The sequence below is a fragment of the Tachypleus tridentatus genome, chromosome 12, assembly GCF_004210375.1.
Source record: "Tachypleus tridentatus isolate NWPU-2018 chromosome 12, ASM421037v1, whole genome shotgun sequence".
In the NCBI taxonomy this organism is placed as follows: Eukaryota; Metazoa; Arthropoda; class Merostomata; order Xiphosura; family Limulidae; genus Tachypleus; species Tachypleus tridentatus.
In genome coordinates, this window is record NC_134836.1 from 93020750 (window position 1) to 93308873 (window position 288124).

Consider the following 288124-nt stretch of genomic DNA (forward strand, 5'->3'; position numbering starts at 1 on the left):
TCATAAAACACACATACTGTTCGTTGGTAAAATAGTAGACCAAGAGGTGGCGGAGAGTGGTAATAACTAACTGCCTTTCCCCTAGTAGTTTGTTTGTGTTTCTCATGCAAAGCGATATAATTTGTTATATGTGTTTTGTTCACTACGATGAACTGAATCCCGTGTTTTAATTGTCAGTATAAACGATCTTACGGTTAGCGTTACTATATATGAATAGTTTTTTATGTTAACCGTAGGTAAATATACTTCGGTTTTTAAATAGAACCATAAGAGAGGGAAAATGAAACATGCTCTGAACTTAGAGTAATAATTTTCGTGTTGTAAAAAACACAAACAAACAAAATCAAGGATCGTGTGTAATAAAGTATATTGCGATTGTGGCACCATCTTTCGAAGCATCAAGAAACTGAAAGTTTCAGATCTCATTAAAGTATCAACGTACGTTCTTTCATAAACTGAGTTGTTTATCTAAACAATATAACTGATGAAGCTCTGCACACAAATACAGTGATAGTTATGAACAAACAAATATATTACTTCTTAAGATTTAGAGAAACTGCTTTACAGTGTGCTCATAAAAACTATTTTTAACATTCACGTGCAACAGTTTTGTAAATGTGCTGTTCCAATATTTTATAATTTACACTGTATTTACTACTTCCATGTACAATGCGCATTAACATTATAATGCTGTGAAAACAATAACATATATAAATTGCAAATACGTACTGTAAGCAAGGTGACAGTACGTTTAATATCTTTAAACATCTTTATTCACGAACTGCTAATAGATACCAAAAAACCACACGGTGTAGGCGAGTGTTCAAGAAACTTGTCCGTTTCCATCCTAGTTGTTGTTTTTTATGTTTCATACTTGTTCTTTGTGTATATTTTTAATGTTAGAACACATTTAGCAAATATATTTTTAGTAATTTAAACTGTATTTCTCCCTCTCTATCACCTTTCATAACAATGCTCAAACCTCAGATTTCCAAAGCCTATTCCGAAAATTATGTTTATTTTTTTTACGGATAAAATTTGATACCATTTTCTTTATGATAACTGTTTTATCTGTTAACACTGAACTGGTAAAGATTACCTCATTTTTTTATACTAACGCTTTATTATAATTCTTCTTTTACTTCGCTGAAACTTCAAGGTTTGGAAGTAGTATTCCAGTCTTAACAATACCCAAAAGATAAAGAAATAACGCGTTCTACTTTGGTAGTTATTGAATACCAGATCGTCACTTCATACTATCTCAACTTGTTTTAGCGTAAAGTGTAAGTTTCTATACCCGTCGTAGGCAGAGCAAAGATAGCGCATTGTCCACCTTTAGGTTTAATTCCAAACAAACGAATACTAATAGATATTTTCTTTTATGAACACCTATTCCACTCAAGTGGCGTTACTACAACTTTAAAGATATAGCTGTTTACGTGTATAATTTCTCAAACAATTGTTTTATATTTGTTTATTGTATCAATCGAACTAAAATAAAAATTTGTTTGTCTCATGATATCATTCCACTGTTCTGTTTAACATATTAATGTTTCGATTTTTACTGTTCCTACTTTTGCCATTACGATAAGACGTCTAATTGTAGTAATCAAAGTTCAAAGACGTGTGTATGTGTTCTTATAGAAAAGCCACATCATCCATCTCCTGAGTTCACCGAGAGGAATTGAACCCCAAATTGTAGCGTTTTAAATCAGTAGACTTACTACTGTATCAGCAGGGGACTTGAAAAACGTAATCATTGTGTTTTGATTAATTACTAATCAATTCTGATCGAAAGTAAATAAATTATGTAGACTAGAAATATAAAGGTATCCTTCAAGTGAATGACGCCATTTTTATATAATAAACTGATAGGTATTGAAATTTACAACTAATCACAGTGTGATTGGAATTAATGAATTTGTCTCAAATTCTCAAATGTTCTTGTGCAAAAACAACAACAAATAAACAAAATCAGTTTACGGTGGAGAAATAGCCAGAGGCTCCCTATACAATAAATCTTGTCATGAATTATGTATTATACATTGACATTGTGTACGGATTTCAACACTTTAGTTGTGAATGTACGTAGCTAACATAATGTTTATTTTAAACCTATTGTCAAAAATTAAAGAGTTACAAAAATACAGGATGCATTTAACACCCGTTCCCTATATGGCTACTCTTAGCGGAATAGTGAGATTAGCTATTGCTTTTTATAAAGTTCTAACAGATGAAAGTTTGGAGCTATTAAGACGTAGTTGGCGAACTCGAACCTTGGATTTCTCTTCACCCGCAGATCGTCACACTGACTACGAGATCGATCACGTTCTTAAGGAAAAAAAAGCCTTACAGTGTCATATTTAAAATACGCTGGGAAACATATAATATTCATTTATTTTCCATAACAACGTGGTAAGCAATATGGCGGAAAAGGTAAATAAAAATTAATTAAATGAAATTGTCTCGATAAGTTGAACTCAGTTGTTTCTATGGATACACACTTTTTATAAGGATCCAAAAAACTTTTAGACTCAATGAAGAATTATGAATTAGATCAGTAAGTAATTGTTCAACTGAAAAGTGTTTTGTCAAACTCTGATTAGCAATATCACTGTAATGACGATCAGAAAATGTTTTAAAAATCCTACTAAACCAAGTTATCTTCTGGTGGATTTGTCATCCATTATCTTGGTGGACTTTTACTCATATTTGTGGTGGAATTCTTATCCATATTCTGGTGAACTTGTTACCCTTCTTCATGGTTAACTTGTTATATATCTACTGCTGATCTTGTTTCACATCTTCATGGTGAAAACAGTTTGTTCTAGTTATATCTAAAATGTCATCTTTATCCATTAAGAAAACGCTCATATTTTCTTTACATAATAACATTCAGGGACAATTGGAAGTGAACTGACGAGGAAAACTATCGAAAGATACTCGTGTTCGATTCGTTGATTAATATCGCTTAATTCTATACGTTTTTAACGAAGCATTAACGTCACTATGGCTAACTCAGCCATGAAAGTAAATAGATACATGTTTTGTTGTTGTTGTATGCTAATTTCTTACGAGGTTATTTGAGGGTTATCTGTATTGGCCCTCTAATTTTTAAGACATGGGCAAGAGTGAAGGCAATCAATCAATACCACTCACCGCTAGCTATTTACCAACGAAAAATTAAATTGATCGTCACGTTATAATGTATCTATGGTTGGAAGAGCAAGCATATTTTGTGACGGGTTTCGATCTCGCGACTCACAGATTGTGAGTCGATTAGTTTGGTTTACTTTGAATTTCGCGTAAAGCTACACGAGGGCAGTCTGCACTAGCCGTTCATAATTTAGCAGTGTAAGACTACATGGAAGGTATCTAATCATCCCCACCTACCGCCAACTCTTGGTGTACTCTCTTATCAACGAATTAACTGTAACTTTACAACGCCCTCACGGCTGAAAGGGCGAGCATGTTTGGTGTAACAGGGATTCGAACTCGCGACCCTCGGATTGCAAGTCGAGTTCCTTAACCACCTGGCCATGTCGGGCCTTTGTGAGTCGAGCGCCCGAAATAACAGGCCATTTCAGGACTAAGACAGAGGAGTGTTTTTTTTTCTTATAACAAAGCCACATCGAGCTGTCTGCTGTATTCACCGAGGGAATTCGAACCCCTAATTTAAGCGTCGTAAATCCAAAGACTCACCGTTGTCGAGACAAATAATAAATAAACTATTGTTTTCATGTATTGTTTTAACTGAAGGGGTTAAAATGTTAAGGTTTCGTAAAAAAAGAAGTGACATCAAAAATTAATTGAAACTAATATTAATAGTTTTGAAATTACTATAGCAAGTTTATAATCATTACCTCAATTTTCAATTCTCACTTTTTATGTGACTTTTTTTCCAAATAATATCTTAATACACTTGTAAGGTCCACAGGAAGCCAGACAACAGAATGAACGATTTAACTTTCAACCATATGTTGAACGTACAATACACCTTGTGAAAAAGTCAGAGTTAATGGCATTGTAAACTGGTGAGTGGGCTCATGCTTGGGTTACACGAGCATGTGGCAGTCTGTGTGAGTAGCAGGAAACGTACAATTAGACAGTATTCAAAAAGCTCTGCTTCGAGTTAAACATTACTAGTATAGATAACTCAGCTACCTATTAACCAATCCACGGCTTTGTGAATAGACAAATTACAGGAAAACCATTTTTTCGTATGGGATAAATATTCCAGATCACAGGTAGCCCTACTTTGTAGGAGATTGTTGCTATGACTGAAGTTAGAGGAAAACTCTCTATGCATGAATTAGACATAGACTTTGTCAAGGTCAGCGAAGCGTTGATTCCCGCTGACACGTATGCAAAACAGTTTCCCAGATGTACCGCAAAAATCTGTCGTCGTTTCGTTAAGCTATTTGTACTTATTCTTTGTTTGTCTCTTTGTTTTTAGAAGCATACCTACACAATGGACTATCCGTGAAGCGCCAACCGCAAGTATCGAAATCTGAATTTTCGCAGTGTGAATCCTCAGGCTTTCCACTGAATCTCTGACGGAACAGCTATTAATAGATCAGTGCATTTTATATTCGACATTGAATATGCCGTGTAAAAAACATTATACAGAAGTATGGGTCATAACCAGTTAATCATATAAATGCCCTTCTGGTTGACCTTTTATTATAAAATCCGCACATCTTATTCTTTTTTATTTGTTTACGGCAAAGCTAATGAGGTTATTTGTCGTCGATCTAACCTTTGAACTACAGAGAGGGCAACCAGACAAGAGCATCTACCGTCAGCTCTTGGGCTGATACTTTCCCAACGAATAATGTGACTATTTGAAATATTATAACGACTCCTTTCCTGAAAGAACGAGCATATTTAGTGCTGAGCTTTGATAACACAGCCCACTGATTACGAATTTAGCGTCCTAGCCATCAGGTTCCGCATCTCTTTAACGAAGGTTAAGTAAAATCTAAATACAATATTTAATAATTTTCCCAATATTAAAAGCAGTGTACAACTTATCCAATGTTGCATCTTGTTTACAGTTGTATTGGTTATTCTGTCATGAATAACATCTTACCGTGGTCTTGCTTATATACGTTAAGTGAAGAATAATACATTTCCATAAAATTAGGTGTTTGCTTGTTTTTTAGCCTTAAGTTACACGCTCGGCTATCTGCAACCGAGCCCACATCTGATATCAAATTCTGAGCCTTCAGATGATCACCCGTTGGGACAGCAGTAAGTCTTCGGATTTACAACGCTAAAATCAACGGTTCGATTCTCTTCGGTGAACACAGCAGATAGCCAGATGTGGCATTGCACTCTGCATATTTTGACGTATATGAATTCGTAATATCTGGCGTTTTAATGTTTGCAAAATATATAACCCTTATTTATACAACTACCAGAAGACCAATTTGCATATTAAAAAATTTCATGCTATGTGCTGACAACATTTCCATCAGATTCATTACCTTTATTTAATAATTTAAATTTACTTTTTTATATTTAATTATCTCAACATATTCACGTATATTCATTCATACTAATTAAATTACCAGGTTATGTTAAGATAAACAGTTTTTTCCATTGAATTGTAAGTTTAGTTTCTCTGATGTGTTCTGCTAAATGTGAAATAGTAATATTAATCAGTGATGACGAGATAACCCACTTGTAGAGAAATATATGTGTAAAAAGGGCTGGTTTGGGTTGAGCACGCCCTCTACATTCCTATACTCAGTTATACAACTCCCTTCAAACATGAGGTCAGCTATCGGTCAGTTATCTCTTTCTTTCTTTGTGAACATGACGGTGACCGAAGATGGTCGAAACGTTGTTCGCTCCTCTGCATAAAAATTTTCTATACCCAAACGAGCCGTTTTTACACATATAAATAGCAATATTGTTTATTTTAATATTTATTTTGTGTTCATTAATTATAAATTTTAGATTTCTTCTAGTTTGTCCTATGTAAACTATTTTCTATTCACATATCCTAGTATATTCAGTGACTGGATTTTACCTGCGGATTTTCTATTATAATTCTCTACGCTAATTAACTGTGGTACTTCATTTGAGTAAATTAAGAAAGCAAATTGTATTGTGTTTAGTTAATTTTTGAATTGTCCACCAGTGGGAGAGCAATACGTTAATACAGTTACAATGCTAAAATCTGGGGACTCCATTCCACCCGTTGCATATAGAGGATAGTCGGATGCGGATTTGCTCTAAAGCAAACAAACAAAGAATTTATAGAAAATTAGTAAATTTGCATCAACAAGAATTTGTTTGTTTGTATTTGAATTTCGCACAAAGCTACTCGAGAGCTATCTGTGCTAGCCGTCCCTAATTTAGCAGTGTAAGACTAGAGGGAAGGTAGCTAGTCATCACCACCCACCGCCAACTCTTGGGTTACTCTTTTACCAACGAATAGTAAGATTGACCATTACATAATAACTCCCCCACGGCTGAAAGGGCTAGCATGTTTGGCGCGACGGGGATGCGAACCCGCGACCCTCAGATTACGAGTCGCACACCTTAACACGCTTGGCCATGCCGGGCCCATCAACAAGAAACTTAAGATTTGTCCAACGTGTATATATAGCAGTTTTAGAAATTGTAAGTGTGAACAGTTGTTAAGCTATGTTTTGGCAGAAATTTTCAAACAGATGTATATCTTTGATGTAGATTTAATCTATGTGTGTCGCATTCTATAAAAAATAATCTTTAACTATACTTGATACTATTAATGTCACTTCGTCCAAAGATAGTGTGTCGCCGATGTTTTCTTGCTACGTTTGAGAATAAATTTCTTCCAAACAGTTAACCCAAAAAATCATTCCACCTTTTTTTTAACCCTATATTGGTATTTTATTTATAACTGAAACATAAATAAATAAAAACAATTTTACCAAACAAAAACTATTATGGATAAGAGATGGCAGCACCTATATACAGCAGCAAATGACGCCATTCTGACGGTTTTATGAAACACGCATGCAAGATTATGGAAGGAATGACGAAATAGTCATTGGCCTCTATTTAACGCAATACGAATAATTCTTGTAAAAAAAATACAACCAGCTATCGAAATGTTCGAGATAAAATAAGCAAATTAAATTATGTTTGAATTATACAATGTATGATATATATATATATATAGCAAATAAATGTACATTATTCGTGTTGACGAGAAATTCACATCAAGTAAAAATATATCTCAAGTTCGTTTGTTTTTTGAATTTCACGCAAAGCTACACGAGGATTATCTGCGCTAGCCGTCCCTAATCTAGCAGTGTAAGACTAAAGGGAAGGCAGCTGGTTATCACCACCCACCATCAACCCTTGGGCTACTCTTTTACCAACGAATAGTGAGATTGACTGAAAATTTACAACACCCCCATGGCTAAAAGGGCGAGCACTTTGTTGTAACGGGGATTCGAATCCTCGACCCTCAAGTTACGAATCAAGCGCTTTAACCACCTGACTACTCCATTATGGTTTTGGAGCGTTTGTTTGTTTTGAATTTCGTGCAAAGCTATACGAGGGCTATCTGTGCTAGCCGTCCCTAATTTAGCAGTGTAAGACCAGAAGGAAGGCAGTTAGTCATCACTATATACCGCCAACCCTTGGGCTACTTTTTTGCCAAAGAATAGTGGGATTGACCTAACATTATAACTCCCCCACCGCTGAAAGAGCGAGCATGTTTGTTGCGACGGGAATTCGAACCCGCGACGCTCAGATTATGAGTCGAACGCCTTAACCCACATGGCCATGCCGGGATATTTTGTAGTGTGGCACCTTTTGTTCTTTTTCACACGTTTCGATTACTCTACACATAAAAAACAACAAAAAACTCGTCATTCGCTAAGCCTATTTGCGACTTGTAAAGGCCGTAAAAAACGATTGATGTTAGTTTAATTTTGTGGACATGTTGGCAAAGTTTACTGAGTTAGTTTTTGTTGTTTTTAATCACGCAAATTTACAAAGTACTTTTGATGACACTGTATAAAAGTTAAACTTGATAATACCTCTAGTTCTAGCTCTAAAACACAAAATTGTTTTCTGAAGCCTATACTAAGAATCAAACAATATACTTACTTGTCGATGCGCATGTTCATCATTATCCTTCGAGCTGTGACAACTAAAGACTAGCATGTTGTAATTAAAAATGCGTTTATCTCTATTTCCTCATAAGAACAGATGAAAATGTAAACAGTCTTGCCTAGTTCATGACTTGCACTCCTCTGTCATGTAGCATTAGTTAAAATAATAATTTAACTGTAACGACGATCGTGCAACGGAACTATTATATAATGGGTTTAATAACCACGACTGTTTTGGCAAAAGGTGCTACTAGTATAGGACCTGGTGTCTGAGTTCTTGTCTCTATAGACACCTTTTTTTGATTCGTAATTGACCACGTTCGCGCAATCTCAGCAACCTACGCTCTTAATCATGACGATGACAAAGGATGACTTTGTGTTTTTCACAGTTCGTGTTCTCTTTAGAAGGAAGAAAATTTACGTTTCTGTGTAGATACAGTCAATAGGTTATTTGCGCGTGCCACTGAAGTGTTTTGCTCAGATTTGATACACAGTTTTTCCAGGCTACTCGTAATTACGAATTTGTTAGGTTCTATCATCAAAGAACAATTCCAGCCCAAACTCTCTATAACTCCTACAAGTAAACATACGAAAGTATCTTTACACATACACGGGTATTATTCAGTTGAGTTTATTTTCAGCGCCTGTTTACATGTAATACTAAATCAGAAAACCGTTAAAACTTCGTGTAATATGCTTTAAGGTATTTAACGATTTTAGATAGTTTGTGGAAAACCAACAGTTTTTGTGTAAGCGTGAAGTAATAAGCAGTTTTCACGAAAAACTTATAGAGTGAATACGAAAAGTTCTGTTTTGTACAGAATGATTTTATTTTTAATCATATTGTTCCAGATATTCTTTGGTTGGATGGTTTATAATTAGAAATAAACAAGTCTTAGGTTTCATTATAAGCAACCATTTGAAAGCTTCTATAGTTGTTGTTATACGATAAACATTATGAAAATAGATCTAAATCACAGTCTATAAAAACTGTATTAAGCAATTACAACACTTATAGCATTAAAGTTCGTCATTTTTTTGTAGGGTTTTCCATAGAGATTATATGTAGTTTCTTTTTGTATATATATTAAATATAGCATATTGTGGACGGTGGCCTTACAACAGAATGGTGAAATTCGTAATCACAACCCACTGATAAACCGTAATCATAAAAAGTTTGAGAAAACTAACGGGAAATAAGAAATAATATTGATAGAAAATTAAGTCAACAACACTTGAAAAATCCAATAGTAAGAAAAATATTTCATCTTAATGATTTTATTCACTCCATATTTAAGCTTTATTTTGAAATACGTGCATACAGGCAAACAAAATTTTAAATGCTTTTCATTATGCAGAATTGAGTATGTTATATTATAATGATTTTGAATATGCGATAGAGAAGTCAAGTGACAACAACAGCCAACGTAAAGATGCGATGGGACATGATTTGTCAAAAATACATTTTTCACAGAAGATTGATAATTTTTGAAAAGGATAGATAACGGTCATTTCTGATGCAAATTATACATATGTTCATTATAGAAACGTATTCAGAAACCCCAAAACGGGGATGCTGGCTGTACTTAGACATTTGGAAAACAATAAAATATGGATTAATTTAGGATTTCTATGACCCTACAGAAAAAGACCTGCAACAAGTCGTGTCTAATCAAGAAGACTTTTCATCTAAAACTATGCCAATGGGATATGAGTTAACCAAATAAAGCTTCCAATCATGCTTTTTGTTTAACCATTATATACTTTAAAAACAGCTGGGAAGTGAAACAGTCACCGAATTTCTTTGCGATTGGACATTAAAGACGGGAGCTTATAAACAGCCATTGTCAACACTAGAATTGTATTGGAAACTTTCCGGGAGGAGATATGTGTTTTAGTCATGATACCCTGCCGATGGAACTTATGGAATGTACTGTGCAACGCTATTATCAGGATGTGCAGTTATCAGATGAAATATGACCGGAAGTGGTGAGGCTTTAACATCGTTTCATTGCAATATGTTCGTTCTTGTATTGTTTTTATCTCACCTAATATAAAAAGATTAAAACAAACTTTAAACATGACTCAAAAAAAAAGATAAAAATAAGGCTGAACCAGCTGATATTATTTTCATTACATCACAGTTATTGTAAAACCCAAGTAATGTTGGAGGATCTAATTGTTTTAATATCACAGGCTTTATTATTTTGTTTTATAGTAAACAATTAGTATTCCAAAACTAGAAGCCGCTGCTGAAAACGAGACGTTTCGTAAGATTTATTACCTTTCATTAATGTTAATACTCGTGTACTTTGTCTCCTGACATTTGTACATTCTATAAGAAAGGAAAAATGTTAATAAATGTTTAAAAAAATGGAAGTAGTGAGTTTCTTGCAATACAAAAGTCAAAGAAAAATGTATCGTGTAATATTCTCAGTTACTGTTCCTCCAATACCCTGCAAGTTTTCTATACCCATGCCAAAATAAAAAAAAACAACATAAACAACAATAGCGAATAAAAGTATCCAATATTTCATTTGGTTTTACAATAATCTCTGATTTTAGAAATAATAAGTTATTTTTTTGCACAAACATTTTTATTTAAGCACCAGTAATAATAATTATTCTGCTATTTCTCGTATTTTGTAATATATATATTTTCACTAGTTTTTTTTTGTTGTTTAGTTTTTAATTTCGCACAAAGCTACACAAAAGCTATCTGTGCTAGCCGTCCCTCATTTAGCAGTGTAAGACTAGAGAGAAGGCAACTAGTCATCACCACCCACCCCCAACTCTTGGGCTATTCTTTTACCAATGAATAGTGGAATTGACCGTAACATTATAACGCCCCCACTGCTGAAAGGGCGAACATATTTGGTGTGACGTGGATGCGAACCCACAATTTTCAGGTTTTTACTAGACAGCAAATGCAGTGTACGAATCTTTTTCTTCCTACGCCAGACTGATAATAGTAATAAAACTAAGAAATGCAACTGAAATTATTACTATATCTCTTCTTTTTTTTTATTTTGTAGCTTAAGATCAAACTAACAATATTTTACGAAACGTTTTTAAATTATTTCTGCCTATTTTACATTAAGACAATTTTATTCAGTACCAATTTCCACAAGTATCTTACTTGGATTTTTAGTATAATTACATGATGATTACCAATGTTTACAGTTAGTTTATTCAGTTTTGAATTTTTGAAACAGGGATTACTGTGATGGTGAAATCAGTTCGTTGTTATACCATATGGAGATTAGTTTTGTGCACCTGGAATATAGGATCGCTGACCATCACAACTTATATTTACAAAGTGTTCCAGGTAAAGACTCACACTGTGGGCACCATCAAGTGGAGAACACACTATACTTCGTTAACGCTGTCACTAAATGGTGAAAACAACACGAATATGTCTTTTTACCAGATACAAACTTAGCAGAGCCTTACGTTGATCAGGTATTCTGGTTTTTAACACTTTTCAAATTTGAAAAAGAGAAACTGAGATATTCAGAAATATTCTGTTTTTCTCCAACCCGATGCGAGGGATTTATATTAATCAAATGGGTTCTATGCTAAAGAAAACGAGAGTTTTATGTTATCCAAATGGAATGAGTGTAGAATACAAGACTAAATTTACATGCCCACTAACTTTTGGTTTAAAGGTTGTATAACTTATTATGTCGATTTGGGTGTGACGTGGGTAAATGAAAGAACCATGGCCAGTGACCAACACACCACCTCTGAAAGAGGCAAAATAACAAAAACAAATATAAACAGACTTATGGACTTATAAGAAAAGGTAATTCTTTTGGACTTAATCCACACGTGAAGGTAGACTAATATTTATAAATCCAATTCCCGATAAATTGGCTGCGAGGGGGAGGGAGTACAGTGCCCGAGAAGAACCTACTTCCATAGGTTGTTCTACTTGTTCTGTGCCCGAAATAAGTCCAAGAATTATCTTGTCAATACTCTGAAAAATCTGATAAAGTTAAAATAGATAGTATCACTTAAAGATCAACATTGTGGATGCCATGTTAATGTATATAGTTACCCACAGAGTTATCTAGTTGTTTCAGAACAGGTAAGTATGACGTCAGAACGACCTTAACTTTTGCTGCTTTGGTCATCGTGTCCATGATGCCTTTGAGGGTAGGGTGTTGTGACTAAGATGGATTGGCCAGCCATTCTTCAACTACTTGAACTTTTTGGTTTACTTCATTATTGTCTTGTGACTCAGATTGACAGATATTTCGGCTTGAGTTTCTTTGTTTTTAGGCTTCATTGTTTGTTTGTTTTTTATTTCGCCCAAAGTTACACGAGAGCTATTTGCGCTAACCATCCCTAATTTAACAGTGTAAGACTAAAGAGAAGGCAGCTAGTCATCACCACCCACCGTCAACTCTTGGGCTACTGTTTAACCAACGAATAGTGGGATTGACCGTAACTTTATAACGCCATCACGGCTGAAAGGGTGGGCACGTTTGGTGTGACGAGGATTTGCTTTTAGGCTTAGCAGAAGACGTCTGGGTGGAGATAGAGATTTGTCGTAGGTCATGATGGGCAGTTTCGTCAGTAGAAGAATCACAACAGTGGACAGAAGTTTTCTTACTTCTGTTCTGGGCTACAGATTCGGATCTTGACTGCATTAGTGGCTGGCGTGGTACCAGTTCATCTTTCGAAGTCCAGATTGTCCTTGTTTTCTCTTTTGGTTGGAGTTTCTTGTTCTAAAAGGGAGACAAATAAAATAATGTTTTAGTAACAAATTCGAGATTTTAGGAAAACTGACTACTACTTTTACAAGCGGTATAACTTTTTCTGTTGTTCTAGATATGATGTAAAGGGTTGATGGCTATTCCACATCAAAGTTTCATCGGATTTCTTGAGTAATAATGGATAACTACTCAGGAAAATGAATGAGCAAATGAAATAAGTGATTAACTATTACGCTGTTTCTTAGCATTAATAGCTCTGACGAAGGTCTGAATCTGATTCAGCACTAAACATCTTCTGACACTTAAGTTTCACGTATATTAGTCGTGTATTGGATGCTATTTTATTCTAAAAATATTTAAGTTATACTCTTCCAGAAATAAAACGGGCGTAAAGAAGTTCAAATAGAAGAACTAAAACGGAAAAGCAATTCGTCAGAACGTTTAACCAATTTTTACTGCTCTCGTTCAACCTTCTCGACTGGTTATCAAAATCAAGAAGTCGTTTGTTGCACCTACCCACCAATCGCTATTTGGTGTTTATTTATTGTTTCAATTTGACTCAATATAACTGAGAGGAATGGATTAGTGAAACGGATATGATAATTTATTTCATTTTAAGGAACGTCTGCTTTGAAGAGCGCGTGCTAAACTGTTCTTAGCCTGTTACATCCGGGATTTTCTTTCATTCTTTACAAATTTCTCAGAATACAGTTTATGTTATGAAGAAGTAAACAGGTTTGGAGCAATTCTGAAAGAGAGAAATTAGCGAAAATACGGCGACTTTTGTATCGTTAAAAGGTCAAATTTTCCACTTAAAATTGGCTTCTAGCCATCAATAATTTTAATGTGACATCACTGGGAACACATTGTTTTCCTTCAAAGATACTTAAACTAGGACTAGAAACGTCTCAACGCAGCTAAAGCAGAATTCGCAAACTGCAGTAACGAAGGATTTTGTTCAGATTATAATATCAGGAATGGAGTAACAACCACAAACTAAAAACTAACAGAAACAAAATTATTCTTTTAGTTATTTATTGTACAAACAGCAGGGTTACCTGATAACAATACAGTATAACAATAACAGCCACCGTTTGCATATTTCGAGATATTCAAAGATGACAAACAACACACATAACTTTAAGAAAGAACTTATGGCTGATGAAGGTGGCTGTTGGTTATTTCTGATTAACATATGCGATCGGAAAAAGATGAGATATTATAAACTGCGACATGATGAGGAGTCATTAAAGGAAAATAGAGAGGGAGAATAATAATAAATGATGGATGATAATGAGGAAGAAGTGACTGACACGAAAAACCTAAATGATGGTTAACATGTAGCTAGAGAAGGAGGGTCATAGATGACCATCAAGAAGAGAGAAAGAAAGCGCAGTGTCCGCAGACTACTAAGGTGGCCTTCGTTGGTCATGGGACTGACGATCATCACCTAAAGCTGCTCTAACTTTACAAATGTTACTCTTCACCATTCAACCTTACTTACTAACCGCAGATCGAATTTCAGCATACTGCGCCCTACCCGTCTCTGTAAATTATTTGCGCTTTTCTGGATTTAGCAGGAGTCTCTCCGGTACTCTCAGCAAACTACTGTGATTGTCTCTGGTTCAGTGAGAGATCGCTTGTTAAAAGCTAGCAAGAAACTGCCTATTACAAGCAAAAGTTTCATAAGAAGTAGTTTATAAATGTGTAGTTACAGCCAGCTTTAGCTCGTCTTAACTGCGAAGGAACCTTTGTAACAGATAAGGTGGCCCAGAATGACTTAATTGGTTCTATTTTTATTTCTCTTACCTTTTACAGAATAGAATATATTTTATTTAACTCTTTTTATAGGATCACTCTGGCTGAACAAATAAAGTTATGCCAAATTCCTGAAAGCAAATTTAAATTCCTAACAAAACAACGTATGTCTGAGATACTTTAAAACAATGCAAGTATATAGTTTCGTTTCTTTTATGATTGGGCCCGGCATGGCCAGGTGGTTAAGGCACTCAACTCACAATCCGAGGGTTGCGTGTTTGAATCCCCGTCACACCAAACATCCTCGCCCTTTCAGCCGTAGGGGCTTATAATGTGACGGGCAGTCCCATTATTCGTTGGTAAAAGAATAGCCAAAGAGTTAGCGGTGGGCGGTGATGATTAATTGCTACTTTTATCTAGCACGGATACAGACCAGACAATGAATTCTAATAAATCATAAAAATCCCCTTGCTTTGTCGCTGTGGAAACACAAACAATGCCTGACATGCTATTTTTGCACTCATCTGATTAGAATCCATAATGAAGTAATTGAGTAGAATGTGATAAAAAAAGTCCAACTTTAGCCTCTTATTTTTTTTTTCCACAACAGTCACGTCCCCAGTGGCACAGCGGCATGTCTGCGTTTTTACAACCCTACCATCAAGGATTTTGGTATTCGAAGTGGCAGAACATAAATAGCCTATTGTGTTGCTTTGTACTTCATTTCAAAGAAACACAACATTAAATGTCCTTACATGCTCTCTCTTTAACGATGCTGCTATATCCTTATTTTTTGTTTTATAAAATTGAGTTTATATAAAACTATTTTTCAGTCTAACGAAGGAAGAGTGATTGTCTTTGCTGCTCTAATTACACGTTCCCTTGACTTCGTAGAGGTAAATGTGTTCATATGCGCCTTACTGTTCCTCTTACCCAAACTTTATTGCATTAAAACAAAGCGTACGAAATTATAAGAATCCTGTCACTTTCCATTTTTTGTATTTTTGAAGCTACTGTTATTAAAGTAGACGCTACATACATAATATACTCCAATAATTGCATCAGTTTGGCGAAGACTTACATAAACGAAATAAAAAAATATCACATTAGCAGTTGTTCCACTGTACAAAACACAACAGAGCAGTATCGGAAAGTAATGTAATACGTCACACAAATACCTACAAGATATAAAAGCATTTACTTAGTATTTATTGTTTGTACACTTTGATTTCCAGAACACAGATAGTAATAGCAACAAGAGGACAACTAGCGGCGTTTCGTGAGTTGAAACTTAATAAGTGCTTCACTTCTTTCCTTGTAGTCATGTTTTCTCAAATCTTCTACAGAATTACAACAAGGGATCCTTTTAAGCGCCCCCAAACTTATATCTTTTATTTATATGGAAGGATTACCTAAAAATATAACTAATTTCATCATATAGAGAAAGGACGGTTAACAACACCATCTCTATAGGTTGGATAAAATTTTAAAACAACCTTTCAGCAATAAGGCCAAAAACAAGAAACGTCACTAATAGAAAACCAATGGCAAATAAAATTATTGTTAAAAAAAAATCTTAGTGTTAGAATTACCTGAAAAATGTAGGAGAGCCACCTAGCGGTAAGTATACAATAAACAATTAAAACAAACTGTTATTAGAATTTCAACGCCAGAAATAATATAGATAATGGATTTCTTTTTCCGGACTTTGAAACCTTATATAATATACTTTTTTAAAATAACTGAATGTTGAAGCGAATGGCATAAGTATAGAGTAGAAAAACGAGAAACTTATCCCGGATATAGTCACAGAATAGATTACCGATTACGCAGCTGTTCCACGATCATCTGTTGCAAGGCCTATTTTTTTACGTCCTAAGAAAATCATCGTGATGTCCTGGGGTCGAGAGTAGTATACAAATCGTCGCGTGGCGTTAACTTGTTGGAAATTGATGCCAAAGCATGAGAACTCGTGGTGTACTTACTTTTACGTTAATTATCTTTCGTAGCTACCTGCATTGATGAAAATCGGATATGCCCACGATCGTGCGTTTACCTGCCTTCTTTCTAGAACGTAGAATACCAAGAATCGATAAGAACGTGACTGCTGTATTCATTTCTAAACGTTTTTCCCTCTTACCACATAATTTAACAACGCTCACATCTGTTTTAGTGTAATTTCTATGTTTGGATATCCTAGAAAGATCGTCATTCTATAGATACACATATGGTGTTTAACATGTTCTACTCATCATATTTAATGACCTAGATATCGCTACATAAAGAAAAAACTCACTTATTTTTATAACTTTTGTTTGTAGGACGGACAGCGAGCAGTCTGTAAATGTTTAAAGGACGATTGGTTTTCGGTGGAGCAATATTATATCATGTGGAGAATAATCATTAGGTACAATAGAACTTGGTAGAAGAGGGCGAGACGAAACAAATGGCTACCGTGAAAATTGCTCGTTTAAAACAACCTTTAAAATGTTTGAATATTAACAATAACTACAGTGGCTCCCTCCATGAAACTGTTGTTAATTTGTTATATCTTTCATTAGATAAATATAAAAATATGCAAAACTATATTTTTTTCAGAACCCACCCAACAAAATCTGTTCAAATATGATCTCCAATTCCAATTTTAACACTGGCTATTGTAAATACCTAAATTTTTCATGATTTTTACTTATATTTTCTCATAAAAAATTGTTGTACAACTGATGTAGTTTATTAGATCTTCTTTTTTCCAATTAGCCTACAAAATGACCAAACACGTTTCTCTGTGATAATCGAACGTAAAAACAAAACTCAAAATAACACAAACCAATTTCACAAGTTAATATAATTTGCCATTCTCTTGGATTTAAGCACTGCTTCACATTGACGTGGCATGCTTTCAATAAGCTTGTGCAGATATTTGAAAAACGTGTACCCCAATTTAGCAAATCATTGGAATTATGTTAATCTGAGTTTAAATAAGAATAAAATATTTTTCAAATTAAAGTCATTCAGTTTTTGTAGTTTTGATTTTCTCATTTTAATACTTTTGTAGCATTAAAACTTGCCATATTACTATATCTAGCTAAATAAGATAAATATAGATTCCTACTTGTCATTGGCCCGACATGTTCAGATGATTAAGGCACTCGACTCGTAATCTAAGGGTCGCGGGCTCGAATCCCCGTCACTTCAAACATACTTGATCTTTCAGCTGTGAGAGCGTTATAATGTCACAGTCAATCCCACTATTCGTTGGTAAAAGAGTGGCCCAAGAGTTGGCGGTGGGTGGTGATGACTAGCTGCCTTCCCTCTAGTCTTACACTGCTAAATTAGGGACGGCTAACACAGATAGCCCTCGAGTAGCTTTGTGCGAAATTCAAAACAAACAAACAAACCTGTCTTTACAAAATGTAATTATTTTTTACTATATTGTCTAATTTGATTTGCTATATATTTTCTGCTGTTTTTTTTATTTAGTGGGTGCTTTACCATATTTTAAAATTATAATGTTGTTCATATAAAATTACTCTTTTTCGTATTGAAGAAGATTGGTTTGTTTTGAATTTCGTGCAAAGCTACACGAGGGCTATCTACTCTAGCCGTCCCTAATTTAGTAGTGTAAGACTAGAGGAAAGGCAGCTAGTTATCACAACCCCCCACCAACGCTTGGAGTACTCTTTTAACAACGAAAAGTGGGAGTGATGGTCACATTATAAAGCCTTAACGCCTGAATGAATGAGCATGCTTGGTGTTACAGGGATTCGAACCCCGACCCTCAGATTACGAGTTGAGTGCCTTAACCACCTGGCCATGTCGGGCTAATATTAAAGAAGTTCCCCGGTTTAAGGCACTCATTAGGTCCAATTGTTTTTAGCTTGAAGATGCTTTTTGATTTTTAAAGTTTATAAGCTGTTTTCGCGTAGAGTATGTCAACTATTTTTTTTATTTTAAGTATTTATTTACTTCTTTTAGAGGGAGGAGATCTGGCCCCGCAATTTGAGGTTCCCAAGTTCGAATCCCTGCCACTAAATATGCTCGTCTTATGTGACTGTGAAATTGGCCAACTGCCTGGGTGTAAAAATTCTTAGCTTCCAAAAACACAAGCTGATCTCTGATTAGTTGGGATTAACGACGTAAGGGATTTTTTTTTTTAATGTCGTAAGTCACTTGTTTGGTTAGTAGGAAAAAAGAAACTTTTCAAGTGAGCGTGCTCAATAATTTTGATTTGTTTTTTCTTAGCTTACAGCTTCACAACGTGCTTCCTGCTCTCTGTCCATCGCGAGGAATCGAACTCTGGATTTTAGCACTGTAAATGCGGAAATTTACCTGTGACTAACAGGGAATTTAAATTTCGTAATATAAGAAATAAGCTATAGTAATTGACTTACCATAGCTACATACAAACGTGCTATCCTAAGCCTAATATTAAGTAGCACGAACAACATAAGCCAACTAAAATAATACTGGTAGCGCCTACGCCATAATGTTTGTTGATTGTTCAATTTTTTTCCTCGGGCTTGGGTAATAATAACAAAAGGAAAATAAAACGTGACATAATAATAGGACGTACGAAATTCATGTTGATAACTTCAGTGCTGTTTAGCCTCGTTTATCCTACTAATTGGAAGCTAAGCCATTTTCTAACATTATAGTTCCTTAGCTGCAAGAGAAGTAAGATATGACGAGTTTCAGAGATGAAGTTAGTTTAAAAAAAACACGTTAGATTATGCATCCTAAGGCAATTTTATTTGTACCTAAAAATTTCGCACATAATTTCACTTATGGTGTTTGTGGCTGTTGTTCTATAAAGTGTAATATACTTACAGCTCCTCTCATTCAAACCACATTGGAATCCCCCTCACGTTTCCCCTCTTTTAGAGAACATTCGTGCAGCTATTATATGCAAACCCCCACAGGGTTCTCATGTTAAAATAGTGTTTGTTTGTATTCATCAGTTGAATTGTTAATGAAACCCAATCGTCGTAGCATGTTGAGGTCGCACACACACACCGCTCGTGTCAATCAACATAATTGTACTTTTCTCCATATAGTTGCTGTCTCACTAGCACGTGGCCGGTGTTATTTTCACTGTATAACTGTTTTTCCAAGTAAAAAAAGAAAACAACGTTGGTTTAAAAAATAAGAATCATTTTCTAGACTGCAGTATTCTAGTGGAAATTGTAACGAAGTTAGACACATACGGTTACGATTTTTTTTGTAATGAACATAAACTTAAGTCTGTATTCAGTAAACACTCATGCACAAACAGCATATCTTACATATAAGTGTTCGTAAGTACTTGTTAACACAGACAGATAGATGAACCTCATATCATAGCTAAAATCAAACACGTTTTCTTCTAAAAACCATCAGCTATTCTTTCATATTATTAGAAATACTGAAAGATTTTCGTTATAAGAACAAAAATTAATATTCATTTATTTTATGTTAAACTGAAAACAACTTATATCCATCAGTAATATTACGCATAGGTTGTTAATTTTTAACAAAATAAAATATTTAATATGTTATTTTATCCAATTAATTGTGTTTTTTATATTTTTTCTATTTGGATTTATTTTTTCAAATTTATTGTACATTTTCTAGTTGTTTTTTTTTCAAATTATCTAAAAAGCTCATGGTATAGTATGAAATTTTCTTTACTTTGTTTTCAAAAATATTTGTTGTAAATTTCTCTGATTCATTATTTCGTGAGTTATTTAAGATCCTAAAGTTACAATGATTGAAAATGACGATGAAAAATTAATTCATAGGTAAGACTATACAAAAGTTAACTTTTTGTGCAAACGAAACTGTTTAATTTACTCTAAAAACGTTTAGTTCGTTAAACTAAATAGATAAATACACACTTAATCACAACGTATTTGTAAGAACGAATCTGAAAATTTTCTGTCGTCTTAGGCTCGGCATGGCCAGGTGGTTAAGACACTCAACTCGTAATCTGAGGGTCACGGGTTCGAATCCCCGTCACACCAAATATGTTCGCCCTTTCGGCCATGGGGACTTTATAATGTGACGGTCAACCCCACTATTTGTTGGTAAAAGAGAAGCTCAAGAGTTGGCGGTGGGTGGTAATGACTAGCTGCCTTTCCTCTAGTCTTACACTGCTCAGTTAGGGACGGATAGCGTAGATATTCCTCGTGTAGCTTTGCGCGAAATTCAAAAACAAACAAACAATTACTTAGATGTTCAAACACCTTTTTATCCTTCTCTGCTGCGTAACATAATTTGTTGAAAGTTTTCATGTTCTATCAGTTGTACTAAGAGAAGTCTGATGATGTACAGCACTTCAGAGGCAAACTTATGTATCATCATATAAATCAATACTGTAACGGATTTACTATTATGTATTTATTATACTATCTACGTTTGTTTCAGTTTATATTTATTTAGAAATTAATACATGCATTGTGAAAGTCTTGCCAGTCCTCTAAATTTGTAGACGATTCTCGAGCATAAGAATCATTGATATACCTACGTAAATAACAGCATTGTTGAGTCAACTGAAATGTCGAGAACTTCACCTAAAGGTTATAAATCGACGTGCCGAGTGACAGTTTTAACATTGTTGGTCTGCTGCAATCACTATACTATAAACCTAGGAAGCTGCAACTGTGAATTTGGAAATAACAGATTATGACGAGGAATGTATGTAGATTTTGAATATTACAAACAATTTAATTTCAGTGAATTAACTTTGGATGTTAGTATTTCTACGAGGACATTAGATATCTTCTATGGAGAAAAGTCAGCGTGTAAATGGCATGAAGCTAGCCAATAAACGAAAGTAAAAATATTAACATGTAAATCGCCCCTCCTGAACCGTCTATAAAATATTTAGTTCCCGACCGGATAAAACACTCAGTATAGTTCGTAAGTTTGTGAAACATTTGTAATAACCGTTAACATAAATTGTATTGTTGTTTGTATATTAAAATATATGTGTCAGAAAGAAATTTTTTGGCAAATATCTTAAACTTGATACACAGCAACATTCAATTAACTTCTGAATTAAAATTAAAATTTTCGGATATTTGAAATCGTAATACGTTAACATACGTAACATAATAAATCGGAGATTCGTCCGAAATAAATTATGATACGTATATCCGGAAGTTGATGTTCAAATCCAAAAATAAGTGTTTGTTTTATAATGGAACTTAGTCGTTTATTTGAGTACAGACTCCAACTGAAAATAGTTGATGATAGTTGGTGCCTGCTCCCCAGTGACACAGCAGTATATCTACGGACTCAGACCGCTAAAATCCGGGTTTCGATACCCGTGGTGGGCAAAGCACAGATAACCCATTATGTAACTTTGTGCTTTGTTTAAAACAAACAAACTTTGTGCTCACAAGAGTAATCTGGTAGACATCAGCATAATACCTCATCTGCATGTGAGAAAGACATTGGACATATGTATTTAAATTTTTTGTTCACAAAAGTAGTACTTATATATTTAGTTTTGAATACATAATGTCATATAAGAAATATAATCACATCATCTGAGAGCACATAAAGATTATATTATTGTTATCACATCATAGGATATAAAACATGCATCACCAGCTGCTCCAGGCTTAGCTGAGCAAGTCCAAATAACGTAGACACTAATAGCCCCTTGATTATTGTGAACAATGCAGACATTGTAGGGTTGAATAACTACAACGCATCAATTTGTCATAGATAACAATTGGCATAAACTATGATGAATAGCTTGAAGCTCGTCGAGATTAGCAGCTAATCTTATTATTCTTTGTAAACAAAAATATTTCGGTTGTCAGCTACATGGTGTTGTTGATATCTGTTCGATAACATCAACTGGATAGTGCGGTTTCAACCAGCTAGTGATAGAAAATATAGATTAAATTATTAAACTAACTGAGATGATGTATAACAAAATTTTGTTTGATGTCGCTCGCTCATGCTAAATAACAAATAAGCCTTAGGACACTGCAGTACTAGTGATTTTCTTTGTATGAAGTACGAAGAGTTAAAAAAACGAAGTCTAAAAATACGTCTTGACGAGTGGTTAGATTTTTTAAATGCTGTTCTTTAAATTCTTATTCATAAGTTTAAATAAAACACAACAAAAATTAAATAAATGAGACTTAAGAGTGCTTTCACCTCTTAAACAAAGAACTGAGATCAGGTAGTTACATGTTATAAACAAATATAATAGTCTTATGTAGGCCTGTGGCTGAAACATTGCGAATAAATTCAGTTTTTTATTAAGGGGTGAAGGCACTATTGTGTTTCATTTTACGCCATTTATTTCTTTACTTTTTTTTCGTACTATTCAGATATGTCTAAACATGACAAGACAAGTTAAAGAGATCTAAATAAAGGTTCTCTTAACTCGCACCTTAATTATTTTTCATTATGTGTGTCTCTCCCCGGTATCTCGGCAGTAAACTTCAGGACTAACAAGGTTATAATTAAAAGTTCGATTCCCGAGACAAACAATGAGCAGGTCAACCATTAGGCAGCTCTGCGCTATTACAAACAGATTATGTGTTCGTACTGGTGGCATATAAAACATGTCACTAACAAACTACACTGCGAAACTTACTTTTAAGATTTCGAAAAATGTTTTCAAACCCTTCACATATATTGCAATGGTGTATTTTTTAATTACGTTGTGTTTTAAAAAATAACATTTTCTATGTAGACTGTACGTTGCATGTTTTCACTTTAGTTTGTATTGTGTGAATCTGTGACTAATATAATTCATATATAATTTCCTAGACTGAATTATCTTCTACTTTCTTAAGTTATCATTTAAAAAAGATACTACTTCATCACTATATTAAGTGTGTTTAGCTTAAGCCTGTTTATTTGTTCATTGTGAAATCACAATATGAACAGATAACCTCTGTTTCCTATAACAAACCGTAGATAGGTTTTTATAAGCTTCAATCATTAAATTATCGTGTTTTATGTTTTGTCAGATATCATAGAGTTACTTATTCTAAAACATAAAGTGAGTAAATTGAGTCATGTTCATCATAAAATAAGTAATTAAAAGAATGAACAACTATGTAAGCCATATCTCATATTTTGTTTTCAGGTACATGAAAAGTATGTGCTTTGCTCAAAACTGTTAAGTCAGCTTCATATTTTCCAGAACATAGAATATTTTCTTTGTTGGCTGATTGCGATTCCTAAAATTTTGAAAGAAAATATATTGGAAATATTAAAACATCTTGGTTCACGATTCTCTTAAAGAAAGCTATTGGTAAAGAGAATAACGTAACGTCAATGACCAGAGAACTTAGCTGATGCTTCTACTCTCATATTTGATAATTAAATATAAGAATGTAAACACACACGTACATATGTATATTGAAGGTTTTCCTAATTTTTCTGCTTTCTGCACTGCTGATTTTAATTACTGACAGACAGTAGCTTTGTTTTTATTCAATTAAACAAAGATAGAACATTCTCTTGTAATTCCACACATAAATAACTTCATTCGTGTTTGTGGACGAACTAATCGATATGCTGACAGGAACTGAGCAATTATATATTATAGCATCTTATTAAACTGATATGTAGAAAGGTCACAATATATATATATATATAAACATCTATCACAAGTCTATAACTCTCACATGCGTGTGATATATTTTTATTTCTATTATTCTCTCATTTTTTTCTTCTTGGTAATGTTCATTCTTCCTTCTTTGTTCTAAAGTAACATAATTAAAAATGGATTATAACCTTATGTGCTACCAATGATATTGACTCCTCAATCTTTAATATTCGTATAACATCACTTAGAGGAATATAATATGATTACTATTAATGAAATATTTGAGTATGAAAGGTAGATTTTGCGGGACTTATATAAATCTATAAACAATATAAAGAGAAAATCAGTTCCACGAGTGCTCGTATTGCTCCTACTATATATGCATAATGAGTAACATAAACTGTATCATACATTTAATACTGCTCCTTGATTTATCTACGTCTAGAATTACACCAGAGTGCATGACTTCTGTTTTCGTATTTCACTCATTGTTGGACCGTGCAGATAGCGTAGTTTTTACACATGTAATATACGAGAAACGATGAAGTTTAGTAGTTGTTTTTAAACAGAAAGGATCAATTTCCGTTTTTGTATCCTAGAACGGCTAGTATGGGTATTAACACTTTTATTGATAAGGACAGAACAACGTTTCGACCTTCCCTGAACATGTTTTAAGAGAACACTTTTTTGTGTGGTTTCGTTTAAAAAATATAAAACAATAACACTTTTATAACAACATGTTTTAAGATAACACTTTTTGTGTGGCTTCATGTAACTAATATGAAATAATAACAGTTTTCTAACAACAGGTTTTTTTTAAATCGTCGTACAAAATGAAACCTAAACCTTTATTTAATAATCAGTCACTTTCTAGCTAATCAACCTATTAAACATACTATGTAATTTAATATCAAAAATAATATGTAGAAACACAGTATCTACGTGGTAAATTAAACCTTTAATTTTGCAATGTATTGTCTAAAGTATGCAAAACTCCTTTATTGTTTTCTTGTTTGTTTTGAATTTCGCACATCGCTACTCGAGGGCTATCTGTGCTAGCCATACCTAATTTTGCAGTGTAAGACTAGAGGAAAGGCAGCTAGTCATCACCATCCACCGCCAACTCTTGTGCTACTCTTTTACCAACGAATACTGGGATTGATCGTACATTATAACGCCCCTACGGCTGAAAGGACGATCATGTTTGATGTGACGGAGATTCGAACCCGCGACCCAAGGATTGCGAGCTGAGTGCCTTAACCACCTGGCCATGTCAGGCCGCTTATAAATAGGATTTTTGCATTACAAATTGTATTTGCTATTCTAAGGCAGGTGATTAGTATTTTCAATCTATATTTGTCCTACATGTACAAGGATTAAACGACCGGGTCAGAGTCCCCCAGAATTTAAGCATGGTCGTTTCTAATTTTGTAGCATTAGCCGTATAAAAGAGAGCCTACTAGCAGTGCCCGCCGCTTCAAGTGAGGTGTTTTGTCCTTGCTTTTCTAACCAAGTAATGAGAAGTGTGACTTGTACAACGTACAAACTGATGAGAGTGCGGAGCTCTCTTTGTATCATTACGTCTCGAACCGTGAAACCTTTGACAGGTAGCTCAAAGCGCAAAAAAGTTATTCTTGTCCATTAAATTAATGTCTGTTATAGATTATCAGAATTGTTTTCTGAGAATTTAGCAGCTTATTGTTAGAGAGAATCGTAAATGATTGTTCTGATTAAGGCAGTGAACAAGTCAACTAAATATTATTCTATATTCTATATCATCAGTGGAGATGCTAAACAAAAGATAACCCGAAACGTCAGTAGTGATCACTGTAGAATTCTAGAATGGATTATTATGATGTGTTAACAGTGATGTTTCAAAAGTATCGCAAAATGTTGTTTTAAAGTACAGACACTGGTTATCCTATGGTACCCAAAAATATCTCGTAATGTAACAACAATTATTTCAAAGGTTAATGCCCAATAGTACCAAAAACGACTGTTCTTGAAAGTAAGGAATTCAAGCACTAGGGTAGTTAAAATGATTGCTTCAGTTTAACATTTCGGTAAATATGTTTTTATTTTCTTGTTATAATATGAAATAACTGTATTTTGTAACCGGTACAAGTTAGTTAGTTAAGACCTTGCATGTATTCTTTTATAGATTGTTTAGGCAGAGTATTCATGAAGAAATTTTGGAGAATGGACTGCAACTGCCTGTTGTGGAGACATAAGTGTAGAGGACGACGTTTAGAAAGTCTTCCGCCTTTCGTTTTCAAATCAGTGTGTATGTAGGTGTTTTCGGTCTTTTATAGTGTCCTGGTGGATTGTGGAGAGCGAGTTATGATTGGTTGGATCATCACTGTTTCTGATTCGAGGAGAGATTTCTTGTAGATTTAACAAGTTACTCACCTCTAATCAGGCATCTCTGTTTAGTGAAGGTTTAATATTGTTAATATAAAATTATTTTCTGATTTTTCTTGTCTTCCCGAATTTGTCTATGTTGATGATTCTAGTTTTCTTCCAGTTTATTGTGTGTCCAGTTGACGTGACGTGCTCTGCAATGGCTGAATTTTGTGTTTTCATGAGTCTTGTACTCTTGTACTCTTGTATTCTTGTAGCGAGTCTTCTTCCCTTTTTTCCAATGTATGTATCGTTACAGAAACACGGAATTTCATAGATGACGTTTTTGACAACACCTACACACACACTGACCTAAAGACGAAAGGCGGAGGACTTTCAAAACGATTTTCTCTACACTTGTGTCTCCACAACAGCCGGTTGCTGCCCATTCTACAAAGTTTCATCAAGATCTTGCATGATTTGATTCACATGTACATGTTTGACAATTTTAATAGCCAGGTGGCTAAGGCACGCAACTCTTAATCTAAGAGTCGCGGGCTCGAGATCCCGTCACACCAAACAGGCTTGTCCCTTCAGCCGTGAGGGCGTTATAAAGTTACGATCAACCCTACTATTCGTTGGTAAAAGAGTAGCCCAAGCGTTTGCGGTGGGTGGTGATAACTAGGTGCCTTTCCTCTAGTTTTACACTACTAAATTAGGTACGACTAGCGCAGATAGATCTCATGTAGCTTTGCGCGAAATTGAAAACCAAACAATTTTAGGCTTAATATTTTATTGTAACATATTTTCAATACCATTATTAATAAAAAGTGTACAATTTTATTCCAGTTTTCGTATTTTATTGAAAATATCCCGCCATTACCAGGTGGTCAGGCGCTCGACTCGTAATTTGAGGGTCATGGCTAAAATCCCTGCCCCACCAGACATGCTCTCCCTTTCAGCCGTAGGGGCGTTATAATGTGGTATTTGTTGGCAAAAGTTGGGGGTGTGTGGTAATGACTTACTCTAATGTTTCGACAGATATCGCAGATAGACCTTTGCGCGAAATTCAAAACTAACAAACAAATTATTTATCATACATTTTGGAAAGCCAGCCAATAGCCTAAATAGCTGCCGATCAATCAGCCTGACCAGCTGTGTAGACAAATTTCTAAAGAGAATAATTAGTAATAGACTCTCTGCATTCTTGGAGACAACATCAAAATTACTAAAAGAACAAAATGATTTTAGAAAATTTAAACAAACAACAGACCACTTAGTCAGATTAACCGAAGCAATTGTAGATAGTTTTAATAAACAAGAATGCACTGTCGCTCGCTTCCTCGATATTGAGAAGGCATTCGATACTGTATGGCATAACGGTCTCCGCTTCCGAATGCAAGAAATGAGAATACCGCATGGAACTATTCCCTGGCTGTCAAACTTTCTGGAAAACAGATCATGCAGAATAAATGTTGACGGGACCTTGCCTGAGAGTTTCACTCCAGAAGCTGGTGTTCCTTGATCAAAGAGAGGTAGTTAGCCCTATCCTATTCATCATGTACGTGAATAATATGCCTCTAAAAGATCCAAATAATGGATACTCATCTGGAAAAGTGCACCAACACCAGCAACAGCAACCACAAACATACAACCATAATTAAATAGAATAAATGAATATTGCCAAAAATATAGAATCAAAATAGACATAAAAAAGCACAACCACAGATCTGTATGAATAGAGAACTACTCTAGACTGCTACATCAGCAAAATTCTTAGGACTTACGTTTGACTAAAAACTTACTTAGGTAAACCACGTAAACAATATAAGAACAAAAATTTGGCGAAAAACAAACTATGCTAGGAGTCTAACTGGCAAAAACAGTGGAGCTACGGCAGACAACATCAAAATTTATATAAAACATATATTAGACCCGTCATTGACTATGCAGCTCCTGTGGATAAATGTAAGCAAAAACAAAACTACAAACAACACAAAATACATTACTTACAACAGTTTATAAAGTACCTAGAACAACGTCATCTGAATTCACGCATAAATACGTACATTTAGAAACAATAGCAGATAGACTCCTACATAATACAATAAACTATTTTGACAAAAAATGGAGAAAAAATGAACTAGTAAGCGAACTTGATAGGTATTGTTTGCATGATAAGAATAGACCTAAACACCTTTCCCAAGTGAATATATATTTTCTATATAAATTAATTAAAAAAAGAAAAAAAGGCCACCTATAAACTAAACTCCACATTAGATTAGGGATTAATTACAAAACATTGAAGAGGTTTTTTATGTAAACGTTTTATAGTTAATACCTAACTAATGAAAGTGCAAATAATCTATGGGACTGTAAGAGAAATGTTTTATTTGCACCAAGTGTATGTGTACATTGTGCATGAACATTACCCTAAAAGGAGCCTGAGGAAGTGCGGATTACTCTGGCCCTCGTGTACCATATATAAATACACTTGACAGTTGTAAAACCAAAATTTGAAGTAAGGAGGAAGAGGTTCACGAGACCTGACCCTCCTGGGTGGATAAACATCAATACCCAAATATCCATACAAGAGAGAGAGAGCAATATACATTTTGGGACCTAAACAAAAATTACAATTTACTTTTATATAAAGGATATGATATATATATTAACAGTAATAGTTGTTGTTAATGCAAATAAAGGTGGCATTCAATGTTTACGAAATGGATGGGAAACACATTAAGCATTTTAGTTTAAATAAAATAACATAAATACTAAGAATATACGAATTACACTTTGGTTCGACAAACAAAACATGTGCTATAACAAAACCTAAACCATTGAAACAAGTACTTTTAATACGTATAACCATAATCTCAATAACATTCTCTTTGGTTGTCTCTTTTGAGACCTGAACCGGTGAGTATCAAAGCAATTGCTCTGTAATTAGATCACGACTAAATGCTCTTTGCATACCAATGCAAATTTTCGTTACCTTATTTATCAAAATGCTATAAATATTTAGCCGTCTTCAACACACCTTTGAAAAGCTATATTGTGGAACATCTGGGATACAACTGGACCCTAACATAAAATTACCATTATGATATCTGGATTTAAATTTCAAAACCAATTGCAGTAAAACTTTTATTAGGGTTAGCATGCAATGTGAATAATATAAAAATATATGTATTCTAGAGGATATATGTAAAAAAGTAAAAAAAATTACAAAATTACATTGTTCATCAGTATACAAATAAGAAAATTAAACTATACTTCTACAAACAGTGTATAAGACAAATGCCAAAGTAGTTATTATACTCTTATATTCAAGTCATTATCCACCAATAAATGACAAGAATTTCTTAAAATTCAGTACAAACAGAAGTGAGAGTGTGCATCGTGGGTCACCTTGGGTCCAACTTGTATTAATTATAAAACTAAATTATATGATGCTTTGTTTCGTACACATTATATTTCTACACATATGTCAAGGGACCACAATTTTATTTGAATTATACGAATAATTTGTATAATACATTATAGTTATCAAATGTTACAGCGGACAGTGACATCAAATACATTTGAATGGATATATGAGTAGAGATAGCTCTTATTTTATTCTTCAGATAAAAACTATATGGTTCTTTTTGTGTTTTGAATGAACTTAATTCTGAGATAAAACAATATCTCACGACTGAACAAAAGCCAATTTTCATCGAAATATTTGCAGAATATTTTCAGCATATTATATAAGAAGAAAAGACGCTGGTCTACCACAGTGCATTTCGTCTCACGAAATAGAAGACACAATCATCACGTCTACTACTGCACCGTGCCATAAAATTGTAAAAACAAATAAATGAATAGAAATCGTTTCGATTCACTGCGCAATGCTATCAAAATTTGTCGGTACAAGAATATAAACCACACACTGGCTATTATTGAGCACGTTTCCAAGTGGCTTCATAAACACACTTTGGTACGTGTTTACTTTTAAAATAAATCACCGTATTTTTTGAGCGCGTTAAGCCAAACAATAGAGCTGCAAATACGAAACCAGTGTTTTACGTCGCTAACACATAAACTTATGACAAGAAAATTTTATTTCAAAAAATAAAAATCACTGGAAAAAATAAAGCGAATAATCTGGTTTGGGCTTACATACTGTTACCTCCTGAAAGAAGCATTACCGTAATACAGTCACTTTCTGCCTCGGAAGTATTGACTCAAATATGAGAAAATTACTGTTAGAAGAAATTATAAAATACGTGAAATTTTTACAAGAAACGAAGTGTGAGAAAACGTGTAAGAAAAGTTTATATAGCTATACATAAACACTTTATGAGTAGGTGCGCAATGAAATCGCATGGTAAAAAATGACAATAATCAAATTAATAGAAATGAAACCAAAACTGTTGTGTTCGTAGGGAAAGGGGATAAGTTATATTGTATTGACGCAAAGAGGATTCAGTTGTGTTTTTTACGTGTTAATTAACAATAACACATCATTAATAACGCAAAATCAACCGACGCTCCAACAACAGCGTCTATGAAACTTTATGTAATGTTTACAGTATGTCGGATTTCTGAACATTATATATTTTATAAAACATTTCGTAAGTACTAACTATATCAGGAAAAAAGTTTGGTTTGTTTTAAATTTCACACAAAGCTACTCGAGGGCTATCTGCGCTAGTCGTCCCTAATTTAGCAGTTTAAGACTAGAGGGAAGGCAGCTAGTCATCACCACCCATCGTCAACTCTTGGTCTACTTTTTATCAACGAATAGTGAGATTGACCATCACATTATAACGCCCCCACGACTGAAAGGGCGAGCATAGTTTGTGAGATGGGGATTCGAGACCCTCAAATTACGAGTCGTTGCCGGGCCATCAGGATAATGACAGCAAAAACTTAGCCGTTTTGGGCACGTCAGTGTGTCTCGGGCAACCAACAGAAATGTCCCTTTTTCTTGTTAATTTTTATAATATTACACCTAAAACATATAAACACTAACTGGTGGTCCCAGATATTATGCTTAAAAATAAATGCAAAAGTCTTGTAACCTACCTCCAAAAGTGTTTGCGGATTTTCTTATAAATACAATGTTTACTAAATAATCACGTGTTAAATTTATTTAGATTTTTGTGATAAACGATGCTGTTGTTAATTAACAATTATTTAATTAAAGCTGCCTCTTGTTGGACTAATTCTCCATATATTGATTTCTCCATCCTTTGGCCTATCTCTACTGTCCACGCATATTTAATAGAATACGTCACTTATTTCGTCCGTCTACACAATCTTCGTCATCCTACTTTTAATACACACAATAATTAATGCATTCCATCCATACAATCTTCGTCAATCTATTTTTTATTCACAAGTTATTAATTTACACTATTTCATCTGCTTGTTATTTTATCATATACTTAAGCGTCTATTTTTTTATTTTTCATCGTCTTCTAAATTTTTATATTAATGGTATACATCTAATTAATTTTCCCAATTATAGACTTCCTTTTTAGCACTACTTGTTTACTTTCACAACGTATCATTAAATAGCCAGTAGCTATTCCCCGCCTCTCACGACCTGATGCCTACTATCTATAATTTTAATTTATGATTTAATAAAACACTTCATTTTCTTGTGATACACAACTGATGAGGGAAGTAGGTATGTTTATAGTACCTTAGTTACAATATTGTTTTAAAAGATTTTAATAAACCATTCTTTCGAAATGGATCATGATGTGAAACAACAATATGCTAATTAACTTTCAAACTAGAACGTTCTTATTATTTTAGTAAAAGTCAAAAATTAAACAAAACAAATCCACGGATCGTTTTTTTTTTCCCAATTCAATTAGCATTACCTATAAATGTAAAACTGGATATCGAAATGAAATCAAAGGCTTAGTAAATAAAGTTGATGTTAGGTATATTTATTATTTATAAATGCATGTTAGGTATATTTTATTTTACGCTAAATTTCTATATCACGAGAAAAGAATAAAAAACAGTCACTAAGACTTATAGAACAGAATCAAATTCTCAGTAAAATTATTTCCTTTAAAGTTACGAAACCAGTAGATGAAATTAAGAAGAGAAAAAAGTCTGATAGTTCAATAATTTCTTACTCGTATCCATTGGTGAATGTTATTGATGTTTGAGTTATATATATATATACACGTATCAACCACTGTATTTTCGTATTTTGTTTATAACAATATCAGTACTTTTACAAATATCTTTTAACAGCCATGGTACCACAGATATCTCTGTTTTGGGTCGCTTTGTTCATAAAGGCATTGTTGCATAATAGTTAACGTAAAAGTTAACAATTTCTTAGAATTAAGGCTTTTACAATAGCAAACCGTAATTGGCTCCGGCAGGTGTTTCTACTTTTAGCACATATCACAGGTGTGAGGAAATACGTTTTAATATACCCGAAGTAGAAAGATTATCTTGCACATCCGCCTATTTCTATCCTTCCTACCCGTTTATTCTCCCTTATTCTATCCTATCTCCTTATATACAAAGATGCATTGTATTATTTGTATATAATATATATAAAATGCCATCAGGTCGCAGTAAAATCACATACAGACGAACCTGCCGTCAATGGACAAAAGCCACGACCCCTGACTAATCATTGTCAATTAACCCTTTTCGTGTTTCCTCTTGTGAGTCTAAATTAATCATCTTAGGGGTTTGGTTTGTTTTGAATTTCGCGCAAAACTATATGAGGGCTATCTGCGCTAGCCATCCATAGTTTAGCAGTGTAGGACTAGAGGGAAGGCAGCTAGTCATCACCACCCACCGCCAACTCTTGGGCTACTCTTTTACCAAGAAATAGTGGGATTGACCGTCACATTATAACGCCCCCACGGCTGAAAGGGCAAGCACGTTTGGTGTGACGGGGCTACGAACCCGCAACCCTCAAATTATGAGTGGAGTGCCTTAACCACCTGGTCATGTCAGGTCAGTCTTAGGGATACAGACTAAATTCACAGGAAGACGATAAAGCTACGTTACAATACAATTAATTACACTACGTACTATATCACTAATTCTAAGTACACTGGAGATTTTTTGTGTATTTTTTTAATAAGCAGCATAAGAAAAACTAAAAAAAAAACGTTCTGACAGTTTAAAATATTTGTGACTGACGAACGACTCAGTTTTGCTAATTATATCACATTAGCACTAATCCTTCTAGTATTTATATTCTTAAAAATGACATTGATATGCATATAATAAATATTGTGTTAAACACATATATTTATATGTATACATGTAAACATGATGCCCAAAACGTGTGGCATTTCACACGTTATTCACATTACTTTGTTCGAAATTATAACTTCACAGTTTCACCCATTTATTCGCAACGAGCTGGTAGAGCCCCCAGTGGCACAGCAGCATGTTTGCGGACTTACAACGCTAGAAACTAAGTTTCGATACCCATGGTAGGCAGAGCACAAATAGCTCATTGTGTATGTTTGTGCTTAAGGATAAACAAACTGGTCGAATTAAGCTGAGAATAACATTTCTAATTCAAACTTTTAATTAATTAGACCACGGAAGTGGTCATACGTTAAGTCTTATACCTTTATTCTGGTCGGTTTCTTTCCCTATTTCCGTAAAGAACGATGGTTAATTAAAGAATTTTGTCACGATTACTTAACCATTTCGTCAGCAAACATGACAATCAAAACTTAAAGTAGAACACCAGCAAGATGTAGATCACAAACTTGTTTTTTTAAATAATTTAGTGCGTAAAAGCAATAACAACTTTTGATTTGTGAAATTTTTTAGGTCTCTGATTTTGTCACGTATTATATATCAGAAAAGTTTGAAAAAAATAATTAAGGTCTTGATATACCGTTTTGTTTTATTTCCTTTTTCCATTTTTTTAGGAAAAATAATATTGTTACTGATAAAATAAAAAATATAACATGGTTCACTCCATTGTCTGTGTCTCTGGACTTTTCTTTGAAGTATACATTGGATTTCCTCTCCTTACAACAAGTACCAATAATACTGAAAATCAAATTATTGACAAGATTATGCTATTGATAAAATATTTGAGTCGACTCTCTCTTGATTAATATTTCTCTAAACATTTATATCAATATATCAATAATTATTTGTTTAGTTTTTAGTTTTCCACAGAGTGGTATTGTCAATAAATTCCTTCATAGGATGTTTCCAGACCATCGCTTATCTTTTACCAATATATAGTACACCAAAGTAAACGCAGTCCTAGCTGAGAAGCCTTAGAAAGTAAAATCACATATCTGCACATAAGTATGCACATCATCCACACGCCTCGACGAAAGTCGGTTTATTATTATAACTAAACTAAAACGTTATCTCTATCTTGTATATAATACACTTGTATTAACTATCTTATGTTAACCTATTTTATTTTAGTAAGATAATTATTATTATTACTCCAAACTATTATCCCTATCTTGTATATGATAAGGTTGTATTAAAACTCTCATGTTAACCTATTTTACTCCAGTAACATAATTATTATTATTACGTCAAGGCGTTATCCATATCTTCTATATGATAAGGTTGTATTAAAGTAAAATAATTATTATTCAGCATTGTTCACAGTTTGATTTTGTCCGCTAACTAAACGAACACCACCGTCGAAGACCAGTTTCTGACTATAGTCGTTTATGGTTTGGTTTGAATTTCGCTCTAAGCCTGACGAGGGCTGTCTACGCTAGCTGTCCCTAATTTATCACCTACCTCCAGCTCTTAGGCTACTTTTTTGCCAACAAGTAGTGAGATTGACCCTTATATTATAACGACCTCCAATGCTGAAAATGCGAGCATGTTTGGTAGGACAGGGATTTGACCCCGTGATTCTCAGATTGCGAGTCAAACGGGCTTAGTTGTTTATGAGAAATTACATAAATATTAAAATCAACAAGTTCTAATCTATACTTCGCATGAAAATAAAAAAATTCATTGATTTATTAAGCAGTTCTGATTACGTTTTTATAACAACAATGCATGATATTCAATTTTTGTTTGTTTTTCTTCTCAACAAAACAAAAGTACTTACGACTTAAATAATCAAAAAGCCCTTTTGAAAAACCGTCATAAGAACTAAGAGAGCTAAATCTGTATTAATTTATTACACTTTTCTATCATTTATCAATAATTTTAAATGAAAACATCAAAGGTCACTACATGCGAACTAAAATTAAATGTATTCCAATAATGTTTCTATCACATACTAAGCCTGGCATGGCCAGGTGGTTGAGGTACTCGACAACAATCTTAGGGTCGCAGGTTCGAATCCCCATCACATCAAACATGCTCGCCCTATCAGTCGTAGGAGCATATAATGTGACGATAGATTCCACTATACGTTGGTAAAAGAGTAGCCCAAGAATTGGTGGTGGGTGGTGATGACTAGCTGCCTTCCCTCTAGTCTTACATTGCTAAATTAGGGACGACTAGCGCGGATATCCCTCGTGTATGTTTGCACGAAATTCAAAAACAAACAAACAAATCTATCACATACTTGTTTTAATCAAAAGAGAAAAACAGAAAACGATAGCAAACATGTTTAACAAATTATTTCTTCGGAATAATTAAGGTATAACATTATACCTCCTGCATGCCATGTAATAGCGGTGACAACTGACAATTCCAACCAATTTGTAATGAGGCACTTCCTCACTGTTCAGATCTTAAATACCTTAAGAATTTAAGACTCGTGATATTATATCCTTCGCTATTAGTCTTCTTTCTACCTGGAATAGCTAAAATTATAAAAAATAATTAATTAAGGTTGCTTTACAGATATGCCTCCCGATTCACACAGAACTTGGCAAGTCATTGAGAAACACTAAGGGTTTCAATAATCATGTCACGTTATTGTGATAAAAGTATCGTATAGTAAATCTAAAATGAAAAGTTAAAGTTAAACCTACTTTAGTATAACAGTGAGTTCTTTTAGTGTTCGTTTTAATCTTACTTTGCATCACGAAACAATAGAACCTATAACCAAAGATGAACAGCTTTATAAACAAGAAAGAGTTTATGGAAGCTTCACTGAGCCTGACTCTTATATTGAAATTTATGAAAACTAAGTAAATCTTATAAGTTAACAACAGATAAATACACAACTAAGCAACAAAAACAACTGTATCAGACTTCCAAGACAACGAACTCTATTTCTGATCGTAAGATAAAGAGAAACCCGTCGACTTACCTTGTAACAACATCCTCATATCATCCTTGTGTCAGTTGTTCATGACTTAGAAAGAAAGTAGACCTTTCCAGAGAATTTCATAACAAAAGATTAAAACAGCTCATAACAGTTTTAATTAAAAACAATCAATAGTACATGTAAAAAAAACACACAAGCAGATAAAATAGTTTTAAATCACTTTACATAAATCAGTAATACATTCAGTAAGTGTTGTCTCATCACATTGAAGGTGAGAAAAACTTCAGTCGAACTGGTAAAATAATAAATAGAATAGCATTAAACATGTGAATAACAAAGGTTATTAAACATGTGAATAGCAAAGGTCATTAAACATGTGAATAACAAGGTTATTAAACACGTGAATAACAAAGGTTAATAAAGATGTCAATAACAAAGGTCATTAAACATGTGAGTAACAAAGGTCATTAAATATGTGAATAACAAAGGTCATTAAACATGTGAATAACAAAGGTCATTAAATATGTGAATAACAAACGTCATTAAACATTTGAACAAAAGGTTCCTTTCATAGCTATTTTAACATAGTGAAAACATTTTTAAATCCCTCAATCCTCACTGAGATAATCCTTCACTGGTATATTCCATGCTTATCTGCTTCTAGCCAAACACTTACACAACTAAAATATATACATATGTATTTCAAAGTATATCAAATCACAATAACACCAAAATACCTCTTCTCCAAAACGTTTTGATGGATTACTTTTAAAATACAGTACAATGCAAACGTGTTAGGACAAAGTCAAAAATTAGATTTTAGGTTACTTTCAAAGAAGAGTGGAAGGTAAACCACAGACGAAACATCAAAATTTGATCAGTCTTCATACTTAGCAGAACAGAAACCTAGTGGATCAGTTCAACAAACAGTTAGTATTTTGTGTCCATCTTTTGTTTTAATAACTGCAGAAGTCTTTTAAGCATTGGTGCAACATATTTAATAAAAGTGTTTTTGAGATTTTAATATAAATGTCATTTATACCCTCCAATAAAGTTTTTTTGGGAGTAACTTTTTATTTGTCAAATTTTTCATCTATTAAATCCCAAATCTGCCCCATTGGGTTGAGATCTGGCCTCTCTGGGGGCCATTGCATCATTTGAATGACTCCAGCAGTTTCTTTCTTAGCTAAGTAATTTCTACATAAGTTGGTTGGGTGTTTCGGGTCATTATATTCTCGGAACTAGAATTTTTTACCAATAAATACACAAACCCCTGGGTATACTATGACGAATCAGTATCTGATGGTACTTGTACTGGTACATTATTCCAACTGTTTTTCAAATATCTCATGCCGCCTCAGTAGACAAACACTAACAAACCAATACACTACTCTCTCATGATTCATAATAAGTGCTATGCATTATGGTAAGTATCTTTTACCTTTTTCCCACCAAACATAAAACATACAACCTACACTTTGAACCACATTTTCTCAAACTTGGACTCATTGATCAGTGGTACCCCATTCCAGGTTTGTACTTTTTCGTATATTTTACTCTCCTGACAATATTTGGAGATCGAGGTACAGGTTTTTTAACAGATACACGACCAAATATTCCATTATAGTTGAGTCTTCTTGATACTGTAAATCTGGAGACTTTTCTGTCATTTGATAAATGACCGTTTATCTTATGCTTGAGATATGTGACGGTCTTCCTTCTGTCCTGAGAAAACTACATAAACAAAGATACTTAATATAAGTATTATTGAGTTTAGGTGTTCTACCTCTTCCTTTTCTATTTTCAAATTTACCTGTCTCGGTCTCGCGATATCGCGTGTACTTGACATTGTTTGGGAAGCATTTCAAGTCTGAAGCAATTTGTCGGAAAATCCCACCAGTATCACGTAAAGCTTTTGTGCGAACTCTCTGTTCTACTGATAGCATTCTTTGCATTTTTGTCCGTGCCATGACAACAATACTTAATATATAGCGTTACACACATTTTTTTATCTATGTTTATTTATGGAGTGTAATTAAATTGATTTCTTCTAGCTTATACCGGTACCATACGTTAGCTTCTATGTACATAGTTAAGACACTACATGGGTCACTACGATAGTTATTTTAGACCCTAAATTTGATCAGTATGTTCGTTTAAGCGGAACTCGTATGACATGCCCTTGATACAAGTGTATGAGAATTTTAATGGATGATTAGCATTCTCACCCTGGTTCATTCAATTGCCAACATGGATCATTGAAGCACTACCATAGTGTTGAAATTTACATTCTACGATTGCATGGAAAAATTAACTCTGTAAAATGGAAAGAATGACAAAATATTCTATTGTCCTAACACACTTTTGTACAGTACTGTGCTTCTGGACTGTACTTCACCTGTAATTTGGTCACCACTTGGCCGTAATTAGTCACCTTCCCATCTTGACTGAGCTCTGATATCTCCCTCCACGACACATGAGACGGTATTTCTTGGCTTTCTCCCTGTAGCTTACCGCATTATTTTAAATCATTGGTAAAAATTTATGGCAAAACCTCCTGAGAATATGAAATGTGGTTATTATGGGTCAAACGAACTTAAGCAGCAGTTTTTAGTTTTCATGTTCTGTAATGGAATGGTGAGGAGTTTTTACTAACTTCCTGAGTCATTGTACATCCTGAAAAAAATAATTTTTGTAGATGTTTACTCTCTGCTGAGTACATACGTTTATAACTGAAGCCCTAGTCCCACAAGTTGCATTATAGCTCTTTCTCATTGGTGGCCTTGTTACTCAGCCTCTCCATAATGGTTTGCCATTTGGTTCAAGTAAGCCACTCCATAATCTACCTCTAACAATAAGCAGAAATAAAAACAATTATATATTTTCAACAGCAAATTAATCATTTTCGTTTATCATCCACTTTTCTAATCACAAAATGCCCATCCTATAGCAAACAGAACATTCGTATCTTCATTAATCATAAATATAGTATTCGTAGATATAAACATTCATGTTTTTCGAAAGTGCGTGTTTCCTTACAGCAAAGCCATTCGAGCTACAGTGTTCGCCGAAGGGAATCGAACTTCTGATTTTGGAGTTGTAAGTCTGAAGATTTACCGCTCTTATCGAAAGAATAGATGTGTAAAAATAAGATAAAAGAAACTGTCAAATGGAAAGTGAATGCCAATTGGTAAAACATTTGTTTATTTGTTTTTGAATTTTGCGCAAAGCTACAGGAGAGTTTTCTTTGCTAGCCATCCTAATTTAGCAGTGTTAGGTTAGAGTGAAGGCAGCAAGTCGTCATCACCCACGGCCAATTCTTGGGATACTCTTTTACCAATGAATAGTGGGATTGATCGTCACATTATAACGCCCCCACGGCTGAAATAGTAAGCATGTTTGGTGTAACGGGGATTCGAACCCGCGACCCTCAGATTACACGTCGAGCGCCTTAACCACCTGGCCATGCCGGGCCAAACATTTATGTGGATAGACAAACGATATGATGAAACTGAATATACACTTTGTTGTTTTGACTTGTTCTTGCCGTCTCTAATTAACAATCATTTCAAAGATAGAATTCACCACTAATAACCATCTTAGAATAAATTTAGAACCCATCAATAAAAACCACCTTAGGTTAAATTTAGCGTACACCAATAATAACCACCTTAGGCTAAATTTAGAATAGTCCAATAATAAAATCACTTTAAGCTAAATTTAGAATACACCAATAATAACAACCTTAGGTTAAATTCAGCATACGCCAATAATACCCACCTTAGGTTAAACTTAGAATACTCCAATAATAAATGTCGTCTTAGGTTAAATTTAGAATATACCAATAATAACGACCTTAGGTTAAATCTAGAATATACCAATGATAACCACCTTAGGTTAAATTCAGCTTGCGCCAATAATAACCACCTAGCTTAAACTAAGAATACAAAAATAATAAACTTATTAAATTAAATTTAGAATCGACTAATAATAATTGTCGTCTTAGGCTAAATTTAGAATATACCAATGATAACCACCTTAGGTTAAATCTAGAAGATACCAATGATAACCACCTTAGATTAAATTCAGCATGCGCCAATAATAACCACCTAGATTAAATTAAGAATACATAAATAATAAACTTATTAGATTAAATTTAGAATCCACTAATAATAATTGTCGTCTTAGGCTAAATTTAGAATATACCAATGATAACCATTTTAGGTTAAGTTATATCAAACAGCAAAAAATTCTGATTTTTTATGTAATATTTAGTAATGAGTAAACAAAATTTCAAATATTTTATGACGTTAGAACGGATCTACCCTTAAAAAATGAAAAACTATTATTTAAAAAGCCCGTAGCTGATATTCTCAACTGTCAGTATAAGTACCCGTGTTATACTGTTTGTATCCAAACTTTCATAATATATCTAGTTTGTTTGTTTTTGAAATTTGCGCAAAGCTACACGATAGCTATCTGCACTAGCCGTCCCTAATTAGCAGTGTAAGACTAGAGGGAAGGCAACTAGTAATCATCACCCACCGCCAACTCTTGGGCTACTCTTTTACCAACGAATAGTAGGAGTGATCGTACGTTATAACGCCCCAACGGCTGAAAGGGCGAGCATGTTTGATGTCACGGTGATTCGAACCTGTGACCCTCAGATTACGAGTCGAGCGATTTAACCACCTGGCCATGCCAGACCATATATTTAGTTCAGGAGTACAGCCACAGCGGAACTACATTATCGTTTTGTGCGTTTAAAAATTAACTATGAATTTTTTATTGTAAGAAATTCAGTGTATTGTTCGCAGAATGTATATATATATATATATATATACAGCAAATGTAGCTTTACAACCTATTTAAAAGGCTATGTCTTTATAGCTGTGTAAAGAAATCTAATAAAGTGTCCATATTAATAACAACCCAGCGGATACTACTAAAGAAAAGGAAACGCCTTTAGCTAGAGTGTGCCATGTTTCTTGATCGCAGAACGAAAGAAAAAAAATACTACGTCTAATGGAGATCATTAACCTGTAACACTGTAACCGGAAACACTGGTAAAATTTATGTGACTTTTCATACACGGGAGGTGCGCGTATTATAAAAATTAAATACGTGAAAGCAGTTTCGTTAAACTAACACGGATGTGAGATCATATGACAACACACCTTTCTTTCGTCTTCTTTTTTTCTTAAGATAAAACTCGGTAGAAACATTGTTGAACTGCCATATACTTACTGGCTGTGAATTTATGTCTCGTCAACACATCGGTTTTCCGACCATTTGTCCTCCACCGGAAGTTCCCCTTGCCCTATCCTGTGCTAGGTTATCTTTAAATCAGCCACAAACAAACGTGATAGTACTTTTCCCACAAGCCGCTATCATGCAAGTCTTTAATTATTCATAAAACATTAAACAAAATATAAAGTACCTCCCCTTAGCTAGTTTATCGTTTTTTGTTATCAAACGTCCTGAATGTTAAAATTAGCCATTCTAACGCAATGGATCCTTGCACTAAATAAGTGACAATTTTTAATTTGCAAATATACCCAGAATTAAGGATATCGCAATTTATTTTGCGAATTTTTATATTGTCATTTCATTACTCTTTTATTTTTAACGTGTATATTTCCTTACAACAAATCCACTTTATGCTATCTGCTGAGTCCACGCAGTGGAATCGAATCCCTAATTATAGTGTTGTAAATCCGAAAGCTTACCACTATACCAGCATGGAATGTTCAGGCTAGCTCAATCACAGTTTGCTTATTATTCACCCAAATAAAATCTCGTAAAATATGATTGTAAGTTTACTGTATTGAAATAATTTAGTTAAAATATGTTTCATCCGATGAATTCTTCGAATCGTTAGAACTTAAAAAACCTATAGAATGGTTCACCAAGTAGAATATCCAGAAACTTTGGTTTCAAATTCTGAGGGTTGTTGGGTTTTTTTTCATTCGTTATTCTTCAATTCATGATATTTACAATGATAATATTATTGAGGTTACTCAATAAATGTTTGTCAAAACCTTAATGTGTGGTACTATTGAAATGACGTAAACTGTTGTGCGTTATAAAGTTTAGTGAAACTATTTCTATGATAACTCTAATTTTATGAACGTATTTGAGGGTTATTTCTATCATAACAACAACTTATCTGTGTACATAAGACGTAAATGTCATAACGACTAGAACTTACTCAATCTAGCATCAAAATTTGTTTCTCTTGATGTATCAAAGTAAGAAGCTAATAAAAAAAAAATTTGCAATCAGACATCTAGAGGTTGTATACTCATGTCGGAACAGTTTACACGTATTTCTACTATTTAACATGTAAATCTGAGAACAAAGTACAACCTTAGTAAGAAATATGGTTAACCTGTCGCACTTCCCGTGTTTAACTGGTGTCCTTTGTCATGTAAACAATCCCCCTACACACAGAAACCTAAGTCGATGTCACAGTATTTTGTATCAATGAAGTTTCGAATTATACTTCGACAACTGGTAGAACACGTTTCCTGAGAAACCGTAGGTATTGGAATTTAATATATTAGACTAAGCATACATTTCCAAAACAACGACGACCCAGTTTTGACTGTTCTGTCAACAGAAGAATAGTTTGAAGGTTTAAAAAGAAACCTTGTTTTGTCACACAATAATTCTAGGGATCTTTATATTATTAGTTCATGTCAACCTAAAGTTAAAGCAGAATATATTTCACGTATGGTAAACACTGGTGTTAGTAATTGATAGTTATTGAAAAAATAATAAAATAATACCTTACAGAAAAACAATGGCACTAGTTTTCTTACACAAAATTCGTGCATATATGTACAATACAAAAACGTTTAAAAAAAACAAAAATCCATTATATTGTTTACTTAAATATACTTTTATTAAACTCAACAAAAAAGTGCTAAATAAGTTTATACATTTTTTTAAATTAATATACATCGAAATATATTTATATTAACTGGGCCTGGCATAGCCTAATGATTAGGAAGCTCGGCTTGCATTCTGATGGCCGCGAGTTGAAACCCCGTCACCAAATATGCTTCTCCTAAATGGTTGTCGTCTGTGCCAGTGACCCGGGTGTGAAGATTCTGGACGTACAAAATTACTGGCCAACTTCAAGCGTAAAGCCGGATAGGAAGAAACATGTTCATAATGACTGATATAATTCATCGAAACTATATATAGATTTATATGTTAATAGAAGAAACTAAAGAAGAAAGTTACTCACTACTATGTACAAACAGAAACCGGATTTATCCAAATGTCTAACAACTTTTCATCTATTTTCTTACGCACGTACGTTTTTATTTCAAGATGGCGTACATTTAGAGATACTAATAATGTTACTATCAAGTTGTTCGAAAAATAGTGGTGGATTTTTATATTGAAATTTTACTCATTTACTTACAAATGAAGAGAGCGACTTATGAAATGCAAGAAAATAGTTATTCAGTGGTTAAACAGAGAGTAAGATGTAATTAGATTGTGGGTATGGTGAACAGCATTTTGCTGAACAAAGATAAAAGTGTATGTGAAGTACTGTTTGGGAAAATATTTCCAGTCGAAATAGGTGGATTCTTCACTTCCTTGACTGAGGTTTGTTCCCGAACTTGTTGTCACATTTTGGAAAAAATTGTATATGTGTGTATACGTATGTGTTCTTACTAGACCAGGAAGTTCAAATCAGTCAGCAAAAAAAAATCTATTAGATCACGTAATCATAAAATACTCCAGTTCATCCACAAAACTTAAAAGATGTAAGCTTATGTTGTTGTTGTTTCCAACAGATGAATTCACGTGCCCATGTTTATTGAAGTGTGGATCATTAGGTTGGAGTAACATCTATTCTCTCGTATGTCGACTTTTCTCTTTTATTAAGCCACAGATACTGATCTTCGAAGTGTTACACTATAGGCACAAACTTACTCACGCCTTTAATAAGAAACAACCATCGAGTATGTCCTGTGGTATTGAAACACTTTTCTATGTGGGAGATAATTAGTTTTTCAGTTTACTACCCATAGATATTTGCAAATAAACTTAAAGGAAATGTAGAAATTCCTCATATTTTCATAAATGGTTGGCAATATTAGAATAAGGTGTGTCTTCTTACAGCAAAGCCATATCGGCCTATCTACTGAGTCTACTAAGAAGGATCGAACCCCTGATTTTAACGTTGTAAATCCGTAGAATTACCGCTGTACTAGCGGGGGTCATTATGATAAGAAGATGCACTTCTATCGAATGATGATTTGAAATAAGTATCAATAATTCAGAAGAACTTTACTACGAAGGAGATTTCTGGTTTCCTAGTAATGTAATAATATTTCAAGGAGACTAAAACACGGCTCTCTTTCGACAGAAAGTTAACTGGTAAAAGGTAGGTACAAAAAACGCGTAATTTGATAGGATTTTAACTGTAAAGAAAAATCTTCCTCGTAGCTATACTAGCATTTGTGCTTCTGCGGCTTGTGCTATAATATTAAGGCTAATGTTAACCTTCCCAAAGATTAGAGGTAGTTCAAATAGTCATAAAATGGGGTAAACAACCAGCGTTTATTCGAGCAGCATTTGCGCATTCAGTTTGCATCAGCCAGATTCATTCTTTTCTATATTTTCGGATTATGAAAGCATAATATAAAGTATTAACAGTAGAGCTTTATAAACAACGCTAATAATCCGCTCCCAGCATAGAAATGTCTGCAGTGCTATCATGAATTTGTTTACCCAATTATACTAAAACGTCTTAAATAGTTATTTCCTTAAATATTTGCATACATTACTTCTATTCAGATTATTTTATCGGATTTCTTTATTTGGAAATAAAGTGAGCTTGCAGTCTTATATAACTGAATTTGAACATTTGTTTTTGTTATTGTCGGTTTGGAAAAGGCTTTCCTTTAAACAATAATTTAAAAGCATAATGAATATGCACTCAGTGTGACGTCATTCACTGCAGTCCCGCTATACCTTTCATCCTACTATCGATTAAGTCCCCAACTAGCCCAACGGTAAGTCTGTAAGTTTACGTTTCTACAAATCAGGTTTCGATGCCTGTGACTGACAGAGGACAGAGAGACTGTGGCTTTGAGTTTAACAATAACCAAATCAAACTAATTAGTTTCGCTTAGACAAACAGATGGCTTTTTTTTCGAACATGTCACAATAATTTTCAAATAACCTTTCATAAATGGTTCAGTAACTATACGAACTAGTGTATATATATGTGTGTGTGTGTGTACAGTGAGAGACTTCGTTGTTTGTTTCTGTTTTATAATTCTACTTTAAATGGGGCGTCTACCTTCACACAGATAGTTGTATATGGTGAATGATAGTTATAGTGCGTTTCGCTTCTTTTTATTTTCAGTTGCGAGGTTTACAAATAAAGATTAGTTCTGATAAACGACATATTCGTACTGCGTGTGGCCTAGTTGCTCAGATATCTCAGTTAATAAGATATGTTTTACTTTTCTCGAAATGTAGTTGATCTAGTTTTACTTCTATGTCATTTATGTGTAACGCCTTTTGTTTTTGACCTTATTTCTTGTCAACGCCACAAATATTCATATAAAATGCTCAAGGTCACAGGTCCTTTTTTCTATCGTGTATGACATAAAAGTAAACCTCGAGAAGCTGAATAACAGAATGATATATCTTTATAATTTGAATTTAATTTCAAAATATTTATTTACTCAATTTCAAACTTATACCTCGGGTTCATAAAAACCCAAGAAGTGTTTCACCTTGACCAAGTCTTATTGTTTAATTTATTTTTAAAGCCCAGTTCTCAAGATGTATTTTATAGATTTCTCGCTTTTATCTAGTAATATGAACACATTTTGAGATAACATTGTCTAAAGCGTGTCATATTATCCTTGAAAAATATGTGAATGATATTTTATTTCTTCGCCACTTACATAGGTAGAATAACATATTTAAAACTATATATATCATTTTCTTACACCACCTTCCCAAAGATTAGAGGTAGTTCAAATAGTCATAAAATGGGTAAACTTTATATCCTACAAATTAACTAGCTCTAAAAAGGGAGTTAGGGCCCGGCATGTCCAAGCGTGTAAGGCACTCGACTCGTAATCTGAGGGTCGCGGATTCGAATTCTCATCACACCAAACCATCTTGGTGAAAGAGTAGCCCAAGAGTTAGCGTTGGGTGGTGAAAACTAGTTGCCTTCCTTTTAGTCCAACATTGCTAAATTAGGGACGACCACGGGAGATAACCCTCGTGTAGCATTGCACGAACTTGAAACACCAAGTCACTAGCTACATACTATTAACTTTAAACACTACAACAAAGTTGTTATTTGTAATAAAGGAAAAATGTTAACTTGGGATACATTTTAAAGGTCATGAAGATTATTCCTGAAACTGACAGCTTTATAAAATTGGTTTTCTCTCAACATTTCTATGCTCTTTTTCTTTTTATACAAAAATAATTTCACGTGAGCAACCAGAAGTGTAGCAACTTATCAACACTACCAAACCTTAATATTCTAATTCCAAAAAATACATTTATCTGACTTGTTAAAACTATATAAAGCAACCAATGGATCTTAGTATCACTGTGTTTCACTATAGTACAATGTGCTCTCTTCCTTGATTTTATTCGCTAAAAAAAAGCTTACTTTAATCATTTGGAAGAAACTTGTTTGTTTTGTTTTTTTTTACTTCTCATATTGCTAGTAGATGTACTGTGAATGATTAGTATAAATTATAGCGGTCTGTTCTTTTCACAGACAATCTTAGGCGTTCAATATACCGGATGTGAAATAGATTTGATGTATACAACCTTTGGAAACAAGTTATATATATGTATATATACGAAGTCCTCGTATTCTTAGCGCTACCTATGTGGACCCTTCTTACACTAAACATTCACCAGTTCTCAACTGATAGTTTAGAAATATTAATCACTGAAACGAAATTGATTCAGTTATTGTTTGTGTGTGTGTGTGAAAGATAAATGCATGTACAACTAAACTGCTTCTATTTTTCAAATGACGAAATAATAATTTAGGTCAATCACATTTGTTTGTGATTATTTTTATTTAATGTAATTTATGTTTGGCTCAGGTGCAAATCTTGAAAAATCCTTTATCTGTAAATGAAAACACAATGATGTGCTTCAAAAATGACTTTTCTTATAATTTGTATAATTAAGAATTAAAAAAAAGTTAAAATTTATTAAAAACGAATGTGGAGATAAATTGGCTTAAATCAAATAAAAACTTTTTTTACCGGATAAAAAGATGAAAAGTTTGTTTGTTTTTAGAGCAAAGCTAGTTTGAGTTAACAGCTGTGTACACCGCGGGGGAACGAACCTCAAATTTGTGCGCTGTAAGTCCGTAGACCTTCCGCTGCGACAAATGTTATAATCAGGTATCCAAAATGAACTCTTCATAATTTTGTTGAGCAATAGTTGAAAAGCTCAACATTCGGTCATTTAAATGTTCATGAAAACTCTAAATCTGATTACAATATTTATTTCGAATTCTTTGAAAAAAAATTGTCAAGCGTAGCCTAAAGGTTAGCATGTCATGTTAAGCTACGTATTTTCAGCTGTGGAAGACGTTATATCCGTGACGATCAACCTTTCTATTCGTTACGAATTGCACCACACATGAGAGTGGTACTGCTAACCTATCAACTGTAAGCATTCATCTGGTAAACGGTTCTAAGTTAAGGATGAATATACGTGAACCGTAGGTTACTCCTGTTTGACTGTTTAGTTCTTTTTAGGTTGAAAAATACTGAATAGCTCCCTCTGTGAGTCAGAAAGACACGTATGGTGGGTCGGTTCCCAAACAAAGCTCTCCAGAACTCTTTCTCTCTTGTTGTTGTTGTTTTGAATTAAGCACAAAGCTACACAATGGGCTATCTGTGCTCTGCCAACCACGAGTATCGAAACCCGGTTTTTAGCGTTGTAAGCCCGCAGATATACCGCTAAGCCATTTCTCTTTCTCTCTTGTTATTTTATCTAGAATATAAATTGCTCACCAGCGTGATCTACTATTTTCCAGACTGTTACAGAGAAGAAGCCATACCCTAATCATAAACACTAAACAAAATCCCTTGACAGTACATGTTTTTTGTTACAATATCTGCGTATTCTGCTTTATAAAGCCACATGTTTTTTGTTACAATATCGTATTCTGCTTTATAAAGCCACATGTTTTTTGTTACAATATCTGGCTATTCTGCTTTATAAAACCATTTTCTCGGCAGTTTTGCAAGTTATGTTGATAGGAATGGCCGAGAAGAAAATGTTTATAATCAAAGTAGAATGGAATTGAAATAATTCGTTTGTAGGTAATTGATATATGAGCTGAAATTAAATAATAATGCAAGTAAAGATATCATGCTTGTTTAGAATGTTTGAAAAAGAAATGTACAAATTATATGTGCATATTGATCGTTAATTTTAGACTGATAACCAGAAGACAGCAGCCCCTTCCGTTATATATTGACAATATCTGACCGCTACTAACTGAAAGTGTGTCGCGAATTTTTGCTACAATAGGCTGCGAAACAAATAACTCTTGGATTCGCAGACTAAGTGCTCTAACTACTGGGTCATACCCAATACAAGTAACGAAGCAATATTACAGGCGTGTCTCGTGCATGTAAGCAAAAAAAAAAGAAAACCCAATTTTAACAATTAAGAAAATTATATAAAATTATAAATACGTAACTAGGGTAGTACAAACGTGATGTTGTAATGTTTTGTTCACTATAAACATATTTTGCGTAACTGCTAAACGGGTGTACAAGTTAGAGCCATAGAGTGTGGGCTTCGATCTTACAATTTTTATTTACATATTCAAGAACAGTGACATGCAAATCATGTGGCATAAAGCTACTTAAGTACTAACCACTTAATATTATGTAAGCGTCACTTTACCTATCTAACTATATATATTCAGGTGACAAAATAGGAGAGTTAAGATCTCTAGAGAAAGATAAACATATGTATGTAAACAAGATATAAGTATATGTATATAAAGCTGTAAAAGTTTTACAATAATTCAATCACTTGCTGGTGAAGATTCCTTATTTATATATAAAATCAATGATTCATTGAAAAGGAATTGTTATACAATGAAGCATAACATGAAAAACAGAATGAAATGTGGAGAACAATAAGTAAAACCTTTCACTGTTTTTATGTCAAAGTGACCGAAAACAAAAACATGTATCAGGTGTTTGCGAAACTGAATTACGTTGAAGTTCTTCTAAAATGTAAGTTGTAAAAAGCCAACCTCATAAATGAAATGGACTATAAGCTAGTCTGAGCTTTAGACTCATAATGTCTTAAGATTTCATTGCTTCTCACTGTACTTGGTCAATAACGAAAATGAAAACATTTCAAAATAATTCTTCAAATATGTGCTGTAATCTCAAAGTAAAAAAACAACAACAGCTTTTTGTACTCAAAGCCAGTAATTTGAAGAGCAGTTTAAATGCGACCAAACGTAACAAGCGGTAATAATAGAGGCAATAAAACAACGCATAAAGAATAAATTATGGTGTGAGTTCCAAGATCACAGATTTATGTTTAGACTGACATACTTATGATCTCCACATTTCTCTTCGTTGTTGAAGTAATCAGATTTCTTTCTCCTGATTGAATATAGCAACATTAAAATAAAACTTATTACACATACCACAATCATTTGTAATTTATGTGGCTTCTCGATAACTTTTGGTACTTTAAAAATTCTTATTAGCAGTGTAAAGTTGGATAACTCAAAAGGGTTAAAAATTAAAAAATAGCTGCGCAGAGCGCCTTAGTTTTTTAACCCATAGTACTTTGGGTACTCAGATTTACTTGAAGATGACCTAGGAAAGTCTAGACGTTGTTCTCTGCTCTGTTAGTAAAAGTGTTAATACCTATACCAGTCGCTCTAAGAATAATGGGATTGACCGTAACATTATAACGCTTCCATGGCTGAAAGGGCGAAGATGTTCTGCGTGATGTAGATTCGAAACCGCGGCCCTCAGATTACGAGTCGAGCGCTTTAACCACCTGGCCATGCCGGGCCTTTTGTCAGACAACATGTAACAAGCTACAACAACGGATGAATCGTTAGCTCTCATTATGATGTGTATTGTTATAGATTTGACCATAAATAATTACATAGTTCTTTAAATACATTACCTGTGAATACTTTTAATCTTCGTTCTTAATACTGCTGTCGTACCTTTAAAAGGAGGATTTTGTTCGTTTGTTTGTTTGACGTTAAATACAAAGCTACACAATGGACTATTTGTGATCATCACTGATTCCGATACCCGCTTTCTAGCTAGTTAATTCCACAGGCTTACCACTGTGCCATTGGGGAGTTTATAAAGAGAACTAGAATTAGCACCAATATCACAAAGGTATTTGTATAATAATTAATGTAAGGATTCAATATTACCTTGAAAATTGCGTTGTTTTACAAGCTTTGTAAACACTGAATAATTAATTATTGATTTGTTGAAAATCCACATTGTTTTATACGTTGATTCAAAAGGAATAAACGGTTAAATCATATACGGTACTTCTCGTAACACCTTAAGCTGGTAAAATTGTAATAACCTTGTTAGAATCGTAAGAAGAACTATTTTTAATAAATCTAAGTTAATCGAGCTCTTAGTTGTCTTAGGGATTGCATAAATGTGTTTGGTGAACATATATAACTTTTTTTTGATATCTGGAAACGATTGTCCAGATAGCTTCTAAATCATGGCAAAGGTTGAAAAGTCTTCGAATATACTTTTCACTGGATGTGATTGTCCCCTTTTACGATCCAAGAAACGTTCTACACTTCTTTGTGATGACGAGAAATCCACTTGAAGTAAAAATGCATCTCAAGACGACTGATAAGGGTATTAAAACTTGTATTAAAAAAGAAGGTCGAAACGTTGTTCTCTACTTTATTTTAATAAAAATTTTAATACCCCTATCGGTCGTCTTGAGATGCATTTCTATACTTTTGTTCCCATCATTCCTCCCAGTGGCACATCGATATGCCTGTGACCGGGTTTCGATTCCCGTGACAAGCAAAACACAGGTAGTCCCTTCTCTATTTTTACGTTTAACTACAATCAAACCGTTCGCATTACACGGTTGAAAATACGTTTCGCAGGTTGAACTTGTTTTAGTATTTTATTCTTTATTACCTAAAGGCTGTTTATAATTACTGGATGTTATAAATGAATAAAAATAAACCTAACGATCGAGATCTGTTACTCCTTATCGAATTTTGGATCATTCTTTCATCAAGAAAGAGCTGGTTTATGTTACTCCATATACAAAGTAGATAATTAAGGCTAGCTTTATTTATAATGCATTGTTATTATTAATTTATCACAATGGTTGAAGATCGGAAGCAACATAAACATTTTGCTCTTGAAAATAAATTATATAAAAGCATTCAATAACACTACAAGTTAAGTGAAAGTGAATAAAACAATGATTAACACAAACTGGGGTTTTCTTATTTACATGTTTCTTTGTCAGATTTCGGGCAATGCTATATGAGGACTATCTAGGCTAACCGTCCATAATTTTGAAGAAATAGATTAGATAAAAATAGGTAATCGTGTAATACTACCTATTGTCAAAGTCTTGAACAAGTCTTATCAAATCTAATAGTGGGATTTGATCGTCCTAACGGCTCGGAAAGTGTGGAGGTGTCGTTTTCATCCATATGTGTGGTGACAACTTGACATTAACCTTAGCTGAGCCGCAATCGGTCCTGTAGATAAGTCCTAAATACACACACACACACAGATACATATTCTAATACGACTTCACTTCGGTGTAACGATTGAAAACAGTTTTTTTCTCTTATATTCAACTTTTCAAATCTGTGAATCATTAGCATCTCACGTTGACAACTCCCTGTAAACGATTATACTGGAGTATAATTGCGCGAGCATTTCAGTCGTTATCCAACCTTAAATGAACACTTTTAGCAGCAGTCATGTCCCACATACTCTGTTGTGCTATTATACAAATGGAGAGACTATTGTTATACATGTTGCCAGGTTTTCGTAAGCACTGTCTCGTAAACAAAAACAAAAAGACGTTGGCAGTTGGTGTTCTTTCAGCTTGGTGACCTATGGCATCATAAGTGTGAATATGAGATGATAGTCGTAATACTATGATCACAAACATCATTTCTAACCCTGGGAGGAACGAGATTGGTGAATTGTTGTAGCTGAGTAACCAAGTTTTGGAGGAATTAGGCATAAGTGTGGTGTTCCTACGTTTTATTATTTAACATATAAAGTATACATACAATATGTTGTCTTTTCTAATTTCGCTGCAAGTTGCAGTTTCATACATTTTTTTTGCAGTTTCAGAGAATAAAAATGTTATATAATTGAAACAGCTGACAAGATTAAAATCAAGTCTTTATCATTACTTCTTTTCTCTACAGTTTGTTTGTAAAACAAAAATATTATTTCACTTAAACCAAGCTAGCAATATGAAATTAAAACGTTTACCAATACATCTTTGTTCTCTTCAGCATGTTTATAAAACGAAAAGCGGACCGGCATGGCCAGGTTGGTTAAGGCGTTCGACTCGTAATATGAGGGTCGCGGGTTCGAATTCCTGTCGCACCAAATATGCTTTCCCTTTCAGCCGCGGGGGCGTTATAACGCGACGGTCAATCCCACTTTTCGTTGGTAAAAGAGTAGCCCAAGAGTTGGTGCTGGGTGGTGATGACTAGCTGCCTTCAATCTAGTCTTACACTGCTAAATTAGAGATGGCCAGCAGATAGCCCTCGTGTAACTTAATTTGATTAATAATTATCTAAACATATTTGTGCTCTCCTGTTCGCACGTACACACGACCAGTATAATGAAAAATACAGTTGAAGGAAGTCTAAAATTAACACCAAACAATACTAGATTACTAACATAAAAACTTCCTTATTAGGAAACACAGGTAATTGTATAGCATTCAAACAAACATCCGCATTCTTGTTTGTCAGACTTAATTGTCACTATGATTAAAGAGAACTAGTCAAATAGATCAGAGCTAAACTTTAACCTAATTATTAATGTATCTAACTTAATATACTGGTATAGCTAGAAGAACGCGATGCATTAAAACAAAACGTTGTAATGATTATAGTGCATTGATCATCAGTTGATTGACCTCTGTTATTAGTACAGTGGAGCGCCATTAAGCCGCGGTCCAGTAAACCGCGAAATCGCTTAAGCCGCTGTAGCAAGTCTTGTGAGCGAGGATTATCGCGGCTCACCGCTAATTTAAGAACGTGTAAAAACGCGGCTTACGAATTTAATCCTGGCTTTATAACTTCAAGGGGATATTTAAAAAGGATTTGCTTTAATTTGGTAAATAAATAAAATATATTACAACAGAAATCGACCGTTAATCTACCTTATCCGCTCTCTATGTCAGCTTTATGGAGGCCGCCATTGTTACCGAATCACACCTCTCCATACATTAAAGTTAATCCGCGGTAAATCCGTGAAAAAAGTGATCAATAATTAAAGTATTATTTTTAATTCGATAATCCGATATAATGATCACGCAATGGCCCGGATGAGGCTCCTCGGCGGAACTGTTGGCGACTTCGGCTCTTCAGTCACAAAGGTTTAAGCCGCAGACCACTTAAGCTGCGGTTAAGCAGGTTGACCCCCCAAATACCGCGGCTTAACGGCGCTCCACTGTATTTCGGCAGCAATCCTAATAATATCCCAAGAGCTTTAGCAAGCTCAGGAAATTTGCATTGATCCTAAATTCATATAATAAACTAATAATGCAAAAGTAATATTTATAATAAGAAATATATAGAGTGAATAAAAGAAAATTTATGAAAATGGATATATATTATAAATATAATCAATAATTTTGATGAAATTAACATTAATAAAGAAAGGGGTATGACGTATAACACATAAAAATTAGATGTTTGCTTCATGCACTATCACTGTTTATCTTACCCTATAAAAATGTCTTCTGTTTCTCTAACAAACCGCATATAACCATCTTCTACTAAAAACAGCCTAACAACTTTAACAATGAAACTTTTGATAAAACGTAACATTTGAGATAAATGATACTTGTTGCTGATTACCTCCATTCCTTAACAATGTTCTTTTATTCCAAGTACCCGAATGTTGGTTATGCCCCCTGGTGAGAAAACGGTAAATCTGAATTTACAACTCTTAAAAATATCTTTGATTGTACGTCAAGTATTAAGGTAATATATTTTGAGAATCTTCGTGAATTAAGAGACGTAACGTTAAAAGCAGACTTTCAAAAGAAAGTGATTTTTCTATTTGGTTGTACGGTACTAAACATCCTTAAACATTATGCTTAGTTGTATGTTGTATTAAACATCTTTAAATGTCATGTTCTTGTTTTAAGCTAAATGTTTTATATAGTAACCCACAGTGTCCATAAATGATTGTGCTACTTTCTTAATTGAATAGAATATGAACCACACAAGATAAACAGTTGTAGTTTGCAGCATATGGAAGACTGTTGTCTCAAGTTTTTATCTCTCACGTCCACTAATTTGATGAGTAATAGTCAAAAACATTGTCCATAAGACTAAATTACTGGACATGGCAATGTTGCTTGCTTGCCTGAATAACTAACGCAATGGTAGCTGTTACACCATTGACGCTGTTATGTACATGGGCAGATATCATCTGGACATCCTGAGATCAACGAGACGTACCAACGTCGCCACGGACAAACCTGAGGTGTTAACGAGACGTACCAACGTCGCCATTGGCCACGGACAAACCTGAGGTGTTCGCCTCCGTGATACCACAGTTGTTTATATTATATTTCACCCTCCATACAGACAGGAATGGCCGAGTGGTTAGGGCGTTTGACTTAGAACATAAAGATCGCGGGTTCTAGTCCTTATCCCACCAAACAAGTTATACCCCCTTTCACCGTGAAGTAGTCAAAGTGTACGGTCAATTCCACTATTTTTTAGGAAAAGAGTAGCTCAAGAGAAGGCGGTGTCTTTCCCAATTAACTTACGTACGTGCTGGTGCAGATATCTCTCGTGTAGTTTTTGCGCAAAATTTAAATCAAAGCTTAGTAAAATAAGTTAAAGATTATAGAACAAAAAGGTGGAAAAAATCAAAGGCAGCAGCTAAAACAAAATTACCCAAACACCTCTAATAGAACGTGTAATGACCAGCTAAACAGTGTATGTGAAACAACTAGATGCACACAGGACAAGTAATATATGATGCACAGACGGCTGATATGGTTATTAAAAAACTTTTATTTGAAACACAAAAGTTTCGTTTTGTGATTTAAGTAAAATATTGTAATACCCAAATCAGCCGTCTCTAATAAATAATCAAGCTTGGTTATACATTACTACCATATCTTGTATTCGCTTTTTTTATATTATATTTTAAGATATACACACATACATATAATTGTAAATTTCCATAGAATTCTCGGTTACACTTATTACTTACACCATTAACGGTGTATCTGTAAATATTGGAGAACCCTTTATCAAAGAAAGCATTCAAAACAATTATAGACTAAAATATTAGAACTACTTTATTAAACTGAACGTTCTGGTAACAATAGATAGACATGTATGTAAATGTTTGTGTGCTGTTTTTAATGAATCCTATTACTGCATTTAAACCATAAGAAAATGAATGAACATCTGAAAAAAACTGATACACTCAAGTGTTCGTTAAGACTAAATAACAGACAAAAAAAGTTACGTAAGCTAGAATGAATGGTGAATTTTACTTTCAAACTTATCACGTGTTTCAACAGAGCTTATTTTTAACATACGATTTAAGAAACAGACAAAAGAATAATGTTGTTCTTTCGATTTTTCTAAAGAATAGTAAAAACTATGATATATAAATATTACTGAAATGTATTTATCAGTTGGTTAATGTTTATAAAGATTTGTTTGAAAATATCAGACTATTTGCACCCTGAGTCCGGCATAGCCAGGTGGTTAAGGCACACGACTCGTAATCTAAGAATCGCGGGTTTGAGTTGTTATCGCACCAAAATGCTCGCCCTTTCAGCCATGGAGACGTTATAATGTAACGGTAAATCCCACTATTCGTTAGTGAAAGAGTAGCCCAACAGTTGGCGTTGATGCCTATCTGCCTTCCCTCTAGTCTTACACTGCTAAATTAAGGACGGCTAGCGCAGATAGTCATCGTGTAGTTTTGCGAAAAATTAAAAAAAAAAAAAAAAACAATTTACACCCTATATGAGTAGTTTGGCATAAAATGTATTATTTAAAACAACACTAATTTCCTTATCAGGTTTACATCTCGCGTTATTCAGGTGACCGTCGAAAAATTTTGGTTTTGTTTGAATTTCGCACAAAGCTACTCGAGTGATATCTGTGCTAGCCGTCCCTAATTTAGTAGTGTAAGACTAGAGAGAAGGCAGCTAGTCATCACCACCCAACTCTTGAGTTATTCTTTTACCAACAAATAGTGAGACTGACTGCCACATTATAACGCCCCCACGGCTGAAAGAGCGAGCATGTTTGGCGCAACGGGGATGCGAACCCGCGACCCTCAGATTACGAGTCACATGCCTTAACACGCTTGGCCATGCCGGGCCCGAAAAAATTTGACATTCGTGTATTATATCAACGGTGAACTCAAAACTGAACCTCCAATGTCAAAAATTCCGATATATTTACATACATACACACTATAAAGGTATTTATTTATTTTAGAGTAGAAACATGTTGAGCTATCTACTGCGGATTTTAGCGTTATAAGTCTATAGATTTCCAGCTGTCGCAGCAGGAAAACAGTAAAAGTTATTTGTGCTGAAAGTTCCATATGTGTTCGACCAGTTGACAAAAATTATAATGTTTTAAAAAATATGTTCACTAACAGCGATAGCAATATAACAATATAGCAAGATATAGAGCTTCTCTTGTTACCTTTAAATCTGATTATTATTCGTTAGCAATTCTGTTATCAACAGTTTCTGCCAATTAACTGGGTGTAATATTCAACGTGGACACTTGAATAAGTTTGACCTCGAATGAACAAAAATCTACGTTTTTTCTGAGTCACAGGACTATAATTCTTTGAAAGAGGTTATTGGTGCGGTTGGTAATGACTCATTTTAAGTAGAGTAAATAGGTTTGTTCGCCAGAAGGCGCTGGGAATCGGCGTTTCACAACATTGTCTCCAGACTACTGTAGTTAAATATCCAGAGGTGCCTTTATATCAGAACGGCTTGTATGGGTATTAACACTTGTATTGATAAACAGAAAGCAACGTTTCAGCCTTCCTAGGTCATCTTCAGTCGTTCTGAGATACATTTCTATTTCTAATTGGTTCTCTTCATCAAAATGTGAGTTTAGTTGAGTTCATACTAGGTGACAACTCAGGGACTCGGTTGACAGACATTGACGTTTCATGTGGAGATTAGCTATAAAATGAGGTTTTATCACTAATCATGAACAACCGAATACAGTAGGTGACATCATACTGCTTGCATAGTTGTTATTGTATATCTTATCGTAATATTATTGCTGTTTTTTTCTTATATTATTATGCGAAGTACCCAATGAAAATAAAATGATTGTTTGTTTGTTTTCGAATTTCGCACAAAGCTACTCGAGGGCTATCTGTGTTAGCTGTCCCTAATTTTGCAGTGTAAGACTAGAGGGAAGGCAGCTAGTCATCACCACCCACCGCCAACTATTGGGCTACTCTTTGACCGTCACATTATAACGCCCGCACAGCTGAAAAGGCGAGCATCTTTGGCGCGATGGGGATGCGAACCCGCGACCCTCAGATTACGAGTCGCACGCCTTAACACGCTTGACCATGCCGGACCAAATAAAATGACTTAGTACCATTACTTTAATTATTATTTTACCTCTGGAAGTTCATCATTATCTCTCTTCTCTCCAACAGTATTCTGATGTTTCTGAAAAAATAACGTTCAATCAATATATCTAAATGTGTTCCGTTATGTCTGCTGTAATTTAACGGATTTACAATCCAGATTTGATTCCCCACCGCTAACGCAGGAGATAAGTCAATGTGGCTTTGCTCTAAAACAAACAAACCAGAGTTAAATAGTATCTTTTCCTCAACTTTAACAAGTCATGCGGAAATTTAATAAGCCGAAATTATTGCTTTCCTAATTCTCAAACTATATTGCATGTTAAGTACTGTATATTATACATTAAATATCTATAAAATGATACACACACATATGTTGTATATTAATGTTAAAATAACATGAAAATAGTAATAAAATCAATGTTATACATTAGTGTTAAAATTAACCCAAAGTCCAGTAAGTAGATTTATGTGGAAGTTGAAAGTAACTAACACTTAGAAATGCTAAGAATACAAACATGTATTTGTTTTGCTAAGCCTGTTGTTGCCACTTTAATTACACCTACAATAATAATAAGACTGAAAGCCTGAAAGAATATTCATTTCTTTGTTGAATTTCATGCAATGATGCTCGAAGTCTGCTGGCTGTCTCTGCTGTCTGTCTCTGCTGGCTGTCTCTGTTGGCTATCTTTGCTAGCTGTCTCTAATTTTGTATTAATAGACTAGAAAAAAGACGATTAGTCAACATTATACACCACTAACTCATGGGTTAATATTTCTACCAATGAATAGTGGAATTGATGACACCTTCTAATGACACACCGCTGAAAGGACTAGTATGTTCAGTGAGGGTACTCAGATTGCGAGTCAAATACCCTGTTTTTAGCATAAAAAGCCAACAGATTTGCCGTTGAGCCACTTGATGTGGAGAGTGGGTGGTTACCTATTTGTCTAAGTCACCTGACGAAGACGACAAGTTTGTATCTGTATTGCGATGTTCCTAGGACTAATAGCAGAACTAGCCTTTACAAGGGTTTGTTCTTGTGATGTCAAGGAAACCCTTATTGAGTATTTGGTATTCGATCAGTAGTTAATATGAAAATAATGCGCCTTTAAAGGAAGTTATTCACTGTATTGTTTTCAAATACCTTTCTAATACTTCTTTAAAATATTGATCTTGAAGAATTTGAGATTCTCTTTTAAGAAAAACTTTCACAACGCCCCCATAAAGTTAAAATAAAATTATTTGTTTTTCATAACTGGCTAAAGATACTAAACATGTACAATTTTTTTTCACAGTTTGAGGCTGGTACGGTTGTGAAATCGCCCCCGCTAGTACAGCGGTATGTCTCCGGATTTACAACGCTAAAATCAGGGGTTCGATTCACCTCGGTGGACTGAGCAGATAGCCCTTTGTGGTTTTGTTATAAGAAAAACACACAAACACAGGGTTGTGAAATTATAAGATTTTTTTATATTATGATTGTTTAAAACACATATAACAAAGCCACGTGGGGCTATCTGTTATGTTTATCGAAAGGAGTCTAGCCCCGGATTGTAGCAATGTAAGTCTATAGACTTACCGCTTTTCTACCAGGGGACCTATCGTAATCTACTGCGAGTTCAAGGTACATATAGTCTTGCGTAGCTGGATAGATACTTCGATGTCTGTCTTTGTGTATGTTGCTACCGTAATGTTTGATGCGTAGATATAGAAAGTTTTGATGAATTTTGGTTTGGGCGTTAGAATGTAGTAGTCAATATGTTGGTTCGTTATCATTTACTTTACTAAAGCTTACAGTGAAGAGAATTCTACACCAGTAACTGCAAAGTTATCCGTACAAGCGATCAGTGCTTGCTTATGATTTTTTTACGTTTGGTTTATCTTAGATTCTTTTTTTGTTGGATGCACATTACAGAGAATGGCCATGTGGTTCACGCGCTCGATTCCTAATCTGATAGACGCGGGGTCGAATCCCCGAGCACGAAATATTCTCGTCCTTTCAACCGTGGGGACGTTATAATGTACGGTCAATCCCACTATTTGTTGGTAAAATAGTAACCCAAGAGTTGGCGGTGGGTGGTGATGACTAGCTACCTTCCTTTTAGTTTTACTTTACTAAATTAGGGACGGCTAGCGCAGATAGCCGTTATGTAGCTTTGCGCGAAATTCATATAAACATTATAGAGAGGCACGAACATGCATGTTCGGTTACTTGCAAACTGTATGAATCTTAGAAGGTAACAAATGGTATTTTTATGTTTTGTAAGTAATAAACTACTCTATATTTCGTTCAAATTCGTTTCGCCTGTATTACAATGTTGGAAATATATTTGAATATTATCATTATTGTTTTTTTTGTGTGTTTTTTCTTATCAGGTGCTTGACAGAAAACAGCATTAATAGCGTGGGCACGTAACTGATAACTCAATGTTTTCTACTGATTGTGAATTTCAATTCTCCTGTTTAGTAAGTTATTACATTATGCACTTCTCTAACCGATTTGTCTTATAAAAATATGTTCATTAACTTAGAAGTTTTTTCTTAGCTCTTATGTATACAATTACCTCAGAAGCGTATATTGGGAGGGAGGGGTGTGTGTTTTCTTATGGCAAAACCACATCGGGTTATCTTCTAAGTCCACCGAGGGGAATCGAACTACTGTTGATAGCGTTGCAAATCCGTAGTCTTACCGCTTTACCAACGGTACACGAAAAAAAAAAAGGTTCTTTCTCCTTAGTTTTAAATACTAGAGAAATGTTACTTTTCAATAACAAAACGTTTCTAATATTTATATAACTTTTTAGGCTGTTATAAGTTGTTTTTATTTAAAATGCATTAAATATTTAGCTGAAACAAATTCAGAAAAAAAACATCTTCATAATAATGCATTACTTTTTCTTCTCTTTCTAACTTTGTTTTTCATCAATTTTCTTCCCAAACAAAATTATCCTAAAAATGTAAAATGACAGGTTAGAGTTTATTTATTGTGATTATGGCAGACTTATTAAAACTATCTTCCGTAATGCGGCCCGGCATGGCCAAGCGTGTTAAAGCGTACGACTCGTAATCTGAGCGTCGCGGGTTCGCATCCCCGTTGCGCCAAACATGCTCGCCCTTTCAGCCGTGGAGGCGTTATAATGTTACGGTCAATCCCACTAAAAGAGTAGCCCAAGGGCTGACGGTGGGTGGTGATGACTAGCTGCCTTCTCTCTAGTCTTACACTGCTAAATTAGGGACAGCTTACACAGATAGCCCTCGAGGAGCTTTGTGCAAAATTCAAAAACAAACAAACAAACAAACAATCTTCCGTAATTTTGAACTTGACCACAAGGAGGATAACCGGCCGGTAGCACGTACGGTCAATGAGCAGCTGTACTGATCATCACATTATAACGAGCATGTAACTGAAATTGATAACCCTGACAACTAAACTATATCAGACCGAAATTATAGTTTTGTTTATTTTCATTAAAACCCTGTAGGTTGGTAAATATGTTCTTAAGAATATCCTAATGAGCTAACCAATTATTTTGAAAATGCGTCAATAAAGGAAATTCTTTTTTTTTTTTAAGACTGACTCATTCTTTCAAATTTTACTACACCCAACAAATGATATATTTCTCTTACATACAAAGTGAGTTAACAGAGCGAGAAAGATAGTGTCTAATAGGGGTTACATGCGCGTGTTAAACTCATAGTGCTTTAACTCTCAGATAAACCTAAGATAAGACATTATTCCATGCTAGGTATTTCATTCGTATCCAAAGAGATGAAACAAGTATTATTTTTCTGAAATAATTAAGTACAAAACTTTAATTATTTCTTTTGTTTCCTTATGCGCTTTCAAATATCATAAAATTCTTTCGTTTTCTTCAACAAAGGCAACAATCTTGTAACAAAATAACACCGCTAATAAGCGTCCTTTAAAGACAGGCATAAACATTATGACACAAATACCTTTGAATTAATGTCAGTGAACTCCAGAGAAGTAGATATATGCAACCCATATAAAGATATTTATTATAATGCAACGTGAATATGCTTTAAACAATATGAATCAATTTTGTTTGAATTCAATAACATCTTAGAATTTATTCTGATAATACTGTGAAAAATAATGAATTATCTAACATCGTTTGACACGATATAGAAAAGAAACATGTGATATGTTTGTGCAGTTTGCGGAAGATTAGGAAGGTGTTCGTTTGGTTCTATCACTTGTTTAGACTTTTAACAATTTATTCAGTCCAAGGGGTAATTCCAACATTAAAAAATGTGAAACAAATAACTTTTTAGTTTTGATTACACGTAAACGGAATGGATATTTGTGAGGAAAGTTGTCTCAATGTTTGTACTATGTGCATTATAACAGTTTGTGCTTTACAACTAAGGAATTAAGAAGTTTGTTTACCTCAAGTGATTGGTTTCTAAGTGAAACAAAGGTGCAAAATTTTAATATATTTAATTTATATTTTCGACATTTCTATTTCTCAAAAATTACTCAACTTTCTAATTATTGTCTTAATGCAGGTTTAATTTTGAAGACTATAGAGTTGAAAATTGATATATATTGTAAATTATCGTTTTTTGTTTTGAATTTCGCCCAAAGCTGCACGAGGGCTATCTGCGCGATGCGTCTCTAATTTAGCATGTGAAAGTCAGATAGTCATCACTAGCCACTGTCAACTGTTGGGCTTCACAACAAATAACGGATTGGCCTTCACATTTTGACACCTTCAGGACTAAAGGACAAGAATCTATGGTGTAATGGAGAAATCGAACCCGAGACTCACGGATTCCGAGCGTAGAGTATATGCAAATTATTTATTATATTTGCTTCATTAATTGAATTGAATAAAAAATACATAAAATAAAACAACTGCTACTTGCGGTATAATGGAAGTTGACTACTAAGGTCTGTCTGTGACCAGTGGCGGCGTTGGTACGTCTCGACACGGGTGCCGTTCGTTGATCTAAGGATGTCCAGGTGATAACTGATTCCTGCCCACGTGCATGACAGCGTCTCTGGTGTAATAGTTACAACTAAGTTAGTTATTCAGGCAGGCACCCGACGTTGCCATATCCGGTACTTTAGTCTTATAGACAACTGTTTTCACTTTCACATTTGTTTATTTTAAAAATATTGATAAAATTGGCAAAGATCATTTATCTAATCGGATGTTGATTAAAACAGAAACATGTTTGTTGAGGGTTTAAGATGACAACAAATGATTTTCCGTTTTAAAGACGTTTCGTGTTACAAAAGATGTGTCTCTCCTTTGTTGATGTTCTTCCTGACTTAAACAAATCCTCCAAGAAAAAAAACACGATACCTGAATCTATTTCCTCTAACTGTTTGTTTTCGAGTTAAAACAACAAACATTCTTGGAAGCAAAAGTTTGTTTGTTTTGGTATTAAGCACAAAGCTACACAAAGGGCTATCGAAACCCGGATTCCAGCAGTGTGAGTCTGGAGACGTACTGCAATGCCATTGGGAGGCCTTAAAAGCAAAAAACATATTTCAAATATTTTATCAAAACTTCCCCTTATATGTCTTGTTGTTTTATTTTGTTTTGTTTAATAAATGATATAAAGAAATAACAAACATTTTAGCGTGTTTGTTCACATTTTCTTTTTTTTTTACACTTCAAACCAGATATCTATATCTATATATATATATTCCTTTGAAAACGAATGAAATTAAAAAATGGTTAATAACTAATTAAATATTAGAAATTCGAAATAAAATATCTTACTTTGAGCTAGTTAGGCCACATATTTGGATTTGGCTTTAGAAAAGTTATTTTAGTATAGATGAAATGTAAATTTCTAATACTGATTTTCTAATCCTCAGTTCATTGACTAAATATTAAGTGTGCCTTCACTGAGGTATTAGGCAGTGTGGCATCATTTCCTTTCGTTTCATTCACAGAGTTATAAAGTTTCTTTGCTCTAAACCGAAATTGAAAGTTACGTTAAAAAATTCAATCAGGCATAGAATATATACTCATAAGTTTTAGGTTTTAATATATTAGATATTACTAAAAGTTTTTTATTATAAAACCAAATAAAACTGATTGCTAACAGTGAAGCTAGAAATAGGTATGACAAAATCTGTTCTGGATGAACGAATGCTTTAATCAGTTACTTTGTAAGTCGTTCTTCACATGAATAAATAAATTATTTAAAACGAAATATTTGATACTATTTGAACTAGAAACGTTTTACTGATCACCTATACTATCGCGTGCTGAACCTATCGCGTTTTTATTTTATAAACATTCATATGACAAAGTTATAAACGTATGTAATAATCTGAAACACAAGTATTACACTTCTTGTAACGTCTTTGGTATTTGTTACCTGACTTCGGCTAGGTGATTTTATTCGTTCTAATGAGTTGTTATGTCTAACCTGAATTTTATTTTATTTGAAACATGAGTTAGTGATTACTCTGATTGTAAATGGCAAAATAACAGATATACATGGAATTGTAGAGTGTATTTAAATCTGATGCATGCCTTATTTCAACACTACACATTGAAAAATAATGGATGCTGCAAATTCAAGGTATCACTTGACATAACAGTGGAAGAAACACATTATCAATGTATGCATGGCATGTTGAACTTCACAGAAATCCTGAATGGCATGTTGAACTTCACAAAAATCGAACAATCTTAGAGTATTTTTTAAATCTGATATAAACTTTGATTTTTGTTTTGGTTTCAACGGTAAAATTAATGTTACATTCAAGGTTAGTAAAACCCAAAATAATGAATATTTTTTATTACTTATTCTTCATACTCGTGTGGTTTTAAAAACCTAAGATAAATAATTATTATCCTCTCTTGAAAGTGGATATTAATTTATGTGTATTTTCAAATGAGAACGTATTTGTGTTTCAGTTATTTGTAAAACAAGTCAGAAAATGGTCATTGTTTTATTATAACATTGTTCATTAAGTTATTACATACTTCGATGTAATGTATTAATACCATAAGCAACTGGATTATTACGTGATTCGTGATGACGAGAAACCCACTTCAAGTAAAACTGTACCGCTATTACTAATAAAGCAGAGAACAACGTTTTGACCTTCTTAGCTCATATTCACCTTAACAAATATTCTTAATTGACTATATTGGCTCGGCATGTCCAAGTGGTTAGGGGGCACGACTAGTAACCTTATGATCGCAGGGTCGAATCCCCGTCACACCTAACATGCCCGCCCTTTCAGCCGTGGGGCGTTATAATATGATGGTCAATTTTTGCACTATTCCACTAAATGAGTAGCTTAACAGTTGGCGGTGGGTGATGATGACTGGCTCATTCTTTCTAGTTTTACGCTGCTAAACTAGAGATGGCTAGCGCAAATAGTTCTCGGGCAAATTTGCGCGAAAATTCGAAAGAATCGATCAATCGATGACTATATTTCCAAATTTTTGAAACATGTACATTTGAATAAGAGCGTTGGAAGTTATAATAAACTACACAAACTTTTCTCACATCGTGACTCAATACTGCAACAGCTTTTGTCGCTCAGCACCAACTTTAATATCAAAAATATTATTTTTACCAATTTAGAATATTAATCTGGCTGAAGTTTTGTTACAGTTATTTTTATTCTTATTTCTTTCTTTCTTTTTCAAAAAAATTACTTATAAATAAAGATCTGTACAAGATTGTAATACGAAAAAGTTGAGAAACAATTTATGTGAAGAAATTCATTTTTAGTTGTTATTTTAAAAGTTCATTTTTTACAAGTATTGTATCAAAACTAATGTGACAGTATCCAAATGAAAGAAATCTAACCTGTTAAAACAACTATAATAAGGCCCAGCATGGCCAGGTGGGCTGAGGCGCAAAATTAAAAAAAAACAAACAACTATAATAGTTGAGATAAAATTGCAAGAGAAGGAGTTTGCTATTGTCACAATGTTTTACGTTAAAAATAATTATACCTGCTGTATATATATCTATTCAATATTATTTCCTAAAGAAGTAAAATTTGACATCGGACAGGACTCGAGCATTTGACCTACTTATTAGCCACTAGCTCTAGTTAAATTGACAAGTCTTGAACAGTGTCTTTCATTGAGTACTACCAATAGAACTTTCCAGGAATATTCTTCCATCAGTGGCTCATCTATAAAACAGGTTTCGATACCCGTGCTGGGCAAAGCACATATCGCCCATTTTGTGGCTTATTGCTTAACTCCAAATAATCAATCAATCAACCCAGGAATGTTCAAATATGCCAATTGGCTTATATATCTCATAATTTGTTTACTTACACATTGTTTGATTTTTGTTGGAAGTGCAGGTTTACATGTGGCCTGATTTAAAATGTTAAAGATGGCAACTCATTTTTTGAAATTAAATTTTCTTTTTCGAAAAAGTAAAATCTAGCAGGACTTGAAACTAGATAGTTACTAACAGTGAAAATATTCTATATAACTCAGCTTGCACCACTCGTGTCTCGCTTAGACTTCAAGTTTACTTTTTTTAGAAAAATATATAACCCAGAAAAAAGGGTTATAAATATATAACACATAATTTTATTAATTTCCTTACCTTTTTTTTTTTATAATAATTATTGTGATATCCAGTACATTAGGGTGGGTTTCTAACTTAGAAACAGTAAAATTAAATAGTTATAAAATATAATAATGTAATTTTGAACTGATTTAAAATAATTATTAGACAGAATACATTCAGTTTCGTGTGTTAATTTCTGCCATACCTAGATAAGTTCTGTCTCTCTTCGTGTCAATTTAATGACCTTCTAGGAAAATCAGCTTATTGTCATTTTCGTGATATTTCTTGTTTAAACGTTTCTATTGGACAATGAAGGGTACTAATTCAGACAGACGTGTTGTAAAGTAAATCAAAACGACATTTTACAACAGGTTTCTTAGAATGAACATTAAAGTTACGAGTGAAAATGTTGAAGAATAGATAATCGGCTTTCAAAAGATTGTTGGATTTCTGCTCTCACTTTCTTCTATAAACACATACAGATCACATAATCAGTCAATTTATTTTAACAGATTGTTTCTTTTAGTAGCGGACTGGCATGGCCAGGTGGTTAAGGCATTCTACTCGTAATTTGAATGTCGCAGGTTTGATTCGCGTTACACACTCTTTCATCCGTGGGGGCGTTATAAATCCATGATCAATCCCACTATTCGTTGGTAAAAAGAGTAGCCCGTGAGTTGGCAGTGGGTAGCGATTACTAGCTTCCTTCCTTCTGATCGGTCTTTCATTACTCAATTAGGGACGGCTTGAACTTATAGCTCTCGTGTATCTTTGCGCCAAATTCAGAATAAACGCTTCGAGTATCTGCAGGAAGTTATATGGGCGTTGCTACAAACTTGTAACATAAATTGGTCATCTGTCTCAACAGTTTATCTAGCTGAAACTGAACCTTTATGTTACGCTTCTGTGTTCCAAGTGTCAAAGGGTTTGTTGTTGTTTTTTATGGAAAGAGACCACCCAAGGACACTGCTTATAGAGGATAAACTGGATAAAAATGTACGCATTTATTATAATACAGCTTACTGCCAACCTCAAGTTTCAGTAAATTCCGATAAGATATTACATGCATTAATATTAAGAGTAATTTTTTACTTCGTATTTTTTTTGGTTTTCTATTTTGCTTTTGAATTCCTAATTAAGACAACCGACACTTGGTGGCACTTCTCCAAAAGTCATCTATGCCTCAGTCGCCTCTTGTGTTGTCAAAGGAAATGACACAACATCCTGTCCTTATTTTCATAAATCTAAAACTCGTAAAGTACATACAATCACCATTCCTTTGTTCATTTACAATTATTTTCATTAGTAATAAATATGGATGCAAAATGAAAACTCAAGCGTTTTAAACATTATAATTTAACGAGGAGTCTCAAACGTTTCTGTAAATATATGAACTTTTTTTTTTTGCAAACGTGTTAGAAACGAAGTTGAGATTAATATAGTTTTGGACGAAAACTGATTGTTTTTTTTTAATTTTGCGCAAAGCTACACAAGAGTTATCTGCGCTAGCCGTACCTAATTTAGCAGTACAAGACTAGAGGAAGGCAGCTCGTAGCCACCACCTACCTCCGACTCTTAGGCCACTCTTTTACCAACGAATAGTGGTATTAACCGTCACATTATTTTTATTACGCCCCACGGCCAAAAGGATGAGCATGTTTGGTGTGAGGGGGATTCAAACCCACTACCTTTAGATTACGAATCAAGTGCCTTAACCACCTGGCCAAGTTTGGGCTCGATCAAAATTGTACTTAAGTAATTTGTTTTCTATACCAGTACGGTCATTTTAACTTCTTTATTCCCCAAACTGCTACCGTTGTATTTTATAAGAAAAACTTTGGATTCATTTCGATGTTACTTTAAGTATATAATTTGATAACAGGTATACTGTTGAAACTAAAAGATATGAATTATTTTTATTATTAACTAGATGAAGAAAATAAATGTAATGATTTTATGACTATGGTCTGTGTTTCTTTTTCTTCTTCTTTTAGCCCTAACTAATACGTTCTTTGAGTTGATGTGTAATTATTTTTTAAGTACCGTCATTATATCGGTTTACAGTCGGTTGTACATTTGCCGTAACTTGAGCTTTATGACTAGACTTACATGGCCATTCAGGCTACAGAACACGACTTCTATCAACAGCTGGTATCTCCAGTAAAAATAACGAAGTAAAACATAGTCAGTACTTCTCTAATCAGACGTAGAATAAATAAGTGTGCTAATATTTTGTTTCCCTGGACAGTAATGTATTTTTGATCTATAAATTTAGTTAATATACATGTAACATATCTTCTGATTCTTTGTGGGTTTTTCTAACTTGAAATAGCTAATGTCCAAACTAACATCTGCAGTGATGAAATACACATTGTTAATGTCATCTAAACATCATTATTATACCTCTTGGAAAAACTGGCAATTCTTCAAAATTAAGAACGTTGCAGGTTTACTACAACAGAAGAAAAATAAAAATTTAAACACTGTAAAAAGTCGAAAATTAATTTGTAATATTACAAATAATTTTTTGTATAATGTATAAATATTATTTTAAATGATACACAAATTTATTAAACATAAAACATCGGGCTCGGAATGACCTAGTGATTAGGGCACTCAACTTGTAATGCGAGAGTCGCGGGTTCAAATCCCCGTCACACAAAATATGCTCGCCCTTTCAGCCGTGGGGGCGTTATAATGTGATATTCAATCCCATTATTCGTTGGTAAAAGAGTAGTCCAACAGTTGAAGAGGGTTGGAGATAACTAGCCGCCTTCCCTCTGGTCTTACACAACTAAATTAGAGACGGCTAGCGTGGGTAGACCTCGTGTAGCTTTGCGCGGAATTCAAAACAAAATATCTAACAAATTTTCATATGAAACAAAGACCATATGGTTCTCGTCAGTTATTTAAATTTAGATGTCTTTTGTGGCCTTTAACACTTGCTTATTTATGGTTGCTTAAACTCAAGTTTGTTTGTGGTTGTTTCAGCCCAAGTTGTTTTATAGTAACTACTTCTATAGTTACTTCAACCAAAATTTATTTGATGGCGCTTCAACCCAAGAGTTGGCGGTGGGTGGTGATGACTAGCCGCCTTCCCTCTAGTCTTGCACAGCTAAATTAGGGAAGGCTAGCGTAGATAGTCCTCGTATAGCTTGCGCGAATTTCAAAACAGACAAACAAACAGAAACTCTAGCCGTTGTCATTTGGTTGATACGTATATCTTTTAAACATACAAAAAAATGAAGAAGTTTCTAACCCTTTCTAATTTTAACTTCATACAATTTGAATATTTTGCAATATAACAAGCTGTAACTTTATACAATGTAGCACGTGATATATTACAGTATTGCAGATTCAGTTTAAGGCTATTAAAATTCCAAACTTCTGAAACTAAAGTTCTTGTTTTCACAACAACTAATATTACAAACAAGGATACTGCAGTTAAGATCTACAGATATTCCTTGCAATAACTCAACGTTTTATAAATTGTAATAATCGCTGACAGTTGATATCTTGTAATATACTACAAGGTGGCTTAAACGAAACTGATCTCTAATCGAATGTTTTTGATGTCAATCAACGGTGTCAATATTCACACGATCAAATAAAATTATTCACACATGTTTAACAGCATGTTATTTCGAATAAGACTGTTATCATAAAACACAACTATGTTTAAGACGCTTTAGATTCGCATTAATTTTGGACTATTCTGTAATTATTAATTAATAATTATTCTCTTCTTTGTATGGAATATTTAACTTTAGATTACAAAAATTTAGGTAAAAGAATTCTTAAAATATTAAAGCGTACTACACCCAAAAATAAACTTGAATGGGACCTTCTTTAGATAACTTGTTGGTCCAGTTCATAAAAGAATCTGAAAAAACAAAAAAACCTGGGTTGGAGCAGCTACAGAAGAAACTTCGGTTGAAGTAACCATAAAAGAAACGTGTATTGAAACAGCCACACAAAAATATTAGATTAAAGTAATCGTAAAAGAAAGTTTAGATTAAAACAGCCGTAAAAACAATCTGTATTAAAGCAGTAACTAAATAAACTTTGGTGTCAACAACCGTAAAAGAAATTTGAGGTGCAGCAGCCACAATCAAAGTTACGTTGAAGTGCCATAAAATAAATTTTGGTTGAAGTAACTACAGAAGAAACCTATTATAAAACGACTTGGGCTGAAACAACCACAAAAAAACTTGAGTTTAAGCAACCATAAATAAGCAAGTGTTAAAGACCACAAAAGACATCTAAATTTAAGTGACTGACGAGAACCATATGGTCTTTGTTTCATATGAAAATATGTTAGATATTTTGTTTTGAATTTCACGCAAAGCTACACGAGATCTACCCACGCTAGCCGTCTCTAATTTAGTTGTGTAAGACCAGAGGGAAGACGGCTAGTTATCGCTACCCCCCTTCAACTGTTGGACTACTCTTTTACCAACAAATAGTGGGATTGACTATCACATTATAACGCCCCACGGCTGAAAGGGCGAGCATGTTTGGTGCGACGGGCATTCGAACCTGCGATCCACGGATTATGAGTCGAGTGCTGTAACCACCTGGCCATGTTGGGCCTTTAAATGACTGAAGATAAGCTTTTGTTTGTTTTGTGTCTCTATTTTTGTTTTAGCTATTTATCTGTTTTATTTAATGTCTATAGCCCGACATGGCCAGTTGGGTTAAGGTGTGCGACTTGTAATCCCCGTCGCATCAAACATGCTTGCTTTTTCTGCCGTGGGGACGATATAATATGACAGTCAATCCCACTGTTCATTGGTAAAAAGTAGCCCAATAGTTGGCGGTGGGTGGTGATGAGTAGCTTCCTTCCTTCTAGTCTTACACTGCTAAATTAGGGACGGGTTTCGCAGATAGCCCTCGAGTAGCTTTGCGCGAAATTCAAAACATGACAAAACAAACAATTTAATGTCAAAACATTGTTGACACTGTAATCCTCTCGTTCAATGTTTGGACTACAATGCGGTGCTATCGCCATCTGTGAGTGCGTAGGTCAGAGTGGAAACAAAAAGAAGATTCCTTAGATACTCAGTTTAATGCCTTATTTAGATTTGATTCAATAACGAATGGTAATGTGATTCATGAATCTACGTAAAGTATTATGGTCAGTTTTGTTTTACGTTGGTTGATCCATATTTTTTACGTTGATTCATATAAATGTGCAATAATTATGGCCTTTATTTTAAAAAAAAATATTCTGGAGTCGATATAGCGCAACTTTGTGTTCTATTGCTGTCCTTTCATGAATAGATTCATAGACAGCTACACAAAACTACAGTGATGAATATAAAGCACAAACTGAAATGAAAGATTCTCAATCTAATTGAGATCTGCTAACATTGCTGGTCAGTAAAGAAGATAGTCATAGTCTTTGAACATTTTTTTTGTGTGTTATTATCTTGGAGACACACTTGTCTATCAAAATATGAATACAGCATTTATAGATGGACATTGTCAGAAGTAACGTTCAAATACAAAAGGTAGTACAAGTAAGGCTCGTGTAGTTTTGCACGAGTTCAAACAAAAAGCACACATTGTTGAGGCCGTGATTTCATCCTATCTCTGAAATAAACAATTTTCAACAAGGTTTCCATTCCAATAAAACAAGTTTCTTAATGTTTCTCGTTTGTTACAAATGAAATGGTCTATTCTTTATCACTGATCAAAGAATAATATTTTGGGGCATAATCTAAAGTATCTGGTGCTTTATTAGATTTTCAATCATTATCCGTTGGAAACCATGTATTACCTGATGACAAGTATTTCAGTACGTCTCCATTGAAAGTCAGAGAGATCTGTAGTCTTACCTACTGTTTTACAATATTGCCACACGGTCAATAGATTTTCTTTATATACTACTAATGCATGGAGGAGGAGGAGGTCAGTATTGCCTTTTGTTCGTGTTTTTTTTTTCAGCATTGCTACTGCCAATAATGAACTAACAGTCCGGAGAGCAGGTTGTTAGTCAATATTATCCCCCTCTTTATCAACTCTTGGACTACTTTATTAAATAGTTAGGCTTCATCTTTACGCTAATAGTGCACCTGCGAGTCCAAAGTGCAAACCATATTTTTGTGGAAACGGTGCACGAGCCACGAATCCTTATATTCACAGTCCAAGCAAACTAACCACTAAGTCACGTGTGATATCCTAAGAAAGTGGCTAGTTAATGTACTTCAGCCTATAAGTAAGGTATTCGTCAGTTTTGTTCTGATATTCTAACGCAGTAAAATAGCTTATAATCACATTATAGTCATGGGATTAATCAGTTAATAACCAATAAGCCAATTGCCTATCATGTAAGAAACTATCTTGTATCTCATACAACTTTTAATAATTATAATTACGCTTTTAACCACCACGTTGTAACTTGATCCAGCAGTGTGTGGGAGTGTAATTAATTAACCTGTAGTCATGCGACCAACCGCATTATTATAATTTCATTAATCAGCAAATGATAAAGTGATTAAGTACTACAAGATAAACTACCTATAATTGTGAAGTTTCTTGATAAGTTTACTTGTTTGTGCATAGGTACACAAGGGTTATCTGCGCGTGCCGTCCTTAATAACTGAACAGATGATATCTTATAGAGAAGGCAGTTAATTAACAACGCTCGTGAAAATGTCTTGGACTACTCTAATTGAATAATGGGAATTGACAGTCACTTTTATAACGCTCCAGATGCCTCAAAATCGAGGGCCTGATTTTGCAGCAACAGGAATCGAATATTAATAACACTCAGATTCACAGTTCAACATGTTAACCACTAAATCATACATAACTAACACATAGGAATATAATTAACCAGCCTATCATCCAAACAATAGCTAATAATCTAATGGTTAACTAAAAATTAGAAGTGGATAAATTAGGTTTATAACCAGATAATTGACCAGTTATAATCATCGATCAGATCAATAATGTTACATTACATAGCCATGTAATTTATATAATAGCTTGTTTATCATTTAAACGTACACTAAATAGGATATATTAGTGTCATTTAGCAATTAACTCTTCTCAAACGTTTGTACGAAAATTTTTTGTCTATCTGAAAAACATTTGAAGTCTTCAAACATCGTTATACAAAACAATCGCTATCTTTTTTAATAAACATACTAGTAAAATAAACATACTAGTAAATATCGCTTTTTACATTTGTTTACAGTGAATTGAGGAAAAAACCCTAAAGAAACTTAATACATTCGTACTTAATTTGCTTCGAACATCACCATGCCTAAAATCCAGTGTGTGTGTGTGTGCGTTTTCTTATAGCAAAGCCACATCGGGCTATCTGCTGAGCCCACCGAGGGGAATCAAACCTCTAATTTTAGTGTTGTAAATCCGTAGACTTACCGTTGTACTAGCGGGGGTCAAAATCTAGTACCACCGAAGATTACAAAATTAACACTCACATTATTTCTGAATACAATCAAGTTATTGATCAAAAGGTTGAAAAAATTAAGAAGAATTGTTACAAGTTTACACAAAAAATGTTTAACTAGTTTTTCTTTGTATAAATAAAAATAAGGTCTTTATAATTGTGTTTTTAATTTTGTATCAAAATCTTCCTCCTGAAAAATAAAAGTCCAGGTTTAAATAGTGAGCCCCTTAGAAGCACAGTGGTATGTTGGCGGACTCACACCACTGAAAACCAAGATTCGAAAGAGGATGAGCAGAGCACAGAGAGCCCATTATGTAGCTATGTGCTTAATTTTAAACAATCAAACCGAGGTTCTCCCTCCTCATTTTGTAAGATATACTCAGAACTAGAAATACTTACGATTGTGACAGAATTCAATGATAACTGGCTACTATTAATTAGGCTGCTCATAGGTCGAGCGACATTTGAAAAAGTAAATTCTAGGTTGGTGAATTCCCTTGAATATTGAAAGTATTTTTGTATTTTCAGCTTAGTGACGAAATAATCTCACACTTTTAATGTTAACTCTATTAACTTCTGAGCTTCTAACACTAAATTAACATAGATATTACACAGCACTGCCGAATAGAATGTTAAGTGTGTTATTTATTCTACCACATTGTCGGTTTGTGTGAGAACATTATACTAAAAAATATTTTGGAGCTTCGCTACATCTTTACCGTTTCTATTGCCACACCCGTTGATGCTCTGTCTGACGATCGTGCATATTGACTGCATAAGTATATTTCTTTGTTTTTGAATTTCGCGCATATCCAATGTGTTCAACAGTTATTGTGTAGGCAGAGCGCAACGTTTTGTTTCTTTTGAGTTTCGTGCAAAGCTGCTCGAGGGCTATCTGCGCTAGCCGTTCCTAATTTAGCATTGTAAGAATAGAGGGAAGGCTGCTTGTCATCACCACCCCCGCTAACTGTTGGGCTACTCTTTTACCAATGAATAGTGGGATTGGCCGTCACATTATAACTCCCCCACGGCTGAAAGGTCGAGCGTGTTTGGTGTAACGGGAATTCGAACCCGCGACCCTCGGATTACGAGTCGAGCGCCTTAAATATATTTACTAAAAAACCCTTATAAGGCTGTCATACCCAAATGCACATCACTCCTCCTTACACGCTTTTCGAAATTCACCTGTTATAACAAAGACGGTTTTTCAGCAGTTATATCACACAGAAACCTATGACTGGTATGTTCTTGTATGGAATAACGTGCCTACCTGTTTCATTCTCTAGGTGCTGAAGTATGCGACAGTTGAACAAATATAGCGTAGAAGCAGCTTATGTACACCTGTCTTGTGCCACTTTTCCAAGAAGAAATCCTTTTTGTATATGTTGTGTATTGTTGTTTAGGGCACTTTGTGTTCGTGAGTTAAAACCTGCATACCAGTCGTTGCGGGTCTTCTTCTAGGTGGTCGTGGAACCCCAAGTTGATTCGTATTTCTTTATTTTCCAATGCCATTTTAAACAAGGTATATTCTCGTCTTGGAAATTTCAAATCTATGATCTGTGTACGTCTTAATAATCTCAGTGTATGTACATTTTACACCGGAAAGGGCCGTTATATACCCTTCCTAAAAGCTATCAGTTTTCAATTGCAACACATAATCAGACTTCAAATAATGTTAAAATGTCATTCATTACGAGTTTTTTATTTGTTGTGTCTCTAACGTGACTTGCTCATTTGCATATTCAAATGTGTTTTAATGTAACGTGTTAAGCTTTGTATAGATAAACAGATACATCCTCGTTCCTTTTAAATGATTAATTCTGTGGCAAATATTAAAATATGCACTTATCTTTGTACCTGATATTAAGCAAGATCACATACTGTTAAATGATTCACAGGAAACACATTACGCTGTCATACAAACATCTGCTTTCCTAATCTCAATGCTAATTATAACAAGGCGTTATTTTTCATAGGGAATTGCTCTCTCGCTCTCTGTTAGGAAAATATACGTTGCACAGGATTTTAAAAAATCGTCAAAATCTAATGACTTGATGAAACTGCAAAATACAAACTTTGAAACAGTTAATCTAAATAGTGCACTGCATAACAGTTAGAGCACATGAGAACATTATAGAAAACATCTAGTTTTTTATAATTATAATGATGTGTTGTACGAACTAAACCGTTTGATTTTGTAGGGAATGTTTGTTATGCGATCTCATAGTTAAAACTGTACTTATATTAGCATACACCGCCTTACTTGCATCTGGTGTAGAAATAACTTTAATAACTTTTCCCTTACTTAATAAATGTTAAGCCTTCTTTGAACAACTTTCTCAACAAATCTATGACATCTTTAAGAAAAGCAACGACAATTACTTTGTTTTGATATCAATGAACAAACAATATCGCAAACGTGTGTCTTCTTATAGTAAAGCCACATCGGGCTATCTGCTGAGTTCACCGAGGGATATCGTAAACAGATGTTAGAGTTGTATTTGATTCTAAGACGAATGCTAATTTTAGGGCTATTTACTATAATTACTATTGAATTACTATTACTATTACAAGGTTTGTAAGTACAGTTAGTCTTTGTTCGTGTTCATGCATTAACTGGGAAGGTCGTTTAATACACAAAATATTTTGATATACCTAAGCCTAGTTTCTTGTTGTTGTTGCTTACATTTATTATAAAATTAAATATTTTTTTTAATTTGTTTATAAAATCAACAAGCAAAATCACCTTCCTACAACACTTATCTGTTGGTAAAATTCATAAGTGTATAATCACTCTTCTATTTCAAGAAATATCCAAGTATTATGTCTAGACCTAGCATAGTAACTAGATAAATTATATATTTTAATAACTCGTGTAAGGTTTCTTTTTGCTTATAAAACTCGTATTTTCCCAGCATTCCTTTCTTCGCCACAACGTCTTTGAAGTTTTTTTAGGTTATAAGCCACATATAGAATGTTCAATATCAAGAAAGTGTGACTCATATCACCGGAATTTTATTTACTTAGCACAAAACACGTTTTACATTAATAAAAAGTAGTGGTTTGTTACCACCAACACGAAACACTAGATGGCACGGGGTCTATTTCAAGTATGTTTAGAATCATCGTCAGCAGTCTTATAATTAATTTTCGCAATACTCGATATTTTAACGGAAATTCTTTATTTCTTCCTATGTATTTTTGTTTTATTTTCGGATAAGTGATTGGTAGTTTCCGCTCAGTATTTTTTTGGCTCCTTCTCACAACCTCATGTTTTGCTTTCTTTAAAATATTGTTTATTTCTATCTTTTAGTATCTCATCTTTTTTAATACAACAGTGGTAATAATATTTTAGTTCCTCGTGCTTTTCACGAGGAGGCTGTCTGAGAATGAAATGATTTTAGTTCCTACTTCTTATTCCAATGTACAGTTAAAACATAAATCATCTCAACATCTTGCTGAAATGTAAATGTGTGTGTGTATATATAAATATATAATAAGCGTTAAGGATATTTTAGTAAAGAATCCATTGTTAGTCCTAGTTTTCACCTTAAAGTCGTAACAGAAATGAACAGAAAATTATATTCGAAGATCTAACTGCATACACATTTTTTCCTAATTTATTGCTTTGCTAATCCAAGAGAATTGACCAAAAAGAGGTTGAAACTGTGATGTATATTTTTTTAGGTAGATACATGAATTATAATGTGAATATCAGTTAGTTAGTTTGTTTGTTTTATTAATTTCGCGCAAAGCTACTCGAGGGCTATCTGCGTTAGCCGTCCTTAATTTAGAAATATAACACTAGAAGGAAGTCAGCTAATCATCATTTCCCACCGCCAACACTTGGGCTACTCTTTTAATCAACGAATAGTGGGATTGACAATCACTTTATAACGCCCCCACGACTGAAAGGGCGAGCATGTTTGATGCAACGGGGATTCGAACCTGCGACCCTCGGATTACGAAACAGCACGCTTTGTAATCAAATATATAAAATGACATGCATACATATCATTTTATAATCATATCCACACATACATATAAGTACACATATATACAGGGTGTATTTGTATATTATTGTAAGAACTTACATCATATTATTGAATCAATTTAAAATTTGACTTGGAGATGTAACCTAACATGTTGAGTGTTGAATTTGACATTTACTAATCATAATAAATAACTTATTCAGAATAATGAAGGAGCAACTAATTACGTTGTAATATTGTAACGATACCATCCGATAGTTCTCAAGAATGTAAGATGGTTTTTGTGGTAGCAAGTGTAAGGTTCTACATTTTATAGTTGAAACACCACAAAACATAGACACGTTTATCGAAGAAGATAAACTCTATAACCAGAAAGCTTCCGAAAGGTGGATCTTTCTGCTTCTGGAACATGCGTATTTTTCTGACATCGTGAGTGTTTAGTGAGTATTCATTCTTGTAGTCTGACTACAAAGAGACGTATTAGTCCTAATTTGTCGAGAAATAGGGGTAACATATATATATATGACAGAACGGTATAACGAAATGTATACCAAGTTTAGCGAACAGGTTTTACGCTCCATGACTATAAACCTGTGTAATGAGCAAAGCTCTACATTAAATTAATATATGTCTTCAACTTTCTTCAAGTTTTCTGAATTGTTATGCGCAGAACTCCCTGTTCTTATGTGCGAGAATCTGAACAAAAATATTGGCTTTCATTCAAGTCTGCTTGGTTTTACGTCGTAACATACTGAGGAAATGTTTCACATTTCGCATTATATTTTAACGGAAGTGAGAATGTGTTTATTTTATTTTCTTAGGAGAAATGTTTATGTACTGTATAGATTGTTTAATCGTGTTTCATGACGTATTAGGATTACAGACATACAGTAACAAAATGAAGATTGTTTAAAACGTTGTTTTTTATGATACGATGCGAGAAACACACACGTTAGTACAAACTCCAATATTGTATATAAAATACTATAATAATCTAGGTCCCCCGCAGTTAAAGCAGTAAGTCTACGGATTTATAATGCTAAAATCAGCGGTTCGATTCCCCCCGATGGACTCAGCAGAGAGCCCGATGTGGCTTTGCTGTATGACAACACACACACACATAACAATCTAAAACGTAATAACTTCAAATAACAACAATATTAGACTAAAAAAACCATTAAGTGGTTATAAAATTAACAGGGTTTTAATGGATCTCGGTGAAACATAATAGTTTTGTTAAGAGCCTGTGTACTTTTAACCTTTTATATATTACTGAACGTGGTTGCATACTATAAATGTAAAATCTGTTGAGAAAAACAGTATAACGTAGATATAGTCTATCTACGTTGCTATTTTGTATTTCCTAGAGTTGTTTATTAACAGAAGTCATATACAAAGTTTATTATAATAAGTAAAACGATTCTATGCTGAATAGAGCTGAGTGTGGCCTTATGGTTAGCGAGTCTTTTTTTTTTGCAAAATTAATCACGTTTAGCATTTCGGGGCCTTAGAATCATTATATAACGCACTGGAGTAGCCCATAAGCTAGCAGTGGGCTGTGTTGACTAATTACTTTCCCTCTAGTCTGTCACTTTAAACATTAGGCTGCTAGTGAAGATAGTCCTTGAGTAGCTATGCGTGAATATCTGAAAACAAACTTATTCTAAACAATGTTACATTTTAGCGATCAAATATTTTTTAAAAAACATGTACTCTTCCGTATTGTTCAAATAATAACGCAAATGAAGGACTACGTGGGAAAACTTTGGACTAAATGTATTGCTGTAGTTATTTTTAATTAGTTCTCTAAAATCCTTGAAATAAGATAAAGTTCTGAAGCTCAGTGCTTTCATTACTAGAAAGATCCAAAACTTGGTTAAGGTGTTGATTACACTCAACGAATAAAGGTATTTACTCTAAATATGTTCGCTCACATATATAACTTAAATTTAGCTCTGTTATGTTCGAAGCTTGTCTGGTTTAATTTATACGAAATATTTCTGATTGTTCTACTTTAACAATTTAAGCACTAGCTCCTCTAAGGTAATTTATGTGACTTGTTTTGAAATGAAGTTTGTGTATCTATTGCGAATGTTGTATTTTTGAAAAGGCGTAGTGGCTTGATTGTTTCCGAGCAAATCCGATTTAGGCCGTCTTCTGTGTTCTTCGCAAGTAATCAAACGTAGGATTTTAACGTTGTGAATCTTAAGCTTACCGCTGTCCCACGGGTGGGGGAGACTGCTAATGGCTTAACCTCCACTAAATAAATTACATATCTATTCAGATAAGCAGTTCGATAGTTAATTCTAAATCTGTTTAGTTATTATGCCAGTTTGTTTTTTTAATGTTCAACGTTACATTGACAAATATTCGATAAAACAGTCGTTAAAATTTCAAAAAGTTTTATTACTTTCGACTAGCTCACTCTGTTTAGAAAAGAAAATATAAATTTCTTATCTCTGTTCTAATCTTTAATAGAACGGAAGCAGTTATGATAATCTTATTGAGATAACATTTCTTAATCTGAGAAATAAAACGTTGGAACTATAATAAAAAAAAAACTTCCTTATTTTTTTTCTCTCTCTCTTTCTAGGGCCCGGCATGGCCAGGTGGGTTAAGGCGTTCGACTCGTCATCTGAGGGTCGCGGGTTTGAATCCCCGTGACACCAAACATGCTCGTCTTTTCAGCCGTGGAGGCGTTGTAATGTGACTGTCAATCCCATTATTTGTTGATAAAAGAGTAGCCTAAGAGTTGGGGGTGGGCAGTGATGACAAGCTGCCTTCCCTCTAGTATTACACTACTAAATTAGGGACGGCTACGCAAAAAATAAACATGACAAACAAACTCTCTTTGTAGTCATAAGTAAACGGTGGAAAACGCATAGACACTATTATAAACTTATCAAATATACTATTGTATCCTTATTAAACAGGATAGTACCCCGTTGGTACAGAGGTAAGTCTACGGATCTACAATCAGTGGTTCGATTCCTCTCTGTGCACTCAGCAGATAGACTGACGTAGCTTTGCTATAAGAAAACACAAACAAACATAAGCAAGATAACACTTAGAGGTATTATTCCAATTATCGCTACAACATTTGGACTCAGCAGATAGCCCGATGTGGCTTTGCTATAAGAAAACACACACATACACACACGCGCGCTACAGAATTTCAAAAATTATAAATATGATTAGAATTATGTGCACAACAAGTGGTATCAAAACCTGTAAAAAAAATAAAATGTCATCTTTAAAGGCAGTATTGCTTTCTTAGGAAAACATGGTATATTTGTTTGTGTCAAAATTCATCAGGAACGAAAACAGTGACTGATCACATTCGGCCTTACAAAGAAAAATAATTAATAAATTTGCAATCTTATAAGTATATTTTCACGGCATTAAAGATATTGATATCGCAAAAACGTAATTCATATAGGACTTGAAAAATGAATATTTACTTTAAGTTCTCTGAAGTATTTTTCCTTTTTTATTTTGTACAATTAAATAAGAAATGGGAACTTCTGATATCTAATATAGCTTGGAGATGATTGATTCGAATTACTGCTACTTATAAAATAAACACTTATAGCAAGTGTGTAAACCTTGGAATCTTTAAAAATCTTCAGATCCCGTTTCAAGTAAAAATTAAACTCTGCAATTTTATTGTGGTTTCATAATTCCAATCTAGGCCTAAGAATTTTAAGATGGAAAATTTTGTAATAAAGGTGCCTAAGTGATAAACGTTCATTTAACATTCCAACACTTTACGTAACTACCTAAAAATTACCAAGAAATATTAAGAGCAATACAAAGGAAATTATTACCTGATTTCCAGAAATTCCATTGACGGATGCTTAAATATTAAGAGCAATATAAAGGAAATTATTACCTGATTTCCAGAAATTCCGTTGATGGATGCTTAAATATTAAGAGCAATATAAAGGAAATTATTGCCTGATTTCCAGAAATTCCGTTGACGGATGCTTAAATTCCTATTAGAATCTCGGTTATTATCAAATTAACTTTGTTATATGATACATAAGATTAAAATCTCAAAAGACGTGTTTTAAATAGTAAAAGCGAGTATTAGGTACACGTAGAAGCTTTAGTTACCCATCTGTATTTTTTTTTGTTAGTATAGCTATACATCAGGTTAACTAATCAAAGACTCACCAATAAGATTATTTTTTGACCAAAACTATTTGTTCCCAAGCTTTCACCAAGTGGATCTGCAGGGCACTGTTGGTCGAATGATGCAACTCAGTTCTGGTAGACAGTAATTACGAGTGCTATAAATATATGTATATTTTTCGCATGAGAGGTTTTGGATGAGTAACCTTTCTCTTCCTGGTGATTACTTGTAAAAAGTTAAATTCTCTCATATCCTTCTGAACACTGTACAGATGTTGATTTTTTCGTTAGGCTTATCTATGAGAAGTATTGGGGTTAATAATGCTTAAAAATACCAGTCTCTAAATCCTTTGTTGTTCTTGGAATTCATTCCTCCATCATCAGTCGTGCCCAGTCTGATGGTTCGTGATTACTTTTTATTGCTTAGCATCACAGTTTCTATTGTAAAGAAAGATCTTCTGCTAAAAACAAATGTCAAAGTCAATTTTATTTTACACTTGGTGAAGACGTTTTGTATGCCATCTACTGAATGTGTTATTCGGCTTTCAAAACCACGTTTAAGTAAACGAAAAGCACAAACGTCCATTGGAACTGCATCAAAAAACTTGACAGCTATGTGATAAAATAAGATTGATGTGGTTCATTTCCTAGGGTCATCATTCTCTTGAAAACAACAGTTGATTTCATGGTTTGTTTGGAAGTTGAGCTTTGTTTAACATTAAGTCTTTAGTTATACCTTATTAAAGTCACTTGGAAATATGTCCCGCCTTAATTCAACTACTTTTTGAGCCGGAGAGTTCTCTTTCGTAACCATAGTCTATACTTTTCAAGTGATGGCATTGACCGATCTTAGTTTTAAAAAAAATTACTTTACTAGTGTATTCTGATCACATAAAAAAAATTTAAATAATATCTTCATCAAAATGATGAATATTTTGTCTTTCATTTCTTAAACATTTCTCTTCAGAAAGTCTATTTATATACTTCCGGCTTATTCACGAAGGATATGCACTATCGAATGATCGAAAATACACTATTGGTGTTAAAAATGCCAACCGTGGTACTATGGCCCACAACTGAGATGACGCTGTATTCAAATAAAGTACGGTTAATTTTCTGTAGATTAATTAATTAGAAATAAATTACTGGGTGTGTTTTTTCTTTGCATATTCAATAGGAAATTCAATATAAGTATCACATTTGAAGTAGGATATGCATATTACATTTTTGTTCTAATTTCTTCAATTAATGTTTGTAATAGCCATACCATTAGCTTGTTTTTTCACGATCATAATTTTGTTTTTGTTTACTTTGCCGTAAAGAAAGTATATTTTTCACTTAATAACTGCTTAATTTTTATCTATTTCGCTAAATATATCGCAACTTGACAATGCCTTCTAATCCACGTATGTTACCTACATAGATCAAAACAAAAATTAACCTAGGAAACAATGTAACTAATTTAGCAAACAAGTATAACTAGTAGCATGCAATGTTACAAACAAAAAAACTATCAGGACTAGAATAAGAAACCAACGCTTTGCCTCGGGATTCATAGAGTCCTTCATGGTTCACAGAGGATCCTATTTACAAATCAATATCCAATTGCTTCTAAAGCTACTGCAAAGAGGGTCCGCATCCGACAATAAACCCTGTTATGACTCTCATCCGCGATACCTGAGCACGTATACCATGTTTGGTCTCATTATTTTCAGAGTGGGAAGATGAAACAGCTGCAAACCTAGCGTTCCTGTCCAATGTCGGAAAATGTTTGAAAGAGTTAAAAAAAGATATTTGATTCATTTCTAAGGACTGATAATAAAACAATAACAAGAGACGACCAATGCAAACTTCTTCTGAGACCTGGGTGAATGTAAAATCAGCCCTCATGTATGTTAAATAATAATCGCTTTGGATAACAGTGACGTGTAACATGTAAATGATGTATGAATTAAATTGTCCAATAAAATGATCGCCAACCACTAAAACGCACTTCATCGTGACAAAACAAACAAATTTAGGATATTTATTTTAACTTTATAAATTGTATTTTGTATGTTAAATGTGAGAAACAGTTATAAGGCCCTACTATTTGAAAACGTATTGAGCGACTCATTCCTAGAATTATTCAATCTGCACTCTAGCGAATATGCCACCCGTAACTGAAAATTATATCACAAAACAACTTATGTGACATTCTTTATATGTGGTTAACCTCGAGACTGATTTACAGTTGATTTGAACGCGCAATACAAATTACTTTATACAAATATTCATTATAAAACATAAAAAATCGTGAATTGTGTTTTTATATAGTTTATGAAAATAATATATTATCATTATTGTTATTTTACTACTAGTAATAAAATATCTTATAACGAAAATTTTTTATTCGTCTTCTTTAATTGGACACTTAAGACTTCACTTTACATCTTCTCCAGTAGGAGTCCACCAAACCGTAAGTGACAGTCAAAAGCTTCAGTTTGTTTTATTTCAATAGTAAATTCTAATTGAATCTATCCCTATGCTTAACAGAGTCACTAAGTACACTTTAAAATAATCTCTTCTCTTCGAACAACTACGATAACAGATGAATAGGAACAAAGGGTGGAGCCTGTAGTTATAATTAATTTAGTTTTCATATTAACTTCTGTCATTTCAATCTCTAACTTAGAAATTTTGTTTACCACAAATAGCAATTTGTTGTATCAACAATAATCCTTTACTACTTAATATGTCAAACGCACTCTATAGATTCGATTATAATTTATTATTCAAACCAATTAAAGCTTTGTGTTGTCGTTTATTATTTGTGTTTTGTTGGTGCTGTAAAGAGAAACTTTGAACATCCAATTAGAGAAGAAAAATAAAATGTTCAGTGTTATAAGGTCGTTTATTACTGTCGTTAAATTTTCTTTTATTCTCCAATATGCAACACTGAAATAGAATAATGTATCTTTACTAAATGAACTTTATTTATTGTTATAAGTTAAAATTAATAGCTACGACCTTATGTAATTAACTTTTCAAATCTACACCCAAGCTCTTAAACATTCCTTTTTAAAGTATAAACATTGGTTGCGTAACATAATCTTAAACATAATAAGAGTATTTTATATTAAAATGACGAGATATAACACACGAAAAATCAATTCCAAATCATATACTGACAGAAAATCGATAACAATTCGATAACAATGCCCCTAGTGTGAATGTTGCCAATTTAATAACAATGTCCAGTCAGTTGTGTTTAAAGGACATGGGAAAAAATTGATGTTTTAAAAAACTGTTTTTTAAGTTTTAACCTCCCACGGTTAGCGGTATAACATTGCATTGTTTTTATCTATTGTATTTGGTCACATTATGTTTATCTAGTCCATCAAAACAAACCTAAAGACCAAGTATAAAACTTCTATTTTTCGAATATTTCGTTCCCATACAAGTACTGATACTTAGAAGTGTATTGTGACTTTCTATTGGTTTAGGTTTTCCTTAAGAGACCTCAAAGACAAATTAGGAGGTCACTCGAACGTACATTTTGCAATAGTATATCTAAAATGAGAAAAAACATGCACTGAACTACGAGGAATTACAAAGTATCAAAACGTGATAAGTTGCATTACTGTCTGGACATAGTTAGGACGTTACCCATTATTCTATGATGACTAGCCACGTGCAGAAACAGGTGCTCATACGTAAGGCTGAAGCTCACCATAGACCTCACATAAAAACAGCGATGGTTCGGGGATCGAACATACACACGCCTCCAAACCATGGCCATTTTTATGCTGCTCTACGAATCCATCTTATTCCTCCGCTGTTAACTCTACTATCACTCATCCATTACAAAGGAAGTGACGTCATGACAACCGTCTACAAATCAAGGCCCGTGTGGTAGAGCAATTATCTTGCTTCCTGCTAGTGATGCAGGTATGCAAGTGTCTCCTTAAATCGCCTTTCATACAGGTAGCAGGGGTATTAGAACACCTGATCAGTAGCCGAGCGAGCAGCATTTTATATGTATATGTGTCTTGATGTGAAGTCCATTGGAATAGCTATTCTCACGTTGAAAAGGTAAGTTCCTTGTGCGATCACAGCACGTCTTACGATGGTCACCTTATTACTAACCAGAGTTTGTTCTAGTTAAGACTTATTTGTGCTTATTCTTTGATTTTCTAAGGTGACTCAGAACTATGACGTTCTAGTTGACCTCTCTTGAGGTCACTCACATAGCAAACAGTAGTTTGCAAAGTTCAATTTTTTTTAACGATTTAAATTAATACAGTACTGGATCAATGTTTATACTGATTATTCCAAATTGCAAGCTTTGTGGGAATTTTTTTTTCTCAGATCACGATTTTGTTTAAGTAATTTTGAACGTGTATTTTTCATTTAAAGTTGTTCATAAACTATTATATTTGTGTTTTCATAGATGGTACTTCGTAATACTTATATAATTGTTTGAGAATCCATGAAATATTACATGAGAAAATGATAAATTTGTTAGAAGAGCGACAACTGATGTTTGAAAATCTAACAAGAAATCAGATAAAGTCGAAGAACCTTTTTTTTTTTTTGAGAACTTCAAGATCGAACGAATTTTGTTTCAGGTTTATTTACTCGTTTGTCAGAAAGATCTGATCTCACACTGATATCACTCTGTTTTCCCCCTCGTTTCTGATCAAAATTACAGATAAACCAAAGTACCCATGTTTTCAACGTTTAAAAACAACTTATACATTCTCCAGTTGTGGGTTGAGTTATGCAAAATTCGTACTTCATGAAAAGATTTTGATATTCTTTGCCTAATAATGGGTCTTTACGTATATATATGGTAATACCTTAGTAATATTTGTTACTACGTTTAAAATAATCCAAACATATTAGGTTGAGGAATAATTCGTGAGCGTTTTTAAATAATTTCATTCAAGCATTACATGTAAGACTATACAATACTTCAATGCATGAACACATTACACCCAAAACATTTATTATGATATTTTATTTCATGTAATACCTGGGTATATAGTATGCATTGTTTTAAACGAAATTGCAAGAAATTAAATGCGAAAAGCAGATGGTGTCGAAAATGCTCGATTTTGTCCACTTGGCATTCCATTTAATGAGCTGAAAATGAAAGCAAAAATTAAAGACATGAAAATCAAACACACCATCTATTAGAGCAAAAACTTATCTACCAAATGACATGAAATATTTTGCGAAAGCGTTTCATTTATGAATATATTTTGTTAACTTGAAAAAACGCTCACGAATTATTTCTCAACCCAATATATAACATCTTATGTTTATGATGTTTTCACGTCTTTATTTACGTCACATATTAAAACGTTTTATCTTACCAAATACCATGTATCCACCATTGTTTTTGTGTATTCCACAAATCTTAGTGTACGATGAAGTCTCCAGTAATACAGTTTGTTAACGTAACACTATCTCGTTTTGTTTGTCTGTCCTTTATAATGTGATGCCTTTAGCCTGGATTTGTATGCTAATGTAAAGTATTATCACAGTATATAAATTTTAATGTAGCATTCCTTATGCTGCACTTCTTCCTTGAGCAGGCCTTAATTGTTCACTTTTATGAAGTAATCTTAAACGTGTGATATTTTCGACTGTTTCTTATGAGATTTTCCATCTGGATGATGTAAACATGGTTGACATTTTACCCGTGACATAGAGTTTGAAGTTCTCAACTGTTTCTCCTTTGTCTGTTTTCGTTCATTCTGTACTTTTACCATGTGATATGGTGAACACGTACACTTTGCTATTATTTTTATATTTGATGTTTTAATATTTCATTTTGCAAAACATTAGCTTCACGTATATCACGTACTAAGTTCGTTCTCTGTAATAAAGTTTAAGGTGTTCTTCATTGGCATGTTTCACTAAGAACTCTCTAAGCTCGTATCTGAAATGTGCTTAAGATCATATACGATTCGGAAATATTTCAATTCCAAAACACGGATAAACTTTACCAAAATTTAAAATTAATCCACAGTTCTTATTGTTTTGTTTTTATACATTGTGGCACATAGCATTCCAAAGTCCTCTAAAACTTCAAAGTTTGTATAATTTTCGCGTCTTAGCCTAATAACATAAAACAAACAATTTATCATTCTACTCGTATCATTTAGCAGTACATATTCCACGCATTACTAATCTATGTGATGTAATTTCGCCATTACGCTTTGTACAGCGGCAAGTTTCAAAAATTAATCTTGGCTTTTCTTACTTAAATCTCTTTTTTTTTTTTCATTCAAACACTAATATAACATGAGTGTGTTACTTATGATTTAGACCATGTAATTTTATCAAAATATAATTCGTTCGATATCTTGTCTTTCTTACGCTCATTTTGTTCACATTTATCACGTTTCAATTCTCTGCTAAATGTATGTTTAACTGTATTCGTTTTCACGTTCTCTATGATTATCTGTTCTCTGTTTCGTAAACCACATTTTGTTCTTCGAGATATCCTATACCTATGTATCGTACAATAAAGAACTGCTCTCTGTAGTATCTTAATTGTGGTGTTTTTAACTAATTTTAATACCCGTTAGATATTTTACTCTCTGCGTTTGGTTGAAGAATACTTTAGTTCCTAATAAAAAGCATTTTATAAAGCAAAACTACCAGGGAAAGGAAAAGCTACGTTTCTGACAGTTATTTGAAATTAAAATACTGATGAGATAAATATTTTAATTTTGTTTGGTAAATGATATCTTGTTTTTATCTCGAAAATACAAGAAAATTCTGTAAGAAAACTCTCCAATGGCTTAGCGATAGGTCTGAAAGCTTATAACGTTAAAAATCAAGTTTCGATCCTATGCTTGTGGGAGTAGCATAAATAACCCCTAGAGTATCTTTAATAATAATAATAAAACAAACTAACTAAAGAAAGCAAAGAAAACTGTTATATTTCTCTGTGTTTAAATACATGTTAACTTACATTCTTGATACATAATTTGAATTTGTATATAAATTAATGAGGAATTTGCGCTACATTTATGTCTTGTAATTTTCCTTTGTTTTCTCAAAAATTTAACCTCCTACAAATATATAGGTTTTTGAAAGAACGATATAATATTTTGTAGCTTTCATTGGTATTAATACATTTTTCGATATATTACATACAAAGATGGTAATTATATTGATTTATCATTTATTTATCGGTAGATATATATTTCTTTTTGCCCCTCATTGGCAAGCTAGAAACCGGTTTTCGATATCCGTTGTGAGCAGAGCACAAGTAACCCATTGTGTAGGTTTGTGCTTAATTCCATACAATCAATGAGTATTACTTTTTCTCGAACAAAATATAAATATTAGCTACGTTTCAGAACTATATGAACTTTTTTTTTATTTTATATTTGGGTCTAATGTCTTAAAATAGTAACTAATAAACTACAGCTAAATTGTGGCAGAAAGGGGTTGACACTTTTCATGAATGTTTAACAAAGGAAAAAGGCTGATGAGTTGTGATTAATTATATAGAGAATTTAATTCTTTTTGTTTAAAGATCGATATTTTGATTAATGGGGTTTTATATCTGTTAGTAATTCATCATCTTTGGTAACACAGTGTACTCAGAAGAACACCCTAACGAGCTATGAAAGTCTCGGATTGTTGACTTTCCCAGGTTGCGTTGAGTTTGTTTGTTTTGGAATTTCGCACAAAGCTACTCGAGGGCTATCTGTGCTAGCCGTCCCTAATTTAGCAGTGTAAGACTAGAGGGAAGGCAGCTAGTCATCACCACCCACCGCCAACTCTTGGGCTACTCTTTTACCAACGAATAGTGGGATTGACCGTCACATTATAACGCACCCACGGCTGAAAAGGCGAGCATTCGAACCCGCGACCCTCAGATTACGAGTCGAACACCTTAACCCACCTGGCTATGCCGGACCCTGCATTGAGTTAGAGATGAGACAGACAGCCACCTGGTTGTCACCTCCCGCTTTAAACACAAATTAGAAAATAATGCTATATATCTTGAAAGTATGATAGTTCATGTAGTGACGGAAAAAATGAAACAAACTTGATAAGGAATTTTAACTTTATAATTAACTTTTTATCCAAAATTGCTAGCTTATTTCGGAAACAGGGAAAGTATAAATATAATTAGAATCTCATTCGTAGCCTACTTCTGATTTTGTGTCCCATTTCAAACTGTTTGCTCTTAATAAATCTCGCTCCTTGAGCTAGTCACATACACCTAGAACAAGAGATTTTAAACTCTCTACTAAGATTTGTTCGTGTTAAATTTTTACACAAAGCTATCTACGTTCGCCGTCCCTAATTTAGTAGTGATAGACCAGAGAAAAAACAACTAGTTAACACCACCAACCGCCAACCCTTGGACTACAATTTTACCAACGAGAAGTGAGATTGACCGTAACATCACGGGTGACAGAGTGAACATATTTGGTTAATGGAAATTTGAACTCGAAGATCGCGTGTCGAGCGCCCTAATCATGAGACCATAGATTTCTACCAACGTGTACTAGAAACTAATATTATGGAAAGAAAAACAAGAGATTTTCCCTCTATCGTGACAATAACATCTCACGTAATATAACACATAATATATATATATAATCTAATTTATATAAAATAATAGAAGTATATTCACTTTAAAATGTAATAATAATGTTTTAATATATTTAGTTTTAGTTTAAGTTGAAAAATGAATGCACTTTTCTACGTTATATGGTATATTAAAGATTTCACTCTATTTCTGTGTTCTATTCTACTTTAATGTTACTACACGGTGTAACTTTTTTTATTAGTGTACACTATTTTCCTTTTATTTCTAAGGTACATTGGTACAATGTATGACTACAGTCTTATGACAGTATGCTATGAATGTGTATGATTTCATAATTGTGTGATTGTATAATTCTGTGTACGTGTCGTGTGTATGTGTGACTATATGGTTAAAATATATTGTGAGGTGTATGTTGGTTGTTGTTTCTTATAATTTATACCTTGACACAGCTTAATAGTTTAGAAGAAAGTATTCTGACAATACGTTTTTGGTATGCCATAAGTATATGCTAAGATTTTGGGTATATTATAAGAATAATGGTTTGATTTTTCAGATTATATAATTTCTTAGTAAATAGTGAGATATATATTTTTGACATTTCCATGGTGAAATACAAGGTGTATAATGTGTTATACTTTCATGGCGCTGTATTAAATATATGTACAGTTATATTTTCAAGGCCTTTGTCACTTTTACTACATTAACATTTTTCGTGCATTATTATCAAATCATAAAAAAAATTGAATTTTTCATTTCAGTTTGTTTATCCGTTTGTAGTTAAGCACAAAACTACATAATGTGCTACCTGTAATCTGTCCATCACGTGTATCAAAATCTGTTTGTAATGCTTTAAGTTCGCAGACCATCCACTGTGCCATTGGATTTTTTTCAGCAGAAACTGTAAAATAACAAACAAAAAGCTAATATTTACAATACATGAATACAATGTTTCCTTACCTTTTGGTTTGTAGATTTCTTTATATACAAATTTAAGAAAAACTTGTACACTATAAACATTTCATTCTTATAATTTTAAGAGATATAAGATAATAAATATACCTAAGCGATATTGGTATTAAATGTTTAAGACAATTTTTACATCATTTTAATTTCTTTATTTTTTTTAACCTACTAAGCGGCAGCATTAACATCTCATGTGTTCACTTTCCTTACGAAAACCAAAATGATTTAAATCATTAAGATAGGAAATAACGTGTTTTAAGATTCAAATCAAGCAACTTCTCTCTTTACAAATTAGCATTTAGTTTTATGGTAGGTTTTTGTATACCCAAGGTTTTTAATATCTAAATAAGTCTGGGACAACACAACAAAAATATCCTTCCCTGTTTCTTTATTTTTGATGTATTCTAATAGTCAGAGCTACCATACTGATTATAGCACAAATTCTAGGTTTGAGATTTGCCAAATAAAAAAAGGAAAGAACATATTGCTGAAACAGCAATTTTTTGTGTTGTTTTTTTCGACTAAATAGGCCATTTGCCCTGAAGGACTTAGTCAATCGATTTTAAAGACCTGCGGCAAGTGATCCAAACATGATGATATCTACAGGTGTACCGTGCTCTTAGAAAGAAACAAAAACTCTCAAGATTTGTGTTGTTTATACTTCAAACCGGCACTGTCATTTAACAGCAACCCACAGAATCTCCGTTGTCCGCCATCCTCACTTCTCACCAGGAACTTCAAGAGATAGACTACGGGCATTCCTGGTAATAACTTGATGCAGGGCGAACATACTCAACTCTCGGTGAATCCCACCTTCACCATGATGGACATGTCTCCTGGGTTTTCCTTTTCAGGGTCTCCTATCCCAACAGACCCAGAAGCCAAAAAGAAACGTAGGTGATTTCATTCTACAGTTTTAATTTATATAATTTGTAATAAATATTTTCAGTGATATTAGCTGGTTGTCTACAATATCACAATACTTGAAACAGATAATGGTATAGTTGAACAAAATGATAAAGCTGTCTGTAAACTGAAGTAATTAAATATTACGTATTTTTATAAGAATATTAAGAGCTGGGATTCGAAAAATCAAGAAAAGCATTTTATTAAAATATTATTTGAGAATCTAGTAATAAAAATGGATATAAAAATATTTCTTTTATCAAATATATTTATTGTATTTTTCCTACGAATGAACACAAAACACAAAGATTCAACACCTGCATAAAATTAGTAACATAACCATATACATACTGCATATTTCAAACGTTTATAAACAAAATGCAAAATGACCCTCATGATAACATAATGTTTATGACTTAGTGAAAAAATAATGTATTACTTTCAATTTTTTATATATGGATGATATATGTTTTTATGTTACATTTTTAAAATATGATAATAAAATAAACACACTGAATCCATAAAGTCTTAAAAAAAACCATACGTCTAGAAGGAGCCATTAATCTCAAAAGACTGAATGATAAATTTCAAATGCATTTTTTAAGGTTTGAAATTCGTTACTGAAGAATGAAGGTCTTACGAAAGCGCTCGATTCATCTAATTTTTTTATACTGTGTGATTTAGTATTATGAACTTATTTTGTTTCGATATTGTATATACACACTATTTTAGTAGCGTACTTTATATGTTATGTTATATGATAAAATATAAAGTACAATAACTCATGCAAACTACTGGCACCTAATTCACTGTTTTTGCCGTATTTGATAGAGTCACGTTCACAGGTTGATATTTCTGAATCGTTTCTTGTATGACTGCTTCATCAAGTATATTGAGTTGAACTCTTTCATTAGATCAAAAATCTACGCTTGATTATAGTCACATCAGATAGCGTGAGAGATAATTCATGCACGTGTGATTTTGTGGAGTAATTCTGATATTGATCAGTAGTAAATAACAGTTAGCACTAATCAAACAAATACACAATCTGTTTAAATGGACAGAATAAAATTGCAAAATGATATTACGGAAAACATAACAAAAGACAAAAACGGGGACTAAAATAAATAGTATATATGTCGCCTTTTAAGTAGAATAAACCTCTTGATATCACTCAGTCAATCATTTAATACAAGATGTAAACTGAAGTATTCTGGAATTATCTTCCTACATTCATCTGTGCCTAAAAGTTAAAGAAAAGAAAATAAGAACTTTATAATTTAGCACAAGGTTTCCCAACGGCTGGGACGCGGCGAAATACTGAAAAGATCTACCGGAACTCAGTAGCTTTTGGCTCGGGAAGCACTGATCTACCGAACAATATGCTTCCCTGTAGCCTTAGTCACCAGTAATTTAGTAATTTTACAAAAACCTACACTTTGATTTCTCGCAGAGTTTTAACTTTATTTCGGAAATTTATGTAGTTTGAGAACTTAGTTCTTGATTCTAATCATTAAGAAGCCCCCTAGTGGCTCAGCGGTATCTCTGCGGACTTACAACGCTAAAATCCGGGTTTCGATATCCGTGGTGGGCAGAGCATAGATAGCCCATTGTGTAGCTTTGTGCTTAATTCAAAACAATAACTAATCATTGAATTTTATCTTTAAAATGTTTCTTTATGTTCAGTCGATCAATTTTTGTTTGTTTAGTGTAAAGATGAACAACGACTTATCTGTTATGCGCCCCCCCCAGCGCGAAGATTGACTCCCCTATTTTAATCCCTTATCCTTTCCATTGGATTATTATTATTTTCATTACATTTACATGTTTCGCTAAACACGAGTGTAAATTTGTATTCTTCTAGCCTCAGAAACGCTCATTTTTACGTTTATTAGACTGTCATAAGACGTCGAAATTCTAGAATGTGTTTTCCTTGGGAAGCCAAAAACAGAACGATTAATTTCCTAAATGATACATTTTGTTCAGTAATTACGTATATACGGGTTGTATTTCGTTGTGGTTGTAAGGCAATAAGGCAGGATAACTTTATTCTAAAACCAAGCTTACTTGTTTATTCTTTTCTGATAGCTTTAATTAGGGTTAGAAATGTTTGCTAAATGGACGAATTGGTGGCCTCGACTTTTCATGTCCGCCTGTTGCTTCACTGACATTTACATGTATATATACATGTAACAAAGATGAGAAGACCACGACATCCAGTAACGTAAACTATTCATCTTTACTTAAATATATTCGTCTGATGGAGATACCGTAGGAATATAAAACACATTTTAAATAAATAACTTGAGTCAGTTAATAAGACTTCCGTTTGAACCAATCTTTTAAAGCCTTATCGTAAGTCATTAAAAAGGCATCTACGATATGAAAGGATACTGCGTTTTCATTATGTTGTATACTACGCTTCAGGAGGTCCGGCAATACAGTTTCAAGTTCTGTGTACGTGTGCTGTGTATAAATGTTGGCGTGGTTGCGTGTTTTGTTAGAATAAGTTTTGAGAATCTGGTAATTAAGACAGATAGAAATCACAAAGTTGCACAATAGATTGATTCTATCTTAAACGTGTACTCCGTTTGGATCGAACTCCGAATTTTAATTGTTTAAAAGTAAATTTAACCTACCTTATGTGTACTTAATAAGTGTTCACTTTTCTACTCTAGCTCCTTGATCAAACAAAATTTCAATTTACGTTTTATCTATTTCATCTATATTTTATCTATATTTATCTATCCACCTGTTTATGTTTTCCTTACAACAAAGCCACATCTCGCTATATGCTGAATCCACAAAGGGGAATCGAACCCCTCATTTTAGTGTTGTAAATCTGTAGGCTTGCCGCTGTACTAACGGGGGGTACCTATCCATCTATTGATTCACAAATATAGCATTGTAACATTAAAGCGCTTCAATTATATTGCCAAAAAACCTCTAATTTATTGACAACGTTTGTTTTAGCAAAATAATAGTATAATAGTAGTATAATCTCGCCTGTCTCCCGATGAAACAGCATTAAGTTTGTAGACTTACAACGCTAAAATGTAGGGTTCGATTTCCAATGATGGATAAATCACACAGCCTAATGTGTGTTTGCTATTAAACAACTAATGATTTTACTTACTGTTAAAGTTAGGTTGTATCGCTGAATAAAAATAATTTATACGCCAACATAAAATTTATTCTGAACAAAAATAAGTAACGTTATCACATTAATAATCTGTACCTGAAGTAACAGTCATCCTCTCCTCAAAACAAAAGCGTTACTTAAGTGTCCAATTTTTATCTTAAAGAGACAGCTACATTTTTTTCTGCCCAAAGCTACAATGTTATTAAATGACGTCACTGTTATTAGATGACGGCATTAAAGCAAGACCACGGAAGTTTTAAACCACGCCCCACCTACTGTCTTGTACGAAACTCTATATTTACCTTTGTTTGCTTTTTTCGGGTGGTTGATGAAATATAATTTGTTTTCATACATCACATCTGTTGGCTTTATTACAAATAATGTTAAAAATCCTACTAATTTTTTTCACTCTTTCTTTAAGGAAACTGCGTCAAACATTGAACATTTTCATGAAAACAAACACAAAGTAAAGAAAGTTGTGTGTGTGTGTTGTGATTTATGGCAGCTTGTGTTTTATACTTTAAAAGATTATCGTAGTAATATTAAATTATTCTCGCAAAATTGGGTATTTTCTAAGGTAAAGACTTTAATATTAAAATCTTTTGATTTAAATTTTCAATAAATTAGCTGTCAAGATATTTCTTATTCGACTCTTAGTTCGCAACTTTTACACTTTACCGTTTAAATCATCTCCCAAAGTCAGACCGGAAAACATATATCTCTACACAGAGCTACACAGGATAAGTATATTAAAGATGGTGTGACGATCAAATAATATATTTTATTACAATGTTTAGGCTAAATTAATTTTCCTGTATGGATTCCACTTCAACTCTAAACGTAACAAAGTTAGATATGCTGATAGAGCGAGACGTATTCTTAGTCACTAAAAGCAACAATTGTCTGGTACTTACATCAGAGAAGAATATATCAGGTTATCCCTGAAGTAATGTCCGATTTTAGGTTCAGAAAATGAGAAAGAATTCAAACGATTTTAATTGTTATTTAATCAAAAATACATGTTCTATTATTATTAATTACTTTCTGCTAACGATTTACAAACTTCTGAATGCCACTTCTATAAAATTATTGGAGTTTGGAGGAAAAGAATGAAGAGAGGGTAGTTTTGACATCTTCAAGTTTTCCAAGCTCTTTCCCATCAAAATAGTTCTGCAAACTTCGGAATAGATGATAACCAGATGGGGTAAGGTCTGAAGAATAAGGAGGATGTGGAAGTTTTCCCAGTCTAGCTCTTCAATCTTTGCAGATGTGATCCTTGCTGTATGGGGTCGTACATTGTCCTGATGTAACACAACACCTTTACAATTGATCAAAGCAGGCCTCTCTTCTCTCAGTTCAACACTCAAGCACTCTAACTGTTGACAATAGAAGTCTGATATAATCGTTAGGTTGAGTAGCAGCAACACAGAGTGAATCACACCAACAATATCTCACCAAACGCTTAACAAGACTTTCCTAGGGTGGAGGTCCATTTTGGGCTGTGTCTTAGTCAGTTGTCTGCGGCACTTAACATTTTTTATAAAATATTTATTTTTTCAATTTCAGTCATTAAAAATGTCATTGTTGTTTTGAGTTAAAAATAAAGCTACACGATAGGCTATCTGTGCTCTGCCCACCACGGGTATCGGAACCCGGTTTTTAGCGTTGTAAGTCCGCAGACATACCGCTAAGCCATTGGGGGGCTAAAATGTGAGTTACGTTCACGAGAATGCGGAAAAGTTCAAATGTTCACTCTTGTTCTAAGGTTGGTTTCTGTTAACTCATTGGGGACCCATTTTCCACGTTTTGACACCTTTCCAAGCTGTTGTAAATGACGGTAAACTGTTGAATGAGTTGAATTAAGCTTCTGTGCTAGTTATTCAACTGTTACAGCACAATCTTCATCAAATACAGCCAGCAGCAAGTCGTCATTAAACTCAATAGGACGACCTGAACATGTCGCGTCATTTAAGTTGTAGTCACCTGATCTGAACTCTGAAACCACCTTTGACATTTTCTTTCATTGAGAGACTCCGCACCATAAACATCTTGAATGTTTCGTGTAGTTTCTGTTGCACTATTGCCTTTTTTAAACTCATAATGTGCTTCTCAGGTACATCCATCTTCATAAGGGTTTATTCCATTAATGATCTGAATAGGTGGAATTGGGTTAGTTTCTTTTATTTCTCTGAACATTTTTATACATGTCCTACTACATATTTTGGTCATTAAAGCCTTTTACAAAGACAGGAATTGTGATGTACTTTCTGTATTAAATTTTCGGGCATTACTTATGGGATGACCTGATAGCATTGGCTAACGACAAACGCGAGGGGCTTCTATCATAATGATTTTACACTTATATATCACCCGTATTAATATCAGTACCAACGCTATAATATTTATCTGTACAGAATAAGAGGTTAATAATTTAATATTATGATTTTTGAATTCAATTCATAAAAATTACAAAACAAATTGCAATATTTCAATATTTTTATATTATTATTTATAAGAGTCATCTGGCCAGTTTTAATTACAAAAAAAATCTGTACGTTTGGTGTTGCTCTGTGTCCTTTATTTCAAACTTCGCTTACCTTTCGCTGAACTATTAAGAGGACAAGTAAGATATTTTAATCGATTAAAGAGTTAGTAATGTATGTGTCAGAATATTGAGCTCTTATTTGTTCACAGGTCGTTTTCTAGCATTCAAAATCTAAAACATATTAAGATAAAATGCTCAATAATATATATTTTAATCAGTTCTATCTATCCGGTACACACGTACTTGTTATATAGTATAAATATGCGTATTTCATTTAGCAAAATCATTCAATAAACAGAACATCACTACATCGGTGATTGCGAGAAAACCCACTTGTAGAGAAAAAATATATATGTAAAAACGGCTGTTTGGGTTGAGAAAATGTTTTATGTAGAGGAGCGAACAACGTTTCGACCTTCTTCGGTCATCGTCACGTTCTGCTTTGGGACAACAGATTTTGGCACCTGGCATGCCCTAGTGGTTAGAGCACTCGACCGATAATTTGCAAGTCGCGGAATATAAATCCGTCGCCGAATAACTTCGCCTTTGTAGTCGTGAGACGACACCATCTGATGATCAATCCTATTATTCATTGGTGAAAGAGTATCCCAAGAGCTGGCCGTGAATGGTGTCAACTATCCACCTTCCCTCTATTCTATCACTTCCAAATTAGGAACAGCTAGAAAAGATATTACTCAAGTATCTTAGGCTGAAATTCGAAGGCCTGGCATGGCCAGGTGGTTAAAGCACTGGACTTGTAATCCGAGGGTCGCATGTTCGAATACTCGTTACACCAAACATGCCTTTTCAGCCGTGGGGCGTTATACTGTTATGATCAATCCCACTACGCATTGGAAAAAGAATAGCTCAAGAGTAGGCGGTGGGTGTTGATGACTAGCTGCCTTCCCTCCAGTCTTACACTACTAAGTTGAGGACGGCTAACGCAATTAGCCCTCATGCAGGTTTGCGCGAAATTGCAAAAACAAACTGAAATTCATCAACGAATAACGATTATGCATATGGATAAACGTGAGTGTTACAATAAAAAGAAGGGAGATAAGAGTTTATCATAACGATTTCATTCAGTATTTTGCGCGGTCTTCTGTAGATATTAAAATATAAATGTTTTCAAACTTAACAGTTCTTATAAGTTCAAGTCGTGACAGGCTAGACACTCCACACACATCAAGCGATTTATAATTGTATGTTTATTGTTCATCAATAAATCCTGTGCAACATTGATAACTCTTCGGATTTGTAACGCTAAAATCAGAGGTTCGATTCCTCTCAGTGGACACTGTCTGGGACCTCATAGTGCTAGAACTAGGGTTTCAATACCCGTGGTGGGCAGAGAAAAGATTGTTTATTACTTTGCTTTGTTCTTAACTTCAAACAAAAAATATTTGCTACAACAAAAGACAAACATACGATAAATCTTAATTTTAGTTAGTACTTTATAGAAATTGTTTATATGCTTGTAAACACAGATTTATAATTCATGTTTTAAAGATAAACAGAAAAACAAGCTATTGTTGGCGTGCGTTCATTCAAAAACTTACACATTTGTTTGTTACACTAAAGTGTATTTCTGAATTTTCGTTCATTTTTACATTTCTAAATAGCAAGACGTTGAAATATAAATTGAATTACATCTAACATATCTTTGTGCCTCGTTTCTTGAGGCTCACAAAACGGGTAAATTAACATACAGATTTATACAGACTTTTCTCTACGTTAAAAATTCTCTAATTAGCAAGTTTTCGGTATTCTTGCCGTAGTTTTGATCGGATAACAATATACCAAAATACAATTATTTCGCATATTTTGATTGCGTATCTTTATTTTGAGGTTAATTTGTACATACAAAACGAAATCTTCAAATAATTCTAAAGTAATTAGATTGTGAGCATAACAGCATAATTTTTTGTTAAACACTTTATTGTCTTTCCTCTTTATGCATGGCCAGCTTGGTTCGGGCGCTCACCACGTAATCTGAGGGTCGTGGGTTCAACTTCCTGTCACATCAAACATGCTCGCCTTTTCAGCCGTGAGGGCGTTATAATTTGTGGTCAATTCTACTATTTGTTTGTAAAATAGTAGTTCAAGAGATGGTGATGACTAGTTACCTTCTCTCTAGTATTACACTGCTAAATTAGGGACGACTAGCGCAAATAGCCCTCGTGTAGCTTTGCACGAAATTCCAAAAATATATATATAATCTTTATGCTGAAGATCTTCGGTCACGTGAAATGACCCAAATTTAGAGGAAAAACGTCAAAGTCGAAAAACAGATTGGAGGCGCAAGACTATGTAACCCTAATCGAATTTAAAAACGCTTCTTCTTTTGATTGAAAAAACGTGCTCATAAGTGAAATCTGTAGAATCCCTTGCCAGGACACAAACATAGAAATAAAGGAGACTGCTTCACCTGTGGTCTTTGTTGGGGCTCCTTACCTTTGGATTCATGCTGGAGTAAAGCAAGTCATGTTAACTGAAAGCGAATACATGATGCTGAAAGTGAAGAAAGAAGAACAATGAGAGTGAAAACTGTCCTGAGAGGTCAAAATCAAGAAAGCAAATCATACGCTATTAATAAGGAAGAATATAGAAACACTGAAACCTCTATAACCAATACTACTATTTACAGCTGTATCTTTATTCGTACTTCAAGGATTTCAAATCTGAAAAAAAATTCAAATAGCAGAGCCAAGAAGTTTATTTTTTAGCAATCTGCGCCTTCTTGGACGTAATATTTCAAAATCTGGCGCGACACCTAGAGAGATATTTTTTTTTGTGGCCTAAGGACTTAAATAGAATTAAGGTGTAGGCATTATCTGTTTAAATGAATGTATTTCCTTTTAGATTTTCTAAAAGACTCCACACTTTCGCTTTTATGTTTCCTTTCATATCGCAAAAGGCATGAAAATTAAAATATGAAACGGTTAAAATGGACGTCCTCGAGTACTCCGTATATTTCCAATTTTGTAGGAGTTTGCCTGTAATTTTAATCTTTCTGACCATTGTCTAGGCTTTAAAACAGAGACTGACAGGCAACTTAGAAAATTTACTATTCGTCTGATATTGTTATACTCGTATAAGAAGTGTACTGTTCATTCCGAATTATTGTACTTGTTAAATACGTGTTATAAGCGCTCTGCACTGTTATTATTAAATACTAAAACTGATAATTATACAACCCTCTCTCTCTATGTATAATACGCTCTCATTTCTTTACATTTGAAATAAAAGAATACTTACAAGATTTATGTCACCTAGATCTTTTTAAGGTTCTTCGTACTGGCATATCTAATACAACTTGTACAAAGAGCCTTTGTCAAAAAGGAAAGTTTATTTCGGGGGGTATTATTACTTTATCAAAGTTATTTTTGTTTTATTTGCCTCCATCGTTTAGGTATATATAAATCACAAGAGAGTGATTTGTTAAATTACAGTTTTTTTCCCTAGTGACACATAGTTAATGAAGACAATGGAGATTATAATGTTTCATTTAAAGTTTTTGTTCCGTACACCACATCTGATAACTTAATAACTTCAACTCACTTTAGTTTTTGTTTAGTATCTCAGGCCTTCCGGCTTACGTAAAATAGGTTATTCGTTTGATAAACAATTCAAATGGAAAGGTCATGTACAATATTTCTAACTATAAAATTGTTGTTGTTTTAAATTAATATCTATTTTAGTTAGTTAAAATAAACATATGCTTATTATAGTCCATCAATAAAACTATGCTTATTACTCCACCAATAAAACTATACTTTTTATGCTTTATCCTCGTAATCTTACACTGTAAATCAATTTTTTGATTAATCGTAAGACTTTACAGAAATACAAGTTAAAGAAGGATTAGCGGTAATCTTGTGGATTCACAACATTAGAATCCAAAGGTGACGCAGACAGCTTGTCGTGCAGCTTTGCGCTAAATTAGCCACAACAACGTGATCCTCATGAGTGCCAGTCGTAAACACCTCTTGGATGTTCCTCCATTTCAAAAACATCGTAAAGCATAAATTAAATTATCACTCAAATTAGAATTTCTTGTGCAAAACTTAAAATGTATAGTGTATGTTATGTTAGATCAAAGCCACATCGGACTATCTGCTGTGTTCACTAAGAGGACTCGAAGCCCTGATTCTAGGGTTGTAAATCTGAAGATTTACCGCTGTCCCACCAGGGAACTAAAAGTATAGAGAAGAATTTCACTGAAAATTTCAAAATTTTGACGAAAAAAACGTGCAGTGTTTTTCAAAAAGTACCAGTAATGCAACTCAATCATGTAATTTTATCACTGTTTCTTTATCAGGCTGAGCTTAGTTAGTGAAGTTCAACTTGCAAGTTGTACAAGCTGACAGAAACCCAAATATTTTAAAGTATAAAATCATGTTATTATTTCTACAGCAAGAATAGTCATTCCTTCAGGTCATCCTATCAGGCAGAAAAACAATTTTAACAAACACAAAACACCTTCCACCCTCTCTCCTGCATAATGCAACTATAATCTAAACGCTATGTTTGCTCCTACAAATCGCGTACTGTTCACTGAGGATTTTCCCTACATATAATAGTGTATTTATTCACTCAAATAGTTCAGCTTTGATCATTTTTACTCAAACTGTGTAACGTTTCAATTTACACGATTAATTGTTAAATTTTTAGCACACTTAAAGCAGCCAAACTTACATTAAACTTAGCCTCCTGATGATTTATGTGGTGATGGTGGTCCCAGTCATGTACCGTTTACATAGTCCCTGAGTTACAGATCATGAAGCGGACTGCAGTGCTATGTCTGGAGGTCAGTTGATTGGTGTAATGATTGCTATGACTGCAACACCTTTTTCACGAACAAACCTGAAATTATATGAACAACGTTATAATTTTTTACTTACACGTTTTTATTTGCTTAGTCATGAACTAGATGAGACACTTATAGATCGTATCTTTAACCACACGAGTCTAGACTTTATATGTAAAATTTTTCTAGTAAGTTTCTCTATGATAAAAGATAACCTTCATAGAAGCTTCAAAAGCATAGAATTTTATTATTAAATAACTGGCATTGAAGGTACTATATACATGAGAACCTCTAGAGCGATAGAACAACAGCACTGATAGAAGTTTCACGAATATGAGTTTATACACATGGAAAACAGTTTTGAAAGATTTTACAGATATATACGTAAGTCTCGATAATAATACACCATAATATTGATCAGTTTTCGCGAATAAGTGTTTTTATTAATAAAGGTTTGCTTTCAAAGATACTACGCATTTTAAGTTTTCTATAGTATTAAAGTCAGACTTTGAAATATTCACTAAAAATGTTTCTATTCATAAATCGTTTTCTTACAGAAGGTTCATGCATGTTTCTTCTTATTGCTAAGGCCCTTATAACGCTCCCACGGCTGAATAATGGTAAAAGAGTAGCCAAAGAATTGACGGTGGGTGGTGATGACTAGCTTCCTTCCCTTTAGTCTTACACTGCTAAATTAGAGACGGCTAGCGCAGATAGCCCTCAGTAGCTTTGCGCGAAATTCGAAACAAACCAAACGTGTTGCTAAAACTTTATGAAAAGAATATCACACGTAAAACTACGTTACATTTATAATATATTGCTAATGTGCCAATGGTTGGCTTGTTATTTATAGCGCCTGACTTTCACCAACTCATAAAACGTTTTTTTCAGGTTTTATTAATGTGGTTCTCCTGATTATCATTTGTTGATTTTAAGTTAAAACCTAAAGTTTTCCCTTTATCTTTGTATACAGTAAAACAAGAGAATAACACACATCGACTCAAAAACTACTTCTATGTAAGAAGTAGTATCACAACCACTTTATTCTAGAACTTGAATTACGTCCACAAACCAATAGTCAAGTATCTCCAAAGTGGTTGCTATTTTTAGGCAAAGATTGTTTGTTTGTTTTGAATTTCGCGCAAAGCTACACGAGGGATATCTGCGCTAGCCGTCCTTAATTTAACAGTGTAATACAAGAGGGAAGGCAACTAGTCATCATCACCTATCGTCAACTCTTGGGCTACTCTTTTATCAATGAATAGTGGGATTGACCGTAACATTATAACGCCCTCACGGCTGAAAGGGCGAGCATGTTTGGTGTGACGGGGATTCAAACTCATGATCCTCATATTACAATTCGAGTGCCTTAACTATCTGGCCATGCCGGGCCTTTAGGCAAAGAAGTTGTTGGTGGGGGCTTCATTGTATTGTAAAAAACAAAACACAAGAAGCCTGAAAGATCTGGCTGGGATTCGAGACAAAAACCCTAAAGCTGAGTGCCTTTCTTGTCTCAAGATGTAGAAACTTAAGTTGTTGTTTGTTAGGTACAAAAAAAATTAACACCCCACACAAAAATGTATTCACCCCCCTCATCTTCACCCATCCAAATGGCAAACGGATAAACGTGCACAATTAATGTGAAAACAAATTACCATCCTTTGTGAAACACGCTCATTCTTATACTTCAATAAGTCCATGAGCCAGTAGCCAAGGTTTTACAAGTGAGATGTTTTATCATGCAAGTGGAGCTTTATTATATTACAGAAAGGGCCGAGCGTGTTAAGGCGTGCGACTCGTAATCGGCGGGTCGCGGGTTCGCATCCCAGTCGCGCCAAACATGCTCGCCCTTTCACCCGTGGGGGCGTTATAAAGATACACGATGGCTTTCTGTGTTAGCCGTGTCTAATTTAGTATTGCAGGACTAGAGGGAAGACAGCTAGTTATCACTACACACCGCCACCTCTTGGGCTACTTTTTTACCAACGAATAGTATGATTGCCCGTAATATTACTACGTCCCTCAAGGCTTAAAGGGCAAGCATAGTTGGTATGACGGGGATTCGAACCCTCGACCCTTTGTTTACGAGTCGAGCACCCTAACCACCTAACTATGCCTGGCCTTGTTTATATTGAATCGTGTCTTTCTCTCTTAATTCGTAATATATTAAATTAATAAATCGACGCATAGCTCAGCCACTGCTCAGCAACTTTCTTTATATTTTATATAAATAAGATCAAGTTGTTTTCTACTCACCGTCTAGGTCTTTAATTACCACACAACAAAAGAGATTATTTTCTCTCAGTATTAAAACGAAATAAACTGATGATAGCAATGTTTTCTCCGAAAGATTACAAAAGAAAATTATTTATAGCTACAAATTTCAACCATCTGTCTTGTTCATGCTCAGCTCAAAATAAATAATGAACAGTAGCTATTAATTGCTCTTTTTATTTACAGTATAATTTTCTTTTTTATTACTTTTCATACCTTAGGTTTAAGGCAGTTCGTCTTTAAATGATCATTTTCCAAGTTTCAGGCAATGTCAAGAACTTGTTCTCAACTGATGGGTTACTTTTCGCAGATTGCGAAAGCCACTAGTTTTACATAAAGAAACCTGTTGTTGTTTTAACCGCTATTGCACATTTAATTTCTAGAATAATTTCCAGTTGTGAGTAAACTGTTTGCTCAAGTGGAAAGCAATGAATGATGTTTCTCAATGGAAGTGTATCATAAAATATTTCGTGTTACAAGTCGCGGCATTCCATTTAATTGTCTTTGTTGTGCTTCCTCAGCTTCGAAACTAATTCTATAAGAACTGAACATCATTATTAATAAGCTAATAAATGACTGGCAAGCGTTATCTCGAGATCTAAAGTTTTCAATAGAGTAACTTCGATGAGGGAAGAAAATACAATTGTCTTCATGATTACGTATCTTTAGTGTTCCGTTAGGGGAATATATATTCATCAAAAGCTCTTTGATCTTTTTTGTCCTTGGTGATATTTGACATGCCAGTTTCAGACTAGCTGCTGTTATAGTAGTCTTGCTATGTAGTTATGCGATGATGTAGGTTAGTTTTCACATCCAAGTTATATGTGCATAGTTATGCGATGATGTAGGTTAGTTTTCACATCCAAGTTATATGTGCATAGTTATGCGATGATGTAGGTTAGTTTTCACATCCAAGTTATATGTGCTTTTTACAAACTTCTGAAGTTTCACAATCGCTTAAGAACAAATAATGACTAGCCTTGCGTAGTAAAAACACATTTATATTTTACTATTATTGCAGGGTTATTGTTTTTTTGGGAGGGTATTTAATACGAGTCTGCGCAAGACAAGGAAACGCTTAAACTAATTTTTGGGAAAAGAAAACAGACAATTATAGAAAAGCTAATAACAACAAACCGTTACATATTTGATTGGTTCCATGATATTAATATGCTGTTTTCAGAGCCGCTTTGGTATCATGGTTGGATAAGATAAATAGATGCTTATAAACTGTATACTTTCTAGAGGACTATAAACCAATTTTTTCTCTCGTCTCTAACATCTTCGTACTTAATTATATCACTTAATATGACTATAATTGCAGAAATGTTGATTGTACAGAAGCAAGACTAAATTAGAAGCTTGGTTCTATACTAAAGGCTTGTATTTCAATACAGATTTACCAAAAGTTACAATCAACAATGTATATTTTCTGAGAACCAAGAACAGCTTGGTAATATTCTTACAGTGCATGATGGGTAATACATTAAACCAGACAACAAACTTTGTTCTTTTTCTTTTAAGTTTAAATACAATGGCTGAGATAATAAATAACTTATTAAACTCTGTTTTTTTGTGATGAGAACTCAGTTTTATTTTTCATTAAGTTTTAATTACCATGCATGTAGCTGTGTATCAATTTCTACAGCCCATATTTTATATTCAAGGTTTGCAATTTCTTTCTCTTTTTTTCCCAAGCTACAAAGTTTCCCGTCCGTCTATCAACGTTTACGCGCATCCGTTTTTTTTTTCTTTCAGGTCATTAATTAATATGACGACTTTTTTTTCGTCGTGTTGGCTCACGCTCCCCCGCCTCATTGAGAACCAACGTCTATTTTCTCTGATAAACAGTCTATCTGTAAGATTTTCACAGTGTTCTTGTTAACATAATCCCTTATGACTCTCCAGTTCATTCACATTTAATAAATGATCCCTGAAATCTAATGTAACTGAACTACAATCACGCGACTTCATAGAACCATTCAAAAATCTACAATTTTCAGGTATGTAGTTCGATAGGTGTGTTACAAAAATAAGAAACATCTACGTACTCTAAACAATGCTACAATAAAAGAATCACATGCATTATTGAGATAAAATTCAAACTTTAGCCATTCAAGATGGTGTTTCCGCCTTAGTAGTTCGGCTTCAGTAAGCAAATCACAACATCTTATTATTTGTATAGAGCTCTCTCTGTGGTACGCGAATTGGCTAAGTACTTTTCTATTGGTCGACAACGAACACCAAGCGTTTGATATCTTCATGGTTTACAACTTTAGCTGACTACGCCCGAATGTCAAAGAATTAATTGACATTGCTTCCGCCCTCATTGTGTCCACTGTAAATGACGTGCTCCTTTTATTGGGGTAATTTGTGATTTCCCTCCTTTATGTACTTCACTTTATGTACTATCGCAAGGCATACCACACCAACTGTAAAAATGTGTTGTCTATAGGCGTTGCTACGCGTTCCGCAGCTACACACCATTCATTGTTTTCTCCCTGGTAATCTTAGAAACTTTGCCCGAATAGATACGAGTGACGTCATCCAAATGTTGTCTTTACCATAGGCCACTTCCTTCAGAAACTATTCTTAATTGCATTCAGACAAAACTAAAAACCTTACATTATATGTTGTTTTTAAGTTTAATTCATTCTTCTTGTAAGCATATGAAAAGTAAAAAAAAAAATATATATATATATTATAAATATAGACAAGTTCCTTTTCTTTCAGAATCAGTAGACCAGATATTTTTTACACTCATTTCCGTATTTACACAAAAAGAAACTATAAAACCACCTAAGTATTTGCCAGAATTGCGAGGTCAGGAAAGGTTCAGAACATATTGTTAGCATTTCTGCTATAGCGGGATTGGGAAAGGTTAATTCAGAACATATTGTTAATAGTTTTACTATCATTTCTATATCATTGTTAGACAACCTGTTAAGAAACTTAACTCGTTGGTAAAAAACAACAACAACAGGTTAATATATGGATGTATTTAAAACCTTATTAATGAATTTAGGACGGTGTACGATCTTCTAAAACTTTACATCATATGTCCCTTCAAGTAAAGAAAACGTGTGTTTAACAGCATTACAGTTGCCATATTATTAAATTTCTGTTTGTCAGACAACTGCAGTTACAATAAATGTATTTTAATAACGCTTATTCAAAACGTTTTACACCCAGTCTAACATTCATTGAAACAACAGTTAATTGATTTTGCCCAATAATTTCGTTCAGAATTGAGTGAAAAAATTAATATTCTGAAAAGTGTGTAATTATTATTTAACGATTGCTTCATTTTAAATAATTTTAATCAACTATACATATTTTTTCGTTTAAGTTATTAAATAAAGAATTGGAATCTCCACTGTTTAAGGCTTAACGCAGTTGTTACTTAGGCCTAAAATTGCTTTAGACTAGTTAGGTTTCAGTATCATTAAGCTTATGCTAAAGCGTGGTTTTTCAAACAATGTTCCGCGGAGCCCTCAAGCTCTGCCATAGTTATCTTGTGGTTTCGAGAAAAAATTTTAGAATGTAAATAAGTGAGTTACCTTTCGGACATAGTTGCTTATCTAAATAAAGTGAATGTTACAATTCAGGGTACTTCAAAGCTCAGAGTAAAATGGAAGCACTTCAACGTACACTTGAATATATACTTATGAAAGAACTTGATTGCTTCGAAAATCTCAGTGATTTTTTACTTATGAATGAAATTTCCTTCAGTGAAGATGCGAAAGTTTCAGTCTTGCAGCACATATCTGATTTGTGTACAACTATTGGGGAGCACTTTCTTCCTCATTTAGAAAAGTTACTGTGGATTCAAAATCTCTTTCTTGACTCTGCAAATACCTACGATTTGCCTTTGAAAGAGAAATAACAGTCTATAAAAATTTCAACTGATTACACTCTAAAAACAAAATTTCAGCAGGAAGAAATTACATAATTTTGGATTTAAAAGGGCATGAAATAAGTAATAGAGCTTTGAAAATTGTGATGCGTTTTCCAATAACATATCTTTGTGAGCAAACATTTTCACTGTATACAGCTACAAAAACCAAATTTAGAAACAAGCTAAATATTGAAGATCGTTTGCGCTTACAGGTAACAACCATAACTCCAAATATTGAACTACTTTGTGAACAAAAGCAAGCCCATCCGAGCCACTAATAAATAAATAAGTGCACTGTACTTTTACTGATATAAATTTTGCAAGCAGAAATTTTTGAACAAGTAAAAAGAAGTAAAAATTTTTCTTCAAATATTGATATTTTTAATAAATTTATAATTTAAAAACTTGAAGTAAACCTTATTTGGTGCTAATGACCGATTGTTTCTATTTTTTAAATTAAGGCTCCGGAATATTTTTTCTTTCTGGTGTGAAGCTCCACAGGTCTAAAAAGTTTGAAAACCCCTGTGTTAAAGCACTAAAGTAACACAATTAATGATACACTAAGTCTTTTGCGCTTAAGTGCATTAATTTATTATAGCCCTTTTTTAAATGTTTGTCTTGAGAATTTTAACAGAGTGATATTTAATGGTGTCGTAATAAAAATAACATTTTAAGACTGCAATCGCTTCACAACAAAAATACTATAATTTATATCCACTTTGTGAACAGTATTTAATTCTACATGGACAAATTAAAAATATTGTGGGAAAACATCTGGATCAAACAAGGTTTTTATTATAAATTTTAGGCCTGTTTGTTGCTAATGCTTCGTAAGCTTTCGTCGTCTAAATCACAACTTATAATGTATTATACTCCATATATAAATATAATTTTGGAGAATAGTTTGTTTTTCCTTATCCAGCCCAACTTCCAAGTTTTGGCATTAACTATAGCCTCGTAAACAGAGAGTTGTGGGTGATAGAAAATGAATTTGAGTTTGTATACACCTTCAACTTTGAATCTAAAATGGATACATTAAAAATAATATGGAGAGAAAAATATCTGAAGTTAATATTATATATTTTAGAGCCTATTGGTTTCAAATGCTTCCCCAGCTTTCAGCTTTCACTTTTAAAATATTAGCATTCAATCCGTTTAATAATTTTCTAGACAATGCAACTCTTAGTTTATAACAATACTTAAACAAGCCTAATATTATTAAAGAACAGTTTTTTTTTTATATTCAATCTCGTTTTTAAGAATTTTAACTTTTCTTTCTATCATAACAATTTTTACTTTTAAAACAACGCCTCTTGATGGTAAGTGTTCGGTGAACTGGTAATACTGTGTTGCCGAAATCACAATTTACAATTTTCATTTACAGCTTACCATTTACAAGGTAAATCGATCTCTTACATCTGGGATAGAAAGTATCAAACGAAGCATTGATAAATATAAAACTAACAACATATAAACTTGTGCTTCTTTAGGATTTTAAAACAGTATAACATCAGCTTCGTTTCAGAACATAAGTTAATCTGAACCCAAAACAACAGCTTTACTTAAACCTGCTGAAAGTATATCTTACAAAGATTGCACAAACATCTTATATTGGCATTTTAGTTCTTGTTTTCACTAAATAAGTCTTACATTTTGATAAGTATAGTTTAAAACTGTTTAGTTCGTTTCGTTTGAGAACCGGACTTGGAGTTTGTCACTTTGCTTGAGAAAAATAAAATACTTCTGGAAAAAAACAACAGTCTGAACTGCAAAATGTGCTGTAATTGGTCTCAAGTGTCACTCTGCTCTAATGCTACGTTGACGGTATTTTCTAATGTATTTTCATTGGTCACAATACCTGGTTAGGGAGAACTGAAACAATTCGTGTAGTTAGAAGCATTTTACGTTTCCTAAATAGTGTTCATTTCCTTAGTAAGCTATATCATTCCTTTATTATTACTTTCACTCACATTGCTGATTAGATTGTTTAATATATCTAATTTTATTATGTTTTATAATTTTATTTCATATTGATTAGAACTGTTTATATTATTAGCTCAGGGTAACTATATCTATTTAGGACTGATCTAGATCTCTTAAACTATTCGAACCTCTTGAGATATTATCATTAACAACGAAGATAACCAACCAATGAAACAATGTTTTTTAGTTTTCATAGCACCTAGACCTTTAATGTACCTAATGAACCTTGGTTTAAGCAAAAGGCCTCACTAGGACTAAATGAAAAACTTAGAACTGCAGAAAGTTAGGCGCTACTCTTAAATACTTTGTAAACGTTTGACTGTAAGATAATTAGTTCTTTGCTCTTTTATTTTACCAAATGTGCAGATATTTTATAATTTTTTATACATGTACTCAAAACAGCGATATCATTTTTTACATCATTCGGTTTTGTTTGATAACCTCTGGATCTCGTGCAAAGCTACTTAGAAGACTATCTGCCCGTAGCCGTCCTTAGTTTTGAATTGATATATTGCAAAGAAGGCAGCTACGTCAGCACCACCTGTCGCTAATTCTTCAGCTACCCTCACCGAATAGAAAGACTTGACTGGCACTTTATAAATCACCTATGACCTTAAAATACAGAGCGCGTTTTATCGGAAAAAAAAACGTGAGCCGTGAACTCTCGGGTTAACATTTCGAACAATCTACACACTTGGCCAAGCTCGATCTAAACCAAACAGAAGAGATAAAAAAAATGTTAACACCCCCTCCAGGGTCACGAGAAACCAATCACTATAGGCGTCTCGCCAAATTTTGAAATATTATATCCTATAAGGCGCTGGTTAGTATAAATAAGCTACTTGACTCTGCTATTCAGACTCATTTTACAGATTTGAAATCTATGAAGTATGAGAAAGATACAGTTGTATCTGTAATGGTTTTTAGAGGTTTCAGCGTTTCCATTTTCTACAGACACTTGATATCAGACACTTTACTTTATTCTAATCCAGTTCAATCTTGATTTCTTAGAACATTTGTCTTTCTCATTACCCTCCTCTCTCCACTATCAGCATCATTTCTTCACTTCCAATTAATCTGATTTGTTTGTTTTTATTCAAGCATGAATCCAATGGTCAGCGGCATTTACAAACGTCAGAGATGAAGCAGTCCCCTTTCTTTATATGTTCCTAGCAAGACATTTTACAGGTCTGACTTATGAGTATATTTTTTTTTAAATCAGAAGAAGAAGTATTTTTTACATTGTATTATTGAATTACGGTTACGCAGTCTGGTACCTACAACCCGTTTACCGATTTTGACGTGCTTTTTTTTTTCTCACAAATTTATGTCAGTTTGTGTTTGCAATTTCACTGCTAAGCGAGGACAGCTAGTGACAACTACCCACCGCCAACTCCTGTGCCACTTTTTTACCAACGATTCACCATCACATTATAACAGTTACACGGTAGAAAGGGCGAGTATGTTTGGTAGGATGGGGAATTCAAACCCGCGACCTTCAGATTATGAGTTGAGCACCCTAACCACCTGGCCATGACTTTAGTCACAAGCTATAGCTCATCGCAGTAAACATCGAGAACAAAGCCTTGTACATGAATTATCTGTCGCAAGCAGGCGTTAAAATGAGACAATATCGTAGGTCCAACAGTAAGTGAGTTTATAAAATGTTAAGAATATGTGAATTCCAACGTCTGAACGATTGCAAATACCATGATACTAGTCATAGTTATTTATTTTTATATTGCCAGTAACTCCTCTACTGACCGGTAGGGCTAGAATTCCAATACAAGTATCCTTTTGTATTATAGTGTATTATATTATATTCACCAGATATATGCCTATCCGATCTGATGGTTAATGATTTGATGTCAATCATACCTTTCTTTATTTAACATATCTTATACTTTTTCTCTGCGAAACTGGGGATTGGAGCCCTTAACTCCTAAACTGCGAGTTCCATGTTGAATTGCGTCAATGAAATTATCCGTACGTTCAGCCGTGAGAACGTTAAGAAGTGGTGATCAACCCCGCTCTTTATTGGTAAAAGGTTAGTCAAAGAATTGACGGAGGGTGGAATCGACTAACTGCCAATGACTTCTAACTGAAGGACAGCTTTTGCGCGAAATTAAAAAACAGAACATATTCTATAATATATCATTTAACCCTACAAACGTGTTCGCATTAAATACATTTTGTATTTCATAACTTATTATTTTTGTATTATATAACTTATATTTTTGTATTTCATAACTTTATTTTTTTGTATTCCATAACTTATTGTTTGCATTTCATAACTCATAATATGTTTTCCTGTTATCGTTTTAGAATAACTCAGCACTGGTAGGGCATTTATTTGTGATCTACAGTCTTTTTCAGAAACCTTGAAAGAAGAAAAAATGAAGAAGAATCTCTTTAAAAAATCAATTCACTGAAACTGGTTTTATAACATAAATTGCGTTATTGTTAGCATAATAATAATGTCAATGTTTTTAAACGCACTTTCTATGGCATCTGATTTCCGATACGTACAACCTTGACTCAACGTCAACTTCTTATCTCAAATTCCTTTACTCTAAAGCTCGAGGCATTTAGGAACCAACCACGACTCAGAAGAGTCCTCCGATAGCACCTAATAGAAGCGGTAACTAGTCAAACAAATTAAGGTCTGCTTATTCCTATGTATTTAGAACTTTTGTGTCCACTCTCCTTTACATTTGAAGATCATTATTCCGCCACTCGGATATCTCCACTGTGCACTAAAGGAAAGACATACAACACTCCAAAACTGTTTTTGTGCTTACAGCCTTCAAAGAAATCAAAGTAAATATGGGTGTGATAAGGAGAAAAATATTCCAGCTACAAGTTTTATGTAAAACATTTATTTTAATCACATAACAACATACAGACGATCACTGAGTTAAACTTTCATTTTAATTTTTGAAAGTTCTTATGTGACATCAAATGCTTGATGAAATACTGTTTGCTGCCACCTGTTTTATTATTTGGTTTTTGTTAGTTCGTTTGGAATTTCACGCAAATCTACATGATGGCTATCTGCGCTATCCATCCCTAATTTAGCAGTGTAAAACTTCCCTCTCAGTGTAAGAGGGAAGACAGCTAGTCATCACCACCCACTGCCAACTCTTGTGCTACTCTTTTACCAATGAATAGTGGGATTGACGGTCATATTATAACTTCCCCACGGCTGAAAGAGTGAGCATGTGACAGGGATTCAAACCCGTGATCCTCAGATGGCGAGTCAAGCGCCCCAACTACTTGGCCATGCCAGCCCAATTATTTCGTTTTGAAACAATGTTCATCAAAGTTTTCAGTCTACCGTTAGTACTTGTTGTTACTAGCCTTCCTTTACTTTGAATTCAATCTAACCTTTATCATTCTCTGAAACAGATGTCCAAAACACTGATATTATTTAATTTCATTAAAGAACCCTACGACGTCATAGCTCATGCTTTATATTTACTTTTTAAAATGTCTGTATACAAATAACAAAAACATATAACAAATAGCTTCAGTCAAAAACTTCAAAACCCGTCATACTTTATAAGATATGTATGTATATACATATATATGTATAATATACGAAAATTGGCTTAAGGATCAGGCCAGAGACCTCTGACCTCTAATTTAGAACTCGTGATAGATCTGGAGGAGGGTAACCACCAGTGTCCTCTGTTATACAGCTACTATTAACTAGATAGAAAGTTTAATTGCTATCACAATTATGGCACCTCAATTATGACATTGTCAAACATATTCAGCGACGCGTCGTGACTCAAATCTTGGACCTTCTACTCCTATATTGCTAACTACTCGCCTACTCCTGTTCCTACGTGTATATTAATATCTAAAAGTTATTACTGCTCTAAATACGATTGCAAAAATCATTCATAACTGATCTGACCAGTTGATTTTAGTTTTCTTCAGGTAACGAAGGTTGATTTGTGAAAGCCTCCAATATCGGGTTAAGAAATATAGTTAGAAACCAATATACATGTGCTCATACTGTATCAGACTTTTCTTTCAGATCACGTAGTTTTACAAGCAATAATAACAGATTGAGAGTTCGAAGACAAATATTTGAAAACGGTTGAAGAACAAAATGAAATAGAATAGACACATTATACTTGTTGCTTAAATTATTAATCTCGCCATATGTGAGAACCTGTTCTGAATTCCAAGAATACAGAGTAAAAAAGCAACTACAAACTACAATACCATACAGATGAAGTTAAACCATTCTAAAAAAAACATCGATTCAAAAGCAAAGGAAAACTATATTTCTTTTAAAAAATGTAATTATACACAGCAATTTTTCCTCCAATTTTAGTTGTTAATCCTTTTTTGTGTGAAACTTTCAGTTAAGTTCATGAACGACAAATTTACAAAGAATCACCAATAAAACTGCATCAGTTATAACTGTCTTACCTCGAATACACTTTTATGAAAGGATGTTTGTTTTTTGTCGCTAGTTTGTACGATTTCTCAAATCTTGTCTAGAACTAAATCACATTATTTTATTATTGTATCAACTTCACTAAAGTAAAATTACCAAAAAAAAAACTCCACATCATTAAATGTTCTGTTTGTGACGCCCCCGATAAAACTTCTGATGAAAACATATGTAATACTCAAAAAAAAACAAAAAACATTTGTTACCATCAACAACTGAAACTTGTAATTATTTCTTCAAAAATGAATAATTTATTTTAGTGGTCTTCCAGGTACCTTTGATTTTGATGATAAAACATCGGAGTTTTACATTTACTTTCGTATCCATGAAATGTTTTTTTGGGGGGGTTGTAGTTGTTATGTAGATAATTATCGTTTTTGTGTGAAAAAAGTAAAAATTTGCACTGAATGAAAAGCCAATAAATTGATAATATTTTTGGCATTAGCTTTTATTTCATAATGTCCTAAAACCAACCATAAGACACTCCATTTATTAATTTACTGTCATATTAGTGAGTTCTTCAGACAAAGGAATTTTAATTTATATATTTCGTTCGTATATTTTTGGTATTCCGTGTAACGAATGCAAAAGTAAACCCGAAAAATAATAGTTATGCATATATTCATTAATAAGTTATGTTGTTTTTTTTAAGCACTGGTGGCGCGTTCGTTTGTTCGAAGCATTATAGCATAGGTTTTGTTGCATCTATAGGAACATAACGTTGTAGTTTCAGTGAGTTATTCAAGTCATGTTATTTTTACCGACAGATAAATAAGTAAATGCTTAGTTACTTCTACTTACTATTATTATTTCAACTGAACTGGCACTTAAATTTGAGTACTGAAGAACTGAAGATAACTAGTTGATGTACTGACGTACTTTTATTGTTATTATTTTAGGCTTAAGATTGTATATCGAAGTGAAACTATGCCTAGATTGTAGGTAAAACGAAACGTATTAAGCTTAACTTAGGTAGCAATATTTGCTTCTGCTTCATTACATTTATAACATTATTCCTTGTTGTTTGGGATTATATTAGCACTCTTTAAGTAGTTACTATAGATTATCAGTTGCTAATAGCATCTAACGACGAATTAATTTTACTTGAAATATGTGTTTTCTTATAGCACAGCAATATCAGGCTATCTGCTGAGTCCACCGAGGGGAATCGAACGCCTGATTTTAGCGTTGTAAGTCCGTAGACTTACCGCTGTACCAGCGGGGGACTATGAAATATGACATCCTATAACACCAGTATTTTAAAATAATGCTGCGTACCAATAGAAGAAAAGTTATGTAGCATAAATTTTAATGCCTCAATGGGTTTATTTGGTTGTTTTGAAGTTAAGCACAGAGCTATACAATGGGCCGTCTGTGCTCTGCCTACCAAGGGTATCGAAACCCGGTTTCTAGCGTTCTAATTCGCAGATATACCGCTGTGTCTCTGGGGGGGGCAGCCTCAATGGGTAAGTCAAAGATAATTTTTTCATGTTTACAGTTTTAATCGCTAGTTCAAAAAGTCGTATGATAGTAGAACTTTCTGATAATTAGAGTTATATACAATCATATATGTACATATTTGTTTATGAGAATTTTAAATAAATCTTTAAACAGTACCTTTAGTACAAGAAATATGAAATGAACACGTTTTAAATACCACAAGAATAATATTTTTTTTTAAAGAGTACCTTTAGTACAAAAAATATCGTGATGAGAGTGCATCTCTAAGTATTTACCAAAGAAGGAAGCATGTTAATAATCATAAATGTATTTTCCTCGCACAAAACTACAAATTTAAACAACAAATGTCTTCATAATTTTAGGTAAATACAAAAACTTTTTTTTTTATTTCTTGCTGTTCCACCTTTCATGGAAGGTTCTGTTAAAGTTATGACGTGCTAACATTTAGAAATATTATAAATGGCACGTTGTAATTTAATTTTTCCTATGACTAAATGAACAACGAACTCGACATAACAGTAAGGTAATTCCCAGTGAAAACAATTGACTTAAAAGTCGAAGTCGTTGTAGGAAATTCTAATTATCTTTCCTACTTCAATTTTCAGGTTCGAAGAAAAAGGTGGATATGTATATGTGGGTGTATTATTTATTTATTGGTTGACTGTCTTTCTAATTTCAGAATTATAACCATTATATACTAATGCTTTTTCCAGTAGCAACAACTGTTACATATGTTTTAAAACAGGTGAAAGAGAGTGTTCATAATTATATAAAAACCGACTTTATGTTATTATTAGATTATTTGAAATCCATATTTGAAACAGCTTATGTATGCCATTCACAATTGTTTAAAAGACGCCTCTAACAGCAGACTTTGCTTTCTGTCTCTATTCACAAAAAATCATCGACGTTGTATTAACTCTTCACTCGTACTTTAGATTTTCTGAGAACACAAGTGCCAGTATTTTAAGATAAATATTAAATAGTCAAACTCGTTATTGTGTCTACAGAAAAATGGCTGCACGTAACGTCCGGTCTTCGTAAACAATTGATTGTGTGTGTGTGTGTGTGTGTGTTTCTTCTCTTTTATTCAGCCATGTTGAGTGGCTCCGCGCGTTGTAGTCCGTTATGCCTACCCTCAAGCAGTAGTTACAGACAAGCTAAGATAAGCCAACGTATTTCGTGAGCCAACTGACGATGGAAGCGTGTCATTAAACAGTAGCCAACAAGCCTCCAGTAGGCTGGTTGTGGAGACCGACAACTGGGCAGGTTTCGGCCAGAAGATTCACACGATCACGTGATCATTGTTCTGTCTCATTGACATCTCATTTCCGCTCACCTTGGGCCAGTATGGATAAGATAAGGAAGTTGATTAGATTACAATATAACTCTCACTACAGGTTACTCCATGTTCTACGTATATGAGTCGAGACAGTTTTTTTATTCATTCCGTTCGGTAACCTCAAGTACATTTATCTATCTGGATGTGAATGTGTATGTGAACTCAGATTTTTTTTCTCCTTATCCATTCTGTTCGATAACCTCAAGAAAATTCTTTTTTTCTTTTTGACTAGTATGAAAGAACGGAAAATTAGTTCTTAGTTATTTCATTCTAATTAAACGTTTAAGGTAAACTTAGATCGACAGATGAAAATTTGTTTGGTGCTTTTTTTTTAAATTACAGGATCAGATTTTCAGAATTTCATAAACAGACTATATGTGAGCTGTGATGTCGAGAAACCCACTTGTTGAGAAATTTATATGCAAAAACGGCTCGTTTGGGTTGAGAAAATATTTTACGTAGAAATTTTACATTGTAAAATATTTTCTCAACCCAAACGAGCCGTTTTTGCATATAAATTATACGTGAGCTGATCGAAGTTACCAAAAATAAACACACCGAAATCGAAACATTGTGATTATTCAGACTATAACTGAAACTGTTTATAAACAAATAAATTTATTCTTTGGAAGAGGTAGGACAAAATGTTTTATTTTTCTGTTAAAGCAATCATCCTAAAATACACACACACTATTATAACAGGTTCCGTAACCCGTTGCGATGTGTTTTCTCGTGCTGTGAAACTTTGTTTCCGATGTGACGTGTATGTACACTAAGTACAGCAAAGTTAAATCCTTAAAACATCCAAACTATTACGATGCACACTGATACACAAAATATCGGCTAGAAAAGAATAACTTTTAATGGTGCTGATATTGAAACGTAAATGTCAGAGATGACATTCAACTGCATAGAATAAGATAACATTTAGTTTCGTTGTTGTTCACCATAAAGCTACACAATGGACCACCTATGATCTGCAAATCACAGGTATTGAAATCTTATTTGTTGCGTTGTAAACTTCTAAGCTTACCGTTGAACCAGTGGAAGGCTACAACAAAGTACATTGTATTGTACAAAAGCTGAAGTTTCTTGGTGCCACATATATTTATATTTATTTTGTTGTTGTTGTTGGGTCATGATGTATTTTATTACGTGCTTATTTACAACCTGATGTGTAAATAACTTAACATTGTAGATACATTACAAATCTCTCCTTCTTGGTTTTTGTACGAAAGACAAAACTATATACAGTTTAAGTTTTTTGTAATAAGCCTTTTCTTAAATTTTATTCATTCATTTTTCTCCGCAGTCATTTAAATTTTAGCTCGTACTAATCAATTAAATAACATTTACTGACCATTAGTTTGTAAACAAAAGGTTCGCTATAATAAGCATAGTTTTTACATAATTTCTATGAGTGAAGTTTTTCTTCTTATCTGAGAACTCAATGCTATAGCAAAAATATCATGATTTATAAATTTCAATGCTAAATATACAACAACTATGGAAAATACATAATCTCTTAAAATTTTCTACTTTTACTTGGTAACAGAAAACTAAAGTGATAACAAATTTGATCTAGTGTGTGTTTTTTATATAACAATTGCAGATTCCTAATTACTTTTAAATAATATTTACTCGTGTGAGAAAAACGTAACTATAGATTTACTAAGCTAAAACGAAACTATAGATTTATTAATCTAAAAACACCTGCCATGTGTAGAGCAGGGTGTGTGTGTGGCCTGGTACTAACCTGCTCGGAGTCTGAATTGGAGACTTCCAGCTCCTTACTTTAGAAGTTGTGGATGCGCTACAAGAGCTACAGTAAAATATTATTATTCTTATCAGGAAAGAGTTAATTAGGGTTGTTGTTGATTAACTGCTATATCTCTATCTAGACTATTAGTCAAAAATTAAAGACGACTCCACGCAGATAACCCTTTATGTAACTTTTTGTTAAGATACCAAAACACACATTCTACATACATTTTGGTTATGTATTAGCGCCCTCTTTCGGCACACGAAAAGGAATTCGATCAAAATGTTTATTGAACTATTGCTGGCCTGCTAAGACTTGTTGACTTCAGCATATTTTGAAGTAAGCTTCAAATCAAAACATTAATATAACGCCCAGTAATAACACGCAAAACGTTTCACATTATAACGCTCACACGAGTGAAATGGCGACTATGTTTGGTGTGGCAAGGATTTAAACCCGCGCCCCTCCGATTATGAGTCAAGTGCCTTAACCACCTGGTCATGCGGGGCCTATTTATTTAGAATTAAGAACAAAGCTATGCAATGCGCTATCTGTGCTCTACCCACCACAGGCATCGAAACCCAATTTCTAGCGTTGTAAGTCCGCAAACATATAGCAGTGCCACTGGAGGTCTGTTTATTTTAGATAACAACAGACAAAGTGATAATACAAATACTAATTAGGTGCACGAACAAGTAGATGATATACGAGAAGCTAATGACAAGTTGAAATAATTTATTGAAATCAAGTGATATTATAAAATTGAATTGTATTTTAGAACTTTCAGACAAGATAAGGAGTTCTGATGCGTTAATACTTATATCATAATTGTGTTATTCCTAAAATTATACTTATGTTTTCGTGATTAAAATCTTCAACGTAAGGGTTAAACTTGATATTAAAAGTACTGATTATGACAAAATCTATATTTAAGTTAAAACATATAGGCTAATAAATTATATTTTGAGTAGATATTAAATTATTATATTAAAGTACTGATTTATTTTCAACTCTTATAATGTGGTCATTAACACTTATTTACACTCTTTGAAGACTTTGGTTTGAACTAGCTTTCTCTCACGACTGTGTGTAACTGCACTTACGTGTGATTAAAGTTTCGAGGTGCAACTGTTTTTAAGCAGTGACAGCTCTTGGTCGTTAAGTGGTTTTCATGATGTCAAGAAATAACGTGGGGTCTTGAAATATATATTTAACACAAAGATACGAAACTCTATTACCCAAGCATTTTAGAAAGGTCCGCTATTAAGAAGGTTAAGTATTGATAGTAATGAAGGAATATATAATATTACTGTTTATATTACTACGTACAGGAAAAGGAAAAGAATTCTCAAAATTATGTATAATATTTAGCTTCAATACTTTATGTTCAACTAAAAAACGTTTGGCAAATCCATGTGTCATTACATAAACATCTTAAGAACCGATCATGAAATACAAAAACAACAACACGTTTTTCTACAACTGGACGTCATAAAAATTTTATTATACTGCTTAAGACATTAGTGTCAGTAAACTCCAACAGATGGCAATGCAATAGTATGCCACGACCATATGCATGTGTGTATGACTGTCAAGATTTGTTTTGTGTATGATAGTATAAAAGGTCACCAAACTAGCAATACATATATAGATAGCAGTTATAATAGTTTTAGCTTTGTCTCCAATATTAATTCACCTCTAAAATTCCTTAATTGTATACATGCAATTAATCACGTTATCCACGTGAAACGTATCTATTTTGAACTACTGCCTGTCTGGTATGTTTATCAGGCAGACAGTAGCACTGTCCATGTGGAGATGGCTCAGATTCTTTATTGAAATAGTATTTTAAATATCTCCTCAATAGGGCGTGAGAACCTTATAATACTATGCAATATTTCCTTTTATAAAATTATCTATGTAATGACTGAGTCACAAGTTCTAGGAATGTCTGTAAATATCGTAGCAAAACGTTTGTATGGCTTGTTTTTCTTTATCCTACTTATTTTGTATTCGATAACTCAAAAGCTAAAACAGTAGTGCCAGCCAGTTTCACTAAGGTGACATAGATTCAGACGGAGTATCCTTTTTTGTGAGTATTAGTAAGTGGTAGTAATTTTAAAAAAAAGCTTAATTACAGAGTGAAACAGAAGTTATCAGCCAATAATCGATACGCAATAAATATTACAACCGGAGCTTTATTGTATTTAGAACTTGGTTACGTAGTAGAGCCTTTTCTATGTCTATTGAAACACTGCGTTACAAAATATACAAGCGAAGAAAAACTGTTCAAAAAAGGAAGTAAATATGAGGATGGCTCATATCAATATTTCAAAAACAATACAAACAACAGAGTAGGGATGGCATCTGTATCATTCTTATATAACAGCACAAGCAAGAATTAACACGTGTTAATATATATAACTTTATCCTGTTTTTGTCTGTTAACATCCTAGTACACTGTGTGCCTGTGCTATTACTTGGAGATGATGCAAATGTCATCCCTACATTTACATAATTTTTTAAAGGTTTTTCTTGTAACTGTAACAGTTTAGAGATAGTAAACTTAGATGATGACGGATTCTCAGGTTTTAAGTTCTAGTCTCACTGAACACAAGAATACGTTGCTTGTCATTCTTAACAATTACATTTGTGAATACTTAACAGCTACAGCTAGAGTGAACAAGATATTCGAATCGTATGTAAATTGTAAGTGGTGATTTCTCCGTTAACAAATATTAACCTTCATGAGCCAGAGCTAATGTGTAGTCAAATTTATCATATAATAATACAGGGAGAACTAAACAGCAACATTTTTGAGAGTAATTGAAATGTAATGTTTTACAAATGTTCTTACTTTTACCACACACAGTCACAAGTGCTTTATGAATGCGACGTAATAAGGCTGATATAAAATTGATTTTTACCTTATTTTACCGTGCAAAGAGCATCACTTTTACCAATCAAACAATAATATTCATCCTAGTTGTAAACGTTATTCAGTTATAATTAGTTCATAGGATTTCTACGAGACAAACACCAGAAATAGTGCTTTGTTTCATTTATCGCCAGGTAGTTAGGGCGCTGGGCTCTAATCCGAGGGGCGTGAGCGCGAATCCCCGTCACACCAAACATGCTCGCTCTTTCAGCCGTAAGGTTGATAAAAGAGTAGTCCAAGAATTGGCGGTGGGTGATAATGACTAACTGCCTTCTCTCTTGTCTTATTACGCTGCTAAATTTGAAACGGCTAACCCAGATAGCTCCCGTGTAGCTTTACGCGAAATTCAAAAAACAAACAAAACATTTATTGTCGTATACGTTACACATATTGGCTTTCTAATCATTCCATTAACCGTTAACAATTAAAGAATTCTCATGAAATAAAGAAGAAAAGTGGATAAAAAGTATATTGGTGTGCCATTATGAATAGTAATGTAAAAACGTCTATTCCGCCCCCTGTAGGTGAAAACATGTATTTTAATGACTGTATAGCATGTGAAGTTTTTGTATTTACTCAAATTAAGATGTCTGATGAATAGTTGTTCTGCTGTTTACATAGAAAATAACAACCCATTTTTGTACCTGTCTGTTTGATAGAAACGCTTTGCTGAACATTAGTATTGTTTTTCTGAGTCGCGAAAACAAAATAGTATTTGTGTATACAAGCTCATACTTAACATTACAATACAGTAAACAAATATTGAATAAACTCAAATATTATCTTACATGGCGGAAACTTTCCCCACATATTATGGTTTCCCTCACATCTAACACCAGTTGCAGGATCTTTGTTTTTGCGGTTTTTCTACAAGAAGGGTTTGGTTTGAAATTCGCGCAAGGCTACGCGAGGGCTATCTGCGCTAGTTGTCCCTAATTTAACAGTGTAAGACTAGAGAGAAGGTAGCTTGTCGTCATCATCCACCGCCAACTCTTGGGAATATTATTTTACTAACGAATAGTGGGATTGAGAGTCACATTATAACGCCCACACGTCTGAAAGGGCGAGCATGTTTGGCGTGAGGGGGATTCGAACCCGCAACCCTTAGATCACGAGTCAAGTACCTTAACCACCTGGCCATGCCGGGCCTACAAGAAGAGTTGTTTTAATAAAGACAAAATGTTGATGCTTACGTACACTTTATGTTTCGTTTGTTACAAAGAACAGTGTAAGCATGTCCAAGTAAACATTACTTATTAATCATTTTACTCCAGTTACTATTGATTACACTCTTTAACAAATTGCACAAATTACGTTATGCAAAGTATGTTAATAATGCTTAGGAAACTGAGAATACACAACGTTATGACTCATATCTTTTTCTTACCACCAAAATACTGTTTGCCCTATGTTTCTTAAAGTTTCTTATATATGTACCTTTCCTTAGAATGGTACGACAATTGACGACAATTAATTTCCTTTCAACTCAGTAAAAAATTTAAATCCAACTTGTTCAGTGCTTATTGATTTCAAACCAGATTCACATAACGCTTTATCTAACTATTTATCTAGCTAGCTCTCTGTAAATTTTATCTGTTTTTACCAAAGAGAAGCTTTGTGTGGTATTTTGTTCTGCTGTATTTCTGCACGAGTTCTTTGATAATTTTCTTCATATATATTAACAGATTGTACTGGCTCAGATAAGATCTTACGCCTCAGGTGATGTTGCTACAGTAGAAAAGTTTTATAAATGAAATCTGTTTCATTCAAAGTTATTCACTACCGTTAGGAGGCGTGATGAAATATATGGGTTCTATCAACTCGAAATTAGGAATAGCTTAATGCACTGATAAGTCTTATGTAGCTTCATACAAATAACACGTAACTACTTCGTGGATAATAATGTAATATACTATTATCAGAACCCAAAACAGTACGACATGTACTTGTCTATTTATGGGAGATTTAGCATGTTTAATGTGAGACGGACTAATATCTGCTGCATGTCACCAGCCTTATGAACTCTATAATGGGCAAAAAGACTTTCTCGACACTGGATTTGGCAAATATATATTTGACCTAACATTACATTCTTCTGTAATTTCACTGATATGGTTGTTAAATTGAGAGACGCGGTTAACAGTGTAAGATGTGTAAGGTGGCATTACAAAGAAAACATTTCGGTAGTGATGCTATTAGTTAGGAAATATTAGTACCTGATAGAGCAACTATCGTAACATACAGTTTGTAAATTATTGATGTTAACAACTGGTAAATTACAATTTATATGAATTTATCTGATATGGAGTACATTGACTAGTAAGGTAAATACCGGGCTGCAGTGTTACATAGTTTATGAGTATAGCCGCTAGAGGGATAGTTTCTTAAATAAAGGGATATAGCACATAGAAGGCGTAGATGTTTGTTATTTTGTTAATTTTTAATTTCACGCAAAGCTAAATAACGGCTATCTGCGCTAGCCACCCCTAATTTGGCAGTGTAAAACTAGAAGGAAGACAGCTAGTTATCACCACTCACCGCCAACCGTTGGGTTACTCTTTTACCAACAAATAGTGGGATTGACCGTCATATTAAACTCCCCACGGCTGAAAAGGCGAGCATGTTTGGCGAGACGGGAATTCGAACCCGCGATCCTTAGACTGCGAGTCGAACGCCTTAACTCACCTGGCCATGCCGGGCCTAAGGGCGTAAATGCTTCATTAATGGAGCATACTAGTAGCTAGAGGATGTAGATATTTAATTAATAGAGTATAGTAGCAGCTAGATTTGTAGATGTTCAATTAACAGAGTGTAGTAGTAGCTAGTGGACGTAGATGTTTAATTAATATAGCATAGTAGTAGCTAGAGGATGTAAATGTTCAATTAATAGAGTGTAGTAGTAGCTAGAGGATGTGATGTTTAATTAATAAAGTATAGTAGTAGATAGAGGATGTAGATGTTTGATTAATAGAGTATAGTAGCAGCTAGAGGATGTAGGTGCTTAATTAATAAAGTGTAGATGTAGCTAGAGGATGTAGATGTTTAATTAATGGAGTCTAGTAGTAGATATAGGATATAGATATTTAATTAATGTAGTATAGTAGTAACTAGACTAGAGGATGTAGATGTTTGATTAATGGAGTATAGTAGCAGCTAGAGGATATAGATGTTTAATTACTAGAGAGTAGTAGTAGCTAGAGGATGTAGATATTTCATTAATAGAGTATAGTAGCAGCTAGAGGATGTAGATGGTTAATTAATGGAGTGTACTAGTAGCTAGAGGATGTGATGTTTAATTAATAAAGTGTAGTAGTAGCTACAGGATGTAGATGTTTACTTAATAAAGTGTAGTAGTAGCTACAGGATGTAGATGTTTAATTAACAGAGTGTAGTAGAAGCTAGAAGATGCAAATGTTTAATTAATAGACTGTAGTAGTAGCTAGACGATGCAATAGTTTAATTAATAGACTGTAGTAGTAGCTAGAGGATGTAGATATTTGATAATGGAGTATAGTAGCAGCTAGAGGATGTAGGTACTTAATTAATAAAGTGTAGATGTAGCTAGAGGATGTAGATGTTTAATTAATAAAGTATAGTAGTAGCTAGAGGATTTGATGTTTAATTAATAAAGTGTAGTAGTAGCTAGAGGATGTAGATGTTTAATTAATGGAGTCTAGTAGTACATATAGGATATAGATATTTAATTAATGTAGTATAGTAGTAACTAGACTAGAGGATGTAGATGTTTGATTAATGGAGTATAGTAGCAGCTAGAGGATATAGATGTTTAATTACTAGAGAGTAGTAGTAGCTAGAGGATGTAGATATTTCATTAATAGAGTATAGTAGCAGCTAGAGGATGTAAATGTTTAATTACTACAGTGTAGCAGTAGTTAGACGATGTAGATGTTTAATTAATAAAGTGTAGTAGTAGTTAGATGATGCAGATGTTTAATTAATGGAGTATAATAGTAGATATAGGATGTAGATGTTTAATTAATAAATGGAGTGTAGTAGTAGCTAGAGGATGTGTTGTTTAATTACTAAAGTGTAGTAGTAGCTAGAGGATGTAGATGTTTGATTAATGGAGTACAGTACTAGGTAGATGATGTAGATGTTTCATTAATGTAGTAGTAGCTGGAGGATGTAAATGTTTAATTAATAGAGTGTAGTAGTAGCTAGAGGATGTAGATGTTTCATTAGTAGAGTATAGTAGTAGTTAGATGATGAAGATGTTTAATTAACAGAGTGTAGTAGTAGCTAAAGGATGTAAATGTTTAATTAATAGAGTATAGTAGTAGCTAGAGGATGCAAATGTTTAATTAATAGACTGTAGTAGTAGGTAAAGAATGTAGATGTTTAATTAATGGAGTCTACTAGTAAAAATAGGATATAGATGTTTAATTAATGTAGTATAGTAGTGACTAGACTAGAGGATGTAGATGTTTGATTAATGGAGTATAGTAGCAGCTAGAGGATGTAGATGTTTAATAAATAGAGTGTAGTAGTAGCTAAAGGACGTAAATGTTTAATTAATAGTGTAGTAGTAGCTAGAGGATGCAGATGTTTAATTAATGGAGTGTACTAGTAGCTAGAGGATGTGATGCTTAATTAATAAAGTGTAGTAGTAGCTACAGGATGTAGATGTTTACTTAATAAAGTGTAGTAGTAGCTACAGGATATAGATGTTTAATTAACAGAGTGTAGTAGTAGCTAGACGATGCAAATGTTTAATTAATAGACTGTAGTAGTAGCTAGACGATGCAATAGTTTAATTAATAGACTGTAGTAGTAGCTAGAGGATGTAGATGTTTGATAATGGAGTCTAGTAGTAGCTAGAGGATGTGATGTTTAATTAATAAAGTGTAGTAGTAGGTAGAGAATGTAGAAGTTTATTGGAGTATAATAGTAGATGTACGATATAGATGTTTAATTAATGGAGTATATTAGTAGATATAGGATATAGACGTTTCATTAATGTAGCATAGTAGTAACTAGACTAGAGGATGTAGATGTTGGATTAATGGACTATAGTAGCAGCAAGAGGATGTAGATGTTTAATTAATAACGTATAGTAGTAGCTAGGGGATGTAGATGTTTAATTAATAACGTGTAGTAGTAGCTAGAGGATGTAGATGTTTCATTAATGAGTATAGTAGTAGTTAGATGATGTAGATGTTTAATTAATAGAGTGTAGTAATAGCAAAAGGATGTAAATGTTTAATTAATAGAGTGTATTAGTAGCTGGAGGATGTAGATGTTTAATTAATAAAGTGTAGTAGTACCTAGAGGATGTCGATGTTTAAATAATGGAGTGTAGTAGTAGCTACACGATGTAGATGTTTAATTAACAGAATGTAGTAGTAGCTAGACGAGGCAAATGTTTAATTAATAGACTGTAGTAGTAGCTAGAGGATGTAGATATTTGATAATGGATTCTAGTAGTAGCTGTAGGATGTGATGTTTAATTAATAAAGTGTAGTAGTAGGTAGAGAATATAGAAGTTTAAAGGAGTATAATAGTAGATGTAGGATATAGATGTTTAATTAATGGCGTTTACTAGTAGATATAGGATATAAATATTTAATCAATGTAGTAGTATAGTAGCAGCTAGACGATACAAATGTTTAATTAATAGACTGTAGTAGTAGCTAGAGGATGTAGATGTTTGATAATGGAGTCTAGTAGTAGCTGTAGGATGTGATGTTTAATTAATAAAGTATAGTAGTAGGTAGAGAATGTAGATGTTTAATTAATGGAGTATAATAATACATATAGGATATAGATGTTTAATTAATGGAGTATATTAGTAGATATAGGATATAGATGTTTCATTAATGTAGTATAGTAGTAACGACTAGAGGATGTAGATGTTGGATTAATGGATTATAGTAGCAGCAAGAGGATGTTGATGTTTAATTAATAACGTATAGTAGTAACTAGGGGATGTAGATGTTTAATTAATAACGTGTAGTAGTAGCTAGAGGATGTAGATGTTTAATTAATGGAGTGCAGTAGTAGCTGGAGGATGTAGATGTATAATTATTGGAGTGTAGTAGTAGCTATAGGATATGATGTTTAATTAATAAAATGTAGTAGTAGGTAGAGGATGTAGATGTTTTATTAATGGAGTCTAGTAGTAGCTAGAGGTTGTGATGTTTAATTAATAGAGTGTAGGAGTAGGTAGAGGATGTGATGTTTATTTAATAAAGTGTAGTAGTTGCTAGAGGATGTGATGCTTAATTAATAAAGTGTACTAGTAGCTAGAGCATGTAGATGTTTCATTAATAAGTATAGTAGTAGTTAGATGATGTAGATGTTTAATTAATAGAGTGTAGTAATAGCTAAAGGATGTAAATGTTTAATTAATAGAGTGTATTAGTAGCTAGAGGATGTAGATGTTTGATAATGGAGTCTAGTAGTAGCTGTAGGATGTGATGTTTAATTAATAAAGTATAGTAGTAGGTAGAGAATGTAGATGTTTAATTAATGGAGTATAATAATACATATAGGATATAGATGTTTAATTAAAGGAGTATATTAGTAGATATAGGATATAGATGTTTCATTAATGTAGCATAGTAGTAACGACTAGAGGATGTAGATGTTGGATTAATGGATTATAGTAGCAGCAAGAGGATGTTGATGTTTAATTAATAACGTATAGTAGTAACTAGGGGATGTAGATGTTTAATTAATAACGTGTAGTAGTAGTTAGATGATGTAGATGTTTAATTAATAGAGTGTACTAGTAGCTAGAGGATTTAAATCTTTAATTAATAGAGTGTTGTAGTAGCTAGAGGATGTAGATGTTTAATTAATAAAGTGTAGTAGTAGCTAGAGGATGAAGATGTTTAATTAATAACGTGTAGTAGTAGCTAGAGGATGTAGATGTTTAATTAATGGAGTGCAGTAGTAGCTAGAGGATGTAGATGTTTCATTAATAGTGTAGTAGTAGCTGGAGGATGTAGATGTTTCATTAATAAGTATAGTAGTAGTTAGATGATGTAGATGTTTAATTAATAGAGTGTAGTAATAGCTAAAGGATGTAAATGTTTAATTAATAAAGTGTAGTAGTACCTAGAGGATGTCGATGTTTAAATAATGGAGTGTAGTAGTAGCTACACGATGTAGATGTTTAATTAACAGAATGTAGTAGTAGCTAGACGAGGCAAATGTTTAATTTATAGACTGTAGTAGTAGCTAGAGGATGTAGATATTTCATAATGGATTCTAGTAGTAGCTAGAAGATGTGAAGTTTAATTAATAAAGTGTAGTAGTAGGTAGAGAATATAGAAGTTTAAAGGAGTATAATAGTAGATGTAGGATATAGATGTTTAAATAATGGCGTTTACTAGTAGATATAGGATATAAATGTTTAATCAATGTAGTAGTATAGTAGCAGCTAGACGATGCAAATGTTTAATTAATGGACTGTAGTAGTAGCTAGAGGATGTAGATGTTTGATAATGGTGTCTAGTAGTAGCTGTAGGATGTGATGTTTAATTAGTAAAGTGTAGTAGTAGGTAGAGAATGTAGATGTTTAATTAATGGAGTATAATAATAGATATAGGATATAGATGTTTAATTAATGGAGTATATTAGTAGATATAGGATATAGATGTTTCATTAATGTAGTATTGTAGTAACTAGACTATAGGATGTAGATGTTTGATTAATGGAGTATAGTAGCAGCTAGAGGATGTAGATATTTAATTACTAGAGTGTATTAGCACATAAAGGATGTAAATGTTTAATTACTACAGTGTAGCAGTAGCTAGACGATGTAGATGTTTAATTAATAAAGTGTAGTAATAGCTAGAGGATATAGATGTTTAATTAATAAATTGTAGTAATAGCTAGAAGATGTAGATGTTTAATTAATAGAGTCTAGTAGTAGCTAGAGAATGTAGATGTTTAATTAATGGAGTATAATAATATATGTAGGATATAGATGTTTAATTAATGGAGTATATTAGTAGATATAGGATATAGATGTTTCATTAATGTAGTATAGTAGTAACTAGACTAGAGGATGTAGATATTTGATTAATGGACTATGGTAGAAGCAAGAGTATGAGATGTTTAATTAATAACGTGTAGTAGTAGCTATGGGATGTAGATGTTTAATTAATAACGTGTAGTAGTAGCTAGAGGATGTAGATGTTTAATTAATGGAGTGCAGTAGTAGCTAGAGGATGTGGATGTTTCATTAATAGTGTAGTAGTAGCGGGAGGATGTAGATTTTTAATTAATAAGGTGAAGTAATAGCTAGAGGATGCAGATGTTCAATTAATTGAGTGTAGTATTAACTAGAGGATGTGATGTTTAATTAATAAAGTGTAGTAGTAGCTAGAGTATGTAGATGTTTAAATAATGGAATGTAGTAGTAGCTAGACGATGTGATGTTTAATTAATAAAGTGTAGTAGTAGGTAGAGAATGTAGATGTTTAATTAATGGAGTATAATAATAGATATAGGATATAGATGTTTAATTAATGGAGTATAATAATAGATATAGGATATAGATGTTTAATTAATGGAGTATATTAGTAGATATAGGATATAGATGTTTCATTAATGTATTATAGTAGTAACTAGACTAGAGGATGTAGATGTTTAATTAATAACGCATAGTAGTAGCTAGGGGATGTAGATGTTTAATTAATAACGTGTAGTAGTAGCTAGAGGATGTAGATGTTTGATTAATGGAGTCTAGTAGTAGCTAGAGAATGTGATGTTTAATTAATAAAATGTAGTAATAGCTAGAGAATGTGATGGTTGATTAATAAAGTGTAGTAGTAGCTGGAGGATGTAGATATTTAATTAACAGAGTGTAGTGGTAGTTAGAGGATGCAACTCTTTAATTAAGAGACTGTACTTGTAGCTAGATGATGTAGATGTTTGATAATGTAGTCTAGTAGTAGCTAGAGGATGTGATGTTTAATTAATAAAGTGTTGTAATAGCTAGAGGATGTAGATATTTATTTAATAAAGTGTAGTGGTAGCTAGAGGATGTGATGTTTAATTAATAAAGTATAGTAGTAGCTAGAGGATGTGATGCTTAATTAATAAAGTGTAATAGGTGCAAGATGTAGATGTTTAATTAATGGAGTCTAGTAGTAGCTAGAGGGTGTAGATGTTTAATTAATGGAGTGTACTAGTAGCTAGAGGATGTGATGCTTAATTAATAAAGTGTAGTAGTAGCTACAAGATGTAGATGTTTACTTAATAAATGTAGTAGTAGCTACAGGATATAAATGTTTAATTAACAGAGTGTAGTAGTAGCTAGACGATGCAAATGTTTAATTAATAGACTGTAGTAGTAGCTAGACGATGCAAATGTTTAATTAATAGACTGTAGTAGTAGCTAGAGGATGCAGATGTTTGATAATGGAGTCTAGTAGTAGCTAGAGGATGTGATGTTTAATTAATAAAGTGTAGTAGTAGGTAGAGAATGTAGAAGTTTAATGGAGTATAATAGTAGATGTACCATATAGATGTTTAATTAATGGAGTTTAGTGGTAGATATAGGATATAGATGTTTAATCAATGTAGTATAGTAGTAACTAGACAAGAGGATGTAGATGTTTGATTAATGGAATATAGTAGCAGCTAGAGGATGTAGATGTTTAATTAATAAAGTGTAGTAGTAGCTAAAGTATGTAAATGTTTAATTACCAGAGTGTAGTAGCAGCTAGAGGATGTAGATGTTTGATTAATGGAGTCTAGTAGTAGCTAGAGAATGTGATGTTTAATTAATAAAGTGTAGTAGTAGGTAGAGAATGTAGATGTTTGATTAATGGGGTATAATAATAGATATAGGATATAGATGTTTATTTAATGGAGTATATTAGTAGATATAGGATATAGATGTTTCATTAATGTAGTATAGTAGTAACTAGACCAGAGGATGTAGATGTTGGATTAATAGATTATAGTAGCAGCAAGAGGATGTAGATGTTTAATTAATAACGTATAGTAGTAGCTAGGGGATGTAGATTTTTCATTAATAACGTGTAGTAGTAGCTAGAGGATGTAGATGTTTAATTAATGGAGTGCAGTAGTAGCTGGAGGATGTAGATGTATAATTATTGGAGTGTAGTAGTAGCTATAGGATATGATGTTTAATTAATAAAGTGTAGTAGTAGGTAAAGGATGTAGATGTTTTATTAATGGAGTCTAGTAGTAGCTAGAGGTTGTGATGTTTAATTAATAGAGTATAGTAGTAGTTAGATGATCTAGATGTTTAATTAATAGAGTGTAGTAGTAGCTAGAGGATTTAAATCTTTAATTAATAGAGTGTAGTAGTAGCTAGAGGATGTAGATGTTTAAATAATAAAGTGTAGTAGTAGCTAGAGGATGAAGATGTTTAATTAATAAAGTGTAGTAATAGCTAGAGGATGTAGATGTTTAGTTAATAGAGTGTAGAAGTATGTAGAGGATGTGATGTTTATTTAATAAAGTGTAGTAGTTGCTGGAGGATGTGATGCTTAATTAATAAAGTGTAGTAGTAGCTAGAGGATGTAGATGTTTCATTAATAAGTATAGTAGTAGTTAGATGATGTAGATGTTTAATTAATAGAGTGTAGTAATAGCTAAAGGATGTAAATGTTTAATTAATAGAGTGTATTAGTAGCTAGAGGATGTAGATGTTTAATAAATAAAGTGTAGTAGTACCTAGAGGATGTCGATGTTTAAATAATGGAGTGTAGTGGTAGCTACAGAATGTAGATATTTAATTAATAGACTGTAGTAGTAGCTAGAGGATGTAGATGTTTGATAATGGATTCTAGTAGTAGCTAGAGGATGTGATGTTTAATTAATAAAGTGTAGTAGTAGGTAGAGAATGTAGAAGTTTAATGGAGTATAATAGTAGATGTACGATATAGATGTTTAATTAATGGAGTTTAGTGGTAGATATAGGATATAGATGTTTAATCAATGTAGTATAGTAGTAACTAGACAAGAGGATGTAGATGTTTGATTAATGGAATATAGTAGCAGCTAGAGGATGTAGATGTTTAATTAATAAAGTGTAGTAGTAGCTAAAGTATGTAAATGTTTAATTACCAGAGTGTAGTAGCAGCTAGAGGATGTAGATGTTTGATTAATGGAGTCTAGTAGTAGCTAGAGAATGTGATGTTTAATTAATAAAGTGTAGTAGTAGGTAGAGAATGTAGATGTTTGATTAATAATAGATATAGGATATAGATGTTTATTTAATGGAGTATATTAGTAGATATAGGATATAGATGTTTCATTAATGTAGTATAGTAGTAACTAGACTAGAGGATGTAGATGTTGGATTAATAGACTATAGTAGCAGCAAGAGGATGTAGATGTTTAATTAATAACGTATAGTAGTAGCTAGGGGATGTAGATGTTTCATTAATAACGTGTAGTAGTAGCTAGAGGATGTAGATGTTTAATTAATGGAGTGCAGTGGTAGCTGGAGGATGTAGATGTATAATTATTGGAGTGTAGTAGTAGCTATAGGATATGATGTTTAATTAATAAAGTGTAGTAGTAGGTAGAGGATGTAGATGTTTTATTAATGGAGTCTAGTAGTAGCTAGAGGTTGTGATGTTTAATTAATAGAGTATAGTAGTAGTTAGATGATCTAGATGTTTAATTAATAGAGTGTAGTAGTAGCTAGAGGATTTAAATCTTTAATTAATAGAGTGTAGTAGTAGCTAGAGGATGTAGATGTTTAAATAATAAAGTGTAGTAGTAGCTAGAGGATGAAGATATTTAATTAATAAAGTGTAGTAATAGCTAGAGGATGTAGATGTTTAGTTAATAGAGTGTAGAAGTAGGTAGAGGATGTGATGTTTATTTAATAAAGTGTAGTAGTTGCTGGAGGATGTGATGCTTAATTAATAAAGTGTATTAGTAGCTAGAGGATGTAGATGTTTCATTAATAAGTATAGTAGTAGTTAGATGATGTAGATGTTTAATTAATAGAGTGTAGTAATAGCTAAAGGATGTAAATGTTTAATTAATAGAGTGTATTAGTAGCTAGAGGATGTAGATGTTTAATAAATAAAGTGTAGTAGTACCTAGAGGATGTCGATGTTTAAATAATGGAGTGTAGTGGTAGCTACTGAATGTAGATATTTAATTAATAGACTGTAGTAGTAGCTAGAGGATGTAGATGTTTGATAATGGATTCTAGTAGTAGCTAGAGGATGTGATGTTTAATTAATAAAGTGTAGTAGTAGGTAGAGAATATAGAAGTTTAAAGGAGTATAATAGTAGATGTAGGATATAGATGTTTAATTAATGGCGTTTACTAGTAGATATAGGATATAAATGTTTAATGAATGTAGTAGTATAGTAGCAGCTAGACGATGCAAATGTTTAATTAATAGACTGTAGTAGTAGCTAGAGGATGTAGATGTTTGATAATGGAGTCTAGTAGTAGCTAGAGGATGTGATGTTTAATTAATAAAGTGTAGAATTAGGTAGAGAATGTAGAAGTTTAATGGAGTATAATAGTAGATGTAGGATATAGATGTTTAATTAATGGAGTTTAGTAGTAGATATAGGATATAGATGTTTAGTCAATGTAGTATAGTAGTAACTAGACAAGAGAATGTAGATGTTTGATTAATGGACTATAGTAGAAGCAAGAGGATGTGATGTTTAATTAATAATGTGTAGTAGTAGCTATGGGATGTAGATGTTTAATTAATAACGTGTAGTAGTATCTAGAGGATGTAGATGTTTAATTAATGGAGTGCAGTAGTAGCTAGAGGATGTGATGTTTAATTAATAAAGTGTAGTAATAGCTAGAGGATGTAGATGTTTAATTAATAAATGTAGTGGTAGCTAGAGGATGTGATGTTTAATTAATAAAGTATAGTAGTAGCTAAAGTATGTAAATGTTTAATTACCAGAGTGTAGTAGCAGCTAGAGGATGTAGATGTTTGATTAATGGAGTCTAGTAGTAGCTAGAGAATGTGATGTTTAATTAATAAAGTGTAGTAGTAGGTAGAGAATGTAGATGTTTGATTAATGGGGTATAATAATAGATATAGGATATAGATGTTTATTTAATGGAGTATATTAGTAGATATAGGATATAGATGTTTCATTAATGTAGTATAGTAGTAACTAGACTAGAGGATGTAGATGTTGGATTAATAGACTATAGTAGCAGCAAGAGGATGTAGATGTTTAATTAATAACGTATAGTAGTAGCTAGGGGATGTAGATTTTTCATTAATAACGTGTAGTAGTAGCTAGAGGATGTAGATGTTTAATTAATGGAGTGCAGTGGTAGCTGGAGGATGTAGATGTATAATTATTGGAGTGTAGTAGTAGCTATAGGATATGATGTTTAATTAATAAAGTGTAGTAGTAGGTAGAGGATGTAGATGTTTTATTAATGGAGTCTAGTAGTAGCTAGAGGTTGTGATGTTTAATTAATAGAGTATAGTAGTAGTTAGATGATCTAGATGTTTAATTAATAGAGTGTAGTAGTAGCTAGAGGATGAAGATATTTAATTAATAAAGTGTAGTAATAGCTAGAGGATGTAGATGTTTAGTTAATAGAGTGTAGAAGTAGGTAGAGGATGTGATGTTTATTTAATAAAGTGTAGTAGTTGCTGGAGGATGTGATGCTTAATTAATAAAGTGTATTAGTAGCTAGAGGATGTAGATGTTTCATTAATAAGTATAGTAGTAGTTAGATGATGTAGATGTTTAATTAATAGAGAGTGTAGTAATAGCTAAAAGGATGTAAATGTTTAATTAATAGAGTGTAGTAGTAGCTAGAGGATGTAGATGTTTAATAAATAAAGTGTAGTAGTACCTAGAGGATGTCGATGTTTAAATAATGGAGTGTAGTGGTAGCTACAGAATGTAGATATTTAATTAATAGACTGTAGTAGTAGCTAGAGGATGTAGATGTTTGATAATGGATTCTAGTAGTAGCTAGAGGATGTGATGTTTAATTAATAAAGTGTAGTAGTAGGTAGAGAATATAGAAGTTTAAGGGAGTATAATAGTAGATGTAGGATATAGATGTTTAATTAATGGCGTTTACTAGTAGATATAGGATATAAATGTTTAATGAATGTAGTAGTATAGTAGCAGCTAGACGATGCAAATGTTTAATTAATAGACTGTAGTAGTAGCTAGAGGATGTAGATGTTTGATAATGGAGTCTAGTAGTAGCTAGAGGATGTGATGTTTAATTAATAAAGTGTAGAATTAGGTAGAGAATGTAGAAGTTTAATGGAGTATAATAGTAGATGTAGGATATAGATGTTTAATTAATGGAGTTTAGTAGTAGATATAGGATATAGATGTTTAGTCAATGTAGTATAGTAGTAACTAGACAAGAGAATGTAGATGTTTGATTAATGGACTATAGTAGAAGCAAGAGGATGTGATGTTTAATTAATAATGTGTAGTAGTAGCTATGGGATGTAGATGTTTAATTAATAACGTGTAGTAGTATCTAGAGGATGTAGATGTTTAATTAATGGAGTGCAGTAGTAGCTAGAGGATGTAGATGTTTCATTAATAGTGTAGTAGTAGCTGGAGGATGTAGATTTTTAATTAATTAAGTGTAGTAGTAGCTAGAGGATATAGATGTTTAAATAATGGAATGTAGTAGTAGCTAGACGATGTGATGTTTAATTAATAAAGTGTAGTAGTAGGTAGAGAATGTAGATATTTAATTAATGGAGTATAATAATAGATATAGGATATAGATGTTTAATTAATGGAGTATATTAGTAGATATAGGATATAGATGTTTCATTAATGTATTATAGTAATAACTAGACTAGAGGATGTACATGTTTGATTAATGGACTATTGTAGCAGCAAGAGGATGGAGATGTTTAATTAATAACGTATAGTAGTAGCTAGGGGATGTAGATGTTTAATTAATAACGTGTAGTAGTAGGTAGAGGATGTAGATGTTTGATTAATGGAGTCTAGTAGTAGCTAGACAATGTGATGTTTAATTAATAAAGTGTAGTAATAGCTAGAGGATGTGATGCTTGATTAATAAAGTGTAGTAGTAGCTGGAAAATGTAGATGTTTAATTAACAGAGTGTAGTGGTAGTTAGAAGATGCAACTCTTTAATTAATAGACTGTAGTTGTAGCTAGAGGATGTAGATGTTTGATAATGTAGTATAGTAGCAGCTAGACGATGCAAATGTTTAATTAATAGACTGTAGTTGTAGCTAGAGGATGTGATGTTTAATTAATAAAGTGTAGTAATAGCTAGAGGATGTTGATATTCAATTAATAAAGTGTAGTGGTAGCTAGAGGATGTGATGTTTAATTAATAACGTATAGTAGTAGCTAGAGGATGTGATGCTTAATTAATAAAGTGTACTCGTCGCAAGAAGATGTAGATGTTTAATTACTAGAGTGTATTAGCACCTAAAGGATGTAAATGTTTAATTAGTACAGTGTAGCAGTAGCTAGACGATGTAGATGTTTAATTAATAAAGTGTAGTAATAGCTAGAGGATATAGATGTTTAATTAATAAATTGTAGTAATAGCTAGAAGATGTAGATGTTTAATTAATGGAGTCTAGTAGTAGCTAGAGAATGTAGATGTTTAATTAATGGAGTATATTAATATATGTAGGATATAGATGTTTAATTAATGGAGTATATTAGTAGATATAGAATATAGATGTTTCATTAATGTAGTATAGTAGTAACTAGACTAGAGGATGTAGATATTTGATTAATGGACTATGGTAGAAGCAAGAGTATGAGATGTTTAATTAATAACGTGTAGTAGTAGCTATGGGATGTAGATGTTTAATTAATAACGTGTAGTAGTAGCTAGAGGATGTAGATGTTTAATTAATGGAGCGCAGTAGTAGCTAGAGGATGTGGATGTTTCATTAATAGTGTAGTAGTAGCGGGAGGATGTAGATTTTTAATTAATAAAGTGTAGTAATAGCTAGAGGATGCAGATGTTTAATAATTGAGTGTAGTATTAACTAGAGGATGTGATGTTTAATTAATAAAGTGTAGTAGTAGCTAGAGTATGTAGATGTTTAAATAATGGAATGTAGTAGTAGCTAGACGATGTGATGTTTAATTAATAAAGTGTAGTAGTAGGTAGAGAATGTAGATGTTTAATTAATGGAGTATAATAATAGATATAGGATATAGATGTTTAATTAATGGAGTATAATAATAGATATAGGATATAGATGTTTAATTAATGGAGTATATTAGTAGATATAGGATATAGATGTTTAATTAATGGAGTATATTAGTAGATATAGGATATAGATGTTTCATTAATGTATTATAGTAGTAACTAGACTAGAGGATGTACATGTTTGATTAATGGACTATAGTAGCAGCAAGAGGATGTAGATGTTTAATTAATAACGCATAGTAGTAGCTAGGGGATGTAGATGTTTAATTAATAACGTGTAGTAGTAGCTAGAGGATGTAGATGTTTGATTAATGGAGTCTAGTTGTACCTAGAGAATGTGATGTTTAAATAATAAAGTGTAGTAGTAGCTAGAGGATGAAGATGTTTAATTAATAAAGTGTAGTAATAGCTAGAGGATGTAGATGTGTAGTTAATAGAGTGTAGAAGTAGGTAGATGATGTGATGTTTATTTAATAAAGTGTAGTAGTTGCTAGAGGATGTGATGCTTAATTAATAAAGTGTAGTAGTAGCTAGAGGATGTAGATGTTTCATTAATAAGTATAGTAGTAGTTAGATGATGTAGATGTTTAATTAATAGAGTGTAGTAATAGCTAAAGGATGTAAATGTTTAATTAATAGAGTGTATTAGTAGCTAGAGGATGTAGATGTTTAATAAATAAAGTGTAGTAGTACCTAGAGGATGTCGATGTTTAAATAATGGAGTGTAGTGGTAGCTACAGAATGTAGATGTTTAATTAACAGAATGTAGTAGTAGCTAGACGATGCAAATGTTTAATTAATAGACTGTAGTAGTAGCTAGAGGATGTAGATGTTTGATAATGGATTCTAGTAGTAGCTAGAGGATGTGATGTTTAATTAATAAAGTGTAGTAGTAGGTAGAGAATATAGAAGTTTAAAGGAGTATAATAGTAGATGTAGGATATAGATGTTTAATTAATGGCGTTTACTAGTAGATATAGGATATAAATGTTTAATGAATGTAGTAGTATAGTAGCAGCTAGACGATGCAAATGTTTAATTAATAGACTGTAGTAGTAGCTAGAGGATGTAGATGTTTGATAATGGAGTCTAGTAGTAGCTAGAGGATGTGATGTTTAATTAATAAAGTGTAGAATTAGGTAGAGAATGTAGAAGTTTAATGGAGTATAATAGTAGATGTAGGATATAGATGTTTAATTAATGGAGTTTAGTAGTAGATATAGGATATAGATGTTTAATCAATGTAGTATAGTAGTAACTAGACAAGAGAATGTAGATGTTTGATTAATGGACTATAGTAGAAGCAAGAGGATGTGATGTTTAATTAATAATGTGTAGTAGTAGCTATGGGATGTAGATGTTTAATTAATAACGTGTAGTAGTATCTAGAGGATGTAGATGTTTAATTAATGGAGTGCAGTAGTAGCTAGAGGATGTAGATGTTTCATTAATAGTGTAGTAGTAGCTGGAGGATGTAGATTTTTAATTAATAAGTGTAGTAGTAGCTAGAGGATATAGATGTTTAAATAATGGAATAGTAGTAGTAGCTAGACGATGTGATGTTTAATTAATAAAGTGTAGTAGTAGGTAGAGAATGTAGATATTTAATTAATGGAGTATAATAATAGATATAGGATATAGATGTTTAATTAATGGGTATATTAGTAGATATAGGATATAGATGTTTCATTAATGTATTATAGTAATAACTAGACTAGAGGATGTACATCTTTGATTAATGGACTATTGTAGCAGCAAGAGGATGGAGATGTTTAATTAATAACGTATAGTAGTTGCTAGGGGATCTAGATGTTTAATTAATAACGTGTAGTAGTAGGTAGAGGATGTAGATGTTTGATTAATGGAGTCTAGTAGTAGCTAGACAATGTGATGTTTAATTAATAAAGTGTAGTAATAGCTAGAGGATGTGATGCTTGATTAATAAAGTGTAGTAGTAGCTGGAAAATGTAGATGTTTAATTAACAGAGTGTAGTGGTAGTTAGAAGATGCAACTCTTTAATTAATAGACTGTAGTTGTAGCTAGAGGATGTAGATGTTTGATAATGTAGTATAGTAGCAGCTAGACGATGCAAATGTTTAATTAATAGACTGTAGTTGTAGCTTGAGGATGTGATGTTTAATTAATAAAGTGTAGTAGTAGCTAGAGGATGAAGATGTTTAATTAATGGAGTGCAGTAGTAGCTGGAGGATATAGATGTATAATTATTGGAGTGTAGTAGTAGCTATAGGATATGATGTTTAATTAATAAAGTGTAGTAGTAGGTAGAGGATGTAGATGTTTTATTAATGGAGTCTAGTAGTAGCTAGAGGTTGTGATGTTTAATTAATAGATTATAGTAGTAGTTAGATGATGTAGATGTTTAATTAATAGAGTGTAGTAGTAGCTAGAGGATTTAAATTTTTAATTAATAGAGTGTAGTAGTAGCTAGAGGATGTAGATGTTTCATTAATAAGTATAGTAGTAGTTAGATGATGTAGATGTTTAATTAATAGAGTGTAGTAATAGCTAAAGGATGTAAATGTTTAATTAATAGAGTGTATTAGTAGCTAGAGGATGTAGATGTTTAATTAATAAAGTGTAGTAGTACCTAGAGGATGTCGATTTTTAAATAATGGAGAGTAGTAGTAGCTACAGGATGTAGATGTTTAATTAACAGAATGTAGTAGTAGCTAGACGATGCAAATGTATAATTAATAGACTGTAGTAGTAGCTAGAGGATGTAGATGTTTGATAATGGATTCTAGTAGTAGCTAGAGGATGTGATGTTTACTTAATAAAGTGTAGTGATTGGTATAGAATATAGAAGTTTAAAGGAGTATAATAGTAGATGTAGGATATAGATGTTTAATTAATGGCGTTTACTAGTAGGTATAGGATATAAATGTTTAATCAATGTAGTAGTATAGTAGCAGCTAGACGATGCAAATGTTTAATTAATAGACTGTAGTAGTAGCTAGAGGATGTAGATGTTTGATAATGGAGTCTAGTAGTAGCTAGAGGATGTGATGTTTAATTAATAAAGTGTAGAATTAGGTAGAGAATGTAGAAGTTTAATGGAGTATAATAGTAGATGTAGAATATAGATGTTTAATTAATGGAGTTTAGTAGTAGATATAGGATATAGATGTTTAATCAATGTAGTATAGTAGTAACTAGACAAGAGAATGTAGATGTTTGATTAATGGAGTATAGTAGCAGCTAGAGGATGTAGATATTTAATTACTAGAGTGTAGTAGTAGCTAGAGGATGTAGATGTTTAATTTATAAAGTGTAGTAATAGCTAGAGGATGTAGATGTTTGATTAATGGAGTCTAGTAGTAGCTAGAGAATATGATGTTTAATTAATAATGTGTAGTTATCGCTAGAAGATGTAGATGTTTAATTAATGGAGTCTAGTAGTAGCTAGAGAATGTAGATGTTTAATTAATGGACTATAATAATAGATGTAGGATATAGATGTTTAATTAATGGAGTATATTAGTAGATATAGGATATAGATGTTTCATTAATGTAGTATAGTAGTATCTAGACTAGAGGATGTACATGTTTGATTAATGGACTATAGTAGCAGCTAGAGGATGTAGATGTTTAATTAATAACGTGTAGTAGTAGCTAGAGGATGTAGATGTTTAATTAATGGAGTGCAGTAGTAGCTAGGGGATGTAGATGTTTCATTAATAGTGTAGTAGTAGCTGGAGGATGTAGATTTTTTAATTAATAAAGTGTAGTAATAGCTAGAGGATGTAGTTGTTTGATTAATGGAGTCTAGTAGTAGCTAGAGAATGTGATGTTTAATTAATAAAGTGTAGTAATAGCGAGAGGATGTGATGCTTGATTAATAAAGTGTAGTAGTAGCTGGAGGGTGTAGATGTTTAATTAACAGAGTGTAGTGGTAGTTAGAGGATGCAACTCTTTAATTAATAGACTGTAGTTGTAGCTATAGGATGTATATGTTTGATAATGTAGTCTAGTAGTAGCTAGAGGATGTGATGTTTAATTAATAAAGTGTAGTAGTAGCTAGAGGATGTAGATATTTATTTAATAAAGTGTAGTAGTAGCTAGAGGATGTGATGTTTAATTAATAAAGTGTAGTAGTAGGTAGAGAATGTAGATGTTTAATTAATGGAGTATAATAATAGATATAGGATATAGATGTTTAATTAATGGAGTATATTAGTAGATATAGGATATAGATGTTTAATTAATGGAGTATATTAGTAGATATAGGATATAGATGTTTCATTAATGTAGTATAGTAGTAACTAGACTAGAGGATGTACATGTTTGATTAATGGACTATAGTAGCAGCAAGAGGATGTAGATGTTTAATTAATAACGTATAGTAGTAGCTAGGGGATGTAGATGTTTAATTAATAACGTGTAGTAGTAGCTAGAGGATGTAGATGTTTGATTAATGGAGTCTAGTAGTAGCTAGAGAATGTGATGTTTAATTAATAAAGTGTAGTAATAGCTAGAGGATGTAGATGTTTAATTAATAAATGTAGTGGTAGCTAGAGGATGTGATGTTTAATTAATAAAGTATAGTAGTAGCTAGAGGATGTGATGCTTAATTAATAAAGTGTACTCGTAGCAAGAAGACGTAGATGTTTAATTGATGGAGTCTAGTAGTAGCTAGAGGATGTGATGTTTAATTAATAAATTGTAGTAGTAGGTAGAGAATGTAGATGTTTAATTAATGGAGTATAAGTAATAGATATAGGATATAGATGTTTCATTAATGTAGTATTGTAGTAACTAGACAAGAGGATGTAGATGTTTGATTAATGGACTATGTTAGCAGCAAGAGGATGTAGATGTTTAATTAATAACGTGTAGTATTAGCTAGGGGATGTAGATGTTTAATTAATGGAATGCAGTAGTAGCTGGAGGATGTAGATGTATAAATATTGGAGTGTAGTAGTAGCTATAGGATATGATGTTTAATTAATAAAGTGTAGTAGTAGGTAGAGGATGTAGATGTTTAATTAATGGAGTCTAGTAGTAGCTAGAGGTTGTGATGTTTAATTAATAGAGTATAGTAGTAGTTAGATGAAGTAGATGTTTAATTAAGAGAGTGTAGTAGTAGCTAAAGGATGTAAATCTTTAATTAATAGAGTGTAGTAGTAGCTAGAGGATGTAGATGTTTAATTAATAAAGTGTAGTAGTAGCTAGAGGATGTAGATGTTTAATTAATAGATTGTAGTAGTTGCTAAATAATTTAGATGTTTAATTAATAAATTGTAGTAGTAGCTAGAGGATGCAAATGTTTAATTAATAGAGTGTAGTAGTAGCTAGAGGATGTGATGTTTAATTAGTAAAGTGTAGTAGTAGCTGGAGGATTTAGATGTTTGATTAATGGAGTATAGTAGCAGCTAGAGGATGTAGATGTTTGATTAATGGAGTCTAGTAGTAGTTAGAAGATGTGATGTTTAATTAAGAAAGTGTAATAGGTAGAGGATGTAGATGTTTTATTAATAAAGTGTAGTAGTAGCTAGAAGATGTAGATGTTTAATTAATAGAGTGTAGTAGTAGCTAGAGGATGTGATGCCTAATTAATAAAGTGTAGTAGGAGCTACAGGATGTAGATGTTTAATTAATGGAGTCTAGTAGCAGCTAGAGGATGTAGATGTTTGATTAATGGAGTATGGTAGGAGCTAGAGGATGTAGATATTTGATTAATGAAGTATAGTAGTAGCAAAAGGGTGTAGATGTTTAATTAATATAGTTGTAGCTAGAGGATGTAGATATTTAATTTATAGAAGATATAATATAGAGGATGTAGATGTTTGATTGGCAAAGTTTACCAGCTACTGATGTGAAGGGTGTATATGTGGATGTAGAGTTATCATTTAATTGAGTTCTGTAAGTAATGAAGCAGATGTTATGGGTCAGAGTTACCACAGTAGATGAATTAATTTAGTTTAATATGACATGCAATGAATTTTGTTGATTAGTGTTATCATATTAATACGGATAAATAAGGACAGTGAAATTAATGTTATTATATCACAGGATTATCTGAGTGTTCACTAGTTCTACAACTAGTATAGTGTGATTGCAGGTTGATTCCAAAAGTGGTCTTTGCAATGTCTCAGTACAGACATCTCAGTTTCCAATGAAATTTTCATCTAAACACGTGATCCCAGTGAAAACACTGACTTATCTATTTACTAAACATATTTTAAAAGAAGTATATTCCTGTATTTTATCGACATATTCGAAGGTAAAGTTAGCATATAAGTAGGTGATTATAGCGACTAATCTGGTTGATCGAAGGACTTTTAATGGCAAGTGGAATGTATGCAGAAAGCGGCGGCACCTAGCGTGACTCTTATGTGTATCATACGGGTGGTTAATTAAACGAATAGCATAAAGTTTGTGAGTAGTGTGGGCACCCGAGGTAGATGTTTACATAAGTGTGTGTTAATATTACACAGCTAACTTTTATAATGTGATACGAATGGATTCGTATAATATGTAGAGTCTGTCACTGCTTATGTCGGTGTATTCGTCTATGCTGAAACTATAAGATAACAAAGAGAAACAGAAATCACTAGACGAATACCCTTCGGCGAATCTTTTATTTCTCATATAAGAAAAAAAGAAAAACGACAGCGTGCTCTTTTTTTATAATGCATCAACCACGGAAAACCGACGACGTGATACATAAAAAATGTTGATTCATGCGTTTTTAAATACTGAGCACTCCAAACCAATATGTCATCTTGAAACACAAGCACTGGAACGAATAATAAAAACAACACATGCTCCTCATTATAGTAAATGTTATTTGATCAATTTCCGCAGTTAAAGGGCGATGGGAAACTCAGCTGATAGCATCAGAGAAAAGTGGTCACGTGCACAAGCAACGGTTGCGTCATCCATCACACACGCGAGAGTAAGGGCCTAGTCAGCGTAAGCTACCCTCTCGCTCGCGGCAGCAGTAGAGAAATGTATTTTCACAAACTGATTTTCATTTGGCACCCAGTGCACAGAAATATCCCCCTTTCACAACCGTCATTTAGTCTGATTTGCCTTTGAAATCCACACTGATTTTTCAAACTTATCACACAAAAGCTATGTATAGCAAAATTTCTATATGAATACATATCTATGCTACACTACACCACTAATTATTCAAACATTATAATAAGTAACTCACGATAACATAAGAACTTCATAAACTATTATAAATATATATTTACGCTACAATAATTCTTTAAATAATATGCTATGTGGACCATCATAATACAAGAACTATATGGATTGTTGTAAAGCAATACAGAATTTCAACTAAAAATACGTATTATTTTGAAACATTCTTTCAACACATTGTGCCAATAAAAACACCTAATAAGCGTAATTAACAAGCACGAATAGAGACAACAAAATATAAAATAAAATAAACCAATATTAAGCTACAGCTGTAACAGTACGATATATGTCATTTAGAATTTACTGTATCAACAGGAAGTTTGTTTGTTTGCTTTTAGAATTCCGCGCAAAGCTACACGAAGGCTATATGCGCTAGCCGTCCCTAATTTAGCAGCGTAAGTCTAGAGCTAGTCATCACCACCCACCGCCAACTATTGGGCTACTCTTTTACCTACGAATAGCGGGATTGACCGTCACATTATAACGCCCTCGCGACCCTCAGATGACAAATCGAGTACGTCAACTACCTGGCCGTTCCGGGCTATGAACACGAAGCGCCCTAAACTACAGATGACATAAATAAATAATGTGGAAGTAAGTGAATTATATAGATAGGGCCGAAGCACGATTTTATTTACATTTGTAAAATATAACCGACACATATTTAAGAGATAGGGAACTGCACTTGAAGAAAACTGAAATTCCTTTGCAAAACAACCTGACGAGGTTCGTTGGTTATTTTAGAGCAGAGCCGCATTGGAGTGTTTTCTGTGTTCACTGTGGATAATCGAGCCCCGGATTGTAGCGTTGAAAGTCCATAAACTTACAGCTGTCCCAGCATGGGACACTTTAACAACAAGTGAGTAATAGGAAAATGATTTTCTGTTATCAAATTTTAGGTTTTCAAGATAGTTGTTGTTTAAAAGGTTATGTCGACCTTTATCTCTGTCTGATGATTCTTGTTATAAGTTTGAAGTTGAAGGTGATGAAAACAGTTGAGTAACTCTTGTTGACATATGAGGGTATATATAATAATATGTATCGTAAATGCAAAGAAAAGCATACATCTGTTAATAAACGTAACATCAGTTGATTACAATTCGCTTCTATTCGCAGTGCGATATAAGTACGGTTTGATTAAACGGAAATGATGAGACAAGGTTCAAAGTGGAACACTTTTGTAAGCCGATATGCAGACGCCAGGTGATTGGATGAGCGAAAGAGTATACAACATACGTACATCTGTCTCCTCATATATAAAGAGTTGACAATTCTGTGCATGTGTATGAACATAGCTAACGACCTCTATAATTCGCAATTAACATTTTAGTTTATAGTTTTCTTAATAACTATGAAATTTGTCATCGGTGTAATTGCTACTGCTTTCATAATTTTCATGACATGCGCACCACGTGGGCCTGTCTTCTCGCTGAATATAAAATATGCTTCGCGAGTGCCTTGTAACGGTAAGAACGTACAGGAAAATTAATTAAAAATATGTCGGTTATTTTTATCACATGTATCCCACTGGTACAGTGATATGTCTACAGATTTACAACTCTAAAATCAGGAATTTGATTCCCCTCGGTAGACTCCCCGATATGACTTTGTTATAAGAAAAACACACACACACATTTTTATCATTTTCTTAATAATTACTTATTCTGCTCACAGTAAACTGTCCTTTTATTCATCCTCAAATACAGAAGTGCGCGGAAATTTAGTTTTCGCGGTGAAAGACAAGTGATTTGCGCTTCTTATCGGATTGTTCCTACTAGACTTTCTGACGTGTGTCTCCCACTCTTATCACCAAGTTAGAAGTAATTAAAACTAATAAATCCTACAGTTTAAATTAACGAAGGTGTTTCATATGTAACTACTGTTTATCTTGTCAAAATTAATCATAATGTGAGACTGCAAAAGTACAATAAAACAACATGCAATGACGACTTGGTTTCAAACCGCAAAATGTATTTTGGTTAAATTTGTCTTGGAATACATTATTTAACAACAGAAGAGCTTGAATTAGGTAATTTATATCTAACAATTCAGTTTCACTAATTGTTGAAAACTGAGTTGATAATCAAGTATATAAAATACTGCAGCATAAAATTTCATCCTAATATTCTAGGACATACAAATTCAATTTAATTTTAAAATAACGAAACAGGCTTTTATTTTCGGTATAAAGTTTTAGTAGACATCATATAATAGACTAATGATGTATACTAACACACTTGTTGTTACGTTCAGTTCTTTCTATGATGAAGTACATTGTTATTCAAGACAGAAACATGCTGCCTTAAAAATGTAAAGGAAATTGTAGAGACTATATAATACTTAAAAAATAAACTTATAAAAAATATGTATTAATAGACGCCTTGGTTATCTGCTGGTTATTCACTATTAATTTTGTTTGTTTGTTGTAATGCAAAACCACATTGGGTTATTTACTGTGTCTGCTGCAAGGAATCGAACTCAGGGTTTTAACGTTGTAAGTCTCTGAACGTACGTCATTCCCATTGGGAAAACTTACTAATAAAGAATTCAAAAAATGCTGCTTCCATATATCGTAGAAACATTCAGTTAGTTTGGAATTTTAGTACTTCTAAAACATTTTGTTTTAGACTTTTGACAGACTTTCATATATCGTTGATTGACTTTTTCTATATGCCTAAGTTAAACACACCAATGTCTTAGTATTTCTCTCTTCTGATAATGTATATTCTATAGATTGATATAAAGTCAGTTCCATACATTAACTCAGTGCAAAATAATTATTTTCTATGAGAGAAAAGCCAAGAGACTAATGTACAGTAAATCCAAGTTTTGAGGAAAGTAAAAAGCTGTGGTGTTGTTATTGCAAATATACAAGTGTACGATGTCTAAAAGAAAGATTTGCCAACTTTTTTTCTGTTTTAATGTAAGAACATTCTGCATGCTTAATTACCTTTGTTTAAATTTTAAGCACATATAAGGAAACACTCAAAAATTGTTCGTTTATTTGTTTGATTTCGCGCAAAGCTACACAAGGGATATCTCGACTAGCCGTCCCTTCTTTAGTAGTGTAAGACTAGAGTGAAGGCAGCTAGTCATCACCACCCACTGCCAACTCTTTGGCTACTCTATGTAACTTAGCCTTAAGCCTCGTAAAGTATTTAGTCAAACCTATAATTATTGCTTCGAAGAAAGGATGTTTATTAATTTTTTGCAAGACTATATTGGAGAAAAAGGACCTTAATAAAATAAAAGTTGCTTATGAAACTGACATGGTGGTTAATATCTGACTGGTAAACTCATCGTTGTAACCATGTTTTTTTCTAATTTTATTTCCAATCTTACAATGTTCCATGGTGGGTAAGTGATGAGTTTCTGGACTTACAATGTTAAAGTCCGGTGTTTGATTCCCCGCGGCAGACAGAATGCAGATAGCCCGTTTTGTAGCTTTGTACTCAGAAAACTACAACATGTCTCGTAATGCAATTATCATTTCAGAAAACGTGCTGTAGTTTTTGATTTATTATTTTAAAAATACTATTTTATTTTGATAAAATAAAATCAGTATCAAAAACTAATGTTTTACGCATAACTAATACTGCTATGGGTTGTGCTTGGGTATCATATATTTAAGTATTCAAATACATTGTAGAATAGTATTGTTCTTCAACACGTGGGTGCACATTTCTTTTCATAAAACGTTAATGTCGGTGTTATTACTTAGCATGGTTTTTAAGTGATAAAACCACCAGATCCACAATTGGGTGCGGGCAGCGGATGTGGTCTTGAACAATTGTGTCTAACTTTTATAAGTGTTATATTTATTTCCTGGTTGATTAATATCGCTTTCTTACGTTTTTTTGTTTGTTTTGTTTTTCAGTAGTTTCTGGGTGAATAGCTGGATGAACGAAGTTACCAATGTTATTTGGTTGCTATTATAAAAGCATTTTGTACGCATCAAAACTGTAGATTTTGTAATTTCTACATCTTTTACATTTTTTTGTCAACGCGTGAATTAGTTATATATATGCACACACATCTACACTGACTAGTAACTTAATTCAAATCCACAAATAACAGTGTTTTAGACCACCTTTGACCCGGTAGTGACTTCTCCTATTGTAGACCATTTGTTAAAAGTACATCCTCAATTGGTCGTAAATATATCCGTAATATAGAGGTTACAGCAACAAATACGACATTTAGATGGCCGCAAAGAGATAAATAAAATAAACGAAATCATTGTCGTGTTCTTCCAAGGCAACTTGGGATTGGATTGATGCATCATTATTGTCTGGGAAGAGCCTTTGTCCATCAGAACTGAATTAGAAAATTATGGGACGAAGATTGTCTGCAACAGTTTTAAGCTCTAAGTATATTATTCGCCGCTCTAAGGGAATTACAGAAATTTATTTACTGTTGCGATAACTTGCCCCACATTATTACACCACTTTCAGCAGTTTATAGCTGAGCCAAGTGCCTTACGTACTACTTTATAATATTTCTCTCTCTCTCTCTTTACACTCAGTGGAGAGAAAATAGAAATACAATCCATTAGAGCACTTCGTACGCTTATAATGTTTTTATTATTTAAATTTTGGGCCATTTTTTCCTGTTCATATCTTGTCAAAACGTTTATTAACGAGTTGAGATTTTTTAGTATAGTTGATAATAGTAAAATCCTACAATGTTAAAAAATGGATTAATTGTTTGTTTTGAATTTCGCACAAAGTTACACGAGGGCTATCTGAGTTAGCCGTCCCTGATTTAGCAGTGTAAGACGAGGAGGAAGGCGGTTAGTCATTACTACGCACCGTCAACTCTTGGGCTACTCTTTTACCAACGAATATTGGGATTGACCGTTAAATTATAACGCCCCCACGGCTAAAAGGGAAAGCAAATATTGTTCCGAGATAAATAATTTTGTTCTGTATTCTTTGTTTCTGAACATTTTGTGCACGTCAATATCAGTTTCTGTGAAATATTTCATACCCCACACCGTAATGTATAATTAGCATATCCTATTTCATTATTTTTTGGTTGTAAGGGGGAAATTATTTATTTTCTTACTTCAAGTTTTTGTTGTTTTCAACCTTCGATTCATAACAATTAATAACTATAGAATGGGAACCAAGTAAGTTAACACGAAGCCAGAGCAAGGCTACCATGGCCTAATTCAGGTTTCGTTTCAAGGCCTCATTCTGACATATACATATGTCAAGGATTTTATTGCTAGCTTTAGTTTGGGGTTACTTAAAATAAATGTAAAAAAAGAAAGAAAAAAGATACAATCCAAATTTATCAAGGGTGTAAGTTTTTGCGGTTACTGACTTTTACGCGTGACTTTTACGATACAATGATGTATAATAGGTTTGAGATCAAATTACCGTAGGGACATAGCTAGAAAAAAAAATGCGTGCGTGCCAAAAGTGTAAACATCAACACTACAGGATGCTGAATGCGACCTGCTAGAAAGAGAGGCAGAGGAAGCTCCCCTAGGGAAATTTTTGAATTTATGAAGTGAAATAATATATTCTGATGATATATATTTCATGAAAAAAATAGCGTGTTTTTTGTTTCCTTATCTTTATCATTTTTAACAGTGATGTGCGCGCCCTCTGGCGTGTTGAGTTGACAGCTACACTTTAGGATATGTGTGTGTTAAAATAAGTATTTCATAACGTACCTCTGCAAGGTTTCAAAGTAGTTTTGTAAAAAAAAAGAAAAGAAAGAAAATAAAGGAAGGGAGATTTGTCACACTCTCAGGCTTAGTTATGCTTACCGAGTTTTCTAATTAGTTACCCCCTGTGGCTCACATCGCTAGTAACCGGGGCTAGATACCCGTTGTGAGCGGAGTACAAATAGCCCACTGTGTAGCCTTATGCTTAATTACAAACAAACAAATTATAATCAGTTATACTATCTTGTTTGTTTGTTTGTGGTTAAGCACAAAGCGACACAATAGGTTATCTGTTCTGTGCCTGTCAGAAAATGTTAACCTTCGGAGTTAAAGTAAGCCTTGACCAAACAAATAACGTCGAATTTTACTCACAGTTTTAACAAAACTTTTAAGGCGTACAAACACTTCATGTTAATAATGTATGGCATGTTGAAATAAATAATTAATATTTGTAAGTATTTTAACTGCTGGCAAACATTTGCAAAACAAGGTATCAGAAAATGTAGTTAATAGTGTAACTCTTTCGTTATCAACTGGCAGACCTTTACTTAAAATATGTGGTGTCAGTGGCGGTATTTTTGTTTCTTGTTATTTATAAAATATTACAAGCTCACGACCATTCTAACGTAAAGGGTTTGCTTCCTAAGATTTGTTTGTATGCTGTTGGTTTGATTTGTTGTCGCGCAAAGCTACACGAGGATTATCTGCGCTAGCCGTCCCGAATTTAGCAGTGTTAGACTAGAGGGAAGGCAGGTAGTCATTACCACCCACCGCGAACTCTTGGGCTACTCTTTTACCAACGAATAATGGAATTGGCCGTCATATTATAACGCACCCACGGCTGAAAGGGCGAGCATGTTTGGTGTGACGGGGATTCGAGCTCGCGATCCTCGGATTACGAATCGAGCGCCTTCAGCCTCTGGCTATGTCGGGCCTGTCCTAAGATTATATAAAAACTATTGTAACTTTTACAATAGAACAAGCTATGAAACATATTCTTACATCAGTAAGTTTTCAAGTGTTGTTACGAGTTCATCAGTGTAAATTTGTCTTAACTAAAAACATTTAATTAAAACAAATAAGTGAAAACACGCTAGCTAAAAACATTTTAATACATCATAATGCATAGGATTTATAAATGTTAGCATTTGCCACAGGCTACGCTGTGGCTCAGAGTTAAGTCTGCTGACTTTGAACACTAAATGTTTGTTTTCGATACCAGTGGTGGGCACAGCGCATATAGCCCATTGTTTAGCTTAGTGCTTAACTAGAAGCAAGCAAACAAGCAAGTGTTACCACAAACAGGCTTGGCAGGGCCAGGTGGTTAAGGCGCTTGACTCGTAATCTGTCTTGGTAACGTTAAAAGTGATGGTCAGTCCTATTAGTTGGTAAAAGAGTAGCCCAAAAGTTGGTGGTGACTAGCTGCCTTCCCTATAGTCTTATTACATTCCTAAGTTAGAGACGACTGGTATAGATAGCTCTCGTGTAGCTTTGCACGAAATTTAAAGCAAACAATACTAGAAACATTATGATGATCCAAGGAAAGGAAAGAATTATTGGATGGAACATTTACAGCAAAAATGTTTAAAAACACTTTCGCCATAGCCACTTTTAAGCATGTCAGTTTCGGATTATATGTTGCAATAATGCAAGTTCACTGTACGTTCGAATTTTGATTATTGCCGTTGACCTGCGAAACATCTGAAAATATTTTATTAAGGCTCAGTTTCGTGCGACTAGGTGAATGAATCCTATTTTAATAAAATACGTCATTGTTACAATACATGTATATTACCCCCTAGTAACTGAGGGCTAAGTCGAGACGCTTGTGACGATAAAAATCAAGTTTTGATATCCAAGATGATCAAAACTTCTGTGTAGCTTTGATCTTTAGAACAAACAAAGAATAGCACAAGTGTCCACTGATGGGTAAGCAAAAGATTTGAGGAATTAAACCTCAACAACACGGAGTTCGATTCCTCACAATGGACAGAGTTTAGGTATCTCATTATGTAACTGAGAAAAACAACAGCAACAACAGAACTCGATTACCTGCATACTATGTATACAATAGAAGTAGAATGTAATGAAACCGCTTTGCAGGTGATTTTCATCCATAATTTTACTGTAACGATCTTAGCTATGTATGTAACAAAACTCTATGGTCTATTGAATGGCACCACAAACAAAAATCCGTACAAAATTTCACACTTTGAGTATTGAAAATTCAGTCAATTACAAAATAACTGTTGTGTATGCAACAACCATTTCTTTATAATAGAACACTGTTTTAAATAAAAGTGTTCTTCTCACAACAATAACATGATTTTCATTAGGACTGTACGTGAGGATTTTATATTTTTATTGATGTAATTTTTAAATGTAATTCTGAGAAGCTGGAGTTCTTGAAAAAAACTAATTTTCTTTTTCAATAAACTGTACCATTTTCAATGTATAAAAACATGGTATTTTGTATATCGGTAAATATTTGTGAAATTCTTTAGATCCGTACACTGAATTATTTTGATCCAAAGAGTTTCATATGACTAAAGAGCACGATCAGAAAACATTTTCAGTGCAGTACCTCCCTGAAAAAATACTTGTTTCAGAAAATGTTATTTTAATTTTTTTTTGCAACAAAGTATACCAAGAATAGGCCTTCCCCGCTAGTACAACGGTAAGTCTACGGATTTACAATGCTAAAATCAGGGGGTTCGATTTCCCTCGGTGGGCTCAGCACATCGCCCGATGTGGCTTTGCTATAAGAAAACACACACACACCATGAATAACGTATTAATACCACAAATACTATATATACTAGCACAGTTATGCGACATTTCTAATGGTAAAGTACAAACAGACAACATAATTATCAAAATTCTTAAGCCATCTTGATACCAATAATTTATGTATGTCGTAATGGAACTCACTCACACATTATTTTCGTGCATTATTTACCCAAAGTGTTTCTGATATTACATCCAGAAGTACGCATACGTATATTCGGATATACATGATCAATTAGTTAGTATTTATACTTTAACATTATAAAACCATCTGATTACATCAGTTTCAAAAAGCGTCCGTTAAGTGCAAAAAAAAAAATAAAACCAGACAAACGTATTCTCCTATAAAGCGAAGTATCCCATTTAATCCCATAGCTACAGTCCTTGTTTCGTATGTGTGTAATAATATATTTGATATTAATTTAACAGTAATAAATATTTATCTTTTATTTCAATACAGTTAAATTCAGAATTACTTAAGTCAGAAGACAAAGAAACAAGACAATTGGAACTTAAACCCTGTATGGCCAAAATAAAGAATATGATTTTATATCAAGCCTTTTAATTTTAACTAACTGATAATTAACCAGTCGCAGTGAGCATAGAAGAAAAAAATTGCCTACTTAAGGATATTTATAATGCATGAAATTATTGGATGTATTTTCAACAAATGTACATCTCGAGTTTGAAATGACCGTCTTAGATTACTTAGTATGATGTGTTGAAGGTTAAGTAAGTGCACGGGGATGAGATGGACTGGGCCCAGCATAGCCAAGCGTGTTAAGGCGTTCGACTTCTAATCCGAGAGTCGTGGGTTCGAATCCTGGTCGCACCAAACATGCTCGCCCTCCTAGCCGTGGGGGCGTTATAATGTGATGGTCAATCCCACTATTCGTTGGTAAAAGAGTAGCCCAAGAGTTGGCGGTGGGTGGTGATGACTAGCTGCCTTCCCTCTAGTCTTTCACTGCTAAATTAGGGACGGTTAGTGCAGATAGCCCTCGAGTAGCTTTGCGCGAAATTCAAAAAACAAACAAACAAACATGAGATGGGTTTTTTCTTCACCTGTCCCGGGAGGGATCCTAACATGTGCAGTGCAACACGTCGATCCGTTTACCTTACGAAAAGAAGTAAAGTTCGGCAAAATAATACCGGAAATCCGAGATCACGGAGGCAGGTTGATCGGTTTGGCCGAGAATGATAAACCAGGAGCTTGACCGGTCACCTAATAGACCTCGTACTTTCTACCAGCTTCAAGTTCATTGACTCGTGAGAGGGTCCTGCCGTTTACAAGTGATGTAACGATTGCTTTGTAAAGACATATCTAACGTGTTTCTTTCACACAGCGTCTAACCATCATCTTCTGGCAGTGACCTAGTGGAAAACTTTCCTTGCCTCTTTGGATATTAGGCCGTAAAAACAAAAGATAGTGGAAGTAGTGTAGTGAACCTATGATTGTCACGTGGGCTTGGTTCACTGAGAACAATTATAAAATCCCATGTCATATAGAGTATTTTATCATGAACTTGTTAAAACTGTTATTAAACAGGAAATTCAGCATTGAATTGAAACATATTTAATTATTTTGCTTGGTGTGTTAGAACGACAAAGGCCTCTATATCGCATAAATTTTAGCGCTATACAAAACGTTTATATTTTAACATTGATAATGATGATAGATTTGGGATAGCGAAACTGTACTTTCGTACTCTTTCATATTGCGTGTTTTTAATTAATTTTATTATGCCAGAAAAAATAACATACATGATTTTATGTTTAATATTTGTAACAGTTTAATTGATGAATAAACGGCAATTGTTTTAAATTTACATAAAATCTTCTGATACAATTATTATTTAATTGTATTAGCATCTTTTTTATGTCGCGTTCGAAGAAAAAATGCCAAAAACGGGTTAATGTCTTTGTAAGTATTTGATTTAAGCATTGAAATGTTATTGAATTTTAGAAATAAAAATATTTAGGTTGGTCTTTTGTGTATTTAAATAAGCTAATAATCGGCTTGTGCGGGAGACGACTGTCATATTGGCTGTGCTTGAATGAACATACTGGTCAAATTTAGGGTTTGAAGTAACTGTCACGGTCTTCATATAGAAAGAAGCTAGCAAGGAGCTACCATGTAGACTGGTATACGTTAGAAGAAAACTACACGGTACTTCATATAGAAAGAAGCTAGCAAGGAGCTACCATATAGACTGGTATACGTTAGAAGAAAACTACACGGTACTTCATATAGAAAGAAGCTAACAAGGAGCTACCATATAGACTGGTATACGTTAGAAGAAAACTACACGGTACTTCATATAGAAAGAAGCTAACAAGGAGCTACCATATAGACTGGTATACGTTAGAAGAAAACTACTCCACAAGAAAATAAACCTTGATAAAAACACTGTTTTACATTATATATATATTAAGTTTTGTTGTAATTCGATGGCATAAAAAAGCGTAGAGAATTGTATGTAGAATTGTATTATATAGAGCTCGCATTAAATTGCTACAGACTTGAAAAGCTCCCCAAACAATGTCAAGTACATCCTAGATCGTGAGACCAAGACAAATTTCAAAATAGGAAAGGAAGAACCAGAACACCTAAATTCAGTTATACTGATGTTAAGTATCTTTGTTTATGTAGTCTTCTCAGGACAGAATGAAGGCTGTCACATATCTCAAACGTGAGATAAACGACCTCTTACGAAATGACAGAAAAGTGTCCAGATCTACAGTATTAAGAAGACTCAATTATAATGGAATATTTGGTCGTGTAGCGGTTAAAAAACCTGTACCTTGATCTCCAAATATTGCCAAGAGAGTGAAATTTACGAAAAAGTACAAAACTGGAATGGTGTACTACTGACCAATGAGTCCAAGCTTGAAAACATTTGGTTCAAAGTGTAGGTTGTATGATTTATGTTTGGTGGGAAAAAGGTAAAAGATACTTACCACAATGCATAACACCTACCATGAAGAATTGGAAGAGGTACTGTACTGGTTAGTGGGTGTTTTTTTCGGTTGAGGCGATGGAAGATATTTGCAAAATAAATGAAATAATGGATCTTGTGCAAGTACCGTCAGATACTGATCCGTCATGGTATATTCAAAGGTTTGCTTTTTATTAGTAAAGGATTCTACTACCAATACAATAATGACCACAATAACTCATCCAACCAATAGAGAAATTACTTATCTAAGAGAGATTATGCTGGAGTTATTCAAAGGATGCACAGAGCCCCATCTCAACCCAGTTGTACATATCTGGGATTTGATAGATCAAAAACTTGACAAATCAAAAGCTATTTCCAAAGAAACTTTATGGGAGTATATTAGAGACATAAGGATTAAAATCCCCCCAAAAAGAACATTTTTATTAAATACAAGACGATTAGCGTGTTTCTACTTATGTAATAAAAGTAAATAATGTTTGTTTTGGGTTCAAAACCTTCCCATTTTTTGTTATGGCGAGTGTCAAGTAATCATAATGATGTTTCTAGATTTCCCTATTAAATCTAAAAGTTATTTTTTTGGAAGATCAGTTCTACTATTCCGTAAATAGAAAGATTATTTTTAATTACCTCTGGTGCCAGTGCATTAGATGCATTAGGTGTGACGTATCCATGACGTAATATATGCACCCTGAGAATAGAGAAAAATAAATTCTCCGTGACAGTAAACGGAGACAACACGGAAAAATCGTGACCCCTATTGTAAATGTACATGTACACAGGATAAAGATTTCTCGAAGTTTGGGGTTGCACATTGCGTAAGAAAAAGGTTTTTTCCGCTATCATATAAGCAAGAGTTCCATTATTTATTAAATATGTTGTGACAATGCCTGAAAGACTGTCTGTAAGTATTAAAGCAAAAGGGAAAACAAAATATTTACTGTTTGCTGAACTCAGCCACTTTCACTGAGTTTCTGTTGTACTAAATATGGAGAATGATAAAGTTTTGATGTTTCATTTGTGATTTACTTTTTATTGTTCTTTGAAAGTACCTGAAATCTAATTTTTAAATTTGTCTTTACACTTTTGTAAGGTACTGTATATGAACAAAATTGCGAGAACTTTCATAGCTTCTTTTATTCTTGTAAAATGACAAGCACATTCGAAACTTGCCTTTATTCTTACCTTAAGAGTAAAGCTGCACAGTGAGCTGCGTGTGCTGTGTTTAACATGGGAATTGAACCTTGCATTTCAGCATTTTTAGTATGAAGTCGAGTACGTGCTTACGTTTAAGAGTTGTATGAAATGGCTTACATAAAGTTAGCTGTTTTATTTTTATTATTTCATTACACACAAGTATTCAATCAATTTCCACAGAATTCATACACGTCATGTTTCCAAGTCATTTTCTACTTTTCTTCTCTGCCGAAATGATAAAATCGGGCTCGTAATAAATACAGGTATAATTTCATGGAAATTTTCTTTTAGCTGTTTCTTTTTCTCTTTCTGTAGAAAAACTATGGTTTGTTTATGGAATATTTTGTGAGGTTGTTGGCATTTACTTCGCTAAAATCAGCCTGTTAACTTAGAACCGTCATTAATTCAACTCAACGATAACAGAGATTTTCATAGAAACGATCAAAACATATCATGCAGAACAGCACTGCTGTTTTCTGTCGCTGACGAAAAGAAATTATAACTTCGTGATGTCCTGGTATATTCGTTCTTTATTTCTTTCCACCTGTCGCGGCGGTCATCGTCAAGCGAGAGGGTCATAATTTTGTGGTCACCAGCAACTTGCTTTCCGAGGAGACGACTATTTTCAAAGGTAAAATAAAATGTTATTTAACTGTCTATTTATTTTTAGAATATGAACTATTACTCCGTGCAGTTTTTTTTTTCTCAAATAATGATTCTTTATAAAATATTACAAAATTTAGAAAGAACTTTAGTGGTTAACGCAAACATATTTGCTATACTAATAATATTTCTAATATCAAGCCCCATTCAATAGAAATCGCGAAGCACAGGTTCGACTCCCCGTTCCACCAAATATGCTCGCCCTTTCAGCCGTGAGGGCGTTATAATGTGACAGTCAATCCCACTATAGTAAAAGAATAACGCAGGAGTTGGTTGTGGATGGTAATGACTAGCTTTCTTCCCTCTACTCTTACACTGCTAAATTAGGGAAGACTAGCGCGAATATCCCTTGTGTAGCTTTGCGCGAAATTCAAAACAAACCAAACAAACAAATCAATTTAATATTTAGGTGTATTTTTTGTTCCACTCATAAGATGGATATAAACTAACCCTGTTGTTATCAGTGGTCTTGAGTTCATGTTCCAATATTAATACCCCTCGTTGATATAGTTTGTTTATTATTTGTTTGTTAAAAACTTAATGCTTTACTTTTTATTTGACTTGAAATGTATTCCATGCATACTGTAATACGAATTTACCAATGGTAATTAGGAAACCATATCAATGGTATGAGAGGCTGAGTAGAATTTCGTCAAGGATTACAGTATTACCCTAGCTGATAAGTAAACCAATGTGTTACGTTGCTCAAATATATTAGTTGTGCCCTTATTTTCGTAAATAGACAACAGCGTAACACTTTTTTATGTATTCGTTATCTATGAACTAAAGTTTCAGTCTATCAATACCTTACATTTTATCTTCAATTATTTAAATAATTTTAACTTGCTACTTATCACCCACACCAACAAAAATATGTATTTTTTATGTGTTTGTGTGTGGGAAGGAGTTGGAAGCTCAGAAGCGTGCCTGCCAAAGCTGCATAAATCAGGCGAATTTAGGGCAATCCTCAGTGGGAGGCGTTTTAACGATTATGGTTTTAACCCGAGTTATTTTACTGCAATTTCTGATAAAATATGACAGAATGAAGAGAAAAACATAAAGAAAGTTAATGGAAGGATAAATAGTTTAATGACCGACCTCTGCTTTACACATCAGTTTTTTTATTATCTTGGCCCGGCATGGCCAAGCGTGTTAAGGCGTGCGACTCGTAATCTGAGGGTCGCGGGTTCGCATCCCCGTCGTGCCAAACATGCTCGCCCTTTCAGCCGTGGGAGCGTTATTATGTGACGGTCAATCCCACTATTCGTTGGTAAAAGAGTAGCCCAAAAGTTGGCGGTGGATGGTGATGACTAGTTGCCTTCCCTCTAGTCTTACACTGCTAAATTAGGGACGGCTAGTACAGATAGCCCTCGAGTAGCTTTGTGCGAAATTCAAAAACAACAAATTTTTTATCTTATCATTCTAACGTTTTATAACAAGATATCAAGTTCATTTTGTAACATTTATCCGCTTATTACGAGTCATTTTGAGCCAAAAACTCAATTCAGGTTGAGAAAGTGTTATACCTATAGAAATTTATGGAATGGATTAAGTGTGTGCTGGTCTTTCCTCTTCTGTGCCGAAATGTCCCTCGCTGCCACGATCTGGTGCCAATGACAAATTCATTTAACAAAACTCTTATTATCAATGAGTTTTTAAAAGTCAGTTAGTTTGAAAACTTAACATTAAACCCGAGATGTTTAACAACAATTTTGTAACGAATATCTATATCAACGAAGTAATCACTTTCGTGTAATAACGTGTGGTGTGTAGTTTTAGATATCAGGTTATTTCTTATAAAATTTCGTGTATTTGTTTTTAAACTCATCGATAAAGATTAAGTACAAAGATACGTTTAGCACAATCTCATATAATTTACAGATAAACTGGGCTATTAGAGGAAAGGACACCTGTGTGGATTTAGCAAGATTGCGTTATTATCACGTTTTAATAATAGCTAGAAACAACAAATTTCTAATTTCCTCGAAAAGCGGGATTGACTGACTGGTTCTGCATATCTGGTAATAGTAAAATCTCATAAGAACAGAGCGAAGGCTATTTGGTGAGCATATCCTTCGTTTTTTCAACATGTGAATTCACTTTCTATAATTAAAGTGAATAGATATATAGCCTGAAACCACCTGAAATTTTTTTCATAATCTGTCCGCCGAGACTAAAGCTCTCCATGTTTCACTAAAATGGCCTCTCATTGTCTGGAGATATACTGAAAACCTTTAATTTAATCAAAACTGGCTAGATGCCAGTTGTTATCAAGAGAAGTACAAAAAAGCTCGAATGAGGTTCGTCAGCACTGGTGTTCCTAGAAGCTCATATTTTGTGTTTTGTAGTAACTGTTTCAACTGATTCCCATACATGAATTATTTAATGGCGCAGCGGTATGTCTCCAGAGCTACGCTGCTGGAAACCAGGTTTCGATACCCATGGTGGTCAGAGCTTTGTGCTTTACTTCAAACAAACTATTTCTTGTCTAAGCATGGGTATTGCGTTAATAGTTAATCTTCTGCAAAGTATAATATACCTTCATATTAACATTTTCATAATTAATTGTTTCGTAGACAGCTTATTTTGAATTTTGATGGCTATCCGCGCTAGCCGTCCCTAATCTAGCAGTGTAAGACTAAAGTACTCTTGAGGTACTCTTTTACCAATGAATAATGGGATTCACCGTCACATTTTAACTCTCCCACGGCTGATAGGGCATGCATGTTTGGTGTGACGGGGAATCAAGCCCGCGACCTTCAGATTATGATTCGAATACCTTAACAACATGGTCACGTCGGGCCTATTTCATATATAGATAAATGGGCTCATGGACGTGTGAATATAAAAATACTTTGGTTTTGTTTTTTGAATTTCGTGCAAAGCTACACGAGGGCTATCCATCCCTAATTTAACAGTCTAAGACTAGAGGGAAGGTAGTTAGTCATCACTACCCACTGCCAACTCTTGGGCTACTCTTTTACCAATAAATAATGGGATTGACCATCGCATTATAATGCCCCCATGGCTGAAAGGGCGAGCATGTTTTGTTGTGAAGGTGATTCGAACTCGCGACCCTCGGATTACGATTCGAGTGCCTTAACCACCAGGCCATGCCTACTTCACAGACAAACAAATGGACTAATTGATGTGTGAATATAAAAAAGTTCATTCAACGCATATACAAAGATACACCTTTTATACAGATTTGATGTATAATTACATAAAAGGCACAGAAGAGACTTTTCCCACTTTTGTATTCAAATTTCCCAAGATGTATAATTTTATTGCACAGGTACGCTTGAAATGCAGCGTGTTTCCATTGGATACAGCTAGTGTGCACATTTAGAGCTAATTATTTTAGGTCTTTAGGAATTATTTGCACATTTTAAGTTTGATCTACATGTTTCCGATTCTAAAACAGCCAGCAACCACACTCAGATTTATTGTAATTTCTGTATTACGTTGCAATTCTAATTAATAAATATAATCAGTGTCGTATCGACTGCGCGATATAGAGTGGTGACGTGTGTGTTAAGAATTAAAGTGTGACAAGCTAGAGGATAGTGATTTGTTCAAAAAGTGTTAGATAGGAAGGCCCGGATGTCACGTAGTGTCTGACGTGTAATGTCTGTCCTAGCCAGATAATGTTTATTTGGTCACATCCTAGCAAGTAATGTTATTCACAACAAATAACTTAACCACTCGCATCAATTGAGAAAATATATATAATTAGTTTTCTCGTTTACCGGACTCACCTACTTTACCTTTATTTATTTTAATACTTAAAATGGCTATTATAGAACGAAGCTTTATGATATAAATACATTTATAAAGATATCATATACATATAAATCTTAACTGTTCATTTGTAAAATGATCTCTGTTTTTCTTAGGCTCCTTCTCACCAATATGTATTTGATCTGCTAGTCTTATACTTGTTGTTCTGTTAACTTCTCACCAATGATTTCCACTGATATTTCCTTGGTTTTATCACTTGAATGATCCATCATGTTATTAAATCAAATCTTACGTACGTGTTATGATATATCATCTTTATTTTATTTTTTACTTCTATGCCAGGTGGTTTATTGCGTTTGACTCGCAATCTGAGGTTTGCGAGTTTGAATCCACGTCCCACCAAACATGCCCGCCCTTTCAGCCGTTGGGGCGTTACGATGGCCAATCCCGGTATTCGTTGGTAAAAGAGTAGCCCAAGAGTTGGCGGTGGATGGCGATGACTAGCTACGTTTCCTGTAGTCTTTCACTGGTAAATTAGGGACGGCTAGTCCTCGTGTAGCTTTGTGTGAAATTCTAAAAACAAACAAACAACAACAACAAACAATATTTCTAACTGTGTTTTCCAAATTCTCCCTTTCATCTCTCAGCAAGCCACACTTTATCCCCATCTTTACGATGTTTTGCGTTAACTGTTTTTTAAAACGAATTCTTGAAAAGTTGGCTATGAAGGAAAATTAGATGCAGGTACTGTACAGCGGTAACTCCAGTGGATGCACTCCATGTACTACGTCGCAGGCACAGATAAACACGCGTGTATGCCAGGTCTTTGTTAACTCACTTAGTTCCTCTACAACGTTTGACTCAATTTTCGAGTACTTTAAAGCCAATCAAACGATCAGCTACAAACTAGGGGAAGTAGACGCCACCCAACAAGGGTAATCGTGTGTACGTTTAAGCAGCAAGATCTATTTTGTTATTGTCAAATAGAATATTGGACCCTGAACAGTATTTGGGGTGTGTGAAGTACTGCTCCCTTTGTTGGGAAACAAGTTGTTGGTATATAAAGCTGCTAAAATCTAACACAGCTAAAGATGATAATGGAACAGCAGTGCAACAAACTCTCAGTTCCTTTTCCTCTGAGCTAACAATCTTCTGTCCTAACTTGAAAGGGTCAGTCCTCAGTCATTTATTATCACTGGAGCTTCTTTCATTTTGAGTTCCTTGCATTTTGTAAAATAAATAAAAGGAAACAGAAAAGTGCGTTCTAAAGTAGCAAAGAAAAATAAGATGATGGAAGTAGGGATAATCTCATAATTCTAAAAATATCCACATTCTACAAATTATATTGTGTTTAAACCACCCAGAGCTCAGCAAAATATTTGTAAAATAGCTCTTTAGGGTTATTGTTAAGGACACACTACTTCAGTACTTACGATAGCACATTAGCTTAATACTTCATTTGTTAAATTGCTAAACCACCCCTTTCAGCTGTTTTTCACATGTTTTCTTTAGCTTCATCGGATCCATTCATTGTTATTATAGCAACCGTCAAAGTCCTTTAACGCTTTGTTATTGAGTCTCTCAAAGAAGTCAAGAGCTCGTGTTAGGTACTTGAGTCTGAATAGGACTGGCTACCTTGTACGGAAAAAGCAGAACTAAAGACATAATATGTGCTCCGAAAAAATTAAGTTTCTGTTGCTCCTCTGTTTGTTTGTTGTTTTTTTGAAAGAATAGAGTAAAAATTTGTTTTGCTATCTATGTAACACTTTTCCGACGTCGAGTATTTGTAATAGAAACTGAGAAACGTGTTCACAGTTACATAAAAGTGTCATCATATGCAACTGCTAAACAACATATCTCACATTTATAGAATAACAACGGACGTCAAGGACTCGTATCCATGTTTTAATTTCTTCACAAACGTGTAAGTGCTCATGCACATAAACACGTATGTGTTTTGTAAACATTATACGTACAGTGCAGAATTGGTATATATATATACGCTCGTTGTCACGTATTGATGAAGGCATTCTGTAAAGTTTTGTGACATCACATCATAAATGATGTCAGCATATCATATTTAGGAAAGCAGGTATATTATGACTGTATTTGTCATTCCGTATACTTATAAATAATTACAGTAGCATGTATTTAAACAATAAGTTCATTTAAAATGAATACTAAAATTATAGACACAAATATTTAGCTGTGTAATTCGTCTGCTTAACTATTATTCTTAAGTAAAGAATGAGTAGATTAATACTGATTTTACTTGCTGCTTTGTTCGGATAAGAAAAGTCCATTTTGTTGAGACCAGCTAATTTGTATGAGAGATACAAGATGACGTAATTCAAAAGAACATTATATAAAAGATACATTATCAAAACGAATTCTCAAGCCCGCACGCGAAGACATTCTAAGCATTTTTTGTCTATAAAATACATTTTTATATATATTTAGTCTAGAATAAATAGAACAAGACCGTATTATTATCTAGAAACTGTTTGTCTTTGCCGAAAAGCACGAAACAGTCTTTAATTTTCTACAGGGTGTTCGGAAAGTCACTGTGCACTTATGTTTTTATTAACAGACATGTTTCAATACAGAATACAGGAGGTAACTATGAATGACAATTATAAACAATGTTGAAAGTGACCCCCGTTGGCATCAATACAGGCTTGGATCCTTCTTATTTTGTTTCTAAACGCCGCTATCAGTTGCTGGCTTGAAATAGACTGAATAGACATATGATTACAAAACTGTACAGTGACTTTCCGAACACCCTGTATAATTAGGCTTGTCGTGGCACGAGAAGTCAAAGAAACTTGTTCAATTTCTGAATTATTTCATATTTATTAACATGATGTCGCATTTAAACGAGAACACAATGTGAACATGTACGTATACGTATTGCAGAATTTACTTTGACATCTCTGTAGCATTAGAGAACCTATAAGCGCATACAGAGATTGAGTATGTTAAAACGATTTTAGAGCTTCGCCACATCTTTACATTCCATGTTGCTACGTTCGGTCAATCTCTGTCTGACAACCTTGCACCTTGCAATTGTTTTCACTGGTCCGGCCGTAAGGCTATCATGTTCAAAGCACACCACTTCTTCCTGTTCAGTTTCCATAATCCATCTAGTATACAACGAAGACGGCTGCCCAGCTCCCGTTTCGACAGTCCGATTGTACAGACATTCATGATACGTATGTCTTTGTGGGAAAAAACATGAATGTTAATTTCATTCTCCACTTGCTTTAAATATGTAATGGTTGAATGTATATTACAAGAAACCTGCATATACATCCTTATTTATTATGTTGCGTTCTTTTACCTGGGGCACGTGAACAGCTTTTTCCACCCGTTTCTGTGTACTTGGATTTTCAGCTGTTGTAAGACACCGCACTTTATTTACTACAGCTGAAGTATAACTTATTCCGAGTCTGTTTTTGGATGGTTACCCTGCTTCATTAATCTATATTCCTTTATTTTCCAGTACAAGAAATACTTCCATCTATAAAAGGCTAAATCCCCGATCTTAACCTATCTTAACGATCTGACTTTATAAACATGCATTGAAAAGGTCTGTTACATACTCTTCCTAAAACCGATCAATTTTCGTGGCGTAATTCTATGTGTGTAACGCTAATAAACGTCAAATATTTGTTCTAACACGTACCATTTTGCTGCGTATCTATGCCAACTGTAATTTTCAAATGATTTTCCGATTAGCATGTTATAATAATTTTAATATAATGTATACTTTTCCGTCTGTGCAGTTTCTGATGTTAGTAGTATCTGATTAAGTACTTATAATATGTTCTTTCGCCTCTTAACTCTTTTTTTTAATATTTTATGGTGACTTTTAGAGATGTCATCAGTATATGAAAATTTAATTCATGAACAACGAATATTACATTCTATCAAATTCTATGTGATAAAAAGTATCACATAGAATTTAAGTAAATCTTAAGTCTACTCATCATGAACAAAACAGCATTACAATATAAAGGATAACGAATCTTAAGCAATATTGTTACAATAAAGAGGATAACGAAATTTAGCAATATTATTACAATAAAAAGTATAACGAAACTTAAGCGACATTGTTACAATAAGAAAGATAACGAAACTTAAGATAGTTTCAACAAAAAGGATAACGAAACTTGAGATAAGCACATTGTTACAATGAAAAAGAAAACGAAACTTAAGCAACATTGTTACAATGAACAAAATAATGAAGCTTAAGATAAGCATCATTGTTACAATAAAAAAGATAACGGAACTTGAAAACAAGCAACATTGTTACAATAAACAAAATAATGAAGCTTAAGATAAGCATCGTTGTTACAATAAAGACGATAAGGAAACTTGACATAAGCAACATTATTTATAAAGCATTAGTTTTACTATTCAAGCTTGCATTACAAAACTTAAGAACGTAAACAATACTATATAAATATTGTTTTAAGAAAACAATGAAGATAATTGAAGACGTATCTGAAATTGAGAAGTCCGACATTCCTCCTGCTGTATTGGTTGATTAAAACCTAGGGACTCTGGCTAGTCACAAGCCATTGAACCGTATGATACAACCATCTGTGAGTCGCTTGACATATGCGGTCAAACCGCAAGTGTTGTTTATGCTTTCTCGTTTTAAGTCAACACCTCTGGATGTGGGTGCTGTTTTGTATTTTCGTTAACACCATTAATATTTTTTGGTGATGTTCAGCGGGTTGAAACACGTGGTAAATTTTCAGCTGTCTGGCAGTGGTTGTATCGTCAAAAACGTAAAGTAGATCGTAAAAATATAACAAAAAAACATAAGTAAGCTGTTTTTCCAAAAGCTATTATGTGTGTCTTTAAAATACCTGTCAGCCTAAGTTACTTTTTTTTAATAACTGTGTCGATTATTGTGGATTTTCAGACCACTTTGTCAAATTATTCTTTACTAAAGATCGTTTGTTTACTTCCTGTGGTTTTTTCCGTGCATTACAAACACTTCACATGATAATGCAAGAAAAACAATGTTAACTGAAAAACATGTTGCATATATATATTGAAAATATTGTTTCAGTTCTAGTCACGTTTTTTATGGTTTGTAACAAGCATGAAAAACTGTATATTTCGATTTTGTGTAAATTCAAAGTTACTTGCAATTACAAACACCATCTTTTCTTGATGTAGGTCAAACCATCTCGAAATAATAACCACATCCTTCATAAATAAAAATCGTATTTATGTTTTAACGAGACCACTTTGTCACCTTTCAAAAAAAGGATTAAATAACTTGGTATCAACTATATCAGAATATGGTAGCTAGTATCATTGGAACTACGTCTCTAATTTTACCGTCTCAGTTCTTACACTCACAACCACGTTGCTTAAAAGATAATGTAACTATTCTGAAACTAAAGCATTCATGACCAAAGATGCTGCTTTCAGAAAATACCAATTTCATCGTACCATCTTATGGAAACATTCACGATTTTGTATTTATCATTCGTACAGTTTTTGTACGAAGATAAACATAAAATCGTGTACGATAAGATATTTTTAAAATAACTGAGCTTTGAGGTGGTTGTCACACTATTGAAGTAATTGAGTTTTCAACTGGTTGTCAGACTACAGAAGTAATCGAACTTTCAGATGGTTATCACCCTATAGAAGTAATTGAGTTTTCAACTGGTTGTCAGACTACAGAAGTAATCGAACTTTCAGGTGGTTGTCACATTATTGAAGTAATTGAGTTTTCAGCTGGTTGTCAGTCTATTAAAGTAAAAGAAAAATGTTGTAGGTCAAGCCATTAAGAAGTTAACTACAGACATATATATATTTAATATACATACTATTATTGATACAACGTTTCAGGGCATTGTCTTTCTTTAGGTATCGCTAACTGAACAGTAAATCCGTAAACGAAAACATTCTATTGTATCGACAGTAGTATATATATTAAAATAAATATATCTCTGTACTTAACTTCTTGGTGGTTTGACCTACAACATTTTTCTCTTATCTCTTTCAACAACCATTACGTGTAATTTCCTACACAGTTTTATACCAACACTGTTGAAGTAATCGAATTTCCAAATGGTTGTCTGTACAGTTAGGAAGAATGAAACCTGAGCAGTCTTAATAGAACAGAAAAATGGACACAAGTTACCATGTTGACCATAGTGTTTTATATTTTTAATTAAGCTATATTCGAATCAGACTAAATCAACGAATGGTGTAATACATCAATCACAATGCGATTGGCTTTCTGAGTGCTCTTATTGTACTATCATTAGAACTGAGAAGACTGACCATTGTTCTAACTAATAGCACGAGCACTGTAGCAGTTAAAAACTCTCAAGGCTAATACGAGGAAAGAAAATACAAAAAGTGACTAGTTACTCTATATTCGGAAAATTCTCGATGTTTCATCACACTTCGTTGATCATTTGTGACTCGGAACTTGTAAGTAGAACACAGTGAAAAATTCAACTTCTTATTTTCATATATTTTGATACTTTTTTCGGTGAAGAGATTATTTATTATTTATCAGTGCCAACCGAAGAAGGCGGGAAATACTATTTAGTTCATCACGTTCAACCAATGAGCCAAGGGATAAACAATTGTTCGCATCTCTTCAGTAAACACAGCTTATTTGCGCTTGGTACTGGCGTCATGAGTCACATGATAGCAATCTTACAATCAACAGCGAGAAATAATACCTTCATGACCGAATAACTACACGATTGACTTTTTCGAAGTTTATGCCTAGGCGCGTACTCGGATTGGTTCGATTCTATTAGTTGGGTTCAATAATGACCCTCTATATGTCCGAGAGAAATAGTGACTAAACTTATTTGAATTTCTCCAAAAGTCACACCATGGTTATAACTCATAACCCCATGCTTTGACTCTCTCTTCGTAAATAAGCATTCGAACCTTTAGCAATAAAACTGTGATCGTACGACTCACTACGGCTTTCCAGACAGCCTCGCCATCCTTCCTTCAACAGTTTTCGTGCCTAGGGTGGCAAGGCTTCGTCTGGCCCGCCCCGAACCCTCGAGCATGGACCTCACAACCGTCTACCGCTACAACTCTCGAATGATGGAATATTATTCATGTAATAGTAAGTACTTGACTTTGTAGAAAATCCAGTGGGTTACTAAAGCTTACGTGCCACCAGATCTCGTGAGTTTATTTTGTGAATGTTGCTCTCAGAGCCTTGCATCTCGATTGCATAAGTAGGAAAGAAAGTCCAAACATCAAGTGCGCAGGAGTAGAAACATTTATTTCTTCCAAGACACCGTTAACACTTCTCCTCAGCCAGTCGCGGTATGTATACGGCGTCGAAGGTGGCGTACGCACTCGAGTTTATCTTGCGGCTTGTCAGTCTCGCTTTTCGGTAGTTGACTCGATTATGACAAGTGAGCTTTCGTTAATACGTTATGTACGACTGACTCCTAGAGGTTACATTTTGTGGAATTTATTTTAAAGAAATAAACAGGTGAGATTAATATGCAGGAATTTCAACTTTTACGTTGACCGCTAGCAACTTATCACTGCTAACCTGGCCTTAGATATTGACCTCTTGAGATCATAGATCACTCCCGTCTCAACCATACAGCAGCGTGACACTCAGGCAATATTTTGTTACATCGTCATCTCTTAATTTTTCAAAATGTTTACCATATCCTCTTTATAAGTCCCGTACAAAGTTACTAGCTTGACCATGCCTTAACAGATTGTACTACCTGTCTGTCCCACGAGCTTTTCACCCCACTTCTTTCTGATGAACTTTTTCCCTGTCTTCCTTCTGGACGTCCGGTATCACTTGAACAAGTTAGGTTAGTATTTCAAAATCATTCTTTTATAAATTAAATTTTACAAGCTGAATACTGAAAAAAGTAGTTCAATACGTCTTGTTTCATTCTAAGTGATTTTCTGTTACGACAGGCGTAAACCAAAAAAACACGTTATAAATTTCAACTTCAATTAATTAGGTTAGCTTGAATGTAATGAATGCTCTTTGTTGTAATGAACTTATGTACCGTCAGTTAAAAGTTAAAATAAAATTGTATATGGTTCTTATTGATGTACATTATATTGAGACAGATGATTTTTAACGGAACCGCATCAATTTTTTTCACGTTTAGAAATGATCACGTTATTACCTCGTTTTACGACTTCCTTTAGCTAACAGTACACAATTTCACGTTTGATAAGTTATAGCTTGTTTGTTTCTATTGTTAGCACTACAAAATGAGTTAATTATGCTGTGACCATCACGGGTATCGAAACTCGGTTTCTATCGTATAAATCCGCAGACTTACATGTCTATAAGTAGGGAGAAATAAATACCTTATAAGATCGGATATAAAGCCAAGAGTAATCAATGTACGTAGTCAGTTATGTTTAAGAATCTTATATAACACATTGACTAACCACATTTAATTACACACAAAAATAATATTTTGGTCTTAAAGCAACACCCGATATCAATAAACTCCTACAATTCTTCCCTTTTGAAATGGTTTAACTCTCATGTTTAACAAAATTACTGGCGTAAAATCCTTGTTCTTCATTTTTAATAAACGTGTTATTTGGTTTATTTCGTTTTTTGTTATGAGCATTAATAATTAAAGACATTTAAAAGCTAGGGAACGTTTTGCATATCATGTTGGTTATTATTTACCTGATATCTAGCTTACAAATAAAAATGTCAAAATAATTACGTCTCATTCCAAGATACTCATGAAGTACTTTGGGAGAATTTCACTTCTGCTACTTCTTATGTCATTTACAAATCATAACTCATGAGAAGGCTTAGAAAAAAAAAAAATTTCTGTGCGTTGAGACCGTTGAAACTTGAAAACGAAGTTGCAAATATTTTCATCTTGAATTTTGTTTTTTTCTAATGTCTACATATTAACTAATTTATTTGACATTAGTAATTTTGAAATACTGTTTTAAGGGTTATGGTCATTCATAACGATCTTGAAATATATTCTTTTTGGTTTAGAAGAGAGGCGAAAACATATACAGAGAGATTCAGTTTCTATCACTAATTTAGTTCCGTTTTTCCCTACTTCTTTAGTTTTCTAGATGTCCAGCACTTATTTTTAACTGTTATATTTTTACACCACGTATTTTTAACACACTTTTCATCCACGAAAAGCATGTAATATAAGTAAAATCCTAAGATTTACATGCTTCGAATTGCCCATTTGATCTTTGTCGGCGATATAAAACTTTAGATGTTACCATTCGTATTGGTATTCATGTAATTTCATTATGGTCTACCTCACCTTTGAAACACGCGTAAATAATTAGGCTTCATAAAACCTTTTTAAATAAAAAATGAAATTTAACCAGGACTTTTCTCTTTATTTGAAATATTTCAGTTGTTTACATACACTTCGAATATTTCTATCTTCATAACTCTTGGACTGAAGAACAGTTTCAGATTTTTCACAAAGTATTTTATTGTCCCGATCATATACAAAATTTCCAATTGCAGACATTTCAGTCGTCTGTGTTTTATAATTAACCAGATTTATATTAATTTAATCTCAGTTTTAAATCCTGTTTTGTTTGTCCTAAGTAAACCTTGTTCTGTTCTCCTGAAACTTCCTGTGCCCAGTTTTTGTCTTCGCCTCGATAGTCCATCTGGTTGATTTACAAATGTCATTCCACTTACTCACTCTCTCTTTATAATGCCTGTCTAATCTGGCTTAGCATAACCTGATGATTAAGGCATTTCACTCGCAAACTGAGGGTCGCGGGTTCGAATCCCCATCATTCAACATGCTCGCTCTTTCAGTCGTGTGGTCAGGGGACTATAATATGATAGTGAATCTCACAATTCGTTGGTGAAACGGTAGCCTGAGAGTTGGTAGTGGTTAGTGTTGGGTAGCTGCCTTCTCTCCTGTCTATCACTGATAAATTATAGACGCCAAACGCAGAGGCCCGGCATGGTCAGGTGGTTAAGGCACTCGCCTCGTAATCTGAGGGTTACGAGTTCGAATCCCCGTCACACCAAACATGTCCTTTCAGCAGTGGGGGCTTTATAATGTGACAGTCAATCCCACTATTCGTTGGTAAAAGAGTAGCTCAAGAGTTGGTGGTGATGACTAGCTGCCTTCCCTCTAGTATTACACTGTTAACTTAGGAATGGCTAGCGCAGATAGCCTTCGTGTAGCTTTGCGCGAAATTCAGAAAAGCAAATAAAATCCTACAAACTTTGCAACAAAGCTTATAATGTAAACCTATAATATTTGAAGATCCAACTCAAACAGCTCATCTAAATCTCAAGTACAAACGACAACAGATTCCAAGGTACGTTTTATTCTATGTGATAGAACAGAATTATGAAGTTGCCATATAGCTAAAAGTTCCAATGAGGGCTCACAACCGCATCGCCAACAATCGAAAAATCCCAGGATAACTTTAATTTTTTTACTTATGCCAGCCCTTTAAATGTTAAGCACATTACACACAGTTTTCTGAATATTAATCACTATACGTAGTTAATCTCTCACTACGCATTATTACTTTTTTAACCGTGGACTTAACATACACATTATCAATTAACCATCTTGACGCACGACATAAGTGCACAAACATAATGGAATGTTATACAATTGATATAAACTGTAATGAAACAAAAAAATAGATTTGCATTAGTTACAAAGACACAACATCAAGAAAGGTACAGAATTGAGTATTGCATATTAAAATAATTTTAAATGTGCAAATCATTAAACCGTGTTGGAACGGCTTACATCAGATATACATTAAGACATTGTCTGACGTTGTGTAGGTGGTGTTAGATCAACGTAACTTGGACATATTTTGTGGGAAGGAAGATGTAATAATCCTTTTGAAGTCAAATATTCATACATTCAAATCATAAAAAGTGTGTTAAGATCGGGATATCCTTTGTACGTAATCGTTTTGGAAACACATATCAATCTGGGGCACCAAGAACGCCAAGAGAAAGATCTACAAGTCATAACCCATTTCTTTTAAGCAAAGTGAGAAATTTGGTAACAAGTATAAATCTACAGACAAATTTCAATGGCAAGAAACTTATGTGTGCCTCAGGCGCAAGATAGTCAAGAAGGGATCTTCTCCTGGAAACGTGACACAAGTTACGTGTATACAGGTTGGTTTTCACAACATATCCGTTAAATTTTCGCATACCTCAAGCAACTGGAGAATGGAACAGGTATTCATGTTATTTTTTACAGAAATATACTGCTATGGTTTTTTGTTCGATTGGATTGTTGACAGAGACACTAGTGGACTGTCGTCCTCTAACACTAAATAGGTTATGGAAAGCTGCAGAAGTTTGTGCTTTGAAATTGATAGTCTTAAGGCACAGCCGTATGCAGTGGAAACTACGCTGCTGGGCTATTCTCAAGATGCACAATCGTCAGATTGAGTGAGACCAGACGTAGCAATGTGGACTAAATACCTTGTTAGACTCCAAAATGACTTTAATATAACGAACTCAACATCTGTACAAACACAATGATAAATTGACATCAAACCTTGATATTTCCTGACTGGATGAAGTCAAAATAATTTCCTGGCATCTTTATATTTCTGTAACATAAAGAACATTTCATTAGAAATTTCAACTCTAATATTTGGGTAAAACAAATATATTTTGCTAACAAAAAGAGAAAAGGAAACTACAAAAAACTTGAACCATTTTAGAAACGAATCAATTTGTATATTGGATGAGGTTATAAAAACATTATTTTTCACTGATTTGGATTAACTTGGTCCGTAAGCAAACCTCCACTGCTCATTTTCACTTTCAATAAAGGGATAAAACTATAATTTCTGTCTCAATATAAAATTAATCAAAAGATGAAAAAGATATGACACACCAACTAAAATTTAAACTCAGTTTATCATTTTCACTAACATGTGCCATAGGTTTATAACATGTGACATTTTGTTCGTTACACACTTAATATCATAACTATTGAATTTATCACTCACTGAGGGCTATAAACTGTTTGTATTCTTGAGCCTCTTTAACATATTTCAATCAAGTTGTATAAATTAAACAGCGTTCTTGTTGGGCTTAAATATTCCTCGAAACGCGTCGTTTCCTCTCGCTTTATAATACCTTTGTAGTTTGGAAACTGTTTAAATGAAAATACCGTTTAGCATTGTAATACGTGGGTTCCGTCAGAATTGTCTCGCAAAGTTAAGCGCGATTCATCTTTACACAACAATTCATAAGTAGAAATTACAGACAAGATGACAGGTAGCTAATACCAAACTTTGGGTCACTCTTATCTCACCGAATGATGTGAACTGATCTTAAATTTTGGTCCGGCATAACCAGGTTGTTAAGGCGCTCGACTCGTAATCTAAGGGTCGCATGTTCGATTCCCCGTCACTCCAAACATGCTCGCCCTTTCAACCGTGGGGGCGTTACAATGTGACGGTCAATCCCACTGTTTGTTGGTAAAAGAGTAGCCCAAGATTTGGCAGTGGGTGGTGATGACTAGTTGCCATCCCTCTAGTTTTACACTGCAAAATTAGGGACGGCTAGCGCAGATGGCTCTCGTGTAGCTTTGCGCGAAATTAAAAACAAACAATTATATAACTTTTATCTTTCTTTCATTTTCATAAGCTTAAAACAAAACACGAAACAAGAAAGAATTCTCAATAACCGCGACACTTTAAGCTGTTTTAGACAGGATTAGGGTAAATTAATGTATGAGACCCCTCCTCCCTTTTTTTATATGTGTTTGTGCACGAGCAATACCAAGTGTGGTGCGCGTGTATATCCTATTTGATTTTATTATACATTAAGATCTCTACAAGCATACCATCAAATTGAATTTTTTTAAAGCAGAATTGGAAAAAACTAACCTATGAAATCTTAGGTGTGATCAAGTATCTTAGTCGAAACGGTTTGATTCATAAGTCTAAAATTGCAAGTAACTAGTTCTCGAAATGGTCAAGAGATGACGGAGCTACGAGCTAAAACTCAGAGCCATTTTATGTGCCGCGGCTGGAAAGTGACTTCTGGAATGATGTTTGAACTTGACAATATGCTAAAGCTTAGTCCATGCCTGAACAATTCAATCACAATTACACTAAAAACTCCATTGCTGAAGAAAGTTCAAATGTGAATGTTGCATTTTCCATTTTATCCTTAACCTTTCCTTAACCTTTCTTAAAGATAATTATTTAAATTTTATTATTCACTAATCCAACAACTCTTACCAAAAGATTGACAAGGTGCTACTACGGTCGTCTATAATTTAAAAAATAACCTATAAATTAGAACATGTGTAAGTGGCGTACGTTGAAATTTGAAGTATTTACTTGAATTAAATTAGGCGTGTAACAATAGAAACCAGCAAATGAATCTTACACTAAGTAACTAGACCAAATGCAAAACACAATTAACAATTAAATAAGAAATGAAAATCATACGTAGAAATGTAGATGTATATTATCGTATGTATTCACACTTTTCGAACAAAGAAATTTCTTATTTAAGGGATATATATAATCGAATAAATGATTGGCGAATTGCATATCAAGAGAAATATACTCATATGCATATATATATAGGTTATATATGCGTGTCTACAAAGGGCGTTGTGTGCTTGGTTTTTCATTAGGTAATGTGAATTCGTTGTAACAACCGCGGAAACAAGTCTCTAACGTGGAACACCCCTTTGCATTGTTCAACATCAACAAGCGAAATTTCCTGACGTAAAGTTGCTGATCTGAATATATATATACACACATATCAAAACTTCCCCAAATAGGAAGCTTGAAATCTAGAGCTTAGCAGTTTTTGTTTTTGGTCATTGCCACTAACTCCTTGGCAATAGTAGTGTTAGTTAACATATTTTTTGTGTTTTAAAGTCTAATAAATAAACAAGTATTAGTTACTAATATGAATCTAATTTTAGTTGATTCCTTAGTGTGAGTTGATATACGTGTGTGACATTTGTGTAACCACCAAAATTCCATGAGAAAAGAACATAGAAACCTGAAATTTTGCACACATTTTAAGTGGGCCTTGAGGGTGTGTACTTGGGTATTATTACTTATCTTATCCACATGCGTGCACATCTTTTTAATGGCACAAGTCAGCGAAAAACCACATGGAAAAGAAATGATTTCTTATATAATAACTGCTAATCTGTAGAAAAGTCAGTGTATTTTGATAACATTGCGCTCCAACAATGACTTTTATGTCATGTTGCTTAGTAACAAAAGTATAACCTAATATTGTTATTAGTCTGTGTACTAAAAGTATAAAATGAACAGTGTAAACTATAAAACTGAAAACAAAAATTGTTTCTTTATTTTGATTAAAGAGGTTTGTTTTTATTATTTAAGTTTATTTTTACATTCAAGATAAATAATATGCACTTGGCTACGTTTTATTCTACTATGTTCGTTTGTTGTTAAGCTCAAAGCTTCACAATGGACTATCTGTGCTCTGCCCACCTCAGTTATCGAAAGCCGTTGTAAGTCGGCACTGTGACACTGGGGTGGGGGCTTCATACTGTCTTTACTTTTTGACAAAACTTACAAAGTTTCACGTCCCCTTTGCACACCCGTCGCTAAAATCGTAATGAACAGGCATTTGTCGAACGGTAAAAAAATTGTAATAAATTCTGATAAAATGTGATAGAAATGTGTGATATGAAATAAATACAAATGTAAAGTTCATTGATAATAAATAATTCTCAATTTACTCTGCTTTCTTACGACTTTTTTATCTTTGTGGGAAAAAATGTTTAAAATATTTTTGGCTGTTCTACTTTTAAAATAGGTTTTCATCTAGAATATTTTCAACCTAGTAACCCTAACGAAGCCGGGTATTTTGGCTACTAAATAAATAAATCCTTTGAAAGTAGTTATCTTGTATGGTAATGTTACCAATGCAAAATATGTCACATTGTCATTTAAAGTATATTAAGGCAATGTCAACTCTATCAGTTTTATTTAGCACGAATGAGCAAGTCTAACATCTTATGTAACTGTTAGTAAATTCAGTTATATTTTAGAGCAAATGCTGTAAATTGAAAACAAAAGTTATTGTTCTATGCATAAATAGCCATCATAGAATGACAATATTTCACTCTTATCTTCGTAGCAAATAAAATATAATGTGAATTTAGTGCATCTAATACATAAAACTAAGTTTACATTACAGCCATTTGTTCTTTATACGTTTCCACACTTTTCGATCATTTAGGGTCATTTAGGCCATTAAAGGTTGGGAGTTGGACCCTTTTATCTTCTATTTAAATAAATGCCTACAAAGGAATTTCCAAATATTTCCACATTTCTTGATCAATCAACACCAAACTTGACACTGTGACACAAGATTATATGAGAAAAGTTATGGGGTAGTGGGTGTTTACCACCTCTCATTTCATATCTATCTTCGGAAAACTACCAAATCAGCAAAACTTAACAGAGTGATACAGGATGGCATGTGGAAGGTCATGAGGGGGATTGGCCCCCTTATATAATATCATACTGGTAGAACTGTTGAGAACGGTACGTCTTTCTTTTCAGTGTTGGTACCTATATGTATTTTTATTGCACATTTAAAGTTTATTGTCTCAAAATATAGAAGCACAATTTACTACCTTTTGTTACAGACAAATTTTTATTTCATCTGTCTAACAGACGGATACTCCAGCTAGTTATCTACAAAAGATAGACTAACACAGCTTCTCACACAAATCAACTGTTTCTACTAAAAAAAAGAATTAATCTATAGAGTTTTATTTTTGGTTTTTCATTCGCTGATCAATTTTGTTGAATCAGACGAAGAATTATATGTCCGTAGACATTTTTAGACTCACTTTCCCAACAAAAACAAAATCATAAGCACACTCGCTAATGTCAGAGACAAGCACTGGTGATAAACTGGATAATATAGGACCTTACTGTGTTTACGTAATACTTTATTAGCAATATATTAGCTACGGTTAATCAGTGGGGCAATGGTGAGTCTGCGGATTTACAATGCTAAAATCAGCGGTTCGATTTTCACTGGGGAACACAGCAGATAACCCTATGTGACTTTACTATAAAACACACACACACATCTTAAGCATATAAAAGTTCAGTATTCTTGTAGCATTTTAATAACTGAAAGTTATAAAACAGCTTTTACTTAAACCACATCTTAGTGTTTTAGAGTTGAAAGATACATTAGTGTTTTTGTTTTATTATTTTTGACAGGATTTAATCTTCTTATAACATATATTTGACTGTTAACTTTTGTTAAAAGTGCATTTACTGGAGAACTAATAAAAGTAATTGCTACCTTTGTCTTGTTTATAGTATAGATTACATTCGTTTTTGTGGTTGAATTACTTCAGTAATGAAGCATCTCTTAAAGAAGTTTATATTGAAGGTTGTAAGCTACACTCTTTTATCTTATATAACTCCCTATTCAATATGTAGTCTTATATATACGTATGTAAGCATCAGTTTTGTAATTTAATTCATATATCAGCACTATAAAGCTACAGCAGGTCCGTCATGTATTGATGAGCGGAACTTGTGTCTGTGACGTACTTTAGCCACTACTATATCTGCGCTGTTATTGATCAAAGTAGTATTTCGTTGTATTTATACCCGTATAGCGATAGAACTTTAAAAGACGGCATTGCAAGTCATTTCATACAGCTCGAATATTTTCAATTAATATTCTTTTTTATCAGAAACATTTTCCAACTATGAACATAACACTAAAATACAATAAGTAACCTTCGTTGTTCCATCTAGGCTATCCTATACAATAAAATAAACCTTTAAAAATAAACAATTCGAAGCCAGTGTTTAGCATTAAAATATTGATAAAGCTTTTTACTTATACTCCTTTGAATTAACTGCATCCATCACATCCTAAAGAAACCCTTTCCAGAGACCCATCAACTTTGTCTATTCACTGTATATTATGTATCATGAAACTGTATGTTACGGGTATAGTACTTATATTATTCTTATTAATGTTTGTTTACCCTGTACGTATATTACATGTAAATTTATATACATGTTGTTTATATGGTAATACACGTACTTAGTAATTGATTTTATATCATTTTAGGTGGAGGGGTGAACCAGCTAGGTGGACATTTTGTGAATGGTCGTCCTTTACCTGACATTGTCCGACAAAGGATAGTTGAAATGGCTCAACAAGGGGTGCGGCCCTGTGACATCAGCAGACAGTTGAGAGTATCTCATGGGTGTGTGTCAAAAATTTTAGGCAGGTAGGTGGTTTTCTTGTTCACCTAATTTTTTAACAATAAACCTATTTTGAAATTTACTAAAGTGATCACAGACGAGCCAAACAGTTGATGAGAACAAAAAAACACAAACAAACGTGAATTTCATAATTAAGCGATCAAAGGGCTCAAAGACTATATGGCCAGAGATAAAATGGCCAAACACTAATCACCTTAAGGATAAAAAATAAAATATACTTGAACCAAATTGAATCGAAACGCTATCTCACCCGGAATTAGGTATTTGAATACTATATCGCCTGAGAAACACTGTAATATCTAGCCCTAAATCAATTATTATTTCGCCCGGGAATAAGAATTCTAACACTATCAGACCAAAGTTTGAGTGTTTAAGAATAGCTGGGCCTTATTTAAGTTTAAATGTTAACGTACTCTCTAACATGAGCAATATTTAGTTTTAACTCTGTTGTTACCTAAAATTTAAGTGTTAAAGTATTAAAATTCTACTTGACATGAATATAATATTCAACATTCATATACTAACTCACTCCAGAGTTTAATTGATATATAACCTGAGATCTAACGTTATTTTCACAATATTGATTTGGATATTTAATTACTATTGCAACCAAATTTAATATTTAATTATTATTGGACATGATTGAAGTGTTTTATGGACTTTTTGTCATTTGTTGCTTTTGTTTTCTTATTGGTAAGAGAAAAGGATATATGTTATTCTTAAATGTTTTGTGTATTAGAATGATAAAAAGTTAAAACAGTAAATGGATTTAAGAAGTACTGATATTAAAAAGTGGCTGCTAAACATAAGAATTAGAGATTTACTTTGCTTATCAGATCGTTATATAAATTGGCAAAAACAATGAAATTTACATACATATGTCTTTATAAGCTCTTTATACTAAAATGGAGATTTCTTTTAAATTCGGGTATTTAGTTTTAGAATTGACATGAAGGTAGAAACTATTGTAAGCACATACGCAAAATCGTGTACAATAATCGAAAATAAAGTTTAGATCCATTATTTGAGAATAATTTTATTTGGATTTAAGTTTCGACATTTTAATTTCTTTTCTTCAGTCAAACTTCTAATAAGCAAATTTAGGCCGAAGAGGAAATATAGTGTTGTTTCTTAACAGTAGCTCAGTGGTAAGTCTTAAAACATACTAAACTAAAAACTGGGTTTCGATACACGTGGTAGGCACAGTACATTGGGTAGCTTTGTAATGAATAACAAGCAAAGGGAACATAAGAAACACACAACACTGTCAGTTTGTTTAGACTTTAGTCCTCATGGAATCAAAATTAAGTATTTTTATTGTACACCTAGATTTACTGGTGGAATGAAACAAAATCACGTTTGCTTATAAACGTAAATAAAATTACGATTTGTATCTCCGAAATGTAACTTTATTACTTTATATTTCACTCTTACAGCTTTATCAGAATCTATCAGTATATTAAAATTTCACTAATCCAGTTAAATCTAAATTGGTTTGATTTGATTTGAATTTTACACAAAGCTACACGAGGGCTATCTGCGCTAGCCATCCCTCATTTAGCATTGAAAGGGAAGGCAGCTAGTCATCGCCACCCACCGCTAACTCTTGGGCTACTCTTTGTCAACAAATAGTAGAATTGACTGCAACATTGTAATGCCTTCACGAATGAAAGAACGAGCATGATGGTGTAACGGTAATTCGAACCCGCGACCCTCGGATTACGAGTAGAGTACCTTAACCACCTGGCCATGCCGAGCCCTTCTCATAAAAAGCTGTGCACCTGCTATAGTTTCTTAGATCTTATTAAAATTACCACTCGTGGAGTGCGTTCTAAAAACATGGTGTTATCTAATATAACATATAACAAATTAACAAAATTTGCAGGAGGAGGGACATTTTTTGTCCACAACCTGTAACTTTTTTTTCATTTTGTTTTATACATTTTTTCTTTTATAAACGGCACGACAGTTCACATTGCTGAGCTTATATTACTGCTCATACGTCATTAAATACATTACGTGTGAACGTTATGGAAAAGCACGTGTTGCCATATGAATAATTCACACGGTAGCGCTCAAAATGCATTTTGTAACGAAAGTTTACACGTCGAGAGCGTTTCTCGATTACAACTATTTCTGTCGATGTATAACTCCACGCATGATCAACCTTAAATTACATATCACGAAAGTACACGGAAACAGTAGCGTAAGATCTTGGAAAGAAGAAAGATAAACTGTAATTCCCTACCAAGAAGTAATGGTAAACTATTCGGCGAAACTGACTTCGAGATGTGACGGACAACACTTAAAGACTTTCTTGTTTAAATATTCGCCTTAGAAGCAGGACTTTAGTTTTTTCCTCGTTCTAAAAAAATAAATCGACAGCAACGAATAAACTTCTAAAATGCTGGTAAAAAGGTATGTATGTATATATAGTAACGAAAAGTTCCCAAGTATATAATTTGGTTTGTTTTGAATTTCGAGAAAAGCTACTCAAGGGCTATCTGCGCTAGCTGTCCTTAATTTAGCAGTATAAGACTAGAGGGAAGGCAGATAGTCATCCCCATCCACTGTCAACTCTTGGGCTACTCTTTTACCAACGAATAGTGGGATTGACTGTAACTTTCTAACGCTCAGGCGGCTGAAGGGGCGAGCATGTTTGGAGATCCCAGTGATAGAGCATGCAAGAGTTCTGGTGAATTTGTCTGAAGAAAAACATCGTGGAAAACTAGAAAATTCCCCTTTTCTATGTTTGTATCTCTTTCAATTTAAAAAATTATGTTATCCCTAACACTAATATTACATTTTAAAATTCTATTTTTTTATCAGTTTGTAAACAAATACAAAAAAATTAAGACTACTTTATTGGTTCAAGTTTCGCCAAAAACACAAATCCTCCAGTGGTACAGAGAGAAGTCTGTGAGCTTTTACCGCTGAAAAGCGGATTTCGGATATCCGTGGTGGGCAGAACACAGGTAGTCCATTGTGTAGCTTTGTACTTTATTAAAAAAAAACAAAGACAAAAAATTAAAACATTTTCATCAGTTCTTTTGAACATTTTTCCCTAAAAAAATTACATTTTTTACAGAAACAACTGTTTTCCTTACAAAAATAAAATCAAAATGTTATGTCATGGAGCTATGTGACACAATTCAAATAAACCATGATCATCGAAATCAACCGAGAAATAAAAAGGTTCCCCCTCAGTTTTTCACTCTCTTTTATTAAAATTCAATTCTTATCCACAGAAATAAAATACACACATCTACAAAAATAATGTTAGTAGCTTTTCATATCGTGATTGCTGATGGGTGTGGGTGTCGTTTTTGTTTTGTTTTTTTTCTTCTTATACAAAGCCACATAGGGCTATCTGGAGTGCCTACTGAGGAGAATAAAATCCCTGACTTTAGCGATGTAAAACTGTAGATTTAACGCTGTCCCAGCTGGATGGATCGCAGCATTTATGTGTCTCGTTTTGTAATGAAAAGGTTTGCTTACTTCATCCAACAGAATTTGAAATTAGCTTGAAGTTACATTTGCAAATAGGAAACAACACTTTTACATTGTCAGTGTAGACCGCTAAGCTGCTGCCATCTAGTGTGGAAGGTATGTGTGTCTTTTTTCTTTTAATAAAGCCATGTCGGGCTAACTGTTGTGTCCACGGAGGGAAATCAAACCCCTGATTTTAGCCTTGTAAGACTTACCTCTGTCCAGGGGGACAGTGTGGAAGGTACTTTTCCTTTAAAAATAAGGCATCAGAGATAATTTAACAAATAACCACTTCTAAGTACAAACAGAAGTAGTCCTTGTATTTTACAGATCATACAATAATTACAGCAATGTGAATGCCATGGTATATAAGAAATAAGCATAGTTTTACAGTGATTGTTGTTGCTATTCAAAATTTGGGTTTCTGTTTTATAACAAAAAATAAATATTTAGACTTGGAATAAAACTGATTATTTCATTTCTCTGGTCAATACGCTTTTTTGCACCTTTTTGTGTATTTCCTTTTTGTTTGTCTTGGGGGGGGGGAGAAGACACAAACTTTGCAACATTAAATCCCAATTCCAGAACGCTAACCACAAAGAAGAATACTGTTTGAACTGTTGATTTGAAAAAAGCTAATTCTGTCTGCACAGATACACGGAGAAGAGTAGAACGAAACATTTTTAGTTTAACAAGTGCTAATTTAGCAAGCAGAGAGCCACGGGAAATAAACGTTTTAGTTTAACAAATACTTAACCTGAGTACAGAGAGCCACGGGAAAGAAACGTTTTAGTTTAGCAAGTACTTATCCTGAGTGCAGAGAGCCACGGGAAGAGTACTTTTTTTTGCATCAATCGTTGTTGTTTTTTTTTGTTTGTTTTGTTTTTGAATTTCGCATAAAGCTACTCGAGGGCTATCTGCGCTAGCCGTCCCTAATTTAGCAGTGTAAGACTAGAGGGAAGGCAGCTAATCATAACCACCCAACGCCAACTCTTGGGCTACTCTTTTACCAACGAATAGTGGGATTGACCGTCACATTATAACGCCCCCACGGCTGAAAGGGCGAGTATGTTTGGTGCGACCGCGATTCGAACCCGCGACCCTCGGATTACGAGTCGAACGCCTTAACACACTTGGCCGTGCCGGGCCTAATTGTTAAGCTACGTGTTATTACAGATGCTTGTAAAATACGCGTCACTGTGACCAAAACAAGCTATATCGTTGAAACTGGCAACATTGTTGTGAAGGTCGATAAGTTACGATGATATAAACAGCGAAAAGAAAATAGTGATAGTGGTAGGGTTAAAAAACGAACATTGCATCACTCCAAAACCGTAGAATATCCCTCTAGTAACAGTCTGGCAAATAATCTGGATTTTGAAGGTTTTACCTGACGTCCCTCTATCGTGAAAGTCTCTTCTTGAGAAGAAATTGTCAATGTGGTAAACAGTATTATATGACTACATGTGTTGGAGAGACTGTTCAGAGCCCATGAAAAGTGTTTAAGGCCTGGTAAAAGCCCAAAGAAAATGCCCCGTATTACTTGCTCCATTTCGTTAACAGAATTATGAATGCAGTAGAACAGATTTTTGAGGTTTTGTTTTTTTCCAGCCAATAGTTATACAGAAGCCTCTCTCTCCCTTATCTTGTTATTTTGTTCTGTATCGACGTGCTTTTGAGTGCATGTTCATTATATTTGTCATCGCTAAACTTTGGTTACGTGATAGAATTAAGAAGACAGAAAATTCATCAGTTTTTAAAATCTTATCGCTGTAAATAAGTGTACAAATTATTCAAATACATCTTTTTTTTTTCGTGAAGCGTATACATCATACTAAATGGAATTATTACTTATATGATACTGTAAAACGCTTTTTATTTCGCGATGCGCAAACGCCAGCTTCGCGAAATTTTGTACTGTGTGTATATAGATTTGCAATAGGGATCACAATTTTCTTGTACGTGTAATTACTATTTGAAACTTACAAGTAAATAATGTCTTTAATTTCAACGGCGAGGCTATGTTAGAGACTGTTGAATATATAAAACAAATAAATAAATAAGGCAAAATGTGAGAAAGGAAAATCACGGCCCATTTTTCAGTTCATTCGTATTTGATATTTATCTATAATATACATATAGATAATTACGTTCAATAAGTTTATACGTAAAATATAAAAAAGCTTACAATAAAACTGGATTATTCCTCTGAATGATAAATAGATTGAGTATAATGAAAGCAGTAAGCCTCTATAATAGTCATCTCTTGCTTCGGTAACTACAAATAGCTTCCACTGTACGTGCATTAACATTATCTTCCAGGCCAGGCAGGCTTACACATGATACAACCACGGACTATCCATAGCTTGGCATGGCCAGGTGGTTAAGACACTCGACTTGTAATCTGAAGGTCGCGGGTTTGAATCCCCGTCACACCAAACATGGTCGCCCTCTCAGCCATGGGGGCATTATAAATTCGGTCAATCCCACTATTCGTTGGTAAAAGAGTAGCTCAACGGTTGACGGTGGGTGGTAATGACTAACTGTCTTCCCTCTACTCTTACACTGCTAAATTAGGGACGGCTAGCGCAGATAGCTCTTGAGTAGCTTTCCGCGAAATTCAAAACAAACAAACTAAACTATTCCCAACCACTAATTAATCAAGCCCGTAATGGTTTCTTACTTGGCAACTATCGTTATTTAGAGATATAAATATATGCCCAACTCTCAGTTATGTAGGAAATCTCACTGAAGAGAAACATCCAAAACAAAATTAGAGTCTGGTTTTTATTGTGATATGCATAGATAATAGCGTCTTTGTCTAGACCACTATAAGCACTGTTTATCAATGTTATGTGTGCATGTGATATTTTATAGCAGAACAACGTCTTAGATGTTGACTTTCCAGACGGGTGGAAGCACTTCCATTTTGAAAGCATATCTAATTCGTCTCACCAACCTAGTATTATGTTACGTACAACATATTCTATTCATCACTTGTGCACCTTTAAAAGTTGCCGTTTATTTTTAAGGTCATTTCACACTGAGAAATCTACGTTCCAGAATGATCAAAATAATAAAAAAAGAATATGTTGTAATATTGAAGCGACACAAATAAATATATTTCGAACCCTAAAAAAATCGAGTGAGAACATTTATCTTTTATGCCTTAAGTTCGATTTAAATAAGCATAGTTTAAATTTCGCGCAAAATTATACGAGGGCTATCTGCGCTAGCCGCCCCTAAATTAGCAGTATAAGACTAGAGGGAAAGTAATTAGTCATCACCACACTGCCAATTCGTGGGCTACTCTTTTTACCAAATAATAGTGGGATTGACCGGCTGAAAGGGCAAGCATGTTTGGTGCGACGAGGATTCAAACTGGCAACCCTCAGACAGTGAGTCGAGTGCCTTAACCACTTGGCTATGCCGGACCAAAATGAACTTCTCTAATTTTGTTATATTTTACATTTCAGTGGTATAAAAAGTAACAGTGTGGCAAATGTTAACATCCTATAGAGAAGCAAAAAACTGTAAAAACCACTTTTGCAGCAATAATATTGGTCATGCTTTTTCAGCGAGATTGTGTTTTGTTACGCATTTAGTGAAGGGCCATCATAATACTATTATTAATAAGGCAGATGTTTTCATAAAAGCGACTGCTAATTTATTGTCCCTTGAGTAGCCGTAAGTTCCGTTGTTTTAACGGTAACCTTATTATAAAGTATAAATATTATAAGTTATCAATTTTCTTAATTTGGAATGAAATATGCTTGACAATACGAATAATCTCCCCATTTCTTTGACTGAAAAATCTTTTCATGTACTGATTCACTCCACCTGTTCACCAAAGATAAAACAGTAAGTTTACAGACTTATAATAATAAAATCCAGGGCTGGATTAACTGCGACGGGCACAGTAGATAGCCCAGAGAATTTATCTGAGGAAATTTGTTTGTTTGTTTTTGAATTTCGCACAAAGCTACTCGAGGGCTATCTGTGCTAGCCGTCCCTAATTTAGCAGTGTAAGACTAGAGGGAAGGCAGCTAGTCATCACCACCCACCGCCAACTCTTGGGCTACTCTTTTACCAACGAAAAGTGGGATTGACCGTCACATTATAACGCCTCCACGGCTGGGAGGGCGAGCATGTTTGGCGCGACTCGGGTGCGAACCCGCGACCCTCAGATTACGAAGCGCACGCCTTAACGCGCTAGGCCATGCCAGGCCTATCTGAGGAAATAAAAATATTACCATTTAACTTCAAAGCATAAAGAAAATGGATTATTTTATTTAAAAAAATAATTAGAAATCATATATTTTAATTCATTGAAATTACAAACATTAGATGTTTTCTTTAAACAGAATCCCTGGATTGCGCTTCTTTAAATAGTTTTACGCTTTTGTGCAATGTAAATTTGGTGATGCTTAAATAATTATTTAAATTCTTTTATTTATATCTTTATGATTTTAATCGTGGATTATAAATCTTTCCGTAACTTTAAATTGTGATCTTATACATTTTACGGCCCGGCATGGCCAAGCGTGTTAAGACGTGCAATTCGTAATCTGAAGGTCGCGGGTTCGCATCCCGGTCGCGCCAAACATGCTCGCCCTTTCAGCCGTGGGGGCATTATAATGTGACGGTCAATCCCACTATTCGTTGGTAAAAGAGTAGCCCAAGAGTTGGCGATGGGTGGTGATGACTAGCTGCCTTCCCTCTAGTCTTACACTGCTAAATTAGGGACGGCTAGCACAGATAGCCCTCGAGTAGCTTTGTGCGAAATTCCAAAACCAAAACCAAACCAGCTTTGTGCGAAATTAAAAAACAAACAAACAAACTCATAAATTTTAAAGTGTTTTTTAAAGATTATGTTTTAAATTTAAATTGTATTTATTTTAAGTGAAGAGATGAAGATCAGTGAAAGCCACAAAACCAGTTCTTTAAATAACAAATAATTTTAAGTAATAGTAAAAGTTAAACGGAAGTATAAAAAAAGGCTAGCCTTCCACTGGTGAAATGTAGGTCAACATTAAAACGTGAACCTGCCGTTAGAGATAACGAGTCCCACACTACGAGGTAAATAAGCGTTGGAAATGTGTATATTATTCGAAAGAATTAATTTGCATAGAACGTAAACGGGAAATATCTTGACCTTTCAATTCACCAGAATGTTTGGGTATTGGTTTATTGTCTTCACCAATTTTGTACTAATATTTGGATAGTAAAATTGTGCAATGGAAACCACACAACCTTCAAATAAACAATGAAACGTTCCCATGATGAGCTCATTGTTCAAATTTCCGTTTATGTAAATAACGTTTAGTTTTAATTCGTTCACTACTTATAAACAAAGCTTCTCACATTAATCTTACGGATTAAATATTTCTTTCATAAAGAAAAGTTTATCAAAATATAAAGTATTCATTCAAAACCAATGATACGAGTATACTGTTAATGAGAATGACTTACTCGTATTACCGTTTCTTGTTTTGTTTTTGAATTTCGCACAAAGCTACTCGAGGGCTATCTGTGCTAGCCGTCCATAATTTAGTAGTGTAAGACTAAAGGGAAGGCAGCTAGTCATCACCACCCACCGCCAACTGTTGGGCTACTATTTTACCAACGAATAGTGGGATTGACAGTAACATTATAACGCCCCCACGGCTGAAAGGGCGAGCATGTTTGGTGCGACGGGGATGCGAACCCGCGACCCTCAAATTATGAGTCGCACACCTTAACACGCTTGGACATGCCGGGCCTATTACCGTTTTTCTATCATTATTCTCACTAAAAAGGGTGTTTCAACTCAAGTCTAGGGACGTTTGTTTCTGTTTTTCTGGGCAATTCTTATCTGAAAATAAACCATTGTGCAACAAGATATATTTGCTCAGGAACGTATGACCAGTTTGTTAAAATATTTGGTATTATGTCAAACAGGCAAATGCAGTATGTAACAGTAACATTTTAATCAATTTATTTTATATGATAATCTATAAGTATTGTTGATTCTTTGCTTATACAACGTGGTTTTCTCTTTAAATTGACAAAGTGTTTTAAAATCTGAGGATAAAATATTTGTTTAATATCACAATTAATGTAGATCTATAACTCCGGAACTACTAAAAATAAGAAAATGGCGTTTGTATATTAATGCGTGTGTATTTTAATAATAGTATATATATGTCTATCTTTTCTAGTAAAACTGTATTCTTCATGTACTTTGAATGTTTTGTGTATGTAGAACATAAAGTTTAAAGTAATGTCCATGTGTAATACGGACATCCGAAACTGTTAAATCAGAATCAACAGGGTTAACACCGTGTCGCTATTGTTTGTCATGTGTTTCGTGCTGGACTGTAGCCATACATTTCTTATTTCAAATAGTTTTGAGAATGACAGATCTACACTATGAGTTATCCACTATGTTATTTTCAATTAACCTAGTCCATGTACTTGCTTCTGAGAAACGAGTGGGGTTCGGGGGGGGTCGGAATGGCAGTTATTAACGGGTGGAAGAAGAAAGAGTAAAGAGAACACGAACCTAACCAGAACAAAGAGTGTGTGTGTGTATGTCTCCCAAGCAGCTTAAAAATAACTGGGATTTAAGTCAAGATCCAAGGCGCCTTACGTTTAGAAGAACGTGTAAATGTATAGGAATAAGGTGGTCTTTGATGTCACCGAGAGTGTTCAACATTACATCAGTACTCTTTCGTCTGAGAAACGTCTTTGTCTCCAAGCGATACACAATTAGAGGCTTTGTATCCAAAGAGGAGAATTGATACTAATGTCCCCGCTTCCTCTTTTAACGGATTAATTAATTAGGTAAGTAGCATGTTGATTATAAGAGACAAGAGAAGGTGCAAATCTCTAGACGATAAAACACATTGTCCAATCACCAGTTTCAAACTACGCCTTAGTTTGTTCATCAACAAAAACTTTAGACGAAATATAAATAAAACAGTGAAATCATACAGATACGAACTTTGATTTTTTTTTCTGCGATAAACGATTTAATTGTAAACGTTATATTCGACTTGAAACTTTAATTGGCATTGAATGGGATTACTTTATTGTGAAATTGAATTTTTACAGATATTTTTATACAATAAAGTGTATTTTCACGGTATTTTTGTTCGTAAATATCCGAATTAATTACATATTTCTTAGAGTTGATTTCTCAGTTTGAATGTGTTGATCAGCTAGAGTTATAAAGGAAGACCGGTCTGTCACGACATTTTTGTATTATACCAATCATGTGTTGATGTGTCTAACTTTCCCTGTCTCGTAAACTTCCATACAAATACTAGCAGTGTTTTCTGTAAACATAATGTTGTGTATTAATAACATTATACAATTCAGGCACCTGTAAACTTTGCTGTGTTTCATCAACCTATGCAAGAAAAAACAAGTAACAAATCGCTGTCTTTTTCATGACTCGTTAATCATACATAAATAACAATGACTCATTAATGTAGACGTGTAAGTGTTTTACTGATCCATATAAACACAATGTTTAGTGGCGCTTTGAAGTACAGATACATGCATTTTATTGAATATACTCTATAAATGATATAGTGTATCAATGTAGATATTTACCTATGATATTGAATTATATAGACATGATCAAGTAGTACACTGATATAAATTTATCTTAGTGAGAAGATTCTATAAAGAACTTAGCTGTAATTTAGACCATTTCTACTGCGTTATATGAAAGTCGACACTAGTGGGATGTTGGCGTGGTAGACCATAGAATTCATTGTGCTCTTAACTATTATGGTTTACTTTTGGATTTTTTTCTTGTAACATTCCAATTAAATACTTTTCTAAGATTACTTGCTCTCACATTTATTGCAGGTCATGAGTTTTTCTCTACTTAAATAAACTGATTGTAACATCCAAGAAACGAAAATGAAACTTTATACGTCTCTAATATAAAACAATTTAACCACAAGGTATTATAAATAATCAGTAATAGTTATTTTACGACCACCATTGTTTTCGGATTAGTATATTGCCAATTCAATGAAACATTCGTTATTAATAACAAATTAAAGTAATAACTAACCAAATAATAAGCTAGCTCTAAATTTAAAAAGTTCAAGTTATAAACGTAAATATTTAAGAATTAGGTGAAACAATGTTTTAAGACTACGCTATTTATTATATCAACTGGCCCGGCACGGCTAAGTGGTTAGGGGCACTCCCCTCACAAGCTGAGGGTTGGAAGTTTGAACCCTCATCCCCAAGGGTTTTAATGTTAATTGTTTCTCTCTTGTTTTTAGGACACGTGTTGAGGTATTAAGAAAAGTTGTAACATAGCGTTAGTTTTCAATTTTATGTCTATCTTTCTTTGTTACAGCTGTTAACACTATGTGTAAAGAGTTATCTTTTACTGTCGTGGTTGCTAACACTATTTACATGGTGTCAGCGTTCGTCGTCATGGTTATCAATACTTTGTGCAAAGAATTAGCTTCGTTTTTATACATTTATAGTTTAAACAATATTACCTTTGAGAGATTATACTTAACTCAGAAATAAAGACGAAGGCCCTGAGTTACCGTATGCAGTTCGTTGTGATTCCCCGTCACATCAAACATGCTCGCCTTCTCAGCCGTGGGAGCATTTTAATGTGAATGTTAATCCCACTATTCGTTGGTAAAAAGTTGCTCTAGAATTGGCGGTGGGCGATTATGACTAGCTACCTTCCCTCTAGTCTTACACTACTGCATTAGGGACGGCGAGCGCAGATAGCCCTCGTGTAGCTTTGCGCAAAATTCAAAAACAAACAAACAATAAAGGTGAACTATTTTGTTGAGATTCTTTGCTAGAATCTTAACTTTATAAACATTATTTATAATATCTTAAGGTTTTAATTATTCTTATATTTATGCACTTTTATTTCAAAAATGGCCTTCTCGAATAGTGTTCTGTTTTCATTCCTGCAGTATTTTGTATTCAATACTTACTAAACTAGAAACATTTTATGATGTCGTAGTATCAGCGGTACAACGTTTTCATGTTTCATGAGTTAAAATATGATATTGTTCATGGAATGTGAAGAGACTTTGTATGTTGTTCTTATAGAGCCTTTGTTGGCGCTAGATTTGATATCATATTATACACGCTATTTTTTATAAAATATGGTTAAGTATGGTTAAGCCAGATGTGTTTAAATAATTTTTAGTTGGCGTTAGCGTTTAAGATTTATTTTTTTAATAAAACGAATTATATCTATAATTTTGGCACTGAATTAGTCTCTTTGACATTTTGCGGTAGATTTTATGAAACGGGGTCTATAAAACCTGGTGTCATTGGTGGAAGTAAGCCTAAAGTGGCGACTCCCAAGGTGGTTGATGCGATAGCTGCTTATAAGAAAGAAAACCCCACCATGTTTGCCTGGGAGATCCGGGAACGCCTCCTAACTGATGGGGTTTGTGACCAAGATAACATACCCAGCGTTAGTTCTATCAATAGGTAAGGGAAAAAAAATTATATTATGTACCTTTGTTTTCATAAACAAGTAATATAATTGTCCAGCTGATTAAGAGGTAGTTCTCAAAAACTTAGTTAATTATTACTCAGCAATATAGCAATTAAGGTATTGTTGATTAATTACACTATGAGAACAATGTTCCAGGTTCAGAGCTGTTCTTAAAACTACATTTCCATCCTTGAAAACACTCCACCTGGTGACTTTGAAGACAAGATGCTGCAAAAGACTTAATGTTAGACCACACATCTTAACAAACTTTTCACTGATTGTTCACTGTGTTTAGACATCTAAGTACAAAATAAGTAGAAAGATCAATCGCAACTACATCGGGGGACTTGACAAGCATGTGGTAGGACTACTGTGACATCAGTTTCTTCACTTGACAATCATGTGGTAGGACTGCTGTGACTTCAGTTTCTTCACTTGACAAGCATGTGGTAAGAGTGCTGTGACTTCAGTTTCTTCACTTGACAAGCATGTGGTAGGACTGCTGTGACTTCAGATTCTTCATCACATTTTTATGAAACTCGCCATCATTTCTAGGTATGCCAGAATTCTTCTGGCTTTTAAGCCTTCCTCTTTTCAAACCATTGTTTCTTGTTTTATTAACAGTATGAAGATGTGTGCCAAGCCTCATCTTTGTGTTTGTTTTTCGCTTTTGTTTTTTTTTAATCGAAAGGTTCTCTTTCGTGACCATATCGAACATTGAAAGCACTTCACTTCGAAATATTGTACATTACGGCTGTGTACTACCTAATAATCTCTGTACAAACAACCTTATAAGAAAGGAGTGTGTCGTATTCCTCCAACTGCATTCACCCTGGGTATAAAATACTGTTGAGTAGTTGAGAATTCGTCTTTAATAATTTATATATATATATATATATGTACCAAAGATGTTGCATGTACGACAACACGCCACTGAATTAGTGTATGCAGTTCGTTGTTATAAAGTACAACTTATTCTCTATATAAAGTAAAAGAGCGTTATCGCTATTGTTCATAAGCAAGAAAGGCATGAGACTTTTATATATAAGTTAAATATAACTGTAACATAAGTCACATAGACTATCTTCCGATATATTACAAGACATATAAAAATGAAAAAGTGGTTTCATTTTCAACGCGTTACTCTCTAGGTTTCAAATAAGTAATTGTTTCGAAATGTTAAACATACGTTGCTTTGACACATTATAGGACAAAATACCTCTGATGTAACTTTGTGTCAAAACTTCAAGAAGGAACGAATAATTTATTGAACAGGTATCATTGTCTAGTATTAAAACTATATAGTAGAGAACCCTAAAATTCTGGCGATAGCTGTGACCCACGGTTACAACTACCAACAGTTCGGGCAGCCCGTTAAACACTCGCTTGCTGCGTAGACTGCAAGGAGAGCATTGTAACTCAGAATGCCCTGAAACCAGCCCACAGCCCCACTATTGCAACTGCTAGCAGCAACACACAAGAAACTACAAAGGATGTCCTAGGTATAAGGACATCAAAACGCGCATTTTAAATGCATAAACTAGCGTAAGCCAAACGAACATATGGTACAGTACAGAAATAACACTGTTACCAACACCACAACAAACCGAAAACACAAATCTATGCAGATACGTACAGGATAGCGAAATGCATAAACAAACACACCAACCACAGTCAATATAACACAAAAACACAAGAACAAACATCAAACTTTGTCACTGAGGCTGTCAAAAATACTTTTTATGACTTTATAACACAGTATCAAAACTCACAAGAAGACAGCATCACACTAATAATAAACATAACAAAGCAGTAATTCATATCCTTTAATTCTATACACAACCCATGAGTTCTACAACACATAAAACGCTAGACGCAACAACACAAGAAAGAAAATAAGCCTGCATGATAAACACGAGAGAAATTATATAAAACAAATGGACATGGTCCTGAAAAGAAGACAATAAATAAGCTAACAACTTAACAAATATAAACTATAATAATAAAGACATTAAATCAAAAAGAGGAAGGAAGTGGTCAATTTGAACCAGACCCTCACAGGTCTTCAAGATCTAAATCTCAGTTGATGGATGGATGAACAGGACAATAACAAGAAACCCACTTGAAGTAAAAATATATCTCAGACGGTTGGTATGGGTATTAACACTTAATAATAAAGCAGAGAAGGTCGAAACGTTGTTCTCTGCTTTATCAGTAAAATTGTTAATACCAGCCGCCCGAAGAGCTGGTTAGTTCATTTCAAGAAAGTGACTGTAAACGTACAGCTGGTGTTCAGATTTCTGTGACTTCAACAAACGTTTATTAATCGAAAAATGATCATTCCTACAGTTCTCCTTCTTAGCGATATAAAGTCACCAAAAAGTTGATGTCTTGAAGGTAACACCGAAATATGTCACACACACATGTACGTTATTTTCTAAAATAAAGAAACGTCGTAGGTGGAATAAGGATCAGCTTAAAGTCATCTAGTAATTTCACAAACGCATCACAGATAAATATATATAGCGATGGATATATAGTGAATGGTCTTCTTTCTTCTTGCTCTATGAGGAACACTTGTATTCATGTGGTACAACAACAAGAAAAAATACCGCAAAGAAGAAACGAAATTCTAATCCATTTCTTAATGACCTGTAACTGTGATGATAATGACCCTATTCAAAATTCTCCCCCTCGCTTATGATGTCCTCAGTGGAGTTAAATATCATTAGATGTTATCGTACATATGGTTTTTAGTAGGTTGTTGACTAACAGTTATTTGCATTAAACTTCTATCAAATGTCTTCCTTTTGGAATACAAATTATTCAAATCAGGTGTCACATTGTAATTCTTAAAGCTCGATATAACTGATGTTTTTAATAGAGAAGGAACATTGGTCTACATTCTCCTAGAGTCGACTAACATAGTTTTCGTTCACTAATGGAAAGTATGTATATTTTAAGAAACCATCTTTAAATAACACTTTCCTAGTCTCTTTCAGCCTGACTTACTATATGATGATTTTAACGTGAAGTTAACTCCTAAACAGAGAATAAAAATGAGTCATGTCCGTTTCCTTCTCTATGCTTTGTTAGAAATATAGTCAAATTCAGTGAGATACAATTTTATACGTAGATTTATCCTAGAGAAAAGAATAATTGATCAGTTTATGTTTGGTTTTCATGATATCTGATGATATTATTTCGTATTTTATTCCCTGTAACTGAGCGATTTGAGACGATTATTCAATCCTGAATCACGCTTACGTCAATTTTTTGTATCTTGTTAGAGGGTAATCTCTAAATTAAGTCTTATATTTTCTACAATGGATATAAAAACTATGACTAAGTTTATTAAAAGAGACATAGAACTCGTTTCATCATATTTGATGTCGATAATTTTAAAAAAATTGAGATGTGAGAGATGTTAATGATTATCATTCATGAATCTGTCTTCATTATTAATTTACAAAACAGAACTGAAATCTCCACAAAGGGCTTTTTAAGCAGAGGGAAAAGAGATATCCCGTTAAATGTGATTATTAACACCAAGGGTCCTATCAGGTCATCTCGAAACGAGCACTGGTGCTTTTCCCGATGGAAAAGAGCGATGAAACTAGTGTTCTCCTAAAGCACTTGGTAGATGCTGAAAGCTTAAATCGATTTCAGGTCAACCGAGTCTGCAGTAGCTAGTCATGTACAACTTGTTTTGTTCCCTGAGTGCACGTGCTTGTAGAGACTACATTAGGATTAAGGTATACATAGATGGGCTTTATGAACCTTCATTCATCATTCGACGGTTCGGAGTATCAGAGGCGAAAAAGTGGAACTCGTGGCAGAATGACTAGGAATATGATAAACAGTAGTCAAACAGGCAATTAAAAACGTGAACCTTTTCGTTACTGTTATGGAAACAGCTTTCAAACTTATGAAAACTTTGATAAATTGTGTATCCAAAGTCGGTATGAAGTATTTCTCTGTTTTATGTGACAACGGAAAAATCAGCACTAAGATTCAATCTCACATCTAAACACTTTAAGTATCCTTGTGGGCTTAGTGCAATTTAATTTAACCTTAATACTGGACATCAGTTATTTCATTCAAAAACATCCATTTCTTGAGAATACAACAAAAGTTTTATTCAAGCCTAACAAATATTCTCCCTCTAGATTTTCTTAACATTTTAAGACACAATATCTTTGTAAAATAATGTTACATGTTTCTACAATTAATTATTTATTAATTAATAACTCGCAAGGGTGCACAACAAACTGTGTCCTGTGCTCACCGCGGGTATCAAAAGCCGATTTTTAGCGTTTTAAGCCAGTAGACTGAGCCTCTGAACCATTGGAAGGGAGGAGCTTTAGTTGAAGTCAGTCAAACGTTTAACAACGCCTGAAAACATCGCAAATTCAAAAACATCTCTCCTCCCCTTGCCTTTTATGTTGATTCTTTACAATGATCGCACCATCTGTCTGCCTTTAACTCTTGTTGTTATGTTTGTCATAATGAAGCCAGAGCTTAACGCGACCATTATAGTTGATTGTGTGATTGGGAAGAAATAGCTTGCTACTACCCCATCGTGATCTAAACTTCTCATGCATTCAGTACAAATGCTATTACGTTGATTTGACTTTTTAGAAACTGCCAGCTTACGTCATATAGACCATGCTCAACCAACCAGAAGAAACATTTCTCTGAATAGAAATGCCTGTCAAATTTCCCGTTACTATACTTGTGAAGTTGCCGTCGCTATCAAATAAGGGAAAATGGAAAGTAAGAAATGAAGACGGTAGTCAGCCTCGCTAGATTTCAGTAAATTAGTTTTTGCACTGAGAAAGAAATACCCTCTGTCACAAGGAGCTTGAAAGAAGCATACACACACACATAAATGCATCCACAGTAATGCTATAAAGCAAAAGACACGAACTTTATCGTACTGGCCCTGAACAAACTGCATTGTAGGTTTGCATCTTGTTAATTTTGTGTCATTTCTTCTCGCGACACTTTTGCTTCAAGCTTTATATTATACAATACTTGAGAACTTAAAAATGGTGAACTTGTTCATACCTTGACCTTTCTTGTTCTGTTCCGGTTTTTATTATACGATTTAATCCCAACAGAGGTCACGAGAATTGTTCTTTTGATAAGTTAAACATAACTTTCAATTCATCTTAAGACTTAAATAGTTATACTTGTTGTACATTTACAGTGATACTGTCTTTGAATATCTGTTATACGTATCAGTAAACTTATGAAAACTCCCGCGAGTCTAGACATCATAAAGGAATATTAGAAGTCAACAGACGATAATTAAAACTTGAGGTAATAAAAGTCTTCTGCACTCATTTTTTGCACATTTTATAATTGAAGTGTGAAAATCTTCTTAATGTGTAGGTTGTATACTTTGATCAAAATAAATGTATTTTGTAGTGTTTAATACTTGTACAGAAAAACTGTTATGATACATTTGTATCTTTTACACAGAAAAGTTTTAAAGATATTGTCGTTATTTTGAATGTGTGTACATGAAATCCTAATGACATATTTGTTGTAAACGTAATATATAAAGAGAGTAAAGCTAACAACATATTTGTTGTAAACTGGAAGGCACATAAAGGGAATTATAATGTTATCTTTCATAATTGTTGTAAATTTTAATACATGTAAATATATGTAATCATATATTTGTTATAAGCTTAGTATACAGAGAAAAAACCCACCTAACAATGCATAGGTGATATAAATTTTAATGCATATAGAGAGAATTCTAATGCTATATTCGGTGTAAAATTTAATTAATATAGAGGGAATTCTAATGATACATTTGTTGTAAACCTTATATATATGTTATGTGTATAATGTTATAAACAAAACCAAGCTCAAAGAAAAATCACAAACGCTGCACCAATCGAAAGGATCCCCAGGGTACAGGGGAAAATATAATATACTCTAAAACTGACATTATAAGAGGTTTAGATTTTTTGTTTTTAACGCAGTCTTTCCTTTAATTTTGTTTTTATTTTACATGAATGTTCAGTATAAATATATATATATATATATATGTATATTTAGGTGTATAATATATGTATATATACAGGAAAAAATATATTTTTATTATTGAAAATACATAGTCAAACTAGTTTTGTTTATAAATATTACATGTTTATCATGACTTATTAATTACAAGTTAATACTATTATAACATCATTACCAGTAAGCAAAATGAAAATGTTTATACTTAGTATAGTATTTGTTTAAAGAACTCAGTATAAAGAACTGACCCAAACATTGGGCAAACCTGTATATATACCAGTGATTTCACATAATGGGGGGTTATTGCAATACTGATGTCATTTTGATTACATTTTCTGTGTGACTCATGTGTTGTTAGGAGCCCTGTAACCAACAAAATAATAGGCTCACGAGCATTTTTCCGCACAAATAGTTTCAAAAATTCTAGGGTTACATACCTCTAAAACTTTGAAAAATAATGAACCACAAATAACATAATTATTCCCGTACTATAATTCTTCAGCATATGTTTTGTTAAATGTGTCTTTAATGTATTTTAGAACACATGAATGCTATTTCACAATAATTTGGAGACGGATTTGGAGGTGGGAATAATAACGTTAATTTACCAGTTACAAATTATATATACATTCCATACTAAGCGTGTTCCTAAACATTTTTACGCTGTTCTATAATGTTGTCAGAAAGCCAACGTACAGAATTTGAGAGGTTTAAAAGGAGTTACCAAAGTGAATATGTCTAGTAATGTAATGGTTCTTCTGAAAATTACCAAGGTGAATATTTCTAGTAATGTAATGGTTCTTCTGAAAATCAAGGGGACGTGGGGAATTATTCTTCATCTTTGTTTCATAACAAACTTTTAAGAGACGTAAACTAAAGCATTCCTAATACAGTAAGACTCACGTGCAACACGAGAGCACCAACCACACAAAAGACATGAATTCCTAACTGTACTGATAGAGTTGATGTAGTAGAGCATGTTATATAGATATACCAATACGTATGCTGTACAGTTCTTTCGTATTCCAAGTGTTCAGTTTAGTACTTGTATTTTAGACGAGGCTTTGCCTTTTATATATTTCAGTATTTCATTTAGTTATTTAAAAGTTTTACATTTCGGAATTTTACTTTTCTGTGGTGGTTTGTAATTAATTTATTTCTCGTATATTCTCAAGGATGTTAATATGACTTTTGTAAGAGCTACTGTTTCCTTTCTTTGTTAGAAGTCGATGATATATATATTTCATCTATAGGATTGTACGAAACAAAGCAGCACAGAAGGCAAGGTACATCATGAACTCACCAAACTTCAATGCTGGAAACCTAGAACAACAGGAATCTGCTAATGTCACCTCTGTCATTACGCATGCGCCGCCTACAACCCACGATGGAGCACAATCTCTTCTACGACCGTCTTACTCCATTAACGGAATACTAGGGATTCCCAATTCTGATACAAACGCAAGTTTAAATAAAAGAAAAAGAGATGACGGAACAGATGCAGGTTAGTCTAGTAGTCTGAGGTTTATCATTTATATATCTATATATATATATATAATTGCCATAAGCTACAAATCGTTACACAAAGATCATAAAATCTAGAGAATAGGTGAAAATTAGAAATTCAAGTTTTAACAAAAGGAAATTATTTGATGGTAAGGTACTTTTTCTACATGTAGTTTTTTATTAAAACAAATCAATGTGCACACACGTCAGTCGGTACTTTTTTGCCTGTTAATAACATAGGCTTGTGAATTTCAACTTCATAAAAGTTGTTTTGGTTTTAATAAGGGATTTCCCATAATTCATCTACACAGATTTCTAAAATAATATTCTTTTTTGTTTTTTTACAAATTGAGAAGGAAACAAACTTACTCAGATTTAATTATTATTTTTTGTTTATCACAATGAACTCTTTTTATTCGGTGGACTCAGCAAAAAGGTCGGTGTGGCTTTGCTATAAGAAAATGCAAACACAAACATTTCTTATTATTTTATTTTTGTTAACAAAAAATACCAACTGAAGAAATGTGAAGAACATTGATGTGCGTAGAATATGAATCTTCATTCATCCTGATTTTTTCGTGTGAAATCTACGTCTTTTAGTTTCAAACTACATGTTGTGGTCTTAGTTTTATGTATCATATTACGACGTTTCCTAAAAAATCTGCAAGTGATGGAGAAAATGGATATAATTTTCAGATTTATCGTACTGGATTTGGTTTGGTTTGTTTTGAATTTCGCGCAAAGCTATACGAGCTAGCCGTCCCTAATTTAGCAGTGTAAGACTAGAGGGAATGCAGCTAGTCACCACCGCCAACTCTTGGGCTACTCTTTTACCAGTGAATAGTGGGATTGACCGTCACATTATAATGCCCCCACGGTTGAATAGGTGGGTATGTTTGGTGCGACTGGGATTCGAAACCGCAACCCTCAGATTGCGAGTCGAGTGACTTAACCCATCTGGCTATGCCGGGCCAAATCTGTTGTTATTCCCTTACTTGAATCGGTAGTAAGTCTATTGGATTTGTAACTCTAAAATCAGGTTTCGATATCCGCGGTCAACGCAACACAAATAACCCATTGTGTAGCTTTGGGCTTAACAACAATTAAACAAACCGTTCTTACGTGCCTTGTGGTGACAAAAGTTATATAAATGTAATATAATTATTTTTAGCCACTTTTTTAACACTTTGATTGAGGACATTAAAGTGGTTTAAAATCTAAGCTTTTTTAACACTTATCTCAGGAATTAACATTAAGCGAACATATATTTTATAAATGAAGCAGCTTTTAAATTTTTTTCACAATGCCTCTTTTCGCTCGAACTTTCAATATTATCCGCCCGTGTTCGAAACGAAAATGCTTCAAATTTTATAATGGATATAAAGGCATTAATACTGTCATATGTGTATATACTTTTATTTTACCTGGTTTAGTGTAATTTCATCTACTTTTTCAAATACGAACTGAACACCTAATAAATGTTACAGTATTGCAAACCGTGGCCATTCGTAATTAATTTATGAACAAGTCCTGATATTATAGAAAAAAAAGAAAAACCTAACGAATTTAAAATCTCCATTATTAACTAAGAAATAGCCAAAACAGTTTAGCTCTTTCAAACTGTTAAATAGTGTTAAAGACACCACGTTTTTCTCCCTGTATTATATAGGGTATTCCAAGATTCAAATCAAAGCTGTTTCGCTATTAAATACATCCATCTTCACTGAGTCTGCTGGATTTATATCTAATTAACGCAGCAACATTGTGACATTGGATGACAGTCTCTCGTGCAGTGTCCTGTGATAATAATCTTTTTTACAAATTGCTTTTCTTGATGGATTAAAACCTCCAAATGCACTAATTAATATTTAAAAAAGCATGCGGCAAAACGCCCTCTTTATTTTTTTATTCTACTATACTGCCTGCAGAAAAGGAGTCGATCGAAATTATATCATAAAACGACTATTAAAGCATTAGATCCTAGTATATAAAGGACATTAGTAGTATATGGACAGGATTAATTAAAGCGTATTAATTAATCTTTTTTTTTTTTTTCTCAGATATGTTTACAATTTTATAACTATTTTGACTGCAACTCTTGTGCTAAATGAAGATAAGGAATACTAATCATTTGATGCCTAAACGGAAAACTCAGTTTAAAAAGTGTTTATAAAGGTTACTCTATTTACAGAAGGTAGGGATATTAATCAACAAGATATCGTATTTCGTATATTTCAAGTTTATCTAACACTAGTAAAGACGTGCGTTACCTCAAGACTCCTCATAACCTCTTGCAAACATCTAGTTTTGTGTTTATCGTAACAGTAAAATGACTTCGTTTGAAATTAATCTAACTGGTGAATGAAAAAAATGTTTTTCAAAAAGTCCACCATTTACCAACACTGATTGACCAAAAAAAAAAGCTACATGCTTTATATATACATATATACAGGTTGTGGTAAGTACACAAAAACTTAAGCTTTAATCATAATTTATTGTTATACATCTTCAACTCATTGTACTGCAAAGCTGCTCGAGTGCTCTTTGTGCTCACCCTTCCTGACTTAGATACAATAGACTAGGTGGAAAACAACTATTCACACCATCTACAACCAGGCCCGACTTATCCTTGTCGTTAAGGCACTCGTAATGGACTCGTAATCCGAGGGTTGCGGATTCGAATCCCCGTCACACCAAACATGCTCGCCCTTTCAGCTGTGGGAACGTTATAATGTGACGGTCAATCCCACTATTCGGTGGTAAAATAGTAGCCCAAGAGTTGGCTGTGGGTGGTGATGACTAGCTGCCTTCCCTCTAGTCTTACACTGCTAAATTAGGGACAGTTAGCGCAGATAACCCTCGTTTAGCTTTGAGCGAAATTCAAAACAAACAAATAAACCGTCCACATAATATTAAGAATGTGTTTTTACATCTATTGGTCAATGTTGCACAGATTAAAACGCATAAAAATTTGTTCATTAAAAAATTAATAACTCTTACATATTCAACAAAATATCTATATTTATTGTGTCATATAACCTTGAAATATAGTGTTATTTTTTTACATATAGGAACAGCGGACATGTTAATATATTCTTATTCTAAAAATAGTGTCAATTTCAAAGCTAGAAATTTAAAAGTTCAATATCATAACATAAAAACGTAAAACCAAATAATAGGTTTGGTGTTTTATTTAATGTCACGGTATTTTGTGTTTTACACAAAATTTAAAAGTGTCGACGTTACTACAAGGAAAACTTTCATATTTCAGATTTAAATGTATCTTAAGCTGCCAAGTATAACACTCTACGTAAAATTAGAATAACTTAATTTTTTTATGTGTACATTATTGATTAGTCTTCTGTCTTGGCTTGATTCTTATTAAGCTCAAAGCTGTAGAATGAACTCTTTTTGCACTGCATGGCCAGGTGGTTAAGGCACTTGATTCCTAATCCGAGGGTCGCGGGTTCGAATCCCCGTCGCACCAAACATGCTCGCCCTTTCAACCGTGGGGGTGTTATAATGTAACGGCCAATCCCACTATTTGTTGGTAAAAGAGTAGCTCCAGAGTTGGCTGTGGGTGGTGATGACCTACTGCCTTCCCACTAGTCTTACACTGCTAAATTGGTGACAGCTAGCGCAGATAGCCCTCATGTAGCTTTGCGCGAAATTCAAAAACAAACATCTTTGCTCTGTCCACAGCCAGTAGCGAGAACAATGTTTTACGTTAAAAGCTCTCAGAGCTTTCACTGAGCTATAGCGAGAGAGGGGGGGGGGGTTATTCAACCATTTTATTTATCATTATTTTCCTTTTCATAATGACTTGAAAAATACTTATTCGATGTCATTTCTGACTCGAAAACTATTCTGCAAATTGAGTTTCTTGGATTTCACACGAGCTTGGAAAGTATCTGTAAAATTACCTGGAAATTACAAAATTGTTTTCGTCAATATATCGTTTCTTTTGCTTATAACAAATTTTAAAGTTAACTTTGTTACGTTCGACTTTAATTAATTGAGAAAAAGTGTTTAGACTTATTAAAATTGTTTTGAAACTGTCATCTCTTATCTACGTTCAAATTACAGTTGTGTGTGAACTGGTTTGTTTTGTGTTGTTTTTTTCATTTCTACGGTGACTGTAAATTAATCTTATCTTCCCGCAACTAATTAAATAATTAATTCAGAGCGACTTTAGAAATAAATACATGTATTCACTGATAAAGGAACCGATTGCATTCAGCGCTTACACAATTATTTGAGCTACTCGTTTGTCGGGCCATTTATGACCAGAAACACTGTCTTTGTCTATATATGGGCATCAAGTTGCCAGTATGACTGTTACAATGTTTTAACCCGATTGAGATTTCTTATGCAGAATTCGTTGTATACTTAACGTCATATCCTTTTATCATTTCGGTGCAGGATATCAAATAAGGTTTTCTGGTGTTTCATAATTTGTCGTGGTATATACGAGTATGCATTTTTTCAGCGACTTCTGTGACCCTATAAGTAAATGGTTTCAGACAACATAATGTTTTATATATTAATGAATTCATATGTAACAGTGATGGCAAATTAGTTTATTTTGATAATGCGAATTGTGTTAATATTTTCTGTTTATTATTGCAGATAACAACGATGAACATAACATATGTGGTGAACACTCTCTCGAGGAAGAAACGACGAAACGACAACGTACGCAGTACAACGGTGACCAACTTTATACCAACGTGAGTATTCACTGTATGAACCTATGACAATATAACAAACAAATCGAAAACGTGTTCAGTACAACGGTGACCAACGTGAGTGTTCACTGTATGAACCTGTGACAAAAAAACAATCTTCAACTTACTATACCAATCACGTTTACCATATTATACAATTGATACACTAAATTGGATGATTTTTACGTTGATTGATTGAATATGGTATGCATATACAAAAAATACTGTTTCGTGAAATTGTTTAGTTTACGCTGAATCTTTATGTTCGCTTTCTTCTAAATTTTTTCAGTTTCTCTAAAAAAGTTTCCAAATTGCTCACAAATAATTCAATGAGTACAAAATGTGCGTCTCAGGTTCTAAAACAATATTCATCAAGTTAGCGGGATATATGTGACTGCTTCTAATACAATATTCAACCAATTAGTACAAAAGGGAAAATGTTTGTCTCAGCTTTAGATACAATACCCATTGAGTGCATGGTACGGCAACTTTGCTTATATTACAATACTTAACCAGCGAATGCAGAATTTGTCTGAGTTCCTTATATGGAATCCAACCAATGTTTCAACTTTTAAATCTTCTCTCTATTCAAGCAAGCTATAGGACAATATACTCGTGAAATATTAAATGATATTTATGGAGACATTTCTCGTGTTAAGAACTAAAAAACTGTTGCTATTTGTAAGGTCAATAAATTCACATAAATATTATAATTTTAATAAAACTAACGTATTTCATATTTGTCTGAATAAAACAGGATTAATATCAGAAACAGCCGATCATTGGACGTGGAAATGCCAGTCTGCGTTTGATAACGTATACTTAAAAATCGTAAATCCAAACGTAGAAGACTGACGCGAAAAAATTATTGCAACTCGTTTTTTTATACCAAAAAAGAAAGAACACGCCCATGTAATACGTCATGAAAACTGTTGTAACATAAGGTGTTTATATCAGCCACTACATTCTGTTTTGAACACTACTGTTTTATAGCCAGAAATCAGAAGCTCAGTTCACCGGTAAATATCCGAGTCATCATTGAGAGATAAATATATATTTGATGATAACAACTTCATGTTCTGCCCTGTGATAGTTGGGGAACAGTAACACGTTATACTGTTAGCACGACGTAATCTCCGGGAGTAACTTTCAGTTAATTTAAATAAACTGAATGCACTTTATAAAACTCGTGATCACAGACTTTCAACTAAGTAGGTATATATTACATAATGTCATGTCACGTAACAAGATTTGAGGTAATATTCTGTTGGTTTTAAATGACATTAATTTGAAACAGATCCGTATAAACAAAGTAAAGGACAATTTTCTATTCCACTAGATGTGGCCCAAATGGGAAAAACATGAGGGTGACTTAAAATCCATAATGGCAGAATTACCCACGGTCCTACCCAACGGATCATCATACTCCCTCCAACAGTTTGCTTCCGCCCAAGACCCGGTTTTCTCTCCCGTCGTTACGTCGACAGGAGCGGAAAGCTTCAAACATGATGTCGCCACTATCGCCTATGATGGAACACTGAACTCCATTAACGCTCAACTACAGTCAACAGCAGTTTATGCGCCATCTCTCGGCAAGTCAAATTTCCCGTTACTATTGTAGTATAAGTTGTTTGTTTTTTTCTTGCTGTTTTTTTTTTTAATAAACTATAGTACATTATACATGTACTATTGTACACCTTTACTTCCTGTGGAGTAGATCTGAAGTATTACTTGATTTAAACCTAGATGTGTAGGTCCTGGAATCTGTATGGATTTAGGTGTGCATGTGTTTCTTATGCGAAAACATTAAAATACTTGTCGTAATAGCAAGGATAAAAAAATAACTTCCTGGAAAATGGAACGAAAAAATTACCAAAATATTTATTTATCTTTGTAAGGATTATATATTTTATATATTTTCACTAGACCAAGGTTAGAAGGTTTTAGGTTTGAAGTCTGTAACCACAGACATAATCGATTTTTGTAAGTTATCGAGTACAAGCAGTCATAAATCATGATTTGTTTAAGGTGTTATGTTCTATGGCTATGTGTTCGCACATGTTCCGAACTAATACTATTAAACCTATGGTTCATTTCTCACTTTCACTGGAATGGACATCACGTGTGTCTGTATGCTTGTTTTGAAATGAAAGTTACAAACTGTTGTGACTAAAGAAAGGCGGGATTTCTCTGTAACAATGACGGTGAATGGGCGGGGTTTCTCTGTAACAATGACGGTGAATGGGCGGGGTTTTCCTTCTGTATATTCCGCATGACTAACCAACTTGTAGACTTTTGAATTGGATAATAGTCATCAACCAATGTACATTTAGTTTTATATGATTTTGTTAAAAACGCATTAAAAATATTTGTTTAAGTCCACCAACAAATAAATGCATTCATTTACTACATAAGTCTTATGCATGAATATAAAGTTGCTGTCATTTACAAGATTGTCAGTTGTAACGCATCCATTAATTTTAACTAAAACTTAAAATACTAATTAGTATTGTTTTAAGCATATAAGGACTATAGTAGGTGACCTAGTTAACTGATATATACACGCACACTGATTGGTCAAAACTAACAGCAATGAAATCACACCTCGTGACACTTAATTCCCATAATGTCCTTCAAACTGCTTTATTCATTCAATGATAATTAATTGCGCCATCTGGTGAGGTTACGAAACTTTAACAACAGATCAAAAGTATTCAGCCCCGAGGATTATTTCAAACCATATTACGAGTTTGTTTGTTTTCGAATGTAGCATAAGTTGTATTTTTATACGACATACCTGGAATACCTTACAATGAAGTTTCATCTTTTTTCATTTTTTTTTTTTTATTTTTTTTAGTTGACTGGAAAACAATATATTAAGTCAACGAACTTTCCTTGCATGAGTCAGCTAATCGATTATAAAGTACTCAGGTGTCATAGATATGAAAAAAACTAGGGCGTGTAAAGCCAAAAACATTGTAGTTTTACGGTTATCATGCAGTGTTTACAGATAATGGTGTTTGCTCTCAGTCTCAATTCAAGCCACACAACTGTTCAGAGAGATCAACGCCCACAAGCTAAGATTATCTTATCCGTATTTCTGTTCCTTCTCTATCTGCACAACCAATTTATATTTTTATGAATATAACGTGTTTGTGTGTATTCACGCACGAATGGATGCTAATTGTTCGAATACCAAGTCCACATCGTGTGACCTACCTGAAGAAAGATATTAGACCAAATAAATGTACAGGGAAAAATACCCAGTGCGAAACGTATACGTCTACTGGAACACGTGTAAAACTTTTTAAGTCTTTGTAGTATTGAACTATTTATTTTTTGTTGTAAAAAAAACAACACACTTACCACATAGAAACAAGGTTCTTAAACTATTTCAAGGCAATTAAAAAATTACGACTGTTTCTAATATATAAATTGATATTACCATAGAACACATTTGGTTAATAAGGATGCAATTTTGAGTGAAAAAAAAATCGAAGATAGAAATTACTCATATAACACGTGCACTTATTAAGCTCGTGAATCAATAACTATTTACCTCCCACTGGTAAAACGGTGAGTCTACCGATTTACAACGCTAAAATAAGGGGTTCGATTCCCATCGGATGACACAACAGATGACCCGATGTGGCTTTGTTATAAGAAAAACACGCGATAACTGTTTATTTATTTATGTAACTTTCACCCCAAAACATGGTTCCGTGAAAGTTTAATCAAATACAATGTGGTTTTTACAAATTTTAAAGACTCTCTGAGAAACAAGAACTCAGTGTAAATTGGTTTACACTGTAACTATATATATAAAGCAACTTCAACTTGTTTGGAAGTGTAAAATATGAACGCAAATACACAGAAGTTCTAAGGAAATATAACAAAGAGTACCATTCGAAACATACCTTTCAGGAAAGGCCGCGAAACCTTCATTTTCCAAGGAATGTGTTTTATCATTTTTCTTGAGATTGTTACACGTTGAACGACAAACACCATTCAGCAAGCTGTGTAGACAGTTATTTTGAAGAGCCTATGAAGCATAAATACTAACGTTTGTTTGTTTCTTTTTTAATTTCGCGGAAAGCTATACGAGGGCTATCTGCGCCAGCCGTCTCTAATTTAGTAGTGTGAGATAATACAGGCAGCTAGTCATCACCACCCACCACCAGCTCTTGGGCTACTCTTTTACCAACAAATAGTAGGATTGACTGTAACATTATAACGCCCCCACGGCTGAAAGGGCAAGCACGTTTGGTGTGACGGGGCTTCGAACCCGCGACCCTCAGATTACAAGCCCAGTGCCTTAGCCACCTGGCCATGTCAGGTATTAAGATTTAAAGTTCTAATATTCTTGACTTGTGTCGTCATGTGTTTTGATTCAGTTCAAAGCACATTACTTTTCTACATAGTAAAATTTAGGCTTGAGTAGAAACACAGTTTTCCTTTATACGATCAATTGCTAATCAATTGCTAGATTATACAGTATAACCTATTCCTTCTTTATGGTTAGTTGCTTTTACCGAAATAGTAAAGACTTCCTACATCGGAAAATGAAAGCTGTACTTTAACCAGTCGAAAAGCACTCTTTTGAAATGCGAAAGATGGTAGGTGGGTGGGTGTCAATAACATTCACACTAGAAATGCTTCACACTATTCACAAACATCTATTTAGGGTAAAATATATATGTAAAAACGGCTGCTTTGGGTTGAGAAAATTGTTATGTAGAGGAGCGAACAATGTTTCGACCTTCTTCAGTCATCGTTGTTCGCTCCTCTACATAAAAATTTTCTCAACCCAAACCAGCCGTTTTTACATATATATTTTTTCTCTACAAGTGGGTTTTCTCGTCATCACTGATTATCTATTTAGGGTGTTCTTTTTAAATGATCAGAAATTTTCTTGGGGAGGAAATTCATCTGATTGCATAACATTGAATATACACAATATTTTTCCACGAAACCCTGGACTGCGCTGCCTTTAGCCTCTACGTAAATACGCCACTGATTATAACGGAAGGCAACAAGTCACCTATAACCACAGCTGATATAAAGTCAAGCGGAACGGCACATATGAAAACTACGTTTTGAGATTTTGTAGATGATGTGACGCAACTAAATGTTGTTTGTTTTGGGGAAGGGTATATAAAAGCCATTTCCAAAGGAAAATATTCATACACTCAGATCATAAATATAGGTTAAGGTCAAATATTAGAATTTCCAAGACGGAGACATCTCTTGTACTCAATGGCACTGAAAAGCAATGGATTATGGCTTAACTTGGAACACCAGAGCCATTCAGAAAGAGGTGTGCCAAAAGTCATACTCCAATCTTCGTAAGTAAAGTGTAGTGTCTTGCAACAAGTAAGAATCCATTAACACAAAGGTCAATGTTTTAAGCAAAAGTACGTAACCTAATCACGAAAGATTACCGTCCAAAAACAAAATCCACAGTAAGACTTCTATTTGTATCTTTCATTCAACCATTAGATATTAATATTTTTCAACATGAAAACATACCGGCAAAGTTGCTAAATGCAGCATCTATCGATGACCGAAGACGTGCAAGGATAAGTGGTGTGCTTTGGACATGAAAACAGTTGCTTTTGTTTACAAAGTGACAATCAATAATCTAAGAAAATCTCGTTTTATTTGCGTACACACACACACGCACACATATATATATTTACTATGTCACTAAACTGCATAGATATCTTATTTCTCCGAAGGAGGGCGTAAGTCCCCTGGAGAAATCACTTGTTTTAACCACTCGCACCACAATAGAGTAGTGTGTCGTCTGTCAGTCAATCGCATAAGGGACGCTTAACGTTGCAATTTGCACTGTCGTGACGTCAGTAAAACGTGCACATGCCACGAATCACGAGAAGTGTGTACTGTATAAGCTACAACACAACGTGACATATGAACTTCAAAAATAAGAAATAAAAATATTTGTTACTTCAAATTTTGGTTTTATTTACTATAGAAACAAAACATTTTCCAGAACTCTGTGTCAGTGCTTCTAGTATCCATCCATTGGTGGTGGTTTTTACAGTATAATTTAGTCAGTAGTTATTTCTACTGGTTATCGCAGTTGTTACGTGTTATAATATCAAAGTATGAAACTGAGTTAAATTGTAATTTAAATTTAGAAAGTTAATTAAATGTAGAGAGTATCAAAGTTGTGATGTTTGTCAACAAAATTGGTGGACACAGTTTTCTTTCTCGATACAAATATATTTTAATATAATACAATTTACAATAACGTTTATTAGGAATAGTTATTACAAGTAATGATTTATATTCAAACATTTTACAAACTTACAAACAATAATGAGTCTTTATCTGGTATGGAACTGAATATTTTATTGACGGTTCACGATGAACGAATTAATACCGAGCACATATAGATACACTTACTTAACAGGGAACTAGCCTGTTCCAAAACAGGTGTGATTTCGCTGATCACACGTTACTGTTTCGCTGCTGAAGTTATATGATGTCTTCGTAAGAATTTTAACGTATCGCAGTTGTAGCTTCTGAGGTCCGTAGTATACCAATGTAGCAAACCAACAATATATACTGTCTCTTGCTGCGTTGTTTTGGTTAATTTTATAAGCTTGAGGGGCGAATTTCTATAAAGTTTAGCTAACCCAACAATACTGGCGATCACTATTATTTAAATACTCATATAGTACATTGTTGATTCTTGCACTCGTGAATCTTCTACAACTTTAGTGAATAGGCTAGAATTTTGCAATATACATTTAACTTATAAGTCATGTTATATATTGAAAAAATAATAATAATTTGAAATTTTCTTTATCGGATCCAAAAACTTTATGAGACAAATCAATAATACCATCCTCCGATTACGTGTACATCCTTTGTTTTTGGTTTAATTTCTTATCCTGAGCTCGAGTCAGAGCAAACAAGAAAAACACACCTGGATTCTTCTCTACAACAACATCATCCTTGGATGAAACAGTGAATGGCTCGCTAACCAGTTTGGGCTCAACAACAACTTTTCTCCAAGCCAAATTGTTTCCCAACAATAATGATACATTCTTAATTGGCTGAGTAGGTCTTACTCCAACAAGAACTGGTCAGGAAACTAGATCTAATGATAAATAAATGTTATAGAGAGGAACATTAAGAAAGCCACCTTCAATATCCTGTGCAATACGAGATTTTCCAGTGGCAGAACAGGAATCTATAAACAATATACCTTCTGAAAACAACGACTGAGTTGCCTCATTTCCTTGAGAGTCGAATTTCGAGAATGTTTAGCTGCCGCAACAATACTGGTGATCAACAGAGTACATTTTTTTATCCTTGCACTCGAGAATCTTCTACAACTTTACTGAATAAGCAGGAATTTCGCAATATACTTTTAACAGTATAAGTTACCTGGATTTCCAGATATGTATTTAACTGAAACAAATATCGATATTAAAATAAATATATAATAGTAAATCCGCCACACAGTACATAATATTTTTAGTAATTGTTTCTGTTCTTGATGCCCTCAGTATCTCAGCAGTAAATATAATAGCTTATAACCCTAAAATTGGGTTTCGATGCCTGCAACAATGGACAGATCGCAGGTACTCCATTGTGTAGCTTTAAGCTTGACAACAAACGAAACAAAATATTGTTACGCAGTCGTTTAAGATTTTTCTGGTGGTAATTCACCCCGTGACTAGGTATAATAATTAACCGTTTCTATTGGTGGTGGTTAGGACAATAAGATTTAACGTTTCTAATTTGTTTGTTTGTTTCTCACCTGATCACATTAATTCACTTCAAGGTACGGTCAACACTACAAATTATACATCACATCACAATGAAATTATATCCATTAGTAACTTTAACATACAAGATTTAAAGCCAACGTAATACAATTTATTTTCCCTTTCAGGCTCTTACTGTCTGCAACAGTTGTGTTTATATATTTTCTTTTCCTTTTGTTCACTAGAATTTAATGATGGAAACATAAAACTCAACTTCTTTTTATTTCCTACAAAAAAAAAAAGGGTGACTTATTATTTTTACAACTATACTAATAATTCGGGCCTGACATGGCCAGGTGGGTTAAGGCGTTCGACTCCTAATCTGAGGGTCGCGGGTTTGAATCCCTGTCGCACCAAACATGCTCGTCCTTTCAGCTGTGGGGGCGTTATAAAGTGATGGTCAATCCCACTATTCTTTGGTAAAAAAAGTAGCCCAAGAGTTGGCGGTGAGTGGTAATGAATATCTACCTTCCCTCTAGTCTTACACTACTAAACTAGGAACGGCTAGCGCAGATATCTCTCGTGTAGCTTTACGCAAAATTCAAAACAAACCAAACCGTTTGGTAAATTTTAATTCAGGCATTACAAACTTTTAAGAAATGCACATTGGAATTAATGAAATCAGTTCATCTCAAGCAATTGTTGTGGAAGCCATATTTCTAACTGTTCATTGTTCAGATAATTCCTGGACAATTTTGTTAATGTCAAGAGAGCAGGAACAATCGTCTGGCAACAAGACAGTCCTTCGTAATCTTATAATGACTTCCGCCACTTAAAGTTTTTGTAACTTTGATTTATTACAGTTAAAACGTCATTCCTATCCGGTGAATAATTTATTTATGTTTTGTTGCTATTGTCAGGAACTCATAATCATATTTTTTTTCTAAAATAATTATTTATAATCAGTTATGTTCATACATGTCTTACCAAAATAATTCTTGAGGAATATACTTTACGTAATCTTTCTCAAAACTGTAACCTAATTTTAATTCAGTCAACATCGGATAACATCACATAGAATTTTTATTGTTGTTATGTTTTTCGTATATATTCACACATATAAGTATCATATTTCTAGTGTTCTATACAGTTTCTGATACAATTTGATATTGCACTTTTCGGTCACATTGGGGTTATACTTTAGTTTCAAAGTCGATAAAATATGTATCCGGTCGACAAATGTTACTTTTAGTTTTGTATTAAATAGCTTTCGTCATCTCCATTATAGTTATTTATCTCTTATGTCTGATCTGTCATCAAATAAATATCTGTATACAGTCTTACAAGCTATCTTCATGTCCTTTAGAATCTTTAATATGCTCGTTTGTTTTAGTCGTCTGAGATCGACAAAATTCATTCTAAATTAATATTTATTTTATCTAGTATCAACTATCTTATCTCATGTTAGAGTATCTAATACCCAACACTACTTTGCCGTAACCTTACAACAACCCTTATCTCTTAAGAGTATTACATCTCAATAAAAGACTGGTCGTTGTTTCTCAGCCTTAGCCTCTATATCTAATTCTCTCAATATCAAACAAAAACTGTTCTTAACGTGTCTGGTACTTCATGAAAAGTATAATCCATTAGTCTTTCACTATCTTGTATAAACTCTAAAACGTTTGACCTAAAAATTCTGAACACATTTCTGGCTTTGTGGTATTGAAACTGATCGACGTGACAGCTAATCTTTACCAAATATTTAAGTTTGTTAGTACCACAAAATATATTTTAACAGCTAATCTCGAAACTAGTGTCCAGTCAAAATACCTGAGGTGACTTAGGTTTTTGTCCCCACAGGAAGTGGATCTTTAACTCCCCTGACTCCCATCAACACGCAAGAAGGGAGGCCCGTTACGGGTCAACCAATCAACTTTATAGATACTAGTTCCACGGCATTACCATATCAAGCAGGTGTGTACAATAGTGCTCCGACAGATTTCTGTGAAAATTAACTGACCATCATTTGGTGAAATGAAACATTATCAGAGAGTCTGTTTGTTTACTGGTTCGGTATAACAGTAAAGAGAAATCTTCTCTTTCAAAGTTGAAGTATTAATTTAATTCAATTATAACATCTAAATATGTCGTTTATTCCTTAGAATTTTGGAATATATTTTATAATAAAAATACTTTTTACAGTTTTTTTATCTACCAATCAAATATTTATAATTCATGTCTATTTTCGTAAGATCGTTAATTGTTGTTATTTCATTTTTACTTTATTCTAGGTTTACTTGTATTATAAAAAAAATCAGGGTATTGTGTTAAACAATACCAGAGGAAATACTCAGTTGTTAATAATAACCTTTTGAAATGTTAGTATGAAAACCCTTTGTTGTTGTGGTCGCGTGTTTGTAAAACGTTGCTATGAAAATGCGTTTACAGTTACATTGTTTACAGTAATTTATAGTATGTGGCATTTCGGTAACTCAAAGGTAAGTTTAAGGATTCAAAGTGCTAAAAATCAGGTTTCGATACTTGCTATAAGCACAGCACAAATAATCCATCGTGTACTTTGTGCTTAATAACAAACAAATACAGAACGTCTTTTTTCAAATTTAATATATCATTATGAAAGAGAAACCATTTTTATGTTTTGTAATATTTTGATTTTTTTTCAGAATTGTATTTTTATTTTCTAGTTTAAAGAGATTTAGCTATATTTATGTTTACTTTTATTTATTAATTTCTTTCTTGTTATATTCGGAGAGGAATGTGCGGTGGCGGTGTCAAAGCCTGGGTGTGGGAAAAATTCTAACCCGGTTGTCTGTGTCTTTCGTATGATCTTACTAACAAATTAAAGACCTTACACTATGATATACAAAAAGTAATAACTTAACCTACTTATAAGCTGAAACGTTTTACACGTATTCGTAACTAAATGAAGAATCTGATAAAAACATTTTCGTTCTGAATTTATTGAAGCATATGTACCTTTACACGATACTGGTGTGAGTGTAGTGTATATCTTAACTATACATATAGATAACCAGCTATTTCTTGTTTCTATGCTTTTTGTTTTCAATAGCTGATCTGTCTTTCTATTAACAACTAACAAATATGTTTCCTAGTAGTTCATTACTTTTTGATTTTTTTTAAATTATTAATGAAAATAACAAACACAGACGGCATGATATTGTAATTTTAAAATTTCATTTATCTTAACTACGAGTGCATGTTAAGTCAAAAAAACATTAGCAATACTTTATGTTTGCAGTTTTTTGCAGTTTTTCTCAATGTATTTAGATATGATTAGTCATAATTTGCACGCAGTCTCGTTTTGTTTTATCTGCTTATCCTTTTACAACTAACCTGTAGATAACACCTTTAGTTTTATCTTCCTTTGCGCAACCTTTACTTTAATCATTTCTGTTTGCATGTGCATAGTGATGACGTATTGTGACGTCATACCCTCGCATGTACTTCCTCCACTAGGCGGAAGTGATATTGAAAACAGTCCATCTCCAGCGAAAGCAGACACACCTACCTCGCCGTCTTTCACCATCCTTCAGCCAATTCAAAATACAACATTTAGTGATGGTACAAGTGGTTCATTTGATTCTCTCAACAGTTACGGGCAATACCCAGGCAAGTGACGTCGTTATCGCAGCGCCCTCTCTTTATTTTATTTTTAAATTCTGGTTTTTTATGTTCCTGAGCAGTGTAATCAAAATTAAGTTTAAAATGACATAACATTATTAATCAAATTTTGTGTTCTGATGAAATGTAACATAAATAATAATTATTTAGCTCTTATTTATTCTTTTTCAGATATTGCTCATAAACTGCTATATATGTTGCTATAAATACATTTTTGTTTCAGGTTATCAAACATGGAAGGATATGTTTCATATTTTAATCTATTCCACTGTAAAGTGAAAGAAGAAGGAATTCTCAATATCCGCGGCAGTTGAAATACTTTTAGGCAAGATTAGAGCAATTTAATCTATGAGACATTTTGTCTCCTTTTTATGAGCTATATCTTTGTGCGTCAGCAATGTCAAACGTGGAACGCGAATACATCCAATTCTATTTTACTACACACCAACATCTCTACCAGTCAACGCACAAATTAAAATTCCTTTAGGCATAATTGAAGTAAATTAACATATGAGGGCTTGAGTGTGATCAAATACATAAACCGAAAGAGTATGAACTCTTGAATCTATAACTGTAATTATATCTGAAATTGGTCAAGATATGACGGAACTACGAGCTAAACGTTTGTACTTGAAAAAGATAACGGTAACTAAGAGCCATTCCATGAACCGTTGTTAAATATATATATATATTAGGTTGCTAAATCTCTTTGGAGCGCTAGGTAGATTCAAACATTATTTCGTTATGAAGAAAGCGAATTGAAAGAATTTTGCAATTAAAAATCAAATTGGGTATATAATGCAAATTACATGTGATAGAACAATATGTTTTGTGTAAAAATGAAATCGGTGCCTAATGCAGTGTTGTTTTGACATCACACAATGTGATTGGGTGTCAGAAAACCGACCTGAAAGTGCCAAATATATAGGTTTAGGAAGTGACGCGATTGTAGAGTGTTTTTTGACTCTCAGAATTACTCTTCCTGGCCATCTTGAGTTCACAGGTTAAGCCACACCTAGAATAAGCGTGATTAAATCACTCATTTCCGAACTAATAACTCAAATATCTGCAAACTTTTCATAAATGACTCAAAATTTCTTCCATTTAAAATTACCATATTTTGCGAGCGGGTCGAAGAGAAACAACAGTTTCTCAACGCTTTTGGTTATCTGGCCTAAAGAGTTTAAACCAAAACAACTGCCAAGACTGGATTGGTTTGTAGAGTTTGAAAGCTATTGGTGAACGTGATAGCTTCGGGGAAGAAAACAAAGTCCACACGGCAAGCGTATAGAAATCAAAGCTTTAGTTAAAAACAGCTAATTCTATAAAGAGATCGCAGTTCAGTTTCACTAGCAAGACCCTGAAGATGGTTCGCAAAATTGGTACTGCTGACAATAGAAGTAGTCGAGGAAAAAAATCCAAGCTATCCAAAAGTGATGTAGGCTTCCTCAAAGTCAATTTTCTGCGTAATAGATGATGATCCAACAGAGAGTTTGCAAATGACCTTGCTGCCAGAACAGGTTTAAACGTATCTTCAAGAACAGTAAGATACTTATTGTCCCAAAATGGTCTTGTAAGTTCTCAGAAACCCTTACTGAGGAGAGACAACAGAACAACAACAAAAGACTTTTTAACCTACAAAAAAACACGAAATAAGGAAACGATCAAACTTGAAAACAAAGTATTCTTTATAGATAAGTCAGTGTTTGTGACACAATTAACGAATGTTTTTTCGAAGGGGGAACAGGAAAGATTTACAACAGTCAGCGTACAACAGCTACAGTAAAATATGGGGGCGGGAGTATCGATACAATTGTAAGGCTGTATCTCATCCAAGGGCGTCATGGATTTACATAAACTCGTAAATGCCCTGACTGCCAATAGATACATGAAGCTGCTTATACACTATGATATTCCTTTAGGAACGCGTCCCATTGTACGAGGTTTCACCTTTTAACATGACAATAACCTCAAGAATACAACCAATGTAATGAAACCGTATTTGTACCGCAAAGAAACTGGTGGAATACTCACAAAGACATGGTGGCCTTCACAAAATCATGATGAGAAAGTTAAACAGCAACCAATTGAATTGTCAAAAGTGTTACAGGATACTTGGAACAACACTACACGGTTCTTCATTGACGAACCATATAGGAACATGAAAGCACGATGTCAAACTCTATACAAAACCACATGCCAAATACCAGTGTTCTGAGCAATGAGTTAATTTGTCTTTGCATGTTTTTTTCGTAATGCGTTTTGCTTATGTTTTTTTTTTCAATATAGTTTGCACTATATACTCACTTTGACCATTACTGCCATTTATATTTTCAATACTGTTTATGTATGTAGTATTGGAAATAAATATGGACACCCAATCATATTGTGTGGTGTCAACGTAACGCAGCACTAGGCATTACTTCATTTTTACACAAAGTACATCATGTCGTCTTCTACACCCAATGACATCTAAAGCTCCGTTCTTAAAGCTTTCACATAACACAAGCATAAATCGAGCACGTTCCATGTTCAAATTCAAAAGATTAAGAGAAGTAAAAGTGTTAAATCTACCGAAACTAAATAATCTCAAACATTATTTTTGCAAGAGAACACATATAGATATATTAAAAATGTGAATCAGTTGTATCCAACACTTAAAGAATGCAAGCAACGTGGAAAAATTCCATTTTGAAAAAAATAAGACAATTAAAATTATAAGAATAAATAGTATTGAAACTTACTTACAGACTTCAGATGAGTTGAAAGGACTTACGTTAGCTTTAACGGTTGACATTTGAGTTTGAGTTTTCAATTCATATTAACTTCCGACCAGAACTCAAATAAAAATTACAAATCAACCTGATAATTGGTATAGCTAATTAAACATATTTTTGTCAGTTTCTTAGCTTACAGAGATTAGAATGGATTGTTTAGTTAGTTCGGTACATTGAAGTAATTTATAATACTTGGAAGGTTAGTATTCTGGTTTGTAGCATCCAGAAAACTTTCCAGTTAGTTATATACGAAGATAGGTGGTATCTGTTTATCTAAGGACCAGTTATGTGTTTGACACGGATATGTTATAGATATGTAATTGTGCTTTATTTAACAAAGGCGTGGAATTACTCTGAATACAGCTGTTTCTGTCTAGTGCAATGCTTACAAAATTAAAACATACTTTAATTTGAGTGATGTCCTGTTTTATTTGTCAGTGTAACCAATCTTGACAACAAACATCTCTTTTGTATGGACTCGCCCCTCTGCATTTGTCTGCAGATAGGTAGAAAGAGGTAAGGATTAGTAGGTAGAAATATACCGAATTGTGGAGTGAAAATAAGCAACTTAGTGAGAAGAAACGTTAAATTACAATAAAATAAACCTTGTTATTGTATTGATAGTCTATTGTTTCTTTTCTCTAGTGGTAGAGAGTGGAGTTCCGGGTAACGAATATAGCTACACGTCACAGTACTCCCAATATCCATCAGCAGCTGTCGGATATGGAACTTATGGCTATGGGCCAGGTGGAATCCTAAGTAAGTTGCTGTTAGCCAACTAATTTTACTCATTCTTATTGTTGTCCTTGTGTTTGGATATTTTCTGAAACATTGTATATAGATTAAAATATTACACAAATAATTCGGAACCACAAGCGATTAAAATTGTATATTTTATTCCCGAAGTTTCGATTATATACTTTTATGAAGAGGATGTTGTACAGTGACTTTTTAAAAGGATTCAAATATTTCAAACTTGATACAGATGCATAAACCAAGCATTGGAAACTTAAACTTGTGTTACCATAACTAGATATGAACACCTCAAAAGTACTTCTGTTTGTACTGCATCAGCTAAAACACGAAACAGACATTTCTTAATTAAACCTTTTCTGTTTCCCCTTTTATTATTGAACTGTTTCCTAAATGTATTCTAAACATATCTGAGCTAATAGTTCCAAATTTTAGTGTAAAACTAGATGAAAGGCAGCTAGCTAGTCATCATCACCTACCTCCAACTCTTGGGCTACTTTTTTACCAACGAATAATGGGATTGACCGGCAATTGTGACGGGCAATCCCACAATTCATTGGTAAAAGAATGGCCCAAGTGTTGGCGCTGGGTGGTGATGACTAGCTGCCTATCCCTCTAGTCTTACACTGCTAAATTAGGAACGGCTAGCGCAGATAGCCCTCGTGTAGCTTTGGGCGGAATTCCAAACAAACAAACAACTTTTTTATGTGCTTGATCGTGTTTTAAGACCATTGTATTCTAAAAGTACATCACAAACTTGTTTTATTATTTTTTCTGTGGTTTATCGTGTGTTAAGAATGACTAAAATACTCATTGTTTTAGTTATACATTTAACTTAATTGGTTTACAGACGTTTCATATGACTTTCTTATTCTGAATTAACAACGTATTAATATAAATATATCTTTGTCTTATTTTCTATTAAAATGTAATTAACCTAAAAATTTGTTATTGTTTTTATGTAGACTCGTCCTATTACTATACCCACAGTGCACGACCAGCATCATCGAACCTCCCTGCATTGAATGACCCTTCAATCAGTCCAAATGCCTTTAAATCAGAAAGATGCTAGTTCGTACCAGTAGTTTTCACTGTACTTTCCATAGGATATAATTGGTGAAAACAACTATAGTGTCGAGCTTTATTACTTGATAAATAAAAGTTTCCCAAACAATGAAACAGGCTTGACCAAGACCCACGATAGGCGTTCTACCTCTACCCCTAGACTAAGTCATTCTAAAGAACAAAGAAAACAAAAGATGGAATATTGTATAGAAGTTTAAGATGTCTGTTGTCTAAACGTGCAGGTCATGGCATTGTACACCTGTAGAAGCAATGGACCATGATGCTTTCATTGTAGGCGTAACAACTCATGGGAATGCTTCGGAACTTGTGCTGCAAACGATGTACATTAGAGGTCACTGAACCCTCGAATGTCCGTAATGAAATTATGGTTTTCTAGATATAAGAATTATAATGTTCTACATCATTAATATGTTTTATATGCTCATTCAGATTTTTTTAAACGAATTATTACCTTTAATTTACATTCATTGAAACCAAAGATGATTTGTTATTCACATCATACCTTCCTATACCTTAGGATAAAAATTATAGAAAATATCTTATTTCATCCTCCACTTAATGTTATTTCTTTATGTTAAGGAAATTGACTGTTTACTCATATTACATTTAATAATAGTGATTCAAAGTTTATACAGAAGTGAGAAATATCAGCATCGAAAAGAAGATATTCTATAGTTAAAACTGTAGAATACAAAATCTCATATATTGTAAATGACACGATTAATCTAACTATTTTGAAATATCACTTTTATGTAATCTTGAAAGGGTATTTTTACATCTGAAAAGTGTTATCTTTCTCAAGAATCCATGATGTAGTAAATATAAATTTTGTATAGAATAGTCACACTTTTTATAGTCATATTTATATATAATGTTTTGTGTAAAATTCTCTCTGTATTTTACACATCGGAGGTCACATAATTTGTTATATTTATAGGAACGTTCCAAGTTATATAGATTCCAAGTATTGACTATAAGAAATATTCGACATTTTTTGATTATTATGACACAGTTTATATGTTAACCTAATGCATCAGAACAACATTTTTATTTCGATACGTTAGTTCAAAAGTTTCGTAATGTGTTAAGAAACTAGGTAAAATTTAAGACAAGTATGTAAAGGATTTCCAACAATTCGTTCATAATGAGAAACTTCGCTTCAGCAATCAGACTAGGTTCATTTGCCGTTGACAACATATAGTGGATTTGCTGCCATCTGTTGACGAGCAAAGTTATTTAATATACAATATCTTAAATATAATAGTTTTTACAATATAAAATATTCATCAAATTTTGAGAAAAGAATAATCAGTTTTCAAAATAAGAGAGATTTAAATAAGTCTTAACTATCATTCAGGCAGTGATAACTAAGAATAATTTGGTAATATTTTTAATTCTGTGTCTTTCTTGTTGCGTTTTTATTACTAACTTGATACAAAGAATTTCTGGCATAAATTATATGTTTTCAAGATACTCTCTGTAATAATTAAAAGTACTAATATTTCAAACTCTCGGTTTACTACGCATGCACTCTTCTTAAAAGCTATAGACTTTGTTACTTAAACATTAGTACCGAATATTTAATCGAATTTGTGTAGATTTTATATAACATTATATGTTCCTATTTATGCATGACGATAGACGAGATCATTGCGTATGTCTCAGGAGATGTCACTTATAGGTCTATAAATAATAACCTAAATTACTGAGTGTATATAGAAAAGGTATAACAATGTACGTAACTTTCCTTCGGGCTTACCGTAACGAACTGATCACGACGTTTCTTAACTTTGGATTTGTGACATTTATGTTACGTAAGTAGATTTTTCACGTGATTATAACTAAATCCATTAACACACCTTTTTCCAAGCAGGCACAGAGAGTACTTGTTTTGCAGAGCTTCAGTGATAAGTTGTGCAGTAACTTAACATTGTTCATACAAAGGCATGAAATGAGTGAGGATTTTTAGATAAATAGGAGATTAAATTATATACGTATGTATAAATCACTTTATTATGGTTACTCACGTGATACTATATATAACTGTTGATTCATTCTGAGAAGTCTCAAGTTTAAGATAAATTTGTTGTTGTGTTGTTGTTTCTAGGAAGGAAACTAGAATAGCACATGGAACCTGTCTAAGGTCTAGCACACCTAAAGGTGGTGCAGACTTGTGTGCATTTTATGTATTAAATGTGCTATAAACGTATGAGCTACGAAAAACGATGTGGAAACTTGAATCAGAGTAAAAGCATCAGCCCTAATAACTTGATGTAGTCAAGTTTTCAGACCTCTGATGTTTCAAGGTTGTGTTTCTGTTTTTATTATGTCAGAGAAGACATGGTTAGAATTAAATTTGCTTTATTTAAAAACGGAAAAAAACTCTTGTAGAAGAGAAACTAATAAGAAAGGTACCTCAGGGTAGATTTTTTGTCCGAGTTCCCCCAACTGTACAATAGTGTTAGACGATTAAACGAGGACGTGCGCATGTGTTTATACACTTGATTTTATATGTGTACAGTACTATGTAGAAAAGTCAGAGAAGTCATATGCAAATATACAAATACGCTAACCAGTTGAACAAGAGAAGGTGTAATTCATATTTCAAAGTCAAAGCTAATCGAAACTTTGAACCTTCCAACGTGACGACAATTCATTATGACTTGAGAATAAGTTGAGAATCGTCTGATTAGTGAAAACAGTCACAAATACTGTAGTAGATTAGGAATTACTAAACGAGACCTGTAGGTCTAGTTGTATGTATTATTTAAATACGTTTCACGACGTTCTAGTTTAATCTTTCTGTTACATATGTTGTGGGTTATTACAGGTTATATATACATATTCAGATTCTTTCCAGTGTAGGTAGTGCTAGGTCAAATTTTTCTACTTTCAGTCGATGTAGTTTATTCTACAAGTATGTATAAATGTCATATGCTCAAATATTGAAGATAATAAATACGGTTGTATACAAAGAAATGAATGCATGTTTATTTGATTGGTCTCTATAATATGAATATACAAAAGTTTGTAACATTTTGATAATAAATATTTTCAACCTTTTTTGGCACCTTCTGCGACACATGGACTAAAACATTCGGTCAGAGACCCCACAGTAAAAATTTAGACGTTCTTGACTGAAAACAATTTACCAAAGGGAAGATAACCAGTCAGCAGCATCATTCGACTACAGGGTACTCTTAACCGAATAGTGAAATTAACTGTTACAATTATAACGCCCTTTTCTTTCCTAAACTGTGGACCTTGTTTCACAGCGTATCGTGGCTTGAACCTTGACCTTTAAATCTTCATTTCCAGCTTGTATAAACAAATAGTCATAATAATGACTTTATTTGTACTACATATATTTAACTAGCAAAACTGACAAACACTAAAAATACATTTTGAAATTTAAACATCATTACAAAAAAAATTCTTTATTATAAGTATACAATAATGTATGTAAAAAAATAAGTGCTTTGGTTCTCCGAGTAGAGTTGCTGTATCTCTGAATAACACGGATTGTTCAAATACGTAAACCGTAAAAAATAGGCCAATGAGAATCAAGCAAGATTAACTGATCCGTGAATTCTCAATAGAACTCAACACCGCCATGTTTGTCAACTTCTCTTGAACTTATCACTGACATTAAGTTTATTTTTTTTTGTTTCATTACAAGTGTATCATTCCCTGTGATTAAGGTTATGGTAGACACGTGGATTGAATTTGTTGTTATGTGTTTGTTAACACTAATAGTAGCGTTACTAATTCGCAACTAATTCACGATATTATGTATTGAAATAACTACTGACTACATTCATTTTCTGTATCACATGTTTCATTAAAACTTAATCAATCTTATTATGTTTGTTTTGGAATGACGTTCAAATAAGGACGTTTCATTTTGTGTCTATGTCCAAGTACATTATTGTTTCTCAGAATAGTGTAGAAAATCAAGTACGATTTTTTTGTATTGCTAAAAATAAAATATTATCTTAATAGATATCGTAAATCACATTTAAACATTTTGCTTATTTTTGTTCTACTGGAATGTGCATACCTGCTCCAGTTGCCTTGGTTCTAATGAGAAATTCATATTACTACTCGTTGTATTTGTCTTGGTTCTAATGAGAAATTCATATTACTACTCGTTGTATTTGTCTTGGTTCTGATGAGAAATTCATATTACTACTCGTTGTATTTGTCTTGGTTCTAATGAGAAATTCATATTACTACTCGTTGTATTTGTCTTGGTTCTGATGAGAAATTCATATTACTACTCGTTGTATTTGTCTTGGTTCTAATGAGAAATTCATATTACTACTCGTTGTATTTGTCTTGGTTCTGATGAGAAATGCTTATTATTACCCGCTGTATTTATTTTGGTTCTGGTATGAAAATCTTATTCCTATCTGCTATATTTGTCTTGATTCTGGTGAGAAATGCGTATTACTGTCACGGTTTTATATATATTAGTGGGCAATAATTTTCCTACAGTAGATGTCTGTGATTTGTTGGCGAAGTTTTTGGACATTAAATGCACATCACGCAATTCATTTGTTTTAAAACAATATACTCGAAACAAATCAAACTTATGTATAAGCATCTTTTACACTTTGAAATATCATAGCAGTGTTTAAAGATCTAAATAACTCTCTTTTCCTGTAAAAAGTCCACTTCGGCTGATTCAATTATTTTAAAATCCAATTTACAAGACAAATTATTTTTCTACACTGTTTCTTACGATACAATCTGCGATAAATTCACTTACATTTCTCCATGGCTTACCACAGTTGTATCTCAAACTTTAAATAATTGTTTCCATTTCGTCAAAGTCCACACAGACAAGTTAACTTGCTTTAGAACACCTTTTGACAAGACAAGTTGTTCTCCTTGACTTTGAAATACCACCTTTTAAAGCTAATCACTTACATACCGGATAACTCTACGGTTTCTTTTTTTTTCGGATTGAATTCTTAGTTGATTTTTATACCTTGCTTCTTAAATTGCGTTCGCAAACCACTATATATATATATATATCTTATTTACTGAGCCCTCGAAAAATAATGAAAACTCAAGTAATGTGACGTCAACAACATTAGTAAAGCCTAGGCAACAATGTAATTTGTACCTGGAAACAACGTACAGTCACCCACTGACACAGCGGTAAGTCTAAGAATTTATAACGCTAAAATCAGGGGTTCGATTTCCCTCCCTAGACTCAGCGGATAGCCCGATGTGGCTTTGCTATAAGGAAACACAAACAACGTGCAATTTCTACAGAGTTACGTAATGCCTTTAAAATAATTACTTTTATCTCTCTTTTTATGAAAAGTAAACAATAATAAAATATTAACTCACAAAATAAATTAAATAACAATGCCTATATTAAACAGTCTTGTATATCCAACAATGACTACTTGCTGTATTTGTCTTAATTTCTGATAAGAAATGGGTATTACTACTTGGTATATTTGTCTTGGCAGTCACAAAAAATAATTAAAACTGTAGATATTTCACTATAAAACGTTCCACCATTTTCAGCAGATCAGAAGGTTTTTTCTGAGTTCTTCAAGATGGTGGAACCTTTTCTACCCAAACATATGAAATTTTAAGTGTATATTTTACTTTTAAGTTATACAGTAAAGTATTGTGTATTTTTATGTGTTGAAGGTTCTTGCTCATTATATAAAATATTTGCACAAAAATGATCATATAATGTACTGAGAATGACTAAGTCAATAATGTTTTGTTTTTTTCTTCGTCCCAGTTTCAAACAGCTAGACAACTGAGGCTTATCCTAGTTCTAATAAACACATATCATTAAGCTGTTCTTATTTGTGTTTTAATGGAGAACGTTGTTTATTTTTGCTTTTGTTTCTTATAACTTACCGTATTTACATATCAGTTATTTATACATTTAAGCTGTATTTAAATGTATTTAACACGATGAGTTTTTGTTATTTTTAGATATGTGTATATGCACGTATATGTTTTATCTGCCATTTTGACAAACGGTTTACTTTTACTGTAATTTTGACTTAAAATGAACCATTAAGATTTAAGTAGTTATTTTCTCAAAAAACAAACAAGCAAACAACGTTCTCTGATGTCCTCGGTGTCCGTAAAAAAAACTTCGTGTATTCATTCTCTTTATAACAAGTTTGATATTACTCCTAAATTAATATCATGATTTAACAACATAGTTCTTTCTATACAAAGTAATAATACACATTGATTAACAATGTTTATTTTATTGAATAAACGTAATTCTGTGTTTCGCGTACAAACTGATAAAGTATTGTGTGGAGAATATTCAAGGATTTTAATGGTTCCAATCAAACATTCAACATAATAACAAGATACAGTCATTTAATTTTTTTATATACTTCATATCAACGTGGGTTTGTCTTTGACAAATCTTTGGACAATTTCAGATTTGAAAGAAGTCCTCTGAGTTAGAGCTTCCAAATTTCAATTACATATTTTTTATAGATTAAAATGTAATTAACAATCGAAATCCACATAATATCCTCTCTTTTATCAACTATTTGTCAACAAATTCCCAAATGTAGCACAAAAACCTTGTAGTCGTATATGCACCCCAGAAACTTACCAACACATTGACAAAATGCAGCACGTGTGGACAAAGTAATGTGGATAACTTTTAATTTCTGCATTGTACTTAACAACATGATGTTGATAGACCACGATTATACATTGCGACTGATGAGATTGTGCATCAGACAGCGTTACTTGTCCATGAAGAAGATCTTTGATACTTAGTTTCCAGAACTACCCATGAAGACTAGTTAAAGTCTATGTTTGATTATTGTGGTGATCAAGTTAGGCACACGAGCTTTCCCTCGCGTTCTTTGAACCAATTTTTTTATCATTTCAGTAAGGTTGGTGTATTGTCTTTGAGAATCAGACCAGGTCCTTTTTGAAATAAAGTGTTCCTAATATGGTCAGTCTTGCCTACAATACGGTTGAAGTGCTCAGTTGCTAATGTTTATCTTTCAGTTAGATCAAAGGCCCTAAGCCATTCTAATAAAAAGCTACCATTGCCATAACAGATTCCTCTTCATAATTAACTGAAGACACATATAATTAAGGTTACAAGCTTCTTTTGTTCTTCATCAGACAAAAACATACCATTTGATGATGATTTAATCAAATTATATTTTTCTTTAGGTTTTCTATCCAATTGTTCATGACACCATTTCACTTGAGCTTTCCCCTTTTATATTATCTTATTAAATGTTTCGGGATATTTGTTTTGCATTTGGCGCAAAACTGCACAAGGGCTATCTGCACTAGCCGTCCATAATTTAGCAATGATTGGCTAGAACAAAAGCAGGTAGTCATCACCCGCCGCCAGTCGTTGCTTCCTGGTTGAAAATGATATACAACTTGTATTAAACAAGTCGAATGTTGCAGCTGTGTTCGAGAAATATCCTGGACTGACGAGAATCATCTTCTTGTTCCTCTACTGCAACTCTTCTGGAAACAAAAAGAACAAAGCATGTGCCATTAATGTTGAAGATGGCAGCATTTAGGTTATTCTAACTTCAAGTTTAAGCAATACCCCCATAACGACATTAATCCCAAGAAGTTTTGAGTCGCCATGTAATTCTTTAACAAAATATTTTACATCTGGGTGGCTGACACAGTCGGCAACCGAAGTAGGACGAGCGTGTTCAGTGATAGATATTCGAATTCGCGAGCCTCAGACTGTGAGCCGAACACCTTAACCACCAGGCCATGAAGTCTCAAAACAGAAATCGAGAATAAGCAAGTTTCATGTACATAATTATTTTCTTAACTTTATAGATTCGGATTTACTGAAATAATATATGCATCTGAATGACGTATATCTAAGTGTATACATTTATGTTACGTATATACTTTACGTATATCTAAGTGTATACATCTATGTTACGTATATACTTTTCTTTAATATATTTACAACCACACACTCACAAACAGAATCTCTTGATTTTTGAATTTGACTATTTCGAAATCAGAGTTTTCCATAAGTTAGTTATCTTGCTACAAACCACTTATTATAGTCGTTGTTGAACATATAATCTTTCCTATCAGATAGATACTGTGTAGTTTCAACTTATTCTCAACGCATGCAAAGAAGGTCATTACAGCTGGGTGTTAGTGAAACCACTTAAAGTCTAAGAAAGCTGAGAACCTTAAATCAATCCGAGATATAATCTGTAGTTTCTTAAGCATCTTATATTACTGTAGTCTGAGTGTTGTAATTTTTTATATGCTAAAGATATACCATTTTCACATTGCGTGTTTTAGTCAAAATAAGGATGATTCGATTGAAGTTCTTGGCTTCCCCGTTAAATGTGTCCAATAGTATAATCTTATTCATAGATACTTGTTCTTCATTTCACTTTAGACAATAATTTAGATCGTAAATCTGGTTTATAATTAAATCATGTTAAATTTAGGATTTAACATTAATAACATTAATCAGCTATGATACATTAATATAAAGCAAAATGATTCACATGTTAGGGGCGTCGGAACAAGATAGTTATAAAGACTTGAGAATCATTGCAGCTCTTTGTTCAACCTATGAATAAGTTTGGTAGTTGATTCTCACGTCCTTGAAGTCGCACGCTAAACAATTTCCACTTTGTGTTTTGTACAACATTAGTAGACTGTTACGATATTTCCACTCTGAGGTTGTATTTTAAAAGAAACAATCAGAAGTGCAGCTATTTTTTTCCAACAAAGTACAGTGGTACAGAAAGCAGCCAAACGTGGACAAAAAAAGATGAGAAACAAAACTAAGTTGTGAGAACGTCTCCAAATGTCTCTCAAGTTAGTAATCATTCGACTACATTTTTTTTCTCGTGTGTGTTTCTTGGTGTGTGGGCCTTTGTGTTTTATTTCGTTTTAACAAACTTCTGTTTAAAGATAGACAACAATAAATGTTCTCATTCTGAAAATTTATCAACCAAAGTCTTGGTATTCCTCATTTTTTAAACTATTTATTTGATAAAATACACCAGCTTGAAAATAATATACAATTGTCTTACACTTAGAAGAACGTAAGAAGTGAGTCAAACATTTCGGGTAGATTGTTATTTACTGAGCTGACTGTAGTTGAAACCACGTGCTCGTTCAATACGTTTTACAGCCAATAAGTAGTTTCTTATAGTAGAACACAGCACACTCCATTAAAACCGTGGACGCAAACTATTCACGATAGTTTGAATATGGCATGTTTGTTTGTTTGTAACTAAGAGCAACGCTACACAATGGGCTACATGCGCTCTGCCCACTATGAGTACAAAACCCGGTTTCTAGCGTTGAAAGACCACAGACATCCCGTTGTGACACTAGAGGGCGGCATGATATAAACCAATATAAAAATCATTAAATACCAGTTGTTGTTTTTTCTTGACGTAAAAAATTAGCTTCTTCGAAGAACTTTAAATATTAAGCTTTAACAAATAGATAAATATTAGATAAAGAGATCTAATACGCAATATAAATCTTCTCCTCTTACTGTATTTTTTATCAGCCAAAACATTTTATCAGTTTTATGTCGTACCTGTTTTGTGTATCCAGAAACAATCTGTTTTTAGATATATCTTTCGAAACTTTTCATTTATGAACTGAGTCAAAGCTACTAATGTGTTTGTCGACTATTATACGGAAAAACGGAGTTCGTGGATTGCGAGATGATTTCGATAAAATCTGAAACAACAGCTTAAATACCCTAAACTAATACACTCAAGACAAGCTGTATGTAATAAAAAAAAAACGTTATTTTTCGTCAGGATTCATTAGTGTTCTATTGCAAAGAATGACGCATTCGCTTCATACTTAAAACACTGTAGTTTCAGTTGTAGAGCTTTAGTTTCATTTGCATGTATGTTGGTTACATTAATTTTCTTTTTTCTATGCATCTAAGGCACATGTATTTTTGTTAATCGAAACTCTATTTGAATGAATTTTCATTGCTGTTTTGACAAAAATTCAAAGTACAATATTCCTTTGATCTAGATTATTCACTCTATAACGTATCTCCAGTTTCCAAAAGCAGCGTAACATACAATTAAAATTAAGAAAATAAATTAGTTTATCACAACGAGAATTTTTTCCGCGGTTATTTTTTCCCCAGTCACAAATGTTTGTTTATGAAAAGTGATCGTAAATTTGGGCGTAAAATAAAACATATTGAAAACAAAACAAACTCGAAGTGAATCGTGACAGCTTCAATCAACTTTAAAACATCCTTGATGAGAAACATAGCCTAATTTTACGGGTTCTTCACAAATTTATGTATCAGATTTCACGCTCCTACGTTTCAATATCATATTTCGGGTATATCAATGAAGAAATAATCAATTAACTCATAAATTTGCATATTTTATCGTTATAATGAGAATATAATTATGTATGACTAAGAATTTGAAACTAAGCTCTTAACGCAGTCTATGTGTGAGGTTTTAATGAACAGGAATATCCAAAGCATCGCTGTGTCCACGAAATACACCTACTGGATTTTTGTTATTCACATGAAGTTGTATAAGGACTATCTGCGGGCCCGGGATGGCCAGGTGGGTTAAGGCGTTTGACTTGTAATCTGAAAGTATCGGATTCGAATCCCCGTCACACCAAACATCCTCGCCCCTCAGCCGTGGGGGCATTATAATGTGACGGTCAATCCCACGATTCGTTGGTAAAAGAGTAGCTCAAGAGTCGGCGGTGGGTGGTGATGACTAGCTGCCTTCCCTCCAGTCTTATACTGCTAAATTAGGGACGGCTAGCGCAGATAGCCCTGGAGTAGCTTTGCGCAAAATTCAAAAACAAACAAACAGACTATCTGCGTTAGCCAGATTAATTTTGAATTTGTAGACCATAAGTAAGACAACTAGTCAACAGCACGTTCCCACTGCCAAATTTAGCTACAACCCCAAACTGTGGAGGAAGACTTTTTAACTGAAACTAGACGCGAATTGTAAACACATATTACTATTCGAGATATATGTAACTAACGGTGAACGTCACGGGTTTGAATCCCCGTCGCACCAAACATGCTCGCCCTATCAGCCGTGAGAGCGTTATAATGTGACGGTCAATCTCACTATTCGTTGGTAAAAGAGTAGCCCAAGAGTTGGCGGTGGGTGGCGATGACTAGCTGCCTTACGTCTAGTCTTACACTGCTAAATTAGGGACGGCTAGCGCAGATAGCCCTCGTGTAGCTTTACGTGAAATTCAAAACAAAACAAATCAATAGCTTGAATATTTTTATTGCAAACATATCGAGTACAACAGCTAATGCTGAAATGTACAATTTGAAAGCGACATCTCGCATATATAGCCATCGCATCTTTATTTTATCTTTCTCAAATACATATATATATATATATTAATCTTGGCACCAGCGACATGAAGCAACATATTCATTTGGCCTATAGTTATTTAACTGACCCAGTTATCCACTCCTTTTAAACTCTGTTACAAACCAGTAATATGGTAATATTATTACATTTCAATAATTTATATTAAGTACTTTTAAATGAAGAAATTGATAACTGAAAAGAGACTTGAAGACTGGAATACGTGGTTATCATTGAACTATCTTAGTCCCGAAATATACTTTCATTTGAAAAAGGAATTATTAATTATTACCACTTCACTGGCTCAAAGCGATAGTTCATATTATTTGGTCTTTGTACGTATCTAATGTAGTATGAAGATCAAACTTTACATACCAACTAAATAACACTTTATAGGGTTGACTATTAAGAAGTCCTGGATTGCTCAGTGGAAAAGCATTGTTATTATTAGCCAAAAGTTTCGTTCCCGTGATCTCTCTTCACTTACTTTTTTGTTCTTGTTTTCGCTTTAAAATATTTAATATGTTTTTTAAAACACAAATAAACATATATTCTTGAAAACATTCCGCATCAGTAATGAATAAGAAATAATATCAATTATTAAATAGCTACTCTCGTAGTGTTTATGTGGTAACTCTTGTTATTAAGTTGATTAGGGATCCTCAACTACCAATCGGGAGTCGTTGGTTCGAATCTCGTTACCGAACATGCCCCTTTCTTCAGCCGTGAAGGCGCTATAAAGTAATGGTTTATTTTTTCTGTTCGTTTGTAAAGAGTAGTCCAAACGTTGGTTATGGATGGTGTCGATTAACTGCATTCCCAGTGGTTTAACTGTTCTAAGTAGGGATGGCTAGAGCAGAAAATAACACTACGCACTTGGTATTCATGCAAGAAGCAAAACAACAACTTATTAGGTCACTTACTGTTTCTGTTAGGTTTTTTTTTCACAGTCCTCTTAGATAGTGTATCATTGTTTTAAAATTTTGAACCTATTCACATGTCAGTGCTTTGGCTTTTAGTACATGTATTTATACCTCCAACAAATTACATTCAGTTGTTTCCGTGCAAAAGTAGAAAATAGTTTTGTAAGTAAAGTCGAAAACGAAAAAAAAATTATGATGAGTTTTATCTAAATTAATTTTAAATCTTTGTCTTACAACACTTCTGGGTTTTATATGTAAGTGTATTAATGTGTTAAGTATATATCATATGAATATTTTAACGTGTTTTTAAATGAACATTTTACCATTTGGTATTTGGTATTTACAAGAAATATGGTGGTTTTGTCATATATAAAGCTGTTTTTCTCACATTTATCTCAATAAATAATTTACAACATTTTATCGGCATATATTAGAACTATATATATCATACAATTAGAGTATTAAAAATATTATATTTCGTTATCTCTTACCTCTCCGCTTCGATTTTACCATGAAAAGGAAAGTTTTCCGTGTAAACACTGTGAAAATGCCGAAAAAAACCATGTGGGAGAAATCCTGAGTGTTCGAGTGGTTATATACATATCATAGAGCAAAGTACATTCTGAGTTTTGAAGTGGTTATATACATATCATAGAGCAAAGTACATCCTGAGTTTTCGAGTAGTTATATACATATCATAGAGAAAAGTACATCCTGAATTTTCGAGTGGTCATATACATATCATAGAGCAAAGTACATCCTGAGTTTTCGAGTAGTTATATACATATCATAGAGAAAAGTACATCCTGAATTTTCGAGTAGTTATATAGATATTATAGAGAAAAGTACATCCTGAGTTTTCGAGTGGTCATATACATATCATAGAGCAAAGTACATCCTGAGTTTTCGAGTAGTTATATACATATCATAGAGAAAAGTACATCCTGAATTTTCGAGTAGTTATATAGATATTATAGAGAAAAGTACATCCTGAGTTTTCGAGTGGTCATATACATATCATAGAGAAAAGTACATCCTGAGTTTTCGAGTGGTCATATACATATCATAGAGCAAAGTACATCCTGAGTTTTCGAGTGGTTATATACATATCATAAAGCAAAGTACATCCTGAGTTTTCGAGTGGTTATATACATATCATAAAGCAAAGTACATCCTGAGTTTTCGAGTGGTTATATACATATCATAGAGCAAAGTAGATGTAACAAGTATTACCAAAAGTGGAAGAGTTGACATTGGTTAATTCACTAAATATAATAATATATTAGAAAACATAAAAGATAGAAGGTTCCTATTTTATATTCTAACTTTTCAATATTGGTAATTTGATTTTCTAATTCAGAAGAAGCTATAGACTTTGTATTTAGACATCACAAACATTAGGTTTGAATCAAAGCTGCATTAAACATACACAAAAAGTAGATATTTTGGATTATTTTATATACTTACCTTTAAATTAAGGAATTACTTAATGTATAATCCTATTGACAAAAATTTATAAAATATTAGTTCAACAACATTTTTCGGTTCCCCTCGGTGGGCTGAGCAGATAGCCCGATGTGGCTTTGCTATAAAAAAAAACACAAACACACACTCAACAACATTTTGAATGTAAGTCTACAAACGTAATAACATGCCCTCTGACTCATACCCGTCTAGATAGAGTTTACGATTAAAATTTAGATTTTTTTAATGTTAAGGACTAGTAATTGATTTAAAATATTTGTATGCCATACGCGTAAAATGAATTGCCGATTTACCTGGCTTTCTGGATGTTGAATGATCGGTCACCATCTTTCTATGATTAACGGTTACGAAATATGAAAGTAAACAACCTTATTTACTTTTATCCCTTTTAAAATACCATGAAACATTTGTTATAAATACATAAATGGATAACAAAAACAACAAAATAATTGATTTATTACCATGTTTCACTAAAGATGAGCTAAAATAATGTTAATGAATTACCAGGTGACCAGTTGACTATATTCTTTTGTCTTCCAATATGGTAATAAATCAACCTTTTTTCGTTATCCATTGAAACTGATCACTTTTGGGAACAGTGTGTAAAAGTTCTTTCTTCCCACTACCTACGTAATGCCTAAAAATGACAAAATGTAGTTCTGTACGTGCCGTCCCACCACGAATTTATATCGCCAATGGTTATCACATGACCCTCTTTTGTGCATATTCAAACTCGTTTTTATATAACTTACTCAGTCTCTGTATATTGGTATTACATTCATATATCAAATTTTAACAACCTAGACAGCGCCATTTTTAAGTTGTTAAAAGAGTATATAAAGTGCCACATATCACCAAAAATCTACACTTTTTATCATGTCTTCTACAGTTATTTTTGTAGCTATCTAGTGATAAAAACCTAAACTTTTCTATTAATTGTTTGTTTTTGAATTTCGCGCAAAGCTACACGAGGGCTATCTGCGCTAGCCGTCCCTAATTTAGCAGTGTAAGACCAGAGAGAAGGCAGCTAGTCATTACCACCCACCGCCAACTCTTGGGCTACTCTTTTACTAACGAATAGTGGGATTGACCGTCACATTATAACGCCCCCACGGCTGAAAGGGCGAACATGTTTGATGCGACGAGCATTCGAACCCGCGATCCTCAGATTACGAATCGAACGCCTTAACCCACCTGGCCATGCCGGGTCTTTTCTATTAAAAAGCTATTATTATGCAGAGGCATTTAATTTCAAGTGTACAAGACACTAATCAGCAAGATTGTTACACATCTAAACAAAATAAATATTATTGCAATTTCTGAGACGATAAATGATAAAACTTAATGCAAGAAAAACTTTATAGGCTTTTACATTCATAGCTGTCTGTCAAACATTCTAAAGCTGAACTAAAGATACATTTGCTTACTTATTTCGTTCTCTGTCACTACAGGACGGAAACATATGACGTTGGTTGTCATCGAATATTCAGAGTTGCGTTCCATCTCTGCTGTTCATAAACCAAATGTTGGTGAAATCTTATTATATATTCAATGGCCTTATACAAGAGCTAAACTGTAATAATGGATGATGCTCGCTTTTAGCTTAGTTTATGTTGATCTTTCAAACTGCTTTATTTAACGTGGTGATGTTACATGTCCCTAAGTGCTATGAAACCCATATTTCACTTCATATATAATAATGCTATACAAATGTATCCACTACCTTTAGAAATACAATCTATACAATAACTTACTAGTAGCAAAAATAATATTTTTTAACCAGAAGTAGTATGCTTTACAGATAATAAAATAAAAAAAAGATAGTATTTTCATAAACTTATTTTATCTTTGGCTTTTTTAAATCCCAAATTCAGGCAAGTCATTTTACATTTACAGTAAAACTGTTACAACGTAAAGCACTTCTTGTTTTAATTAAAGATCAAACTCGCAAAATAATTTAGAATTAGACAGATTAATAGCCTATATAAAGTCGTGGAATGTTTGTATAATACAAGTATTTTTAATGAAATTCGAAACACATCGCGATGTTACAATGATGTTTCAGCGCTTTGTGTGTGTGTGTGTGTGTGTGCGTGCTACGAAGCACTACCCAATAGACAAAAATATGTCTTGAAATATCAAGACATAGAACTTTATTTAGTTTCGTTAACAATCAATAGATGGGGTAATTGCTGTTGACAGCCACTACGAATAGTCTAAATTGAATCACTCACAAAATAATATTCAAATTTTAGCTGTTTTATATTTCCTACTATGAAACGTAAGTACCGCGGAAGTTATTATTTTAAGTGTTGTTTACTCGGAAATCTATGTCAAAATATTATATACACGTCGTGAAAAATTATATCCCTCCACAGACCAGCTTTCCCAAAATAAAAGTTTAAAAAGTTATTAGAAACAAACACAAGCCGTTAATCACAACATATGATCACCCACCTCTATAAAAAGGAATTACTCATGCAATTTTCAATGATTCTCCATACATTTTTCTTACTTGAATACATAGGGTAAACATTTTAAGCATTCACTTGCACAATATTTTAATAAAATATTAATTACTGCAAGACACTGCAGGTGGACGCTTGTAGTTGGTCGGGTGTATAGTTATTATAATAAACTGTTTTTTTTTATATTTTATTTTTTTCAATAAGATTTGCATGACCGTCAGTAGATTTTTTTTTAAATGTAATCAGTAGGAGTTAACTTATCATTATCATCTGTTCTCACTTGAATTAGGTCCTACTTCAATGAAATTTTTACATTTGTTTAGAATTTTTAACATGTAATGTATACTTCTGCGGTACAAATTTGTTCTTAGTTCCTTCTCGGCTGTTTAAGCCAGAACAAAAGATAACTGATTGAACTTTTTTTTTCTCTTATAGAGTAACGTAGCTATACCCGGGGTCTTTCTGAATTTACTGAAATTCTGTCATATTTTACCAATATTTCACAACAAAGATAATGAGATGTTAAAGGCGGCAAACCCGATGAAAGAGTTCCTTGATGAGAAGAAGAAAAACAAAAAGAAGAAAGATCATTCAAACGAAGCAGGAGAGAAACAAGCAGCTGAAGGAAGTGATTCATTATGAATTCTGTACTTATTGGAAAGTCAACATAAGTGTTCATCTCAAAAAACAACAAAATCATAAAATAATTATCATTTATTTTCATAAAAGAAATAAAGAAAAAGCAAAAGAAGTACAAACTAACGAATTTTTCCAGAAAATGTAGCTGAAATTTTGAGTATTTATGCCTAAAATAAAAAATAACACTACCCTTGAAAATATTTTTCGCTGTTATATTTTAGTAATAAATACCCTATTTCAATGTTCAAATTCTACAGTTAACGCATAAATCGGAAACATATCAGGAACTTTTGTCACCCTGAAGTATGCATGAAGTGTTAAAAAGCAGTAAAGACATCGTCTCTAATATTTTCCCTAAATTTCAAGTTTATTGGAATTATTTATTCATCTAATATTAAATTTTAAATATATAGTTCCTTATTTAAATTTGGTGATTTTTTTTCACAAATTGTTTCATTCAAACTGTTTTGGTTTTTAAAAGTAGTTTTTAAGTCATTTATTTATTGACTAAATTTGTTTTTCAAACTCAGTGCCTCCCAGTGGCACAGCTGTAAGTATTCGGACGTACAACGCTCAAAACCGTATTTCGATACCCGTGGTGAACAGAGCATAAACATGCCCAGTGTGTTTGTAAAACGCTAAAACTAATATTCCACTAATAGTTTATCCGTTTTCTAATAAGTAAACACGTGATTTGGTGGAAATTTCGAGTTGGACAAAACTTAGAACACAACTGCCTACATTACTTTTGTGTCGCCGTTACGAATGTGGGAAACGGCACCATTTTATACATGTATTTTCTATGTAATTACCACGTACGTTGGACGGTGCCATGGAATATTATGACACTGTCCAACTTTATCATGTTTTTAGCTTTTGCAGGCCATTAACCTGTTTACTTCTATTTAGATTTTTACCTAATTTTTAGGAATTGTTTCGTTATTAATTTTGTTAACTTCTCATATAATTTTATTTTTACAACGGTTGTTTGGCGCAAATAGCCACGCTACTTTGTTCCTATAAATCCTCAAAATCAACCAACCATCCAAAACAATTAATGTAGAATTAATGAACTAACAAGTTACGCTGTTAAAAATGTGCAAATTAATTCACAAATTCGATGTAACGTAGAACTGGACGAACTGGATCCGTTGTTTAATATTCTAATTACAGTGATTTTAAAGATAACATGAAGACATCCTGTAAATATTTAAATTATAAAACTATAAATTTATCAAAAGAAGACATCGTGAATAAATAAAGGAACAATATTAGTTGTTTACTTCCTTGAACCAGTACTTATTTAAGTAATAAATAAATCAATTAAAACTGTGCCACTGGGGGCGCTAGTATTTGTAATTTATGCGTCGTTTTCTTAACATATTTGAATGAATGTGTTTGTTTGTTAAATTCGCGCAAAGCTACACGAGGGCTATCTGCGCTAGCAGTCCTTAATTTAGCAGTGTAAGACAAGAGGGAAGGCAGCTAGTCATCATCACCCACCGCCAACTCTTGAAATACTCTTTTACCAACGAATAGTGGAATTGACAGTCACATTGTAACGCCCACACGGCTGAAAGAACGAGCATGTTTTGTATGATGAGGATTCAAACCTCATCGATTAAGTCGAGTGACTTAATCACCTGGCTGTGCCAGGCCGGACTGAATGTGATCCATTGTTTAAGATGCCCAACTATGGATCTGAGAGTCCCCCATTTGTATCCAGTTACTGTCAAAACCCATCAAGTTCCATTATTAGGTCACATAAGAGTAGCCCGAAAATTGGTTCTATGTGTCATTGCCTAGTTGCCTTCCTTCTATTCAAGAAGTTCAAAATTACTGTGAAATTGTGCAGACAGCTCTAGAACAGCTTCGCTTGGATAGTCTACAACAAATACACTTTTAACGTTTAAGTTTGTTGAATCTTACAGAATTTTCTTCTTTATGTAACTGTAGTTGGAATTAAAACTATAAAACTTGTATTAATTTCTCGTATTTTGTCCTAGATTTTCCCGCATTTATCTGAGTTCAATAAAAATTTAAAATATAATTTAATGTTGTGTGTCTATGCAGTCGATTCAGGTTAGTATCTTCTTAAAAACTTTATATGGAAATATACATTTCTAAACATTTCGTTGTAGTGCTTTAAAGAACTACATAATTAAAGTTCGGACTTTTCTCTTAATTCAAGCATAAACTGTTGTTACTTCTCCAAGAAACTAATTCTTTATCTGATTTTATAATACGATAATCTTCGGCGTAACAATGAACTGGTTACTTTTGACCTGGCCTGGCATGGCCAAGCGCGTAAGGCGTGCAACTCGTAATCCGAGGGTCGCGGGTTCGCGCCCGCGTCGCGCTAAACATGCTCGCCCTCCCAGCCGTGGGGGTGTATAAGTGACGGTCAATCCCACTATTCGTTGGAAAAAAAAAGCGTAGCCCAAGAGTTGGCGGTGGGTGGTGATGACTAGCTGCCTTCCCTCTAGTCTTACACTGCAAAATTAGGGACGGCTAGCACAGATATCCCTCGAGTAGCTTTGTGCGAAATTCCAAAACAAACAAACCTTCAATGTACATGCAACCCAGTGTTAAGTATTATAATAACAACTGAAGATTTGTATATATAATGACTAAAATAATAATATATTTACAGGACGAAAAGAAAATTATTAAGAAACAGTGACCAAACTAGATATATGCTACTAACGCATAACATCCTAGAGAACAGAAACCTAATAAATAAACTTAGAGAAAAACAAAATCGGCAAATCGTTTATTTTACGTCATTTGAAGTCTAAAAGTGCAGTGGTTAAAAACAAATGTTAATAATTACTGGAGTATGTTTTTATCTGCAACAAATAGAATAATTAATAAATAAATACAAGCAAACGTTAAAGGATATTTGAGCGACAACTATCTGTCTCTATGAAAAGCGAATTACGCGGTTTCATCTATATTACATAGTGTACACATAATGCCTAACATCGAAAGCATTCTTTTGTCAAACTTGTGCTTGCGTATATTTATACCTTGCGATTGATGACTTTTTTCTTAAACATAAACTCAAAACTTCTGAACTATCAGTTGTTATTAACTACTACCAACACATGATCAAACATCATTCAAAACATTTAAATATATCTTTTAGTATTCCTAAGCCTAAGACTAAGTTACTAAGGGAACGTTGAGGCAAATTTAAGAAATGTTTGTATTAAAGATTAAATATTACGCATTTGATAACAACCATAAATAAACGTATTACTTTGTTGTTGTTCTTCTAGTAAAGTCTTCCTTACATTATCAGCTGAACAGTTTTTCATTAAAAGGTTTTTGTTTTTTTTTTGCTTTTTGTTAAGCCTAAAGCAACACAGTTTCAAACGTGCACTATGCCAATCGCGTGTTTCCAGATTGTTAGCGTTCAAAAAGCCATTTGGCTTACCGTTGATACTCCCTGTAGATTACCAGAAAGTTGATGGACTTACAAACTGAAAATCTGTGGTTCAACTCTCCTAGTATTGCAGCTTAGTACTAACGAAAACAACTTACCGCTGAGCCACCGACGGTCGGTCTATGTTTATACCTGAAATCGTAACGCAAGTTACAGATAGCTGAACAGGCAGATAATATTTAATCATTGGAAAGTGACTAATATTCGTCTTTAGTTTTTATTGGTTAGCAACTGAATAAGCTTTTGAAAGTGTTAATTCAAGTCTATTCTAAGGTTACTATTTGAAGTAAAATTGTTAAACCTGAAAGCGGTTTTCTCCTCATATGTAAGTTACAACCAGTACCAGAGTTATGAAATTTATAAATGTAATAGTGATGATTTTTCCATTATACCTTATAATTTTAAGTGTATTTGAATGGCGTAAAAAGAAACTATATCCTCTTATTAGTGGAAGAGTATGGCAAAGGAGAAAAGCAAAAAAAGCAGTTTATATTAATTATCTGATTCTCTCGTTGTTTGTTCCAAACTCCTGTGTTTGTACGGTCACCAGATTTAAAGTACAACCTGTTATCTGCCGTTGTTTGTTCCAAACTCTTGTGTTTATACAATCACTTAATATAAAATAAAATATTTTACTTATTTTTTTCGCGAAAAGAGAGTAAATTTATGTATTGGTTCAGTTAAAGCATTTAAAAGAACAGTTAATGAAGCAATCGTGTAAACGTATATTACTTTAGATATGTTAACTGACTTGAACCAATTAATAAATATATACATATATTATCCTATCTTTGATTAAGCCAAACCTGTTAACTTAAAACAGTAAATCACTGGTGACATAAATTAGACACAATTAAGACATAGATTATCTCGCTTTTGATTAAGCCAAAATTGTTGATCAAAACAGTAAATTTTGATGACATAAATTAAACAATATTTCGATTAAAATTATCACTGAAGTTATAACAAACAGTGTCTTGTAAGCTTCTAATAATATGTAGTTGAACTTTATCATTTTTACACATTTGTGTTAATCTTACTCTTGGGTGATTATTTGAATTGTTAAAATGTGTCTCACTACAGTGAGTTACATTTCACAATGTCCTGGGCTCGAACCTGAGCAGGAAGAGATGCAGAACTTTTATTACTGGAGAAACAAATTTCCTGATGCGATTGTGAATTCGTGCTTAGTTATATAGATAACGAAAGTTTAAACTGCTCGCATTGAAACCTTTATACGTTACAGTTTCATGAGTTTTCATTTGATATATGTTATAATCGAATAATCTGTGTTGTAAACAGCTTTTTTTTGTTTTTTGCCCCTGAGATTTGGTTATGAAGACAGTAAATGTAAACTAATAATATTTAATTAAAATTTGTATATCTTACTTCAGAACCTTATCTTAACATCACGTGCTATTTACGTCATTATCCATCAGGCGTCAGCATGGTTAAATAAGCGTGGGAGTTTAATGTAAAAATGTTTTTGATATCCTTCCTGTATAACATTCATTTCACACTTCCACATGATCTGTGAATGTTAATAATAATGCAAGTGTTTCTTCTATTTGGAAACTGTTAACGTCTGCAGTTTTTGAGACTCTAAGATACCAAGTGTTGGAGTTTCATTCCACAGACAAATATGAGTATATATTTTCATTAGTGCCACTTAATACAATGATGATATGTTGAGTTGGATTCTTCTTTATCGGTGCAAACTTCACAGTCATGTAAAAATATGATATCTACATATCTAACTGATAAACCTTTCAAGCGCGTCACAAGAAGTATTTGTTGGCATTAGATAATTTGTTCATTCAGAGTTAGTATTGACCAATCTCACCACAAGCAAGCAGACAGACACACCAATACAAAATCGAGGCTTCTGTACTTTCTAGTAATTACTTGACAGCATATTTAAAAACTAGTGTTCAGTTCGTTACTTAGCCGAAATGACCGGAGAGAGAGAACAAGTAACCGTGGAATTAACTGGTGGCGGGCCGTGGGGTATCCAGTTTCAGGGAGGAGCTGACACATTTGAACCTCTCACTGTACATAAGGTAAGATATATAAATTAAAATAAAAATGTTGATAAAAACAAAGGTGAATTATAAGTTATATCTTAAAAAAAACTGGTATAATGTTTATTACATTATGAATATGTATGTCAGGTTTCAGTGCAAGTTTTAGTTTTGTTTCTGTTTAGTTATCTATACTATTTAAATATGCTCGGGTACAAGTTTCCCTAAATGTGATAACTAATGTATGTTCCGTTGTTAAATGAAATTGTCGATATTTTGAATATTTTTAGCAACTAGTGTAATGTAAAATGACTCTCAAAACATTATATTGGTACAATAGTGATAGTTGTAGATATAGCTGAGTGTGTAATTTTATATTATATTTGTACAACAATGATAGCTGAAGATTTAGCTCAGTGTTTGATTTTATATTATATTGGCACGACAATGATAGCTGATTGTGTGATATTTTATATTATATTGGTACAACAATGATAGCTGTAGATTTAGCTAAGTGTTTGATTTTATGTTATATTGGTACAACAATAATAGCTGTAAATTTAGCTGAGTGTTTAATTTTATGTTATATTGGTACAACAATGATAGCTGTAGATTTAGTTGAATGTCCAATTTTATATTATATTGGTACAACAATGATAGCTGTAGATTTAGCTAAGTGTTTGATTTTATGTTATATTGGTACAACAATAATAGCTGTAGATTTTGCTGAGTGCTTAATTTTATGTCATATTGGTACGACAATGATAGGTGTAGATTCACTTGAGTGTCAAATTTTATATTATACTGGTATAACAGTTATAGCTGTAGATTTAGTTGAGTGTCAAATTTTATATTATACTGGTACAACAATGATAGCTGTAGATTTAGCTGAGTGTTTGATTTTATGCTATATTGGTACAACAATGATAGCTGTAGATTTAGTTGAGTGTCTAATTTTATATTATATTGGTACAACAGTGATAGCTGTAGATTTAGCTGAGTGTTTGATTTTATATTATATTAGAACAATATTAGTTTTTTTGGTTTTGAATCCCCGTCACACCAAATATGCTCGCTCTTTCAGCTGTGAAGGCATCCTAATGTGCCGGTTAATCCCACTATTCGTTGGTAAAAGAGTAGCCCAAGAGTTGGTGGTGGGAGATGATGACTAGCTGCCTTCTCTCTAGTCTTACACTACTAAATTAGGGACAACTAACGCAGAGAGCCCTCGTATAGCTTTGCGCGAAATTCAAAACAAACCAAACTAAATCCAGTACGATAAATCTGAAAATTATATCCATTTTTTCCATCACTTGCAGATTTTTCAGGAAACGTCGTAATATGATACATAAAAGTAAGACCACAACATGTAGTTTGAAAGTAAAAGACGTAGATTTCACACGAAAAAATCAGGATGAATGAAGATTCATATTCTATACACATCAATGTTCTTCACATTTCTTCAGTTGGTATTTTTTGTTAACAAAAATAAAATAATAAGAAATGTTTGTGTTTGTTTGCATTTTCTTATAGCAAAGCCACACCGAGCCTTTTGCTGAGTCCACCGAATAAAAAGTGTTCATTGTGATAAACAAAAAATAATAATTCAATCTAAGTAAGTTTGTTTCCTTCCCAATTTGTAAATATATGTATATATATATATATATATATATTATTTTAGAAATCTGTGTAGATGAATTATGGAAAATCCCTTATTAAAACTAAAACAACTTTTATGAAGTTGAACTTCACAAGTCTGTGCAATTAAGAGACAAAAAAGTACCGACTGACGTGTGTGCACATTGATTTGTTTTTATGGAAAATTTAATTTTTTTATGGACGGGACTTGGCTTACGAGTTTGATTGTGAGTCGGTGGATCATTGTTATTTATGCCCGTCCCCTTGAAGCTGCGGGTTCGTTATATGAGTAACGGTCATATTTAAATATTCCTTTAGAGTAGCCCAGTAAATATTAACAATGAGTGCCGTTGAATAGTTGCGTTTCTCTAATCTATCAGTTCAAAATTAGGGACAACATGCTCAGATATAACTCGAGTTTAACTAGGCGCGATAAACCGATAGAAAGAAAAAACATTTCCTTTGTCAAACCTCTCAATATTTTAAGTATTGTAAACATATAAAATGTATATATTGGCTTCCAGATGAGGTCATAAGCTATACTTTACTCTATTGAGGTCCTGTTTAGACTGAATAAACCTCATGTTAATCAGTTAACTCGTTAGGGTCAAACTTAACCAGAGCGACTATCGCTAACACAAAATTGGTCATTTCCAAGGAATATAAAAGGAATCATTACCTCAAAAGATCACTTGACTGCCAGTAGAAAAGATAAAGGGTTAATCTCACATTTTAATGTGACTTTGCAACTATTCTAACCATAGGAAGACAAAAAAAGTGCTGCTCTAGATGAGTGTCACCGAATAATAGATACCTAAAGCAACAGCAACTTAATGGCCTTCTTTATCAACTAGTTATGTGAAAATTGCCCATATCTGTACAAATAACAAAATTTAAAAATTACCATATTAATAGAAGGAAGTAGAAAAGATACGGTATGATTATTTAACACGCCTTTATGGCACAGGGAAGGGCAACAATATTTTTATAAATCTCCCCTTCAGAACTCGGGCCCAGGACAATCGCTGTGTCTGTCAGATGGTATCCTTCAACTAATGAAAAATATTAAGCTGATATTCATTAAAAGCACATGCTATATTTATAACTTTTCAAATGCATGAAAGAAAAATATAATACACGAAAATAAACTCTTAAAAATAAATGAAGTCAGTCAAGATAATGACAAACTAAAAAGTATCTTTCCGAAACATAAATATTAAGATTTCATTCTTTCTGTAAAAATTCCAATATTATAAATGGGCAAAACCATTCTTCCTATAAACATTTCTCCTTTTTGTATCTACAGTTCGAGCTTGACCCAGTCGTTAGCATACAGAAATGTACGTTTGAGGTTCCGTGGTTCATAACCTGTTACCCCCCCCCCAAAAAAAAAAAATCAAGTTCTGTGCTTTCTGGTCGTGGTTGAGTTATAGGAGTGACAGTCAAATCTCACCATTTAATTAGAATAGCAAAGAGGTTGGCGGTGGGTGGTGTTGATTATATGCTTTCTACCTAATTTATCGCTTCAAAATGATGGACGAATAGAGCAGGTAATCCTCTGGTGGTTCAGCTATAAATTTAAGATTTTCTAACAGTAAAATTCGGGGCTGGATCCAGACATTGATCTTAACAAGAAACAAACTCTAGCCTTTCTCATCAATCCAAATACACGTGTATTGCAAATGTTGTGTCATTCTGAAAAATAAATAAGTACTGCACCTTCCTGAAAACCACAACCTCAAGACATTTTCTAGATACTGCCCATATTATTATCAATTAATTATCTGAGATACTTTTAACGTCAAAGACTGAGTTAAATAAGATATTAAAGTATAGGTTTTATATAATAGATCCGGAGAGACAGCAAGGCAAGCAATTTTTTATTTGAAGGAGACATCGTAATAACCATTAATGGACAGCTCTGTAATAGCATCGGCTGTAACAAGGTTGTGGACATTATTGACGGTGAAGAAAATATCGTTATTCAAGTTCTCAGGTTTGTGCATTGAATAAAAATACTACATGTTCGAAGTACATTCACGTTACTAATCCAGTTTATTGTAAATTCACGTTTATTAGCTACTGTTTTTGGCACTCGTAAAGCACTTTGATATCTTTTACAGACTCGTATTTAAGATAACGATTTCCATGTTAGCCAATTTAAACACTAAGCATATTATATATTATGATGTGGATTGTTATGTTACAAAAGAGTGTAGAAGTTGATTCTCATTAACTCAATAAGATTGAAGTTAACATAAATGTCGAAACAAAGGGGGCACGTGACCCCAGTAATTATGTTAAATTTATAGCTATTGTTAAGTTTGAATATTACATCGTGCTATGTATTGCAATTTCAGATAGCTTGAAACTGATTTAAATTGTACTTCAGATATATAAGCTAAACAAGCGTCGTGTGTATCAAACTTATGATATTTTCTAACAAGATTGATACTTAAAGTTTTCTTTGTTAATAGAAATATATTTAAATATACGAGCAATAACACAATTTATAATAAAGGTTATTACAAATAATGATTTATGTACATGAGGCTTACAATCTTACAGTCTTTTTTATCTGCTCTGGAACTTACTTGGTATTTTATCGCAGGTTCACGATGAGCAAATTAATTTTGAATGAGGTAGGTACGATTTACTTAGCTGGGAGCTAGTTATATCTGCGTTCTTTGTTGATCACACGTCGAGTTTTTCACCGCTGAAGTTACATAATGTCTTCGTAAAAATATCAATGTCCAATTTAAATTCGCTGAAATTAAATGGCTTGTAATTTATAAACGTTCCTTATCAAATATCTTAAGTTTCTCAATTAATAAGCGTTAATCACAGTTATAACTTCCGAGGTTTCTAGTAATCAAATGTAGCAAACCAATAATGTATACTTTCTCTTGGCACGTCACGTTCCTTAAAATTATAGGCGTGAGGATAGTTTTTAAAAATTTCATTCTGCACAACAATGTTGACGGTAATCAATGATGTCAAGAAAATCCACTTGTAGAGAAAAATATATATGTAAAAACGGCTCGTCTACTTAAAAAATTTTCTCAACCCAAACTAGCCGTTTTTTACATATATAATGTTGATGATACACCAGCGTTTACATATACACATACATTGTTGATTCTTACACTCGAAAATCTTCTACAACTTCAGTGAATAGGCGGGAATTTCGCAATGCAGATTTAACAGTATAAGTTACATACATTTCTAAACATAAATTTAGCTGAAACAAACATCGATATTGAAATATATAGGTATATACATAAAAAACAGTAAATCCGTTGCAACTGTTAAAACATGTTTATTTACACAGCTTAACTTTGTTTATATATCACCATAGTGATTTTATTTAATAAAAATTCAGTTTTCACTTCATTGGCACAGAAGACGGTTTTTTCTCTCTATTTAAATTACTATTCTTTCCCTCATATATATTAATAGCATAAAATAGTTTTATTTCAAAATATGAAACAATTTACTGTTGTATTTAGCCGATAACTTATTAATATCAGCACTGAAAACATTTACCGATTTTACACAAAACTACCTACTACAGCGCACCTGATGGAAAAATCATATTTTTTAAAATCATATCATTTAAAAATATTTTAAACATATTTCTATGATAAACATCGTTAGCTATCATAAAGGAAAACCAGTCACACAAAAATATAATAGAAATTTCTGTGTGTCCCTTTTCATCAAAACCATACTTGATAACGTAACTCGTGTCCTCCTTACTTGGTGGTCCAGTGCGAGTTTCCAAACAAGAAGAACAGCGAATAGAAACGTTCCATCTGCACCAATTGTTAACTTCCGCTTACTGCAAACGAAGTTTGACTTATCAGGCAAATTCTATTTATATACGTCATTCTACATTCTACATATACGTCTTAGAAATTATTACGTTACCATTGTAAATGCGTAAAATACCAGTAAGAACATTAAGATGACCACAGTATGACTCATCAGACAGTGTGATACAACTAATGGATCCCTCCTTCTCTATATTACTACGTTTCTTCTAAATGTTTTTCTTCGAACAGTTTATCAGTTTATACAGAGCTCATTATCTTATAATATTCCTTTCAATTTACCGAAACAAACATCAAAATATGACACTAATTATTTCGTACTCCATTGGAATTACCAGTTTAATATCTTTCTGACGTCCAGCTGAGACCATTTCAAGATAAAAATCCACGTGACCGTCTGAGCTGTAAAATTCTGATAAAATATTTACTTCATCGATTAGAACAGCAATTGTCATTTTTTAAACTTGCATAAATAATCTTTAAAACAAGAATTGGAAATTTTGACATTCTATGGAATATATTGAAGGTAAACGTATTTGGACAGCTTTCTCTCCAAGTAATGATATTGTAACGTAATGAAAAAGAAAACATTTCTTTTCAATATCAAAAACATTGCTATTTATTCAAAAAATACTGATCACAGGCGAGCTTACAGAAAATTAAAAATAAATAATGTTTCGCCATTGACCTCTTCCTTTAGTCATAGGCCGAACATTGGCCCAATCGTCGCCTGGTTGTTAGGGCACTCAGCTCATAATATGCAACTTGCAAGTTCGAATCCCTTCACTGCTTCTACTTTTAGTCGTAGGAACGTTATAATGCGACTGTCAATCCCATTTTTTGTTGTTAAAAAGTATCTCAGGGGTTAGCAGTTGGTGGGGTTCACTATCTGTCTTCACTTTAGTCTATCATTGATAAATTAGGGACGTTTAAGCGTAAGCAGACAGCCCTCGGCTAGATTTGCGCGAAATCCAGTAAACAAACAAATACTTTGGAACCGTGGTTGCGTTGTAAGAGATTAAGAGTGAGAGATAAAACCTACTATTCGATTATAGTTGCCAACAAGTGGATGGTGATTGGTGTTAACTAACTGTTTTCGCTTTCATCTGTCACTTATTAAATAGCTCTCGGGGAGCTTTGTGCAAAATACAACGAACAAAAACAATCGTTTTGTCACTGCTAAAAACAAAATGTCAGAATAATCACGGCAACAGATGGACGGTGTATTTCATTAATTCAGTTTGATTTCATTTACTCCGCATTAGACTAAAATATTTATAAAAGTACATGTATCCACCGTTTTACTGTCGCGTAGTTTTGTAATATTAGAACTCCATACAGTCCTTAAGACGAACTCCGAGAACAGAGATACGCGTTAATGTGCGCATGCGTATAAATCCAACCTTGACACGTGTTGTTCAAGGTGAGAAGCACAATAAAAACTTTCAAGAATCTTTAGTCGCGGATGCGAATCTCGTTTCTTAAATTATATGTTTGTTGTTCTTTCTCAACCATAAAGTAACTTAAAATTAATTAATGTACTAGTTTCTCACTTCGTAATTACCTATCAATATCAAAATCATAAAATTGTTTTTCCATAACTTATACTAATTTCCAAATACTTAATTCACTGTTATTGAAACAGTGAAGATTATTTTGTTGTCTTTTTCAAACTACAATTAGATAAACTTCATATAGAATCCCATGGGGAAAAAAACCTATCCTTTCTCCATTGTTGACTGCGTTCCATTTTTATCTTCGCTCACACACACACAGAGGTCAACTAAAGTATGTACATCTGTTGCTGTTTTTTTGTGCTAGCTTCAAACCAACAACTAGATAGCTGCCTTTTTCCGTGGATCTATGCCAGCAGTCATTAGACTAAAGTCTTAAGTCTTTTATTATTTTTAACTTGTCCGGGGGCTCTTGGTAACAAAACAGTATCTCCACTTCGTTTGTGGTGGCTAAACACTACGGTAGTCACTTGAGGATTCATTCACGTGTGTCCCTGCTAACTAATCGATGTTCACTTTTATAATGAGTATAACAACAGTTCCTAAATGTAGAGAATGACATGGAACTGGTCTTCCTCCTGGCGTGTACTCTCCTAACACTCTTGATCATAGGAGTATTCCTTGGTCCCATCCTAATTCGCTATAAAAAAGCGGCCAAAAAAGCACGACAAGCGGCTAAGCGACCCGAGTCATTAGATAGAGACTACATCATTAGAAGGTAATGTAATATATTTTCTGGTATTTTTTAGGTGTCTTTCATATGGTTTATTAACGTAAAAAAAATCTCACTCAGTTAACCTGCAACTGTTTATGGATAAATAAATGGAAACATTGAGAAATATTTTCGATATTATGTGTGTCTGTTTTCTAATAGTAAAGCCACATCGGATTATATGCTGAGTCCACCGATGGGATTCGAACCCTTGATTTTAGCTTTGTTTCGATATTATCTAAAGTATAGTAAAAGTTACGTGTAAAAAACAGCTCCTTATGGTTTTAAATGTAAATCTTAATTAATGTATGTATTTAAAATATCCAATCTTTCTGGATTTATGTGTTATTCATGAAAGTTACTGATCCTCAATAAAGTTTAAGTTTATCCGACGAGAAAGTAGTTAAACAAATTTTTCATGAGGTTTTGACAAAACTTCTTGGTAGTTGGCTTTACGTGCTTGTCTTACAGATACATAATTAGGCAAAAACAGCATGCATGTCGAAAACAAATACATAGAGAACAGTGCAAAAAAAAATACAGTATACAAAGCACTGGACAAATGGCATCGTGGGCTCTCGTTGTATGTATACGATATGCTGACATTCAGAATAATAACGTACCAAAGTCATATTCACTATGTATTAATTTAATAAAATGTTAAGAATAATTCTAATTAATTGTTGCATGCTAAGCCTAAATTGTTGTATTATGATTGTGTGCAAACATGTACAACGGGCGATTTGTATATGGTGTGCCACCGCATTTATACAACCATGAGTTATCGTATTATCAATCTAACCACTGAGCCATTAGTAAGGGGAGGGCTAATTGTTACGAATATCGTATGAAATGAAACGGTTATAATTAACAAACAATGCATTTTCATTTTTTTATGTAATCATAACCATGAAAACTGAATGTTACACACAAAAATGTAAATTTACGAGAATCCTCCTTCCATATTATGTCATTTCTTACAGTTTCTGACAAGTTATTAATTTAGCTGTATAGTATTGTATGATCCCTTATACTGTGGTCCTTAAAGTATAGGACGCAACACATACTATGACTAAGTAATCTGGGAAAAAACAGAAGACAGGGTTCATTACTTTCATGTAGACAACTGAAGAAACTGTATAAGGAAAGATGTATTCTAAATAAAGTTTAGACATATTCACGCACTCAGGAACACCAGACCATTATTAGCTAGAGTACAGATAAGTGTTATTATTATTTGTCAAATATTATGGACACTGTGAGATCTTTCCAGACAGACACATTGAACGTTTGTTTGTTCGTTTGTTTAATTTCACTCAAAGCTACAAGAGGGCTATGTGCACTAGCCGTCCCTAATTTAGCAGTGCAAAACTAGAGAAAAGGCAGCTAGTCACCATCACCTACCGCCAACTCTTGGGCTACACTTTTACTAACGAACAGTGGGACTAACCGTGGCTTATAACAACCCCATGGCTAAAAGGATGGGTATGTTTGGTGTGATGGGAATTCAAACCGCGACCCTCAGATTACGAATTGAGTGTCTTAACCACCTGGCCATGCCAGGCCCAAAGTAAACGTGTGGTAATCCAAAATTATATCTGCACACAGGTACTTAACAGGCAATTAAACTTAACTAAAACGAGAAGTTTGTAGATCGATGTTACAGATGAAAGATGCAGCGGTTTGTGACACGTGGAATAAAAGTCTTAAAAACATGAAAACATTATGGAAGTAAATAGCTTAACGAAAAAGAACAAGCTAATGAAATGATTCAAGTTTGGGTTAATGAAATGATGCAAGTGTGGGTTAATGAACTAAAGAAAGTATGCGTTATTGAAATGATGCAAGTGTGGGTTATTGAAATGATGGAAGTGTGACTACTAGAATTACGGATATTTGACTGTAACTCTCACGACCACCATGTAGAAATTGAACCAATTAGGATGGGACTTTGATAGCAAGTTTGAGTTTCTTACAACGGTGAATTGCTCGTTTAAATCTCAATTCATGTTATCCGTAAAAGCTCAAAAACTGCATATCAAAACACACACACACACACATCCATGCAGCTGACCAATAAGAAAAGAACATTGTTATGTGGGAGTATTTCTATTTCCTGTGACAGTTGCAAGTTCTCTCTTAAAGACAAGATCAGGAAGGAAAGATTTCACCTTCCCAACAAAACAGTAAGGACATTATTGAGCTTATCGAACTGCAAAAAGACCTTAGCTCGAACTTATTACTACCGAATTTCAATTATTTTAAAGTTATAATTTAAAGAAACTCCAAAAAGTGTGGGTCAGTCTACCCCTTATTCTCTCTTCAAATTGGTGGATCACATAAAGTAGTTTTCTTTCAGGCTATATCGGAAGATAATTGGTTATATTACATTACTCTAACTAGTTTTGTGTCTAATTCTGGGTGAGAACTAGCCTATTTCTGTTTCCCCCTCCAGTGACACAGCGAAATATCTGTAGACTTTTAACTCTAGAAACCGGGTTTCGATACCCGTTGTCTGCAGAGTACAGCTAGCCCATTGCTTATCTTTGTGCTTAACTTCAAACAAGCTATTTCTAGTTTTATTTACTCGACTAGCTTCAGATATTCATTTTATTTCTACATGATTAGTGCCTCTTAAAATACCAGTATGGTACCTAATTATAAGTATTTTAATGTATTGAAGTCTGATCAGTAAATCTGACCCAAAATGCTTCCTTTGTACATGTTTGTATTCGCACACTTTTAAACTGTCGGATTTTCAAAATTAAACATCATGGAGTTGTTACAATACAAACAGCTTGCAATAAACATTCAGTTTAAGTACATACGTATGTATGTAAGTATTATAAATGTTATGAAGGAAGGTACGGAGTTTGAAATGGTGTGCCACTAAACGTTATTCTCACTTTAAGCTTTAGGTAAATTATAAAAATAACAGTCAATTCCGTTATTCGGTTCACTGCTGGCTTACTGCATTTTTTCTTATTAGTCGTTCAAAACTAGGAATGGCTATACCTGTAACCTAGGGTTCTTTTAATTGGCTGTTTATCCCCCATGCGTTCAGGTTGAAAATTCCAGATTTTATGTAATGTAACAGAATAAATTCAGGGTATCTTTAAGTAAATTTTGATTTCAATTTCAGCCAAACTCATTTAGGATTTATGTCTGATAACCTTTACTAGATATTAAAAACTAATTATTTTAGGTATTTCTGAATAATGCAAGAACAAATATCATAAAATATTAAATTTGTAAATCCAATCTACAACATCAAATGGAAAATGTCCAGTTTTACGTGATGATCTCTTTTGGTGGTTAAAAACATTATCGACAAAAAAGTAACAAAACTTTGTGTAGATATTCTAAAAGCTGAATTTAGTTATTTAAGTGGAATATGACTTTTTAGTGAGAACTGTTACACGTCTATATATGGCTTTGGTTCTTTTAACCATTAATCTTGTATAGATTTCGTGAAGCTAGGAAGAAGTGTTCAAATTTTAAAATATGGTTGTGGATCATTCCTAACAACTGGTCAGTCAACGTTTCAAAAGTATTTAGAACAAGATAAAATAAATATTTGCTTGGTTTTATTACAACTTCTGTTTTACATTAATATTGGCTTCTTTTTGTTTTTCTACATTTTTTCTTTTTTTAGGTTAATAATAGCTTCTTTTTTAATTGTCATAAGCTGTGTTAGAAGTTTGATGGTGGACTGAATTGTCCCAGTAGTTAGCGTGTCAGGTCGAGGACCTTCAGATTCTACTTTGGTGGTTGGTGTATAACAACTGTTTTAAATAAGGCTTAGACTTTTACTTTTACTAAACTCCAAACAAAGCCTCGCAAACTATATGCAGGCTTTTTAGGGTAAACATTGTTTTATATTTTTCATCGTTAAGTCTCAAATCTCCTTAGCTGGCCGAAATGAGATATTATTGGGATTACGGCCGAAAATATCGTTAACGGTGATAGTACTCATCTGTTGAATACATTTATTCTTATCACTATAAGTAAGAATAGTATATCAAATGAGACATATTAATTATAGGGTTAGTTATTAGCTCTGCTTTATATATATATGTTAATAATGATAAGACTGCTTACTTTATATAAAGTTTTGATTATTTTAATTTCCATTAAAGATCACAGGCATAACTATTTAGTATTTTATATAAAAGCAGAACTTTTCGTTAAGCTTGTGCTAAATATAGTAAAACTAGGCAGTGTGCTCTTATGAGTTTTTCTGTTAGAAAGTAAGGGAAAAAAAACTTGAAAAGTGCAATAGATAACAGCGTTTGTTAAAATGTAAACTTTGAACTTGCAGTGTTAAATGCTTTAAGCAAAAGTGGTGTATATTTTCATCATGTTAAAGTATAACATTGCATATTTTGGTAATCGCTGCTCTTAGTAATGCGACAATGCTTGAGTCTAAATCAATAATAAACTACTGCGTTCCATTAAGTTTTCTCACCAGTTTCTCTATACCTTTGAGTATGCGTAGCGTAAAATAAAAATCTGACTTGAAAAATGCGAGTTACGTAGTTTATTAATGTCACTTTTCTTATTTAAAATTTTCTCTCCAACAGACATCAAGATGAAAAGAAGAAATTAAATGTTGTGCCAGCACCCAAAACTGTTAAGTCGACATTTGATAAAAAATCGTTAAAAACACAAGACAACGGCACAAACGTTAAGAAAAAAGTGAGTAATACTAACAAACATTTAACCAGGTTTCGTAAAACATGTGTTTTAATGGTTTACAAAGTTCGTAACTTGTGTCCTTAATAATGTTTAATGTTATCATCTTTCATATATGGCTATTGTAAATTTTTGTCAACAAATATTAACATGAGTTGTTAGAATTACACAATAAACAACATGAATTTTTAACAATGAAAATAATATATATATAAGTAAATATTACTGATGTTATATTTTAACACTTTCAAAAGAATCGTTTTGAATAGAACTAGTGAAACTATATAGAAATCCAGGTAAAGCAGAATTAGCTTTTATACGAGTTCCATCCTCTAAGCATGAGGTTTACAAGATATGAGAATTATAACTGGAGAAATGTCACTACGAGATTTATGTATACATTTGGTTGTCTTTTACCACACTCGCTAACATAACTTTAAACCGTTGATTCAAATTATTAAATTGTCTTCGTAATACATTTACTTTCTATAGATCATATGTACTGATTCGTGTTGGATAATTATAAATATTTTCCTAAATTTTAATTATGTGTTAGCTACGTATCATTTTATGTGTTAAGTCCTTTAATTTTGCTTGTCACTGAAAATGCTTAAACAACACGAGTTAAAACTGAGATCACTGCTATTTTATATTTAAATCTCAAATTACTATGTGAATGATTTTTTTATCTAGACAATCAAAGAGACAGATGGCTTCAAACATACTCCAGCACCAGTGCAGCCAGGACAACAGGTTAAAGCTCAAAATGAAGTTCTAACCTTGTTTCCAACCCCGGAAGTGACTTCACTCTCGAAACAAGATGTCACATCAGTGGGTGTCGACTCGATTTCCTTCGTTTAATTGTAAAACTTAGATAAATGGAAACATAATTATAGAAATATTACTATTTGGCATTTTCTTAGATAAGTTTGGATATCTTTTATTATATTTGATAATCTAGTTTTATACCATTGACATAAATTATTTGTTATTGTTTTCTTATTACTTTTAACGTATACGAACAGTTTGTTATAAGATACATATAAAACTTTTACTTAACTCAAATTGCATTTTACTTACAAGTAATTCTTTAAATTTGTCGACAGAAAATGCGCTAAAATTGAGATAATGTCCTCTTTTTTTCATAGGTTGAGTTTTATATAAATGTATTCATGATTTTTAGACGATCGAAGAAACAGATGACTTCAAACACACCTCAGAATCAGTGCAAACAGGGCAACAGTTTACAGCTAAGAATGAGGCTTCAACCCCGTTTCCAACCTCGGAAATGACGTCAGGCTTGATGGAAGTAGAAAGTAAACCAAATAAGGGAGTTTCTTCCGAAGGAGAAACAGGTAGTTTTGAACAAGAAAAAGCAGAAGATGAAGAGATGGGCGAAGAGAAAACAACCAAAACAACGTTCGAGAAAGGAGAAGCTATCGAACCAAATACACAACGTACCGAAGAAGACGCAGTTGTAGCAGAAGACGTTTTAAGTTACCCTAAACTAGAAGATGTCAAAGTTAAAATTGATCCCAATATTTTGTGTGACAGAGAACCCGACATCTCCATACAACAAAAAATTTCCCCAATTCCTACTCCTTCAAAGATAATTGAAAATAAGTCTAACACTAAAACCTACAATCAGGAAAACACTGGCTCAACAGAATTGTTTAACGCTAAACAGTTCGAAAAAACAACACTGACTGTTCAGTGCTCTTTCTGGAGCCCATTAATTTCCAATGCAGTGTCAGTTCCAAAAGGTGACATACCAGCCAAAAGTGATGTGCACCCGTCTTCTGCTAATATTTCTTCTTGGAAATCGCCAACAACACCTTCAGTGTTAACCCTAGAAGAAGAAAAGGTAAATAATATATTATGTCTGTTATTATTACTTTGTCCAAATAATACGAGAGAGAAAGAGAATACTGCATTTTTATTAATAAACGAAAAGATATCTAATAAATCGGGTTGTTTGTTAAGCACAAATCTTCACTATGGGTTGTTTGTGCTCTGGGCACCGCGATATTAAATCCAGTTTTAAGCCCTCAGATTCACTGCTGAGTCACCGAAAGGGCAGATAGGACTATTAGGAAGTGAACGAAGTAACCGTTTTTTGTTGGATACGTCATATCTTTAACACACTTTGTTATTACATTTATAAGCTTTAATGACGCTCCTAAGACTTGTGAACTGAATCTTTAAACGTTTCACTTCAAGCTATCTTTTCTACAACACAAACTAGAAAAAGGCAAACATCATTTTGTTCGTGACCAACTCACAACTGCATAATGTTTGGTTATGAATCCCAACAACGCGTACTTTGGATCTCTCACTCTTTTTGTTTTACAACAATAAAACTCCATCAGTACACAATAAAAGTTAGAGAATAACGTTTTAGTTTGATTTATCCTGTAATACACTGTATTAATCCTTTCGAGAAATAAATACCGCCAAAGCTATATTAATGGGATAAATAATTTAAAAAATCAGTAAAAATGAGTTCCCAGTGGCACAGCGGTATGTCTGCGGACTCGCAACGCTAGAATCCGGGTTTTCGATACCCGTGATGAGCAGAGCACAGATACCCATCCCAGTGTGTAGCTTTGTGCTGAATTACAAACAAACAACTTCAAACGATGAAATAGATTTTGGTCCCATTTGTCCTGGAATACACTATTAATAAGAGTTTGAATATGTCACCATATGTAAAAATATTATCTTTCAATCTTTGTTTGACAAGACTGTGTCAGTGCAGTACGTGTAGAAATATCACCTTTCAAACTTCCTTGACAACACTATCAGTACTTTTAGAAATATTATCTTTCAATCTTCCTTTACAAGACTGTCAATACGTGTAGAAATATTATCATCCCCGCTTTCTTGACGAGACTCTCAGTTCGTGTAGAAATATTATCTTCCAATCTTTCTTTGACAAAACTGTGTCAGCACGTGTAGAAATATGATCTTTAAAGATTCCTTAACAAGTCTGTCAGTAAGTGTAAAAATATCATCTTTTAATCTTCCTTGACAGGACTGTGTCAACACTTATAGAAATATTATCTTTAAAGTTTTATTGACAATACTGTCAGTACGTAGTGAAATACTACATTTCAGTCTTTCTTGACAAGACTGTCAGTACGTGTAGGAATATTATATTTCAAACTTCCATGACAAGACTGTCAGTACGTGTAGAAATATTATATATCCAGCTTCCTTGACGAGACTCTCAGTACGTGTAGAAATATTATCTTTGAATCTTCCTTAATAATATTGTGTCAGTACGTATAGAAATATTAAATTTCAATCTTTCTTGACAAGATAATATTTAGTTAATAAACACTTGGTCAATTTTTCTTGTTTATATGTGTTCTCAAGTTCATAAAAACAACCATACGTACTCGTAATTATGTTTAAGATTTATTTGCGCCAGAAAAGATTTAAATTGCGAAATGCCGCTATAGAATCTATCACGATTTAACATCTTTTTATAGTAGACCTTTGATTTAATATCCTTCTATAAACACAAGCTGGCGTCATCAAAGAACACAATATGGTGTGTAGCAGTAAGAAATGAGAAAAAAACAAACAGCAAATGGAACAAACATTTAGGCTTTGTTGACCACTTTTCTCGACAGAAAAATGTTTGTTTGTTTTGAATTTTGCGCAAAGCTACACGAGGGCTATCTGCGCTAGCCGTCCCTTATTTAGCAGTGTAAGACTAGAGGCAAGGCTCATCACCACCCACTGCTAACTCTTGGGTTATTCTTTTACCAACGAATAGTGTAATTAACCATCACATTATAACGCACCCACGGCTGAAAGAGCAAGCATGTTTGGCGTACGGGAATTCCAACCCGCGACCCTCGGATTACGAGTCGAGTGCCTTAACCACCTGGTTATGCCGGACCTCCCACCAGAAGACAACGTGAGAATGTAGAGAACAATGAATGTGTCCAAACAAGTAAATCCAATAGGAAGACTTCTAACAGTTTGTTCTGTTTACTGTATTTTATGTTCTATCTTCTCACAAGCTGACGATATAAACTTTCACCCGAGTAGTGTTAAAACTACTTATTGTGGTTATTTTATTATTCTATTGCTTTTTAGCTCTAGTGGAAGAATGTTGACAAATTTTATTGTGATTGTTTGTTTTGAATTTCGGACAAAACTATACGAGGGCTATCTGCGCTAGACGTCCCTAATTTAGCAGCGTAAGGCTAGAGGGAAGGCAGCTAGTCATCACTACCCATCGCCAACTCTTGGGCTACTCTTTTACCAAAGAATAATGTGATTAACTATCACATTATAATGCCCCCACGACTGAAAGAGCGAGCATATTTGGTGTGACGGGGGTTCGATCCCGCCACCCTACGGTTACGAGTCGAGCGCCCTAATAACCTGACAATGCCGGGCGGAAGACAACACAAAAAAAAACAACAATAAAAGTTTTTAGTATATGTTTAAAATACTTTGGTTCTTGGAACACGATAAAGCACACAAAAAATAATAAAGAAAGTTTTGAGTATATTTTTAAAATATATTTATGGAAACATTTGGCCATACCAGGCCGGTTTCAAGTGTTCGATTTATGTAATATATTATAGTTCAAAATATAAATGTTATGGTAAAGAACTGTAACCGTTTTTAAATTAATTAATTTCACCACTGTTGATTGCATTTAAAGTGACTGGCTAAAAATGATAAATTTACTTCAGATCAAGTTATTTTTTTATTTAGTCCGCTATGGCCAGGTGGTTAAGGCACTCGCCTCGTAATCTGAGGGTCGCGCGTTCGAATACCTCTTACACCAAACATGCTCGCACTTGTAGCTGTAGAGGCGTTGTAATGTGACGGCCAATCCCAATATTCGTTGGTAAAAGAATAGCCCAAGAGTTGGCGGTGGGTAGTAATGACTAGCTGCCTTCCCTTAGTCTTACACAGCTAAATTAGGGACGGCTAGTGCAGATAACCCTCGAGTATCTCTGTGCGAAATTCAAACAAAACCAAAACAATTCATTTATTTATTGAATGTTTTTGCTTGGCATCTAAGGCGTAAATCCCCTAGTTATTTTGCCCACTTCCAAAATACGAATCACGAATTACATATTTTTTTCTAAACAAATGTTTATATCATATCTATTGATTTAATTATAAATAAACGCGTTTTCAGTTAAAAGTTCCAGCGAATTTTTTCGTTATTTAAGTCTTATATGGATCTTTTACTAGCGCATAAGTTGAAGCTTCCTGTCTAATGCATTGGAAGTTAAATTTCTAGGAGAAAGTAAAATCCGCAGTAAAACAATATGCACATCGTTTCAAAATTATTGTTTATTTGTTTCTTATTTTGTGTATTTTATTTCGTCATTATCAAGATTCATTAAGTCTCAATGTTTGTCTTATGGGCAGATTTGATTTTCAAAATTATATATAGAGAGATGTGATACTATATTAATTCTTATGCAATGCTTACAAAAATTAATCGATCTTAAACCTTCCTCTACAGTAGATTATGTGAAGATAGAGTAACATAATTATAAGTTCATTCTAAACCTTTACTCTGTGCTTGCCTAAAAGAAAATTAAAGTTGGTTATTAGTAGACTTTACTTATCAATTACAAAATGTTTTTTTTTTTATATTCGAGGAGAAAACTAGTTAGTAAAATATTAAGTGCTGGTTACTTTTCTTTATATTTATCAAAGTTCATTTCAAATTACCAGTGTCTTTAATCCATAGCCATACTATCTTCCCTTCAGATGGCACGTGAAGAAAATAATGTCCTTTGTTCAATTATTAAATACACATTTTGAATAATTAACGATAATCATGTTACGCCAGATGATAAACATGAATTTATAGACCCCTCTGTATACTAAACTTACCTTCTTTATCACCCAAATTAAATTTGAACTTGTGCTCTTAATCTGGTTACTTTTGGTTGATTTGTTTCGTCCCACAGTGGGACAATGATAAGTCCACGAAGTTATAACGCTAAACTAAAGGTTTGATTACCCGTGGTCGACACAACAGATAGCCCAACGTGGCTTCACTCTAATGCAAACACATCGAACATATGTTAAACATGTGGTTTGTTTCAGAACTTTCACGTAGACCTACTCGGAGTATAGCCATCCTTTGTTTTAAACCGTTCAACTAGAGTAGATGTAAATAACTGGAGGCACCCCCTCCTCAACTGTTAGATTAATCTTATCTGATTCAACTACGAGGTTTGGATATTACTGTAATAGTCCATCCACAGTCCCAAAATGTGCAGCAAACAGTGGATCACCGGGTTCACAGTCCAAGCATGCAATTGGACAAGTCTGACGAAAGCTTATATCAGAAAGACGACTATTTTCAGAACTTGACCCCGGCATAGCTCGGTTGGTAAGGTACTTGACTCGTAATCCGAGGGTCGCGGATTTGAATCCCCATCACACCAAACATGTTCGTCCTTTCAGCCGTAGAGGCCTTATAATGTGTCGGTCAATCTCACATTATTCGGTGGTAAAATCTTAGCCCAAGAGTTGGCAGTGGGTGGTGATGACTAGCTAGCTGCCTTCCCTTTAATCTTACACTGCTAAATTAGGGACGGCTAGCGCAAATAGCCCTGGTGTATCTTTGTGCGAAATTCAAAACAAATCAAAAGTAAACCATTTTCAGAACTTAAAATTAGTTGTGGTATTGCTGAAACTAATTTTTTTTCTGATCGAGTTAATTCGTTTCTCTTGAATCATTAAATTCCACTTGTAACCAAAAAGCACAACGTGAAATGCTGTGGAGTTATAAGAATATCACTTGTTGAAACTGATAAAAATTGAAAATCATTTTATGCATAGCATATAAAATGGTATCATTCATGTGAGATCTGCTACTTGCTTTATATTGTAGCAATAGTAAGAAAGAAGCAATTTATTCTATGAACATTATGGTTAGTGTGCTTCACTTGTAATCTAAGTGTCGCGGGCTCGAAACCCCGTCACACTAAACATGCTCGCCCCTTCAGCTGTGGGGGCGTTATATGTGACGGGCAAACCCACTATTCGTCGGTAAAAGGATTGTCCAAGAGTTGGCAGTGATGACTTACTGGATTCTCTCTATTCTTTTACTGCTATGTTAGGAACGGCTAGCGCAGATAGCCCTCGTACAGTTTTGCATGAAATTCAAAGTATAAAAACCAATGAACAAGACTTGAAGTAAAGAAATTCATTTCTGCGCATTTTCTACCGCTACTTAAATAAAATAAAACAAACTATGATGTTACATAAAAACATGATACTTGTTGCATTAATTTGTTTTCTTTTCCAGTTATTGTAGTGTTCAAACAATGGGTTTTTTCAAATCAGTATAGTTCTCTGAGTATAAATAAGTACCTTTAGAAGAAACCAGTTTAACCTAAAAATAAACGTTAATTGGAAGAGCTACAACTCATTCAAATATCAGGAAACTGTATGTGAAATAACACTAAACTTTCACTTCAAATGTCTGATTTTTGTAACAAATCTGAAATAACACGAACAATCTTATTTTGAAATTAACTAACGCGAAATTAACCTTTTTGAAATTTACGTTAAACACTGACATTAATTATGTGTAAAAATAATAAATTTTAGCGAGAGAAATTTAATTCAGATTTATAAACGTTGCACACTGTTCATTGTAAGCGTACTGAACTAATCTACATATCTAACAACAAAACACACCATTTTAACAGCTGAATATCATTTGCTACTTTAGCCTCCTAAGAATAGCTTATATCTCAAAGGAATGCTTCTACATCTAACATCGTGCCAACGAGAGTTGAAGTGACGCCAACTTTAAGAACACCCACCAAATGCGTGATCTTCGGCATCCACACAAAACGCGTTTTATTTCACGTTCAACAGATTTTGTCAGCTACGGTCATTTGTCTGGTAGTCAAAATAAAATCACCATTATCTCTTAACTGCAGATGTATGATGAAACTATGTATTTCTGTACAATGGCGAAAACCATTTACGTTTAATTAACGTTATACTGAGATAACTAATAATAATTCTTTGTATATATATTTATATAAATTTTAGCTAAATTAAATAAATATATTTAAACAAAGTTAAATAATGGTTATAATTTAATGTTTTACCTTTAAAATTTATTGTTATAATATATATTTGTATAGGTATAAACCGTAAACTGTATATATATATGTGTGTGTGTGTATGTTAAATTAATAATGGGAATGTATCAGTTAATAAAATGTATAATATTCCCATCAGAATGGATAATGCTTCAACTGAGATGATAATTCACTATTTATTATATAAAATCGTGTATGTCCCGCATTAACGAATCTGTGACAGTAAGAAGTGACTGTGCGTAATTTTTGGATGGGTTTGATATAAAACTGATGCACGTTACGTCACTACTACGGTTCTCAGTAAAGTTGCTTGTTGTAAAAAAACGTTTAAAGTTTGAAAAAATTGCATACACGTTTGTTAGAGGTTTTAATTTTGAAAATATTTCTTATATGTATCTTAGAGATTTATGGATTATGCATCCCGTGAAATCACACTTATAACTGAAATTACTCAAAAGTTTATTTTTATTGAATGTAACAATATAAAACATTAAATATTTTTAATTATTCAATTTTAAATTATTAACGAGCGATGGGAGGATAACTCCTAGGGCTGGAAATATAAAAATATATTTTTTGATCTATGTAATTCCGTAATAGTTTAATGATATAACATATACGTATTTTCTCCCATTAACATACCCTATACAAAGTGAAATTTCTCCTTTAATCTAACAAAACTCTAGACGAAAGCTGTATTTATAAATGTATATTTGAGAAAACATAAAAATTACTACGTGAACATTATAGGTATTTCAACTTTAATGAAATTATTCAAGGATTTTATAGGTACGATAAAAATGATTAATTAGAAGGTATAAACAACACTTGTCTCATTTGTACAACGTTTAACCATGGTTAGATTCTGAATATGATAAGAACATATGTTCATCTAAGTTGTACATTGAAAATTTATTGCTTCTAATAAACCATTTTATTGTGTTAATAATATGGTTATCAATGTACAGTTTTTAAGTCTGAAATTAAATATGAATGATTAGCGCTAAATTTAATAAATTAGTAAACATCAACGTTTCATATTTACACAATTTTGAAATTTTCTTGAAGCCATTTAAAGTTTTCAAATTGTGTGAATATAAAGCATTAATTTTAATTATTTGCTAAATGTTAAGGTTGAAATTAATTAACACAAGTGCCGTTAAACATCATTTTAGCTATTGATAATTATGAATTATCCTACTGAAAGCTATCGTATATGTCTTCTACTAAATGTGGCATACATCTGGTGTCAAAGTTCAACACTTCTATAATGTGGTTCTCTTAAGCTACGTGATCACAGGTTGGATGAATGCCAGATATTATATTCCAACACAACACCATTATGTTCTTCTTATAAGAGTTAGGGATTAGATCAATTACTAGGGTCGAGAAAATTAGTTAGCGCACTAGATTGTGAAGCTCATGTTCCACAGCTTACGTCCCCTTACCTAAAAAATAAAAATAAAAACTCGTGCTCAGCGCTTTAAGGCTGAAGGTAGGTTATAAGATTGATAGTCAGATCTCACTATTCAGTCTAAGAAAACCAGCTGAAATGCTGGCGGTGCGTGATGTTAACTAGCTGCTTTCCTTTTAGTCCATCACTTTAAAATTAGAGTCAATTAAAGTAATTAATTCTCTTCTAGACTTTGATAAAATCCGACAAAACAAACAAACATTAATTTCTAGATCTCGTTCTCAGCACATATTGTTTCTCCAGGCAGTTCAGTGTCAACACTCGTTGTTGTTTTCATGTTTTAGGCTTACGTTTCTGTAAATGCAGCATATTCTTATGTTGTAAAACATACCTAATACTTATTATTGGAGGCCTGTTGTATATCATTAAAAGAGTTTATAGTCCTATCAACATTAAAACGAGAAGCGTAAAAATAAATTACATGAAATAATTTAAAACATCTTTGTTTTCAAAGCAATATCAACTCAAATAAGAAGACTGTAAGTTCTGTTCTTGTTTCTTGTATTATTAAACGAACTTTTCTTACGTACTTAAATGTTAAGTGTACTTAACATTATCATTTACTCTCCAATCATAGCAAATTACCTTTATAAAACGAGTGAATGGTTTCTGTTATTATCCAGAAACAAATTTTAATCCGCAAATATATGTGCAGTTCAAAGAAAATAGTGATTCTATGTTTGTTATTTAGCAAATAACCTTAGTAATTAGGCTATTAAACATGAAATAAAACCCTGAGATCATTAATTTGGTAGATGTTCTTAATGTTGAGGTAACTTATTTGTCTGCTTGACAAATTCGATGCAGAAGCGTTTCTTTGGGATATAAGCTATTTTTAGCAAATGATATTCAGCTTTTAAAATGGTTTGTTGTGCTATTATAAATGTAGTTTAGTTCGACACGCTTACAATAAACAATAGGCAACGTTTGAACATTTTACTAAATTACCTTAGAAACATTCCTCACTTTTACACATAAATTAACGTTAGCTGTTAGTTTTTTATAATATCTTTACACCAAAGTGGCAAATAATTAAAAAAAACGACGAACATGAAAAGCTAAGTTTCGCATTTGTACAGGGTGGGTTACAACATAAACCACTTCTACGCATTTTTAAGTTGAATGTAACATTTAATTGGTTTCTTTCTTTGATTACAGTCTTCATTACACTTGTTTGTTTCACTGAATGCTAGGTTATTTGTACCATATGGTGAACTCCTAGATTTAAATCACTAGACTAATTACAAGTAACTTTGAAAATGGGAGATATAGAGAAGTTACGTTTTCATATGATACTGGGAAGTGTGTTTTGATGACCATCATCTTACTAGTAAAATTTTCATTTTTTCTTAAATTCCCTAAAAGTAAATCTGAAGTACTGACAAAAAAAAACATACGACAAAATTATCCTTAAAGTATTTAGGAAAACCATAAGATGTTATTGTACACGTTATAGAACTTTCTTAAACATGGATATCTTAGTAAGATGTTATTGTACACGTTATAGAACTTTCTTAAACATGGATATCTTAGTAAGATGTTATTGTACACGTTATAAAACTTCCTTAAACATGTATATCTTAGGAAGATGTAATTATACACGTTATAAAACTTCCTTAAACATAGATATCTTAGGAATATATTTAAAACAAATTGGACGAAATATCTTCAGTTTAAAGTAGTTATTTAAGGTTTCAGTTAATATCAATATATTAGCTCTGCTTACGTCAAGTAAATAATTCGTCAGTTTCTTAGCATTACATAAAATTATTTGAAAAGGCTCAGGAAGCCAACTTGCATAAATAAATCATTTCCATCAATTTAGCATTTATAAGAATATACACCTACTGGAACGTATACCTTAAATAGGCTTTTAGGCCTCTACATTTAGGTAGAAGTATTTTACGTTATAGAACAAATAATGAAAACAAGAGGAAAATTTACAAAAAAAAATTTGTTTGATTTCATCTCTTTTCCCCGTCGCATCAAACATACCTGCCCCTTTCAGCCGTGGGGGCATTATAATGTTACGGTCAATCCCACTATTCGTTGGCAAAAGAGTAGCCCAAGAGTTGGCGGTGGGTGGTTATGACTAGCTTCCTTCCCTCTAGTATTACACTGCAAAATTAGAGACTGCTAGAGACGATAGCCCTCGTGTAGCTTTGCGCGAAATTCAAACCAAACCAAACCCATCTCTTCTTAGATTGGAAATTATCTTTATGGATGGTGAAATGTGATATTCTCAACTTAACTAACTTCTACAGAGAGTGTTAAGTAATTCCATTTTATAGGAGAATAAATTGCGTTTCTCCCAGACTCAACACCTCTTTCGTACAACATTTTTTATCTATTGGCAAACTCCCCCTGTCCGGTATGAAAATGCCATTTTTTTTCAATAAGAAGCAGTCTTCTAAACTTGCATAGTTCAAGTTATGACAATACACATATTAATAAAAACATAATAAAATACTATGGACACTTCTCCAAAATTTCTCCTTTCTATGTATTCTATGATATTGTTAGGTTGAAATGATAGAAGTATTTTGGTATCAATACATGCAATTAGCCTCTTTTATACCTACTTCACATCAAGATATTTCGGAAGTTACTTGTCAAATTCTGTGTGATATGTTCAAGTTCACACAATTGTATACAGCTTTGTTTGTGTATGTTGTAAGCAACCGTCGCAAATGCGAAGAGATTCTTTTAAAGACTGAAAGCGATCAAGAACCACACGAGAAATTCAACGAGCCCAGAAAGACTGAAAAGGTTTGGATTATGGCGTGTTAAGCTCTGGGTTCCGGAGCGGGATAAAATATTCCCTACATATTGAATTGTAAGCGTGTTATAACATTCCCTACATATTGAATTGTGAGCGTGTTAAAACATTCCCTACATATTGAATTGAGAGCGTGTTGTAACATTCCCTACATATTGAATTGTGAGCGTGTTATAACATTCCCTACATATTGAATTGTGAACGTGTTAAAACATTCCCTACATATTGAATTGTAAACGTGTTAAAACATTCCCTACATATTGAATTGAGAGCGTGTTGTAACATTCCCTACATATTGAATTGAGAGCGTGTTATAACATTCCCTACATATTGAATTGTGAAAGTGTTGTAACATTCCCTACATATTGAATTGTGAAAGTGTTATAACATTCCCTGCATAATGAATTGTGAAAGTGTTATAATATTCCCTACATAATGAATTGTGAAAGTGTTATAACATTCCCTACATAATGAATTGTGAAAGTGTTATAATATTCTCTACATATTCAATTGTAAGAATGTTATAATAGTTCATACATATTGAATTGTGAAAGTGATATAAGAGTGACTGTCTATCCTTTAGAGTGGGTCGTAGATTACTATTGATTGACTGGCTTCCCTCTGATCAGTAGTTCAAAATCAGGGACGACGCCAGATATTTAGCAGCTTTACTATAAACACAAACTACAAATACAAGTGTATTGAAGCTTCAAAGATAAAGAACTAAGAATGAATACAGCAACAGAAACACGACGCAGATAAAGCCCTTAAAACATAGTTTCAGTTACGAATAATTTGGTGGATCTGCTGAAACTAACTGTGCAGTAACCAAGAGGTGTATACATTTGAAATGGATGGGTAGACATTATTTTATCTAAGGCCTAAGCATCGTAGCTATTCGAGTGTTTATAACTCGCTTAGTAAGCTATCTTTTTATCCTTCATTAGATCAATGTGTTATTGAATATATATCACATTATTACGTTTTTAAATATTGATATTGAGTAGTTTAATCGACGTCTTAATTATAATAGTCCTATTCAACAGTTTTTGAGCAAGAAATTTTACTTTTATTCCATTCGTATCAGACCTTTTTCACATTTTCAAGGTATTTATTTGTTCACGAAACATTTCATCGAATATTATTATTAATAAGTGTTTACTGGTTGGGCATTCTGTTTAAAAAACAACAGATTTTACTAAATCGGAGCTAAATAATATCTCATACAACTGAATACGTTGTTTATTTTATTGATTTGTTTCATTCTTGACCAGTAGTTACATTAATATTATATTTTTGTCTTGTTTTATTGGGTTTTTTTTTCTGTTGCGCTCTTTCAGTATATCTTTTCACCTCACTTAATCCACTGCGAAGCCTAGACATGCACCGACATCACGTTTCTTTAGGCTACAGAGGAAAGAACGTCGAGAAGCAACAAGAGGAAATTTTTATTTTATTTATGTGTAGGTTCTGCTCGTAATTTAGGCCCGACGTGGCCAAGTGTGTTAAGACGGGCGACTCGCATTCCGAGGGTCGCGGGTTCGAATCCCGGTCACACCAAACATGCTCGCCCTTTCAGCCGTGGGAGCGTTATAATGTTACGGTCAATCCCACTATTCGTTGGTAAAAGAGTAGCCCAAGAGTTGGCGGTGGGTGGTGATGACTAGCGGCCTTACACTGCTAAATTAGGGACGGCTAGTGCAGATAGCCCTTGAGTAGCTTTGCGTGAAATTCAAAACAAACAAACAAATGCTCGTAATTTGTTTTATTCATGTTCTACTGTTTAAGCATTAATGAATTACATTTTAGATTCAACCAACCCTTGGTGCTAAAGATTCGATCTCTTCTGGCCACGGATCTCTTTCGAGAGACTTGTGGACAGGTCACGTCTACGAGCCATCTTCAGACGACAGTGCTCCTGGTTACGCCATTATCCCGAGAGAAAGTGAGTGTAGTTTTTACTTTAGTTCTTTGTTTTCATACTATACTAGTAACATAAACAATTTACATGGTTATTTCAGACAAGTTTGAAATTCGAAATACAAATACATTATTTCAATACTTTAGAAACAGATCGTACGTTTGACGTATGAGTTCAAACTTTTGATGTAGTGTGTGCGTTTCATATCAGTAATCTATAAATTAAACTACAATTAACATAATCAAGTCGATCTGACTGGTACCGAATTCTGTTCAAAATACGAGGAAAGATGACTCATAACTTTGGATTTTCCAGGCAGCTTCTTGACTTATTGTCTTATTACCAACAGCTGATTCCGAGTAGAGATACGGAAATAAGCTAACAAACAGTAAATAGGTCAATTCAGTTTGTAAGCAACCCTTCCAATGATAACCTGAACCTGTGAACAGAGGGTTGAAACTAGATTTTCCGACCCGATAGGTGTCAGTAGTTGTTTTTTCTTTTGTGTGTGTGTTTTTCTTATAGCAAAGCCACATTGGGCTATCTGCTGAGTCTCCTGGTTTTAAAGTTATAAATCCGTAGACTTACCGCTGTACCAGCGTGGTAGTTTTATGTTTTTGTTTTTTGCTTTACATACTTTTAACAGCACGTCTTCAAAACTATAATTGTTATTCAAAGCAAGTTTAAGTTTTGCAACTGCAAAGCTAGATGTAACTTCTTGTTATTGTATTTGTGAATGTAAATAGGTTTTCGTCCTACAAGTTGTCTATTAACTGATCAATATATTACTCATTATTATTACATAGAGCAATAGTAGCTTCATTATGCTTTAACTGTCATTGCAAATGGAAGCAAGCTGAAAAACATTTAGCTTCATGGTATTGAAATTGTCAAAGATTAGGTTGAAGTTTTAGCAAAATTATTAATTAAAGAGTTTAGCTGCTCTGTATTGAAAGTAGATTCTACTCTTGGGAAGATTTGAAAATAACCCTTCATTACTGTAACTGGACGTTGCTATGAAAAAGTTACCTAACCCACAAATCCTAGATCTGAGTAAGTGGCCAAAACGTTTTACGTTGTTTTAAAACAAAAATAAATGACGAAAATCAGCTATATGTTCCAACTGTAATTAATGAAGGCCACTGTTATTTATTAGTAAATATTATCGAAACAGTAAACAACCATTCATCTTTATTCAAAAATTGGCAATTAGTTGCTTATTTCATTGTCAGTTAACACAGATTTCCCATTACTGCTATATCCTGAAGGATTACTCAAGATATAGTAATAAATAGATCGAAATTTCAATGTGTTCTTACAAGTTTATTTAAAACAAAAACACAAAGCAACAACATCTGTAGAAACAAGTATTTTCATTCTAATCATTAGTGTTTATTATCGTAAAGGGAGTAAGGGTAGTCTTTCATAATATAGAATTATATTTGTCCACAAAAGACGTTCAAGTCATCAGTGTATCGTATATTGCCCTTTTTCATCGCTATTTGTGACCCTACTTCTCACTGGAATACTTTATGGGATTTTTTACAGTCACCGATCAGTAGACCCAAATCGATGGTACTTTCTAAAACGTAATAACATTTTTCAAATGATAAAACGTGCTACGTGCACTTTAATGTCACGTAACATCCTTTTGCTCCAGAAATGTGAACAAAAGTGGTGCAAAATTTATATCTACATACACACGTAATTACAGGATATTCAACGTCTAACCCACATCGGTCATTTTTGAGTAACCAAAACCCTCGATAGCACTAGTGTGGGTTGAAACCTTGTAATATATAGCAGCAATTTAAAAGGATTGTGCTTAAATAATAGTTAGCAAGAAAGAGTAGCATTTATTTAGTCCAGAAAACATAATAAACTGATTGGGGGATTTTGTGGGTGATGTCAATTTTGCATAATAACGTCCAGGTTTCGCTGAAAACAGGGTTTCATTTTATTCAAGACACAATGTTAAAAATTAGTTCACCAGTTTTTTTATTGTCATTAAAAGTAACTTCTAGGTACTATTTTATGTCAAATTAAAGCCTGTTTAATCTTTAAGATTAAAAATTATATTTAGTATATTCAGGCTTTGTTTTTTATTATCACCACTGACGCTAACAATTTAAAGAATTTGGGTCTGTAAGTATGGCTAAAAATTATATTTAATACATACAGTCTTTATTTTTATTATCACCGCCGACACTAACAAATTTGAGAATGTTTGGTCAATAAGAATGGCTAAAAATTATATTTAATACATACAGGCTTTGATTTTTATTATCACCGCCTGACACTAACAAATTAAAGAAGTTTGGTCTGTAAGTATGGCTAAAAAGTATATTTTATGTACACAGAATTTGTTTTTTATCATCTTAGTTGCCTTGTGTTTTGCTATGTTACGTGCCTACTGTCTCCAGAGTTTTAAGGTCAGACGTTTCATTAAGTGTAACCATTAACACCAGGAGGTCGTTAAATTTTATGTAATGTAACTTGACTGCTGTCACAAGATTATTCAAGCTAGTCGTGTTATTCAGCTATAACCATTGTCACCAAAATTCGTGTTTCACAACTGCTGTCAGCAGATTGTTAATATAAGTGTTTTATTAACTTTAATTGACGTCACAGGATCGTTAGAGGAGTAGTTAGAAATATCTAATGTTATATATATATTAACTCTCACCTTACACGTTTCTATTTCATACAGTTCGCTATCGTTAGGTTCCACACATTCCATTATAATGAGTAAATTTATGTTTTTGTCTGTTATAACTCTTCGTGTGAAGAACTGATAATAAAAGTTAGGCTAAATCATTCATTTTCTATGAAAAAACACAAGAACAGCCAGAAGTAATTACGATATTAGTGATTTGCTTCTTTACTCTTGTGTTATTAGGAGCCTATAACAAAGAAATAGTTCCTCAACCAGTTTCACACATAAGTAGTTTAACAAAGAAATAGTTCCTCAAACAGTTTCACACATAAATAGTTTAACAAAGAAATAGTTCCTCAACCAGTTTCACACATAAATAGTTTAACAAAGAAATAGTTCCTCAACCAGTTTCACACATAAATAGTTTAACAAAGAAATAGTTCCTCAACCAGTTTCACACATAAATAGTTTAACAAAGAAATAGTTCCTCAACCAGTTTCACACATAAATAGTTTAACAAAATCTGTTTGAAAGTCTTCCGCTGGTACAGCGGTAAGTCTACGGATTTACAACACTAATATGAGCGGTTCGATTCCCCTTGGTGGACTCAATAAATGTGGCTTTGCTGTAAGAAAACACACACACACACATTCTATTTGAAAAGTCAGTTTGTGTCGGTATATCTCAGATTAAACTTGTAATTTTTATTAAGTGTACCATCTGTGGATAGGTTATCGAAACTAATAGCTGTCCTCACTTTAACCAAACTAGTGAAGATAAACACGTAGTGTTAACATAAGCATTGTGATCAGCCTTTAGAATCAAAGTTTTACGTCCGCCGTTATTGCTTTTACCAAATCAATAAAGTTCGGGTAAGTTATTAAATTGCAATCAGACTGTTTAGCTTAGAGTTTATTGATTGATTAACAGTGGTTGCTGCTGTTAGAAAGTTAAATAAACTCCTTTGGTTAAGTGCAACCTTTATTAATAATGTGCTAAAACTGAAATCTTTCCAGCCAGTCTTACTTTAAATACTTTTATTTGTACTTCTGATAACATTCTGGTTATACTGTGATCAATAAATTGTTTGTTTGAAGTTAGGCACAATACACAATGGGCTATCTGTGCCTTGCCAACCACGGGTGTCGAAACTAGGATTGTAGTATTGCAAGTCCATAGACATACCGCTATGCCAAGGGGGGCAATCAATAAATATAGATTATAGAAAAAAAATGGCTAATTTATTAAGATCTAAATTTTTGAACAGTTAAACAATAGTTTAAAATTAACTTTTATATCATTTCTAATGGTAGGCTATAAGTTATTCTCATCTTCTAAGTGATCCAGGTCCACTCATTTCAGAGAAAATATATTCGTCATCAAGCTTCTATGAAGATTCGAGCGGTAGCTATCCGACAGTCGAGGAGCAAGTCGGACTTTGCCGAAGGATAGCCGACTCTATCTCGACTGACACGAACCAGAAATCACGCAGTGCTAAGTTGTTTAATCGACGAGTCGAAAATTCAAAGAAATGGGTGCATGGAGGTATGTTAACTGTATTTCATTCAATAGGATGTGTACTCCGTTGGACATCTTGGAAAAAGAAAATAATAAAAATATCTTCTTAAATATCAGGTGGTCGAAAGAAACGGTTGTCTTAAATTAAAGTTTCAACCAACCGACAAACATTCCTTTTCATAACCTCCTAGTTGATAATTATCTTACCAAATCAAAACAGACAATACATTAAAAAAATGGTGTTCCGGTGAACACCCACACTCACACAAATTGTTTATTTCACAACTGAAAGCAGTGCATCATTTGTCATTGCTTTTTATTATTCTTTTGTAGCAGATATCTCCGTAAGAATAAAACACTAATAAACAACTTTCTAGAAGTACTACGTCTATACACGTCTGCACGCGGATGTCTCGTGTTTCTCTTGCCGTTTATGGACGAGGCTTACCGGCGCCCTAAGTTCTATATCCATGTACAGAAAAGTGGAAGAAATTATTTGTCTGAACTCGCGTAACACGATTTGTTTCTTGACAATCTAATATCTGCTATCATTTGGCTTAATAAAACTGTGTTCTATATTAAACAAATATTCTCACGTTTTAGCGAGTATGTATAACATTAACAAAACATAATTGAAAACATAATTCAAACTTTTCTTTTTAACCGTTTCCACTCTAGTTATCTCATGTTGTGTACGAGGACGAATCACGATATTGAGTTTGTTTATAAAACATTTGTATAATCTTTCTATCCTCGAACTCCTTCCTAAATAAATATGTAAGTGAAATTTTCAAATTTCGAATTATGTTTTAATGTATATTTTATGAATAATGAACATTTGTTTTCGAGGAAGTATTAAAAACCGAACTGCTAACTTTAATTTTAACTTTTTACCTTCTCTCCATATATATTTTTATTTTCGTAGTAGAAATAATTCAGTAACATTATTCCCAATACCGTTTTTCCGAAACGTTGACTTACGTTGTTTAGACACCTTTCCGAAAATGAAGACCAGGCATAGCCAGATGATTAAGGTACTCAATTCGTAATACCGGGTCGCAGGTTTGAATCTCTGTCCCACCAAACATGCTTGCCCTTTCAGCCGTGGAGGCACTATAATGTGATGGTCAATCCACTATTCGTTGGTAAAAGAGTAGTCCAACAGTTGCCTTCCCTCTAGTCTTACACTGCAAAATTAGGGACGGCTAGCACAGATAGTCCTCGTGTAGCTATGCACGAAATTAAAAACCAAAACAAACATTCGAATCCTCGTTACACCAAATATGTTTGCCCTTTTAGCCGTGGGGGCGTTATAATGTTTCGGTCAATCCTACTATTTGTTGGTAAAAGAGTAGCCAAAAAGTTGGCTGTGGGTAGTGATGACACTACTAGTCTTACACTGCTAAATTACGGACGGCTAGCGCAGATAGACCTCGTTGCAGCTTTGCGCGAAATTCAAAACAAACCAAAAATGAAATCTTTTTAGTTTGTAAATTTTTTATTTATTTTAGCATAAAGATACACAATAGGCAGTGACCCGGCATGGCCAAGCGTGTTAAGGCGTGCGACTCGTAATCTGAGGGTCGCGGGTTTGCATCCTCGTCACACCAAACATGCTCGCCCTTTCAGCCGTGGGTGCGTTATAATATGACGGCCAATTCCATTATTCGTTGGTAAAAGAGTAGCCCAAGAGTTGGCGGTGGATGGTGATGACTAGCTGCCTTCCCTCTAGTCTTACACTGCTAAATTAGGGACGGCTAGCATAGATAGTCCTCGAGTAGCTTTGTGCGAAATTCAAAAAACTAACAAACAAAACAAACACAATAGGCAACCTGCTCTCTGTCCTCGACGAAGAATAAAATTTCTGGTTTTAGTGTTGTTAGTTCTTAAACGTACCTCTGCCTGAATGAAACCTTGTAAACAGTTGTTTTTGAATACCTACACTAATCTTGTGCATCTCTTCGGCCAATACTCTTAATAGCATAGTTTTAAAATTGCTTAACGTTTCCCCGTAAATTGTCTCTCCATTAACAGCACATATGTATATGTAGTAGGTACAAGAAATAACTACAAGCTCACTTCTTGGATCTAATATTCGGTTGCTAATTAAACAAATGCATTTTCATCTTGAGACTATCATACATTAGCGTTTTTGTTATAGGACAACGTTTTCTGTTTTCTTTCAAACAAGTCATTCCATTTCTTATTGTAACGTAAAAGGCTAACTATTTATTTCATGGATTTATATTTCTTTATCCTAATTGCTTTCATAAAAACTGTTGTGAACGTGTGTCCAGTTTCTTACACACAGCTCCATCTTACTCGGCCATCATCACTGAAGACGCATCACTTGCTATTTTATTTATAATACCCCACCTATAACAGCTTGGACCACCTATCGTTATAAGGAGTAAAGAAGTGTCGCGTAGTTCCATACAAGTTGAAAAAGAATTAACGTGGCGCGTGTAACATTCGTGTTTATTTCGAAAATACTTAATTGGAATGCGATAAGGATATTGTGATGACTAAGGAAAATGGCCGAAGTCATTGTTGTGTTTTCGAACCAATTTCGTGCAACATGTTTGTTTGTTTGTTTTTGGAATTTCGCACAAAGCTACTCGAGGGCTATCTGTGCTAGCCGTCCCTAATTTAGTAGTGTAAGACTAGAGGGAAGGCACCTAGTCATCACCACCCACCGCCAACTCTTGGGCTACTCTTTTACCAACGAATAGTGGGATTGACCGTCACATTATACACCCCCACGGCTGGGAGGGCGAGCATGTTTAGCGCGCGCGAACCCGCGACCCTCGGATTACGAGTTGCACGCCTTACGCGCTTGGCCATGCCAGGCCACGGGCAACATGAATTGTGTAACTTGTTTTACTGTTGTTTTAGAAGATCCATAATCATTCAAGGTGGGAAGGTAGCATCAGGAAATGGATAAGATCGGTAACCACAATGAAATACGTTTCTGATGTTCTTCGCCCTTCTGAACATAGTAAAACATCTTTTGTATCCAACAATATTCTCAGTCATCAATTTTCTTCGGTTAGCCAATAGCAGTCAGTAGCTTCCGGTGTTACACGTAATCCTTTTCAAATGCTTTTCTTGGAAGGATTGTAATGACGAATTGAGCGCTGAACAAAACGGTGCTCTTTGATAAAAATCCAGTTGACATCTATTCACTATTGTGCCCCTTTTGAAAGTTAGGATCCTAACTGTTACATTTTGTCTTGGAGGTTATTATAATATGGCTGCGTCTTATAGGGAATTCCATAATTAGCCTATTTTATGAGTGCAGTGTTCTAGAAACCTTGAAGTCGATGTAACATAGTTAGAATATGGTTAGGGTTTTTAACTTCCTTAGCTAAAATTATTCTACTGATGTACTTTGATAGATTTACAAAATGCATTAGAGTGAAATCTCTATTTTATATATTTTTACGGTATTTGAATTACAACGTAAATGAGATTTGAAACCTAAACCACGGTAATACTCTTAATCTGCTGTTTATAGTATTTTAGAGCTGTTTATCATTTTGTTACTGAATCATAAATATTTGTCCAGATTCCCTGAACATAGTTAATTAGTTCGTTCACATTCTTTTTTTGTATCTTGACGTATATTTCTATTTTTTTTAATGATTTGACAAGCGGTTAAATGATTTCCATCACCCCACCATTAAACATCAGTGACGCTTCTTCAAAATACCATTCTATTGCATTCGTAAGTGTGATGTGTTCTAATGAGATGTCAGCAATAATTGTGGCTTTCATTTACGAACAAAGATGTCGTATAGCAAAAGTTGTTATAGCAGTTAACCTCGTGAAATAATTAAATTGAAATATTACCGTTAGAAGCCTGCGTTCATTCCTTTGTGATAAAACCAGTAAGATAAGGTGTATCTAAATATAATAATTTAAAGTGTTGTTCCCTGTAGTTTGGAAGATAAACTGAGCCAGTTAAAACTATTGTATAAGTTCTAATTGCATTCCAAGAATTGTAGTCATTAACTCAATACATTTGAAAATAATCGAAAAAACATCAGTTACAGAGAAACTGGTGAGAAAAGCTTGAAGTCGGTTTTAAATCTGCACTGCTTCATATCTATCTGTTAAACCGTTTTTGTTTTTCGCTTTGACATTACCAGAAAGTTATAAACTTTTGACAACAGTGTTTTAGTTTTCAATTTACCATCCCTGTGAGTCAATATTAAATATGTCATATTTATTCGTTGAAACTTGAACTGTATTAACATGTTAACTGGTTGTTCATATTACTGATACTTTTTCAGATCAGGCGGAAGAACACGAACCTCACGAACGAAAAACACTGAAAGAACAGGTTTGTGCAGAAAAAACAAAAGTTGAGCCCTCTATGTCAGGAGCACTGAGCACTACATACATTAAATCTAGTGATTCTCCAACGAAATTAAAACTGATACTCGATCCCAGACACTTACAAGATGTCCACCAACTGCGAAAGGAGGGTCAAAATATTAACGAGCATAACGTGATTAGTCCTGATGTCTGTCTGGGTCTTGTTAAAGACCTGAAATCTCCAGTTGGAAAAGGTGCCTCTATGTTCGCAAAACGCAGGCAAAAGTCCGAAAAATGGGTTGTGGACGAAAACAAGGTCAAAGCTCACCAGTTATTGCAAAGTAAGCCACCACTAGGGACAAAAACCGACGCCAGACTCCAAGAAATCCTAGAAACTCCACGTTTGACAATTGTCAAGAGTCCTTGGGAGGCTGCCTTAGAATCTCCTGTAGGAAGTTGTGATGCTGCGTTTCGAGAATTCTGGCCTGAGACTCGTTCAGCCCCATTTGTTCCTCGTGTTCATCAAGAAAGCGGAACGAAAGCCACGTCTCCTCCTGTAATGACACTACCAGTGGACTTCCATTCCCGTCCGAATGCCCCCACTCCTAAGTTTGCTCCTATAGCAGGATATAGCCTTCTGCCATCTACAAACTATGATCTCTATCGACCCCGTATCCCACGAGGTTGGAATAGTCCGAATATAGGTGAGGATATGCCAAGACTGAATTTTCATGGAGAGGATAAAACCTAAATTAAATAAGTACATGCGTTTAACGACGAGAAAAGTTTTTTTTATTGTTGATTTAATACAAGTAATTTTTTTTTTACCAAATGACCTTACTGAAAGCAAAACCAAATATTTGGCTAAATATGCACTAAAATAACAACAGACTTATTATAACGACTTACATAAGGACCAGAATTCGATTAAATGTATTTATACAACAATTTGTAGTTTTATTATTATTTAGTAACTAAACAAAAGGTATAAGTTGTAAAGCCTTCCTTTAATTGCCAGGACATACATGTCTTTGCTGATTTTGTTCGACAAAAATAATTATGTTTGGAACACGTATTTTTTAATTTGGGGTGAAAGCAAAGATTATACTTTTTTTTACTGCAAAAAAGCACTAGTGCTATCTGCGCCCTGTCAACAGTGGGGAATCAAACCCCGTTTTAGTAAATCCTCAAGCCTATCGCTGATTCATCGATGAAAAGGTTAAAACCAAAGTTTCAAAAACAATTACGATAACTGCCACCAGATAACCAAACGTCTGTAAACTCTTTTGTCGTCTACTTTAAAAAGGCCCGGCATGGCCAGGTGGGTTAAGGTGTTCGACTCGTAATTTGAGGGTCGCGGGTTCGAATCCCGGTGGCACCAAACATGCTCGCCCTTTCAGCCGTGAGGGCGTTATAATGTGACGGCAAATCCCACTATTCATTGGTAAAAGAGTAGCCCAAGAGTTGGCGGTGGGTGGTGATGACTAGCTGCCTTCCCTCTAATCTTACACTGCTAAATTAGGGACGGCTAGCACAGATAGCCCTCGAGTAGCTTTGTGCAAAATTCAAAACAAACAAACAAACAAACAAACTACTTTAAAAATTATGAAGAGCGTATACGGAAAATAATTACTTAAAAATATAATACAATTCGTTTCTTTGTTACTTAGCACAAAACTATACCGTAGACCATCTCTGCTGTAACCACCGTGAGTATCTCTGCTGTATAAGCCCTCAGACTTACCGCTGAGCCATTGGGAGTGAGTGTCTAAAAAGCATTGAATACAAAAATATTTTGTTACTGAGTTTCCTAAATATATGAAGGGCTATCTGTACGGATTGATTACATTGTTCGTGATTAACAGTTGTTGCGTATATGAATCTGTTTAATTTATAAATATATATATATATATATATAGTCCAATTAAATACATTACTTGCGGAAGCTCACAAATAGCTTAGATAGCTATCTTATCACCGTATAGACACAGTTTATGTTTCGACTCTACGAGTCGAAAAAACTCGTATAGCCAGTATAATTAATTTTGTTTCTCTTGAATTTCACACAAAGCTACTGAAAGGCTATTTGCACTAACCATCTCTAATTTTGAAGTGAGAAACTAAAAGGGAAGCAGATGGCCATTATCGCCAACTCTAGAGCTACTCTAATACAATAATGAGATTTTCCCTGTCACTCTTATAACATATTCACACTCAGAAATTACGAAACACGATTGTTTTGTTTTCGGGTTGTTGTTTTTTGGGGGGTAAGTTCGGCAAGTTAATCACTAGTAACGCTTTGTTTTAATACTATAAAATAAATCGTATTTTTTTTCCCACTGACATATAATTTTTGTTTTCAGCCAAATCAAGTTCTGAGTGTCAAGATAACTCCCACGAAGCCTCAACAAACTGGGGTTCAACCTCCTCACCTACAGCACAGAAAATGACTTTTCATAACTTTAATGTCATTCCGAAAACCTGGTCAACAGCGAAAGCAACACCAAACAGATCCACCTTTAAACCTGTTAAGGTCCACCTGGGATTAACAAAATGAAAAGACCGTTGGAATGTCAGAAACTCGACTACCTTCATCTTGTATCGCTGGTAACGTGACAACCAATGAATACCACAATATTGAGCCACTCTACGTTGAAAGCTGAATTTCTTCACCTTATACTTTATGCCGTGAATTTACTGTTTTCGTAATTTCATTATTAAAAACCTTTTAAATAGTAAAATAACCGTTTCTAGTCCTTACGCTATATTAGATGTTCTGATTCAACGTAATGATTTTGGAAACCCAACTTCTGTAGGCTTTTCTTGTCGTGTCGTTTCACGTGGCTAGAGAAGTGTCATAGTAAGTGATAATTAATCATTCATATAATATTAATGACATTGTTTTCAATTCTGTCTACCACCATGTCTTATTTAGTAATTGAAGTACTTAAAGACTGATTTTGAAATGTTCTGTCCGTTACAAAGGTACCCAAGTATCCTGTGTAGCTTTAGAAGGATCGTTAGTTTCAATGATATCTTATTCTTCTGTGTAGCTTTAGCAGGATCGTTAGTTTCAATGATATCTTATTCTTCTGCACTGGTTTTTCCCAAAATGGGCTTTATCGTCTTGTTTAGCGAAGCTTTCGAATACATCCAAAGCATATGAAGTTAAACATCGTGTTATCGTAATATAACAAAGAAGAAATCTCTTTAATGTTAATAAGATATTTGGAACGAAACGCTATACGTATGTACTTTATAAAACTTTACTGTCCATAAATGCATTAAAAAATATATTTACATATTCTTCTGGAGGTATTAGAAGTTTGGTTATTGGTGAGCTGCAAACTTAGAATGAACGATTTCATTCATAGAAAGAATTAACTGTGATTTATTAATTATTATTACGTTCAATGGGATCTGTAAAATAAAATCCAATATAAAAGCATTAAGGAAGAAACATTTCTTGGAAAATAACACACAAAAAGTTACTCCCAGCGACATAATATAAGATTCAGAAAACTGTCATATGTAAATCTAAAAGGTGAAAAATTTCTCCTTTCAAAAGAGAACTCTGTATACTGGGAATAAGTTTTTGATATAACGTTTTCGTTTTTTTTTCTATCTTAATGTTTTGTCTAGACTTTAACGTTATGGTTTCGATTTCAAATTGTATGCTTTGTTTAGAGTAAAACTACAAGTAACTTTATTGATTATTTTAATAACAGAATGTGTCACGCTGTTTGAAATCTTATAGTCGAACTTCTTTTGCTCGGACTGTGTTTTATTTGAATTTTATTAATTGAAAGACGTGATTAAAACCCACGTTATCGGTTACGTCTATGAACAAGGATAAATGCTTTAATTCATGTTACGAATTTTGAACATTATCTTCCAATTTTGTTTTAAATAAATATCACATGAGTCTTTTCAACGTGTTTGCGCATTAAATACAGTTCATTATATTTTAACATAGAGAAAACTTCTATATCCTCTCTGGGTTAATTAGGTTAAAACATCACATACTAAATTAGTTCTCGTAGTTGATACATCACAATGGATTTTCCTGATATTAAGTCATAAAGATTGTATGAACAAAAACAAAGTATAGAAAGATTGTCTTCATACATAAATACTGTATATTTTGAGCTTACGTGTTTACTTCATTACTTCTAAATTATTACTATTTGACATATATTACGAAATTATGTCAGAAGCATAATATAGCACATACCTAATGACACTTCGCCCATCCGATTTCAAAACCTAAATGCGTATATCAACATGAACTTAATAAGTACACAGTTCAGTAAGTATTTTTCTTATAAAAAATCCACACAAGGCTATCTGCTGAGTCCACCGTTCTAAATCCGTAGACTTTCGAGTTTAATAAGAATCGTCTAAGGTATAACTCAGATTCGATACGGTTTACTACCTTCATTGTGTTTCACATTGTAGTGAGAAAAAATCCATAACCATTATCTACAATTACTTTCCATATTGTCATAAAACATCAGAAAAGTACATTAACTTACTCGTCTTGAGCTATGCAAGGGAATACCGGTGCACTTCAACTTTATAGCACATAACACTATAGACTTTTGCTGGCATTAGCAGAGCTTTGTATCTAGAAAATTTATGAAAGACAAAACAAATTATATCATTATTCTAAGATCATAGATTGTTTTTGTATACGCTGCGTTGTGACCACAGGCTTTGTAACTTATTGTATGATGAACATATTTTAAATTCATGTCCTGGGTAAAATAATGATAACAATTACTCAGTTGGGTTTTAATATTCATATTCATTATTTGTTTTAAAAATCGGATTTTTGATCAAAGAGTTTAATAACTGATTAGTTTCAGTTCTGATACCCAGGTTCAGTATTCATTAGACTCAACAAATATTGAAAATGAAAGTCAAAACCAGATATAATTATTAACTTTTATCAATAATTACTCTGATTGTTTATTTACAAAATGTCATAAACAGCAATTATTTTGTTTTTGTTTTTGTTCCAGAACCGCAAAAAGTTCATTACGTTGTAGATTATAAAAATCACAACTTCAAGGGTTTCAGAATCAGTTGTACGTTGTTTTTTTTATACTCTAAACCCCTGAAATACCAGATTCTTTAGATGTATAAAACTGTCTTGTTTCTCATCAATCTCAAGAGATCTGCTTTCATTTGTACCAAAAACAAAATTTACTGTACCATGAATTACAACCCGACAAAATGAGCCAAGAAAAAGCATGGACTACATAAGTTTCTGTACTTCCGCCGTTGCTGACAAGGCTGCTGAAACTGCAGTTTAAAGAACAGAAACTTGTCATGCGTGAAAGCACCATGAAAACCATCAGCTGACAAAGTCTTTCTCTTCTACGGAATTGTACTTGTCTCTAGAATACAAAGTGTTTTAAACACGAAGTATTGTTTGAATGTTTTCAACGAACTTCACAACCATAAATGATAGTATATCCCCTTCAATATCCTGTCATTTTCTAACAATTTTCTTTCTTTTTCTATTTTGTTATAACTTAACAAACAGTTATATTTTTAACATAGAATTATATTTTTATAGCTTGATTCAAAATGGTGACGAGCTGAAGATAGTGGTCCTGGCTATGTGAAATGAGGTCCATATCACACATCACTCATTTCATTGACAAATGTTTTACGTGGAATGAAGTCACACTTTGTATTCTAAGGATGGCAGGAATGGGTATTAACACTTTAACTAAAATAAAGTACAGAAAAACCTTTCGGCCTTCTTAGGTCATCTTCAGGTTAACAAAGAGAGTTTGCAAACTCTTGTATAATCTATAATAATCACTTGGTGAAAGTGAGGTAAAACGGTCCCCTTCGGTAAAATGGCCGCCAATGTATATCATAAAGTATCAGAATAAATTGAATATAACATGATGCGAATGTGAATGATAAAAAGGACCACGCCAATTTTTTTTTTCTTTTTGAACAACTTTGTTCCAAGATAAGTACTTTCAAGTTTTTGTGACTACGAAGCAAATATGTCATGAAATTTATTTTTGTTGGTTTCAAACAGTGATCAAGACGGTAATGTGTCTTGAGATCAAAAAATTGCCTGAAAGGCACACTGTGTGTTATTAACAGGGGTGAGAGCTTAGAATTATTTCACCTTCTGTATCGCGGACTATTGTAATTCAAACTAAAATATATTTTCAATGGATGTGCTCTACTAGATTTTTACCTCATGTACCAAATTTCAAGGCACTCCAATAATTATTGAGATATAATATCTTCAATTTTGATTGAGTTTCTTCCTTTTCTTTCTTCTTCGTATCAAAAGCACATAAAGTTTATTTGATATAACAACATACTTAATTTTTATGGAGTTTTTCAAATTTGGTAAAGTGATATATCTTAATAATTTACAATTAGGAGCCTCATTTGGTGTAAATATAAGCCACATGTGAAAAATTATTCAACAAAAATCTCTTACATTGTGACATGACAATTGTAATGTGACAAACCGGTCTAACATTTTATGACAGTTTCATCTAAGAGGCCATTTTTAGATTTTGTCATACGGAATACAGGAGGCTGATTTATAGCAGAAAAATTACATGGTGAAAGAACGCAAGCAAGATTAGTTGTTTCTAGCTCATGTTTTCAAAAAAATATGCGAGTGGACGGTTATTTTCAATTATTCATTGCTAGCTTTTTAAACATAAATTTACTAAATTTTATGAAATTATCCGAATTAAAGAGAGTTTGACGTCACTTGATATTAGCTTAAGCAATTAGCATACATGATATTCTTTGATAATACTGTACTGAATGCATAGGGTGATGACAAGAAACTGTTAATATAAATTCCATGGCGTTAATATATTCTTTGAAATTAAACACTAAGCCACACAATAGGCGATCTGTGCTCTGCCCACCACAGGTATCGAAACCCGGTTCTAGCGGTGCAAGTCCGCAGAGATACCGCTGTGCCAGTGGGGAAGCTACTATAAAGAAAGCTATTAACACTGTTTTAGAGGGAGAAACTACCACCATATATTTAAAGGTATCTGGTTTGTTCTGTCAAGCAAAGGTTTATTCCAAAAAGTAGGATTGCAACTCTAAAGCTGAGATGGTTACAGTCGAGTATCACTTTCTCATTTGGTGCATAAAAGTCATATAATATAATTTAAAACACCTTAGGCGTGATAAAAAGGTATCCCTGGTTGAACAAAATACGCACCCTGGCTAATTGATTAATGAATATTTCCTGTGAACGTTTTATCAATGCTATAAGTGTAGCTATCACTTTGGCCACAAATTTTGATTTTATTCCCTTAAATCGCAAGCTGAATTTTTTTTTGGCTGCACCTTTTTTTCGTACCTAAGGTGTTTTTGATTAGTTTAATTATATCCCGTAAAAGAAACACAGTTTACGTTCCCTGACTTACACTATATCCTGCTATTGCTGAGTGGTGAGAGGCTATCTTCCTTCCTATCATGGATGTCTTATCCCACACCATTGACGTATATTTCCAAAATATGCTTCGGCCATACTCTAGATATTTGCAGCAAATTAATGCTCACTTAATTCGTGAAAACTACATTCCAAGTTAAGGTGGCCGTTTTACCCAATACAAAAAAGTCGACTATCAGAACAAGACCAAGCGACCTTTTTTGCGGATGCATACTTATGTATGTATGTATGATTTAAACAAATGCTTTACATACCTATGTATGCATGATTTAAACAAATGCTTTACATACCTATGTATGCATGATTTAAACAAATGCTTTACATACCTATGTATGTATGCATGATTTAAACAAATGCTTTACATACCTATGTATGTATGTATGATTTAAACAAATGCTTTACATACCTGTGTACGTATGTGTGATTTAAACAAATGCTTTACATAGC

At 33.5% G+C, this 288124-nt stretch overlaps 2 protein-coding genes and 1 long non-coding RNA gene across 14 annotated transcripts; 2 read left to right on the forward strand and 1 right to left on the reverse strand.

Moving 5' to 3' along the window:
• Positions 1-92998: 92998 nt before the first annotated feature.
• On the forward strand, positions 92999-225653 carry LOC143234017 (uncharacterized). 9 transcript variants are annotated; one of them, XM_076471014.1, is made up of 10 exons: positions 92999-93126; positions 181244-181406; positions 194173-194370; positions 201667-201917; positions 206549-206649; positions 207986-208242; positions 216256-216365; positions 217842-218042; positions 221477-221590; positions 222550-225653. In XM_076471014.1, the coding sequence occupies exons 1-10, from the start codon at positions 93009-93011 to the stop codon at positions 222654-222656; spliced, it is 1620 nt and encodes a 539-aa protein (XP_076327129.1). In that variant the 5' UTR covers positions 92999-93008; the 3' UTR covers positions 222657-225653. The 9 variants fall into 9 exon arrangements, with proteins under 9 accessions (XP_076327129.1, XP_076327130.1, XP_076327135.1 ...); XM_076471015.1 differs by having other exon boundaries at positions 181244-181382; XM_076471016.1 differs by lacking the exon at positions 92999-93126 and adding an exon at positions 170767-171244.
• A 3323-nt stretch (positions 225654-228976) lies between these two features.
• LOC143234021 (uncharacterized) lies at positions 228977-251073 on the reverse strand. Its single transcript, XR_013018474.1, has 3 exons — positions 250839-251073; positions 250402-250511; positions 228977-230173 (listed from the first exon to the last, which is right to left on the reverse strand). It is a non-coding gene; the product is annotated as an uncharacterized LOC143234021 (long non-coding RNA).
• Positions 244498-284146, forward strand: LOC143234015 (uncharacterized). 4 transcript variants are annotated; one of them, XM_076471011.1, is made up of 9 exons: positions 244498-245071; positions 248521-248666; positions 257313-257427; positions 258118-258255; positions 258608-259288; positions 271607-271742; positions 275737-275919; positions 280188-280916; positions 282576-284146. In XM_076471011.1, the coding sequence occupies exons 1-9, from the start codon at positions 244964-244966 to the stop codon at positions 282767-282769; spliced, it is 2430 nt and encodes an 809-aa protein (XP_076327126.1). In that variant the 5' UTR covers positions 244498-244963; the 3' UTR covers positions 282770-284146. The 4 variants fall into 4 exon arrangements, with proteins under 4 accessions (XP_076327126.1, XP_076327125.1, XP_076327127.1 ...); XM_076471010.1 differs by having other exon boundaries at positions 244500-245071; positions 275722-275919; XM_076471012.1 differs by lacking the exons at positions 244498-245071; positions 248521-248666 and adding an exon at positions 251099-252735 and having other exon boundaries at positions 275722-275919.
• Positions 284147-288124: the final 3978 nt, after the last annotated feature.

Bases quoted from the DNA above. Each gene is read 5' to 3' on its own strand.
- LOC143234017 (XM_076471014.1), top strand. From the start codon at position 93,009: ATGCAGGGCGAACATACTCAACTCTCGGTGAATCCCACCTTCACCATG. The intron at 194,371-201,666 runs GTAAGGGAAAAA...TTTCATCTATAG, and splicing joins AGCGTTAGTTCTATCAATAG to GATTGTACGAAACAAAGCAG. The intron at 216,366-217,841 runs GTGTGTACAATA...GCATGTGCATAG, and splicing joins GGCATTACCATATCAAGCAG to TGATGACGTATTGTGACGTC.
- LOC143234015 (XM_076471010.1), top strand. From the start codon at position 244,964: ATGACCGGAGAGAGAGAACAAGTAACCGTGGAATTAACTGGTGGCGGG. The intron at 257,428-258,117 runs GTGAGTAATACT...TTTTTTATCTAG, and splicing joins GCACAAACGTTAAGAAAAAA to ACAATCAAAGAGACAGATGG. The intron at 271,743-275,721 runs GTGAGTGTAGTT...TAAGTGATCCAG, and splicing joins CGCCATTATCCCGAGAGAAA to GTCCACTCATTTCAGAGAAA.